The sequence below is a fragment of the Aphis gossypii genome, chromosome X (genome assembly GCF_020184175.1).
Source record: "Aphis gossypii isolate Hap1 chromosome X, ASM2018417v2, whole genome shotgun sequence".
NCBI classification, from domain to species: domain Eukaryota; kingdom Metazoa; phylum Arthropoda; class Insecta; order Hemiptera; family Aphididae; genus Aphis; species Aphis gossypii.
The window spans coordinates 19566023-19854380 of record NC_065533.1 but is presented as its reverse complement, the minus strand read 5'-3'; the positions used below and the strand labels follow the sequence as shown (position 1 = coordinate 19854380).

The 288358-nt window shown below is 26.7% G+C and overlaps 15 protein-coding genes, 4 long non-coding RNA genes, 2 other non-coding genes and 1 pseudogene across 29 annotated transcripts; 14 read left to right on the top strand and 8 right to left on the bottom strand.

Moving 5' to 3' along the window:
- The first annotated feature begins 3067 nt into the window (after window positions 1-3067).
- Window positions 3068-6282, top strand: LOC114129945 (uncharacterized). The gene is made up of 4 exons (XM_027994825.2): window positions 3068-3280; window positions 3697-3900; window positions 4318-4466; window positions 5836-6282. The coding sequence occupies exons 1-4, from the start codon at window positions 3166-3168 to the stop codon at window positions 6055-6057; spliced, it is 690 nt and encodes a 229-aa protein (XP_027850626.2). The 5' UTR covers window positions 3068-3165; the 3' UTR covers window positions 6058-6282.
- Window positions 6283-11683: 5401 nt separating this feature from the next.
- On the top strand, window positions 11684-13611 carry LOC114129956 (uncharacterized). Its single transcript, XM_050205385.1, has one exon. The coding sequence runs from the start codon at window positions 11856-11858 to the stop codon at window positions 13233-13235; it is 1380 nt and encodes a 459-aa protein (XP_050061342.1). The 5' UTR covers window positions 11684-11855; the 3' UTR covers window positions 13236-13611.
- A 6284-nt stretch (window positions 13612-19895) lies between these two features.
- On the bottom strand, window positions 19896-25211 carry LOC114124019 (pseudouridylate synthase RPUSD2-like). The gene is made up of 2 exons (XM_050206616.1): window positions 25021-25211; window positions 19896-21645 (listed from the first exon to the last, which is right to left on the bottom strand). The coding sequence occupies exon 2, from the start codon at window positions 21633-21635 to the stop codon at window positions 20013-20015; it is 1623 nt and encodes a 540-aa protein (XP_050062573.1). The 5' UTR covers window positions 21636-21645; window positions 25021-25211; the 3' UTR covers window positions 19896-20012.
- Window positions 25212-25310: 99 nt separating this feature from the next.
- Window positions 25311-27466, top strand: LOC126552756 (uncharacterized). Of its 3 annotated transcripts, none has more exons than XR_007606170.1 (3): window positions 25311-25669; window positions 25932-26083; window positions 26162-27466. It is a non-coding gene; the product is annotated as an uncharacterized LOC126552756 (long non-coding RNA). The 3 variants fall into 3 exon arrangements; XR_007606169.1 differs by having other exon boundaries at window positions 25913-26083; XR_007606168.1 differs by having other exon boundaries at window positions 25884-26083.
- A 26904-nt stretch (window positions 27467-54370) lies between these two features.
- LOC114130825 (excitatory amino acid transporter 1) lies at window positions 54371-82864 on the top strand. Of its 2 annotated transcripts, XM_027995891.2 has the most exons (11): window positions 54371-54597; window positions 55267-55302; window positions 75997-76176; window positions 77205-77522; window positions 77945-77987; window positions 78080-78125; window positions 80433-80625; window positions 80699-80932; window positions 81225-81419; window positions 81521-81655; window positions 82522-82864. In XM_027995891.2, exons 2-11 carry the CDS (start codon window positions 55274-55276, stop codon window positions 82676-82678), a joined length of 1530 nt encoding a protein of 509 aa, XP_027851692.2. In that variant the 5' UTR covers window positions 54371-54597; window positions 55267-55273; the 3' UTR covers window positions 82679-82864. The 2 variants fall into 2 exon arrangements, with proteins under 2 accessions (XP_027851692.2, XP_027851693.2); XM_027995892.2 differs by lacking the exons at window positions 54371-54597; window positions 55267-55302 and adding an exon at window positions 63625-64056.
- Window positions 82865-86647: 3783 nt separating this feature from the next.
- Window positions 86648-91857, top strand: LOC114130826 (protein MAK16 homolog). The gene is made up of 8 exons (XM_050205293.1): window positions 86648-86854; window positions 89049-89095; window positions 89170-89313; window positions 89404-89586; window positions 89653-89782; window positions 91144-91224; window positions 91477-91629; window positions 91692-91857. The coding sequence occupies exons 1-8, from the start codon at window positions 86840-86842 to the stop codon at window positions 91785-91787; spliced, it is 849 nt and encodes a 282-aa protein (XP_050061250.1). The 5' UTR covers window positions 86648-86839; the 3' UTR covers window positions 91788-91857.
- Window positions 91858-93535: 1678 nt separating this feature from the next.
- On the top strand, window positions 93536-94737 carry LOC126551563 (probable small nuclear ribonucleoprotein G). Its single transcript, XM_050205294.1, has 4 exons — window positions 93536-93831; window positions 94059-94081; window positions 94164-94288; window positions 94365-94737. The coding sequence occupies exons 1-4, from the start codon at window positions 93800-93802 to the stop codon at window positions 94416-94418; spliced, it is 234 nt and encodes a 77-aa protein (XP_050061251.1). The 5' UTR covers window positions 93536-93799; the 3' UTR covers window positions 94419-94737.
- On the bottom strand, window positions 94691-98810 carry LOC114127575 (uncharacterized). The gene is made up of 3 exons (XM_027991855.2): window positions 98786-98810; window positions 97171-97614; window positions 94691-95922 (listed from the first exon to the last, which is right to left on the bottom strand). Exons 1-3 carry the CDS (start codon window positions 98808-98810, stop codon window positions 94691-94693), a joined length of 1701 nt encoding a protein of 566 aa, XP_027847656.2.
- LOC114127576 (nucleolar GTP-binding protein 2-like) lies at window positions 98737-100760 on the top strand (annotated as a pseudogene).
- Window positions 100761-102007: 1247 nt separating this feature from the next.
- Window positions 102008-107721, top strand: LOC114127582 (uncharacterized). The gene is made up of 9 exons (XM_027991863.2): window positions 102008-102218; window positions 103684-103898; window positions 103967-104115; window positions 104196-104541; window positions 104816-105032; window positions 105122-105283; window positions 105345-105579; window positions 105639-105819; window positions 106895-107721. The coding sequence occupies exons 1-9, from the start codon at window positions 102143-102145 to the stop codon at window positions 107444-107446; spliced, it is 2133 nt and encodes a 710-aa protein (XP_027847664.2). The 5' UTR covers window positions 102008-102142; the 3' UTR covers window positions 107447-107721.
- A 3234-nt stretch (window positions 107722-110955) lies between these two features.
- Window positions 110956-113722, bottom strand: LOC126552050 (uncharacterized). Its single transcript, XR_007605906.1, has 2 exons — window positions 112590-113722; window positions 110956-111439 (listed from the first exon to the last, which is right to left on the bottom strand). It is a non-coding gene; the product is annotated as an uncharacterized LOC126552050 (long non-coding RNA).
- A 3492-nt stretch (window positions 113723-117214) lies between these two features.
- Window positions 117215-117287, top strand: Trnan-guu (transfer RNA asparagine (anticodon GUU)). The gene has a single exon. It is a non-coding gene; the product is annotated as a tRNA-Asn (tRNA).
- A 4030-nt stretch (window positions 117288-121317) lies between these two features.
- On the top strand, window positions 121318-121390 carry Trnan-guu (transfer RNA asparagine (anticodon GUU)). Its single transcript has one exon. It is a non-coding gene; the product is annotated as a tRNA-Asn (tRNA).
- Window positions 121391-127467: 6077 nt separating this feature from the next.
- Window positions 127468-132301, bottom strand: LOC126552087 (uncharacterized). Its single transcript, XM_050206576.1, is given in 13 exon segments — window positions 127468-127716; window positions 127801-128003; window positions 128322-128416; window positions 128511-128980; window positions 128982-129024; window positions 129098-129475; window positions 129600-129863; window positions 130386-130608; window positions 130690-131230; window positions 131294-131398; window positions 131518-131607; window positions 131754-131843; window positions 131932-132301. Coding segments are annotated over 13 exon segments (2760 nt in total). The 5' UTR covers window positions 132039-132301; the 3' UTR covers window positions 127468-127565.
- A 7899-nt stretch (window positions 132302-140200) lies between these two features.
- Window positions 140201-147552, bottom strand: LOC126552848 (uncharacterized). Of its 3 annotated transcripts, none has more exons than XR_007606303.1 (3): window positions 147135-147552; window positions 140663-140911; window positions 140201-140594 (listed from the first exon to the last, which is right to left on the bottom strand). It is a non-coding gene; the product is annotated as an uncharacterized LOC126552848 (long non-coding RNA). The 3 variants fall into 3 exon arrangements; XR_007606302.1 differs by lacking the exon at window positions 147135-147552 and adding an exon at window positions 144635-144840; XR_007606301.1 differs by lacking the exon at window positions 147135-147552 and adding an exon at window positions 140989-141275.
- Window positions 147553-149769: 2217 nt separating this feature from the next.
- Window positions 149770-161623, top strand: LOC114127578 (transmembrane 9 superfamily member 2). Its single transcript, XM_027991858.2, has 15 exons — window positions 149770-150055; window positions 151192-151259; window positions 153164-153257; window positions 154055-154190; window positions 155683-155807; window positions 155958-156087; window positions 156675-156808; window positions 157050-157226; window positions 157340-157484; window positions 157554-157731; window positions 158204-158363; window positions 159417-159568; window positions 159748-159859; window positions 159916-160087; window positions 160569-161623. The coding sequence occupies exons 1-15, from the start codon at window positions 149939-149941 to the stop codon at window positions 160634-160636; spliced, it is 1968 nt and encodes a 655-aa protein (XP_027847659.1). The 5' UTR covers window positions 149770-149938; the 3' UTR covers window positions 160637-161623.
- Window positions 161624-172107: 10484 nt separating this feature from the next.
- LOC114127583 (ryanodine receptor) lies at window positions 172108-227199 on the top strand. 2 transcript variants are annotated; one of them, XM_050207803.1, is made up of 99 exons: window positions 172108-172355; window positions 173956-174258; window positions 183084-183188; window positions 183261-183359; window positions 183429-183509; window positions 183586-183774; window positions 183851-184050; window positions 187727-187909; window positions 188021-188192; window positions 188674-188843; window positions 188923-189047; window positions 189138-189338; window positions 189423-189592; window positions 189663-189853; window positions 189934-190074; window positions 190266-190363; window positions 190426-190621; window positions 190962-191172; window positions 191233-191441; window positions 191500-191740; window positions 192143-192216; window positions 192289-192368; window positions 192483-192573; window positions 192636-192756; window positions 192868-193166; window positions 193232-193453; window positions 193640-193773; window positions 193842-193997; window positions 194077-194194; window positions 194285-194435; window positions 194505-194806; window positions 194867-195041; window positions 195106-195252; window positions 195345-195556; window positions 195629-195826; window positions 195894-196031; window positions 196107-196259; window positions 196331-196446; window positions 196508-196671; window positions 196739-196837; window positions 197497-197646; window positions 197856-197979; window positions 198088-198178; window positions 198307-198489; window positions 199269-199446; window positions 199581-199795; window positions 200334-200488; window positions 200553-200677; window positions 200738-200935; window positions 201634-201912; window positions 201982-202202; window positions 202275-202365; window positions 202471-202611; window positions 202673-202848; window positions 202919-203087; window positions 203269-203403; window positions 203477-203627; window positions 203688-203811; window positions 203899-204106; window positions 204168-204286; window positions 204353-204463; window positions 204530-204632; window positions 204716-204851; window positions 204922-205003; window positions 205061-205224; window positions 205292-205481; window positions 206616-206731; window positions 206815-206972; window positions 207049-207357; window positions 207427-207585; window positions 207650-207859; window positions 211596-211711; window positions 212271-212364; window positions 212428-212597; window positions 212841-212928; window positions 213003-213182; window positions 214814-214890; window positions 214957-215111; window positions 215175-215263; window positions 215333-215648; window positions 216409-216479; window positions 216545-216610; window positions 216784-216863; window positions 216954-217115; window positions 217241-217397; window positions 217553-217758; window positions 219963-220166; window positions 221102-221263; window positions 221343-221498; window positions 222058-222187; window positions 223286-223405; window positions 223500-223876; window positions 224020-224178; window positions 224558-224618; window positions 224715-224861; window positions 224988-225119; window positions 225233-225389; window positions 226398-226563; window positions 226817-227199. In XM_050207803.1, the coding sequence occupies exons 2-99, from the start codon at window positions 174205-174207 to the stop codon at window positions 226977-226979; spliced, it is 15318 nt and encodes a 5105-aa protein (XP_050063760.1). In that variant the 5' UTR covers window positions 172108-172355; window positions 173956-174204; the 3' UTR covers window positions 226980-227199. The 2 variants fall into 2 exon arrangements, with proteins under 2 accessions (XP_050063760.1, XP_050063761.1); XM_050207804.1 differs by lacking the exon at window positions 211596-211711 and adding an exon at window positions 210661-210773 and having other exon boundaries at window positions 172109-172355.
- A 1282-nt stretch (window positions 227200-228481) lies between these two features.
- Window positions 228482-237853, bottom strand: LOC114127579 (E3 ubiquitin-protein ligase CBL-B). The gene is made up of 6 exons (XM_027991859.2): window positions 236903-237853; window positions 233061-233207; window positions 232833-232964; window positions 231745-231882; window positions 231050-231269; window positions 228482-230934 (listed from the first exon to the last, which is right to left on the bottom strand). Exons 1-6 carry the CDS (start codon window positions 237463-237465, stop codon window positions 230758-230760), a joined length of 1377 nt encoding a protein of 458 aa, XP_027847660.1. The 5' UTR covers window positions 237466-237853; the 3' UTR covers window positions 228482-230757.
- Window positions 237854-238051: 198 nt separating this feature from the next.
- On the top strand, window positions 238052-241373 carry LOC114127577 (uncharacterized). Of its 3 annotated transcripts, none has more exons than XM_027991856.2 (3): window positions 238052-238370; window positions 239258-239746; window positions 239958-241373. In XM_027991856.2, exons 2-3 carry the CDS (start codon window positions 239654-239656, stop codon window positions 240522-240524), a joined length of 660 nt encoding a protein of 219 aa, XP_027847657.1. In that variant the 5' UTR covers window positions 238052-238370; window positions 239258-239653; the 3' UTR covers window positions 240525-241373. The 3 variants fall into 3 exon arrangements, with proteins under 3 accessions (XP_027847657.1, XP_050063762.1, XP_050063763.1); XM_050207805.1 differs by having other exon boundaries at window positions 239252-239746; XM_050207806.1 differs by lacking the exon at window positions 238052-238370 and adding an exon at window positions 238394-238516 and having other exon boundaries at window positions 239252-239746.
- Window positions 241374-244485: 3112 nt separating this feature from the next.
- LOC126552186 (uncharacterized) lies at window positions 244486-248502 on the bottom strand. The gene is made up of 5 exons (XM_050206860.1): window positions 248112-248502; window positions 247484-247687; window positions 247193-247341; window positions 245320-245912; window positions 244486-244654 (listed from the first exon to the last, which is right to left on the bottom strand). The coding sequence occupies exons 1-5, from the start codon at window positions 248224-248226 to the stop codon at window positions 244558-244560; spliced, it is 1158 nt and encodes a 385-aa protein (XP_050062817.1). The 5' UTR covers window positions 248227-248502; the 3' UTR covers window positions 244486-244557.
- LOC126552187 (uncharacterized) lies at window positions 245460-282518 on the top strand. Its single transcript, XR_007606020.1, has 3 exons — window positions 245460-245594; window positions 282129-282232; window positions 282371-282518. It is a non-coding gene; the product is annotated as an uncharacterized LOC126552187 (long non-coding RNA).
- On the bottom strand, window positions 281151-285028 carry LOC126552185 (uncharacterized). The gene is made up of 5 exons (XM_050206859.1): window positions 284784-285028; window positions 284159-284362; window positions 283868-284016; window positions 281992-282584; window positions 281151-281332 (listed from the first exon to the last, which is right to left on the bottom strand). The coding sequence occupies exons 1-5, from the start codon at window positions 284896-284898 to the stop codon at window positions 281236-281238; spliced, it is 1158 nt and encodes a 385-aa protein (XP_050062816.1). The 5' UTR covers window positions 284899-285028; the 3' UTR covers window positions 281151-281235.
- Between the last annotated feature and the right edge of the window lie 3330 nt (window positions 285029-288358).

The window sequence follows — 288358 nt, the reverse complement described above, 5'->3', positions numbered from 1 at the left end:
TTTGTAACATATACTAACAATCTCAAATTACGAATACAAACAGCCGTCTGTAACCTAACCTATCTATTATATTAATAAATTGTAATTGCTAGCGCCTAGATCAACTTTTATATCATTATTCATTAGTAATAACTGCTATATAGCTGTGGGTGCCCACACCACTTCAGCCACCTACCTAGCCACGTTATTATATAGGTCAACGGCCTATATTTGTCACCGGCCGATCACACACACACACTCACACACATACTACTGTTCATTTATATCAGGGATGGCAAAACTTTTGAACATTGCGTGCCCAAAATTACCTTTTTTTTTTTTTTAGAGCGTGACATGAAAAAAATTATATTTTGTTTGTATTATAATTCGATTGTATAATTAATGTATAAACAGGTTAATTTAGGTAATTTAGGTACATAATAATAATATTTAATTATTTTGATATTTTTTGATATGATTTATGTTGTTGAACACTTGATGCCAATTCATTGATATTTGGTTTATAATTTTCGCGTGCCATGGATTTGCCATCCCTGATTTATATTATTGTTTAAATTTGTGTTTTAATTGTTGTGCGAGTTATATAATATTAAGATTACGCGCGAAGAAGAGCAATCAGCCGCATTATTATGTCCTTCCCGTCCGCCCGCGTCGTCGGTATAATACTCGTATTATAATTAAGTCAGTTCTTTCTCCAGCGTCGACAACTGCAAATAATTACGTGCGCTAATCGCCGCCGTGTGCATATTTTTATTGTAAACTTAATTGAGTCGTGTGTGAGCGCAAATCGCCACATTTTTTTTATTATATATTTTAGTCGTGTAGACGCGAATCGTCACTTATTTTATATTATATACATATTGTAGGCGCGAATCGCCACACCTGTTATATTATTTTATATATAATATATAATATTTTATATTGTGCAGGCACGAATTGCCACTATTATTGTATCATTTTATATAGGTGCTAATCGTCGTTTTTGAATTAATATTATATTGCCGGCGCTAATCGCCACATTATCATTATTTTCTTGTAGGCGCGAATCGCCATACTCATTTATTTATTTATTTATTTTCCGTGTATTATTTGAATTATTTTGTGTCTGTGTGTGTGTGAATTTATTATAGCATAGGTAGCAGCTGGCCAGCCGAGCACCGACGATCTGTGAGTTATTTTATATTGTTGTTTTAATTTAATTATTATTCTTGATATTATACTCTTATTATTATTATCGGCTGTGCTAAACTAGCATTTTAAATTATATATTCTTTTACCTGTTGGGCCAAAAGTTTATTATTATTGTATTATACTGTGTATCTTTACCAAATTTCTACTGTGTTACCATTTTTTTATTATAGTTACCCTTTTTCCTTAGTATTTAAGCTACACACAAACATATATTCACACCTACACACACCATCTCACACTAGCACTCTCTGGTTTTGCTCGGCGACCCCGTCCACTTCCTTTGAGTTGCTATACACACATACACAGGTCGGTCGGTGTGCAGCGCGCAGCGCATGAAGTATTTTGGTGACCGGGCGCGTGCATTATCTTTATATGCTCCCGGCCCGTCCAGTAATGGTAAGTTCGGCTCGATAAAAGTACCCAAAAAATAACGCATTTATAAACACAGTAGTTTGGGATTTTATAGAATATAATTATTATAGTGATTCGACCCATTGATATATTTTGTACCTAATATACAACTATATAGGTACTATTAATACATAATATATATGGTATATATATATATACTAGCTGAATAGCCCGGCTTCGTCAGTGTGTATATATTTATTGTATAATAAGAGTATTGGTTTACGTGTGATGCGTGAAATCGGGAGTAACTGAATTGGTTCCCGTTTGTGTTCAGGTCAAACAGTTCTAATTTTAATTGTATTTATAATAATTATTGGTACAAGATATAAATTAGTTAGTACAAAATATAAATGTACCTACACTCTGTAGTAGTAAATAGCAACAGATTGTTAGAGGTTTAGCAAATTATTGATGATACAACGATCTGAACGATCGATTAAGTTAACGATTGAAATAAAATATATGTACTTACATCGCTGTATGGGTACATCTTATATATCATATGCACGTGTGACAATAATGTTAGTGAGCACTGTACTGTCTCGACTAAGTGAATTACATATTATCATCATTTATACTCGCATCTATATAAATTTGTTTATATATCATAAATATAATAGATATGTATACTTTTTGTCTTTTGAGCTTGAACTACTGGTAGTACGGCGTTGCATGTAAGAATGTATACAGGCCTTACGACAATAAGGCAACGGTTTGTAAAATAAGTGTGAGTATTAGTTTATGCCAACAGCATGCATTTTATCGATAAATAGGATAAATATAACTATATAAGTATTGTATAATAAAATTAGAATAGTGGTGAGGTTATTTTTATCGATGCACTTCTAAACTTCTCGAAACAATTGTAATCTACACGACGGACAAAAAGGTTAGGTCGAAGGTAACTGGAAACCCACGGGCTGCTCCGTGCTGCACAATACGGATTGGCAGTAAATAATTATTATTAATTAATCCACCTAAACTCTACATTTTTAAAATCCTTTCTCATTGCCCAGTTAAAGTATTAGAGGAACCACTATTCCAAATTTCAAGTTCGTACGTTATGTAGTTTTTAAGATACAGCGATCACTTTAACACTTAAACAGTGTATACATTACACGACATAATATGTGCCTGCAACACCTAAACGATCGCACACGACGTTTTACTTAAAATTAATCTTCCATTTTTATATATTACAGCGTATAGAATCCCGATTTCGTACGATCTTCATTTTATATTATTATATTGTATTCACCACTGGCGCCGAATACCTACGTCAAACAATGTATTTACCTGCGACGCTGACCCATATTGTTGCGGAAGTTAGAGATTCACGTCCATATAATACACGAGTGTACGACAATCACGCCTTCTACCCTAAACCGGTGGAAGGGGCCAATCCCAATTTCGCCGCCGTCGCAGAAACTTATAAAAGGGCATTTCAGAGGGCAGACACCCTTAGTGTATCACTATTCGTTTTTCGTTTCATTTTTTTGCATTGTGCCGAACTGTAATCTGTTATATCTTAATTCTCGTTCGTAAAACGCCCGATTTTAATAAATGATGGAGTCTTTAATAAGACAATTTTATACTTTCTTTTACATCGTATTATTCTCGTCCTGGATAGCAGCCATCAAGTTCGAGGCACTTACGGATGAAGAAATTAAAAATCAAAGTAAGCAATAACTAATAACCAATTAGTATACATTCAATTATTTTAATATAAATTTATATTTGTTTCCATTTATCATTATGATTGATAATTTTATTTATGTATACTAAACAATATTATGTTTTAACATTTAAACGTTATTTTCTTTTTTGTATTTTTATTAATCTGCTTAATTACTTATTTACAATTCTACTACCGCGATCGATATAATTCATAATTATTTAATATACGTAAAGAGTATTAAATGGACCAAATCAACATATAATTTAAGACATTTTTTAACTAGTGAGAAATTAATCAATAATAATTTTTTTCCTCTAAATATTTTCAAAAAATAAAGTAAAATATTTAAGTATAAAAACGGTATAATACGCTTACATAAATTAGTGTCTCATTTGTCTTCATCATGTGTGTTGTAGCCTTGAGCAGTTTAATGGGCAAACTATGTCCTCCATTTGGACTAGGGGTACGTTTTGAAGTTGCCACAATACAAACGGAGACGAGAATGTTTGGATGTACCTACTTAGAACACAAAACTACGATAAGCGCTGCACCAGTATTTCATTTGTGGCTTGAGCGTCCGGAGAAAACTAACAATCATGGTCATTGTAAAGACACGAGTAGTACGTATAAATAATTATTATTATTATTGTTATTATTACAAGCAATTACGTGACAACTGATAATCATTATTATTAAAAAATTAAGCCGATTATAACTTTAGGAACAATATTATAGATCATTTTTATATCATCACTAAAATCCTGATACCACATTACAATATTGTTGCTTTTTTAATAACTTTTTCATAAAATATTAAATATCACCCTAACGCATAATATAAAACCAATCTAGTTATGACACGTCTCTAGTATGATTTACATACATACAACATTGTCCTCACTACAGGTTAGGTTAGGCATAAAAATTACTTGTATTAATTGTATTAACATAAAATATATGTTATGACATAAATGATTTCCTAGCAAATATTATTATCAAACTCTTATATTTGTTCTATTTGTGTGCCTTATAATCAGACATGGACCGCTTCGCTTTTGAGTGCGTTTCAAAAAAGGAACCTACTAAGAAGGAAGAGATTTCTAAAGGCTGGAATTATGTTAAATTAATAGATCATTCCGAGCCACAAATATCACAGGATATCAAAGACCTGGTTTTCAGATGTGCCGTAAGTATACAGTTTTAGCATGTTATTTATTATAATATAGACAAACTAGTAACAATGTTGTTACCTATTTAACTTATGGAGAGGAGGGTGGACACGATGCACGCATTGATCATTCATTCGGGCGGGTGGTTCGTGATACAATATATTTTATTATTCGATGTTTTTTTAACGATAAATTTTATTTTTTAACGAGCACAAAATGTTCACAGAATTAATTATAAACGAATTAAAGGTCTAACAGGATATATTAAAATAATAAAAATAGGTACTACTAAAAATATATAACTATATTCACACTCTTTTCTCAATTTATCATTTTCTATGTTAAGAAGATCCTTGTGTTTAATATATAAATATAAATAATTAAAAATTAATTTTTCTAATAATAAATAAAATTTAATGATTTATTATTTTGTTTTTTAAAAAAGAATCATTTCTAAAATCCAGAATATCTATACAAAAATTAAATGTACTACCAATAAAAAATGTTTTCTTAAAAGTATTTGTAATTTATGTAATTAAAAATAAACTAATACCTTGTATTGAACATAATTTTAACACAAAACAATTATTATTAAATACAGCTGTACCGGCTATACCACAACTGCTCAGAAAACTAACTCAATCTATTTAGTAGGTATTTACTTATAATATGTAGGGAAAAAAATACAAAAATATAATATTATGTGACCATATTAAACATATCAAAACAAATTAAACCTTTTAATAGTTAATAAAAAAATAAATCATTGAATGCATAAAGAACAAAATATAAAACTTTAAATATTAAAGTATCTTTAATCTAGTTCATAGTTGCTTACATTATGTATTTTATTACTTAAATAGTTACCTTTTATAAGTTTTGTATAACTCAAATTATATATTATAAATATAATTAATAATGTAGTAAGTTGAATGCCCATTGAAAGTTTATTATTATAAATTATGAACTCGTAAGTTAACCGTTAAACCGATCAGTGGGGCCCAATATTTTTTTAATGAAATAAACAATAATGATAATACATACATAAATTAACCAAATGCTATTTGTGGGTTTTCTCATCCACATAATCATTGTATGTATATTATTTGGTTTTTTTATATGAAATTGTTATAATATGTTCAGTTAAATATGTTTAATCATCAATAAACACCAATGAATAATCATAGTTATGTTAATCATTACTGACTTAATATTAATATTATTTGTAATTAGCTTTACTACTATTAATTACTGTCCAATCTATAAGTCTAAAACGCAACTTTATCGATTATTGTGAATTGAGGTTGGATTTCAGTGTACTTGAATTTATAAATTTATATTATAAATTTTGATATCTATATCTGTCTTTTACGGTTTGGCCCATAGGTGTACGATGTGAATGATGCTCCTGCTCAGGGTCTCAAAGTAATTCGAATGGCGATCAGTGCACCTAGAAAAGGGGAAATGCACGAAGACCTGTGTGATAGTCTGTCAAAAACTATGGCAAAGGATGATCTACCATATATTTCAGAAGGGCACCGAACTTGGCCTGATGGGTCAATGTACCTTTATATGTTGGGAAAGCCACCCGTCGTTGTCAAGGGATAATAGTCAAATACCCTACCATCCAATGAAATAAACTACTACAAGGCCATTAACAACAATACAAATAAGAACTACAAGGTATAAATTTTAATCAACACTGATGGTGGTGTACAATTCTAATAATTAAATATAATTTTGTTCAATTTAAAATTTCTTGGTCAATAGATCATGTCTATAGATGTAACCATGATGAATATATATTTTTTAATTACATTTTATAATTTTTTTTTCCAATAAACAATTTAATATTTTGATATATTTTCTTGAATAAATTAATTTGTATTAATAATTCATTTTCTGTTATGGAGTTTTTTCTATACATTTGTTCAGTGTGTAAAAAAGATTAACAACATGGTCATAAATCATAGTTAAAATTAAGGGATTCATATAGTTTCTTTTTTCATACCTGTTCCTATTAATATGAGTAGTATTGATGTAGTGTAATTTAATTTTTAACCAATGTATTTTTAAATATTTATTGCTAAAACATGTTATTAATTCTGTGGGTATCTAAATACTTTAAATGTTAAAAACCTATTTTTATTTAATACATTGGTATAATTATTATGAAGAAACTACTTCAAATAAATAAATAAATAAAATGTATACATAGGTAATAAATATAGACTAACTATAAACAACGTATAGGTAGTAAACATGTTTATAAATAATTTTTCAACATAGTTGTCAAATAAAATTGATGGTAAATAATTTACTATTATAGCCTTCACATTTATAAAATATTTATATCTTCAGATGTTCACTATAAAATAGTAGTTAAAAGTTAAAACTCACAATTCTGAGAAGAATTCTACCAGTATACATCACTATGCATTATTTAAGATCTTACACTCTTATAATAGAAAAAGGTACTGTTTTAACAAACCCGTTTACAATTAATAAATAGTAATAAACGTTTGTTTCTCCGTTATTTTTTTCTATTCATATTGTTGATATAATTCCTTTGATCTACGTTTAATTTTAGATTATGAATTGAGTGATAAATGAAATTATTTTACAATATTTTTTTGTGTGCTACACTAATTACGTTTTGGAAACATTAGATAAATTTAATTAGATAAGTCTATTTTTTATCAAAGTTAAACATTAGATATATTAAAAATAATTAGGTATCTAATGAGTTATGTTAACTAAAATTTTAGACTTCCTCATTTGATAAGGACTGTATAATATAAGCAAACGTGTTCTACCAGATTTATTGTAGGTACCTACTTTTTATGCTTTTGAATATTGAAATAATATACCTGAAACTACTAGGGCTTCATCTTACGATGTGCGTGCTAGAGTTTTAGAAAATCATCCAATTTGGTGCCAAAGTACCTATGACAATTTTTTTAAGTACCCTGATATTTTTTCTTGGTTATTTTGAAAAATATTAAAAAATATATTTCTTTTGATTCGAAAAGTACTAATTATATCTGATTTTCTACCAAATACTTTTACATATGAAGATCTATGAGTTTTTACTACGCTGAAAGGCAAAAAGTGGTGTGTCTAGTATTAGGAATATATTGTCTATAAAAGTTATTTTCATAAATGAATTATTTTTAACTTACCTATTGATTATTATTTATTATTATTTTTTAGTTCTATTTATTTAAATAATAATATAATATTGATGCATAAATTATGTAAGACCTTTTAAATGGTTGTTCAACAAATAATGTATAACCCAAAAATGAAATGATACGCAACTGTCTTATAAAAAAGGTCAAAAATAATAACAGCGATGCACAACGACAACCGGTGCTGCTGTCACCACAGGAAGTCGTCGTGATATTAAATACGGCGTACACAACAACTGTAAATTAATGTTTTTTTCTAATTAAATGATTAATATTTTATGTTATATGTATCTATTATTATGACGTAATCCAACTTGAGGTCTGTATAGCTTGCAATACCACAAAAATAAATGTATAAAATAAATAAATAAAAATTAGAGGAAATTAAGATTAGAACCTAGTGTAGGGACTGAGGTGAATCTTCCCTGCACTTACAAGTGCAGGAGAACTAGTTTTCTCTTTAGTGGCAGAAATCCTTTTTTCGACTTCCTTTTTTCTCTATTTGTATATGGTCAAGCCAATTGTCTTACGTTTCATCATTACAAACATGTGTCGATTTCTTAAAATCTTAATACGTGACATTACGAATTATGAATCACTGATTTATATTAGAGCTTCCCATTATCTGCAAACGATAAACTGGATGTTATTTATTAATTATTAATTTATTTTGTTTAAACTTGTTTGTCACAGTGAAAAGTCTGCATTACATTACAAGCATGAATGCGCACTTTTTACCTATTTACCTGTAAAAAATGCAAAAAGATTTCATACTAAAAAAAGTATTCATCAAACACATTTTAAATAGATGTCATTAGCATAAGCTATATATTGATAAAAAATATAACATAACATACTCAGTTATATGCATATATGAGATTTTAAAAAAGCGGGCTAGTGAGTACCGCTCTGCTGTACATTAGGTACCGTATGGATCATTATTATATATTATAGGAGTGTTAAATTTGAATCCAATGATAGTTATCATTGTATACGAAAAACGATTCTGAACGAAGATGATTTGTCAGCCTAGGATATAATTTCTAGTGGTTGGTGAAAAAGGTGGTTTATGTTTTAATGGCCTGAATACAACAAAATTTAAGTTCTTTTATAATAATTGTAAGCTAAACTTATGAAAAACCTTGTATTAAATTTTCAACTCTTAGCTACTTATACAAAAATTTTTATGAAATATACCTACAAAATAATTTGCAAGTATTCATAGTTTTGACGAATTTTTGTCAATATTTGAACTTCAAATGCTAATAAAAAAAAATTGTACCGATGTATTCTTATAATTTTTTAATCAATATAAGAATAACATATGAGGAACTTTGTATAAAATTTTCAAATATTTTGATAGGGCCAAAAAGATTTTATCGACACATAAAAAAACAATTTTCAGAAAAATTGAAAATTTCAGTTGTCTATAAATAGCTCAAAAAAAGTCAAAATATTTTGAAAATTAAATCACGTAAATAAAACGCGAGTCTTAATAACTGGTAAAATTTTCAAGTATCTACGACTTATACTTTTTGAATAATAACAAATATTTAAAATCGTTTGAGGATAAATCGTTATCGTTACGCTATTTCGTTAAAATTTAAAATTCAAACGCACTTAAAATTTTTCCTATAATGATGCTTCGAGTTTTCTCTATAGATACTTGAAGGTAAACTTATGGAAAACTTAGTGTTGTATTTTTAATCCTTAGTTATAAACACAAAAATTTTTATGATTTTTCAACTTCAAATAATTTGCAAATATTCATGCTTTTGACGAATTTTTGTAAATATTTGAACTTCAAATGCTAATAAAAAAAAATTGTGCCTATGTATTCTTATAATTTTTTAATCACTATAAGAATAACTTATGAGGAACTTTGTATTAAATTTTCAAGTATTTTGATAGGGCCAAAAAACTTTTATCGACACTTCAAAAATATTTTTTCAGAAAAATTGAAAATTTCAGTTGTCTATAAATAGCTCAAAAAAAGTCAAAATATTTTGAAATTTAAATCACGTAAAGAAAACTCGAATCTTAATAACTGGTAAAATTTTCAAGTATCTACGACTTATACTTTTTGAATAATAACAAATATCAAAAATCGTTTGAGGTTAAACTGTTATTTAACGCGGTTTTGTAAAAATTTAAATTTCAAACACTCATAAAAATTTGTTGTCTGAATCCGGTAGAGTTTTTTTTACAGATATTTGAAGAAAAATGTATGGAGAACCTTGTACCAAATTTTCAAAACTTAGTTATAAAAAAAAATTTTTATGATTTTTCAACTTCAAAATTACTTGCAAATTTTCGCGTTTTCGACAGATTTCGTAAAAATTTGAATTAAAAACGCTTATAAAAAAAATTGTGACTAACGATTTTTAATTTTTTTTAGCTACATTAAAAACAACTCATAAGGAACCTTGTATTAAATTTTCAAAACTTTTTGGTCATCCAAAAATTTTTTATCGACACTTTAAAAAAAAATTCTCAAAAAAATCGAAAATTTCAGTGGTCTATAAATAACTCAAAAAAAGTCAAAATTTTTTGAAAATTTAACTATATACGGATACCACTGACATTAACATTTGGTGAAAATTTCAAGTATTTTCAGTGATTAGTTTTTGAATTACAACCATAAAAAAAAATCGATTTGGTCGAAAACTGGTTTTGCGTAAAAATTGCCGTTTTTCCGTCATTTTTTTTTTGTTTTTCTCGATTTTTTTGAAAACTGTTGGAAAATGTTAACTTTTTACCTCTATAATGCACCAAGGATATTCACTTTTACATCGGAAACCACCCCCATAGTTTGAAATTGGAGCATTATTTCGACTAGTTATGCTGTACACAGACACAAAAAAAAAAAAAAAAAAACATCATTGTAAAATCAATACATTCATCACTTCGTTCAGAATCTAAAAAGGATATGTACCTATGTAAGAATAATAGATTTAAAAAATTTAAAACAATTCATAACTAATAAAAAATACAATTAAAAATTAGAAATAGGTTTAGTTAAAAAATATTTTCATTCATCAGTTTTTAACCAAAATTCAGCAATATTTTCGTGTTAAATTGAAAATTTTACTAATAGTTATATATTAAACAATCTTGTATAATATACGTCTTTATCTCTTATTTAAATGTACAAAAAATATGAACTTACATGACAAAAAAAAGAAGGTCAGCGCATTTCAGTGGTGGATGTTTGTCCATCGTCCCTTTGGTCCTCGGATAAGATAGTGTAATTTTACTGTAGGTATTCGATTTGAATGCAATATGATTGCATTCGATAAAAAACGATTCTAAGCGGACGAGAGAATCTTTTTTGTTTAATTTTATTCTTTAACCTTGCTACGCTTTGTCAATATGATTTAATTTAATTTAATTTTATCTTATTCGTTTCTATGATGATAAACAAAGCCGTAATTATTTTATATTACCTACATAATTGTGAAGTTGTACATTTTTCTCCTTAAACCGCTTTTATTTCGAGTATTATTTCGAAAATCGAAAAATGACCTCTATAAGTACCAGCTTAAGAACATTACCTTTCAGAAAATATGCTGCACTTGTACTTTTGAGCAAGTTTAGGGGGAGAAAAAGTATTTAAAGAATAAAAAAGAAATAAACATTATTGTAAAACCAATACATTCTTCGCTCCGCTCAGAATCTAAAAAATAATAATATAATATCTTCTATTTTTTCGTAGATATTTTTAATGCATAATCGTGTTTTTTGGTGCACAATGATGTTGAGTTTTTTTACAGGCAAAAGTTCATAAACGTGTAGCACTCAATATTAAGTGTCTCAAGCCTCACCAGTTATATATATACATAAATACAAAATTAATAATTACATTATTTTAAGAGCTTATGTTAACACTTATAAATTATTGTTGTTGGCCTGATCTAAATGCATACTTTACCTGTGCATCTGTTTTATTGAATCGTGATTGTTGAAAACTATATATAATTATTTGATGTCACCTATAACACGTACTTCACTATATTGGCTAAAAACATAAATAGTATTGATTTAAGCGTATAATGTATGTTAGTTTGATGTAATCCCGACAACAAACCAAACATTAAAAAATTACAACACTTTAACACAACGTACGCGGTATACTAATTACTAATTACAACACTATATACGTTACGTAACTCAAACTAAAATACCAATTTCATTCACGTCGCACAGAACAAGGAAATGTCAATCGATGAAAAGAACATCCAAGCAGCGAAATCGAACGCGACGGACAAACCGTATCCTGGAATCGTCCTTGATTATCGTCCGATCGCTGAAGCTTTCGGCATAGAGCCGCGTCCGACCGACTACATCGACCACTCGATTACGCGGCATTGCAATCACCGTGCTCCGCGGTGCAGCGCCGGAAGCGATAGCTGCTGCAGCAACACCGGCCAGAGCTGCGGCCGCCGGAACTCCAGGACGTCCAATACCGGACGCGGGCCGCGGGACGACGAATCCGGCGGCCGATTGCCGCCTTCGAGTCCGGTGTTCCAGGATCAGGGCGTCTTGCAATCCGCCCAGCCCGTTCGCGCCAGGGTACCGATCCCGTGTCCGTGCAGTCCCGAACCGTCCAGAGGACAGGACCGGTCAGGTTTGTCGTCCGGGCGAATTCCACTGGACAGGCGCGGCACCTACGACGTGCAACAGCCACCGTGCGGTGATCTAAGCACCCGGCGGTGCGATTACGACGTGGAGCCGGAGCCGCGGAACTGTTCGGGGCAGGACGGACGGCGTGCCACTTACGACGTGCCGCAACCGTGTGCAGCGTCGCAAAACGATCGACGGGGCACTTACACCGTGTCGCAACCGTGTGCAGCGTCGCAAAGCGATCGGCGGGGCACTTACACCGTGTCGCAACCGTGTGCAGCGTCGCAAAGCGATCGGCGGGACACTTACAACGTGTCGCAACCGTGTGCAGCGTCGCAAAGCGATCGGCGGGGCACTTACAACGTGTCGCAACCGTGCGCCCCTCCCCAAAACGATCGACGGAACACCGGTCACAGCAACGTACAGACCATACCGTTCTCGATGACCGGCACCATCCAGCTGAACGGGTTCGAACAGCTGTCGCCGGTGCGACGGCCGCCGCTCAACAGGTCGTCGTCGTGCAACAGGTTGCACGACACGGACGGCGACATCGACGACTTTCTCGACAATCATCTCGACTACGACATGGTGGCACCGCGGGCTGTGGCGCTGCCCGGTCAGCCGTACGTGAACATCGACGAGTCGGCGGCCAATACGACGCCCGAGGCCTGGCGCCTGACGATGCACGACCGCAGCTCGTTGGATTCGTCGCGACCGATGGGAATCCCGAGTCCCGCGTGCGACTACGGCGGCTGCAGGTCGCGCGCCCAGTCGGCCGACTCGTCGGCACCGCGCCGGTGGTCGTCGGCCGACCGCCAGTCCCGGCCGTTCGGCCTCAACGATTCGTTCGCCATGAACGGCGGGTCCGCGCCGCGCGACCGCCAGTCGAGAGCCAGATCCGCCGCGCCCGCGTGTAGCTCGTCGTCCCGCAACAACCGCAGGCGCGACACTTTCGACCGGAACACCCGCTAGACGATGGCGTTGCGCATAAACTATTTGCTCGATGTCGTACGCACGGTTTTCCGAAAAGTCAAGTATCACCGCGCCGTTTTAATATTATTTAAGTCACGAATCGATATAATAATGTATCTAAGCTCCGTTTTTTCAACAGCAATATTACGAAAAAAGGCATTCGTCGACGATCGGAATTAGCTTACAGATAAACTACGTTTAAATAATTTTATTCACATTACCACGGGAGTGACGGATGAGAAATTTGTAAACTTGTGAATTCGGCTTCTTTGTAATATAATGTATAATACGACATTAACTATACATTTGAGTGTCGTGTTCGAGACCTTCAGAGTGCGAAATCATTGGTTTTATAAATAAATTTATAAAAACGCAATTTCATGTATTTTTGTAAAAGATTTTTGAATAGAACGAGATGACAACGAACTTGTGAAAGCGTCTACGCGTCTCGCTGATTAATAAAAAGCTTAGCGGGATCAATTTTTCAAATTATTGACATTTCTTTAAAATTTGAAATTTTATATTTTCATTTATCTACGTTTGATATCTATATTTGAGGGTACGGTTTTATATCATATTAACAAAAATGAATTTATTGGAAAAACGTTCAGGCTTTATGGAATTATTGTATTTTAATATCTATTTTTTTTCTATTTGAAACAAGAAAGACTTACTTCAACTTTAATTGAATTTCTATTTTATGTAAAATAATGATATAAAATAATTAGTAAAAAAGCTTATAATTGCATTATTCTTTTTTTGAAACTAATAATTATAAAAAATTTAAGATTAAAATATTAAAACAAAGAGTTTGGCGCGAGTTCTAGAATATTTCCCAATATTCATTTTTTTACTTTTAAATGATCAAATTTGGTTGATTCTAGGATTATTATTTCTATGTTGTGTAGGTATTTTTGAAGAAAAAATTACATTAGTGAGCGGCCTTAAAAGATGCGTCTTCGCATGCACCACTACTATTTCTAAGGAGTTTTATATAGGCAATTATCTATAATATCTACTGCTCGTGTACTACGGTTACCGATAGATCTTCTTCGTAAATGTACATACATTTAGCATTTCAATAGGAATGGTTGGGAACTCTGAGCAAGACCAAGATTAGGTAACTCTATAATATTAACAAATATATAAATTATAAAATTGTATATAATTTATTGTTTTAGCTTAAAAAAAAAAAAATAGTTAAGTATATATTATGTTGCTGTTTATGACAGTAAGATAATATGAGTTACATAAAAAACTTAGGATACCAAATTAAAAGATTGATTTATATTATTTTGTTATTAGTTAATTAAAAATAATGATATGAAAATGTACGTGTTTCATAATGAAAATATTTCTGAGCATAGCAAGCGGTTTTGATAAAGCTATACAAAGCTAATGCCTAATACAAATAAAATTTTAGTTTCTTTAGAAATTAAATCAAAAGCCATATAATAGTAAGGGGCATAAATTATGATTATTCCCAAAGCATCATATACCATTAACATGGTACTGTTCATATTAAATTATACGTAATCACTATTTTAGATTCTGAACGTAATGATTTTACAATGATGTGTGTGTGATCTTTTGTATTTATTTCTGTGTTCATTGTTCAGCATAACTTGTCGAAATCATGCTTCAATTTCAAACTTTGGGGGTGGTTTACGATGGCAAAATTAATATATTTGGTGCATTATAGAAGTGAAAAGTAAACATTTTCCATTTTTCCAGTAGTTTTCAAAAAAAGTGACAGAAAAACGGGAATTTTTTTCGCAAAACCAGTTTTCGAACAAATCGATTTTTTTATATGGTTGTAATACAAAAACTAATCTCTGTAAATAAATTCAATTTTCACCAATTGTTTGTATTAATGTTATCTATATACGTCAGTCAAATTTTCAAAATATTTTGACTTTTTTTGAGAATAAATTTTTTTTGAAGTGTCAATTTTGGATGACCAAAAAAACTTGAAAATTTAATACAAGGTTCCTTATGAGTTGTTCTTATTGCAGTTGTTAAAAAAAATCGCAAGTCACATTTTTTTTTCATAAGGGTTTATAGTTCAAATTTTTACGAAGTATGTCAAAATCGCAAAAATTTACAAGTAATTTTGTAGGTGAAATATTATAAAATTGTTTGTGTTTATATCTAAGGTTAAAAATTCAATACTATGTTTTTCATAAGTTTTACTTCAAATAACTATAGAGAAAACTCGAAACATCATTACAGGAAAAAATTTTATGAGCGTTTGAATTTTAAATTTTTACGAAGTTGTGTAACGATAACGATTTTAAATATTTGTTATTATTCAAAAAGTATAAGTCTTACTTAATTAGTTAATACTTAAAAATTTTACCAGTTAATTAGATTAGCATTTCCTTTACATGATTTAATTTTCAAAATATTTCGATTATTTTTAATGTTGTTTATAAGTATTTGCAATAATATTCGTTTTCGTTTAGTTTTTATTTTATAAATATCGATAAACATGTTTTGGCTGAGTCAAAATACTTGATAATTTTATACAAAGTTTCTCATAAGTTATAGTCTTATAGTGTACCAAAAATTATAAGAATACATCGGTACAATTTTTTTTTATTAGCATTTGATGTTCAAATATAAACAAAAATTTGTCAAAATCATTAATATTCGCAAATTATTTTGTAGTTAAAATTTATAAAAAAGTTTGTACAAGTAGCTAAGAATTGAAAATTTAATAGGTACTAGATTTTCTATAAGTTTGGCTTACAATAATTATTATAAAAGTACTTAAATGTTGATGTATTCAGGCCATTAAAATATAAACTACATTTTTCACCAACCACTGGAAATTATATCCTAGGCTGAGAAATAATTTCCATTCAGGATCGATTTCGTATACAATGATACCTATTATTGGATTCAAATTTAACACTCCTATAATATATAATAGTGATCTACACGGCACGTAATATACAGCAGAGCGGTACCCACTTTTTATAGTTATATTTATACTCAATACAATTTACGAAAGAATCCTTCTCTTATCTGATATATTACATTAGTATATTTAAGGGTGGCAATTAACGAGTCGACAAGTTAAGTTCCTTACTTTTAAGTTTTAACCAAGTTACTTAACGAGTTACTTTTATATTCATAAGCAACTTCTAACTTAATGAGTTAATTATTTTGAAGTCACGTTAATTTTTTTTTTCTAATATAAATTTCATAGATTTAAAATTGTATTTTGATTATTTTTACAACTTATTTACATAAACTATACATTAAAAAAAAAAAATAAAATATTTTTTCCGTGAAATGTTCACTTGTTACTATTATAATAATTATTCTTCATCCGGTCATTAATGGCCTGCAACTGGCACAGTTGATCGCCGGCAGCTTTGCTATCGGTCGCGGCTTTCTCAAGCGCCGTGCGCCTCAGACTTATGATCGCGCGAAGTCGCTCCTTCTCGGCGTCCAATGCGGCCGTCGAGACATCGACGCTCTCGTTGTCGGCCTTCCGCAATTCATCCGCAAAACGCTCTAGCTCGGCCGCCGCTCTGTCCGACGCGGCCGCTGCGCGCTCGTTGTTGTCCACGAGCGCAAGTCGTGTCTCGGCCACGGCGTTCTGCGACGTCAGGTTCACCGCGTTGGCAAGACGGGCCCGCCGCTCGATTTTGGTCCTCAACAACTTCACGAAATACTCGTTCCGATCGGTCATCGATCGCAACCACGACGTCAATTGTTCGTTTAATTCGGACGACCGAAGATCATAATATAGATCGCACGGGCAGCTCATCGTAAAATTAAATTTTGGTTTGTAATTAATAAATTAATGATTACATTTTAATAGCTATTCAAATCATTCATAAATAACATAACAACGATGTGAGTTGTCAGAGTAACAGAACGGTGTTAAAACTTAAGACATACGAGGTTTATGGTCAATCTGCAATATTATAGGTATAGATACTGACGATATTGTACAAAAAAATAAATAAAACATTTATACTAAATAAATAAATTTATTTAATCTTCTTCTGAATCCATTCAGTGTCTCCAGCATTCTTGTTACTTTTGAAGTGTCTCTGGTCTAAGTCATGTTCAGAAATTTTCCGTGGCTTATGTTTTATTTAATATACACCTTGAAAACGCTGTCCGTCTCAAGCACGTTATTCATCTTTGGGAACAAAATAAAAATCGCACGGTGCTGTGTCTGTTGAATGAAGAATGCATAGATTGTAATTTATGTTTTTTTCGATAAAAAAAACTTAATTGAGATTATTGGTTGTCCTTTACGAAACTGTGTTACTAACGATAACAATATTTATCTTCAAACGGTTTTACGTATTTCTTATTATTTCAAAAAGTGTAAGTCGTAGATACTTGAAAATTTCACCAGTTATTGAAATTGCCATTTATTTAAATTTAATAAAATATTCCGCATAAGTTAGTTGTATAGTGATTCAAAAATTATAAGAAATAAGAATATATCGGTACAATTTTTTTTTTTTATTAGCGTTTTAACTTCAAACATAAACAAAAAATAACAATTCGTCATAATCATGAATATTTGCAAATTATTTTGTAATTAAAATTTATAAAAAAATGTGTACAGGTAACTAACAGTTAAAAATTGAAGTCTAAATTTTCCATAAGTTTGGCTTATAATAATAATTATAAAAAAACTTGAACGTTGGCCAATTAAAAAAAAATGTTATCCTTAGTTAACGATTAGATAACGATTTACTATCAAATAATTTTAGATTTTTGTTATAGTTAAAAATTATTAGTAGTAGAAACTTGAAACATACACCAGTTATTTAAATTGGAATTTTTTATACCTACATGATTTAATTTTAGGTATTCAAGTCATTAAAACATAAATATCCTTTTTCACCACCCCATTTAAAATATAATATACATATTTCATAATATTCATATATTATATTCTAGGCTGACAAAATCATCTCCGTTTAGAATCGTTTTTCGTGTACAATGATACCTATCATTGGATTCAAATTTAATACATCCATTATAGTGACCTACTATACAGCAGAGCGTTACTCACTTGACCACTCTTTTTTTACAGACATATTAAACAATATAAAGTAAAATGTATATCATCAGCTATATTCAGCTATCTTATTAAAATTAAAATATAGACATCATAATACATATTCAACATTTTTTAAATTATAAACATGCCTGTACAAATACCATATTAATTCATAATATTATTTAATATTTTTTTCCGGATTTTTGACAATAGATTTGATAATAATAATGAGAAGTCGATTTAAGAATTATATTTTGTCAATTTTTACGTTCTAGGCACTCCTTATTTTCTTGTATTATATAGGTATTATTTTTTTTTTTAAATAATTTTTGTTCGTCATAATCTTTGATAACTGTTAATCACATATTATGCATTTTTATTCACCAATTGATTTTATGTTAATTATTATTAAGGCTTTATGGCTAGTTCATGAAAAATAAATAAATATCAACTGCATACAAACTATAGAAACCGGATAGTTAATATTATGTATCTATTTTGTGTTTGATTTCTGAGTTCAAATAAAATAAAATATTTTATTGTTTAACTATCAATTGAAATATCAATTTTATTTTAATATATTTTGAATATTATATTTTTTTAACTTATTTTATTTTCTATAGAAGTATACAGTTTAATAAAATTTTGGTTATAGTCTTATGAAAATTTAAGTCAAATAAATAACATTTTTTCAATACATATCTAATATTATACCTATTATAGTAATTGTAGATTTATATATCTTTTTCTTGTTCAATACTTAAGATTATACTATTAATTATGATCTTTACAAAAGCATTAGGTATTTAATATTTTTACATTTCATAAATAATAACATAAAATATTAATTATCACAAGATTGACTAAACATTTTAATTTCAGTTAAACTGATAATAAATTTTTAAATTTAACACATGAGGGTTCTGTCACTGAAGAGTCTCTCTTTTCATAGTATATTATTGATCGTTTAAATATTCTCCACATCATAAGATATCCTATTCGATTATTGTACATAATATATTACAGACTATAAATTTGCTCTATTAAAAAAAAATAATATTTTTTTTCAATTTTGGTTGGAATTGCAATATTAATAATGCGATACAACTAAGAAATACAATTTAAATGTTTTTTCAATAAAGTAAAAATTAATAATAACAATTTGAGTCTTATTAATGTTTTCAATAATTTGCTCACGATACTCACTTATTATTCACTATTAGCACATTATAACAGTTTGTGAAACACAAATTTAATTTTATAAAAGTCATATTTATTCTGTTTGATAAACTGATGTTCTTGAACATTTTTACTGAACTTTTAATTGTTTTAATTGCTTGTAGAACTAATGGCTAACAAAATAATAATATACCTATAAATAGCCTATAAAATAACTTTTACATGTAATTATTGTAATTCATTATAAGATTGTAAAATAGAATACATTTAACCTTTAAGTATTGTAACAACACTTTCAGTGTAGTTTTATAAATAGAAAATGAAAAGACGATTAAATTTATGTAAATTTACATTAACCGTTCAAATTAACCGAGCTCAGATACCTAAATGTTTATAAGATGACCAAGATAGAGGTCATTCGCGGTTTTATGAAATGCAAGTTAAAATTGAAAACAATTATTTATTAAACACGTATTTACGAACTGTCAAAATACAAAATAAACCACGAACAAAACTACCACAAGTTAAGATACACTAGTGTCGTGTACTAAGAGGAATCATGGTTCTTGCCAATTGACATCGGCCCATGCAGGCATAGGCGTTTCGTACGCCCAGTCGGGCCCGCTGTACCTTAAAGCATGTAGGTACATGACAAGATCTGAGGGTTTTGGGTCCTTGTAGCGGATCTTGCACTCCTGACAGTGAGCATCTACTGTGAGCTTTTTTTCGTCAAATCCAATGTCCGGCATGTCAATTCCTGTTTGTGTGGACACGCCGACCATCTCACTATTCTTCGCTTGCCCTCCGTTTTCGGTCGCAGGTAAAACCGGAAGTTTGTCGTCTGCCACCGATAAAACCGGAAGTTTGTCGTCTGCCATCGTTAAAACCGAAAGTTTATCGTCTACCACCGGTAAAACAGGAAGTCGGTCGTCGGTCCAATTTTCGGCGTTGTGAGCGTATATTAGATCCTTGACCAGTTGCTCGTCGGTCTTGCCGAAATTGCCAGCTCGCCCTTTCTCCGGGCCGAATACCGTGTCGTTGTACAACGGGTCGTTTTGAATCGGATGTCCCAGGTACTGCAAATGAACGCGGATCTGGTGCATGCGACCCGAACGAGGCTTGCACAATACTACGCTGATGTCCTCCCGCTCGTTGTAACCGATCAGCTGGAACGATGTGTTACACTGTTTACCGTTCGGTGACACCTTGCACACGCCAATTTTGTAGCTGATCACTTCGATCGGTTGATCGCACTCAACCGACTCGGGAAACCTGCCGTCGACGCGGCACACATACTGTTTGTTTACCTTTCGATCGCGTATTTGCGCCTCCAGCGTCCGCGCTCTGTTCGATGTCCGGCCGAATATCAGAACGCCGCTGGTCAACCGGTCCAGTCGGTGGATGGTCTTCAGATCTTTCAATCCGTGCTCTTTCGCTAGCAAGAATATCACGGTGTTGTGCCTGTAACGGCCGCACGGGTGTACCGGAATGCTGGAGGGCTTGTTGACGACCACGATATCATCGTCCAAGTGTATGATGTCGATCGTGCCACTAGCCACCGGAACTTCGTGTCTGTGCACCACGTTCGCCAGAAGATCGTTATGCTTTAATACGTAGTCAGCGGTCACGCGTTCGTTGTTTATCGTCAGTGAACCCTTTTCGATATGCCGTTCATATTCGTCGGTCGAATGGGCGCGAAACTCTTCGCCAAATACGTCCATCAGAGTCCTGCCCACCCATCGTCCTTTGGTGTAGGTGGTGAATGTGAAGTAATAAGGATAAACCTTCCTCAGACCGTTTTCGATGTAATAAGACGTTTCGTCGAACCTCTCAGACGTGTAACCTGGGCGTGTCGTTGGAACAGGATCCAGTTTTGCTTTCTTGAGCTTCTTCGTGTGCTCAGCCTGACCATTAAGTTTACGTTTACTTATCTGCAATAAGTCTGGGTTTTCTTGGCATTCGTCTTCGTCGGTGGCCAAACATTCATCTGATTTACAGTCGGTTGTTTCTAAATCGTTTAGCGTGGAACACTGGACACCAACGTTTGATTTATTACGAATATGCGTAACCGAATGTTGTGATATATTATTTTCCATATTTTTTAGTGGGACAGCAAGCGAGTTCTTTGAGAACAATTGTATGAATCGCTGAATTCCGAATCCAATTCGACCATACGACATACATACAACTCTGTGAACAAATTATAAAATCAAATTTATAACTTTACAACACAAAATAAATAATAAAAATAAAAATAAAATAATATTATACTAGGTATGTACCAAAATATGTTATATTATTAGGTACCTATAATCATTATTTTTAAATTTTGTAAAATAGTTTTTTTTAACCCTGAAATTGTTAGATACGCCACATTATTTTCACTTCCTTTACCAGAGTCCAATACATGTATTAATATATCATATGTTTCACATGTAAATAACCACTTAATAACTGTGTCATTTCATTTATATTTTATAAAATATCGTAGATTATTCTAGATATAATAAGATGCTTAAAATTTCAATCTAAAATAAGTCAGTTTAAGCAATTATTTATTCATTAATTAGGTATGAATTATCATAGTTTTCATATTATTTAATTATTTAATTATTGTAGTCAAAAATTAATTTTTATAATGTGCTTGTGCTGTTAAAATTTAACTCTTTTTCAAAACTATTTTATAATTATTACTAAAAGCAATGGTAATAATAGTAATGATAGCATGTTTATTGTAGTTGGTATCAGAGTGGGCAAACATAGGACATTTTCACAACTTTTTTTAATAATTAGAAGTAATGATATAGTTTTCAAAACATTTTATCGGTTTTTATGGTATTCGTAGACATTTGATATTTTCATTTTACAATTAATATTTTTTTTTTCAATAAAGAAACATTTTTAAAGTTTAGAACCTAAAGTAATACCTTATTATTTGAGTAAATTAAGATTCAAACATTTGATTTAAATGTATAATAATAATGTTTTGGAATGCTATACATATAGGTACATAATATACCAAAGCAGTTTCATTGCTTGCTTATCTATTGCTAGTTGCTACCAGGAAATAATCAAGATAAAATAAATCATACATACAATTTATTTTAATATATTAAATTTAACTCTGTATAATTAAATGTCTAGTCTGATTTAACACAAAAATTCTTAAATTTCTCCGATTGGTATTAAATTATTAATATTTTTTTGTTTATTGAAGATAAAGACACAAAAATATAAATTATTGATCTAGGAATTTTAAAGAGAACTTGCACATTTAGGGTGGTAAACATAAAGTTTTACATTTTGTATAAAAAGAGGACAATAAAACAAAAAAATAATTAATAAACAACAATAATTTTTAGAGGAATTTGAGAAAAACCTATGTGATTATATTAAATTATATAGTTTCGTTAGCTTCTGAATATTTGTTCAATACTATCCAAATCAGGACCAAGTTTTTCATTAATTGCTGTTTTGAGGTTGATATAGATTTTGTTGTGTTTATAGCAAAAACAAATTAAGTGTTTAACTGAGGGTATTTCACCAAATGGGGGTCATAATTCTTGATCAAATCAGGTCATTAAATATTTATGGATCAACCACGTACAACTTAATCAAATTCTATTGAGAATTACTTTATGACGCCTAGTAGGTTTAATTTAATTTAATTATTATTGATACACTTAATTAAGAATAGACAACATTTTGCAGTCTTCCAATCCTTGAAATTAAATTAAATATTAGGGTTTTCTAGGAGTTTCCACTAATACACCAATTAATAAATTTTCAATAGCCGAGCATAAAAAAATTTATTTTATTTAAATTTCGAGCTCAATGAACTAAATAGCATTAAATACATCAGTAGATTTCTCTATAAATAAATAAATAAATAAATTATCATCTAATTTCCTGTCATTAACTATTTGACCAATTGCATTATTATAAATATAAATCGAACTTTTTGTGCAGCTAACACCTAAAAAATGTACAATTAAAATGTTAAATGAGTAAAATTATACAAAAACTAAATTTTTATTATAGGTATTTCAAAATTTAATTTTTAAAGCTATTAATTTTTATTTAATAGTCGGCATTAAAAATAAAGTATTATATTAAAATAAAAAATTTAAAAAATTAAAAAAAAAATCAATTTAATTCAAATAAAATAATAATAAACTGATTTACAATATATGATTAAAATTTAGTATCAAGTATTTTTCTAAAAAATTATACGTAAATAATATCAAGTATCAACTATTAAATTCTTATAACACTAGTTGACTACGACTACTGCGGATAGATTGTATTTCTCCATATGTATAAATAATCGACAATCATAGGCTAGTAATTAAAACTACCTACTCTTAATTTTTTCCTGAATTCTCAAAGAACAGTCTTTGAAATTTTTCTCATAAAAGTTAAGTACCTATTTTTCGAGTATATAAACTATGAACATACCTAACCTAACCTTTTTTTTATGTAAATTATATAAATCTCTTACATTTCTGTAATAAATGCTAACTCTATACATAAACAAAAATATATTCGATTTTTATGATCCAAAACTATCTTCCTATGAGAAATACCTTATAGTAGCCATATAAGTTATTAAATACAGATATCTCAAGAAATATGTGCAAAAAATTTAGTGACAATAGGTTCAGTAGTTTTTAATATTACCAGATACCAACAAATGTACAATTATTTTCATACATAAAAATAATAAATGTGTAATTTTTACTAGATCTTTCAGTTAAGAATAAAATTATTAATTGCTACTTATACAATTTATTTATAAGCATTTGCTTGTATAATATAATTTGTTATAATATACTACAAGTGACACTGTACCAACTAAACTTTCATTACCAACAGGCTACTAATAGCATTGGTATTATAACATTAATACTGGAAAATATAGAGATTAAAATATGTGTTTTACTAGAATAAAACAATGAAAAATACATACACTATAATCATAATTCATAAATCACAATGATACAAATTTCCCAGCTATGTAGTAGAACACAAAGCAACAATAAACAGTTAACAAAGAGATAAATATATAAAAAAAAATGAGATAACAAGCAAAAAATAAATAAAAACAACGCAAAAGGATAATCAGGTGCACTGTGCACAGGAAGCTAAATGAAGTAACTGGTGATCTTCAATGGACGTAATATTATAAAAAATTATCATCTATTGAATACAGAAAAAAACTATTGGTCAATAACAAATTATTATTACCTATATCTTATTAATATAATGACACTTGATAGCTTTACCTTTATAGTATCTACTTTATTTATACTTAGCCAACCCAATCATATATAAAGCTTAACAATATCATAGTTAAGTTTGTATTATACAATTAGTTAAGAAATAATTATTTACATATTTCTATAACATAAATTATACAAAATTGATTTATTTGATGAAAAAAAAAATGCAATATTGATGAAATCCAGTCCTAAATGTATTATAAAATATGTTAGCAAATCAACTCATAAAATAACTAAATAAAATACAATAGTACAATAATTATTAAAAAATCACGCATCTTACCTGAATAACTTAGTTATGTGTTTATAGAGCTTCGTACAGTACAGGCAATTAAATCATAATACGAAATGGAGTTTTTCTACATGACATCAACAATGATTGAAGTAAATAAAGTAAATTCAAAATTTCAAAAATGAACAACAATAAATCTACAAATCTGAATTTATTCAACTAGTATGAATTATTATGAAATACGAAAGATTTAAAGATAAGAATTATCAACTCTAAACACGATGAGTGATAACACACACATTTGTTTGTGTATAATACTGATAAATTATGATAAACGATTTCAGACGAATGTCGATTACTATAGTATAATGTAAAGTTTACACATTAAGAAATTTTTATTTTTATTAAATAATTGTTTGTGATTATCTACTGAGTCACTAAGAGAAACTCGCATGAAGGTAAAATTAAGGTATATACCTAAAAATATACAATACTTTATAATAAAGTCAATAAAATAATTAAGTAGGTAGGCAATAATTAGCCAGGTCCCCTAACGTTCGATACAGTTAATATAAGTAGTAGTAATAGTAATTATAGTTATACAATTATAACTATTATAAATATTAAATATCATCGTGTGATTCATTTGGTGGAAAGTATCCAAGTCTGCAAAGCAATTGATTTTGAAAAGGAGATCTAAGTACGTACTCATAAGTAAATTATCTTTGTTTAATACTTTAATAATATGTTCACTATTAATTTTTATTTTTAAAGTTACTAGATATAAAATGTATCTAGAGATTTCAAAATGTGTTTAACATTAAATAATAAAGAGCATATTTAAACCTTTAAGTCTTGTACATTTAATAATTGTTAGTATTTATATGATTACATGCAATATATTTTTGGTTTAGTTGGCTGGATGAATTTTTTATCTTTACAGAGATAATTTAATTTAATAGATTTTTATTTAAAAAACTGTTGAAAATCCTGCAAAGTTATAATGACTCCAAAAAGAATTAATCATAAATAGTCAATTGATAATACTACATTGGATTTGACAACACTTTTAAACATCATAAGTCCATTGTACAAATATTCTTTGGAGGTGCATGTAAGTATAAATAATAATTAAAAGACATTGAATTATATATATATTTCAATATTTGTAATTTAATTCATGAAAATTTAGATTTTTTAAGTACTGTCTAATTTACTGTACTGCTGAACTGCTGAACTGCTGAACTGCTGATTTACTGAACTGGGACCATAGCAGCCGTATCATAAGCAAATCAAGTCCAAATGAGCTGAAACTCTACAAGGACCATTTAAATTTCACCGCCACCACACCACCACAATTCAACCACCAGACCACCTACCTTTAATTTTTTAAAAAAATTTAAATAAACCTAAAGTTATGAAATTTTGTACACGACGTTAGTTGTAACATATTTAAGTGAAATAAAAATGTTGACACAAAAAACTTTTATCACCGTTCAAGAATAAATTCCATATATGTTAATTCAGAATATCAAAAATTAACTGAAAAAAAGTTTTGAAAATATGTTGCAATAAAAAGGTGAAAAAGTTGAAAAACATTAAAAATGTTTAAGTTAAAATAATTGTTATAATTTTATTAAAATTGAGGAATAATTAATAATAATTCAATAAGAGATAACTTAGTCTGTTTTATTAATTGCATCTTAAATAGAAAATTCTTAGAAGATGTTTAATGATACTATCCAATCAAACCTTTTTAAATGTACATAAATAATATTTCTTATAAAGTAATAATTGTATAGCTTAAAACAACAATATACATTTTATTGAACCACATGAAAAGACAAAAAAAAAGCAAATAAGTATTATAAATGTTTATTGACAATTAATATCAGATACAGAATGAAAATAACTTGTGGATGATTGATAATGTTGTTTATAGTTTCTGTAATGTTAGCTATATGTGTATTGTTCTTGGTTTCTTATATCATGGCTATTGGCTATAAGATTTGATTCATATAGAGTTTGTGAAATTCGTAACTTTGTTCCTTTAAATAAGGAAGGTTGCCAACCCGGGTATCTTTTTTATCTGACCCATGCAATATTTCAAATTACTTGATAATATTTTAGTGTTTATTTATACTTTATTTTATTATGTATTTTAACAAAACAATAACAATAATATTGTTTTAATACTTTTCTAGAAAAATATTCTCCAGACGTTATGAAAAAACAGTGGTAGTAAATATTATGGATGACTGCAAAGTGATGGATAGAAAAAATCTGTGACATCACTTTAATTCAAATCACTATTTTTACCATTGTTGAATTGTTGATATCAAACCAATGTCAATGTTTTTTAATAGAGTAGCCAATAATTTTTTCGAGTAAAATCATTATCAACTAATTCAATATATTTATGCTACCATGTTATTTAAATTGACTAATATATAAATACATAATAACATAACTACTTTATCTACATTTAAAAAGTTTATAATATTAAAAAGCTTTTATTTTGCTTTTTATAAATATTTCTAGTATGTTTTTATGTAATTTAATAAATTTAAATATGATAGTTGGTATATTTTATACATGAAAAATCATTTTATAATAACTAAATAAAATCACATTCATAACAAAAAACATTTTAAATGATATTAATTAAGTAATCAAAGCATGTAAATCTAAATAAGTTGATATTTTAACTATCCTTATTTATGTATTTTCTCAATTTTTAATTTATCACTTCCATTTAATTTTAATACATTTAGATTTTTCATGTTTACTATTTCTAATTCATTCATCGTATTCTGTATCATTATTTTACTATTCCTAGTGAAATATCATAATTAAGACTGGGTAATATAGATGATTATACATATTTTTATTTAAACTTGATAAATTTATTAGGGTAATTGTTTTGTGTGATTTGTAATAAAAGAAAGCATATTTTATTTTACATATTATATTTTGTCATGAAAGCATATTTTTACATTATTTTAAAATTTCTGCTTTAATTTTACATATTTTGTTAACAATACTGAATGATTAATGGTTTAATAGTAGGTGTTATTCTTTGATACTAGTACTTAATGTAAATATTATAAGTGTGTAGTAACTAGTAGTTTAGTAGGTAGACTAACTTGTACAATGTTATACATATTATTTTAAAGTCATGACGATTATTTCTGTTTCTACTCAACAATTTTTAAATAACAACATGAAGTATACATTGATAACATCTTGTGATGTGGAATAAACTTTTAGTAAATTCTTATTTAATTACATTAATCACAGATAAAGTTTAATTGTTGTTGCTTCAGTTTTGAAAATTTAACATAATATATGATTTGCCATTGTATTACTTTGTAATGGTGAAACTTTAAAAACAATTTAATGTAGAGAATGTAATTTAATTCAATATTAAAAATATAATATAAAAAAAAAAAAAATTGTATTTGAGTTCAATGTTGAATAACTGATTTTAAACTTTTAATTACCTAAAATATCATTTTAATTTGATATATAAATATAATTACATAGTTAGCATAATTATATCTTCATAGTTTTTATCAAGTTTTTGACTATTCTTGTTAAAAAAAAATGGCGCAATGTATTTCTTAATACTTAACAATTTTATTTTTTTTAAATCATATTTTAAGGTGCTTATATAGTGTCACAACTAGACTTTATTAGGTTCATGATTAAAAAACTATTTTAATACCTTTTTGTATGCAATAATATGTTAAATCCAAATGTTATATGACTCTGTTCTTGGGGATTTTTAATTCATTTAATTTATTTTAAAATAAACATACTTATTTAAAGCTTAATGAAACATTTTTTAAGCAAGACCAAGTCCAAAAGTTTGTGACCATAAGAGGATCGCAATAATATTATTACTTTAATATTTAAATTTATTACAAGTATACCAGAAATATTTTATCATAATACTGTCAGATTAAATTTTATCTGAAAAAAAAAAAAAAGTTAGTATGTGATCACTGTGATCACTAAAATTTAAATCTTTTCTAAAGTGGGTCATACTGAGAATCTCTGCTATGACTGTAACTTATAAAAACATTATAACATACAAACGAGCAGATATAAAAAAGGGTGTGTGCTAATATTTTTTTCCTCTTAAATATTTTGTTATAACATATAATAATTTATAGCTAAGGTTATAGTTATTTTTATTTAAATCAGGTAATCATACATTTTTAATAGAAAGTACACATAAAAATAATTGGATAAATACTTAAAAATTTTTTATTTCTAACTGTAAATATAAATCACAAATTATTAAAACATGATTTATTTAATCAAAAACTGTTGCTCAGTTTAAGAACTCACTAGATGTATAATGTTTATACTTCACAAGATAATTAAAATTGTTTCTTTTGTTTACTTTTTCTTAGAAAAATAATAATATAAAGGAAGCTTCATATTATTTTCTCTTATTAGCGCCACTTCACAGTTCCACAGGTGGAACAATTGCAGTTTAGCTACCACGCAATTTTTTCAGTTTTTTTTTAAACATGTAGGTATTTCAATGAGTTAAGAACGATGGTGTAAAAAATAATTTGTGTAAATCATTACTTTGATAGGTCCGAAATTTGATATTTTACGTTTTTACGTATGCGTATAACGCTATACTTAAATGTTGCTTTATAACGAATTTTTCATTTTTTTTTTTTTAGAAATAATTTTACTTAAGAGGACGCCACACCCGCATGTGCTGTCTCAGTTTTACAAGTATGTAACATAAATTTACGCTTATCAGATCATTCAGATCACGTTTAAAAATTACAGAGAAATAGACCTTTTATGAAACTTGTTGGTATTGGTGGTAAGACCAGGTTCGTATGTTCATATTTTACGGTAAAACAGTTTTTAAGTGAGTTATGAACATTTTTAATTTATGTTATAACTTATATAATGTAAGTTATATTATATACGCATATAACTTGCTAAAAATTTGAACTATCGTAAAAAACCAACATATAAACACAGATAATGTTTTTACCATCAAGTTAATCGGCCATACAAAGGCGTATTTCAGTCGCCCCCCCCCCTCCCCCAATAACTCGTATTTTTTCTATACAATACATTGATTTAATAATTAAATTTGGTACTCATATTTTTATTTATTTACGCGAAAAAAAAAATTAGTTTTTTGAACCATCGTTCTTAACTTGTTGAAAATTTGAAATACGTAATATGTATGTAATATAATATGTATTATGTTTTAACGAAAAAATTTAAAAAATCGAGAGGTAGCTAAACTGAAATTATACCAATTACTTTTTGGTTACCTATATTGTCTATTGACCTTAGTCATGGTTGGCGGTATACGGTCAACTCTTAAACCATAGAATAGATACCTACTAAATAGATTACAAAATATACCTATTCTGAAGAAGAATATCAAAACACACGCACAAAAAAAGCGGGTAAGTAGATAATTGCGTTGTTGTTCATTAGGTGTTAAGTGTGCCCTGAAATTGTGTAAATTCCTAAGTGGATGTTTTAAACTGTTAAATTTTAATTCAATCGTAAATTTATTATTGCATTCAAAATATAATTCTGAGCGGAGATGGTCTATCAGCCTTTATTAGGTAGGTACTAAGTATATTTTATTATAAATTAAATTATTATTTATATTGCTATTATTACAGTTATTTATATTAGGTATGTTAAGTACTATTAGTTATACGGTAGGATGAATGCATTTTTGTTATAAATAGCGTAGGTATTTATTATATTATTATAGTATTATTACAAGTACCTAGATCTATAATAATTATAAAATATATTGTTATTAACTTATAAGCCTTACCGTAGAATGGTGTGAAATGTGAATAGGGTCATGGCAGTCGGTGGATATATAAATACGCCATAGATTAAAATGAATCTAAATATTAACTTGTCAATATGTGAATAGTAAAATAAAATTATATATATATGTATATAAGTAAAAGTTTCAAGACATCAAAAGTAATATTTTAAAGTTTCAATAAAATAATCATCGTTATTCTCTGATTAAGTATTTAATTTCGCCAAAATTTAAACTTAAAAATTGTTTAATAAATTAACCGTGTAATTTTAGTTTTGGTATTTTATAATTTTTGAAATATGAACTAATGTATGGTTTATTGAATTTTTAAGGTTTTTCAATGATCTTTATTAGTTTTATTTCAACAATATAAAAAATAATATAAATTTAAAATGCCAATAAATAGTTTAAAATTAACCAAAATTTGTTGAAAACTGCATTGAGTATTGATAATTTGAATAACAGTAGAATCTATCAAGTTTATCTATGATTAATACTTATTACTTTGTGAATCACATGTGCGAATATCCAAGTTAGACGAGAAAACGAGATAATATAAACTTCAGACGTCTTTAAAAAATGTCCAAGTAATTACATTCAACTAGGATCTTCTTTATATAATACGATACACCTTAATTCATAGTGCATAATTATTCTACTATTATAGTAATATTATATTATTTTAAACTATGATGATAATATGACGATTCCTTTAATGTTGAACTTGAACTAACCCACTAGTTTCATTTTTAATAATAGCAACCAAACTTTGCTATAATATTCTAAACCTTAAGTCAATTCGTGTGACTTATGCCATTTTTAATACAGTTATTAATATTTTTATATTATTCAGAAGTATGAACCATATTAATTTAATTATGGAGATTCGACATCAACCGTTTTTAGGGAGTTCAGTGTAGGCAATATTTTACATACTCCTGTGTATGTGAATGTGGGTGCGTAGAAATGATTATTAGGATGAAATAATCTAATGAAAAGATTTTAAGAAATACCGGAATGCTCCTACACATATAATTCACATGGTACACGAAATACGAATATAAATTATTTTACTTAAAAGTATAAATATATGTTGCCAATTTAATGTTTTTACATAATCCAATAAATTATCTGATATAGATATATATATGCATATTTGAAAACGTCATAGAGTTAACTTAAAATCGACATTCATACACTTTTTACCTAACTCTTTTCAGTTTTGATTTATTTTTAGGTTCAGTCAATTTTTTAACAACCTCAAATTGCTTTAATTATTAATTTATTTTTGCTTATAAACAATCCTTTTTGGGTTGCTTATATGGCTATATGTTATAGGCAGGTAAGTACATAGTAGATACCTGGTACATACTTACAGATTTAGTAATTTCCAAAATTTGAGTAATTTTTCATTTTCAGCGACAATTAATAGGTACATCATTAAATTAAATGTTATAATTAAGACTACAGTATGTTTTTTTGCAACTTCTGATTATTGCTTTTATCAGTAATGTCCACGAATCACCTCATAATGATGTAAATGGTGGTGTTTTTATTTTATATATTTTGGATAAAATGCATAAAATTATATTTTGAATAAATTAAAAATTATTACATATTTCGACTAAAAAAATGCAAAAAATGCACGTAATATGGTATATAATGTTAGACGTCTTTACCTACGTCATGACGTCATGTGATGTTGAACGACGTTTTAGTTAATATATTAAAGTCTAACAGAAGATCGTTTAGTTTTTAAAATTTAAAATACCATATAATTGTTTAGTGTAGGTAATACATTTGAATAAAGTTAATAATATATATTATATAGAATAATATTTTATTAATTTTAAGACGCGTTAATTTTTTCTTTTTTGTGTATATTTCATTAGTATGTATAATGTTAATTGCATATTTTTAATAAGCCAAATTCGTATTTTTACAATATTTATTGTATATTAATCCTAGCTCTAGCTGTAATTTTGAATATTGGTACCAATGGTACCCCATATAGTTGTGATTTTATTTGAATTAAACTCATCTATGCCTAATAATGGGAAATTAATGACTAAGTAATTTGTTAGTCATTGTAGTTGAAACTGTTGAAACTGTTGAAAGTGATTTTTTAGATAAATGAGATATAGATTATAGATAAATTAGGGGATGTAACTTCAGTAATGAAAAGAAAAAGATGTACTAATAGCTTAAAAATATTTTTGTTATTCAATTAAAATGTTCTTAAGTTTATTATAGATTTTTAATTATTTTTATAAAATATCAGCTGCCACTTTATAATTGTAGGTTATTTCATTAGTTCATAAAAAAAAATATACATAAATTATAAAATAAGTAAGATAGGAATGATAATTTTAACAATTGATAAAAATAATTTGTATATCAATATAGGTATATTTTTAGAAAAGTATTCTATTTCAAATTACCTATGAAATTATAAATATAGTCTTCTGTCTCAATAGTCAATACCAACATTTTCATCAACAAACATTAGATTGAAAATGTTTAACAAAAAAATTTTGAGTTAGTTTAAGTAGTTTTAATGATTTTACTATTTTACTTTACATTAATACAAGGTCTAACATTATCTATTAAAATCGTTTGTATAAAGCATGTTTATAGTTTATTAATTAGATACTTATTAGCATCATTTATTTTTTTTAAATTTATAAGTATATTCAGTTTTCACCATTAAAATACAATCATTCTGTGTACCTATAAGTTATTCACGTATTTCTTTTTTTATTTAATACATAATTTTCGAATTATGAAGCACCAAGGAGTGTTAAAACCTATTTACTTATGTGATACGCTACTAATTCTCTAATAATAAAACGTGTAGTACAATTCCCCAATTACGGATATTGCGCTTATAGTTATAATATGTAATTTATTTAGCTTCTATTACAAATATAGGTACATTAAATGATTAAATTATACAATAAAATACAATGTCGCGTAAAATAATAATAGAATGCCGTGTTAAAAATTTATATAGGTACCTATTTCATAAAGAAAAATATAGGGTAATAATTAATCAACAACAGTTCAACAAATAAGTCATTTAGTATAATTTATTCACATGGTTATTATTTAAAGCAGTACATTGATATTTTTAAAACTATAATATTTTAGTTTAATATAAATTTATAATACTATAGGAAAAATATTATAAGATATAAAATAGGTACCTAACTGAAAGCATTCATCTGCTTTCATTTCTAAAGTAGAACTATGTAGTACTGCTTTAGAAATGGAAGGTTGTGTATTATGTAATATATTAATAATATTTATAGAAATTATTATTTCAAAAATTATTAATTAATGTCTCGTTCAATAAATAAATGTTAGGATATTTCGGTAATTTATGAGTGTAGGTAGGTATTTTGTTTTGTTTTTTCAAGTTAACATAGCTTTTAAAATTTTTGATTATTTTTTTTTGAAACCGGCTTAATTGTATATTTTTTTTTATTTCGAAAAAAATGTTATATTACCTAAATATGTGTGAAAAGCGCTTTGTACAGTCATTATTATAATACTTAGTATCAATACTTAAAAAAAAAAAACAGTGAAAAATTTATCAGATTTAAAAACATTTTAGATGTGACCTTTTTCCAATACCTACTATTTTTAAAAATGAATGTTCCTAAAAGAGAAAACTTGACAACTGAATAAGTATAAGTGTATAGCGTATAGTATGTCAGTCATCACTCATCAGACATCGGTATAGTTTATTATATTACCGACTACCGTATTATAATTTGAAATTAAATGGCAATTATAATTTATGCGGGTATACTAAATACCTACTTAAAAACGATTTTAAGCACATTCCTTGTGGTAAAATGAGTTTTATTGATCAAGTAAAAAAGGCAACTTAAAACCACACCTATAATTTGAATTTTTATTATAAAATTTAATTTAACAAATTGAATTCTTTAATAAATATATTTTAAATATTTAGTAATAGTATTTTAAAAATATACATTTTTAGTAATTTAAGAATCTATCGGTATATAATCCAGTATTTCAGTTCCTTGAAAAGTATTCAAGTAATTTCATTGGTTTTAAAATAAATATAATTATTTTATATTAATTTACAAAAAAAATCTTATTAAACTTTATTTTTAAGTATCTAATATTATTTTGAAATATTTATTTATTATTCGTACCTATAAGTTAAGTATATATGTCACTAATAATGTATAATTTTAAGGATTTCCTTTTTTTTAATCAAACAAAATAAAATTAAAATAAATAATTATACCAATTGTAAATTGTAACTTGTAAGTGTTAATATTTAAATATATTATAAACTATTTAAATTTTTAGTACCTATTTAAAATATAATCCAGGGATATTAATTTGATGCTAACGGACACTAATATTTTTTAAATCTCCTTTTGAAGTATTTTATTCCTTAAAGAGGATGTGTATCTCCGTCTTGCATACATATAACAGCAAATTTTTATTCAGTGAAATAAATTGTATGCTGTTAGCTTTAATAATAGAGTACATTTACTTATTATTAAATTTAAAGACAATATCTAAAGGTATTGTCTAGGGCATTTCATAGATTCTTATTAATATTTTAATTTTTAATATTATACATAATTATAACTACCTTAAAAATTAAAATATTAATATAACTATAAAAGCCTCTAAGATGCTTCAGATAATAATATTATTACCTTTAAGTTTTATAATATGTAAATTTACTTTAATATTAAAACTAACAGCATAAAATTGATTCTACTGAACGGAAATTTATATATATATATTAGGGTGGCTTTTATTTTACGACTTTGGATTTTTTTCAGTCTTACCCCCTAATTTAGCTCTAATATATATACAAATTATTTATACAAAATTTCATGTCGATAGGTTAAGTTTAACCCGTGCCCCTTAGGCCTTGAAATTCGAAAGCACCGTTTTATTCAAATAATCACAGTTTTTTTAAATATTTTATTGATATCTCGTTTCAACTCTTTCATACAAAAATACGTAAATGACATTATTTATTGTAAATTAAATTTTCTATAACTCTTATTCTATATAGTTTATTGATTAACGTATAATTTATATATATAATTAATTATGAAACATACAAGTTTATAAATAACTTAACAATTAAACAATATTATTACAAAACGTAGGTATTACATATGATATACGATTACTAAGAAACCAGTTATTGATTTTTTTTTTATATTTATATTTTATAGTTTATAAAGAAAAATAATTATAATGGTTTTAAAACCGTAGTTTTTAAACTGTTTGGGTATCTACGGCGATAATCCTCGACGAAATATGTATGTAAGACGGAAATTTTTAAGTAATTTAGTAGGTAGTCGGAAATTTATAAAATGTTTAGTATATTATATTCTTAAGGTTAAAAAATTCAAGACAAATTTTTCTATTAGTTTTCCTTCAAATAATTATAGAGAAAACTCAAGCGTCATTAAAAGAAAAAATGTTTTGAACATTTAAATTTTAAATTTTTTACAAAATCACGTTACGATAACAATTTATCCTCAAACAATCTTAAATAGGTATTTGTTATTATTCAAAAAGTTTAAATCGGAGATATTTGAAAATTTCATCAGTTATTTAGATTGAAATTTTCTTTAGGTACATTCATACATCATTTAATTTTTTAAATAGTTCATTTATTTTAAGGATATTTATATGTAGGCGTGTTTCTAGGACTATATTTTCGTATTGGCAATAGTAGATTTATAATAAGGTTTTAACTGCGAATAATATTCCAAATTTTCTCCCCTTTCCTAAAAAATTTTTTAAACAAAATATTTAAAATATATTATAAAAAATATATAATATAATAAATATTATTATTATAATATATAATATATATTTAATTTATATTTATATTTATTTTTTATTTTTTATATATTTTTTAATTTTTTTAATATATTTAATATTTATTTATACTTAAAGCTTCCAAAAGGCAAAAATACCTGAAATGTTAGCAATAGGTACATTATAGTATGTAGCTTAAAATCTTTATAAAATTAATTATAATAGAAGTTGGTAATGATAGGTATGTAATATAATATATTGATGGAAATTTTGGTGTGTCTATTTTAATTGTTTTTTAAGCCTTACGTTTGGAAAATAAAGTTGTAGATAATTTTAAATTATCGTTAAAATTGATCAAATGATAAAAAATCTTATTTTTGTATAAAAGTTATATTTTTAAAATAAAGGACACCAGAAATTTTAGTAGGAGCAGCTGCTCACCCTGCCCATACGCTAGAACCGTCACTATTATAGGAATTTGAAATATTCGTTTTTTTATTTATTTTTTTTTTTGTTGTTTTTTCTTTGCATTTTTTTTTATAACTTAAAAGGTAATTTTTTATCATATTTAATTATCCACAAAAAAGGCAGATAAACGATTTTTCTAATAGAATTGTTGTTATTTTGTTATTCAATAAATATAAATTATAGGGACTTGAAACTTTTTACTATTTCGCATGTAATCAGCTACTGCTATTCACAATTATATTTAAAAAATGTTTAAAACCATTTAAATCATATGCCGAATCAATTCACATCACATTATTTTACGGTACGTGCGTCTCCATTGATTTATCATACCTAAGGTTAGGATGTTGACCTAAAAAATCTAAAAAATGCATGGAAATATGTATAAAAAAAATCTAATATCCCTTTAATAAAATAAAATATAATATTTTAAAATTGTTATTAAATTGTATTATTCATCATTCGTTTAAAATATGCTATCAATTATTATCAGAAACTACGTTTATATATAGCAAACAAGACGTGTTTTCGGAAATATAAAAACTCTTATTTTATAAAACTAATGGTAATTAATTTGTACGATGATACCAAATTCAATTTTTAAATAAGCGTATATAAATACTCCATAATGTTATCATATTAATTTGGAGATAACTACGGTAATTTTATAATTGATAATTAATTTATATTATATGTAATATTATATTATTTACAGCGGGTCATATGTTGTGGTAAAAATACCTATTATAAAATATGAACAATATAAATATAAAATCTTACATAACTATAACAAGTTATTTCAATAATATTAACTGAAAATATATTAAAAAAAAACTAATATATATTCAGTTAAATATTATGTTTATTGACAATAATTATTAAAATTTGCCAAAAATGACTTGAAAACAAACACCTAAATATTACACATTAAAAAAAAAAAATAATAAAATATACAGTTCAAGTCATAATATAAGTCTTTAAAATGTCAAAATACGCTAACATACGAGCTAAAAAAGTAGAATTAATCCTATCACGATAAGATATTAAGTATAAAATGTGCATACTTAGTCATACCCGACTGACTAAAAAAACAAAAATGTATACAAAATACGAATTCTTCACGTTCTACACTAATAATGTATTGGTAATAATAAAATTAATAAATGAAAATATGTGCATTTATATAATTTAGGTAATATAATTTATTGAAAATAATATAATCCCAACTCTATTAAAATGATAAAACGATTTTTATAGTTGTATAAAATATAATATAATACATGCCTACCTTAATTATTGGTTCTAAAGTTCTAAATGCTACCATACAGTGAAGATGTAAAACTAACATAAGATTTAAACTTAATTTGCTTCAATCAGAACTAATTTTGTGTTGTTAGCTTTAATATTAGAGTAAATTTACTTTTATCAAGCAAATCATTTGCTTCTCTTTCATCTAATATAAAAATTATTATTATACATTCATAATTTATTATTATTTACTAAATTAGGTATGTAGTTTCATAATATATATTTTTTTTTTTTAGAAATTAGAATTGATTATATATCAAAATATAACAACACAACGCCATGATAAATTCAATTTAAAAAACAATAGTACCTAATTAAATATAAAATAATAATAGTTGTGAAAATATTAAAATAAATAAAATATTAAAAATTGGTATTAATCTATTAAGAACTATAATTATGATTATTTATGCGATCCTTCTAATTTAGTGTCCACTATTAATTTATTGGACATCTGTTATTCTATTTTTTCCCAACCGTTATTTTAATAATTTATTACTTTTTACATTATGTTTATGTCATTGCACATACCAATGCCCATTAAAAAAAAGTTCCAAACTGTATCATTGTATCATCGTCGCGGCCGTCCTATAATTTCGCACGCAACAAACAGATAATGAAACTACTTATTTACAACAGCCCGTACTGCAGAGCTCAATATTTATAATAATGAACAGAGCGTATATGCATAGACGGAAATGAAATCCCCGTTAATGATTCATAACAGTATATAATTTAAATTTAATTAATTGTCATTAAAATATTTGACTCACGGCTTATTAAATATATTTAAATATCCGTTAACTCGGTAATTTATTATATGAATATATTTTACACTTTGATAACACGAACACTATGTCTGCTATTATAGTATTCATAATAATATAGGCTCTATGTACATTTTATAACGCACCACCTATTGTTAATTAAAAATGATATCGCGCAACATGCTAGTTCATCAGTTAACAAAATCATATAAGGCGAATTTATTAAATATCATACACATGTTTTTAGTCCAATATATGTTATAGTCGTAACAGTATTGTTTTATTCATCGTATAGATAAAATAAAGTTAATCAAACTTCTAAGAACTAGCCAACCAGGTAGTATTAACTAAGTAGGTGGGTATTATACCTATTATTAATAAAATGCTTATATATAAAGTTCATTATAGGCTGATATATATAAGTTCATCGCACTAGTTAAAAATAATAATTTTTAATTACTATTTTTTTTATATAAGGACGATGTTCAATAATATATAATAATATAGGTACTTCGTGTTTTTTTTTTTTTTGTATACTATATAGTAGGTATATACTATATATAGCCGGCTACAAGAATATCAGTGCTTTTTTTTTATTCTGATAATTTCCTGTAAATTATAATGCTATAATTCTGTTAGCATATAGGTAGTTTATAAAACAGACTTGTTTGTTTTACTGTACTAAAAATCATCATTATAAACTTTGAGATCGAGTATGAATTCTAATGATCTATTGTATTATTGTTTCAACATTTTATATAATACGGATGTATATATAAATTCTAAATCATGTCTAATGCCAACTATATGTTTATGCATTTCCAGTTTGAAATACAAATTGTAATTACTATCAATATTTAGGACGTTCATTTAAAATTTGATTCGTTCAAATTTACATACACGATTTATTTAATCATTTGAATCCAATACCTATGAATGAACTTAATTTTTTTTAGATTATAATGTTTGAGATTTTATTTTTTTTAAACATATATATATGAGCGAATCAACAATTTGAATCTACATTTTTTTTTCAATTTGTACAAATTAAAATTACTTTTTTATGATATTTTTTTATAGCTTTTAAAAAATGATGTATTATGTATATACTTGTTTATCATAATGCATTATAATATTATTATATTTTTATGTATTTTTTTATTTTCAGATTAGTTTTAAATTTTATTTCAAGAATTAATTTTTAGATAGAATTTTAAAAATGTCACAAAAATCATATGTTATTTTTAAATTCTGAAACTTGGCTAAAACAAGGAATGTATTTGTCTTAATATGATAAATGTATTTTATTATAACACAGAATTTTTCTACGAATAAGAGCACTTCAAAATTTCATATAGCATATTGCATAAGTATAGGTAAATCGAAAACTCGACTGTTCATTTTACCCAGATATGAGATAGAAAGTTTTCATTTTTTTCTTATGTTTCTTTAAATGCAAGAAAAAATTAATGACAACCATAAGAAGTTGTTGATTAAACATTAAGTAAATTGTAATGGAAAATCGTTTTTCAAAAACTTACTTTAAAATGTAGTAAGTATAGGTATATCAATTATTCGACTATCCTGACCATCCTGGCTTTATCAGTCTATGTACAATTCTACACAGTAGCTAGTTGAACGAACCGAGACAAGTTGAATCAAAACCTACGGTTTTTATATTATATAAGGTATATCCTATTCACATTTCTTTATTTTGCATGTTTGAAAATTTTTTTATATTTACATTGTACTGAGTCGAGCTGTACACAGAGTCATTTCCCGAATGTAATAAGTTCTCATTATTGTTTCAAATACCAAAACAACTATGCAACACTGGCAATATGCCAAGGTGATATTATAATGAAGCACGTTTATTGCGTATCCAACGTCTTTTAGTGGTCACTGTATTCTGCAGTCTGTCTTTCTTATATATTTTTCATAATTTATAAATGAATTATAACAGCTTTTCCCAAAGTCCCGAGGACGGATTGGGATATTTGATGAAAATTACAGGGAGGTGATGAAAGTTCAAACTTAATTAACTTTTATTGCGTTCTTATGAACGCACATTTTTCTCTTAGAGAAAGGGAGGGCAACTGTCATTTTTTTTACGAATAGGAAGTAATGATAAAACGTTTTGGAATCACTGGATTATAAGCTAACTTTGGTATAAGGTTTTTTTAAACTCTATGCTTGAAAACATGTCTTGAATGTATTATACTATGATGTTTGATAAGTGATTAACCGATAACATAACAATAATCAGTATACCCATTTCAAGGATATTTATTGATAATTGTTAAATATAAAATCAATTTTATTCTTATTATTAAATAATTAAATTATTTAATAAGATTCCCGCGCGTGTTCTGTTTTTTTTTTTGCTCAAAAACATGTCTTTTGTTTCTCATAGTAAATAAATTTATATTTAACCTTTAGTTGAGCGTTTTAGTTTATAACCTAATATATGGCACATTATTAGGGCTAGGAATTTAACACTCTAAAAAATCTCGAAAAATGCCCTTAAAAAAATGAAAAAATGAAATGTCGAAATAATGCTTCAATTTCAAACTTTGGGGGTGGTTTCCGATGGAAAAGTGAATATCCTTGGTACATTACAGGATTAAAAGTAAACATTTTCTAACAAAAAAACAAAAAAAAAGTGACAAAAAGATTTTTAAGTAAAATCAGTTTTCGGCCAAATCGATTTTTTATATGGTTGTGACTCAAAAACTAATCACTGTAAATATTTGAAATTTTCACAAAATGTTTATTTTAGTTTTATCTATATACAGTTCAATTTTCAAAATATTTTGACTTTTTTTGAGCTATTTATAGACAACTGAAATTTTTTATTTTTCTAAGAATTTTTTTTTGAAGTGTCAATTTTGGATGACCATAAAAACTTGAAAATTTAATACAAGGTTCCTTATGAGTTGTTCTTATTGTTGTTAAAAAAAATCGTTAGTCACTTTTTTTTTTTTTATAAACATTTAACCGTTTTCAAATTTTTACTAAATATATCAAAATCGTGAAAATTAGCAAATAATTTTGTAGTTGAAAAATAAGTTAAAAAATTCAATACAAAATTTTCTATAACTATAAATTTTCCTTCAAATAACTTTAGAGAAAACTCCAAACATCATTATAGAAAAAATTTTATGAGCGTTTGAATTTAAAATTTTTAGGAAATTGCGCAACGATAACGATTTTAAATATTTGTAATTATTCAAAAAGTTAGAGTCATAGGTACTAAAAAATGTCACCCGTTAATTTAGATAAGCATTTTCTTTACATGATTTAATTTTCAAAATATTTCGATTATTTTTAATGCTATTTATAAGCATTTAAAATATTAGTTTTTATTTTATAAATATTGATAAACATGTTTTGGCTGAGTCAAAATACTTGATAATTTAATACAAAGTTTCTCATAATTTTGTCTTATAGTGTTTCTAAAATTATAAGAATAAATCGTCACAATTATTATAGTAGTGATATACACTGCAGCACCTAATGTACAGCAGAGCGGTACCCACTTTTTACAGTTATATTTTATAATCAATACAATTTACGAAAGAATCCTTATCTTATCTGATATGTTACATTAATATAATATAATAATAATATAATAATATACAAAATGATTTTTTTTTATCAAACAACACTCATTATTTCCAAAAGTATTCATGTTTTTGAAAATATTTTTTACATAGTTTCTAATTGTTAAAAAAACAACGTTTTTATAAAAAAATTATATATTTAAATATTTTTTATCCTTATAATTTTTTAAGTTTTTTACTTTTTTGAAAGACAACATAAATTTTTAATTTCATATTCCAAAGCAGAATAATTTTCTGAGTAATTCGATACATAAAAATCGAATTTAGGGTGAGTAGTTTATGAGTTATACGTATTTAAAGTTTAGCTGCGCGGAGTGGAGTGGTACGGGGTTACCCCGCAAAATGTTTGTCCACTACTCCGCTTGTCTAAACTTTTAATAAGTATAACTCATAAACTACTCACCCTAAATTCGATTTTTATGTATCGAATTACTCAGAAAATTATTCTGCTTTGGAATATGAAATTAAAAATCTATGTTGTCAATCAAAAAAGTAAAATCTTAAAAAATTATAAAGATAAAAAATATTTAAAAATATAATTTTTTTATAAAAATATTGTTTTTTAACAATTTAAAACTATGTAAAAAAAATATTTTCAAAAACATGAATACTTTTGGAAATAATGAGTGTTGTTTGATAAAAAAATCACCCTGTACATTAAAAAAAAAAAAATAATAGTTGTCGGAATAACCTTATATTATATACGTTAAAGTATGTTAGTGTTATACGAATCATTTCTATATTTGAGATTTCAATAGGTATTAATAGGTATTAAAAATTAAAAACAAGGTGTATTATTTTAATTTTATTTATTTTTATTAAAAACTAAAAATAATGTTTATAATACTATACACATTTTATGTTACATTATTATTTACAATACATTATTTATTCCAAGTTAATTGTTTTTTTTTTTTTTATTTTACTAAAACACATCGTCGATATTAATTTTGAATATCTCTAAGCCCATCCCCCCAAATATTTCAATGACAATTAATAAAAACATTTATATTATCACATAGGTTATAGTTTTTAAAATATAATTTTATTCTTAAATTAAAAATCTATAACACGCCATTACCTACTACGCCACGTTACTCTGCAGTGTTTTTGACAACATTAATATTATATACTTTTTTTTTTTTTAATGTTTAGTTTCTAAACTTTAGACGACCATTCGTACACATTTTCGAATTTTTCTTTTCTCAAAAATTAACATACCGTTCTCATAATATGACACATTAATATTTTATCCGTCAAAAAATAAACTATATTTAACAAACATGTATATGTACAATATTGTACATTGTACCTACATCAATGTTGTTGACGTTTACATAAGACACTGTCCCACCTTGTGGTGAGAGGGGCCAGATCTTCTCGTGAGTTTGTCTCAAAGTGGAACATCATAGAAGACAGACCCAATAATCTCAATAGTAAATACTGAGTTTAGTTTTTATCGAAAAAACTTAATTTACAATCTATCCATACAAATTCTACCTAACCTTTGCGGTTTCAAAATTTAATTTAACATTAAGACAATATTAGTTTATACATAACAAATTAATAATACGTCCCTATTAGATTACAGTACTTATAGATAACTAGTCCTGACAAAACGTTTATAATACACCTACTCAAGGACTGCTAAGTCAACTAATTATTTTTACTCGTTAAGTTAATATAGAGAACATAGAACTTCTCTTTAATACTGGATTTTCCTAGTTTAACTTAAACTTAGAAACTAAATCAGATGATATCTGATATGAACTAGAACTCATGTACCTACCTTTGAATTTTGAAACCTATAACACAAAACATAATCATGTTTAATTTGTTCTAATAGTTTTAAATAACTGTAATGAACATTAAATACCTTTTTTCTATTCCTTTATTTAAAGTATTTACTCACTGCCTCGTATAACATAAACGGTTAATTTATAGTTAGTAAATACTAAATTAAATATTTATTAAATAAAGGAATAGAAAAAAGGATTTAATGTTCATTACAATTATTTATAACTACTTGAACAAGTTAAACATGATTATGTTTTGTGTTATAGATTTCAAAGGTAGGTACATGAGTTCTAGTTCATACCAGATATCATCTGATTTAGTTTCTAAGTTTAAGTTAAACTAGTTTAGCTTAGGTGGAGAATCCAGTATTAAAGATAAGTTCTATCTTTTCTATATTAACTTAACGTGTAAAAATAATTAGGTTACTTAGCAAGCCTTGAGTAGGTATATTACAAAAATTCTGTCAGAATCTATAATGTAGGTATAGTAATCTAATAGGGACATATTATTATGTATAAACTAGTATTGTCTTTATATGTTAAATTATATTTTAAATGTTAATTTTTGCGAAAAAAAAATTCGAAAATGTATACGAATTTTCGTCTGAAGTTTAGACTCAATAAACATTTAAAAAAAAAGTTATTTAATATTAATGTTGTCAGAAACACTGCAGAGTAACGTGGCGTAGTAGGTAATGGCGTGTTATAGATTTTTAATTTAAGAATAAAATTATATTTTAAAAACTATAACCTATGTGATAATATAAATGTTTTTATTAATTGTCATTGAAATATTTGGGGGATGGGCTTAGAGATATTCAAAATTAATATCGACGATGTGTTTTAGTAAAATAAAAAAAAAACAATTAACTTGGAATAAATAATGTATTGTAAATAATAATGTAACATAAAATGTGTATAGTAAACCTAACCTATTGAAATCTCAAATATAGAAATGATTCGTATAACACTAACATACTTTAACGTATATAATATAAGGTTATTCCGACAACTATTATTTTTTTTTTAATGTATATTATATGTAAATAAGTTGTAAACATAATCAAAATACAATTTTAAATCTATGAAACTTATATTAGAAAAAAAAATAAATTAACGTGACTTCAATATAATTAACTCATTAAGTTAGAAGTTGCTTATGTAAATAAAAGTAACTAGTTAAGTAACTTGGCTAAAACTTATAAGTAAGGAAATTAACTTTTTGACTCATTAATAGCCTTAAATATATTAATGTAACATATCAGATAAGATAAGGATTCTTTCGTAAATTGTATTGATTATAAAATACGTATAACTGTAAAAAGTGGGTACCGCTCTGCTGTACATTAGGCGCTGCAGTGTAGATCACTACTATAATTGTGACGATTTATTCTTATAATTTTAGAAACACTATAAGACTAAATTATGAGGAACTTTGTATTAAATTATTAAGTATTTTGACTCAGCCAAAACATGTTTATCGATATTTATAAAATAAAAACTAATATTTTAAATGCTTATAAATAGCATTAAAAATAATCGAAATATTTTGAAAATTAAATCATGTAGAGAAAATGCTTATCTAAATTAACGGGTGACATTTTTTAGTACCTATGACTCTAACTTTTTGAATAATAACAAATATTTAAAATCGTTATCGTTGCGCAATTTCCTAAAAATTTTAAATTCAAACGCTCATAAAATTTTTTCTATAATGATGTTTGGAGTTTTCTCTAAAGTTATTTGAAGGAAAATTTATAGTTATAGAAAATTTTGTATTGAATTTTTTAACTTATTTTTCAACTACAAAATTATTTGCTAATTTTCACGATTTTGATATATTTAGTAAAAATTTGAAAACGGTTAAATGTTTATAAAAAAAAAAAAAGTGACTAACGATTTTTTTTAACAACAATAAGAACAACTCATAAGGAACCTTGTATTAAATTTTCAAGTTTTTATGGTCATCCAAAATTGACACTTCAAAAAAAAATTCTTAGAAAAATAAAAAATTTCAGTTGTCTATAAATAGCTCAAAAAAAGTCAAAATATTTTGAAAATTGAACTGTATATAGATAAAACTAAAATAAACATTTTATGAAAATTTCAAATATTTACAGTGATTAGTTTTTGAGTCACAACCATATAAAAAATCGATTTGGCCGAAAACTGATTTTACTTAAAAATCTTTTTGTCACTTTTTTTTTGTTTTTTTGTTAGAAAATGTTTACTTTTAATCCTGTAATGTACCAAGGATATTCACTTTTCCATCGGAAACCACCCCCAAAGTTTGAAATTGAAGCATTATTCTCGTTGTTGTCCACGAGCGCAAGTCGTGTCTCGGCCACGGCGTTCTGCGACGTCAGGTTCACCGCGTCGGCGAGACGGGCCCGCCGCTCGATTTTGGTCCTCAACAATTTCACGAAATACTCGTTCCGATCAGGCGTCGATCGCAACCACGACATCAATCGTTTGTTTAATTTGGACGACCGAAGATAATAATATAGATCGCACGGGCAGCTCATCGTAAAATTAAATTTTGATTTGAAATTAATAAATTAATGATTACATTTTAATAACTATTCAAATCATTCATAAATAACATAACAACGATGTGAGTTGTCAGAGTAACAGAACGGTGTTAAGACATACGATGTTTATATGGTCAATCAATATAATAAGTACATAGATACTGACGATACTGTACAAAAAAATAAATAAAACATTTATACTAAATAAATAAACTTATTTAATCTTCTTTTGAATCTATACAGTGTCTCCAGCATTCTTGTTACTTTTGAAAGTATCTCTGGTCTAAGACATTTTCAGAAATTCTCCGAAGTTAGTGTTTTAATTAATACACATCTTGAAAACGTTGTTCATCTGAAGCACCATTATTCATTCTTGGGAATAAAATAAAAATTGCACGGAGCTAGCTGGGTCGAGATACTTAAACATTTTACCAGTTATTTAAATTTGCATTTCCTTTACATGATTTAATTTTCAAAATATTTCGCTTATTTTAATGCTATTTATAGGCATTTAAAATATTCATTTTTATTTAGTTTTTTTTTATATAAATATCGATAAAAGTTTTTGGCTGAGTCAAAATACTTGAAAAATGAATACAAATTTTCTCATAAGTTAGTCTTATAGTGTTTCAAAAATTATAAGAATAAATCGGTACATTTTTTTTTTATTATTAGCGTTTGATGTTCAAAATTTCAAATATAAACAAAAATTTGTCAAAATCATTAATATTCGCAAATTATTTTGTAGTTAAAATTTATAAAAAATTTTGTACAAGTAGCTAAGAGTTGAAAATTTAATACTAGATTTTCTATAAGTTTGGCTTAAAATAATTATTAAAGAACTTAAATTTTGGTGTATTCGGGCCATTAAAACATAAACCACGTTTTTCACCAACCACTGGAAATTATATATCCTAGGCTGACAAGTCATCTTCGTTTAGAATCATTTTTCGTATACAATGATACATATCATTGGATTCAAATTTAATACATCAATAATTATAGTAACCTTATATACAGCAGAGCGTTATTCACTTGATCGCTCTTATTTTTATATTTTTATACTGTTTAAGGAGAGTCTTGTAGTGATACAACTTACTTTTTTCAAATGAAAACCAAATTTTTTTAATGTAAGTTGTTAAGCAGATAATATTTGACAAATGTTATCAATCTTAGTATCAAAATTCCAAATAGTAGATACTGAGTTTTTAAAATGTATACGTTGGGATTATATTTGAAACTTAAAAATAGTTAAACAAACATAATATTACAATTGTATTATTTAATATTTAATCTGCTAGGAGCCTTTATACTCAAATAGTTTTTACCAATTATATGAATTTGTATAATGTTGATGGATTAATACTAATTACTAAAATGTTTAAAATTTAAATCATATATTTCAATGTTCAAACAATTTTAAGCATTTTGTTACCATTATACATAGTACAATAGGATACAAATTCATAAAATTCATACAAAACTACTTGTTTCAATAATGATTTGGATACATCAATGTTTAAAAAAATCATCTGTAATAAATTATAAATTAACAGTTTATAGAAAAATAATGAGTCCTAATTGAAATAAATCACAAGACTCTTCTTAAAAAATGTAAAAAGAATAAGCATTTGAAAATATGATCGTTTAGGATTGAGCTTATTTTTTATAAATACCAAATATTAAAATTTAAATAAATTCATCATTAAGGAAGAAATCGGGATAGATAATCATGCTTGGTGAATTATTTTGTATATTATAATTTATAACTTAATAATAAAATCAAATTAAGTAAAGGAAATTTATGGATTGAAAATTATGTTTCACTTACCACATAGGAGTAAGAAACAGTTAAATTTTTTTTTATGTGTCTAATAATATGAAAAACAATTTAAGTAATAATTAATTTTACTATTTTTTATTTAACACTATCTATCGAAAAATAAAAATATAGTATCTATTGGATTTTTGACTATCAAAAAATTTATTTATAATGTGATACTCGTATAGCTTATTAATTATTATATAATTATTTAACATTTTAGATAAGTTATTATAGTATTATATACTGTAAACACATACTAAACTCTTTTAATTAGTAATAAAACATGAAAATGAGTAGGGTAATAGGTATTATACTATTATCCTCAGTTAACAAAGATATAATAAACTGTAAATTGAATTAATTTATTAATTATTATTATAAAAAATAACAATTGCTCTTAAGTTATTATACATTATAAAGTTCCAACAATTGATGTGTACAATAATAAATCCCGAAATTATGTTTATCTATATAGCCTTCACAACTACTTGTCACGTAAATATTAAAAAGATTGTCTGATGATGCTGTCATTCATAATATAAAAAAATTATTTTTAACAAGACATGAAATATTATAAAAAATGTTGTACTGAGTGGAGTATATGAGTCGCTATAATATACTTATAAGTTAAAAGTAAATACCCAAGTACCCACGTAGCTACATGAATTTTAATAAGGACTGACAAATTTAACTCCTGTATAAGATTTAAAATTTAAAATTGTAGACATATCAACTGTATCAGTAGTCAGAACGCTACTACTTTTAGTAGCACACTCATACTATAGCTATACTTTTCCCAAAAAAGTATTAATTACTATTGATACCCACTTTTTTTTAACGTAACATGTTATTTTTTTGCATATTAAAAAAAAACATCATGTAGGTTTAGTTGCTTCACATACTAATATTTTTAATTAATATGACAACATTTTATCTAAATAGTTTTAAAAATCAAAATTCAAAAAACTAAAAAAACTAAAAACGCCAAAAATTAAAATTGTGATAAAAAAGTATTATATATTCTTATACTCTTATCCAGTAGCATAACAATTCTGTGGGACAGAGCGCAAAAATTATGAACTCAGGAGGGGCAAACAACACGAGGGGCATAATCTGAATTTATATTGGCTTTCGGTCTTTAAATGAAAATAGTCATTCTATAATAAACAATAAAATGTTGAGATTAACGAATGTAAATGGTTTATTAGCGCCTTATTATATTATTTTGATTTGATCATAAAACAGTTAAAGAAGGTAAATTTTGTGGAAATTATTATTGTATTTATGGAAACAAGAGCTAGAAAAAAGCAATTTAATAAATATTTTATAATACAATTTATATATATTTATTTATGTGTAACGACACTATATTATCATATTATAATGTATAGTACTTAAAAATTATAGTTAATAATTAATATTAATATATAAATTTAAATTTTATGTACCAAAAATATTTTGCTAATACAAAAAAAAAACCGTATAATATTTTTGAGAGAACGGAGTTCATAGAAATTTATAACAAATTCGAGCCTATCTAGTGGTATTTTTTTGCCAAAAACCTTGTAAATCATAGTTAGGCCACTGTTATTATCCATAATCTATACTTGTACCTAACTATCATTATTAAATATAGTTAGTTAAATATTAATTGTTTGTATCAGGGCAATTCAAAAATACACTCATCATAATCATAATATAACAGTATAACATAGTTATCGATTTATCGTGTGTTGTATTAAATTAAATACTTAAATTACGCAAACAAGTTACATAATTTTAAATAATTTATGTCATTTATATTATATTCCATTATAGCCATGAAACATATAAATTTAAAAATCTAATCATTTTCATCAAATAGTTTTCAAGTAGTGACAAATGATAATTTTCTCTTCGCTATAACCATACATGTCTAGCTAGCGTGCCATATAGTATTTCACTACAATGTGTGCTGTAACGACGCTATGTTAATCGCTACAAATAAAGTAGTACACTACTTCCCGACCACTATAAGCTGTATAAGCATTCAGTAATCATATTCTACGATTGTATAAATTATACAAAAAGGTAACTATACAAAGTATTTTAATATTTAAATGTTGTTATAGAAAACCATTGAAATTATGTGTAATATATGAAATTAGTAGGTAAAGGTGTTAATTAAACTAATTAATTTTGCACAACATATTTTCGATAAATAAAATAAATTCATCCAAAGAATAAAATAAATTTAAATACGCTATAAATAAAATCTGTGTATTTTGCTAGTTAATTGAATTAATTTAAAAAAACTTAAGTTGAAAAAAAATATCTTTAATTAGTTATACTTACTTCATAGTACCTATATTGTATATTATTTTTATGTATTGTCATCGAAACCTAGACGGCGCAACGCAGATGAATTTAACTAATTAACAAACGCTGCGCTAATATTACATTATATTATCATATGATGATAAATTTGTAAAATTATTCAAACTTAATTTCTAACACAAAATATTTTAAATAATTTAAAAGTTAAAAAAATTGTATTTTACAATAATGACAATTAGTAGACCTTTATTATAGGCACTTAATGTATCATTCATTATAAATATTATATTTGTACTCAATAGCATATAATAGGTATTTTTCTTTCAGATATGTAATGGTAGGTACCTGTATGAGAGTTTGTATGGAGACGTTTCGAATCGGGACATAGGATTTTATGATACATAATATTATATTGAAAATAACGTATATAATATATTAATATGATATTTAACTACCGTGATTAAATTTTGAAAAATTATAATAATATACTAATATTATATGCTTTAGGCTTAAAGAATTACATCATTATCGCATTATATTGCGCCAATATTGTTCAATGTAGATTCTTGAAGTTAAGTGTTAAAAATTACACATACTGAATTGCATTTATTATAATATTAATATCCCCAAGTTGTCCTTGTATTTCGGATGCCGGATGTCAAAATCTGTTTCCAACACACCGACATCGATCATACCAATATAAGAATAGTAACATTATTGATAATAGTTCTTTACAAACAATAGATGATTTGATAACAATGAATAACTACAGATAGGTAGGTTATGGTAATTAGTTAGACACATGTTTGACATAAGTGCAGGTTATGTAACATAATAATTGTATGTTTTAATTCATAAAATCATCTTTTCATTTGCATAACGATTAAGTCGATGTTCTGGACATCTGGTAATCACTAATCTCTAGTCACCAACATTATCTTGTAAATAATATTTTACGTTTTAATCATTTTTTATATCTTTAAATGCCACAGTATATGTTTTGTACTTTGTAACAACAAAAAATTTTCAAATTTTTGTCAACTGAATTTTGTCCGGTCAATACGGTTCTAGCTACCCGGAGAAAACAAAATAAATAGAATTTACATAGAAGTCGATACAGTTCTATTATACGAGTGTCTTCAACACCCTTAGGGCTAAATAACAAATTGACAATCGTTTATAAATATTAAGTGACTGCAGACCGAGCAAAATGTACACTTCACGCGCGAGTCTTACACATCATCCCTGCAATCACCTCGTAAAATCATTATAATTTATTATCGCCACGAATAAATAAACAAAACGATTTTGATTAACCGGAACGGAAATGGGTACAAAATCATTAACTTTTATTATAATTAAAATCATTGGTACCCAAAGCTATTCAACTTATGGATGGTGTGCTATCGTTAACTATATGCGATTCGTGTGTGGTGCCCTTACAGTAAGCCATCTTAGCAATCCGTTTGCATATTGCACGACGATATATTTTACATTCTCGCAACCACATATATATATATATATAATATATATATATATATTATACCTAAGTAAGCGACTTTTAATATTGTGACGATCGCGGGGGCGGCCTGCAGTGTATATACCGACCGTCGGACGAGCGTCGCATGTCGCGCGAGGATCAGCGCGTAATAATATAATATTATTAATAATAATTATGTTGCAATAAAAAACTGTTGACGGTCCGTTCGGTCGCGCGCACGTGACGGCCGGCGGATAGCGCTCGAGCCCTCGTCAGGAAACGCCAAACACAATGGATATAATATATTATAATACACCTCGTAATAGATAAATACCTATATAATATTAACGCGCGCGTTCCTCCCCTCCCCCTCGATTCCCCCCGCCCCCGCCACCTCTCGTCACAATATACGCTATAGCTCATAGACACACGCGGTCTATCGCTATTGCCATTTATATAACACACACACACACACAATATACCTATATATATATATACCTATATTATAATATAATATATATAAATTTATTTCGCGGACCACGCAAATCGTGGCAAACGATAAAGGGAGTGGTAGGACGTTTTTTTTTTTTCGTTTTTTTACCGTCTCTCTCTCTCTCTCCGAATAATAATTATTACCATCGTATAGCCGCAATACACGGCCGCGGCGTACCGAAGGAGGATGGAATAATAATAATATTATTATTATTATATACGCTAGCCCGCGCGCGTCCTCTCGCAACGACGGCGTTTGTGCGTGGTGCGGCCCGACTACATATTATATAGATACGCATAATAATATTACAATATAATACACCTATATATACACATATTATATATTATTTTCACGTACTACACAACTACGATTAAAAATACGACGACGACGACGACGATGATGATAATTATTATTATTACTATTATCGTTGTCCTTGACAACAGCTGATGGTTCGACGTAAACCCGTTCGTTTCGCGCGATTCACACACAACACGATATATACGCTCGGGCTGGCGCGCGCTCGCTCACGCTGTATAATATTATTATATAGGTGTACCTATGTACAACTGCACGTCAAACGCTCGTTCAGCGCTCTCCGGTAAATTTTTATTACAGGCACACACACACACACGCGCGCGTAATATCTTCGTCCGCGTGCGTCGCTGCGTGCGTGCGCGTTTGTGTTTCAAAGGTACAGTCTCACTCTCGCACACTCGCCGTCTGTCTGTCTGTCAGTCTGTCTGTCTCTGTCTCTCTCTCTCTCTCTCTCACACACTTTCTATATATATACGTCTTCTTCTCTGTCTCTGTCTTTCTATCAATCATAATACAGTGTAATACGCGAATATATTACAATAAGGAGGTAGGCATACTACTATATAATATACACATACCCGGTACGCACACATATTATATTATAATGTATGGGTAGGTAGGTAGGTACTATATTAATATACCTACCCGATTTTTTTCTCCATTTTCTGTTAGGATATCTAGCTCGCTCGACCAGTGCTGAAATTTAATATTATCATTATTATTATTGTCCTGCGCGGACCGTCTACATATTATTATACAAGCGTTTAATAACAATAATAATAATAATTTGATTTTATGATTTTTTTTTTTTCGCAAACAGTAAATATAATATTCATATTATGACGAAATAAACATAAAAAGAAAAAAAAACTATTTATATACACAAGAAACGGTGCCGCACCTATTCGCTGTTCAACGCCCGCCACTGCCGCCGCCGTCTCCAAGGTCCTCCTCGTCGTCCTGAACTCTCTGCTGTGATACATCACACCGCTGTTTATACACTCATTCGCCGCGGATTAATTACACCGAAACGTAAGTAAGCCTCAAGTTAGATTAACCGTATATTAATATATTGTGGACACTTATAAAATATTATTTATATTTAATTTTCCTCCACGACCCGTCGAGATTTTTTAACTCAATTTCCCTCAATAATTTTTTTTTTTTTTTTTTTACCTATATTTCGAATTTATTATATTGCATCTATACAGTTGAGCGTGTGCGTTCCATATTCATTATTTATTCATAATAATTTTATACCGCGTGTCATTTTTCCTCACAAAACTACCACGAGCCAGTATATAGATATAATGAATAGCTTGGTACTTGCACCGTCGACTTTGTAGTCAATTGTAGTCAATTGCTGTTATTTTTATCACTATTGTTATGATTGTTTAAATTTTAACTGTGAGAAGTTTTGTACCTACTGGCTTTACAAAATATCTTATTATACCTATATTACCTAAATCGGAATTATTACCATTTGAATTGCTTATTATGGCGCGACTATTCGGAATTTCGGTTCCCGCAAATCTCCGGCAACACGTGGGTATTTGAAAATAAACACACCATAACTTTACTTTAAAATATAAAATAAATTACAATCACTGTATTTTTTCCACGGTCTTTGATTTTTATAGGAATAAAATCAACTTGTTTCAATAATAAGTTCTTACGACTTTTTTATGTGTTATGTTACAGTAGTGAAATGAACCTCGACGATCGTGTATCTGAAATGTAAGTAGACCATACTTAACACTTATATATCTACTGATTAAGTTTAAACGAATATATTTATACGAAACTATGTGTAGGTGCTTATAGATTATCTACTCTTTGTTTATGATGCATTGTTTTTTTTTTTTTTTTTTTAACGCAAGGTTTAAGATATAGTTAGTAAATATTGACACACAATAAAATTAAAACATCCATTGTTTACTAAACTCCCGCACTTGCTTTGTAATTAAATAGAAGTGCACAATAATTTTAATTTTCTCCACGTTTTCAACTTAATTTTTGTTTGTTAAGTATGTTCCCTTAATTAATAATTTAGTGTAATTTTTATTTAAATTTTATATTTAATGCATTTACATAATATAATAATATAGATCTATAAGTATTTAGCACTTTATATTTCTATATTCTATAAAAAATTTTAAAAGTTATTCTTAAGATAAAAAATTGCAATCAAGTACATACTATAAGTATTAAAATGTAGAGATGTTTAAAGAACGAGAATATAAGTAGGTACATATAAGAACATTAGTAAATATTTGTTATATAAAACAGATTGGTGGGTGCAACTGTTTGTTCTCAGTGATTTTTTTTTTAAATGCCTATTAGTTGTACATAGTATGAAAAAATTATTTATCATCATTTTGTAAGTAAAGCTTATATCTTGGTATATTGATCATAAGTTATTTTCTTCCCACGAAAAACGAGAAATGGCGTAACTATTTTGATAATTGCTTAAGAAAAAAATAGGCGCCATAACTTTAGGTTTTTATTAAAATCTAGCTAGAAGGTTATTTTTTAAATGAATTAAAAATTATATAGCTCCTGATACACAAATAGCTTAAACTATTCATAATATTTTAGAACTACCAATTTCATAACTACCTAAAGAGTTGTATAACCCAAACCGGTTTAAAAAATGTATATTTGTTATAGCGTTTAACGATTTACGAGTAATAAATAATAAATCAAAATCGCCACAAAGGAGATTTTAAATTGCACGATTATCTAGATTTGAAATAATAATATGAATAACATGATTTATGTAAGGTAATAATTATCTTTCGATATTTGTAAGTAATCGCCTTGTTTTATTGTTAAATGCCCAGTAAAAAATATCACATTATTGAACTCGACAAAGTATATGTTATAGAATTACAAATTATAAATTCCGATTAATCTAGCTTATATCTTCTATAACTATAATATAAATAAACAATTTTTTAAACTTTAATAGGTAATATTATTATACATAATTATACTCAAAGAAAAAATTGTTTTTAATATATATAATTTATTCTCAATTCTCAAAAGTCAAAAGCTCTTATATTTTAACATTAAACTCCAAGTCTGTATATAATTATTATTTGAAGAAGGTAAATTAATATTCTTGTATGAATTAAGTATTAAATTCTTATGCATGGGTATTAATATTAATATTTCACATAGCCATTTGACAAGGATGATAATTCATAATGGTTAGGTATTATATGTTTTATTAATATATAATTATAACTATATAAATATTAAAATATGTATATTATTATTAAATACACAGTTAAAATAAATAATGTATGTATTAATTAAAGTTGAGGTACTCTAAAGTTCAATTCTTATAATTATTTACACATTTAAATGTTTTAATGTCTACCTACTATTAAAATTTTCTAATCTTTAAGAACATACCTACATAGGTTAGGTTAGGTAAATAAATAATTTAAAATAATATACAAAGACTGAGTTTAAATCTTTAGGTTTTGTCGCCTCTCGATATCTATATATACTATATTGCTTTTTTCTAGCTTATCGAAACATATTTAAAGTAATTTATATACTGTTCACGATTGAACGTAAATATATAATACTATAAAAACTATTTTTTCAAAAACAAATATACGTATAAATATATTATAATATTATGTTTTTAAAAAATTCATAATTCTGTATATACAATTATACAATACAGTCGTTTTAAGTTTGATTGCACGTGAGTTTTATTTAAAATAATAATTGACACTGATTTTTTGACACTCATGAGACACACTCGATGCAGTGGTGTTTCGGATTTTACATTAATAACTTAATAATAATAACATGTATACATTGTATGTATAGCAGCTCGTAATTTTATAAATATGTCGAGTAGTACTTGACCTCCAGTACAATAGGTTGGGACCTATTCGTTCCAGCGGTTAACTGTTGAAACCCATCCGGGACATGTTTAACAACTGCTAACCATTTTACTACGTGCCATTGTAACTATCCTATAATGCCGATAAAACGCGTTCACGCTTATTTCATCGTCTGCTCGCCTACGATTCCCCCCGCCTCGATCACAAACAGTCACAGTTAGTGAACTGCAGTACACTATCGTATACATAATATAATATCATAATATTATCACGGCAATCTCCTTTTTTTCACTGCCTGCACCTATCGCTCATTCTATTTACTCCATAAACTCTGTCCCTATCGCATCTCTCACCATGATGACTCCACCTCCGCTACATAATCAATCGCGTGTTGATAATTTTTTTAAGTCAGCCTCAGTATCTGTCATTCCGAGGGTCCGTTGCATATATTTATTAAAACGGTCGATTGTAGTCGTGGGATAGCGAGCAGAATAATGTTATGGGACCAACGAGATGAGTGAGCAGCGTATAATATCCGGCAATATGCGTCACGTCCGGAGGAAAAAGGGTGTATTACAAGCCGCCAAAAAAAATATAACTATATAGGCGACTCGGCTAATTAATTAATTGTCACATTACGTTCTCACGCCAGTTTAATTGTTCGCTAAATGTCATCTCCAAGAAATTACGCTCACTTTACGCGATGCCATACGCAACTGTTATCTACTTTTATTCCACGCAAATTTGTACATTTTTAAGTCCGATCTCCGACGAAAAGTTTCGCCTAAAGATACTAATTAATGAACACTTTACTCTTCGTACATTAGTTTTTATAACATAAAAGGTATATATGTTAAACGATGATGTATGGGTGGGAGGCTATCCTTCATTAATTTATCATATCAGTTTTATTACTTTCTCAGTATACGGATCGATGAATACTGTCTATTGTTTCTAAAGCCTCTGTGTAAAATGTTTTGCCTATTTAACACAAAACCGGCTTACTAAACAATTACGAATTGGATATAATCGTGATGATTATATTTGTCTACCGAAGCTAGGTTTATTACATTTTACATCATTATTATAATCGAATGTACATTCGATTATATATAGTATATATTATACATATAAAAAACATTTTTTATCATTTCACTTTCACACTTAAAAATAATCGTGTAATTTAAATAAAATTCAATTTTACTAAGTTAGTTATTTTTAAAATTGTTTTCCGTCAAATTGTTTTTCCTATGAAATAATCATTAATTATTTAATAAGTTATTAAATAATAATTAATAATCTTGAAAATATACTCAGTATCTGTTACATTTAAAATATTTATAATATGCATATATATATGAATTTACTGAATTTAAAATACAAATATTATACATCTGAATAAAATATATAATTTTTTTTCATACCCACGATATTTTTCTATTAATCACCTACCTATGTTAATTTTTTTTTTAAATTGTGATCAAATCACACCTCTAAACTTCTTATTAATTATTTCTTATAGATAATGTAGTATAAGGACTTTTTGACTGATGAGTTTGATTAAGAGATACATTTCTTGTCTTCTTGATTATTAAATGAATCATTTAACAAGTTAGAAGTCAAAGGTGTTAAAATATGATTTGATTTCAAAAAGTACCTAGGTATACCTACCTATTAATTATGAAATAAGTGATAAGATTAATTTCATTAAATAGAAGGCTATGTTTTTTTTTATTTACAGATTATACTAGTGTTGTTGTTAGTAATTAGTTTTATTCTAAACAAGCAAATAAAAAAAAAATCATTGCTTGCAATTTAAAATAATTATGAACATTTATACAACATACATAACCACTAATGATATTTATAACAATTTTTTAAATACAACAAATCGCTTATTTATTATTATTGTTATAATATTTATTTAACATTTTATTTTTTCAAATAAGTATCTATTTTAATATATTTAATATGTTACTATATTTAAAAAAAAAGTTGAGCATTACATTTTAATTGTTAATTACTATCTATAGACTTTCGTTGTATAATATATTCACAATGTTATAATCCATTTTTTTTTTAAATTTTTCTATGATTATAATTTTTAAATTTGGCTCTGATAAATTATAATTTGGACAGACTAGTTAAAAGTTATATTAGAATTTATTTTATGAATATAATTTCTTTAATTCGTTGGTATATAATTATTATTTTTTAATATTAAAACCAATAGGTAGGTATAAGTTACGTTGAAAGTCTGTATAATACTTATAATACCTATACGTTATAATTAGCGCTGGGATTTCTATATTACGTAACAAACATTTTTTTTTTGCAATTTCTGAATTTTTTTGCTTTTGTCAGTACTGTCAACGAATCACCTCATGATTATGGAAATAGTGGTGTTTCTATTTTGCATGTTGTTGCATATTTCGACTATAAATACGCGAACAATAATTTATGCTTTATGGTATTTTTCGTTACTAAACGTTTTTACGATTGTGTAATATATTTGAAGAACGTTAATAGTTAAAAATGATATTTTATATTTTTTTGGGTATATAAATCGTTTATTTTTGCATAATATATTTAATTTAATAATACAAATATATATTTTACAATTTTTCATTGCATATAAATCCTAGCTCTAGACTTTTAACATATTAATAAATAATAATACATTGACTTTTTAACAATATACACAGCTAAATTGATGTACCTACCTATTTTATATTACTTATATTTTAAATTGAGCTATTATTATTGATAATTGAAGTACATTCTCTATAAAAAAACATTATTTTGATTATTATTGTATTTTCAATATTTTATACGATCGTACCTATAATTACTAAGAGTAATAATTTAAAAAAAAAACTAAATAATATATTATAATTTTTTTTTTTTAACGAATTTATTCATCAATAATTATATATAACGAAATTATTAAAGTGAACTTAAATTTGAAAATTTGGTTTGGCATTTGGTTTTTGTATATATGTATTATAATGTCATAATGTGAAACACTTATACGCATTATAAATGATAAATACATATATTTAATTTAAATTAATTATTTTTATAATTTTAAAATAAAATAATTTTTTTTTAATTTGTTATTAAAATTTGATATCCGAAACACTATACTATGAGTTATAAAATCAGTGAAAATTAATTTTATTGGATTTTTTTAGAGTCCGTATCAATATGTATAATATCAGTTATAACTAATAACTAATAAGTATTATATATGTGATGTTTTTAAAACATTCTGATGGTCAATAGTATTGTTTTTTCGAATGACTGGTATATATGTGCATAATAATAGTTGAAGATTATTTTATTTCATATAACTTATGATGATAATGTAATAAATATTTATATAATACTTATTTATTTATAATTTACTATTTATTAAAATAACTAATCGTGTTATTTACCATTCAGTTTAAAGTAAAGTAGGTATTTATTTACCCATTAGATTTTGATATCAAATTTCGAAAAATGTTATTTCAGTTTTGTCTGTACACTATTGTTAATTCAATAAAATAATTCTTACCAGGGGAGTAGCGTAAAAACGATTTTCTTACAAATTTTAAACTCATGAAACTAAAATATTCTTTTGAAATACAAAGATCTTTATTTTGTTCAAACCAGTTTATCGCTGGTAGTGCCAGTACCCAAAACTACTTACTCAAGGCCACTTCTTCTAATTTCTTTTAAACCGAGGGTCGCGCCATTTTTCAATGGCAGGCCGATGAAAATAGGTATTCATTTATTACAGTATTTTCAATAATTCGAACCTCAAGAGGAATAAAAATAAAATAAAATAATGTTTTTTTCTAGTTGTATACTTTTATTATTAATTTTATTAATATAATTTATATAAACACTAACGTGAGGTAAGAAAAATATTTGAGTTACATAAGGTTTTGAGTTTTTTCAAATCGATTGTTCTGAAAACAGACATTGGTAAATAGCATATTATAGTATTATAGTAGAAGAGAATATTTAATATTTACAAGTTCATTTTCATGTCTGAAGTAGTATAGTCTGAATAAACAAAATTAAAAATATGTCAAAGAAATACTTTTTTCAGAATTAATGAAAATATTTGTCACCATATTAAGTACATTCTTGTATTTATAATTTGAAGCATATTATAGTATTTAGCAATAACAATGCTTGAAACAATGATTATGATCAAAAATTGTATCATAATTGTATTTGTTAGTTATAAAAATATTTTTTAAATAATTTATATGTGCTACAATGTACAAACTATAGGTAGGTATATAATATTTTTATTTTATTTTATAAACCAATATTCAGTGATTATTCGTCAGTGAAAACACGTGCACACATTCTCTAAATGGTGGACACTATACTTTTTGAATACCACACCAAGAAAAATACTTATACAAAGTATTTTTCAGTTACAATAATAATGGATTTTTTCAAGCGCTACGGGTGCCGGCGCCATTGTGACAGGGTCAGATTATTACAAACAAACTACCTAGGTACCTGAGGTGTGTTCTCGATATGCCCGAGATTTTTCAGGCATCCAACATAAGATCGTTTTACTTATTTATTTAACTGTGCTATTTATTAAAGCTACTCTTTTTTATTTTGATACGAAGAATTACAGACACTTAAATAGTTAAATCATTTAGAATAAATATAAGAGTAAATTGTATTTACAATAATTGGGTATATGAATTATTTTTCACTTGTTTTTAATAGCCTTATTAATAAAAAATATATCAGTACAATCAATACATATAATAATCGTAAATATATTACATATGCCTAAACACGAACATTAAATGAGATAAGACAAAATTATTACGTCCTATATTAAATTATTAAATTAGGTCAAATTGGAATGAATGAAAGTTTTATAGAGCAAAATAAATCACATATAGTTCGATTGTAAATATATATACATATTTTTTTGTAAATCATATATTTATAATTAAATTTAAATAATCTGCTATTTAAAAAGCAATAATTAATCAATTATCAGTTTAGTATACCTTCTTACGTTCACTGGGGAATATATGCGATTCAATAGGACTTAAAAGCGGGCGCTTGAGAGAAATGTGCATATAATAAGATAATTCTATATATTTTAACATTGAAATTAAAGACGAATCTACTGATTCTCGATAACTCGAATCACAAATGGGATAAAAAAGTGCAACTTATGCGTTTTTCGAGTTATCGAGGACCAAGGTTCAATATAATATCTCGACTCTATTTTAAGTATTTGCAATGTATATTGCATAGTTATGCACTTATTTAAATAAAAAAAATTATTTTAAAATTACTTTTAGAATAAAATTGTGTAACCGTACATCCACAAATTATTTCCACGTTTAGTTTGAATATTACTGCCATCGTCATATTTAATAATTGTGATACCTATAAATTTTGGATGTTAATAATATTGTATTGAATAATAACGTCTTAACCTTCAACCTAAAGAATTATTGAAAAAAAAATGTTTTCTTAATAAGTATCATAGCTTCAGCAACTCAAAACGTAAACTCGAATCAGGCCTGAAACGATAACTACGATACACGTTGGGTCAAATCCTAACAGAAACCAGTTTTACTTTTATACATGTTTACATCTACTCGTAGACTATAGATTTTGCGCTTTGATGTGTTTAGCTATGACAATACGTCAATACCTTCACAATAATATTATGGAAAAATAAATAAAATTTAACAAAGGTCACGACGGTGGAGGAGTTCACGTGTTGCGAACACGACGGGGATTGATCGAGTTACCGGGAGGCGTGAACGGTACAACAATAATACCTAGTAGTGGATAAATAGGTACTTATAACGTAGGTAGTAGATATACGTTGGACAGTTATATTAATCTGTAGACAATTTTATTTTTCTCGATTTACTTCGAAACCGAAAGAATGTCGCGCACAAATGGTACGATAATAGTAGGCATATTATACAACATGCGCGCCTATCCAAAAAAAAAAAAAAAAAACGCATCCGAAACCCTACTTTCCCCTACCGGCCAGTGGTTCTTCGCACCACGTCACGCCGCCGCGAACTCCCTCTACCGCGCGGTCCACGACCGCGCCAAAACAACCTGTTGCCGGCGACCGGGGGGGCCGAGACGAGCCGACGCGAACTCAAGCCGGACGACGGACGCACACGCTCTGAACGCCGTTGTTTAGTAACGCAAACCGGACAGTTCGGGTACGTCGTTGGTACGTGTTCGCGGTTGTCGTCGTCGTCGTCGTCGTGTAGACACACCACTGCCTTTTTTTTCTTTTTTACCGGTTTACGGCTGTCGATCACGATTCGCCGGACGAGTGTTATTCTCTCGTTCATCGTTTTCGCGTAAATAATTCGATTTTAATAAATATTGAACAATATTTAACCGTCGTCGCGCCTTTATACTGGTACCCAAATCATCGGTCCGCGTCAGATTCGTATCGATTTTTATAACTGTATCACATCCATTAACTTTGCAACTTTACGACAGTATCTACACGGCGACCGGCAGATCACAATCTTCGTCACACGGACACGCCGCCGCACCAGCAGCAGCCGTCCCCGCTAGTTCACGTCGAATCCGCGTGTGTCCAGTTATAGTGAGTATAAATAATATCACAACGCGCTGTCGTGATGTGAATGCGCATAATATATGTGTATTTGTCATTTGATATTATATTATATATTAAACATTTCACTCATGCGTAGGTACTATAGGTACTGTACGTATATGGAAGATATTTGTACCCGCCGCGTATACCTGTATATTATAATATTTTGTCTTACACATTATACTTATCAACTATACAATTTTCATCCGCCACACGTGCTGTATCACGATAATTCCACCGCAGAAAACACATAATAATATTACGTAGTATAATATGTGTAACGGTATCGTTTTCTTCATGACCATTTTTTTTTTTAAACATTACGTTTAATGTTATTGATATGATATGGTACTTACATGTACCGCGGGAGTGTACCTAACCAGATCTCGTAAATATCAAACCCGCGCCCGTAACCATTCGAAAACCGGCAACGGATTCCGTAAACGATATAATAGGTACTATTATGTTTTAACACACTATTGCTCTTTTTCGATGATACACAATATTATATTAATTTACCTATTACTTACATTGAATCGAAATGTAATTGTACCGATAAATATTTGATATAATAATATGACTGTATATAATGTGTGAACATTGTCGAATAACTGTATGGACAACTGTGGGTAGGTACACACTCTTATGTTATGAAATCAATTGGACACATTACAATACATATTATTATACGTGTATAACTATAGAAAACACTATAGTATTTGAAATACAATAATTATATTATCATGAGCTGTATATTCAAATACAGAACAATAAAATAATGTGTTTTTTAACTTGAAATTGTTCGGTATCTATAACTATATAATTATTATGCATGCCACTTTGTAATACTTTGGTCATTTTTGTTTGAATTGAATAGGATTAGTCGCGTTCCTATAAGCCTATCCATATAATGCGCGCGAGGTATAATTACACAACGCCAATTTAAAAGTTTCCAGCCAGACACTTCGCACATGCTGTTTTGTACTTATTTTTTCCTTTCTAATAAAACACTGTTCCGACGATTTTTCATCGTAACATCGATTGCCACATTATAATATAACAATATGAATGAAAATATGAAATAATAAATGTAATTAAACGGAGAAAATATTAGCGAGTTTACATTATCAAACAATTTGCTTGTCTTTTATAAATGCCATGTATCCTACGAGTATAGTAGTGTCGTGTTTAAATAGCAATATTTTTATAAAAAATAAAACTATGTTCTCCTTCACATTACCTGCTGAATCATTTTCAATCGTTGGTGAGGACAAACACTAAACAGATTTATTAATAACCCCGTAACCTATACAATATTTAATCCAGTAAAATCAAACGATAGATAGGTTATAGGTACCTATATTTAGAATAATATATATTTTTATGAATTTTACCAGAAATAATTTTAATTATGGTACTTCCATTTAGCTTTGAATTTAGCAGTTGAACAATTTATATAATTATAATAGGTAGTTAAATCAATATAAACCAAAGTTCACATAAAAACGAAATAACTCATCAATTTCTATTTGAACTCGTTAAATTTTAACTAGGTATCAAAAAAGATTGTTTGTATTTCAAAAATATGTAGTATCGTAAAAATGCGATTAATAAATCGTAAACTATGCGATATTTTATCCGGAAAAACTTATGAAATAAGTGTAGTTTAGTTAGGTATTTTATTGTATTAAAAAGAATTTTAATCGTGATTTTTCTTATTTAGTTTTTAATTTGTGTGGTTATATCAGTAATTTTATTATAATAGATAAATAAATACAAACAAAGATTCATATAAAAACGAAATAACTCATCAATGTCTATTTGAATTCGTTAAATGTTAACTAGGTATAAAAAATAAAAACTATGTATTATCGTAAAAATACTATTAATAAATCGTTAACTATGAGATATTTTATCCAGTATAACTAATGGAATAAGTGTAGTTTAGTTATTTTATTGTATTAGAAAGAATTTTAATCGTGATTATTCTTATTTTGCTTTTAATTTGTGTGGTTGTATCAGTAATGTTATAATAATAGGTAAATAAATACAAACCAAGATTCATATAAAAACAAAATAACTCATCAGTTTTTGTTTGAATTCACTAAGTTTTATAAAAAAAAAAAAAAAAAACTATTTTTGAGTATTTAAAAATAATATGTCTTATAGTATAGTATTACACTTTTAATAAATCGTTATAGGTTCCTTCTTTCTAATAACTAATAATATACAGAAATAGTAACTTTCCAAATGTAGATAGGAACATGGTAGGTATATTATTATTCAACATACTACCTATGTATTATTATATTGCACTTCTATTAAATTAAAAAATAAAATCATTATAATTTAGAATACAACACTCAATGAAAAATGTTTAGATACCATATAGTAATATAAATAATTATACAATTTGACGAGTTTAATTTGTGTTAACATTTTATCTATATCTAACCAATGTATAGTTAAAATAAATATTATATTTTGATGAATTTGTTTAATTTTACAATAGGTACATATTATATAGCACTGCAATAATCAAATAATAAAATATACAATTAATTATAAATTATATACCAATCCCTAAATGTTCCAGTTATTATAACAATATCTTATTAAAACTTAATCAATCTTTTAAATTACGTAATATTTGAACTGTAGTAAGATTAAAGATTAACTAGGTACCTATATTAATACTTTTTTATGTGTATTATTACCTAGAACAAAAGTTTAAAATTTAATTGCGCCATAGTCGTTTTAGTCATTTCCTCTATACAATCGATTCATATATTATGCCTAATTTAATTTTCATTTTTTATTATGATAAAAATTTACAATCTATTAAAATATTAACAATATGAGTATATTAATTATATTTATATAATAAAGTGAAAAAAGTAACCAAGTATAGTGTTATATTTTATAGATTCAAGTAATTATAATAATATATTTATATAATTTCAGTATTTCACTACAATTTATTTATGTACGACACCAACAATGACGTACTTTTAGTGTAATACATAATCCATGATAGGTATATATTGGCGTACTGTCTGTATCTATAGATTCTCTACTCTGTGCCAATTCTGTTATATTACGCATGATTCTATATATTATTTTAAAACATTTTATTCAATTTGATTATTACCTAATCAAAATTATATTATTATTTTGATATGTTTTAGATATTTTGTTTTGTTTTTGTTATAATATGTACATAGATATATACATAATACAAAATAAAAATGAATTAACTTTTTAATTTATAGCAAAAATTACAGTTTTTAGCTTTTGAGTAGGTATAGCAAGTTATGTTATGTGCCATAATAATAGTATCATAAATTAGTTTTAATGTTTAAACCACTAGTTCAGAATTTCTGATTAGGTATATCAATCTTTAAAATGTGTATTCGCCGTATAGCCATACTCCGCTATGTATGACCAAATATATGTGATATTAATAAGAAAAATTTTATGTTACAATATTAGGTATTATTTATTTATTCATATCGATATTTTTCATTGTAACAAACAAAGCTTATTGTTAAGATTCCTATAGAATAAATATTTTAAAATACATTGTTGTTAAATGTTTTGTATTCTGAGTAAGTAAAAACAAGATGATTACCTACTAAAACAAAGAATATATTTTTTAGTTTTCCCATTGTTTTTTTTTTATCTTTTTCAAAAACTTGTAAGTTGGAAATTTTAAAAATTTTCAAGTATATAAATTTTATTTAGATTTAAAATCGAGCATAAATACATTTAAAATGCATTGGTATTGGTATAGAATTAAAGCAATTAAAAAATTATTAAGACAACGCCACACCCGTATGTGTTGTCTCTATCTTATACACACGTAACATAGTTAAAAACTGTTTTGCGTGGGATGACTTTACTCCTTCGATATTTGTATTAAAATCACCAAAATTATAAATCGCATTGGAAAAAACTTTACCTGTGTCATAGCGTTTTGCTGATAACATGAATACATTTAAAGTTATCGGTTTTAGAACTTTAGATTTTTCATTTGGTTATTAAAAATTATTGGTTACTATTATAAAAAAAATTCTATACCTAGTTGTAAAGTTGTCTTACGCAAAACAATTTTTAACTATGTTAGGTACGCATGTATTAAACAAAGTCAACACATACGGGTGTGGCGTCCTTTTAACAAACATGTTTTTAACTATTCAGCTTAGAACCGTTTTTTAGATACGACTATCAATAATTGCTAATAAATTTAATACAACAAATTCACAATACATCGCTATTTTGTGCATAGATAAGTAAGCGAGTCTTGTACTGTATATTATTCTTCTACATTTCTATATCAGTTTCAAGTCTGAAAGTCCAATACTAAACAACTATTTTATGTATTTTAATAATAATATGTATATTTATATAGTTTAGACAAACAGTGTACTGTTAACCTCGAGTACACAAGCGTACATACACAACAAATTCGTATTATTTTATCTTCGCGTATTTTTTATTTACCCACATTTTTAAATTAAAGCTTCTGTAAAAATGTTAAACTAATAACTACTATAAAATATAGCTCGTATATAATATTATATATTATATTTTTAAAACGTGTACCTATATAGCTTGTAATGACTAAAATACTAGCGGACTCAGTCAGGCTCGGTGAACTAGCCTGTCATCCGTATTATATTATACTTTGACCCATCGGCCATCAATATAGTATATGAATAAATGAAAGCAAACAAAAATGCATCTCTTAATAATAATATGATGAATTGTAAACACTGGATAATACACAATGTTTGTACTAAAAATTAATGAACGTAGAAATATGTAACTTACAATTTCCATTTTATTTTTATTATCAGTTAATTCTATTTTTGTTTCGATTCCTTCCCTATGCGGCTAGTCGCACGCTAAAAACATAGACGATAAACGAAAGAACATAAATATATCTTGTCTATACCAAACCCATTGTTTATTTTTATATTTTATACAACTATAAAATGCTATTTAATTTAAATTAAATATGAGGCAAAACAGTTTTGAATGGTATTTATTTTCCATTTAATAGTCAGAATTTCAACGTGTTTTATAAACGATCGGGTAAGAGTAATAACTAAAAAATATTTTGTTTTAGTAACTTGTAGTAATTAGTAATTAAGTTAAACAGTTTCGTGTTTTCGGGGCAATGCAAGTGGTTATTTTAACTGGTATACCTACGAACAATTATTGTCACGTAGTGAAATAATTTTGTCCCGAGTAAGTAGTATTTTAATAACTGAACGATATCGTTTATTTATATATATATAATATTAGCATGCACCTATTTATAATCTAAGCCTAAACATAAATTATATCGTATTATACAAAGAATACAAATTTCTCTAAAATATATTTAATACTTAGGGATTTACACGATTAAAGATTTCTAAATGTATTGTTTTTATGATTTGTATTACTCTCAGTGTCAATCATGTGGGGGAAGGGCAGCGAGAGCTAAACATTTTCACTACGCGACAACCAAAATTAAATTGTTATACGCATAGTGATGGGAAAATATAAAATAAATATATTAATGTTCTTCATTTCCTAAATTTTAGTCGTTTTTTTAGAATTTGTTACATAATATCAAAAGTTTTAAAAACTAAATTAATTTTTATATTGAGTTTAGTAATTAGTAATTTATAAATCATTATTTTATGAATTAAAAATTTAATAAAATACAATTGTGATGTTCTTAATTGAGTGTAATACGAATTATAAATTTCAAAAAACGGACGTGGATACGCCTTTATTTAATTTAACTGCAACAGATAAAACAAAATATTAGTATTAAATAAAAATAATATTAATTTAAAAAATGTTTGGTATTTATATTAGTAACATACCTTAAATGTAAAATGGACAAGCGTAGTGGTGATATCAATAGTAATGAATACCCAGTCAATTTTAAACATAGTTCTGAATGAGCAAGGTTAGAAACAGATAGACAAAAATTAAAAGCTACTGATCAGGATAACAATCAACTGAGAAAGAAGTGTACAATATATATTTTATTTTTATTTGTTGTACCTAATTATTTATTTAAAATTTATCATTATACCAACACAAATACGTATAGCTCTAACTTGATATCTTTGGTATGATGTAGCTTTAATTCTTATAGTAAATCTTGTTTTTCTGACTATACCAGGTAACCAAATTGTCTATTTTGTAGTTTGTATGTAGCAGTTTAATATGGCCGTATTTGAGGCTGTGGTATAGTAAGATTACTAAAATTTTTAAATGGTATTTTAGTATTATCATAATTTTTTTTTCCAAGTTTGAACCGACGACGCCGCGGGAACTGTTTTCACAATACTTCCGCGACGTCAAATTATTATCAGAATTATATTATAAAGGAATAAATACTCAACATATTACTATGGTATGAAAACATAGTAGTATTTTGATGTAAAAAGAATCGATTTTATTATATTAATTAATTTTCGGTAAAATATGGCCCGACGTTTTAAATTAACTGACTAGCCTGTAGCCTACCCAGTCCGTCCCTGATTTGTACCTTAACTAATTATAAATACAGAAACAAAAAATTTAAAATTATAGTTGATGTATTTCAGGGGCGTTCTCAGGATTTTTCTATGGGGGGGTTCTGAAAATTTACTTGAATTTCACAAACATATAATATCAAAAGTAGAAAAACGTGTATTACTAAAATGTAAGAAAACAAAGATCCTTGGGGGGGGATCTATCCCCCATATCCCCCCCCGTGAGAACGCCCCTGATGTATTTAGTTTCATAATTACATATAAAAGTATTTAATCGACTATATTAAATGCTCTGAAATTAAATAGTGTTATTAAATTATGCATAATATTATGTACACACATAAGTACATAATAGTGTCAAACGAATATGAGATTTTTTTTAAGTATGGTAACTATATGATATTATTGATGTCTAATTATCAAATTGAACATCAGATGTCTTGCCAAATATAATTTTAAACACTGTAAAATACAACATACTGAGGCACCTGCGTAATACTTATTTGTTCATAAATAATAATAGTAATAAATTATAATGACTTGCTATAGTTGCTACTTCTTAAAAATTATACATATATATAAATTTATAAATATATATATATATTGAAGGTAATATTTTATTTCTATGGGTTATTAGTGCCGATTTAGTAGTAATAATCCACTTTCGTGTAATTGTTTATTATATATTGTAGCATTATACTGCATAATAAACGTTGTAACATAGTTAATTATATATGTATTTTTTAAACTTAGCTTTATGTCTATATCATAATAAATATGTGTATATTACTACGACACGTATGTTAAGTGATCCACTTTCAAAGGGTTAACATATCGCTGTTAGAATAAAAGTTGAATAAACAATACGAATTAAGAACACATTAATAATAATTTTCATAATACATAATAATTTTTAAATGTATATACTTTTTTTATGAGGTTGTCTATAAAGTACGTAATATTTAACTTATAAAATATTTTAGTTGCGTAAATTTAAAATAATAAATAAGGCTAGTGTATTTAAAACATGATTTTATAGTTGATTGAATTATGTTGTCCAATTGTAACTTCCTTCATTTTTAGGTAGATGTAGGTTACCGATTAATTTATCCAACAAAGTATTAAATTTGTCATGTATACTGTATAGGTACATGAATATTTTCAATTTCTCGTATTACACATTTTTTACGTAAACAAATTCCACCTTCACGCATGTCCATAATTTAAGTAGATATATTTTAATTGTTTTTTTTTCGCCATGTACAATATATAATATTTTTATTCAATAACCCAATTATTATGTATAATTAAAAATGTACAGTTATTTCATTGTGTTTTTCTAATAATTAAAATTTATCGATAAAATAAATTAATAGGTATTATTAAAAATTTAAATGTGAATCATGTTCCTATGTAACCGAAGGAAAGTTAATTAGTCTAAATATACTCGTATAACTCAACTATAGAAATAAACTTATAAATTAATTTAGATAAATGAATGAGTTTAAATTTGTTTATGATCTAATTAGTAATTCATATTTTAAATTAAATACCCAAGGTCTAATTCTAAACTATCAGACTACCTGACTACCTATATGTTTTCGTGTCGTATCAAATATGTTATTATCATTTTACAGCAAATTTCTTTAATTGCAATAAAATTTTCCTTAACTAACAAATTGTATTAAATAAATAAAAGTACATTTATAGTATAGTATTCTATCATATTATGTAGATATACCCACTAAACATTTCAAAATTTCATAAATACACAATACATAGATAGTATTGCACAAAACCTATTGTGTCAATATTTGTTTGAGTATATATATATATATACATAGTGTGTGTACGTAGTATATTCTGTTTTTAGATATGTAACTAAGAACCTATAAACTCGACTAAAATTACTTAATAAACTATCTAAACGTAGTAAATATTTAATGAAAATTAATTAAAAGTGTTTAACTAAATTTGAAATTATTTTTAACAATTGAAAATATTAAAAAATAATTTGTAATAAATAAATTAAACGCAATGATTATAGTTACGTATTATAGAATATTAGAATATAGATAATGCTGCGTTAACTTTAATGTGTGTAGTGTGTACCTATCTTTAGTAAATAATTATAATTTATAAATATGTTTACATTTAATAAATTGTACAGATATAAGAATATAATAATGATCAGATTAATTGCAATTATAAAACAAGTCAAAGGTAAATGCTTCCAAGAATTCAAGATGATTTTAGGTTATAATTAGGCATTTAGCTAAGTAATTAGATTAAATCGAAATATTTTAAGATATCGAATTGATATTTATTATTAAAACTAGTGATTGATACAATTACTAGCTTATAATTTCCTTGACCCAAATTAAGTTAAAGATAATAATAGGTGAGATGTATATCCACTATAATGTAATACGTCATCTTTACGTATTTTTTATAAAAAAAATATACAGAGAAGTATCTATGTTCTATAGATTTTAAAGAAAGCGATGAAAATATTAGTACTCCAATAATGTAGATTTTCAATTTTAGGAGATTTAATAGCAGGGAAGATCGAAAGTGAAAAATTCATAGTATTTTTCAAATTAATCAGAAAATGAAAAAAAAATCGAAAATATTTACGTAACCAACTACCTATAATTTTTGACAAAATTGATTTCTTACGATTAAAAATTTATAAGATCTGAAATTTCGACATATCTTAGTTTTTAAAACGTAATATACCTATGATTACTAGGAATAAAAAATAATTGAGCTTAAAGCCTCAACAATTATTTTATGATCGATCGAGATTGATATCATTAGATATTTAAACGTATAAAAATAATTTTTTATCCTGGTACCTATTTTGTTATTGTTTGAAAAACGTTAATCTTAGAAACCTGAAACATTTCACCAAATTATCATTGTTGATATATATTGCAATTTTCAAAATATTTGAACTAACTTAAAGCTTAAATTTTTAGTCATTTGACATTTATTTTTAGTTTTATTTTTTCTATGTATATTGATAAAAATGTATGCTTTGTAAAAAAGTTTGAATATGCATAGCTTAATTCTTTATAAATTGAACTAATAGTAATTTAAAAATAATGAAAATATAAGTATACTTTCTATTTATAGATGCTGATTTCAAGTTAAAATTTCAATAAAATCGTATATTTTAACTAGGTATAAATAATGATTCGTTTAATCAAATATCCTTATAGAAATGTTTGCCGACAAAGTCGTTCCCGCTCAGAATATTTTTATTCGTATAAAATAATATATTGTATATTTAAATTATTTTATACTAAAGTATGAAATCACTAATTAAAATTAATGAACAGTTTATTAATTCTAAGTTAAAAACGATTATACAAAAGATGTTTAACTTATCGCTCATTTAGTAGTTAACTATTGCTTACAAATAGTATACAAATTAATAAGGTAATACTAGGTCACTGTGCATATGCAAACTAAAATTGTTTTAAATTAATTTATAATAATGTATTTAATTATTTATAAAGTATTATTTAAAATAATAACGATATATCTATGCAGCTTTTTCTTATATTATTTATATGAAATACTAGAAAATACTTTCATTCATGCTATAATAATCTATAAATTAATCAACTTTACTGTTCTAGTAGTATTTTATTTGAATAATATAAATTTAAAGTTCAGTGTAGATGTATAAATAATACTATATAATTATTAAAATAGGTAAGAATAATTTAATTTGCGCGAGGATTAAAATGTATTTTTATGACGTATTTTACATTATTTTGACTATATGTTCATAAGAACACTGACATAGATTTTTATTTATATAAATTAATCTTCATTTCACGTTGTCCTACATCGCTTTTAGTTCTGCATATATTTGCGTTAGTATTTAAGCTTTTTGTCTGCGGAATCCGTGACATCAAAATAAATGTCATACTTAACATTCGTAGAACTAAAACTAAGACTAAGATTGATATTTCAGTCAATTTACTGATTATCTATCGGCAGAACAGTAATAATTAGCATGAAGCAATCTCGTAATGATTTTCTTAAAATAGAGAAATAAATTCTGCATAATAATTCATTCAAACATAATTAATTTCAAGTATTATTATAATATTTACTCATTGTGTGTAAACATGTATTTGGTTACGTTATTAATATTTTAATAATTAATTTAGTTTTATTTAATAAGCTTTATAAACTTTTTTTTAAATATTCATTTTAAATCTACCCATCAGTTACAAAGTTAAACAGTTTAAAATTATTAAAATTTCATTCGAGGACCGTAGATGCGTACATATATTAAATCAATAAGATCAGGTTATCGCAGTGTATAATAGATTTAATTTTATTTTGGGGCGTTCAAATTGTATTGTAACATCTAAATTGCCTAAACGTTTTTTATTAGATTATGTGTTTGATGAATGGATGTAAGCATTTTTTTAATTAGCATAGGAGCTCCTTTGTAAAATATTACACACCGCTCAAAGCATTTGTACGTACATTGTGTTTTACGCAATGACCTTATTATCCACTTCCCATCCTTATATATAATAGCTTTTAAGAATCCGTGTAATACAATATTATTTATAGATAACCTATTCTTTATCTAAATACCTATTCATAAGATTATAATATTATCATTTGTGTCTAACTAAAATAACTAAAATGAACGTTGCAAAATAATTGCTGATGTTTATTATAATATTATTATACTTACCGAATGGCAAATATTTACCAATTATAATTTAAGTACAAAAATTTGAAGTAATCATTCGTTTTACTTTATTAATTTAATAATAAACATTTATAATATTATAATCGGTATAAGTAACCTACACCTATTTATAAATTGTGCTGCATTATTTCTAATTTGCGATAATATATGAAACGCTACATATATACCTGTATAGACTTAAAATTATTCTTATATTTTTGTTGTTATACCTACTCTACGAATTATATTATTATTTTATTTATGGAAAACAGTCATATTGCAGTAACATAATAATATAGTACGTTTACAAAACACTATAAATAATTAAAATAATTTTTTTTTTTTTTTACAAACATGAACAATAATAAAATATTGCATTATTTTTTTTTCTTTGTGTTATTCTTAAAGCGATTTATCTACACAAAGTATAAAGTAAATATTGACCATTGGCACATCGAAATCACAACTTAAAACGTTAAAACCGGTTTACCATCCTACAGGTTAATAGGGTCACGGATAGATAACTAGCTAGAATTACAATTAATTTATTTGTGTTTACGCGTTAATAACGATATAATTATTAATAAAAGTATTAAAATCTTATTTAAAAATATGTGTTTTATTTTTGTTAATAATTATACTGTATATATTTTTTGACAGATCACCTCTCAAACCTTCTCATTCAGATCAAGGACGCAACACAATGAGTACTACCAGGAGACAAAGCAAAGAGAAAATTGAAGAATCATGTTTTCGTCATAATTTGCTTACTATATTGACAATAGCTTCCGTAGCTGGTGGTGTGGTCTTAGGATTTATTTTAAAAGGATCTAAATCAGAGTGAGTATTGAATTTTTTTTTAATACATACTTTAAAATACATGTTTATTACGAATCTAAACGTATTCCGATTAGTATATTGGTTTATCGCCAACCTACAGGTCATAACTGCCACAGGTGAAAAATTACAGTAGGTAATACACCATGAAAATAAATGATTATAGTATATTTATTCAAATATTACAAATTGCAACATAAATATTATTTTTTTCATTTATGAATATTTTAATTTCTGATTCCAAATTGCTAAATCCTATTGGTATCGTTATTGAAGCACGTTTACCAGCGCATGTAGCAGCGTGACGTCTTCAAAGTTGCATTCAGCGTTGTCCATTGTTCGAAATATAATAATAAGTCTAACCAATATGTATTTTTTTGAATTCGAATTTCTAATTTATCTAATGAGTATATAGTATGTAGTACTGGCGATTACAGCACTTAACTAAATGCTACGAAAAAAATAAATAGAACTTTAAGATATGGTAATTTCAAACACAATGAAATCAATAGTCGAACACTTTTGTTTGACTGGTGACATAACTGACTAGGCTTTAAAATATATATTATAATTATTATTTTTTTTTTTTTTCGAGAAAACCACAATGTTGGTCAAATATATATTTATATATGTATATTACTAAACGAGTAAAATAAAAATACCTGATATAAATCATTAAGTTCTGTGAATGAATATAAAGCAGGTATATTATATAACGGTTTTTCTAGCGATGAAGTTTCAATGATCTTCACTAACCATCTGAGCTACATTAACTATACACATGTACCACATCTTGAATAACGTGTTTTGGCATTTAGATTTTAAACTAGTTGTCTGCAGCTGAACGTATATTATAAGCTATATATAATTACTGTAATAAAGGATATTTTACGATATCTTAACTTTTATTAAGTTGTTGCGTTTGTACAATAATTAAGTGTTTATGAAACGCATAATAATAAAAATCATTAACATTTTGTAACACACAAAATTGAAAAATAACACCATCATCGATTAAATTATGTTTGTAGATGGACAAAACGCGAAATAACGTACGTGCAATTTCCCGGCGATATTTTCCTCCGTATGTTGAAAATGTTGATTGTTCCTTTACTGGTATCGTCTATTGTATCGGCTATCGGATCGTTGGATTTATCTTTGTCTAAGAAAATTGGGTTCCAATCAATTGCTTATTATGCAGCGACCACGTCAATGGCAGTTTTGCAAGGTATATTTTGGGTGATGCTGATACATCCCGGTAAAATTATGAGCAAGGAAGAGCAAACCGCGAGCATCCACCAAGAAACTAGACCAATCACTACTGTCGACACTATATTAGACTTAATAAGGTTAGTTCACAACTTTCAATATTTTTTAAACTTAATTCCTTTTAACAGATTCGTAAAATGTAAAAGCAAGGAAAAATCTCATTATTAAAATATTTATTTTTTAGCAAAATAGGTAGGTATTCTTCATTTTTTTTTTTAATACACGTGTACACATATATTTTATGTCACATACTATTTCCTTAATTACCACACGTAATTTCAATATTACTGTGTTAGGTACTTACTCACATTATACTTTAATAAACTACGAGTGTAAAATCATATAAAATATTATAACATTATTTTCCGATACTTTTTTCGTGGTAGGTAATTAACAATTTCAAAATTTTAAACGTTAACGATCTATAATATTATAATTATAGCTTAAAATATTATATAAAAAAATAAATGTCTTAGATAATATAATTTACGAAATTTTACAGAAATATATTTCCGGCCAATCTTGTTGAAGCAACAATATCGACTGTGAGTACATTACATTTTTATTGTTATTTGTTCTTTTATTACATTACTATTATATTGGCATTAATATTTATTGTTTTATTCTCTTTTTTTAGTACCGAACAGTACTTATTCCGCCTAGACCTCTATCGAACTCTGCAGGTAATCGTTTTTTTTTAATCCTAGCTCATGTTATAAATATTAAATTATAATCTAAGTTTTTTCCCATTTTCTAACTAAACATTTTATTTTTTTTATTTTTTTGTTCTATTTAAAATATGTAAATTCTTTAAAAAAAAAAAAAAAAAAAAATGTTTAGTTATTTTATGATTATTTTAGCGTAAAATTATTTGTTCGAAATAAACAAAAATCTATAAATACAGTTAATATATTTAAAGTTTGCAAAATGAACATTGATTGTAGCAGATAGATAGGTACTAAAATAGTTGCACAGGCATGATATTTATTAACATAAGAAAAGACACTGTTGTTATATTATGTTACACAATAAACGTCCTTTCGAGCTTATTTTTAAACATCGAAATAAATAGTGATCCTTGATAATAGATTTGTTCATTCCATTTAATTCTAATGAGCCATTAAATATTTTTAATTTGGCATTAAGTTGTATGCTTAATAGTTATTGAGTATAAAATATAAATATTAGGTACCTATACTATACACTCAATATAAAAAAAAAAACATAACATAGATAAAACATCAATACCGTATAATTATTATTTATGCGAATTATTATATGACATTTTAACTTAGCATATACCTAATCGTTACATAACATATTGATTAATATTACCTATACATTATACATTAACTAAAAAAATATGAAGATCGATTGAATAAACTTTATTTAAACATTTTTTTTTTTTGTCAAATTTTATTATAACTGACAATTAACTCCTACAATAAATCATGTCAAACATTTACCGTTTTTTTTTTGTTTTTGACTTACATTATATATCTAGTTAACTACCTACCGATGACTTATTTCATCAATTTGATTTTTCTTTAATCTTATAGATAAAATTGATGGCTTTAAATGACACCATATAAATCAAAAAATGATTGATCCTATTATAATGTTCCCAAGTGTTACATACTATCCGTCTATGTTCAAAATTGTAGATTCAAATGTCAAGTAAATATGTATCGTAATCCTTGCCGATATATTTTAATATATTGTTTTTAAATTAAAGTAAATTTAAAAACCAGAAAATTAACTAACACCTAATATTGATATGTTAAATTTGAATTAAATGATACACCCTAGTACCTATACGAAAAACGATTCTGCACAAAGACGCTCTGTCAGCTTATATTTTTAAATATGCTGTATTTTCAATAATTTAATTTTTGTTAGAACATCTTACAATAAATATTTTAATAAATGTTCAAGTTTTTTTCACTTACAGCCAAAAATTGTACAGTACATTCGTAAGTCAAAAGAAAAAAATGTGAAAAATATAAAAATGTCTATAAATAATAGCTAAAAAGAAATAAAATATTTTGAAAATTATTCCATGTCTAGAAAATTTATGTATAAGTATTTGGTGAAAGTTTCTAATACCAATGATTATTCGTTTTTGAATTGCAACATAATAATGAAATCAGTATTGTCAAAAATTGGTGTTGCATAAATATTCCGGTTTTCCATGATTTTTTTTTATTTATTAACCTATCCTGACAAATACTAGGAATGTTATAATTTTGTTCCCAAAAGTACTAAATGGATCAAATTTTCTACTATAAACCGTTCTCAAAGTTGAAAATTTAAGCACTTTTTACTATTCTAAAAGGTGACAACTTATACAAAAAAATATACATTGTTGTAAGACACTCCGCTAAGAACCTATAATATTCTTAATGATATGAAATCATGTTTAAATCAAGTTATAACTTTAAAAACCTACCAAACTACATTTTAAATTTTATATTTACATATGTTACAAATGTTCTACATACTTATGGTAATAAAATTTAAAAAAAAATCTATCGTCAAATATAATAATTATAACTTTATAACGTTATGCTGTGATCTGTCTTGTTCCAAATCGATGCCTTCTTAAATAGGTACTTTATAAGTTATTTATTATTTATAAGTGTATATATATTATAAGTGTATGCAGGTACCACGTGAATAAATGAAATCGATATAATATTTTATTAGAGATTTTAATTGAAAATTATTATTTTTGAACAGTTAAATATAATAAACTTTTATAAAAAAATATAACTCAGATTAAAATAATAAATAAAAAATAACATGTTAAAAGTAAACTATTATTTAATCAATTCATTGTCTGCAAGTTTACCTATAAAAATAGTACTATTATACTATTACTGTATAATATTACCTATATTATGTTAATAATATAATTTATATTTAAAAAATATATAGATCATCGTGTAATTTTATTACGTGTTTTTAATACAATTAATATTTTATTTTAGTTAATGCTACTGATATGACATTATGGGAAATAAAATCAGAAATGGTTGAAGGATCTAACGTTCTTGGATTAGTCGCATTTTCTGTAGCTTTTGGTATATGCATTGGAAAATTGGGACCCATGGGAAAGCCACTTTTAAACTTTTTCGATAGTTTGGGTGAAGCAGTGATGTTAATGACCAACTGGGTGATCTGGTAATAATATAGTTTGCATACATATTAAATATTATGTTATATACTTAAAGACAATTGTTTGTTTTTATTTCAGGTTATCGCCAATGGGTGTGCTCTTTTTAGTAGCATCTAAAGTATTGGAATTGGACGACTTTGGCGTGATTGTTGGTAGATTGGGAATGTATTTCTTGACAGTAGTACTTGGTTTGTTCGTTCATGGATTTGTTCTATTACCACTTATGTACAGTTTATTCACACGTCAATTGCCATTCCAATTCACAATGAACATGGGTCAAGCTATTATAACAGCATTCGGAACAGCTTCCAGGTATAAACATTATAATAAATTACATTTTTCGTTTTTATCGTAAAAATCTATATTATTTTGATGTTAACCATTTGTAAGTTTATTACCGAAAGGTTGGTGCGGTAATTGAAGGTATAACTACGAGTTAAATCCTTTTACTCATTTAAAAAAATTTTAAGCAGATATATTTGTATTATTTTGACATCTGTATAATAGATAGTTATATTGATTCTTACTCTGACCCTTCTAAAATTGAAATATTTTACTTTACAGTATATAAACTTAAGTAACAATTTTAAAATCTATATTTTAGTTCTGCATCCCTACCAATTTCAATGGCCTGTCTAGAAGAAAACAATAAAATTGATGTTAGAGTTTCACGGTTTGTTATGCCTATTGGAGCAACAATCAACATGGATGGTACCGCCTTATATGAAGCAGTGGCGGCAATTTTTATTGCTCAATTGAAAGGCATACAATTAAGCTTTGGTCAAATTGCAGCTGTCAGGTACGTCATAACAGTTAATAATAGTCAACTAAAAATCTCAGTGTCTATATACCTATATGCACTTTTATTTCAATAATTTATTTATTTAAAATTCTGATTAGTGTAACTGCTACTATGGCATCTATTGGAGCAGCTGGAATTCCTCAAGCCGGATTAGTTACAATGGTGATGGTTTTGGACACATTAGGACTACCAGCAGATGATGTGTCATTGATCATTGCTGTCGATTGGTTGTTGTAAGTATAAATACTTTTTCGGATTTTAAGTATAAATCTATTCACGATATTATAATACGTTGTAATCTGATGAAAGTACCTAAGTGACTTCTATGATATAATGTAAAGCTTTAAATTATTGAACTAAATAAAATGTATTAAGTTCAAACTTGGTGATCTTAAAATTATATTTATCAAATCATTAGTATACGAGTAAGTAGGTTAACCTATAAATAGTACCTATTGATTTTCGTGTGCAGCAAAGAAGGCAATTTAATCAAAGTATCAAGTCAAACTTATTTTTATTAATGATTAACCAAATACAGGTAATGAATAAAATAGACTAGGAAAAAGTCGTAATAAATTTGAAAATATCAGTATCTCCATCGTTTTATAGCGGTGTTCGCTTAGCAAGACCCCCCAAGCTCGGTTTTAATTCATATTACATTATTACACGTAGGTAATTCAAATTCAATCTATTGAATAATTACAATTTTCGATAAAAGCAAATTATATATGAAAAAACTATATGTAATGAAAATGAGTAATTAATACCTGGAAATTATAATTATAACTAATAGTTATCTGGTAGATTATTCACAGTACACGTCTTTAAAAAATTTCGTACACGATAACATGATAGAATCATTAATCCAAATTGTATACTTTTTAGATTTTATTTCAATACATGTTATGTTGTCTTATATTTTGTAACATTACAACGTTATGTTATATTCAACGTAAAATATGCTAACAAAATTTACTTATACACAACATTGATCATTTAATTCTTAACACATAAAATGTCTGCAAGGTGTTTTTTATAATAAGGAGATCTTTTAAAGACATTTTTATCACTTAATTTGTATTTTGTTTTATTTTTTCAGGGACCGATTCCGAACCACTGTGAATGTACTTGGAGACGCTTATGGTGCCGGAATTGTAGCAAAATTGGCAGAAAACGATTTGGAAATTATGGCGTCCAACGGAACCGTGGAAGCAGGAAAGGTGCCCAATGATGAATGGCACACAACATCTATGTAGACACAATCAGCCATTTTTATTTTCGTTTTGTGACTATATTTTCTAATTTCCGTTCTATTTTAGAACATTTAAACTTAATCTTAATAAGAGTGTACCAATGTACCATCATTTTTATTATTAACCAGATATTATATTGTTTTGTTTATTGTTTTAACGAAATAAAATCAAATTAGTTTTAGACATAAATATTATATTTACTTTGATTATTGTAATCCATTATTAATAGCAACATTTTTATAACTATTAAGAATTGTTCACCATAAAAATATAGGTTAGATGATACCTATAGGTTACTAAAAACAATTGTAAATACTCATATGAAATATACATACTTTACTTTTTAATACACCTAATCTAAAATATTAGGAAGGTTAGTTTCTCTTAGATTAAGTATAATTAATTGCTTAAATTCCAAAATTATTTTTCAACAAGTTTTTATTGTACACAAACATTACCTATTTATCATTGTATTTTGTATATGAATTTCAAATACTCATAATACAGTCACAAATTAATTTTAATAACTCTCTGATGAATTTAAAAAAATATATCATTAAATTAATACAATGATCTGTTAATATAAGCTTTTACATTTCAAATCAGTAAAATAATTTTTAGTATATACTTTTATAACTGTGTAAATTATGAATATAAAAATGAATACATTTAACTTAAAATTACAAATATATTTAATTTAATTTATTACAATTATTGTAGAAATAATGATTTTGTATACAATTTAATATTTTGAATTTTAATCAGAAGCATAGCTACCTAACTATTATAATATATTAATTATTGATTGGCTTACATTAAATTAAAATGATAAAAAAATCATGATAATCTTTGTTTAATTTTAAAATTTACTTGTGTACAATATTAAACTACAATAATATTTAAGTAAGAATAACAAATATTTTGTATTTCTCTCCATACTAAAATATTCCATTATTATTATTTAGAATTTTACTTCATCTTACAAATTAAAATTTGAAAACTTTAAACATTTTTGAATACCTAATTTAATAATTATTTTGTAGATTGTATATTAAAGGTAATCCACATTTTTTTTCTCAATATTATTTCATTTTTTTTTATATACATTTAAAAAAAACATTTCATCAATAATAAATTATAGATAAAAAAATCATAATGTTATACTAATTAGCCTTTTGGTTTTTTTTATAAATCATTAGTTTATTGTTCAGTATTTTAAGTAATTTGATTATGAGTTATTACTATGCTTTAGTTAATACTGTTTTTTTTATATGGTCATGTTATTAGTTTAGTACAAAAATTAAGCTTTTATGGTATTTACACAAATATAAACAGTGTATTTAATCAAAACTTTTGAATAATGTATACCTAAATTTAGAACAATAAGAATAAACAAAATAATGAGTGTTCAAGTTAATCATTAGTATAATTACACTTTAATATTATATTATAACATTAATAATTATATTTTTATCAAATTAAAAAATTATATATTAGTATAAAATTTTTGTACTTCCTTTTAATCATTTAGATGTCTATAGAGCAGAGGTATCTAAAATTTTTCATTCCAAGGCTCCTTTGAGTCTTCACAAAATATTGATTCCTCCCAAATTAAAAATGACAAAAAAATCAATGTTTGTATGAATGTAATTTATATTTTATAATTTATACTAATTATTTATTGCTCGCGACTAGTACTGTCAAACACGACATATGCACTGATAATTTAACGATGACAGTCGATGATTACAAACTTACAACATGGGCTATTATTATTATAACAATTTAGCCGCTATATTGCTATAATAATAGTAACTGGTTGTAATAATAAAGTACTATAAATAAAACTTCAATTTATCGCCTATCGCTATAACATTATGGAAACAAAGCTATATTTAGCGAATGATTATTGTAAACAACTCTACGTTTCCCAACCGGTGTGCCTTAATGACAATAATGAACGTTTTTCGTAAAAATATTTATTGGTTTTCAATTATATGACATGGTTCCCTTCGACAACTCCCGCGACGCCCCTGGCACAGTTTGAATACCTCTGCTATAGAGAATTTGTCCTAAAAAGCTTTGATGTTATTGTAAGATAAAAATATCAATTTTTCAAAATAGATTTGTACTTACTGGATTCATTTTATCCAAACATACCAACTAAACTAAAGCACTTGCAAAATGCACATTGGATAGGAACATGATAAGAATAAGAAATTATAAAAATAAAATGAATTATAACAACAAAACTAACCCAATTATAAAAAGCAAGTGATGAACTCCTATAAAGTTGTATTAGAATTCTACAAATATATAGGTACCAACTAAGTGCTAGTAAAAGAGCCTTGAGTAGCTATAAAAAAAATAAAAGCTGATATTGTTTCATGCATATTAGGATTTAAGAGAAAGAGATTAGTTGAAATCTTAACTAGTAAATAGTTAGGTTTATAAAAACACATGCCCAAGATGGGTATTTTTAATAAAATATCCACTTAATAAAGTTGAAAATTAATATATTTTATTAAATAATTGTTCTGGTTCCTTGTTGAAAATAATGTCCATACCTAAGTAGGTAATTAATATATTATATAAGAAAATAACTATCGTTTATTCGTACCTATTTATTCAAACTTTACATTTTAATCAACCAATCATACAAATATTCTAATGACAAGTGCTAATTTTAAAAATGCACAAGATTTCTTTGTCGACTGATTAATATTTAGTAAATTAAAAAGAACACATTAATTGTGTGCTAGTTCGCGCAAGTTGTTACTCCAATTCGTATACAATAATAGAATTACAGACGACAAATTATATGATCGATATCGATTTGTATTCATTGCATAATTCTAGCAATCGTGATGCGCTATTAAAGTGTACTACTTTTCAATACACCTATCATATTAATATATTAGACTATAAAATGTTAAAGGCTGCCGGTGCCGGTTACTTATTAAGGAGCAAATCATTGGCAACCTAATTCACATATCGTTTCGACGCCTCAACGATCTCGTGTGTGTAGTAGTGTAAACGATTATTAATGTGAGTGTTAGCTCCTCTACGGCTCTACCCAAACGTGTTAATTACAATCACGACGTGATACGCCGGTAGTTTTATTTATGAACATCACCACAAGTGTATTCACTATTCAAGAAATCGCAAAATTATAAATTTTATATTGATAATATTATAACAATATTATGACGATGAATGGCTGTTGGCCTACTAAATATACAACATATTATTATTTGTCATTGAGGGTACCCGGTACGCGTTTGTTGGCCTACGAGTTGTTAAATAATATGTTGTTATTTACTCCGTTACTACCCTCCGTTAACTGTGAGTATAGTGTTATACTGTTATAGTTTTATAAGTTTAACAGTAATAGTAACATATAATTATGAGTTTTAGGAGAATATATTCTTACATCACATCAATATACTTACCTTGCAACTCAGAGTTCTCACGGCGAAGGATCTCACTGTATGTATTTTTTAGTTTTAACTATTGTTCACTAGGCAGTATCAACAAAATCCTTAAAGCAGTTAAAAGAGTATTATATTAAATTATTAATCGGTATTATGCGTAGATCTAGAGGTAATGTAAAATGATTTGAAAAATTATCTGGGACAAATGCAAACAAATATTTTACAGTGATTTAAAGTATTTGGTAAAAGTCTATTTTAGCCGTAAAAAACATATATATCTATATAAATATATATAATAATATATAATATCAACTTATAGATAATAATATATTATAAAATACGTGTTCGCCGTGTACTCGTTTTCAGAAATTCGTAAACATTAAATATTTAAATACGTCCGACGTGCCGCGTCTGCGATAAGAACCGATAAAAAATAATATTACGACAAGTGTCGTTTGATTGTGGGCAACGTACAGTTTTCGAGCGCCCCACTTGGTACCCAGACGACACATGGACCTAACCTCAAAATTTTGCCGTGTTCGTATTTACTGTTTGGCAACGACATTTTTTGGACGTACTTACTTGCGGTCGCGGGCTGCGGCATAATAAATTGTTATTCGTTGTACATGTGCGTCCCGGTGTTCCAGGCCGAGCGTAGAACTGCTAACAGAGTACTCCTAGTGCTGAATTTTACCTGTGGATGATCGCATACATATATTAGCTTACCAATATGGATCAAGACGATGTAAGTAAAATACAATGTAATTATTTAATAACACGAGTTCAATCAGCTAGTACTGTAGAGCTCAGATAATATGTCATCTTCCGGCAAAAATGTACCGATTTATATTCAATTCTGAGTATGCTACCTATCGTCCTGCCGCGGCTTTAGCGCTACGTAGAGGAGTACTTTTTTTTCTATGTTGTCAAAATTTGTTATCGATATGTTCAGATATATTAGTTCACTCCGTTAAAAAGGACTCCTAACCGTTAATGATCGATTGTTTCTTGTCTTCTGTGAATTTCTACTAGATTTATTTGAGTTGATTAGCAGATGTTTGAAAGACAAGTACTCTCATTGTAGTCACGAAATAGTATTATTATTTATAAGTATCAAATTATTGTCTGCCGTTTCAGTCCATATCCAAATGTATACAATTTTGTTTGAATAGTATTTTGTGCCTACATTTGTAATCAATTCCCAAGAATTGTGTTTCAATAGGTCATATTTTGTCATAGCTTATATTAAATTGGGAATTTATATTCTATATCATTTTCATTATAAAAATATATATATATTTTTGGCTATCATTAATATTATATAAAGTTGATTTAAAAAGATGCTAATAAGTAATGGGTAATTAGGACCTAGATTTTATGCAAACAATATTGTAAAATGTACACAATAATGCTTTCAAAAATGTTTTATATGTATACGTTTGTGCATATAAAAGTAACTTAGATAAAGTTACAGCATTTTTAAAGGTGTATAAATATGAAAGATTTTTAAAGCAATTGAAATTACAATAATAGTAAATTAAAAATTAAGCAGGTACCTATAGGTACTATAAAATATTTAAAATATTATAAATTTATCTTACTGATCAATTAATTATTTTGGATAATCATACTCATAAACTATTATCTATTATACTTTTACCTTAATAATCTTACAATTTTATAATAGCATTGCAATCAGACTTTAGCAAAATTTAAATTACCTACTTAATTTAATATTTTTAATAATATATTCAATTTTTATAACATTATCTAAAAATTTGTAACTTATTCAATTTTTACTTGAATACACAAAAAAAAAAAAATTAATTAGGTATGTAAGTACTGGTTATAGAATAAACAATAATTATGGGTTATCGCGACTACCTTAGTGTCGAATGTACATTGCAATGCCCGTCTTTATAATATGTACAATTTATAAAATAGGTAACTATATTATTAGTTGTCATTTCAATTTAATCAGTCTTAACAGTTTAATAATCAATTTGTGGTGGCCAAATTACAATGAAGTAACATGTCGAATTTGTATTAATTATAAGTATTCTCCTCATAAATTCTGCCAAATAAAATATCTTTCTGTACCTCTATGACATTTGTTTCTCCATTTCACTGATCTCCAAAGTCTTTCTATATTTTGTGTGTGAGCATGTGTACTTGAATCCACAAAATTATAAGAAAGATTCACTATTGTGTTATATGTCCGTTAGCAATCAGAGATATTGTTGTTTCTTTCTCTGTATTTTGATGCATTTCAGACATCACATCAAAGTAGCAAAAGACTGATCAGAAACTTCTATTAAAATGTCTCCTTTGTTTCATGATGTATTCCACTGAAAAAGTGCGGTCGATGTATACATAATAATCCAGGTGTAGCGTGCGGTAATCGCTATAACCCATAATTACCGAATAAGTACATTACAAAACATTGACAGATTTAATGAAAATTATTTCTAGTTAAGATTATAAGAGTTAATAAGATCCTACAATACTTTTACATAAAAATTCAAACCTTACAGTAGGTTATCTAAAAGGTAAAACAATTTTAGTGTTTGTAACATTTTATAATACTGATATTGTTTTCATTTTCCAATTACATTTTGAATATTACAATTGATAATATTAAAAAATTATTTATATTAATTCTAATGATTGGTGTTGAGTATTGATTTATTACCATGGAATTTTTTTAATCAAAAATTTTATCAAAATATTTATTTTTGTGTGCAGATAGTAGGTCTAAATATCATAAATATTTTTTGACTATGCATTTAAAGTATTTGAAAATTTTACTAATTTATTTTCTATACCTAGAAAATGTATAAAACTTTGAATATTGTTAATTAATAAACTGTTTTAACCTTTAAGTTTTATATTATTGAACATTTATAAAAAATTATCTAACATTAATATTTTTTTTTCAGATTGTTTGGTCTATTATAAAAGATACATTTTGTTCTTTCAAAATCAAGTAAATTATTTATTATAATTATACATTAATTGAGTTAATTGATTTTAATTATAATGTTTTTAATAAATTTTTAGGACGGACACATCAAATTTTTGCCGTAATGAATATAATTTATCAGGTTTGTGCAATCGCACTCACTGTCCATTGGCTAATAGCAGATATGCTACTGTTAGAGAAGAGAAGGGTATTATATATCTCTTCTTAAAAACTGCTGAAAGGTGTGAATTTAATATTAGTAGTGTATTAGTTGATTTTTAATGATTAATTTAAAATTATAAAATTTATTGCATTTAATGCATTTTTTATAGGTCTGTATATCCAAAAAGACAGTGGGAAAAGATAAAATTATCAAGAAATTTTCAAAAAGCTATACAACAAATGAATGAACACATGTTGTATTGGCCAGGTCCATTAAAGTCTATGTGTAAACAGCGTTTTGTTCGAATAACTCAATATCTAATTCGAATGAGAAAACTCAAACTTAAAACTCAGTAAGATATAGTACTTTTCTATCATTAAACATTATATAATTTGTGTTAAAACTATTTATATTTTAGGAAAGAATTAGTTTCAATGCCAAGAAAAGTTGAAAAACGAGTCAAAAGAAGAGAATATAAAGCTGAAATCGCTGCTCGTCTTGATAATGTTATTGAAAAAGAATTGGTTGAAAGACTCAAAAAAGGAACAGTATGTGCTCAGCATTATGAATTTATTTTTATATCATTTTTAATCACCTGTATTACGTATTTAACATTCATTTGTTATAATTTTTAATATTTTCCATTTGACAATTCCTTTGGATGTTTTTTATAAAATTATTTTATATATAAATACATCTAAGTAGAGATAAGATGTTGATGACCCCAAAAATATCCTAAAAACTAGAAAATAAATACTTTAAAATAATTTTACATGAATATAAATAAAATTTTGTTTTAAGAGGATGAAATGGAACTAAAATTTGATTAGCCACTAAACTTGATTTAATCAATAGTTTTATTGTTACTTTATTATTATTTTTTTATAGTAACCAAATATTATTTCAAGTGGAACTTTTTTTTATGTTAGAAAAATGTTTCCAGTTATGATTTATTAGTTTAAACCTTGTTCTCTATCATAACTATTAACTAGTTAAGGTGAATACCTTACCATGTTCAAGGCATCCTAAGATAAAATATTAAGGATATTATCATGATTTATTCTTTATGAATATAATTTAATTGTGGCTTCATAGAACATTTAATTATTTAATTTTTCTAAAAAAATTAAAGTACATTTAAAATATTTTCTTCTGAGAATTTTTAATACTTGACATACTCATAACTTACTTGAAAATCAAAATATTATTAGAAGACATATTAAATATTATAATGTTAAAAATTTTTGAATTTTAAATGTTACTTCACATAATTTGAACTGCTAAACAAAAATATGTCATGTTTTTAATTTGTGAGGCATGCGATAATATTGTTTAAATATTAATTTTCAGTAGAAATTTAACAGTTGTATTTTCATGCTAGTATCATATTTATCTTTATACTTCAAGACACAAAATCTAACTAATGATCAATGAAAATAGTGGTCATTTCCTAATTGTACCACGTCGCTTAATAGTTAAAATTTCTTCTACCTGCATCCATTGTTTAAATGCTGCAGAAAAGTTAAAAAGCAAGACCCTAAACACTAGTTGACATATGGGTAGAAAAAAGCACAAGTCAGATTTTGTGTTCTCAATTATAAAATTACTATTGTTCTCCTTACTCTTAGAAAATTTGTTATTTCTTATTTTATCATTAAAATCTAGCAATATATTTTAACACTTTTCTCAATATTAATAATCTAAAGTAGTAGGCAATTGAGTTATACAGATAACTCAACTTGTATAAAAAACTATTTTCCTTTGAAATCTAAAATTTTACCAACTATGAGATAAAAATTAATTTAAATGTTTTAAATATGTATTGTACTTTAAAAATTATATAATATAACAAATTTGCTTATTTTTTGCATTGTATGATCTTAATCAAAAAAATTTTTTAATTTTTTAGTATGGTGATATGTACAATATTAATCAACAAGCATTTGAAAAAGCACTTGAAAAAGAAGGAGAAGAAGATGAAGATGAAGATGTACGTATATAATAATTAATTTAGTGTCATTTTCTTACCATAAATTTAATAGTAGTTGTCAAGTAGAATAAGGCAGCTGTATTATAATTATACTGTTATCAACCAATAGATACCAATCTATTCCGCCTTAATTTTGTAATAGTTAATTTAGTAGACAATCAAACAGATCTATTAGTTAAATACTTGAAGAATAACAACAAAATATGCCCATTTTATGTATTATAATATTAATTTTAAATGTTATATATTTAGAATGCTGATGCTGATGAATATACTGCAGCAGAAGATGAGTCTGACTTTGGAGAAGATAATGATGAAATGTTTGATAGTGATATAGAAGATGGTGATAATGTCTCTGATTATGTTTGTTCTGACGGTGAAGAAGAAGAAATGGAAGATATTGAGGTATTTAAAAAAATATTTATACTTTATGATCTGATTATCTGATACAAATATTCTGTTCATAGGATATTGCCGCTAAGAAAGCCAAAAAAGTTGTTAAACCCAAAGGCAGACCTCATGTTGAAATTGAATACGAAAATGAATCAAATAAAACAAATTGAGTTTTAATTGTTATTTTAACTACATGTCATTTGAACTTACAAATATAGTTCTTAATTTTATTATTAAAAATTGTGTTTTACTTAACTTTTTTAACTAATTAATTAAGTAAAAAAATAATCAATGAAATATTTTTTTATAATCCTATTATTGGTAATTAATTTTGACTTTAAAGTATGTTAATATTATTTCATGTGCTCCAAATTTTTTTATGAAATATTAACATTTTACTTTACTTAGCCAAACTACTAAGACTACTTTTAAACATGTTGGCGCTAGTGCTGAATTATCATGCAGATTTAAGTATCTATATTTTAAACTGTATAAGGAAGCCCATAAATTTCTCTTATGGTGTTGAAAATGATAAAGTATTAAATAATGAGTGTAACCTTCTTATAATTTTATATTATGAACTGAATATATCTACTTATAATTTATTCGCTGAATAAATGTGGTTAATTCTTACAACTGGAGCTAAATAGTAGAGATTTGGATGGTTGTAGCGGGATACAATGTGTTTTTGGTTTAAACAAACCCACATTATATCGGTTAATGGAAAATATAATATACTTTGGTTTTTCATGTTATATTATCTTTTAAATCAAACAAAATATTACAATAGTATTGTTCCTAATCTAACTATGATTTTCAGAATAAACTCTTCTAATGCACACATAAATTGTTCTGGATAGTGTTCATCTTCGACTCAAAAGCACATTAAAAGTTATTTGAGGTCTGTAACTTCATTTACTTGATGACCAATTGATTTGTATTATATCTTTAAAATGGAAAATTAAATCTTCAAATTTTGAACAAAATAAATTTTCATTTTTGCAATTTTTTTGTGTTTTTAAGGCATTTTATAGCACTTATTTTAAGATTTTAAAGGACATATTATTACAGCGAATATTTAAGTAATTTTTAATCCTATAAAATCCAAGCCCTGTATATAATACCTACATTTGTCATAGTAGAAAATAAATATTTATTAAATTCTTGGATGAATTAATATATTCAGATTTAATAAAGTCCTCCAATTTTATGAATTTATTAACAAATACTAAAAATATTTTTTATTTTATTAAAACTAAAGCTTAATAGTAAGTATCATATAATTTTTTCTTTAATCTAAGCACTTAAAAATTACACTTCAATTATAAATTTAATGAAAAAACTATCTTTTTTTATGGATTTCCATTCATCTGTATCAAGATTCGTTTATATAGTGATGTAACATGAATTATTGGTGATTTGTCCAACACATTTTTTTTAAAGTTGAAACACTAAATAGTATTAGTATTTTTTACTACTAAATACTAGTGTTTATAATCAATGATAGCATGTATAATGTATTTACATGAATAGTTGTGTATTATATTAAAAAAATAATGGTGAACGTGGACTACCTATCGCTATGCTAGGAATCTACTAAATGACCATTATCCCATACAATAAATGTAAGATTTATCCGTGATCTAGATTCTTGACCAGAACATATGGTGATCCGATCTACAATTTACATATCTATTTAACCGTGGACTCGACTATTGAACTATGAGTTAAATGGGTGTTTTACAGTGCAAATACCTATTGAATTTCAATTGAAAATTTTAAATTTTAAACGTTTAATAGAATTTGTTTTACGTTATCTAGTCACGACAAAAATAAATATAATAACATAGTATAACGTTCTTAACTTTTTAAGTGTTGTTAAAAACTACAATATTTGAAACACGATTTAAAGTTGTCTTTATTACTCTTTATTGTTTTCATTATCATAATTTTACTGTTTATTCCATGATTAAGATAAAAAATCTTTATTTATTATTCCGAATTAAGATACTGTACCTTAGCATAGATTAAACATGCGTATGTTTAATTTGTGTGTAAACTCTATAAAGTATAAACATTTATTCACTCCGAATTAAAAAAAAAAGCCACTCTTTAGTCTTTATTTTCAAAAAGTCTACTCTAAACTCTTCGATCTACTGAATACACTAAAAACTCTTCCATTATGAGTAAAGCACATCCTCCAGAGTTAAAAAGGTAAATCGCTTAAGTCATCGACTTATTTAAATATTGTTTATGGCATGTAAATGTTGTTCAATTTACTTTTTATTCATTACTTATAACTTATTATTATTTATGTTAAATGTATTTTTAAATCATAAATTGATTCGCGTTCTACTTATTTACGAAAACATTTAAATACTTATAAAAACATTTAAAAACGGTACTACTAAATGTTTAACATGTTATTATTTTTTTTTCAGATACCTGGATAAGAAATTACAACGTATGAACTTTTATATAATTTATAACTAATAATTATATTGGTATCGAATATTTTTTAATAATATAATTGATTTTCATTACAGTGAAATTAAATGCCAATAGACAGGTAGCTGGTGTGCTTCGTGGTTTTGATCCATTTATGAATCTTGTATTAGATGAAACTGTAGAAAAACTCAAGGATGGTGTTGTGAAAAGTATTGGAATGGTGGTTTGTTTCTTTTCTTATAACACAAATTATATAAATATATCTATGACATATATTAAAATAAACTAATCATTTACAGGTTATTAGAGGAGATAGCGTTTTAACTATAGAAGTATTGGATCGAATTGATTAACATTAAACATATGTATTCTGTTAATAAACAAGAAATATGTTTATATAATTAATCTTATATAATAAATTGAATTAGGTATAAGAGTTCATTAGCTTGTATATATTAATTATGTATAAAAACCATTTTTTCTTATACATTTATTACATTTAAGTGACATTAATATGGGTTTACATATTCTGATTTTACAAAATGTTAAACGATACCAAATTAACTGTATTTACAAAATAAAAAAAAAAAAATCTTATCAATGCAATAATTATTTATAAACAAATTCAGTACAGATCAAAACAATAAACTTCAATATTTTTTTCTGGTAACATTGTTTGTATTTCATTTCTTTTCTTAACAGTATTTTCTAAGCCTAAACTTTGTGTTGTATTAGTAATTTGTTTCTCCAAAGTTTCTAACAAATCAATATTAGTACACTCATTAATCTTTACTATTGTATCCATCATTAATTTTTCCAATCTTACTTTAATATTTTTAAGTTTTTCTGATTGATTGTTTAATCGAACATTATTAATAGGTTGTGAATTTTTAATAGGTTCTATGCAATTTTGATTGTTATGTGTATCTTGTGTATCTGTATGATCTTGGATCCCATGGAAAGATCTTTCTATATGATTTTCGTACTGACAATTTTGTGAATTTGCTTGAAAAAGTATAGCTAAATGAATGTGTTTGCAAATAATTTTTTTCAATTTATAATCTGGGCAGTTACAATAGTAGGCGTGATAACAAATATCACAATAGTTGCAATAAGATGTACAATTTTCACTAGAGCATGATAATACATTATTTTTAGTAACATAAGCATTTTTAATTGAAGGATGTGTAGGAACTAAACTATTTTCCACGGAAATTCTCCAAATACTTTCATCAATTGGGTTTACAAGAGATAATGAAAGTTGTGAAGCAATAAGATGCCTTTTGTTAGCCTCAACTGTACTTGGTAAATTATCTATAATGATAGGTTTAATTGTTTCTTGATCAAATTCATAATTAATTTTCTTTTTTGATGATTGCACTTCTGAGTACATATTTTTAACTTTAACATTATATTTTTCAGAAACGTTTAAAATATTTCTTCGTCTTATTAAATGGTTTTGTTCAGTTATAGATGATCCATCTATATTATATAATAATAATATATCTTCGATTCTAACACCTTGTGATAATTTGAAAGCTACTTCTTGTTTATCACTTTTAAGAATTCGTAAATGTACGAGATCACATTTATGTCCATAATGTGTGTGGTAAACAACAGCTTGAACAGTGTCATCAGTATTTACAGTTACTGTTATTGAAGACGTACAATTATTATTTATTTTAAGAATTCCTTGAGATTTTAACTTTCGCTTACTACTTTGTAATGAACTCTGATAACTACCTGAGCGGTTACAATACCAATATTCTACTCTACGTCCGCTACAAGTTAAATTTTTACGGTGATAAAAATAACTGTGAGTTTCTGATTCATACTTTACTTTCCAATTCAAAAAATCTGAAAATATCATAATATTAAATTAATAATAATTGCAACTTAATATTAAAAAGTAACTTAATTCATAACTAAATATTATTTTTCAAGCAAATAAGTAGGTATTATAGATAAATGGGAAAGAATAGTAATTTATAAATACAATTACATATAGTAAATATTGATTATAAATTATCAATGAATTTCAAGTATTTTTGCTGTGATCAAATTTTTGTTGTATACAAATACAATTAGAACAAGCATTCACTGTTACTGGTTAGAAGCAAGAGATACAAGAATAAAGAAGACAATTTTATTTAACTTAAAATTGAGATTAATACTGTATAATATATCACTTATTATTATTATTAAGATATATTATACAATTTATACATATACATTCATACTTATTTAATATTAAACATAATTCAACATTTTCCTACAGTTGAATTAATTAATTTAAATAATATTAAATCAAATTTTGCTTTGTGGAGTATTTAGTGTAAATCGAATATTTTAATAAAAACAACATTATTCTTTCATCGTTTTTTCTTTTATATTTTGTACTATAACATTTTTCAAGTAGTCAATGGAGCATAATCTTTGGATATTAATGGTACAATTCAATAATGAATAATGACCAAAAGACAACAAACTACTAGTAATAACCAAAATCTCTTTTTAACTAAACTCTTAAGTCTATATTTTAATGCATTATTATATAGGTTCGTGGCGAGACCTATACATAATTTTGCGTATTGTAAACTGTATTTCATTCTAATTTAAGCTTATTATAATGATTCTTACTATATTATAATATAATAAAATAGAATTCAGTGTTAGAACAGCATTTCCCAAACTGTGGTCAGCAACCATAAATTGAAAATACTATATACAATAAAGTTTATATAAAATAGAAAATTTTATTTTTATTAAGGGAGTCTGCAATCATTTTTACTATCTCTAAGGGATCCGGCAGAGAAAAAGTTTAGGAAACACTGTGCTAATATAAAAACGTAAAACGTAAGATTTAAATTTTTAAATGTACTGTCAAGTAAATTTGGAATCATAGATAGTTCAAACATCTATAATTTAGGTATATTATGTTGTATTATAAGATTCATCAACTATTAATGTATTTTGCTAGTAGTATATTAATGATTTGTAATAAAAAAATATTAAATATTTTAATTATTAAACCCTAATAAGTAAATATAGTAATAAACAAGTTTTCAAGAAAAAAATATAACTGAAATATTCCTTATAATTTACCAGTATATTTATCAAATGTTCTGTGTTCAACTTCAAATTGTAATTGGTGCTTCTCATTTAAATGCTTTCGAAAGTCTCTTATGTACTTAAACGTCATTGAGCATCCAGGTTCGTTACATTTAGAATTGCCAGTTACAACCTGTTGTTCGGGACATAGTTTACACTGTTTTATATGTTTGTAATAACCACCTTTAGATTTAAAACGTTTTTCACATCCACATTTGAATCGTTTTGCTGACTGAACCTTATTAGCGCTTAGTTCATCATTTATAGAATATATTTTCCATTTTGAAGTTGCCAATTGTAACATATCTTTTTCAGTAGGGTTTTGGGCATATTTGCAAAGGCTAACGTGTTGGCGTATTTGACGTTTTTGGCTGTAAGATTTATTACAAACACAAGAATAATGTGTAGAAAATTTTGTTTTTAGACATTTTAAACGTAAATATTATGTATTATATTTTATCACTCATGTTAATTATAAAAAAGAATCAACTAATGACTATTGACTAATGCATTTTGCTCAAATGATTATTAATTTTTACTTCAGAATTTAAATATTGAATAGGTTTACTGGTTTGCATACCTACATTTAACACTATGGTCTATGACTTTATTATTATCAATATCGATACATCCAATTACAAAAGATAAAATAAAAACGTTAACTACTCTTATCTATTCTAGGCTTTTATTATCAAGAACGGGACAAGTTCTTATTTTTATTTATTCCCATACATATTTCAATATTTGTACTATTTGTAGGCGCGCTCTAGTAATATAGGTTCCTAATTCAATTGTAACACGTACGGTACTCATACCTATTCATTTAGGTGATACTCAAATGATTTACAATACATTTTATTGCATTTTTAATCTGTCTTTAATGATTTGCTTTATATATATAAAAAATATATATATATATTAAAAATTAAAATAGAGAAAGGCTACACTGCAGTAAAATAATTTAACTGTAATATAAGAGATAAACGACAACTTTTTAGTAAATTGCATGATTACAGGTCGTACCTCGTGCTCACGACTATTTACTTGATAGTTATTACTTATTACTTACATACTTACATACGATACCACAGATTTCTGTGACGATACTACGTAGTAATAACATGACAAAATAGATATTTTGTCATGGTATATAGTACATACGAAATTGATATAATAGAGCATGATCGTTAAAGAAGATTTCAAGACTATAACGAAACATAAAAAAGTAAATTATAATTCAAATTAATGTCTACCTTATACAATTAAATATAATAAATAAATAATTTAACAAGGTTTAGGAATTAATATTACTTACGAATGTGTTCATTCCTAGTCGAAATATATTTTATTATATCCTTTTATATTTTTATATCTGCTCTAAAAAGTATTGTAGATAACCATCCCTTTTTCTTGAGAATCATTGATGTACATGAATGCTATTTTATATACTTTTTATTTTCAAATGATTTTACACTAAATTTGAGTGTTAGTTTAGTGTGTCCAGCACTATTTTTTATTTTCATTTAGTCTGTAATTTAATTTTTATTTCTTTTCCCCCTATTACATCTGCCTTAATTAATTGTTTATAGTATTTTTGAAACTAAATCACAATCTTTTGGTCTACTAAAATACATTCCTAAGACTTCAACTTTTACTCTTTCTCAATTTTTTAATTAGGTTATAAGTAAACCTTTGCATAAAAACTAGGTATTTACTATAATGAATGTTTCAAACCTATAATTCTAATGGCTTTTGGTCTGTACCATATGTATGTTAGGTACCTACTAATTGATAATCAAAAACACTTATTTCAATTTGATTTATGAATTCTATTATTCTGTTGTCTTAGGTTTTTTTTTATTTTTTTTATTTATTTTAGTTTAAAATGGCTAAAACAATCTCTGCTTCTAAGGCACCTAGAACTCAAGGGTTCAATAGGTCAGTCCATTGTATGAATCCTAAACGTAAAACAGAAAATCTTAAAGGTGTGGCAAAGGTAAAAACAAAAGCTACAATATGAAGATTGCAAGTGTATAGAAACTTCAAAGCCAAACATGATAGAATAGGTAAACTCATTCATGCAGCACCATTTCAAGGTTGGTTACCATTTGGTGCTCATGCTCGTGTAGAACCTATAAATGGTTGTAAATGGTTTGATAATACTAGAGTTATTGGGCAAAATGCTTTACAACAACTTCAAGTATAATTAGGTAAAGCAGTTAAAAACCCATATGGTATAATTATGAAACCTACAGGATTGCCAATTACTCTTTTAAATGAAAAAAAAAATCATGAACGTGTACATATTCTTGAAACTGAAAGTTTTGAAAGTGTCTTTGGTTCCAAAAAAATTCGTAAACGTCCTAATCTAAATTTTTGAGATGAACAACAATTATCAGAAACTGTAAACTCTATCAATGAATCATATTCAGATGATAAAGATTTGGACCTAGAAAGAGAGGATACAGGTGAAAGAACTACTCCTCGAGATTGGAATTATCCATTAAGCTATTAGGCTGCTGGTCAAAGTAGACGAATTTGGAATGAACCTGTATAAAGAAATTGACTCGTCAGATGTTGTTATAATGGTTTTGGTTTAAGGGATCCTACTAGAACACGTTGTCCTCTATTGAACATTTAAAAGAAAAACCTCAAAACCTCATAAGCATTAAATATTTGTATTAAACAAAGTTGATCTTGTACCTGTTTGAGTTACTCAAAGATGGGTTACTATTCTTAGTTCTGAATATCCAACTTTAACATTTCATGCTTTATTAACTCATCCTTTTGGAAAAGGTGCTGTGATTAATTTAATGTGACAGCTCACCAAATTACATTCTGAATGCAAACAAATTAGTGTTGGTTTCATTGTTTATCCTAATGTTGGTAAGAAATCAGTTATCAATGTCTTACGGTCTAAAAAGTTTGTGAAGTAGCTCCTATTGCTGGTGAAACTAAAGTATGGCAATATTTAATATTAATGAAAAGGATTTTTCTCATTTATTGTCTAGGAGTAGTATACGATGCCGCTAATACAGGAACAGATACGGAAAAAGTATTAAAGGGTGTTGTTAGAGTTGAGCTTGTGCCAGATCCTGAACAATATATACAATCTTTGATGGAATGAGTCAAAACTGAGCATTTGTCTAAAACTGATGGAATAGAAAGTTGAGAAAATAGAGAAGATTTCTTATCACAGTTAGGTATAAAAACTGGTAAATTGTTAAAAGGTGGTGATGCAGATCTAACGTTAGGTGCTAGAATGGTGTTAAATGATTGGTATAGAGCAGTGGTTCTTAACTACTCAACTAATATATTAAACAATTAAAAAATTAATATAATTACTGTTTTATTTTATGGCTGTGTTCTGCAAAAACCTCATAAAGTGTTAAGTGTTCCATCATTTGAAAAAGGTTAAGAGCCACTGGTATAGAAAAAAAATTCCTTATAATAAACCACCTCCTTATTTCAAAGAACTTTTATCAGCTAATGATCAAGAACCAATAACTAAGAGAGCTGACTTGGATGTTGCTGTAGAAAATGATTTTGGTATAGTGTTTGTATTTTCTACGTCATGGATTTGATTGTATAAACATTTTAGATTTGGAGCAATTTTATACCCTAGAAGAATTTCATATAAATTAAAAATAAATAGAAATAATTCAAAACCAAACAATTATTTACTAGGTATGCTTAGATTAAAAATTAAATAAATCTTTGTTGTAATCATAAAATAATATTTTATTTGCATAATAAAGTCAACATAAAAATGTAATAATACAAGTTAATTAGTTTTACTATAAGAAGTATAAGTACAAAAAAATTATCCAATCAGTAGCAGGAGCGTGAGGATGTCATATCACGACCATGAACTTTTTTTCTTATGCATTTAAATATTTTGTGTCTATGACAATCAACAAAAACAATTTACAGTTCATCACCTCATCCCCCCTATTGGAAAAAGCTGAGCATGCCCTTGATGAATATGTTCTGCCTTCAACATTGCTCAAGTGATTGACAGTATCGTAGTTATACCTATCCATCCAAATTTATTTAATTTTTTGTGAACTACCGTGTATCATATATGCATATTAAATATTAATTAACAGGCGATTCGTGTACATTACATACTAAGCCAGCTTGTAAAATAACACAATGTACGGTATTAGACAATTGAACGTTATTACAAATGAATACTTTAAAATTAAATCTTTATAAATAATAATTCAATTTTTTTTTTTATCTTAATCAATTAAATTAATCGATGAGGTACTTTCAAATGTCAAATTTTCCGCACCATTCAATGAATGCTGAACACTAATTTTAAGGGGACTGATCTTTGACACTAGTTAATTATAACAAGTCTTCCGGTACCTACCTATAATATTGTTTTAAAGTATTTTATTATTATTCGATGTGTGTAAATATATTATTAAACTATCATTGAGTACTTACCAAAATATTTAATTTTGTTAGTATGTTCTCAGTTCTGTAATTCTGTTCTAATTATCTATTATATATTCTAAGATCAGTATTCAGTAGTTATTGGGATGAATATTAATCTGTAGTAGTGACTATAATATAATTCGCAATATAGTTATAGTGAGAAAGTCGAAAGTTCTAATAATTAGTACTTAGTAATTATTTAAGTACACGTAAAGTCATACGTGGTATTGTGGTAAGTACCTACTTAGGTACTTAAACAATTATTCATTTATTTCGGTTTTGTAGGTACCTACTATTTTATGTTATCTGTGGCACTATCTTAAAAAATGTTTATTGATAACATAGTTCTTATCTCATTACTATCAATTAAACGTATTCGCTGTAGTTACGTTTATTATTTACATTAGTCGGCATGTTAGTCTCACGTTTCTTCAAATGTTAGGCGTTTAACTATTGACTAAAACGTTGACATCCGTTTCAAGTAATTTTATATGGTTTGATTTGATCTACTAGATTCAAAATGTTCACAGACAATGACGATGACGACGACGACGAATACATCATACACGGGAAGTTGTTGGATCCCATACACGAAGGTGAGTTACTGAGTTGTGTTACAATTCACAAATGAATTTAAGTAATCTTTTACTGGTCTAAACTAACATGATAGAATTATAGTGATTAGTATGTACTCAAATTATGCATTTTACCATATCAATAGACACAGCTTACTTATGTTTACTAATTGTTACTGTTTAACTAATTTAGTATTGAATCAACAAAAATCAATTCGAATATATTGAAATGATGAATATTTCTTGTAATATTTTACTAATGTTATATTATTGATTTTTTATTAACCCCGTCAATGTTACAATAAATAGTAATACTTGTAACACAGAATAAAAAATATGTCGTCATGTTTCAAATTTAAAAATAATATCATATTTTTATCACTCAAGTTTTAAACCCATAAAACTGTATAGATACTGCAACACATTTTTTTTGTAAATTTAACGAATTGGCCTTTAATATTCATTCCTAATCTTATTTATTTAATAATTAAGGAGTAGTTGGTTTGCTATTCTCAGTACACAAATCAGGTTATTGGACTGATATAAATATCATTTTTAAGTCATATTTTACTGGTCCTAGAAACAATATAAACTTATGAATTATGTTTATAAACTATCACAATCGAATGTGATCATAGCAATGTGTTCAAAGGTGTATTTAATGTTTGAAATATTAATAATATCACACAGTACACTATTATCTGAGTAACCTTGTTCTTGAGGATAAAAGATTTAAGATCATAGGAGTAGCAGAGTACAATTTGAACATATTACGATTTATCTATAGAGTAGATTATTATACCTAAAGTAAAACAATTAAAATACTATGTTAAGTATGAACTACTAGTCTCCACTTAGCGGTTTAAAGCTTCAAGCTTGACTAGCATCTATGCAAATAATGTATCTGCCTGTACTCAACACTCCTATTCTCTGTAAACCTCAATGCAGATTTACTTAGTGAAATATACACTACAAGTGAATATGTAAATTTTTACAGTACTTAATGCTAACTTTTTATATAATTATGAACTATAATATATTATATGTACTTACTACTTGTTTAATATGTGCTCTATATCAAAAACATCTATATGAAAATCAATTAAATTGATATCGAGACTTTTTGGAGTTTAATATAAGATTGCTTTAATATATTATTGTTTTTAAAACCATACATATATAAAAAGGATTAGAGTATTTTCAAATCTAAAACTTCTTCCATCTTGAAATTTTATAATAATGTATGAAGAACACTATGATGATGATAGTCTACAGAACCAAAGTAGTTAGATAATATATATATAATAAACAGACACAAATTTTTTTTTCTGTGTTCAAGCTTGTAAATTATATTATTTATTTATTTATTTCACTCTCGAGTACATCCTTTCAATAATTAAACAAATTTCAATTAGATATTTACTTATAAATACTAGACAAAAAAAATAATTGGTTTGATTATTTGATTTTCAATTTTTCTTTTTAGATGAAATTGTTAAAAGAAAAGATGCAGAACAACAATTTGTTAAAGATGAAAATGGAAGAAGAAGATTTCATGGAGCGTTTACGGGTGGTTTTTCTGCTGGTTTTTATAATACTGTTGGTTCGTTAGAAGGTTGGACACCAAGCACATTTAAATCATCAAGAGACTCAAAATCTACACTCAAGACACAAAATGCTTATGATTTTATGGATGAAGAAGTATATAAACTTATTATTGATTTAATTAAACCTTTATATATTTGTTTAACATTATTATTTATTATTAGGATAAAAAAGACTTAGGAATTGATGCATCAAGTTTAAAAATCAAAGCAGAGTATAGTGATCATTCTTCAAGAAAGCGTCAACTTCCTATAGTTAATACGGGCCCTATTCCTGGTAAACCTGTACTTGGTGAAATTCTAAAACCAATTCAGTAAGTATAATTTTTTTTTAATATTTATGTTTTATTAACAATATATAATATTAATTAATATTTATACTATATTATTAAAGAGGTACGTGGGGTGTTGAATTACTGAGAAGTATGGGTTGGAAACCTGGTCAAGGAGTTGGTCCTCAACTTACACAACGAGAAAAATTGCGTGCTAAAAAAGAATTGAAAAATGTCGGGATGAAATTTAGTGTTGATACTAAGTATGGTGATGATGATGATGATGAAGTGAATGAATTATTAAACAACATCAAAGTTTCACCTTTTGAATATGAATCTGTACCTATTAAACCAAAATTTGATACTTTTGGACTTGGTTATGAAGGTCTCAAGACAACCAATGTTTCTGTAAAATCTGAGAATAAATATAGTAAGCTTACTGTTGGAGGAAAATCTATTCATGGACAAGTAATTATTATTTCAATTTACCAATTTAATGTATTAAAGTTTCTTAATAAATATTTTGGAAATTCCCTTTTGATTATACTACAATTTACAAGTAGAACTTAATTATAAAAAAATTTTTTTCTATTTTATATAAAAAAATTTTTTAAAAAAATTGATACAAGTGATACAATAGTACACGTCTAGTATCTGATAATAGACAATTTTATTTATATTTGCTTAATATGATATAACATTTTTAATTATACCAGTTTAAAATTTTTTCATTTATACTTAGGCTTTTGGAGTTGGTGCTTATGAAGACGATGACGATGATATTTATGCCGCTGAAGATATGTCAAATTATGATTTTAGTTTGGAAGAAAAAAATCAAAAATCAAAAAATAAATTAAAGACTAATAACTTGAATCCCGAATGTATTGATGGGTTTGTTGAAGATGAAAGTAAACATGGCTTATTTGAAGACCTTCCACCACCTATACAAATCCCTCCTGGTAACTTTTTTTTATTATTTTATTAATTTTTATTAAATATTTTATTAGTTTTTGAATTTTTCAAAAATTTATCTACATTTATTTCGCAGAATGGAGTCCACGTGGAATGTTTGATCGAATAGTAGGACAATGTCCTCCTGATTTTTTTAGTCAACCTTCTACTAATATTTCTTATACTAATGTAAATACTAGACAACGAGAAGTGAAAAAACCTGAGCCACCCCCATCTGTTGAACAATTTATTAAAAAAGGTAATATAATAAATAATTTATTCTTGGATTTACATTAAATGAGTGATTTTTTATTTTTTAGAAGTGCCTTGTTTATTATCAGATATAATATCTGATCGATTTACTAGGGCTGAGTTACCTGATGATTCTACCAACGCTTTAATACCAGTTGTTCGTACTACTGATCCAACATTAGAAAGACTAAAAAACTATGCCAGCAAACAAATGTATGGTTTTTGGACTCGTAAAACTGAACCCTGGGCTCCTGATAAGTTACTTTGCAAAAGATTTAATATCCCTGTGCCTAAACAATCAATGTAATATTTATACATTGTGAAATTGAATCTATATTTTAATAAGAAAATGTGTATTTTAGGGTCAATTATACAGAAGATGGCAAGAAGCATGGAGAGTGCAGTCTCTTTAATTCTCTAGAATTTCCAACATCTGAATCTATGACAACTTATGAAAGCAAAACTCCGAATAGTTTACCATTGGTTATAAATAATGTGATTACAGCTGAGGATAAACCATTAAATTTAAAAGAAAATACAACAGTATGTTCAAGTTTTATTTTATCATATATTTTTAACAGCATATGTTTAGAATTTTACCTTTGTAAGGTCCCTAGCACTTTTTTTATTATTGTTCCATTCCAAAATAAAATACCTTGATCTTTAATAGATCTGAAGTATAATTTAATACTTATCAGAGATTATGAAAAGGTTAATTTTGTTAACAATAGTGTAGTTGAAGTATTGACAATTTAATAAATCACTTTTTTCAATAAAAATAATTTTAAATAAATTAACTTTGTTCATATTTGTATAATGGAACAACTTTATTGGTATACTGTTATATTCTGAAAATCTTCCAAGAAGAAGTTTCCTGTGTTTTACCTGTTACTACAATACCACTAAATGAATATCTCAATTTTTATTTTTATTTAAGAGGCCTAGCGCCAGATTTTCAAATTTTCCGTAATTCTATAAAATTTGAAAATTAAATTTTGAAATTTAGTTACCACCTTAATAACTTTTCCACTAATTTATTACCCGATACCTATTTAAGGGGGGGTTGATAGGGTGTATTATATCGAAAAAATGACTTCACGGGAATAATTCTCAGGCCTTGTAGAAGTGTTGGATTTTGGTAACTATAGTTTTATTTGAAAGAAGACTTCCTACAGGCCGCATTGAACTCTAATTTTTATTTTATTCAAAATAATTATAAAATATAATTTATATAAAATTGCTTAAAATTGTATTATGTTTGAAGATAGGTAAAGTTTGAGATTAAAATATTGAAAAATGGAGATTGATACGGCCTGTAAAATATTACCCTCTATTAGTTAAAAAAAAATTTATCAAATTTGGTTGCTTCTACAGAACAGGATCCCGTTAGGATTCCCGTAGAGCATATTTTTTGTGTGTAAAATCACATTGGCACCGGGCGCCTTAACATAATATTGATTAAAGAACTATTTATAAATATACTATACAAATTTAATTGTAGCTGATTTTTTTCTGATACTGAAGCCAATATAATTGTTTTTTATTATTATTACATTTTTTTCTGAAATGTGTTGTTTCAATATTTTTAAATTGTATGTATTAAAAATTTGTTTTTCAGGAAACAATTATTGATGATGAAGTAGCATGTCAAAAACCAAGTGTTGATTTTTTCAAAGATATATTTTTGGATGATAGTGATGATGAAACTTTAGTTGTTCAAAGTTCATTGAAAAGTGAAGAAGTATCTACCAATTCTAATGAAAAAGAATTACATTCAACCAACATCTCCATCAAAAAAGAAAATATAGTAGAATCTAGTGCCCAAAGTTCTACAACATTCAATCTTTTTCCTCCCAAAGGAATATTTGCCAATCTTGATTTTGATAATTTATTTGATACACCAAATAAAAATAATAAAAATGAAAATGAACACGGCAGTATAAATCAAACTAATAATACAAATAAATTATATGGTCCACTCTTGCCAGAACAATGTAACTTAAATTCCAGTTCAGTTAATATCAAGATTGAAAATTCATTTGCCGATGATGATTGGGTGGAAAAATCAGAATCACCCACCAATATTTCAAGTAATAAAAATAAACACAGTAAACATAAGAAGCACAAACATAAACATAAGTCAAAAAAGAAATCTCATAAACATAAATGATGATCCTATTTTTGATTTTAAATTTAAATGTTATAGTTACTGTGGACTGATTTTTTTTTTTTTATATAACAATTGTTCACTTATGTTATTACATTTTGTAACATATATTATTATTACACTACATTTTTATTCATTAGAATGAAATTTTAATTTTAACTGCTTATAGTTTTAATTGTCATATATTTGTATTAAATTATTCCATGAAAACTGTTAAGAATGTTGTATGAATATTGAATATTTTGTGGAATTGTTAAGTATACTAAATTTTGAATTCACTGTAGAGTATAAAATATTATAATTTTATTATAAAAGTTCATAAAAAAATAGAATATTATACATTTTTAATTATTAAATTACTATAGAAAATTGTTAATGGTGTAGGGAGATCTGATCTAAACATTGTCCTGGAGTAGACTACTACTACTTTTGTTGTTAGATGTATTTTATGCTAATTAAAAACCCTGTTGTTTACCTCCATAACAACTGCAGAAAATATTAATATTTTACTAACTCAGTTGAAGGTAAGCCACCATTAATATATTTTATTCTAAAAACCAAAAATTATAATATTTTATTTATATAAAATAATATGAATAATAATAAAAAAATAGAAGTATTGATTTAACTGAATCATGGGCATGATCAAACGTCAAGTGTTGCCATAATATTCATAACGAATATTTTTTAAAAAATAAAATAAAAGTGTCTGCGTCAAATAACCTAAGTTCCCCCCAAATAAACAATTAAGTTTTAATTAAATAATTACATATTATATTGAACTAGTAATAACTAAAATATAAGAACGTTTTTAAAATGTTTTCTTTTTACAATTAATAATAATAATAATAAATTAATTATTAATATTAGGGGTTATTTTTTAAACGAAAATGATGGTCTATACTAAACAAGCTTTTGTGGGGCCCAAGGTTCAAAAAGTACTACAAAATGTGTAATTAAGTATGTATTAAGTCTTAAAATTAAAAGAAAAGTATGTTAAACATTGTTAGATTAAAGAATTAAATAATATAAAACATCATAATTATACTTAATTTACAAAACTAAAATTATAACAATAGGTAAAATATTTATTACAATGTTGTGAATATGTTTGGGTTATAAAATAGCTTAAAATGAATCTAAATATTTTAAGGATGTTTTAATGTATGTAAATAACAACATAATATATCTTGAATTATAATTAAATAACCCAAATCATATTTATTTATTTTTTTGAAATTGAAATTTATAAATTTATAACCTCTTTAAAACAATTTTGATAATATGTATTTTTGAAATTTTCAGGTTTTTGTAAGAACAACTTATGATAAACTTTGTATTCAATTTACTAGCTCTAGGAAAGAGTGATACAATAAGTTGATTAATTTGATTTTATAATAGACATCTAGTCATTCTTCAAAAACATTAAGAAATATATTGATATTTAGTAAAAAAAAAATCTATCAATACCTACAAATTATTACTTATCTATAGACTATAGGTAGGTAATATTGAGATGATATACCTATATGATTGTTTTATCATTTGATATTTATTTATTCTATTGCATACCTAACTATTAACAATCAAAATATAAAGAATGTAAAATGTAAATAATAAGGCTTCTATAGTACACCAAAACCAAATAATAATAAGTAAAAAGTACTACATTGAGTTATTTAAATACTAATAAATGGATTTATTTGAAATTTGTACATTTTTAGTCAACAGAACTTAGATATTAAAAACTTAATAAATCACCATTTACTTAGAAATTACAATTAATAAAACCCTATTTTATGGTTTTTAAATATCTACTTAACTTTTCTTGTTTTGTTCATATATTCTTAACTACGAAACAATTTCAAATGTATGTAATTTTGATTTATTTAGTAAAATTGAACTTAATGGTCATAATAAAAATGTGTTTATCGTGTATTTTCAATATATTATAATCGTCATTAGAATAATTTATGACTAGGAGCAATAGAGCTGGATTGTAATCAAAGTAAATTATAATTAGGTGCTTTATTAGGACAATCAGTTTCAATTTACAAGTATGTACCTACTTGATTCATTAAGTGTAACGGTATAACAGATACTTTAAAGGTGAATTTTTTTTAAATTTTCAAATATTTTTATTATTAATTCTGTACATTTAGTACTATTTAAATATTGTACAAGATCAATTAGGAAATTCATAATATTATATCCAGAAACATTGTTTTCATGATATTTGCTAGTTTCAATATATTTTTATCTGCACCAAATGACAATCATTCTATATTATATTATTGCATTAACGTCTATTTATCTACAACGATTATCAAATATGTTTAACAGGAACAAATATCAACCAGGGCCAGATTTAGAACAGATGCCGCCCATATCCAAAGAAAAAAAATGTAGTAAATATTTATGTGATTTTTTTTCCATTTCTTACAAAATTTGCCGCCCTAAGCCCGGACCTTACGGGCTTTGGGGTAAATACTGCCCGGATATCAACTATAATTATTATAGTAAGGAGGATACCGGATACATCACGATTTCATTTATTTACAGAAAATTCACTGTTTATTTATTATGCGAGTGAAATTGCATGAGAATGTTTGAAAATGACTTAGAAAATTAGAAAATGAGACCAGAAAATACTTCTGAAAGTAACAAGAATGCTGGAGACACTGTATGGATTATATAAAAATATAAATAAGTTTATCAAATAAATATAAATTTTTTATTTCTTTTTTTACCAGTATTGTCTGTATCTATACCTATTATATTGATTGACCGCATAAACCTCGTTGTCTTAACACCGTTCTGTTACTCTGACAACTCACATCGTTGTTATGTTACTTATAAATGACTTGAATCAAACGATTAAAATATATTAATTTATTAATTACAAATCAAAATTTAATTTTACGATGAGCTGCCCGTGCGATCTATATTATGATCTTCGGTCGTCTGAATTAAATGAACAATTAACGTCGTGGTTGCGGTCGATGACCATTCGGAACGAGTGTTTTGTGAGGTTGTTGAGGACCAAAATCGAGCGGCGGGCCCGTCTCGCCGACGCGGTGAACCTGACTTCGCAGAACGCCGTGGCCGAGACACGGCTCGCGCTCGTGGACAACAACGAGCGCGCAGCGGCCGCGTCGGACAGAGCGGCGGCCGAGCTAGAGCGTTTTGCGGATGAATTGCGGAAGGCCGACAACGAGAGCGATGATGTCTCGACATCCACATTGGACGCCGAGAAGGAGCAACTTCACGCGATCATAAGTCTGAGGCGCACGGCGCTTGAGAAGGCCGCGGCCGATAGGAAAGCGGATGGCGATCATTTGTGCCTGGCGCAGGCCGTTAATGACCAGATGAAGAAGAATTATTTTAATAGCAACATGTAAACATTGCACGGAAAATTCGTATTTATCTACGATACATTATTTATTCCAGGTGAGTTTTTATTTTACTTAAAAACATCACCTATATTAATTTTAGGTATCTCTAAGTCCATCCTCTAAATATTTCAATGACAATTAATAAAATCGTTTATATTATCTCATAGGTAATAATCTTTAAAATATAATTTTATTCTTAAATTAAAAATGTATAACATGCCATTACTACGCTACTCTACCCTGCAGTGTTTCTGATAACATTAATATTACTTAACTTTTTTTTTTAATGTTTAGAATCTACACTTTAGATGACCATTCGTACACATTTTCGAATTCTTTTTTCACAAAAATTAACATTCAAAATTTAATTTAACATATAGGTAGGGTGTCCTAGCAGAAGCGCATATTTTAAGGACGCTGGGATTTTTTTATTTCTGTTTTGGCTGCTTTATTCCAATATTTTTCTTATTTTATAACGCTCCCATTTGTCATCGCAAAGCAGTTTTTGGCATTCGTCGTTATGGAGAGGTTCACAGTGGAATAACGCGTACCTAACAATAGTGAAAACGCACTACAAGTGCGAAGAGTGTGTTGCTGAAACCTTGCGAAAGCTTTGGACGAAAAAATGCGCTTTTGTGAGCGACTGAAAATCGTTTGTTAGTAAAATTTGAGAAAACTGGCTCAGTTGTGTCCGAAGATCGTTTGAAGCTATCACAAGGTTTCAGTAACACACTCTCCGCACTTGTAATGCGTTTTCACTATTGTTACGCGTTGTTCCACTGTGAACCTCTCCATAACGACGAATGTCAAAACTGCTTTGCGATGACAAATGGGAGACGTTATAAAATAAGAAAAATATTGGAATAAAGCAGCCAAAACAGAAATAAAAAAATTCCGGCGTCCTTAAAATATGCGCTTCTGCTAGGACACCCTATATAAAAACAATATTAGTTTATATATAATAATATGTCCCTGTTTCAACCAACTTTTCTTTAATACTGGGTTTTCCTTCTATACTAGGCTAGTTTAACTTAAACTTAGGAACTAAATCAGATGATACCTGGCATGGACTAGAACTCGTGTACCTATCTTTGAAACCTATAACACAAAACATAATCATGTTTCATTTGTTCAAATAGTTAAATAATTGTAATAAACATTAAATACTTTTTTTCTATTCCTTTGTTAGCATTTACTAACTATCACGGCCTCGTATAACATAAACGAGTCGTTTATAATTAGTAAATACTAAATTAAATATTTATTAAATAAAGGAATAGAAAAAAGGAATTAATGTTTATTAATGTTTATTACAATTATTTAAAACTATTTGAACAAATGAAACATGATTATGTTTTGTGTTATAGGTTTCAAAGGTAGGTACACGAGTTCTAGTCCATGCCAGGTATCATCTGATTTAGTTCCTAAGTTTAAGTTAAACTAGCCTAGTATAGAAGGAAAACCCAGTATTAAAGAAAAGTTGGTTGAAACGGACATATTATTATATATAAACTAATATTGTTTTTATATAGGGTATCTTAACAGAAGCGCATATTTTAAGGACGCCGGGATTTCGTTATTTTTGTTTTGGCTGCTTTATTCCAATATTTTTCTTATTTTATAATGTCTCCCATTTGTCATCGCAAAGCAGTTTTTGGCATTCATCGTTATGGAGAGGTTCACAGTGGAACAACGTGTAACAACAGTGAAAATGCATTTACAAATGCGGAGAATGTGTTACCTACTGAAACCTTGCGATAGCTTCGGACGATCTTCGGATACAACTGAGCCAGTTTTTTAAAATTTTACTATCAAACGAGTTACAGTCGCTCGCGAAAGCGCATTTTTTCGTTCGAAGCTTTCGCAAGATTTCAGTAACACACTCTCCGCACTTGTAGTGCGTTTTCACTATTGTTACGCGTTGTTCCACCGCGAACCTCTCCATAACGACGAATGCCAAAAACTGCTTTGTGATGACAAATGGGAGACGTTATAAAATAAGAAAAATATTGGAATAAAGCAGCCAACACAGAAATAAAAAAATCCCGGTGTCCTTAAAATATGCGCTTCTGCTGGGAGACCCTACCTATATGTTAAATTAAATTTTGAAACCACATAGGTTTGGTATAATTTATATAGGTAGATTGTAAATTAAGTTTTTCGATAAAAATAAACTCATGATGAGATGAGATCTGGCCCCTCTCACCGCCAGGCCAAGATTGGACTGACGAGCTACCGCGCTAAACGCGGTGGGCCGCAAGATTCTTATGATACATGGGCCACTTGCTAATATAATTAGCTAAATTAACTGGATCGGTATAATTTTTATGCTCGGTAAGTTTCTGGGTCCCAACCCAGCCCTGCTCACTGCAAGGTGGGACAGTGTATTATGTAAATGATAAAAACATTGATGTATGTAACATTGATGTTTGTTAAATAAAGTTTACCTTTTGATGGATGTATAATGTCACGTTATGAGAACGGTATGTTAATTTTTGTGAAAAAAAAATTCGAAAATATGTACGAATGGTTATCTAAAGTGTAGATTCTAAACATTAAAAAAAAAAGTTAAGTAATATTAATGTTATCAGAAACACTGCAGGGTAGAGTGGCGTAATAATGGCAAGTTATATATTTTTAATTTAAGAATAAAATTATATTTTAAAGATTATTACCTATGTGAGAATATAAACGATTTTATTAATTATCATTAAAATTTTTGGGGGATGGGCTTAGAGATACTTAAAATTAATATCAGCGATGTTTTTCTATAAAAAAAAATCTAACTTGGAATAAATAATGTATTGTAAATAATAATGTAATATAAAATGTGTATAGTATTATAAACATTATTTTTATTTTTTAATAAAAATAAATTAAATTAAAATAATACACCTTGTTTTTAATTTTTAATACCTATTGAAATCTCAAATATAAAAATAAGTTGTAAAAATTAAAATACAATTTTAAATCTATGAAATTTATATTATGAAAAATAAATAAAGAACGTGATTTCAAAATTAATTAACTCATTAAGTTAGAAATTGCTTAAAAAAATAAATTCGCTAAGTAAAAAGTTACTTATAAAAATAAAAGTAACTTGTTAAGCAACTTGGTCAAAACTTAAAAGTAAAGAACTTAACTTTTAACTTTTTAACTCGTTAATGCCCAGCCTTAAATATACTAAAATAACATATCAGATAAGATAAGGATTCTTTAGTAGATTGTAATGATTAATGATTAGAATTATAACTATTAAAAGTGGGTACCGCTCTGCTGTATTTTATGTGCCATGTGGATCACTATTACATATTATATAATAGGAGTGTTAAATTAAAAATAATAAAATCGACATTTCAAAAAAATAAATAAAAAATACACAAAAATAAAAACTGAAAATTTCTGCTATCTATTTAATAACTCAAAAAGGCAAAATATTTTGAAAATTTAATTGTTTATATATAACACTAATATAAACATTTGGTGAAAATTTTCAAGTATGTACAGTAATTAGTTTTTGAGTTACTACCATATAATAAAATCGATTTGGTCGAAAACTGGTTTTGCGTAAAATTTCCCGTTTTTACGTCACTTTTTTTTTTGTTTTTCTTGATTTTTTTGAAATTATTGGAAAATTCTTATTTTTGACCTCTGTATATGCAATTGATCTGTTTGCATAAAAAAAAGCACGGGAAAAAATATTTAAATAATATTTTATTATGTTATGAAAACCATCGGCCCGGCACTGATTAGTATTTGTTAGTTAGTTATAGTTAATTTTGTCATATTATTATGTGAGTAACAAAGTACAATTGACAACATTTGGGATCAAATACTTACTCAACATTTTTTAGTGCACATTTTGATTTCAAAGACCATAATTTACTTTATTTTAAGAGTTTTATTTTAACCTACATTTAAAATAAAGTCATTGTGTGGTTTCACTGTTTTTGTATATTTGTCACTACTAGTATTAAATATGATAGGTATTGTATAGATATAATAGGTATATAATATTCTATCGAGTATCGGTATACTTGTTAGAAATAAGCATGGTTGACGAATTCGAGGAGGACGGAGGTACATATTACATGCAATACTCCTTTAAAAAATATTTAAATTTTTTAAGAATTTTAGTTTATACCTTATTTTGTATGATATGTTCTATAAGGATAATACCTAATGTTTAAATGTCAAGAATAATATTATTATCCCAACAAAAACATTTCGTCAAACTCCGTGTAAAAAATTGCTAAGTCAAAAAAAACTGATCATCTTCAGCATAATAAAGATGTAATAATGTAATATCAGTAATAATTGCTAAGTAAATTTTAAAAAAAACCAGTCATTTATTGGGCATTATAAAAATCTGAAACCGTGAATAAATGCTAAGTAAGTATAAATTTAAAATAAATATATTCTATCTCAATAATTTATTTACTTTGCGAGAATTTATTTCGACAAATAAACATGTTTGATTGTAACTGGACTATTTAACAAATTTCCATGACAAAAATTACTATATTTGTTTTGTAAAAGTCTTAATTATTAATTTATAAATAAAATAAATTCTCGCAAAGTAAATAAATTATTGAGATAGAATTCATTTGTTTTAAATTTATTCATGATATCAGATCTTTATAATGTCTAAGTCTTACAAATGACTGTTTTTTTTAAATTTAGTATACTAAGCAATTATTACTGATATTACATCTTTATTATGCTGAAGAAGATCTGCAGTTTTTTTGACTAAGCAATTTTTTACACGGAGTTCGACGAAGTGTTTTTATTGGGATATCAGTAGTTTTTTATATCATATTTTTATGTACCAGCATGTATCTAATATGATTTGCCGATTTTTATGGTTCTATGTTTTTATTTATTTATTGTATTATTATTATGTTTGTTTATTTAATGTCGTATTTAATTTTTTTCCATTAAAATAATATAAGCATCTTTACCCCCCCCCCCCTCGGGCATCGTTCAAAATAAATAAATATTAATTGTGGACAATCCACACGGCCCCCTACAACAACGGAATACAACAATAATTACACGTGGATATTACGATAACAGTATTATTTATTATAATATAACAACATCACGGCGCAGCGGTGAATTCACACATGAACATACTGAACACTGAATGTCGCGTAAACGTATACGGCAAAGAGGGAGTAATACGGTCACTGGCGCTGTTACGTGAGACATTATAACTAAAACGGTCGACTACAATATATTTTTGCATAAAAATTACTTCACTTTTTTGCTAATATATTCGACATTATTCGACCGATTTTTTCAAAAACGACAAAGGTATAATCAGCACATCATGCCCGATCTATTGATACCACAAACGGACCAACCCGTCCATTCCTTAGGTCTGTAGCTCTGGCTAAAGAAAAAGGGCAAATTTACAGACATTCAATGGGCAAACTCTGTAATGTAGTAAGGAAGTGACCGCTTCGTTTTTTTTTTTTTACTTAGCATCGCGCTAGCACCGTCGCGCTGGATAATTTTGTAGACCGTGGTAATTATTATTAGTATAAAAATATTCTACACTCCTACGGTATCTACCGATCGCAAGTAAATAAAATATTTCAAAATATGTGTAAATACTAAAAATTTAAATAACGAATTCGTAAATCTAATCGAAAAATACAATACTTATTAAATATATTGAATATTTATGTAAAAATTAGGAATTAAGACTTGGATGTTTCGAGTTTCTACAGACATCTTAGCGTAGGTTTGCCATTCGTCCTAGTTTTAAAGGTATGTCTAATATCTTGGCCGGTCTTTAAGTTAGTACCGACTACCTAATGTTAAAGGATGCTAAATGAAAAAAACATAAAACATAGAAGAATAATGTAGGTACACACTACACTGTATCATTATATCATTATTAATTGTAATAAAATATTACTAATAAACATCAAACAATAATGTATCTTTAAAAATTTAGCAACCTTACATCCTAACAGCCCTAACATTTCCTACTACCCCATAGTTATACCTGAGTAGCTAGTTCCATAATTTTGTGGTCAACGGTCAATATTCACATCGATGTCTACAGGTTAGAGTAATTTATGACCTATAATAAACATATAGGTGATAGGTAGGTTACCTATTAGTCTACTACCTCGGAATCGGCTCGGACCTATAACAATAGCTACCTACCTATACATATAAGTACCTACATACCTACTCGATGGATAATGTTATACAATATGTACTAATACCGACAAGAAATCTGACTATAGAAGGTAATTTCTAACTTTGAATTGTGTTGTGTTTTTATAGATCAGATTATTCATCAGCCTATACCATATTTGTTTCAATTTAATATAACTATTTTTATATAGTCTCTCAACCAGCCTCCGTGGCGCAATGGCTAGCGCGTTCGGCTGTTAACCGAAAGGTTGGTGGTTCGAGCCCACCCGGGGGCGATTAAATTTTGCATTTTTTTAATAAAATTCCATTTATGTTGGTGCTTGATAAGAATAGAACACGGAAGCATCGGTATATAGCTCTATAATAGCTAGCTCATATTTGTCATGTATAATTTAGTAAGTCAAAACACCACTTACATTTTTTAACCACTATATTATACAGGTATATACAAAACCGATTATAATAACAAATGGTTACTAAAGTCTTTAAACGTTTTAGCATGATTATTGCAGTATATCGTAAAATCTTATCATTTCTTATACGTTAGTTGACACTTAAAAGTGTGCGATTTTAACCACTATACGTTTTGGGTATTTTGTCAATGACCGATTAAGTTTGCGGTTTTCGGATGCAACCATTTAAACCTCCACGAAAGCTTATTATGACTTACAAAAACAGTAAACATGAAATAGCGTCGAACAGAGCGGCAGCCCATAAAGAGCGTTTTGGTGATTGATGAATTACGGGTGACTGACGATGAGAGCGCCGAGATCTAGATTACGTGACGACACGTACCTCTTTATTCCAAACGTTTAACAAACATGTACAATATATACATAAATGTGTTTGCCGTTTACATAAGACACTGCTCCACCTAACTGTGAGTGTGACCGTATCTCCAAGTAAGTTTGTCTCAGTAAGAAGCTCAGGAGACCCAATTATCTCAATCAAGTTTTTTTTTCTATCAGAAATAGTTAATTTACAATCTACCTATAAAAATATGACAATAAAAATTCAGTGCAATCAATATACATTGATGCAGCCATTTCTGGCGAAACTCGACATTACAGTTGTCCCCCCTCATCAATGCATTCTTCATTCAACAGACCCAGCTCCGTGCGATTGTTATTTTATTACCAAAGATGAATATAGTGCTTGAGACGGACAACGTTGTCAAGACGTAAAACTATTAAATAAAACACATTTCATGGAGAATTTCTGAAAATGACAGACTAGAAATATTTCCCAAAGTAACAAGAATGCTGGAGACACTGTATGGATTCAGAAAAAGATTAAATGTAAATAAGTTTATCTAATAAGCATAAATGTTTTTTATTTTATTGTACAGTATCGCCAGTATCTATATACCTATTATATTGATTGACCATAAACCTCGTACCCATGTCTGAACACCGTTCTGAAACTCTGATAACTCACATCGTTGTTATGTTGTTTATGAATGAATTGAATCAAATAGCTTGCTATTAAAATTTAAAAACCAATATATAATTTTACGATGAGTGACTTGTGGAATCTATATTATGAACATTAGGCGTCCAAATTAACTAAACAATTTACGTCGCGGTCGCGGTTGGAGGTTGTTTGGGACGAGTCTTTGGTGATTGTGAAGTAGTTGAGAACCAAAATCGAGCGACGCTCTGGATCGGACTCTCGAAACGCCGTTGCCGTTATTACAGTAAGTATGTATTTACTAATCATACTATATTTATTATTAGGGCTGGAATTTTAATGCCCTAAAAAATCTCAAAATATGCTTTAAATTATATTTATTATATATATAGCTAAAACGATTGACAAAAATAACGCAAAATTTGAAACGAATTTGGAATTATTAGTTGATTTATTAATTTAAAATTATTTGCAGATACTGGATTCGCTCAAGAAAGTAGAAGAAGTAGCGGTGTGCTAACACTTTTTATAAAACAATTTCACGATTTCGACGTCTGCAAATCCCATTGTCTGTGAACGTGTACGGAGAACGTGCTGGTGTGACACACCGCCTGCAGTAACTGTCCGTGCATGGTCTCCTCTCGTATTCTCCCACCTTTACCTTGTGTCGACGTCGTCTTTACTGATGTCTTTGGTGGTGGGGGTGAAGGTAGTTCCTACGGACGCAGTCGGTTTTAGGATTATTGTGTGTCGAATACACCCGTACAATACTGGCTCACCTGTCAGGTCACTTACCGCTAGTTCCACATCCGCGCACTCAGCCGGCAAATTAGTTTATAATTAGTTATAAATTTATAATATAAAGTCCCGCATCACCCTTTATATCTCCATGGAAAATCAATAATTTTAAACGTGGTTTTTTTTTACAATACTAGGTACTTATAATTATATTTCATTTATTAAGTATTTTAATTATGACTGTAAGATTATGTCAAGTTTTGTAACTTTATGTTCACTTCATAATAATTAAAATACTTAAAAATAGGTAACCAGTTTCGCTATTCAGCAAACGATAAAATACTGCTGTTTTTATTTCTATTCAAATCAAAACTTTAATTAGATTTGTAAAAGTATTGTCATGATGAAACAGATATTTTATTATTGAAATGTGAAACAATTCATTTATTTGTTACAATTATTATTGAAAAACGTAACTTGCTCTAACTAGGTCAATTTTTATTCAATTTTAATAAACTTTTTTTTTTGAACTATTTAAAAAATATGATCAACAAAATGGCTATCTTAAAAATTTTTAATTTTTAAATGTATACAATTTTTTTTTTAATTTTTGAATTAAGTATTAACTATTCAAATAAATAATTATTTATTTATTATTATTAATTAATTGGTAAATTTTAAACAAATAAATATTTCTGCTACGGTGGTTTATAGTTGATGTAGATATAAAATTACTTTAAATCTTGTCATGATAAGAATGGTAAATTTTTCGTTGGAATAGTATCATGTTTTAATAATTTCTTTGAAGTAGTACCTTATAAATTTGTACTTAAAGTAGATTAATGTAACATATATAATTATATTAATTGTTCTATATATTTTATACGTTGATTATTGTATCTTCCTAATTACTAAAATGCGAGGAGGTACGTATCACATGCAAAAGGTACTTAATCTTTAATTTTTTAAGAATTTCAGTTTTTACCTTATTTTGTATGATATATTCTACAAGAATAATAATGTTTAAATGTCAAGAATAATATTATAATTGTGTAACAATAATTTTTATTATTATAAAAATATTCTACAGTATCTACTATAATCAGTATAATCGTAAGTAAATAAAGTACCTACTTCAAAATATGTGTAAATACTAAAAATTAAAATAACGAATTCTTATATCTAATTAAAATACAATAGGTACTTATTAGTTATCAACATTGAATATGTATGTAAAAATTAGAAATTAAGGCTTGGATTTTTCAAGATTTTAAAAACCTCTAAGCAAAGATTTGCCATTCGTCCCAGTTTTAAAGGTATGTCTGTTATCTTAGCCTGTCATTAAGTTAGTACCGACTACCGGATGTTTGATGATGATAAATGAAAAAAACATAAAACAGAAGAATAATGTACACACTACACTGTCTCATTATATCATTATTAATTGTAATAAAATATGACTAATAAACAATAATGTATCTTTCAAAATTTGGCAACTTTATATCCTAACAGCCCTAACATTTCCTACTAGGTACCTCATATAGTTCTACCTGTGTAGGTAATTCCATAATTTTGTGGTCAGCGGTCAACATGCACATCGATGTCTACTGGTTAGACTGGTTAGAGTAATTTATTGCCAATAAATTAAAAAAAACACATAGGTGATAGATAGGTCATAGGTACCTATTAGTCTACTACCTCGGACCTATAACAATAGCTACCTGCTACCATAATATACATAATACCTACCTATATATAAATACCTACCATCTTGGCATCTTACTCGATGAGTATTATCATTGATTATATATATAATATTATATAATCAATGGTATTATCTTAAAAATCTTCCACTATATATAAAAAATATTAATCACTCCATTAAAGATATTTCTTTTTAACTATGAAAGGTTACTATGTATACTATATAGGCAAGGTAGGTACTATTTTTATACATAGCCACATAGGTAATACTGTAATAGAAATTCTTAAAATACAAATGTTACACAATATGTACTAATATCGATGAGAAATCCGACTATAGACGGTAATTACTAACTTTGAATTGTGTTATGTTTTTATAGATCAGATTATTCATCAACCTTTACTATATTTATTTTAATTTAATATAACTATTTTTATTTAGTCTCTCAACCAGCCTCCGTGGCGCAATGGCTAGCGCGTTCGGCTGTTAACCGAAAGGTTGGTGGTTCGAGCCCACCCGGGGGCGTTTAAATTTTGCATCTACCTCGCCACAAGCACTGCTGAATGAGGTAGATGATTATATTTATTTATATATGCACCTCTCTAATTTAAAAAAATAATTTTACAATTTAGCCATTTTTTAGATAAGCAAAGCATTTTTTGAGCATTTTCTTCTGCTGTCTTAAGTTTGCTTCTTTTAACATTCTTTTTTCCGAATTTATTTAGCGACTCCATAATGACAATAAGCAATAATGTTTTTAATGTTAAGTTCAAATACTTATCTATAGTTAATAGTTATCAACAAGCCAATAATATGAGCCAAATTATCTAAGTCATAAAACTAGCCATAAAAAATATTATAAAGATTTTATTCGGAATTGCAATAATTTACATATATAAAAAAAAGTAGGTTAGCGCATTTCGGTGGTGGATGTTTGTCCATCGTCCCTTCGGTCCTCGGACAGGGTAGTGTAATTTTACTGTAGGTATTCGATTTGAATGCAATATGATTGCATTTGATAAAAAACGATTTTGAGCGGACGAGGGGATCTTTTTTATTTAATTTTATTCGTTTCTATGGTGATATACAAAGCTGTAATTATTTTATACTACATAATCGTGAAGTTGTACATTATTTATCTTTAACCGCTTTTATTTCGAGTATCATAATGAAAATCGAAAAATGACCTCTCTAAAGTATCAGCTCAAGATCATAACCTTTCAGAATATATGCTACATTTGTACATTTAAGCAAGTTTAGGAGGAGAAAAAGTGTTTACAGAATAAAAAAGAAATAAACATCATTGTAAAACCAATACATTCTTTGCTCCGTTTAGAATCTAAAATAACGTAAGAATTTTATGGATGATGCATTAACATCATAATTATCAATTATAAAAATAAAACGTGTATAATGTATTAAGTAATAACTAGGGTTGGGATTTTGATGCAAATGCATCTTTTTTTCTTGTGTTTCAAAACGTTGCTCCGTAAGTATAAAATGTATTTTGGGTGATGCTGATTAATTTAAAGAAATTTTTATTTTGCATTTTTTTTTACATTTTTTGAAGATTTTAAGGTATTTCTTAGTTTTTAGAGCATTTTTCACAATTTGTTCGTAAAATGAACGAAAATTGTTGAGATTAACAAAATATTTTCGGCAAACTGCCGACGCGCAACGTTACGATTTATAAATTGTATAGTACCGCAATCGATTATCGTCGATTACAATTTTATCAAATTTACATATCTATTGGCTAATATGTACTAGCAAAAACAAGTTAAAATATTAAACAATTTTTTTTTTTTAATTATTATTTTATAATGAATGATTAAGAAAACAGAAATACAATAAAACAAAACAAGTAGGTACAACGTACAATAACAAAAAATGTATTATACAATTTTTTTTAAATTGTTTTGTTAAGAGGCCGTCACACTAAAAGTGAAACGCATACAACGTCCGAGAGAACGCGCTGTTAGGTGTTTTCGTGATCCGCAAGCACGCGACGTTTTAACCACGCCCACTACTGGTAGTCGGCGGCCAGCCGAGGATTATGCCTATTCGGGAGCGGTGTTTATTATTATTTGAACCTTCGTCTAAGACGGATCGCGCGTAAATATACACGTAAATGGGTAAATGCAGCTGTAATATTTTTAATACCCGCGGGTACCGATGTGATTTGTATTTATAATACATTATTAGATATTTACTTCATGAAATATTATAATAAAGTAAATAATAACTAATTTATAGCAATAACCTAAATTAATATTACCTAAATATCTAAATATTAGTTTTGTAATATTTAAATGTATTGCGTATATTTTACATTATACATTATTCGTGAACATGCTACAACTTACAAATTTTTTTGGTAATTCAAAGAAAAATAGAATATTGAGCATAATAACCTGTACCTACTTAAACACACTTAAAAATACATAATTTAATCATTTTATAATCTAATATTTAATTACCATACAAAATAGTAAAAAACAAATATTTCTTTAACCTTTTTTCAAATGTATTATATTTATAAACATATAACATAAAGGTAATAATTGCATTTTTCATGTACATTTAATATGAAATTAAAATTTTTTATCATTAAATAATTAAATAAAATATACAAATTAAAACAATACTTTTAATACTAAATAAATAATAAATTAAATTAAATACATTATTTCTGTATGGCTTTAAAGTGTTTAAACAGAATCTTGACTCAAGCTCGGGTACACTTTTTTGCTATTTTTAATTGAATAGCGAACATGTTTTGTGTCTAGCGAGTCTTGATCAAAATTTTGATTTTTTTTGTGTGTCTTTAACATTAAATAATGGGTAATACTAGAAAAAATTCCTGCCAACAGTTTTGCACTCCACCCAAAGGTTTTGTATAAAATAGTAATATTAATCCCCGTATCCACTAGTGTTAATATTAATTTTACAATAAAAAATATCCCCATCAGTCCCGAAACAAAAGTACCAATAGTTGTAAACCATCCCCAAAGTTGATGTAATTTATTTTCGACCATGTTGCTTATTGTCTGTTCGTCAATAAGATATTTATATTGCAGACCTTGGTTAGTCGTATCATATCCCATAGATTGTCTTATTAAATTATTTGTAGCAGCACTCACTTCTTGTGGAAACAATATATGTTGCTGAAAAGCTTTCATTGTGTCTTGTGTGTATATACCAGCATTCATAAGCGATTCTGGACTTTTGTACGACCACGTCCAGGTTGTAGCCGGTTTGAGCTTTTGTGGTTTTTTTATTTCTTGTATATTGGGTACAATACCAAACCAGTCTCCGTCCAAATTGAAGCCAGGTGGAAGTAGTATATTACAATCAATTTGAGTTCCAAATTGTTGCAATATGTGCGTTTTGGGGGCCATGAAAAACGTTTTGTTGTTATATAAAACTGGTAGTTCATTAAAACATACATTTTTTCTCGATATTTCAACATTTACCTTTTTACATTTTATTAAATATTATTATTTCGCCTGTTTTCACTGCAGTAAAACCTGGTCCTTCGCCCATAAGATACGAAAAGTCGGAAATGCTCGAAGAGGCTAGTGTAAGCTTTTGTTGTAATATTTTTCGTTCGAGATCACACTGTTTTTTAATTATGTCATTATACAATGATGTTATCGTAGATTTAAAGAAGTTTTCAACATAAACAAATTTTGTATTAACGTAGGCTAACAAATCAGTGTTTTGCGGAGAAATTGTTGTTGTCGTAAATCGATTGAAAAATGCGGTATCTACAAGTATGACTAACTGTATGTGTTCAGTTTGAATCACTGGCATCCCGCATGCAAAACTTTTTTTAATTTGTTTTAGGGAAAATACTATTTTATCCGTTTCCACAATATAGGTATATATATTATTTGAAAAATCATTAATGGCATTTGAAATTATTAACGATGCAGGACCATCATATAAAACATTGAAATCTTGTACTTCACAAGTGAAATGGTTGTTTGTCCATATAGTCTCTCCTTTAAAAGAATCAAAACCATAATTTTCAGATAATTTCATTTTGGTTCCTGTTGGAAGTATGAGGATATTATCTTTACTATTTGCTATAGCCGTACCTTCTGAAAGCAATATTTTAAATTTAGCTTGTACGACCACATCTTCCCACTCTCCTCTGCTTGATTTAAAAGTTGTGCCTTTACAATTACCATACTTGTCTAATGTTCCGGCAATGATATTTGTTACAAATATCGTTTCGTTTATTTTTAAATCTGTCACTACTCCTCCCGTTTGAAAAGTGAAAGATTGTTTCTGGTGAGTCTCTGAACATCTAGCACTACCTAACTCTATTATGTCGGAAAAATACCCTCCCTCTACAACTTGTGCGTCTTCAAACGCCGAACACCTTGTTATTAAATAATCAACAGTGATCAGGCATGATTTGAAATTAACTGGATATGTTTCAACCCTTTGCAATAGTTGTATTCTTGTTACCCGTTCTGTTTTCGAAGGTATTGGAAGATCACAGTTGTCTACTTCTAGACTGTCAAAGGAAGTTATATTTAGGTTAGGACCTCCGCAATCGTAAGCAATGAATCCAAAAGTGAAATGTATGGTTGTAATAATAACAAATAGAACTTTTTTGATATTCATGTTGAGTGTTGACTGGTTGTAATACCTATTATGAAATAAAATATAAATATTATATATAGGTACAATTTAAATTAAACACTTAATTTAAATATTGTGCTTTAAAAAATAAGAGAACGGATTTAAATGCTCTAAAAAACAAGAAAAATTTGTATAAAAATACGATTTAACGCACTCATAACAGCAATTAAAACTATTTTTATCATTGAAAAAATTTGTTTTACTGCATAAATTCTTATTCTATTAGGTTTTAATTTGATCTAACCTAACCTTAATCTGATCGGTAAAAAAAAATATAGTAAATAATAAATAATAAAAATACAAGTAGGTAGGTACGACGCATATACGATTTTTATGTTTATTCAAAAATAATTCATTGTAAAAACTTGAAACTTGTATCAGATGTTTACATTAGTATTTTCATTTGAGAATTAATACCTAAAATTTGAAAATTTAAAATAAGGTTTCTCATAAAATGGGGCATACCCGTTTTTGACCAAAATCAAAAATGTATATAATATATGTAAAAAAATAAAATAATTGCTGCTAAATAATTTTTTATAAGTTGCATAAAATGTTGTAAAATAAATATAGAACATTTTTAATATATAAGAATAGTAAAATATTAACATTATTTTTATGTTAATATGCCACAATATATATATACAATATTATATAAAAAATTTAAAAAATAGTATACAATTTAATTTTAGGGTTTTTAATTTATCTTACAATTGCACCTGGATAGAATTATTATTCGTAAAAATACAATTCTTTACGAAATTATTTACAAAACGATATTAATTATACACACACAATAAAAATTATCACTATTTGTTTCATATAATATTTAAGTTTTAAAGGTTCTGCAACTTAAATTCAAATATCTTGGTACTATTCATTACAAATATTTACAATAATAGTATCTTGTATCTTTTGACAAAATTACATATTATTATTATTTTATTATTTTAAATAATATTATACATATTGTGACATATTAATATAAAAATAATGTTGATATAGATAGTCTTAAATTTTAAATAATTTTCTATATTTTATTTTACAATATTTTATGCAACTTATACTTTTAATAATTTTGCAAAAGTATTAAAAGTATCTATATAGGTAATTGCCATAATTTTACAAAAATGTTTGTTTTGGTCGAAAAGAGAATCATTATTTTTTAAATTTGGTCGAAATTTCGTAATATCATTCCGTTTGTAAGACTCGTCCAAATATAATAATCGAAAGTTAATAGGTACCTAATTATCTCCGTTCAGAATCATTTTTCATCGTATACAAGATTTATCAATGAACTAAAATTTAAAATTAAAAAAAGTATATTTTTAAGTAGTTATAAATGGGTACTTACAAATGATGTAGCGTTTGTTCTGAGAGTTGATGATATGTATAATGTATATGTATAAATACAAAACTATATATAATTTAAAAGAACACTGACTTTAAAAAAAACTGTATTTAGAAAATAAAAATTTCTGGAGTCTCGCAATGATGGTGACTGGAAACACTTACACACTGTAACTGAAACTGATCTCGAGACTGTGACTGAACACTGTATCGCTTTTTTAAATATCTATAATATAGGCTAATTTTTTTCTAATTTTTAGATTAGACTTGTTTAATGTTAATGTATCATGATAATTGAGGTATGATAATGCAATTACAATTAATGTTAATTATAATAAATGTTCCAATTTATGATATTACAAATTAACGATCTCGTATAATCATGTTTTATGATAATTCAGATAATTGTTTGAATGACTGAAATTATAAATTAATTATATTGTAATAAATAATAACCTTAAATTACACAGATTGAACTTCAACTATTATAGTATTAATAGTATTATACTTATTATATCTGATGATGCATAATGTATATGTTATTAATTAATTAATACCTACGTATAGGCATATAATGTGAATAATTAAGCAATGCATATTTCGTAATAAATAATTTATTAAAATATTTGGATACGGTATATATATATATATGTATAGAAATATGTATACTATAAACATGGGTTCTAATATTAAATCATTTATAATTTAGTTTCAAATTTATTTTAGTTTTGTTTTTTGTTTTTATGTTTTCCAAAATGTGTTCTGGATCTTTTATGTCATCTATTTGTAATCGTTTTCCATACTGAGGATTCACTATTTCTGGTAGTAAACATTCCATGTAAAATCTTAAAAGAAAGTAACAAACTTACTAAGTTGTATAAGAGTAAACTTATCTTTGATATTAAAATTAAAAATTTTTAAAAACTTACAGTTTTAATTTATCAACCATTTTTGTATTCCAAAAGCAAACATCATAATTTATTATTTGTACTTCTGTCCAATTTTTTGAATAAACGAAGAAATAACAAAATCTTCGTTTGGAAATATGCATTTGTCCCTGAACTTGATAATAATAATTATGATCAACTTTTAGCTGCATTTTTCCATTGTCATCGAGTCGACAGAATAATAACTAAAAATGTTTGTTGTAAAATAGAATAAAAACATTTTTACATTTTTACCTACACTAAACTTAATATTTTAACAGTTATAGGTACTGATTAGATCAGTGGTTTTCAAACTTTTATTATACATGCCACAAGGTACACCGTAAACTTAAAATAATGTTCACGGCACACTGACCTTTTTTAGATGAACAAAATTGTTTTGAATTAATTATTAATTTATTTTCTTATATCACAATTCAATGCAATCTGTAATTTATGGAATAACCGCGGCACCCAGTTTGAAAACCACTGGATTAGATAGTTAGTATATATTATACTCTTACTTTTTTACTGTTTATCGCTTCCGAAAATGTCAACGTATCTCTGACTGCGAACGGGCATTTAATTTCAACTAAAAAATCGTCATTGATAATACCGTCTGTATTCATATACAAAAAAAATTATTATTATTATTATTATTATTTTATTTGAAATTATTAATGCATATCATAAGTAACTGTAATACATTTTACCTGGAGTTGTTGCTAGGTAAGGAAATTGTTCATCGATGATAAGCCCACACGGATGGATTTTGCATTTTAAAATATTTTCCAATGCGACGATAGCTTCTGGTTCGGTGGCTTTACCATAATCAGTTGCCTTCGAAAAAAATGTCCTATATAATATATCGTAAACAGAAAATTTACAAGACGTAGTTGGTCGTAGTTTACAAACACGGCCAAAATTTGATGTTGTAAGTCTATTCCTTCGTTCAGCATGCCAAATTTGAGAATTAGCTTGTTCTCTAGTTTTCTTTTCAATATCCAAGCGCCCGTTTCTATCTAATCGTAGTGAATTGATAAAATCATCTTTTATTTTTTGTAACTCTTCTTTTGAAATATTATCTTCTTCGGGTAATGGTTCGGCTAAACCATAATGTTGATCCGGGCCAACATTACTCTTTTTCTGTATACTTGTAGGAAAAAGACGTTTTTTAGATTGGTTTCTTTTTTTTTTTGGATGTAAGGAATTTCTTTCCTATTATACCTAGAAGTATATGTATATATAAAAAAAAAATCAAAAATACTAAAAAAAAAATAATACTTCAAAGTAGGTATACCTGGGCTTATATCATTTTGTATATTTTTATGCATTAAACGAAGAAATTGTCCACTTGAATTATATGATATAACCGCAGCTTCAACTCGTGAATTGTATGAATTTCTTTGTGAGTAATTTATTCGTTTACCCGCTAAATGTTTATTAATTACACTATTGAATTGTTCACACACGTTGTTGTCAACATTCATAAGTAAACTATCAACATTGACGACTAAACGAGATATTATTTGAGATATATCAGTTAAGAATCCCGATCTTTCAGCTTCTAAAATCATATTTTTTTCATTTGGTATTGTGCCCTTGCAAAAATATGGCTCACATCGATCATGGCTACCCAAAATGTGACGAAAACTATTACTTATATCTTTCCGTAATCCTATAGTATAGTTATAAAAAATATATATTATTCAAGTTATATTCTATACTCTGTAGTACAAGTAAGTCTGTAAGTCTTGTTGTTTAAAAAATTAAAATTATAAAAAAAATTTTTTTCAACTTACCAACTTCTTTTTCGTAATCTGATTGACCTTGTAAACTATTACGATATTCAATTGCCTTAGTTATTGAAAATCTAAAACGTAATGCATTGGCTTTTACATGTTTTCTTAACAAAATTGGATACTTCGTGTTTGCTGTCATAGCTGCTAATTTTGTACCATAATTTCGCAATAAATGATTACGACATTCTATTTTTTTTACGAGTAGTCTAGGTCCATAAGGCATGATTTCAGATAGCCTTTTTGAAACGCTAGAATCTCCATCTCCTGGTAAAGATAATTATTTTTATTTTATTATCATTTATACATTTTTATCAACTATGGTTGCTGCAACTATATATATATGTATATATACGAATATTATTTAATTTATCTTGCATTTTTATAATAATTGACACTTTAATTAAAATATTACTGTTGGTATAATTACTATATGTAATTGATATTGTAGTTGTCATTAATTTTATTATTCCTATTTCTTTTATAAATCGTATCATTAAAATCATTATAAGCCATATATATTTTATTTTATTTAATACAGAAATTATACCTAATAAATATATTATAATATTATCGTGTGTATAATGGGCCCCATATCGTGTGTTATGGTTTATGAGCAAGCTCGTGTGGGGCCCATAAACAAATTATATATTCTTTATTATTTGTCGATTTTGTCGTTGTCATTATAATAATTACTACTGATAAAGCCAGTCGTTGGGAATCGTGCCGAATGGGTCATTATTGATATTGATATATTAATATTGTTACTGATATATTATATACACTAACCTATTAGTTTGTTATATTTGAGTCCATGCATTTCCAAACTTTGTTTAAATCCATCGGCAATGGCATCGGCTTCCATGCTTGTTGCACCCTTTTTCCAATTTAAAAAACAAGTATGGTCAGGTGGAGATAGTTTTTTATTTTTGGCCCTTTGGCAAATTATACAATAACGGTTTCTAATTCCCACAAACAAAATTTTTTTCGATCTATAACCTATTATTGTTGCCTAGAAAGTAGAATTATAAATAAGGTCATTCAAAACAGTTTTATAAAACTAATATACTAATATAGCATATATATATTTTACCACTCCAGATAATGCATCATATTTAGTCTTGTAACTGCGCTTTGACCACTGTCCATCCGCAACTACAGTGCACATAGGGGTTCCATCAACATCTAATGTACCAGCTTTTATTGCTAAACGACGTTCTTCTTCACCAGCAATTTTCATTTGTTCCTCTGCAACTTCGTGAATTCTTTTGCAAATAAACTCTTGAATTTTCAGAAAAGTAGTTGAAGACATACAAGGTATATCGATTATCGCACACAATTCGGACAACTGTGTAAATCCAATTCCAGCTGCTATTGATCCATTAACGGCGGAATAATTTACTGGCAAATAAGCTTCAGGTTTCAACTTTTCTGAGTCGATAAACATAACAATATTACAAACATCACATTTAAACTTAAATGATGATCTAAACCCGTGTTTTTTCTCAGAAATAAACGTCATATTTAAAAATGTACAACCAAATGACCCTCTATGAACACTGTTTTTAATTTGACTAAAAACGTAATGCATATCCACTATTCGTCTTCCCGAACTTTCATCAACATCACATTGCCTGTTAAAGAATTAAATTTATTACGACTCATCTTCAATCAAAATATAAATTTTAAATGCATACTTAATTTCTTGATTACTAAGTATAGATTCGTCCACTGTTAAGTTATGTAAATTTTCTTCAGTATTCCAATAATTATTTGCATTACCCTCCGGATCATTTATTTTTCTAATTTTTTTTTAAAAAAAAATTGATATAATATATACAAAAATCGTTGGAGTTCTCATATACATTCAAATTTATATAATCAGAGTTTTAATTTAAATTATTAAACATTTTTAATTTACCTAATTGTTTCCCTTGATGTGCATGGTAGTTGATTGTCAGCACCTAAGAAAAAAGGTGCCTCAACAGATTTTACGAGCTCTGGATTTTGACTTTAAAAAATATATAAAAATATTGTATTATATAAATATTTATACTGCTGCATGCGATTATGTAATACATTTTCCGTATATTATTTAAATATTAAGTTATTATAGTTTACCAAATTTAATAGCTATATAATTTAGCAAAAGTTTACCTAATTGTTTCCCTTGATGTGCATGGTAGTTGATTGTCATCACCCAAGAAAAAAGGTTTCACAACAGATTCTACGACCTCTGGATTGGGACTTAATTAAAAACAATGTATTGTTATAACTGATATTACGTTATTATTTATACATATTTTATATTTTAATCATTTAATATTTTACTTACTTGGTTTTGTTTTGAATTCCTAGAAAATTCATCACTCGATTACTCAATTTCTTTTTAGTTGATAACTTTTTCGATGGTTGACGAGTACGTTTTTTAAGTTGATCCATTTTAACGTTAAATAAAAAAAATTAAACCACAATAAAAATTCAATTAGAATGTAAGTTGTTACTGGTGTGGACAGTTTTACAGAATGACAATAATTTTGATGTCTTCCCATTTTGATATGCACTATTATCGTTGATCATAATATTTAATTATATAATTACCTTATACTAGTTATACTAATGAATAATGCGAGTAATAAAATAATAATAATTTAATTATCACAAATAGGTACTTACTTTTATACTATATCTAATGGAGAAATGATAGTAGATATAATATTTATAATATAATATATAGATATTAAAACTATCTTGAACAAATTATGGTCATTACTCATTAGTGTTGAGAATTTTAATTATTGACGTATTATACATATATACATTTATTTAGATTTAGTAAGAGCAAACAAAAGTTTCTACCAATATATGTCATACTGTCGCCTTTTTACTTGATAATAACCGAATGTTTACATATATTAAATAGGTATAAAAATTTTATACTACACACCCCATAGACTATAGTAGATTAATTCTAGTTTTATATGAAAAATACTTTGACCACATATTTTCTACTGATGATTAGTGTAATCATGTGGATATCAATAAATACTTACATAGTAATCTCAATACGTTTATACACAGTTATATATTATTTAGGGTATTATATACTATGTAGGTACTATGTACTACATGCTAGCAATTAGTTTTTGATTCAACTATTTCAATAAAATCATTAAATTGCTGTATGCATTTATGTTTAGTTTACAAAAATCTGTATTTAATATAAAAATATTTTATAATAAATTAAAATATTTATATTTTAATTCCACGGCATTCTTTTAAAAAAGCCCTGCAAAAGTTATCAACAATGATTTTTTTCAGGAGTAAACGACATATTTCTTTTGTATACACTTATACTCAGTTAAATTAAAACATTTTCATATTTTAAACCTAACCACTAATTATATTGAAAAATTTCCTACAGTTTGAAAAAAAAAATTGTCGAGATCGTACATTTTTCAGCTGAGTTTTGGCAACTTTATGATACTTTGTGGTTTCAACATGTGTTTAGTTTATTAGAATATGAATTTGAATTATTATATCGAAATAATTCAAATAATATTCATGGGCCATATTATTATTTTCCTTATCGATACTCTGGGTATTTATAAAACGCGCGCGGCTAGATAACCGGTTTCGATCTAGGTGAGGTACCGCTGCATATGCGCGAAGTGTGGGGGAATGAGTACAGTTTTAGAACAGTGCCGCAGTTGTTTCGATAGCAGCACACGACGGCCGTAAAATCATAATTTTTTTACAACAAACATGGTTTTTTGATTCCAATAGTACTCAAGTCTCATTAGTCGTAGAAACATGATTTTGGTACCAAATTAAACGTGAGAAGTTGTACTAAAAACTGTTGGAACAGAATTTTGATATCTCAATTTGCTGATTTTATATAATTTTTTAAAAATTTCAAAATTTTAACAAATTTCAAATATAAATAAAATCGGTTTGAAAACAAATTTCAAAAATTTGTTCCAACAGTTTTTAGTACAACTTCTCACGTTTAATTTGATACAAAAATCATGTTTCTACGACTAATGAGACTTGAGTACTATTGGAATCAAAAAACCATGTTTTACGGTCGATTTTTTCCTAGTGTGACGGCCTCTTAAGCCATAATAAATATAAATGCATTTTTATATTGCATTTTTTGAGTTTTGTAAGTCATTTTTTTTATTTTTTTTTAAGGGCACTTTTTAAATATTTTTTAGGGAATTAAAATCCCAGCCCTACTAATGTTTAATAGAACCTACTAAATAAATACTAAGTCCAGTGTACCGTAAGGATAGGAGTCTACTTTTATATATTTGTGCAGGTGCAAACCTCTTTCAATCAAATATTCTGTAATATGCTGCAATTTTGCTAACCGTGACTCGTGAAAGGTAATATTACTCGATTAGTGATTGCCCCGTAACCCTCTTTTAATACTACTCTAGGGTGCAAAATAAAATATTATACATGTATATATTATTTTATTTTCTTTATTAGTTATCTAATATGTTGTACACAACGGCGGTTAAATAATATTTTGCCCCTGTTAAATCAATGTCTGAAGGCGATCGTCCTTTTGCCAACATGGAGTCAACGCCTTTGCAGGGTATAGTTGTCAGTCAATAACGATAAGATTGACACATAGAGTATAATATTTAGTATTAATTAAAACGTGTTGTTTCATTATTTGTTATATGTGTGTTCAGTGGCGTATATTGGGTGGGGGATTAGGGGTTCAACCCCCCTGAAATATAAGGTTGGTATGGGCATTGATTTTGATTGTTATAATATCATCCATTTTTTTAACCCCCTTCAAAATTAACTTACATCACTGTGTATGTATTTTAAATGTATAATAATTTAAATTTTATAGATACACATATTGTCAAAATACTAAACGAATTAATAAATTATGAAGTTCGAAATTTTATTTAATGAACTTAAATTATGAATTTTATCCATTAAAGAATTAATTATTATGCCGTATCGGGCAGCGCACATACCTTGTGGTAACGTGTTATACATGACTCATAAATGTCGACACCTTAATTATATATAGGTATTATTAATGTAATTATATACAGTGTTCTCCAATTTAGAGAATACTAAAATTCTTGGCTGGATTATTTTGGAATAAACCGTTTTTTTTTTACAAGCTGATGGTACATAAATACACATTTTTAGATAAATTTCAAAATTTTTTTATTATTCGCATACGTTTAAAGTTCACATTTTTACGAAATATATCAAAATTATGAAATTTTGCAAGTAATTTTGTAGTTGAAAAATAATAAAAAAATTAATTTTTTATAATTTAATATTCATCTATCTTATGCCAATTATACTAAATATTTTAGTAAGTGATTGGATAAATCTTCTGAGTTTCTGAATTTATTTGAATTTTAAGTTTACTTAAAATACATTTTTCACTCTTTTTAAAATCCTTAAATTTTACGTTTCACAAGACATGAATTTAAAATGTTGATCATCAACAATTTTAAACCATGAATAATATTGTACCATTAATTTAAAAGTGTTTGATTGTCGATTTTAAGATAAATCTATGCCGTTTTAAAATAAGCACATGTATATGTATATCAGATAATTTATTAGATTATGTAAATATAATAAATTGGCAACATATACTGATACATTAAACTTTTAAGTAAAATAATTATTATTCGTATTTCGTGTAATGTGATCCTATGTGTATAAGCATTCCGGTATTTCCTAAAATCATTTCACTAGATTATCTCATCCTAATAATCATTTCTACGCACCCACACTCACATACACAGAGGTATGTAAAAAATTGCCTACACTGAACTCCTTAAAAACAGTTGATGTCGAATCTCCATAATTAAATGAATTAAATCACTGAACTATTAATAACTGTATCAAAAAAAGTACAAGTCACACGAATTGAATTAAGGTTAAGAATATGAAAGAAAAGTTTGGTTGATAAATGCTATGATTAAAAATGAAACTAGTGGATTAATTTCAACATTAAAGGAATCATCGCAATATCATCACAGTTTAAATTAATATAATAATATTTAAATGGTAAAATAATTATGCACTATGAATTAAGATAAATCATATTCTACAAAGAAGATCATAATGAGTGTAGTTACTTGGACATCTTTTATAGACATCTGAAATTTATATTATCTTGTATAACTTGAATATTCACATGTGATTCACAAAGTAATGGAAGTATTAATTATAGAAACTTCATAAATCCTAATGTTATTCAAATCATCAATTTCTATACTCAATGCAGTTTCAAAATATTTAGGCTAAATTTAAACTACTTATTGATATTTGAAATTATAATTATTATTGTATCTGTCTACAGCATAAATTGTAAGGTAATTTACAATAAAATTGGTGTGTTTACACATATATAAAAAATTAAAAACAGGATTCTATATTTCCATAATTTTATATCTTAATGATATTCACTAAGTTATATTATAGACGCTCTACACTTAAAAATGAATCTAATGGTATAGTTTAATATTTGTAAATTGAATATTCATAATGTTTAGTAACAAAATAAAAAAGGATATGGTGTGTTTACAGAGTACAAACATATTTTAATCAAAAAAAGTTTTAATTTTTTTTTTATTATTTAATATCATCCTTCTACTCAATAAGATATAGTATAGATCAGGGATTCCCGAAAGGTGGTCCGTGGAACCCCAGGGATCCGTGGAAGGGCCTCAAGGGTTCCACGTACCGTCCAATAATTAAACAAAACTTTCATAAAAAGGAATCACAACCACTCCACCGTTGTTCACACATTCGTTATGTGTTTCATTTCATGCTTCTACTAGTATTTCTAATCGCACGTGCGGTGGCCCACGTTAAAAATAGGCATGGATTTACCGAGCTGATAAAACATCGCGGGAGTGGTGAGCGCACGTCGCCGCTGCCAGCTCCATTCGAGTAAAGACCGCGATAAGACTGCAGAAGTTTACGTAATTATATTAGTGAAAAAAGAAGTGGATTGCAGTCAGTGGTAACAGTTATTACGATTGTTTAAATCTGGTATTTTTGATTTCACAGGTAATGATGTATTTGTTTATTCATAGAGATTTGTATGCACACTGTGCATAATTAAATAAGAGCGATTTATTAACATGTTGTAATTTTATTTCAGTTTATAATAATGGATAGTTAGCTCAAAACGGGGCGCCTCGCAAGTGGAAAAATGTTTCAGCATGTTCACCAGCATAAAATAATGAAAGTATTTCGGAAAAAGACGTTTCTAGTTTGTCTGTAAGAAATAAGAATCTTAATATCTTATTAAAACGTGAGGCGATTTCTTGTGACAGTTATATCTGAAGTTCTACCACGCCGATTTTCACGATTTTTTTTCAAACGAAAGTACTCAGTATGTAGATGAGCCATCAGAAGAGAAAAGTCCAAAAAATAATTATTTAAATATACATTATAAGCATGAAGTTTGCCTGTTACGTAGACTATTATTATTATTTTTTTTTCGGTAACCATAGTAACAATTTTTTATTATTATTATTTATTTTCCCCGTTTTTGTAACATTTTTCACTGATGATTTGCTCCTATTGGTCGCAGGAGAATATGCTTATGTAAATGTAATGAATGTAATTATATGTAATGAAATGACGTCACTGTCCAGCAAAAAAATAAACTAAATTAAGGTCGCTAATGGTTATGATTGAATATAATAGTTGTAGACCTGTTGTTATATTTTGTCAAAACCATAACAACAAAAATAAGAATTAGCGAAATAAGTCAATGTCCACAGTAAATCTCAAAATCACAGCAATAGACTAACATAACAATATGAAAACCACGAGATTGTACATTATTGTATTTTATCCACCGTAGTAAAAAAAAATTGATATAACTTTGAAACTTAAGGGTAAGAAATTTTAAACTTACATATACATCTAGCAGGGTCCGCAGTCCACCATAGGTGGATTGCCTACATGAAAATATACTGCTTGCATAATTATAAGTCTCACGGGCAACGCGAAGCAGAATGACTATAATATTATTATTACTTGACTAACTCACTGATTGATAAACGTAGAGTCTGAATAATGATAGATTGATTCTTGCAATTTACACGGTACATTCGTAAAATCGTACCACAAATTTAGTGTTATTGTTTAGTGTTATTCTCATTTTAAAATGGTGCTTGAACAACTTTTTGGAGAATCAAAATGGGCAATACAAAAAAACTTAGTGAATCATATTATGAATTGGCATTTTTAACGGGCAACGAAGTGCATATAAAATTGAAATGCCCGAGGGCGCAGGGGAACCTATGGCCAATTTTTTTAATTTATTTTGTTCTTTATTTAAATTTAAATAATTATAAAAATAACAATAAATATTTTCAATTAATTTCAGGATTTGGTAAATACTGAACAGGAAAGACAAAATAAACTTGTTAGTGAAATTAATTTACCTCAGGAGAGAATTACTTCAAAAAAAAAAAAAAAAAGACGAATCGTACTTGTCCTTTGGGTTTATTCCTATCAGAATTGCTGAGAATCCGGATGGACAATGCGTTATTTGCAATAAAATAATGTGTAATAGTTCATTGGTACCAGCAAAGCTAAGACGAAACCTTGACACCAACCACCCGCAACTGAAAGATAAAAGCTTAAGCTTTTTTGAAAGACACAAATGTCGTATACGCCACGCAAAGGCTTGGCGTATATAACAGATATGTTTCGGTTTCCGATTCTCTAACCGTCAAACGAGTAAATTATCGACACCTGCTGTATGAGTTTAATTTAAGTTCTCCTTTTGGTGACCACGGTAACGAGTGCTGCGCAATAGGATAATTAAATAAAAGTCCAACAGGATTTACACTATACAACTCTAAGGTTATTTTACTCCCGAACAACTGACCACGATAACGAGTACTGGATGTTCGAGGGTGAGTTATCTTTTGCCTAGACAAGGCCTTACTCTTTCTCGACTGACCACGATAACGAGTGCTGGCCGAAAAAATAAGTACCACAATGTCTTACTACCTGTTTTTTAAAAGTGTTATTCACCACAACGTCTCTGTACCCACTCGTAAGATAAAATATTTTTCTCCTTTGAAAAAAGGAGTAAAGAAAAACAGTGACGCTTTTTTAAAAAAGAAATCAAATATAATAAAATATGTAAAAATAAAATAATATAAAGAAACGTAAAAGTACTGCAGCTCGTTGGCTACCACAATAAGCGAAACAAACAAAACAGCCCCCATCCCGTCGCAGACGTCGCCTTAAGTAGTCGTGGCAATTTTGCTGACTCGGTTTGATTGACTTTCTGCTTCGTATGTTATTTTAATATTTTGTAATTTCATTATATATACAACACAAAGAAGTATAAAAAACTTGGACTTCAAGATGAATACCCTACAATTGTTGAGTAAGCTATTACAATTCTGCTTCCGTTTGTGACGATTTACCGATGCGAGACTGGATTTTCAGCTTACACTTACACCAAAAACAAGTACAGAAATAGACTTGATGCAACTCCAGATCTTCGCATTAAATTATTAGATATAAAGCCTAATTTTAGTGATATTTTAAGAAAATAAGTGAAAAAATTTCATTCTTCTCATTAAATTGATAAAAATATGCACTTAGTTACATTGTATTTTTTTGTACAGTAAATGTTTTTTAATACATAAAATAATTGTTTTTCATTTATATTTGTTCTTTCTTTTCATATCAAACATAAAATTATAAAACTACTAGGTGATAACTTTATGTTATCAAACTAAGGTTCCGCAAAAAAAGTATAATCAATTAGGGTTCCGTGGCAAGAAAAAATTGGGAACCACTGGTATAGATAATCTACATTTAAAAATGAATTTAATGGTATAGTTAAATATTTGTGAATTGAAAAATCATAATATTTCGTAACAAAATAAAAAGGGAAATGGTGTGCTTACACATAACAATCATATTATTAACTACTAAATATATTCAATTTTTTTTTTTACATTTCATTTTATCAATTAATTTAATAAGTTATATTATAGTTTTTCTACATTTAAAAGTGATTCAATGGTAACAGTTTCAACGGTGTGAAATTAAAACATATATTGTTTCTTACAAAATAAAAAAGGAAATGGTGTTTACAGAGTACAAACATATTTTAATCAAAAAAAGTTTTAATTTTTTTTTTATTATTTAATATCATCCTTCTACTCAATAAGATATAGTATAGATACTCTACATTTAATTATGAATCTTATGGTTATAGTTTAAAATTTGTAAATTAAATACTTATATTTTTGTAAGGTAATTTACAATAAAATTGGTGTGTTTACACATATATAAAAAATTAAAAACAGGATTTTATATTTCCTTAATTTTATATCTTAATGATATTCACTAAGTTATATATAGACGCTCTACACTTAAAAATGAATCTAATGGTATAGTTTAATATTTGTAAATTGAAAATTCATAATGTTTTGTAACAAAATAAAAAAAGAAATGGTGTGTTTACAGATAACAAACATATTATTAACTATTAAATATATTCAATTTTTTTTTTATATTTCATTTTATCATTTAATTTAATAAGTTATTATATAGTTTTGCTACATTTAAAAATGATTTTTTTGGTTATAATTTCATCTGTGTGAAATCAAAACTGGGTTGTTTTTCATGAAACTAAATTGTTATTGAATTTGTATTTCCACAGATAGTTATTATGATATGAAATTTGGTTTTGGATTTTTACCTTAATCTTATATGGATATGTTATGTATAAAATAATTTTATAAAATTTTTATGGCTTATGTTACGGGTTTTGTATCAAAAGAAAATATTAATATTCTTCATGTGTTCTTAATCCTTTCTTCCATTCATGGTTTCCTTGTTTTTGGCTCATGTACATTGTGGATTGTTGCTGCTAGATGTCTTATTTCCTCTGTATCTGCTTCGCTGCTATTGATGTTGTGCTGGAATTATCCAGCTGTCTCTCTTGAATATCTAAAACGGAATACGATTAATTTTGGTTCCCTAATGTCTTAGCAACTTATTAAAAACAGTGTAGTCACTTATTTCTTCAGATTGAAACCTGTGTGAAAAATTTAGTTCACATTTGAAAGTATATTATGCATGGCTACTGCTAGAGTTGTTACTGCGGTAGGTCTATCTGAAATTAAATATGATTACTTTGTGTTAACTTATGTACTTTTGGTTAATTTAACAGCAGATCATATTATAGACCAGAGGTTCTCTGCCTGATATAACATTATCCGCCTCGCGTATGTTAGTATCATAAAACCGATGTACTTTAGCCTGGGCTATAATCAAATACGGCAATATAATATAATTTATCAGAAATTAACAAAACAAAAAGAATATATTGAAATATTCTTACCATTTATATATTTTATCTGAACTTTACAACAACTATTCACGATTTCTCATACGGTGTTCATAATTTTGAATGGTGTATTGCATTGATACAACGTTTTGAAATATTATATATGGTAGCCGGTAGGCGATCAGGTACCGTCTCATGAATCTTAGAATATAAATTTCTTTTATTTCATTTGTTTTTAGTGTTTCCGTGTTGGTTTTGTATTTAAAATATTAATATAGTATATCCGTTGTTATCATTATCAGTTATCAGTTTATTACTATATTGTACCTATTGTATTACCACTAAATGGTATATAAAATGTGTATTTACGCAATTTAAACATAATAATAATTGTGAAAAAATGATCTTATATTTGTTACGTTTCATACAAACATTTTATTCAAAAAGTTATATTATAGTTTTTCTACATTTAAAAGTGATTCTAATGGTTACAGTTTTAACGGTGTGAAATTAAAACATATATTGTTTCTTAAAAAATCAAAAAGGAAATGGTGTGTTTACAGAGTACAAACATATTTTAATCAAAAAAAGTTTTAATTCTTTTTTTATTATTTAATATCATCCTTCTACTCAATAAGATATAGTATAGATACTCTACATTTAATTATGAATCTTATGGTTATAGTTTAAAATTTGTAAATTAAATACTTATATTTTTGTAAGGTAATTTACAATAAAATTGGTGTGTTTACACATATATAAAAAATTAAAAACAGGATTTTATATTTCCTTAATTTTATATCTTAATGATATTCACTAAGTTATATTATAGACGCTCTACACTTAAAAATGAATCTAATGGTATAGTTTAATATTTGTAAATTGAATATTCATAATGTTTAGTAACAAAATAAAAAAGGAAATGGTGTGTTTACAGAGTACAAACATATTTTAATCAAAAAAAGTTTTAATTTTTTTTTTATTATTTAATATCATCCTTCTACTCAATAAGATATAGTATAGATACTCTACATTTAAAAATGAATTTAATGGTATAGTTAAATATTTGTGAATTGAAAAATCATAATATTTAGTAACAAAATAAAAAGGGAAATGGTGTGTTTACACATAACAATCATATTATTAACTATTAAATATATTCAATTTTTTTTTTTACATTTCATTTTATCAATTAATTTAATAAGTTATATTATAGTTTTTCTACATTTAAAAGTGATTCAATGGTAACAGTTTCAACGGTGTGAAATTAAAACATATTATATTGTTTCTTACAAAATAAAAAAGGAAATGGTGTTTACAGAGTACAAACATATTTTAATCAAAAAAAGTTTTAATTTTTTTTTTATTATTTAATATCATCCTTCTACTCAATAAGATATAGTATAGATACTCTACATTTAATTATGAATCTTATGGTTATAGTTTAAAATTTGTAAATTAAATACTTATATTTTTGTAAGGTAATTTACAATAAAATTGGTGTGTTTACACTATATAAAAAATTAAAAACAGGATTTTATATTTCCTTAATTTTATATCTTAATGATATTCACTAAGTTATATTATAGACGCTCTACACTTAAAAATGAATCTAATGGTATAGTTTAATATTTGTAAATTGAAAATTCATAATGTTTTGTAACAAAATAAAAAAAGAAATGGTGTGTTTACAGATAACAAACATATTATTAACTATTAAATATATTCAAATTTTTTTTTTATATTTCATTTAATCATTTAATTTAATAAGTTATTATATAGTTTTGCTACATTTAAAAGTGATTCAATGGTAACAGTTTCAACGGTGTGAAATTAAAACATATTATATTGTTTCTTACAAAATAAAAAAGGAAATGGTGTTTACAGAGTACAAACATATTTTAATCAAAAAAAGTTTTAATTTTTTTTTTATTATTTAATATCATCCTTCTACTCAATAAGATATAGTATAGATACTCTACATTTAATTATGAGTCTTATGGTTATAGTTTAAAATTTGTAAATTAAATACTTATATTTTTGTAAGGTAATTTACATAAAATTGGTGTGTTTACACATATATAAAAAATTAAAAACAGGATTTTATATTTCCTTAATTTTATATCTTAATGATATTCACTAAGTTATATTATAGACGCTCTACACTTAAAAATGAATCTAATGGTATAGTTTAATATTTGTAAATTGAAAATTCATAATGTTTTGTAACAAAATAAAAAAAGAAATGGTGTGTTTACAGATAACAAACATATTATTAACTATTAATATATTCAAATTTTTTTTTTATTTCATTTAATCATTTAATTTAATAAGTTATTATATAGTTTTGCTACATTTAAAAGTGATTCAATGGTAACAGTTTCAACGGTGTGAAATTAAAACATATTATATTGTTTCTTACAAAATAAAAAAGGAAATGGTGTTTACAGAGTACAAACATATTTTAATCAAAAAAAGTTTTAATTTTTTTTTTATTATTTAATATCATCCTTCTACTCAATAAGATATAGTATAGATACTCTACATTTAATTATGAATCTTATGGTTATAGTTTAAAATTTGTAAATTAAATACTTATATTTTTGTAAGGTAATTTACAATAAAATTGGTGTGTTTACACATATATAAAAAATTAAAAACAGGATTTTATATTTCCTTAATTTTATATCTTAATGATATTCACTAAGTTATATTATAGACGCTCTACACTTAAAAATGAATCTAATGGTATAGTTTAATATTTGTAAATTGAAAATTCATAATGTTTTGTAACAAAATAAAAAAAGAAATGGTGTGTTTACAGATAACAAACATATTATTAACTATTAAATATATTCAAATTTTTTTTTTATATTTCATTTTATCATTTAATTTAATAAGTTATTATATAGTTTTGCTACATTTAAAAATGATTTTTTTGGTTATAATTTCATCTGTGTGAAATCAAAACTGGGTTGTTTTTCATGAAACTAAATTGTTATTGAATTTGTATTTCCACAGATAGTTATTATGATATGAAATTTGGTTTTGGATTTTTACCTTAATCTTATATGGATATGTTATGTATAAAATAATTTTATAAAATTTTTATGGCTTATGTTACGGGTTTTGTATCAAAAGAAAATATTAATATTCTTCATGTGTTCTTAATCCTTTCTTCCATTCTGGTTTCCTTGTTTTTGCTCATGTACATTGTGGATTGTTGCTGCTAGATGTCTTATTTCCTCTGTATCTGCTTCGCTGCTATTGATGTTGTGCTGGAATTATCCAGCTGTCTCTCTTGATATCTAAAACGGAATACGATTAATTTTGGTTCCCTAATGTCTTAGCAACTTATTAAAAACAGTGTAGTCACTTATTTCTTCAGATTGAAACCTGTGTGAAAATTTAGTTCACATTTGAAAGTATATTATGCATGGCTACTGCTAGAGTTGTTACTGCGGTAGGTCTATCTGAAATTAAATATGATTACTTTGTGTTAACTTATGTACTTTTGGTTAATTTAACAGCAGATCATATTATAGACCAGAGGTTCTCTGCCTGATATAACATTATCCGCCTCGCGTATGTTAGTATCATAAAACCGATGTACTTTAGCCTGGCTATAATCAAATACGGCAATATAATATAATTTATCAGAAATTAACAAAACAAAAAGAATATATTGAAATATTCTTACCATTTATATATTTTATCTGAACTTTACAACAACTATTCACGATTTCTCATACGGTGTTCATAATTTTGAATGGTGTATTGCATTGATACAACGTTTTGAAATATTATATATGGTAGCCGGTAGGCGATCAGGTACCGTCTCATGAATCTTAGAATATAAATTTCTTTTATTTCATTTGTTTTTAGTGTTTCCGTGTTGGTTTTGTATTTAAAATATTTATATAGTATATCCGTTGTTATCATATCAGTTATCAGTTTATTCTATATTGTACCTATTGTATTACCACTAAATGGTATATAAAATGTGTATTTACGCAATTTAAACATAATAATAATTGTGAAAAAATGATCTTATATTTGTTACGTTTCATACAAACATTTTATTCAAAAAGTTATATTATAGTTTTTCTACATTTAAAAGTGATTCTAATGGTTACAGTTTTAACGGTGTGAAATTAAAACATAATTGTTTCTTAAAAAATCAAAAAGGAAATGGTGTGTTTACAGAGTAAAACATATTTTAATCAAAAAAAAAGTTTTAATTCTTTTTTTATTATTTATATCATCCTTCTACTCAATAAGATATAGTATAGATACTCTACATTTAATTATGAATTATGGTTATAGTTTAAAATTTGTAAATTAAATACTTATATTTTTGTAAGGTAATTTACAATAAAATTGGTGTGTTTACACATATATAAAAAATTAAAAACAGGATTTTATATTTCCTTAATTTTATATCTTAATGATATTCACTAAGTTATATTATAGACGCTCTACACTTAAAAATGAATCTATGGTATAGTTTAATATTTGTAAATTGAATATCATAAGTTTAGTAAAAATAAAAAAGGAAATGGTGTGTTTACAGAGTACAAACATATTTTAATCAAAAAAAGTTTTAATTTTTTTTTTATATTTAATATATCCTTCTACTCAATAAGATATAGTATAGATACTCTACATTTAAAAATGAATTAATGGTATAGTTAAATATTTGTGAATTGAAAAATCATAATATTTAGTAACAAAATAAAAAGGGAAATGGTGTGTTTACACATAACAATCATATTATTAACTATTAAATATATTCAATTTTTTTTTTACATTTCATTTTATCAATTAATTTAATAAGTTATTTATAGTTTTTCTACATTTAAAAGTGATTCAATGTAACAGTTTCAACGGTGTGAAATTAAAACATATTATATTGTTTCTTACAAAATAAAAAAGGAAATGGTGTTTACAGAGTACAAACATATTTTAATCAAAAAAAGTTTTAATTTTTTTTATTATTTAATATCATCCTTCTACTCAATAAGATATAGTATAGATACTCTACATTAATTATGAATCTTATGTTATAGTTTAAAATTTGTAAATTAAATACTTATATTTTTGTAAGGTAATTTACAATAAAATTGGTGTGTGTTACACATATATAAAAAATTAAAAACAGGATTTTATATTTCCTTAATTTTATATCTTAATGATATTCACTAAGTTATATTATAGACGCTCTACACTTAAAAATGAATCTAATGGTATAGTTTAATATTTGTAAATTGAAAATTCATAATGTTTGTAACAAAAAAATAAAAAAAGAAATGTTGTGTTTACAGATAACAAACATATTATTAACTATTAAATATATTCAAATTTTTTTTTATATTTCATTATATCATTTAATTTAATAAGTTATTATATAGTTTTGCTACATTTAAAAATGATTTTTTTGGTTATAATTTCATCTGTGTGAAATCAAAACTGGGTTGTTTTTCATGAAACTAAATTGTTATTGAATTTGTATTTCCACAGATAGTTATTATGATATGAAATTGGTTTTGGATTTTTACCTTAATCTTATGGATATGTTATGTATAAAATAATTTTATAAAATTTTTATGGCTTATGTTACGGGTTTTGTATCAAAAGAAAATATTAATATCTTCATGTGTTCTTAATCCTTTCTTCCATTCATGGTTTCCTTTCCTTGTTTTTGGCTCATGTACATTGTGGATTGTTGCTGCTAGATGTCTTATTTCCTCTGTATCTGCTTCGCTGCTATTGATGTTGTGCTGGAATTATCCAGCTGTCTCTCTGAATATCTAAAACGGAATACGATTAATTTTGGTTCCCTAATGTCTTAGCAACTTATTAAAAACAGTGTAGTCACTTATTTCTTCAGATTGAACCCTGTGTGAAAAATTTAGTTCACATTTGAAAGTATATAGCATGGCTACTGCTAGAGTTGTTACTGCGGTAGGTCTATCTGAAATTAAATATGATTACTTTGTGTTAACTTATGTACTTTTGGTTAATTTAACAGCAGATCATATTATAGACCAGAGGTTCTCTGCTGATATAACATTATCCGCCTCGCGTATGTTAGTATCATAAAACCGATGTACTTTAGCCTGGGCTATAATCAAATACGGCAATATAATATAATTTATCAGAAATTAATAAAACAAAAAAATATATTGAAATATTCTTACCATTTATATATTTTATCTGAACTTTACAACAACTATTCACGATTTCTCATACGGTGTTCATAATTTTGAATGGTGTATTGCATTGATACAACGTTTTGAAATATTATATATGGTAGCCGGTAGGCGATCAGGTACCGTCTCATGAATCTTAGAATATAAATTTCTTTTATTTCATTTGTTTTTAGTGTTTCCGTGTTGGTTTTGTATTTAAAATATTAATATAGTATATCCGTTGTTATCATTATCAGTTATCAGTTTATTACTATATTGTACCTATTGTATTACCACTAAATGGTATATAAAATGTGTATTTACGCAATTTAAACATAATAATAATTGTGAAAAAATGATCTTATATTTGTTACGTTTCATACAAACATTTTATTCTAAAAGTTATATTACAGTTTCTCTACATTTACAAAAAAATCAAAAATCGTTAGTCTCAATTTTTTTTATAAACATTTATAGTTCAAATTCTTTCGACGTATATCAAAATCACGAATATTTGCAAATAATTTTGTTGTGTGATGATCATAAAGTTTTGTGATATTATTTATAGTTAAAGGTTCAACACTAAGTTTTTCATAAATTTTTCTTCAAATAGCTATAGAGAAATCTCGAAGCATTATAATAGAAAAAAGTTAGGGATTTTTGTTTAAAGTTTATGAAAATCATAGATCTAAAACGAAGAATTATAAAAAGTGAAAATAAGTTAAAGGATAACAAATTAAATCAAGTAATTAGAAAAAAATAAATTGATATTTATTTCAAATTTTTACCAGTTATTAAAAAGACAACTTAAAAGCAATACAATTTAATTTTCAAAATTTTTTGATTATTTCTTTTGATTATTTCAATGCTATTTATAGCCATTTGAAATTTTCATTTGTTTTTTTATTTTTTTTTATAATTATTGATTAATAAATTTTGGCTGAGTCAAAATACTTGAAATTTTAATATCTACAAAGATATTTATACGTTATTGTTTTTGTGATTTAAAATTTATAAAAATACATAGGTACGCACAATTTTTTTTATTAACTTTAGAAGTTCAAATATTGACAAAAATTTGTTCAAATCATTTATATTTACTAATTATTTTTTTAGTTAAAATGTAAAAAATATTTTGTTTAAGTAGCAAAGAGTTGAATTAAAATTAAATTAAAAAAAATTTATCCTTAGTTTATGTAAAAAATTTACTCTGAAAATAATGATTTACTATCAAATAATTTTAGGTTTTTCGTTTAAGTTAATAATTACTAGTCCTAGAAAAGTAGAAACGTGTAACATAAACCACCTTTTTCACCACCCAATTTAAAATATTATATATTTTATGTATTATATCCTAGGCTCACTAAGTCACAAATCATATCCGTTTAGAATCGTTTTTCGTATACAATGATACCTATAATTGGCTTCAAATTTAATACATCAATTATAGTGACCTACAGAATATAGACAGATTATTGTTATTGGAACTAATAGCAACCATTTATAAACAAAAATTTCCATCAGAAATCTCAAAATGTCTGTCGATTTTATGCTCGTACCCTTTAAAATTTCGAAAGTCCTTTCTTAGTGCTCCTATACAGAGTAATAAGTACATTTATTGAAAATTTCAAATAAATCGGTTTCTGTAGTTTTAGCTGAACGTTGATTCCACCCTTTATTTATTTATATAGATAATATAGGTAATACAAACAACAGATGAAAAATAAAATTGTATCTATTGACATTAAAATTTCATTTGAAAAATACCTATTTTATAAATGTTAGGTACTTATGTCGAATGAATGGAATATTTCTAAACATATCTAATTATTTTCTGCTCGATATTAAAATTGTTTTCAAAAAATGTAAGTCTATCTGGATTCTTTTAGGGGACCTTTAGACATTTTTCTAAAATGGGTCTCCCGGGACAAAAAGGTTGGTTCATTTGTTCCCTCCTCTTCTGAGCGACATTGCAGATTGACGCATTACATTAAAATACCTTAATCGGAATAAACTCAATAAAACGCAATAAATCAAACCATCACTCTTCAAATACAAAATTGTTCTACAAACTACCTACCTACTATAATAACGATTAATAAATAATATAATATAGGTACCAATAGGAATAATAGGATTATCATTGTAGTTATACGAAATTACGAAAATGACGTTTTTTAAATACGACGTGTACACTACTCTGTGCTTACTATTACCTATTATTCATTATAAATTATGAAAAAAAAAAAAAAATAAAGTGATTTATAATAATGAATTGATAGGTAATACTGAAGTAGTATTAGTATTTATAGTAATAGCATTGATTAAACATAGTATGTATAATCAATAGTAATAGGTATCTACATTATGAGTACACGACTACCTACACAAATAAATTAAATGCAATATCAATTGTATGACGTAGTCAAGTACACATACCACATAATAATATAGTACGATTCGTGATAATTATAATTTTACGACGTGTGTTTATCGATTAACGATTTGGCATTTTAGCCGCCGACAAAATGTCACGGCTATATCGATTCGACCATTTGTCGTTGGGTTCTTCTCGCGCATGGGCGTTCGGCGCAAATGGAAACGTAAATTCTTCGGTCGGCCGTGCTGCGAGTGCGCGTCGTGCACAATGTCCTACGCTGTGCCAGTGATAACCGACGTTATCAATTGTTTTTAGACAACGTTGCGTTTCCAGAGGAATTCCATCGCATCCACGCACTGGGGCCGGCACTCGCGGTTCTTACGCAGTTGTCTGTGCGTTCTTCCGAATAGTTTGCGGTAAACGGTTCTTGGAAATGAATTCTGCGTCGTTCGTTTGGTTCCTGGGATTGTGCTCCACGTACGCTTCGGCGTTCTACTTGCCGGGCTTGGCACCCGTCAACTATTGCAAGGAATCGGCTGCGTCATGCACGGTAAATATTTTTTCCCTGTCTGGGGGCGAGCACCCTAGAAACTATCAGTTTCCATATCTCTCCTCATTTATCCATTAGTCTTCTGTTAGTTGTTCATCTTGAGCCGATCGTCGGTGGTAGACTACTGACCCGTTTCGATAGATATTCCTCCCCCGGTACTTGAGTGAAAGATCGATGTGATTTAAATTTTCGCATTAGTAGAATACATGTTATGACACCCGAGTTATTATACTGTTTATACCAAATCTTTTCCAATATTGTATAATATTTGGCGTCCGGGCAATGGGCGGCCATTATATTTAGTTTTACCCTGTTTAAACAGCGATTACTTACTCAGAAAGACCTCTGCAACAACTTATGATATGAGTTTACTCGCATCCATGATTTTCTTTGAGTGTGTACAACCTTATCCACATGTCGGTGGTATTATATTTTTAAAAGTAGAGCGTGGATTTCTATGCAATCGCATATTTTTTTCTTTTTCACATTTTTGGATTTTTGTCAGTAATCTTTATGAATCATAATAGCTTGAAGATATTGGTAAAATTTTTTTTTGCATATCTTTGCATATTTTTACAAAATTTGAAGTGTATTGCATGTTTTGCTGAAAATTTAAAAAAAAAATTTATATAGGTAATATCTTGTCAAGTAGAAATATAAAAATTAAATTAAGTTGTTCAGAAAATTACCTAGAATTTTTTATTAAGTATTTACTATTTTACTATTTAAATAATTATTTATTAATTGGTAAATTTTAAATAAATAAAAAATTGTTGCATATTTTCATGATTTTTACTGAATATTATATGGCATATTTCGATATTTTTTAGTGCATAAAAATCCGCACTCTATAATTTTAAGTTAACATTTTATATATGTATAAACTATAACTAATACATATACATAAGTGTTAAAGTGTTTGCATAAATAACAAAGAAAATTTTAATATCATTATTTCATGTTCAGACATAATTCTACATTGATCTCTAGCTTGTTTAAGATATTTTAATATCTTGTAAATGTTAACTATTCATATTTTAAAATTGAGTAATGTTTATTTACGCGAAATTTTTTTTTTATATATAATATTTTTATAATATAATAAAGCCAAAATATTTGTTGTATGTTTATTTTAGAATAAGATTGAGTTCTTTGTAAACCGACTCAATTCTGATGAATCAGTCATACCATATGAATACCATTAGTAAGTAAATACACATGTTATAAATTTAGCTTATAGATTAGTTTTTATTTTTACTAAAACTATTAAAACGTTTTTTGTATAATAATTAATTATTATAGTATAAAGTAGAAAACTAATAAGGATGCATAATGTATTACCTACCAATATTGAATATATTAATTTATTTTTTAGATAGGATATAATTATGTCAATTGAAATATCTTTTAGATATACTAAAAATACTAAACTAAGTCTAAATCTTATTTATTATTATATTGTTCACCTTTGAAAGAAAAAAATGTTTTGATTCTTAATATAAATAATCTGGTTAGTTTGATAAAATAATTTAACAATCAACATTAAAAAATTAATGATGTAATTGTTTGCATTTAATCACATTTTTTATGATCTTTTATATAATATATAAAACAATTAATTAATTTTATAAATTAATTGTTATTATAAAATAAAAATATAATAAATTGCTCAACATATTATGAAAATTAACTGTTACTATAGTCTATAGCCATTATATGAATAATAATTTTATCAGTTATGATTCATTTTATGTATATATACAAAATTCAAAGAATATCTTGTTGTAAATTATCTACAATAAAAAAACTGCGTAACATATTTAAGTTTTATCAGGATTAAATATATTTTTATTAAAATAATTTTGTCTAGAATTTCGTTTTGCAATGATTCATAAATGCAATTATTTTAATAAGTATTTATGCACTGTGACAGCTACCTTAAATTTGATATTTGCTAACATGATAATTTATATATATGTTAATTGTTCATTTTAGAACACGCTAAAGTTTTATCTCCAATCGTGTAGCCTGTTACAGTTATAGTTAAACAACATTCAAAAAAAAAAAAAAAAATTGATTTATTGGTACACATTAAAACATATTTTTGTTGGTAAAGCAAAGTAATTAAGGTTGTATTATTATAATCATAAATAATTATATAGTGTGTACTTTTGAAAACCTATACAATTTTTTATTTTATTATGTTTTATTTGTTATGTGGTAGGTATTGAATTAGCTCTGCTGATAAATATTAAACTAATTTATCTTAATGTAAACAATTTTGAATCCAAAAAAAGCGAGAATTAAAAATATGATTTATTTATTTATCATTCTAGTAATATCCAAACTTTAAAATGTTAGATAGCACTTTATTACTTTTTAAACTTTTTAAATTTTATTTAACTTTTTCAAACATATAACTTTATAATTTATAGGTTATATACTTAAGTATTACTTTAAATTAAAAACATTTTAAGTTTAAAATTACAACTAGCTTTTAATCATCATATCTTATATAAAAATACATTTATCAATAATTTCAAAAATGTATAAAATGAAAACTAATATTTTTTATTTTTATTTAAAGACATAGGTAGTACCCTTCATTAATAATAAAATGTTATTAAACATTTTGTACCAACCAAGTTCTAAAAAAATTATGTTTTAAAATTATTTGTGTTTATTATTTATATATTTTGTATTAGAATAACAGTTACTCAATAACTGTTTTATTTATAAATATTAAATCAGAAATTTTTTCTTTTATCTTAAAATATATTAACTTCCCACTAAAAATTTCAAAATAAAAATAAGGATTTCAAGAATGTTAGACTGCAGTCATATATATTATATGAATAGTGTAATAAAATAATATGTCTTTTGTTTGCATAAAAATGTTTAACAATTGTTAATAGAAAACAACAATACAAAACTTATTTTATAAACATGTCTTCTAATAGTTATAGTTTTGAATTTTTTTTTTTTGTTTTTTTTTTTATTCACTTCATATATAATAATATAATAATATTACATGATTGAAGTTTTTTTTTTTTTAGTCATATTAATTATGATTAGTGTTTAATATATTTTTTAAAATTTATTATTTAGCTTTGACTTTTGTACTTCTGATGAAAGTAAATCTCCAACTGAAAATCTTGGGCAAGTTTTATTTGGCGAAAGAATTAGACCTTCTGGATACAATGTAAGTGTTTAAATTATTATTGTATTATAATTTTATTTTTTGTATTTATATATTTTTTAGTAATCGAATATATTCTACTTAATAATAAAGAAATTGATTTTATGTTATAATTTTAAATGTACCTTTTATTTGTGTAAAACTGAAGTATCAAAAGATTTATGAGCTCATTAAAAACACAATAAAATACATTTATTATAGCTTGAAGATGATTTTATTTTTTTTTAGTTGTTAATGCTTAGTTACCAATGGTATATTATATTCAAGTTCTAGGCCATAATGCATTAGCAGTGTAGGTTATAACTTACAAAACCATAGTTTACCATTGATCATTAGGGCACTATTTACAATTTTTTTTCAGTACATATAAACCTTATAGTTGTCGTAATGTGGTTTAATTACAATTGTTAAATCTATTGTACCATGATATGATAAGTTATACAATATTAAAATGACCATATACATATATAAATAATTAAAATAAACTTTATGTTCTTAATTTAATTTAATTTATGTTCATATATGTCCAAAAAGCTTAAAAAATAAATATTTTTTAAATTGTAAAAAGTTATTTCAATAAAATTATTTATAGAAAGGTGCACCAAATGTTTGAGTGTCTAATTGCATTGTAGGTCTTAAATCTGTGCCTAATTGTATTCATTTTTATCTATATAATATTCCATAGGTAATTGAGATAGATAATAGTTTTTTTGTACTCTTAATAAAAAATGAAAAATTATTTTATTTACAATATTGTTTAAAAATGTGGATACCTTCTTATTTTATTAATTTATTTACAGGTTTCATTTTTGAATAACGAGGATTGTAAAGTGCTCTGTACTAAACGTTATATCCCTAATGACTCAATGAGTAACATGAAGTTATTTGTACTTAAGCGAGGAATGAGTTTAAATTATCAGCATCATTTTATTGTTGGTAAGTAAAATTTTAATTGTATAATATAATTTGGCTAAATTTAATTATTTAAATTTACTTATGTACCAAATTATTAAATTTTTAATTTAACTAAATACTTTAAGATAGTATAATAAATTATTATATGTAAGTTTGTCTTAATAATTAATAAGTTTCTAGTTAGTTTATAAATGTATTGTTTATTGATGATAACAATTATTGTTTAACATATAATAAGATAGTAGCCTTGATATGTTAAAAAATATTCTAGGATTTTGATAAATTTAAATTGTTCCATAATTTACTTATTATGAGTTATCAGGGTTTTTTATTATTACAGTTTTTTAACACAAGTTTAAAAGTATGTGATATCAAGCTTAAGACTCTGAAGTTACTTCTTTGATTTGCCAATGCTTTTTTGATAATGTACTGTTGTACTTTTGTAAAAGTTTTTTAGAACAGTCACTGTATTATGTATATATCATGTATTAATTTAAATAGTTCTTTTGTTTTTGTTCAGGCATAGTGCAGTAATTTTGTATTTATATTATCTGGTTCCATTGTTTTATTTATTTTTATGATTTTTAATATAATATGTTTAAATTCTGATTTTAAATGGTTGTAGCCATCATGTTTTCCTGCTAATCTCCATATTTTGTTCTTAGAGCAATTACTTTGAGATCATTATTTTCATTTAGAGATTCTTTGTATTTTTTCCATCAGTCAGCTATTTTTTTGTTTGTTAGTTAGTATATTTCTATTTTTGTCTTTGTTGTGTGCAATTTTTGTTGTTTTTCTCTCTCCAAAATATGTTGATTACTTTGTAAGCCATAAAGTTGTAGGACTAATGCAGGTTATTCTTCATCATAGTCTCTACTTCTTGACATTGTGGTTAAAGCCAATGTTCTTTTACATGTCTTACTTCTCTATTTATATAATTTCTTAGTGATCTATATTTTCTTATAATATTTTGGTCATTTTTATTTTTAAGAGATCTCCTTTTTTTATATTATTAATCATTTCTTGACTTATATATTTGTAATTGGGGTCTTCTTTTTTCTCTCTAGAAAAGGTTTCGTTGCTTGAGGTTCATTTGGCAGTATATTTGTTCGTCACATTTATTTTGATATTTTTCTGTTATTTCTAGTATTTTTATTTTTTTAAGTTTTGTTTATAGTATTTTTTACTCGACTTATTTATCTTTTTAAATTTAAGGCCACATTTTGTTATTATTAGATTGTGGTCACCATCAATGTCCACACCTGGGTATGCTTTGCATGATTGATTTTTTTTTCTGTTTCTCAGAATAAGAAAAAAAATCTAATAAATATACATTAACTCATAAGATTAAAAAGATTGATATTTCAAATATATACATATTGGCAATTACATTAAATTTAAAACTGTAGTTTAAATAGTTATAGTTAAAAATTATATAAAAATAAACTAAAATAATTATTTTGTTGTATAAAATACATTATATTATTATGCTTCTTAATTATTAATATTTCAGATAATATGCCAGTCACTTGGTGCTATGATTTAGAAGATGGCCAGCAATATTGTAGTACAGGATTCCCAATGGGTTGTTATAAGCCAGGCAATTATGAAAATAATTTATGTGCAACTATTCTTAGAGTAAGACCAATAATATAAATAGTAGTTAATAATTATTAATAAAAATTTTTTTAAGTAAATACTAAATAGTTTTTTAGTTACACAATTATTTAATAGAATCTAATAAAATGTATTATTATATATTGTTAATCGAATTTTTTATTGTTTCAGGTTGTTCCACAAGCTCTGAAGCCAAATACTTACTATATTTTTAATCATTTAGAATTTACTATTACTTATCACAGTGGAAAGCACGAAGACTGGGGTTCATCTTTTAGTTCAGAGGGTGGAAGAATTATAGGTGTGTCAACAATTATTTTAAGATTATTTTATACTTATTTTACCAATAGTTTTATGAAGATTGTTTTAAAATATTTTTTTGCTCAATTATAAAATTTTTTTATCAAGCAACACTCAGTGTTTAAAAATGTATTAACTTTTTTTGAAAATATTTTACTTGCATAACTTTTAGTTAAAAAAAAACAACATTTTTCTTTACAGAATTTTCTTCGAATATTTTGATACATAAAAATCTAAATTTGGATTAGTAGCTTATAATTTTTAAATACATACAGTTTAGGGTTAGCGGAATAGTAGACTAACATTATGTTGGGTATCTCTTCACTACTAACTTAAATTTTAAATAATTTTAGTTATGATTTTATATATGCGTTAATATACATATTTACTATAAAGTTGTTTTATTTTAATTGAAAATTATTTAAAAAAAATATTTTCAAAATTGTTAATAGATTTTGAAATGCTGAGTGTTAAACAATAAAAAAAAATGAAAAATATATTGAAACAGAAATTATTATATGTTTAAAATAAGTCCTTTATTTGCGTCTTGAAATTTTATAATGATTAGTATATATTTATATTTTTAAGCTGTAAAAGTAAGACCGAAAAGTATACAACATAAATATCCAGTTACTGGTTGCAATACAGGATTCATGGAAATTCCAGCTGATAAAATAAATACTCCATTGAATATAACATATTCTTACTCTATTCAATTTGAGGTTAGTATTAAGTATTTATAACTTAAGTATTCATTTTTTTTCCACTAATGTCTTGTGTAAAAATCTTTTATTTTATAATAGATGTTAACTTGCATTGTTATTTATTAAATGATTATTATATTAACATTCAAATTTATTGCTTAAATCATAATTATTAATTTTTTAGCAAAGATCAAGTTTTATGTTGTTAAATTAATGTGTTATTATTTTAAGTTATTTTATGAATTTAATTAAATTTTAGATGAACAACACTGTTAAATGGTCTTCACGTTGGGATTATATTTTGGATTCTGTTCCACCCACTAATATTCAATGGTTCAGCATATTAAATTCTTTAATGATAGTTATTTTCTTATCTGGAATGGTAGCAATGATTATATTGCGTACATTGCATAAAGATATTGCTAGATATAATCAGGTAAAGTTAAATTTGGTAATATAAAACACTTATACTAAGTTAGTCATTAGAATATTTAAAACTTTGTACTTGCAGTATAATTGTACAGAAAAAGTTAATTTGAATTTCTTTAGATTGATGCTGGTGATGATATTAAGGAAGAATTTGGCTGGAAACTAGTTCATGGAGATGTTTTTCGTCCTCCCAGAAGGGGAATGTTGCTTGCAGTTTTCGTTGGCTCTGGAGTACAAGTTTTGTGTATGACTGTTGTAACCCTAGGTAAAATAAAATTCTAAGTGTAACTTATGTTTTTCATTTTAAAATTAAATTATTATGATGATGTTTCAGCATTTGCGTGTTTGGGTTTTCTATCACCAGCTAATCGAGGTTCACTCATGACTTGTTCTCTTGTATTATTTGTATGCCTTGGTACTCCTGCTGGTTATGTATCATCAAGAATTTATAAGAGTTTTGGTGGAGAGAAGTGGAAGACAAATATTATATTGACTTCAATGTTTTGCCCTGGGTAAAATTACAAATAATAAAATAATTCTTAGAATGATAATGACTGTTGAAAACTAGTTGTATTAAATGGTGTTAAAAAAAATAAGAATCTCTGTTAGTCACATTTAGTATCCAAATTAGTTTATATTATAATTTTATATTTATTACTTTTATTTTAAGTTAGTACTTTTTAAAATTAATGACCTTATAGTTTCAGCTATTAGATACCTAATTTATTTTTAACCAGTAGTGTTCAATTATAAAAAATATTCATTGTATACAATATACTAAAAATAATAATTGCTTTAATTTCTTCTGTCACCAATTGAAAGAAAATTGATGCTGTAACTTAATAAAACTCATTATAACTAGTTTTTAATAGTCGTAACATATTATGTTCTTTGCTGTACAGTAAGTTTGGGGAGCTAATTAATTTATGGAATATAGTTTAAATACATACATAATTTGTTATTAATTTTTTTTTTTTTTTATAGAGTGGTTTTCTGTTTATTTTTCATAATGAATTTGGTTCTATGGGCCAAAGAAAGTTCTGCTGCTATACCATTTTCTACATTACTTGCTTTGTTAGTATTATGGTTTTGTGTATCTGTACCACTTACATTTGTTGGTGCATTATTTGGTTTCCGTAAACGAGTGAGTATTTTAACTTATAATTGAATATATATATATATATATATATATATATATATTCATTTATTATTTATTTGTTCATTAAATACATACTTATTCTAAAAAATATAGTATGGCAAAATTAAAAATATTTATACATTAAATAATTATAATTACAAACAAATTACCACTTTTATTTTATTAATATTACTTTAATATGATAAAAATAAAGTGGGAACGTGTTTAATTAATATTTATATTAAAATAGAATTTGAAAGTGAATTAGTGTGAGAAGGAAAAATGAATCAATAAAACTAAAGAAATTGAGTTAGGAAGAAATGAAATATTTTTCTACAGACTTTAGTTTATATGTATATTTTATTTTTCTTAAAAAAAAGCTTTAGAAGAATAGAGTAATGCTATTGGTCTGAGGGTAGTAACTTTGTATTTACGAATAAATAAAAAACGTATATAAGTACCCCACTTTTGAGATGCAGCTAAATATACTTGGATTTGAGCATTGATGGTATACTTAGTATGGTCTATTTTCTAAATAAGAAGAAGATAAGCAATATTTGAAATTTATAAAATTCAAATGAAACATTTGTGTACAAAATTTACTATCTTTATAAATTCTGTATAATTGATATCCACTTAAATCTTAATTCACCCTCATTGACACTAATTATATAGTTTCAAAAAGTAAAATTGGTTGTGGGAGTTGTGACTTATCAAAAGGTAACAATACTGTGTTTTTAAAAACTGAGTTAACTAAATCCTATATTAAGGATAGTATTATTCTGATCTTTAACCAGACAATTATAATATCATGTGTTATATTATTTATAGTAAGATATATTTTAATATAATATTACTTATTATCAATTAAAATAGTTTTATAATATCATACTAGACCTTTTTTATACCGGTTTTTAAAGTATACATATATAATTCATTAAAGAAAATATTTTTTGATTTAATTGATATCCACTTAATGTTTTACTAATAATACATTTTTGATAAATTTTAATATTTTGTGCTATCTTTATCTTAAATTAAACATAAATTTTATTTTAGCCAATTGAACATCCTGTAAGAACAAATCAAATCCCACGTCAAATTCCAGAACAAACTATTTATACACAACCATTCCCAGGAATTATTATGGGTGGAGTTTTACCATTTGGCTGCATATTTATTCAACTTTATTTTATTCTCAACTCTTTATGGTAAGTTTAATGAAATTATTTATGAAAACTTATAACTTGATTTAGGTCATAAAGCATGTATTTGGTTTTAAAAATGAAAAAGTTTTGATGATTGAGTATGGTTTGAAATAATTGTTAACACTAATTAGAAATTAGAAATTACATTTAATATATTTCTTATGTGATTTAATTAATTTCAGGTCCAACCAGATGTATTATATGTTTGGATTTTTATTCCTTGTGTTTATTATTCTCATAATAACATGTTCAGAAACTACTGTTCTTCTATGCTATTTCCATTTATGTGCTGAGGTAAGTTAGGTGTTTAATAATGTTTTTAAAGTTTTTATTAAAATTGTGTTTTACAGGATTATCATTGGTGGTGGAGGAGTTTTTTGACCAGTGCGTTTACATCATTTTATCTATTTCTGTATTGTGTGCACTATTTCAAAACTAGACTAAATATTGAAGGCGTTGCTTCAACTTTCCTTTATTTTGGATACACATTCATAATGGTGTTCTTATTTTTCTTAATGACTGGTAAGTTAACAGTATTAAACAAATGTTTTGTATAATTAAAACTGTATTAGAGTTTAAAATGTTCTTTATTATAAAAACCCTCAATCAAAGTTCAACATTGTGATGCATATTATCTAAATTCTACAATTACATAAAATGTTTGTGTCACTTAAAGTCCCTAAGTTGATTACTTTCTAAGCCAGAAGTAGTTTTTAGTTTTTGATTGAGTGAAAAAATGAAATTATTTTTTTTTTAATTTTTTTAAATTGTATACAATTTACAATTATGATATTAAATATTATTAATTATAAATAATTTATACATATTCAAAGATACGTTCATTTCTATTCTAATAAATATAAATTTATCCTAAGTGTAATAGTTATTTGAAATAAAATAGTTGGACTCCTACACTTAAACCAATTATTATTTTATTTATATATTATTATCGAATATTTGTTTATGTATTTAATTTATTTCTAATAAAATAAAATTGTTTCAGGTACAATTGGATTTTTTGCAACATTTTGGTTTGTTCGAAAAATATATAGCGTCGTCAAAGTTGATTAGTGTAAAACCTTTTTTTTTTTTCATTTAGTTGGTAATTTGATTTTTATTACGTATATACTATATATTCATTATTATTATTATTCTATTTTGTACCATAATACTATATTTGAGTTATCAAAAATACCTTTTGTGTAAATAATAAATATATTAATCATCATAATATTATTTAGTTATAAATATTTAAGGTATATCAAATATTCACATGGTAGAAAAGTATACTCTTAATAAAACAATATTGAGTTTATCCAAATAATTATAGCAAATATTTTTATTGTATAATTTTCTTGGAATATTACTCTTGTTGTTTTTATATAATTTGTAATACTGCACAACTTTTAATTTTATCCTTATTGCAGTATGTTAAGTACATAAAAAACATATATAACACTTTTGTATATTGTATAACTTTAACTTAACTTTATTTAATTGTCATTTTCCTTAGAAATGTATTTAAAAATGGACTATTTAACATCAATTTATTATTAATTCAAAGTCTGCATTGATTATAATTTATATGTTATAAAAAACATTTTAATATTGGTTATTTCACTTTACATATTAATTTTGAACTAAAATATTAATTGTATTTAATCATCTATTTAGACAGTGTAATGGTTATTAAAAAAAAGTATTTAGTTTGCTTTACCTTGGAACTTAATTGTTGACTTATTAATACTGTAGAGTTTAGTACACTATAAATTATATGTTGAACATAATTTTCTCCTTTAGATTATTACAAAAAATACTAAAAACCATTAATTTGTGTTAATTGTTTGTAACTCATAAGTTATAATTAAGATTCATGTTGCATTATATAGTTTGGTGATGTATTATTAATATGTATTAATATTGTCATCCTATGTTTGATTTTGTTTATAATTAATTTTAAATTATTGTTTTGAAAAATAGTAATTACTTAATATTATTAATATGTTTAAACTTGTAAATACTAGTAATCATTAAATAAATCAAATATTATATTTTGAATGTCTTTATTTTAAGTCTGTACTTCAAATTGTGTATAGTATTAGAGTGTAGGTATAGAGTCACAAACAACATAATCATATTTTAATTGATAAAAACTATCTAGAAAAAAATATATTAAAATCTATTACAGTGGGTTGGTATATGATTTAATTCATTTTTTTTTTTTTTTTTTAATAATAATACAAATATTATAATTTAAATGCAAATTATGTATTTAATACTAAAATTTTAATCTTATTAATTGAATATTAAAAAAAAAGGATTCTTATTAGGATTTTAAATACTTGGAATTTTATAAACTTAAAAAATTGAATAAAAATACAACTTTATTATTAATTGAATATGGTTTTTAGTATTTCTGAAACCATAGATCATTAAGCTAAGAGGGTATTTAGATTTTATAAATTTTATCTATTTACTGAAAATTGTTTTACTAAAAATTCAAAGCAATGTGAAAAACACAAAAACTGAATCTAGTGGTTCATTTCAGAAGCAGTTTCCAGAGTTCTATTCACAAACTCGTCTTTTAAAAAAATTGTTTATTGTTAAAAACAAAATTACAAATAAACATATAACCATTGATAATTATAGACATTAACCAGTGTGTGATTAGGGGTGCATAATTATTATAAATATTATTAAGTATAAATTGGTTCATAGTGGTCCATATTTTTATTTGTTTATACATTAAATCAGCGGTTCTCAAACTTTTTTTCTTGCGTACCTCTTACGTGTCTTATTAATCAGTCACCTACTACTAATGATTAAAATTAGAACGATCCAAATTGTACTATTAAATATTTTACTTTTTAGTTTAATACAATTATTTTAAATAATAAGGGAGTAAATAAATTACTACAATGTAATTGTTTTTATTTATTAGTTTTTTTAAAATAACATGAATTAAATAACAAATTTTCAATCAGAATCGAATATTTATTTTTAATATTCTGTTCTAATTCGACCACCATGTAGTCTTTTACGTACCACAGTTTGAGAACCGCTGCATTAAATTACATGCTTGTTGGACATTTTAAAATATTTATACAATATGTTAACAATATAAATATTAAATATGTATGTTTAAAACCTGACCAAAGCAAATGTATGTAATTATTTCCTAATGGTGTGTTTTTCTATTTTTGTGTCTTAGGACATTTTTGCTAGTAGTTAAATAATAATTATAATTTTTACGAATAAAAAAAAATCGATTTTGTAAAACACTAGTTTTCAAAAAAAAAAAAAAATTCTTGTTTTTCATTATTATTATTTTTTTTTTTTTTTGTTTCATTCAATTATGAAACAACATATACTAACAAAAATTAACTTATAACCTATGTAGACGTAGGTAATTTATATTTTTTTTTATCAAACAATTGGTTAGTATATTTCAGAAACATGATATATTTGTCGATATAGTTACAAAAGTTATCGTTCGTCATGTTGGTTCTTTTTTTCGTCACGTTCACTCCACCCATACCTATCGAAATAAAATTATGCGTCACGATTGTTATTAATCCTCATTAAAAATTCCAGTTGAATTGTTGCGGATCCAAACAGTTTGTTCTCGCTACACGATATATGTTTTTTATATGTAATATGCGCCATACTACATTTTGCCATTTTGTAATTCTTTACAGTTATATACTAGTTTAATCGTTTCACATAGCATGTTACCTCGGGACTTCGGCCAATGAATTCGCTGCATAACGCACGTGCTTTCCGGGCGACTGGTCGGCATCCTAGCGTCACAGTCGTCACACCGATCGTTGCGGATATACTGGCACGTTTGTCATGGGGATGGCGTACAATCATGGGTCTACTGCAGTGTTTGTACTAACCTCCTGCTAACTGTGCGGTCATAACTATATCATGTATGTGCACCGGCTACAAATTTTGCAATGATTCACGTCGTGCACAAATACTCGCCCAATCGATCTGTTCCAAGAGGGGGCCAAGGGGCCATACCCCCCCGTAGACTGGTATACACTGTATGTATATCTGCATTGTTCTGCTGATATCGTTTTTAGCGAAATTTTATTCAAGATGCCCCCCCCCCCTGTAAATGTGTTCTGGATCCGCGTCTGATCTGTTCTTACTTCTTGGACAATATCGTAAACGCACATTTCGATGACAAAGATAAAATGTACAGTGAAAGCGTGGAAATATTGCTGTGCACGCGAAAATATCTAATTTCGGGATTAGCTAAAACCGTCTAAAACGACAACACGTATTATATTAAGTTATAAAATGCAAACTAGGTGGTTATGAATCGTAGGTACGTTATCAATCTAGGAAGCATGAGAGCAGAATCAAAGAGGATGACTCGCGTGGAACGACAACCGATCGGAATCTTCTTGTGTGGTGTTTGCCGTTTTCCACCGTCGCTGTTGCAGGTGTGCAGGTGTTTCCCCAACGCTGCCGGCCGTCTGGGTGAAATGATGAATTTTTTCGAACGTATGCCAGGGGCCTGCACCGCGTTACTGCCGTGATCGGCGTGCCTATAATACGGATACGAAGCGCAAGTCCAGTCAGACCCGCCTGTACACTATCGAACCTATAGCTACTACCGGCGGGAAATTATTGAACTCTAGTGAAAATCGTAAACGGTCCATTCAGTAGCCGGAACACAAATGTTTAATGTTATATGAAAAACATATTTTGAAAAAAAAAATGAATGAAAAAGTAATGTAAACTTCAATCTACCTATCTTTACAGTTTTTAGTTTTTTGTTACCCATTGTACCTATTTATTGATTCTATAATGGTTAGTAATAATTCTACTTAATAACTCTTAAATGTATGATTCAAATATTAATTTAAACAATTTCGTATACCTATGTTATTATAATTCATTTTGATTTTATTGAACTTTAATTTATTAATAGTAATAGTTAAAAGTATAACGCACGTATGAATGGCAGTTAGCGAGTTTTGTCCTTACCGAAAAAGAGATAATGAGTTGAGGTTCTACGGAAAAAAAAATGTTAAAGTAAGTACCTACACAAAACTTGTTTCCGTAAAATTATAATTTTATGTTGATAAAAATTTTACTGTCTTTATTTGTGCACGTAGCAGAGATACAACGATATTATTGTATCCATCTAACTTGATTATTAACTAATGACTATAATAAAATTTCATACCTACCTTAAATAATTAGATACGTAACGGTAATAATACAATTCCAATATTTCATTTAAATTTCTCATAAAAATTGATAAAATAATGTATTCTAATAAGTAATGCAATAGGTACCTACTATACGATTAATATTATTAACAGCTAATGGGTAATTTATTATATAATGAAACAACAATTATTATTTCGTAAAATGTATAATTTACTTACTAGTTACTATACTTTTACTTATAAACACTTTACAACACCGCGTAATACTAATAAGGAAAAAAAACTACTTATACTAATATAAATTACTAAACTAATATAGTACCTACCTAATATTAAAAAACTTAGCATGAAATAAATTTATAATAATGTTGACTGACTAACGACATCATCGTTCGAAATTGTTTTTATACTATGTGTTTGTACAGTATTTTATCATTAAATGCAAACATACCTAACAGCTTTTTTTTTGTAGTTAAAGAACTATTAATCATTGCAGAGACTGGAAACTTTTTGTCATTACGAAGGTATATCATTATTTTCTAAACATCACAAAATAATTAGAAATAATATTTTAATAATAATTATAACATACAATATAAAATAATTAATAATATAATATGGGTACCTACTATATTTAATCAATTTTTTGAATGTTGTGTAAATTTGTGTGACTAATAAAGTATAGTTATAATAATATACCTATTCGAGGGCGACAGATCACTTACGATAGTACGATCAACATTTTGTTGGTACAATGATATAATACATTATTGAATTAAAATATAACATATTTATTTATGAGTGACCATTCAGCCACTAGACTATAGATGTAAGTACCTACTGTACAGTATAGTATAATGTTGGTATCACTTCTCCGTCTTTGTTTTTATCCACAATTATAAAGAAAAGTAGGTAGGTACTAGTAATTTTTACTTTTTGATTTATGCATTTTCAACTTAATAATTTAAATATGTATTATTTATCAAAATTCTATTTATTAATACTGTCTGTATAATTGAATAAATAAATAACTTAACGTTGACCTAACTTAATTTATTCAAATTAATTTTTCCATTTACTTGTTTATCTTAAGACTTAGACAATAATATTAAAGTTAACTATGGATTTCTGCATTTTGTACCAACTAATAAAAATATATTGAAATATTTTGATTGGATCTTAGCCAATTGGTCAATCGGTGTGTTCGTATTCTGAGTATAATTATATTAGTTTGTATGGCTCCATTAGTGAATACATTATCCAATAGGTATTGCTGCTATGTTTGAAATCCCTTGAAATTAATGTGAACATTTTGAACTATGTCCAAGTAAAATGACACATTCCTTACAGCAAAAAAATCAAAGTATACCTACTGCCGTTTCAGTTCTTTTAAAGTTTATCCATAGATTAAATATATTATAGGTACCTGTATCTGTATGATAGTTTTAAGCACGTTTATAACTTTTATTCATGTTAAACAATTGTATTTTATCTACGTACGATAACATATACGCCTATAAAGATAATAGGTACCTATGGGTGGAGCATAAAACATGATTGAGTTAAGTTTAAGAGGACACTTCGGAAATTACACTTACATTTGTTGCACATAGTGACGCGGAATGGTAATAAGAATTTTATCTGAATAATTCGTATGTTGGTTTTTTTACAATAATTCCGTTTTCAAGCGAGTTATGGTCACTTTTAAATTAAGGAGGTTTTAAAATAAAGTAAAATACTAGTTAAAAATTAAAAATTAGTTTTAAAATAACTAATCAGTTACTAACTGTACATACTTTTAAAAACTTAAATTTTAAAATTATTTTATATGTTTTTAAGTTAACGTGAATCATTTTTTTTTTTTATTTAGATATTTAGTGATTTAGTAGATATTTATTCGAACTAAGGTAGGTAATTCATATTAGAACTGCAGGTTATGGATGTAATTTGAAAGTTGTCGCAGTAAAATTGTTTATAACTGAAATTTAATTAGAGTACATTTATAATTGTTATCAATTTTATAAGTTTTATTTAAAGTAAGTCAAAATAAATGTTATAATAGTTTTGTTCATAAAAATATATTGGTAAAAATGGTTTAAATAAATCACAATAATTTTTATAATAATATCATAGAATGTATAAAATAAAGGTATTGTATTTTTCATAAAATGTATACCCATATTATATATTTTTGTTAAAATTCACGAACTGCAGGATAGATTCACTAAGTGTATATGCAACATATGTAAATATTATAATAAATACAATATATATATACACTTTTAATTTAAAGAAAAGCATCGATAACAAAGTTATTAGCCTATCAAATGGTTTTACATTATTTTACGTACTTATTATACATAAATAAATAATTTAAGTTTTACATTTTAAATTTACAATTTGTTTTTTTGTGAGTATTTCAATTATTTATCAACTAATTAAGAAATAATTTTTATTCTAGTAATCTTATTATATATTATTACATTTATAGCAGTTATAGGCAAGTATATTCTTTTTAAATAAAAGCGTTATAATAATATACCTATATATAAAATTTTTTGTAAAAAACTTGTATAATCACATAGTTAAAAAATGATTTACGAGATAACATTTTTTGTAGTACAAATTTTTTTGTGTCCTTCTGATAAAAATTGGTCTCCAGTTTTTAACAAAGTGTAATTTTCACATACATTACATTAAATTTTTGGAAAACAGATTTTTAAATTTTATAAATTAGGTTTTTCATTAATGAAACAATCAAACAACTTAGATGAAGCGATGAATCATAATATATGCAGTTATTGGAATATACACGAATACGTAATTTTTGCAAACTTTAAAATGCAACGACAATTTAAAATAGTCATACTCTTATGTTATTTTCGGTTCAGTTTTAATTGTTTACTATAAGGGATTGAAGCTATAACTATAAAGCACTCTTTTACGTTTCCAACTAGTCCTTAATTATTTTGCATTTTTCCTGTGAACGATGTAGCAAGAAATGTTTGTTGACAATTTAACAAAAATGTTCAAAACCATTCAAACTCTTTAATCAAAGGACTTACTTAAGTAATTAATGTACCAATTAGTCTCAGAAAAAAAGATTAAAAAAGTGGTGATGTCAGGACCTACTGACCTATTATCCAAAATTATATTAATAATAATATAGATATTATTACTAATATATTTTTATTATTTTTATAGTATACATATATTTATATTGCTGTTCATATATATATATAATATAATAACTGTAGTAATTAGTTTTTTTTTTTTTTGGTAATGTACCTATATTATATGGTAGGTTAAATTATTTTTTTCCAAAATAATATTGCATTTATTATATTATTAATTATTGTAATATAGTTTACCGGATCTAATTACTTATGTAATATTATTAATACTATGTAATTATATCATATTCGGTATATTATTGTTATCGACTTTTAAAATAATACCTACCAACTTACAGTAGAATTGTGTGTATTCATCGATTTGTGGGATAAATAGGCTACAGCGCCTATAGATATTAAAATTAATCTAAATATTTTAAGGATTTCATTGTGTATACCTATATAAATAATAATACAATAATATAGGTAAATGTTTCGAATTTCCACAAATAATATTTAATTTTAGATTTTTGAGTTTCAGTAGGAACTACTTAAAAGAATCTTATATTAATTAATTTTTAAGCATCAACTATAACAATTTAAAATTTAATACATTTTTTTTTAAATACCTACATCATTATACTTACGTTATATTTATATATCCACGTATAGGTATATTATACATAACTTGAGGTCTCGCAAAACACAATAAAACGTCGGCATTGGTCCAAACGTATAAGAAAAGAAAAGTCTCAAGAATATAAAACATAAAAGATATATACATTGACATTATAAAAGTATAACTAATATATGTATACCAACGTAAGGATATTTTGGTTTGTACGAAATCCAATTATTGTGCATGGTGGTGTAACAGTATTATATAGAAATAATCATATCTATCTTTATAAAGAGGAGTCGTTCGTTTTTAAAATACATTCGATTTGTACCTAACTATTTTGGAATTGAAATAAATCTGACTACATTTAAGTTTTGTACCTAGGTTACCTATACGATCATATAACTAGGTATATGTTGTATCTAACAGTGATAATAATATAATTTGTGTTTGCGCATTGCGCGTATTATGTGGTAAACAAAATTAATACCTATGCACAAGTGCGACCAGCGTTGTATTAAACAATTTGAGAACCCTTTAGCAGCAGTGGACATTTTGGGACCCCCTCGAAAACAATTCCGGGATAAGCGGTATACGCTATATTATATTTAATTTTATCAACGAATACTTTGAATTAATCTATAATTTGAACTATAATGAACTGATTTTAACAAACAAAACATTTATTTATTTTTAATTTAATTATTTTAAAAAAGCTTATTAATTTATTAAGAAAAGTATTACTGTAATGTTTATTATTTTCAACATATTAATAATAAAATTAATTGTGAATAAAAATGAAGGTAACGTTCAGTACATTTTAACGCTAACCCCTTTTAACTTCAAAGATTAACTCTTTTTAGTGCTTTTTGTGGTAAAAGTTGAAGATATCTTTCGCAAGTTTATTATGTCGTATTACGTGGTTGCAAATGGAAAAGAGTAAAACACTCGCCCGTATTTGGTCGATGAAAGCTGTGGCGATGCGCAATGTTGACGAATGACGATGACTGTATAGTATGGCATAAAAAATCGTAAGTTAAAAAAAAAAAACAAAAAAAACATAAGCTAAATCCAAAATTAAAAAAAAAAAATTAAATCAAATAAAAATAAAATATTTTATTTTCTATACAAATATATTAATATATTATTATAATAATTATAATGTGTAATATACATATTATTATATGTATATTAACCGTTATTCTGCAATGCAGTAAATTAAAAAAAATCATTTTCCACTGTCGCCGAGTTCTTAAAAAAATGAGAACTGATGAGTTTATTATTACTCTTACTTCATCTAATGATTCTAATGTATATTATGTGTATAATTATTACACTTAAATAGTGTTTTCAGTCTAGTACTGCGGTCTGCACCTCGGCCAGCATCTACTTCTCTCTTTACTCTCCTTAGACTCTACACGACCACTAACAGTATTAATGATGATAATAATAATAATTGTTATTATTGTTTTATCGCCATAGACATATTTACGTCGGTTTTTATGTTGACACGAAGCACCCGGCGAGCTCGAACTATTCAGCGTATAGTAACTATGCAATCCGCGGAACACCCGACCGTTAACGACGCTCGTCGCAGCGTAGGAGGTGTCCGATTACTCTTTGAACATCGGCCAAAGGTGAGAGTCGCGGGCGTATAGTAATGCGGTACAACTGACGCAAGTGTGGTTTATAATGCCGCCTTATTGAAATGGAAAAAAAAAACATCATTGACATAAAAACAGACGAAAACAAATAATAGGCAGTGATGGAGGTTGTAGTAATAATAAAAAAAGACGAAGTAAATCGGTCAGACTATTCTCAAATTGGATCTAAAATTTAAGTCCCTTCACGACCCTTTCACGGCCGCCCCGTAAGTAATTATAGGATAATTTCGGTAGATCACACCACAGTAGTATAGGTAAGTCATGCACTTTCTCGAAATTCCAGTGACATGAATAAATAAATTAAAATATAGGCGGTCCTGCAGGCACATGGCCAGGATTTTATTTCGGGAGGGCATGTTTGTACGACTATTAACGTAATCGATTGATCTTTACGATGCTCCATGCTCTCAGTGAAAATAATTATTATAAATTATACAAATATTATATATATATATATCTACTATATTACTATATAAATATATATATGTATATTGTATACAATATAAAATCGTGGGAGTCCCCTGGAAATGATTTATATGCCCTTAACAATGACATCAAATTGACATGCCTATACTAACCGTACTACTGACATTTATAGATGTGATATTCTATTTTATACTTTGAATAATGTTATACGAGTCAGGTTAAGTTGTATGTTGTCTGCAGGCATAGAGATACGAAATCGTGTTACGATTCGAGTGCAGATGACGGATCTGTATTTTGTTTAGCAATGAAATTCCGGTGTTACGTGTAGTACGCACGGCGGTCGTTTGGAAACGCGCTGTAATAATTTTGAACAAAAATTAATAGCGAATGATTAACGTTTATACTGTTTGGGTAAGTAAAATTATTTTATTAATTTTTGACTTTTATAATTATACATTACTACATTCTATTATTATTATTATACAAATACCTTTTAAAAGTTGTATAGTCCATTATTAACTAAGCAATTGTATTTAATTTAATTTTAATAATTTTAATTTTTTAATATTATACCACAATGTAGGTACGTTATTGTATAATACAATATATAAAACTATTTACCCATAAATTTACCCTATATTGGCTATATTCATATTGTATACTATTATAGTATATTGTAACTATTTGGCCAAACAAACCATATTTTGGATTAATTTTCTCAAACGGTCTACGCACATTAATATTAATAGATGTATGGCTAATAAATATTAAATGAGCATAGATATAACAGAAGACAGAAATATCCGCAACTAGTTGTATGTTAAAAATTCTGAGTGGGTAACTATAAAAAATAACCTAAAAACCGGGATACACCACAAGTATTTTATTGGTACCTATATATTACAGTTCTGAATTATTTTATTATATTTTACGATTGCATGTGTGAAAAATGTCCAAGTGCTAGGATGACTTGAATATAGGTTACGTGAAATTACCGTATTTGACATTTGTTATATTTTACGTGAAATCCGGTAGCTCGCGAATTTCAAAAACTCAAATGGACTTGCTAATTCTCGTGGATAATTTGCAGAATTTTGGCAAATGTCTCAGAATCTACACGTGGGTGGGCCAAATTCATATACGCATGCGAGTAAAAAAAATATAATATAATATAGTACGGCGATATCGTCAAAAAACCATACAATGTGTACGCACCTACCGACATACTATACGCGCACCATGAATTATAGTGTGTTCGTATAATCGTATGTCCGTCGCCGATCTTATAGTTTTGCCACATATACACACACATACACACACACGCACACACACATCGCGTGTTCCCCGCTTACTAGAGAAAGAAGCTTTGTTGTATAAATAGAATATATACTCATCTGACGCGAGGTGGTGGCAGCAGCTTCCGTGCACTGCAGCTCGTTGCCGCCGGAAGACCGGGCCCGGCTTGTATATTATTATTAATAAATATATATTTATTATCAGTGTGTGTTGGTGTGTATTATATTTATATTTCGTGAGACTGTACCGCGTACGGCAATAATTTTTTTACATTTTTTCTCCTGCTCTTGACTGTCATTTTTTATACGTCTGTGCTCGTATCGTGATCTCAATACTGTACGTATAACGCACCGCGTATCTTCGCCTGTAAACGTCTGCAGTCGTCTACGGATACCTGCCGTGGTGTCAACGAACATTCCGCGGTGTATAACGTTCTATTATAGGTGGGTAAAGCATATATCCAACGGGCTGTACACTATATAGGTAGGTATTTTACAATATAATATATCGTACACATAACATTATAATAACGCAACTCAAGCGGTTGCCAGTTCTAGAGAATTTCGTCAAGAAGATTTTAAAGTTATAGAAGGTGAATCGTAATTATATGATAACGTCGCGTCTCGCATAAACGAACGGAGTTTCTGTCGTACAGGTTTCTGTTTTGAAATACTTTCTCAAACGGTGACATTTTTCTGTAGTCTGTAAAGTACAGTCTGTACTTAATATTGTAATACAATAATTGTACTATGACAATTATTGCATGTAGGTTTATAATATGTAATCTCAATTCGAGTAAATTAATAAAAGTATAAAACATTAAAATAAAATAAATAAAACCCCATAATATTTAGCTATATAATGTAACGTTATTATGTTCTGTGTTCAAACTTCAAAGTGATAATCACGATCGACACGATCACGAATCAATTATTATTATATTGTATTGTATGATTTTATGCGCTTTTATCGTCATTAAATTTTTACAGTGATTATTTGATACATAACGATACTTTACGAGTAACTTTTACAAAAAACGCGAAAGCCTCAATTAAGTTCTCAAAAGGCCGAGGTGCCGAATATTTAGTCACGGGGTCTACCAATGAAAAACAAAACGATTGAACATGAACAACTGTTTATTTATATAATTAAATTTATAGACTCCAGGGTACCTTTGCCGACTGCCCCCCCTAAGGAAATGTCGTTTCTGCATTGCTTCTTTCTGATTTTTGTTTCCGTAAACACATCAATAATCATTTTCACAAAATTTACCCTCCAAGCTGTTTATTATCATTCATACTAGTTAATTTCAACATTTTATCTTCGTTTGCATATATATTTTACCTACTTTTATAGAATAAATAGAATGGAATAATGGATAGCGAAAACCATACAATTCAGATTATTGCAGCTACATTAAATGACAACTATGTAAAATAATCACAATATTAAAACGATATAGTTTATTATTTTTCAATATTAGATACCGCCCACTTATTATTAAAACTATTTTAATTATAATATTTTTAACGCAATAAAATTGTGTACCTATAGGTATATACTCGTAGACCAGTAGGTCGTTTTTTCCATCTCGCCACCCTATTATTATTTATTACGGCACCGCGGCTTGTAAAGGTTATACATTATAATTATGTTTTATGTCATACGGTGTGTTTGGAAAGTGTATGAAATTGTTTTTTTAGTTGTGCACTAACGTTTTGAACACACCGTATAGAAGCGCACTCTCCCGCAATCGTACAAATGTACAATAATAATATGACGGCAGAAAAAAATATTAATAATAATAATAATATAATAATAATAAGAAACCGTCCGCGGCCGGCCGGCCGGCGTACACGCTCTAAGTATTTTAAAAATAATTATAACCATATACCTAAGCTCCGCGTGCGAGATATACCGCACGTCCCGCCGCGGCCGGTCCGCCGCAGCCTCCGTCGTCGATCGAATGCGCACAGCGAGACGACGCCGCGGCGGCACGCTGTATAATAATAGAAATCCATTTCGATATACGCGCGACACGCTTGTTCATACGACCGATCTCCGTGTTTCTCTCTGCCCGCAGGTCCGACCGACTGTGCGTGCGCCTTTTATTCGCAAACGGACAGAGACCGAGCGCGGACGAGCGGACGAACGTTGACAAATGCGCCGAAATGCGCCGCCGCACAGTGACGCAGCCGAGCGCGATGTCCGTTTGAAACGTTATTATAATTATTGTTACCGTCATTGAAGAGCCGGAACGAGCGACGACGACGTCTGGTCGTCCGTATAACAGCAAAAACAGCCGCAGCCGCAGCCCGGCCAACTCGCCACGATGGCCGACAGCGAGGGAAGTTCGGAACAGGACGATGTGTCGTTTCTCCGGACCGTAAGTCTCGACGAATTTATTAAATTATAGCCATTATTTTTATTTTTTTTATAATATTGTATAGTATATTGATACAGATGAAATTCTGCTATATACATAAATGTATATAGATATAAAATATAATATAACGTCTTAATCTATATAGGTAGGTATGCGTTTGTATACGCGCGGCTTATAGTTATAGAGTTGGAATCAAAATAATATCTCGAAATATTCCTCGAGACTTTTCGAGTGCTCTTTTCCCCGTTTTCTAACCCTTTAGCTGGTTGCTATAGAATGACTCACTGCACACGAATTCCGTTTAGTTTATATGTTGGTGGTTGCCATTGGTTTAAGAAAAAAATTTAAAAAACATAATATTGGTTTAAATTATAAATAAACAAGCCTATCTGCAATACTTTGCAAATAGATTTTTTTGAAATAAAAAAAAAATAATATTAATTCATTTATTGTTTGTTATTCAAATGGACATCAAAAGGCAATATAATTTTTGTATAGATTACACCCAAATGCTGATTTCCTATCTCGGTCGAATTAGAACGTAAAATGAGGTATACCTAATAAAACCGATACCTATATGGCTATACACCGACATAGCACTATATTTTATAATTGATAATTTTTCTTGAGCTGTCATATTTGACAGCTAGTAAAAACTAAAAATAATAAATATAATATTGTATAATATATAAGTAATATAATAATAATAATAACAATAATAATAATAATAATATATAATATATAATATAATATACAGTTTGAGAATGCTATGATATGCATTTTAATTTTATTGTGATGTTTCCCGGGTTATAATGATTTATACATAAAATTTACTTAATTAATAATCTGATACATTTAAACATACTTCTTAAAATATTTGTTGTATATAGCAACACGGGTGAAAAGAATTATTATTATATTTTTGTTATTTTGTTTTGGATGAACAGAAAAATTTACCATTAACAATTACCATTAAATCTTTATAAGTTATTAAATACATAAATACATTTTCTAAGCATCTCAGCAATAATACAATAAGTATTATTTATTATAAAATATAAATACATGTTGTAATAAGTTATCAATATTAATATTTGGGCGAAAAGTTTATACGTGTTATGCATTACAAAATGAGAAAAATGATTTTTCAGCCTATAGAATATATTTTCACTGGGTGGTGAATAAAGTGGTTTATGTATTAATGACTTGAATAGCCCAAAATTAAACCATGTACTGAAAATGCAAATCTAAATAACTGGTGAAATTTTCAAGTATACCACTAATACATTTTGAATAATAACAAATATTTAAAATCGTTTGAAGATAAATTGTTATCGTTACGTGATTTCGTAAAAATTTAAAATTCAGGTGCTCTCAAAATTTTTCCTTTAATGACACTCGAGTTTTCTGTATAGTTATTTGAAGGAAAACTCATAAAAATTTAAAATTGTGTCCAATAATTTTTGTTTTTTTTTCAACCACGATAAGAACAACTTATAAGAAACTTTGTATTAAATTTTCAAGTGTTTTTGGGAAACCAAAATTTTTTTATTGACAATTCAAAAAAAAAAAAACACTAGGAAAAATCGAAAATTTCAGTTGTCTATAAATAGTTCAAAAAAGCCAGAATATTTTGAAAATTTAACCATGTATAGATAACATTAATTTAAACATTGTGTGACAAATTCAAGTATCTACAGTAATTCGTTTTTGAGTTACAACAATATAAAAAATCGATTTTGTTGAAAAGTGGTATTGCACTTATGCGTAAAAATTCCCCTTTTTCGTCACTTTTTTATGGGTTTTCTCAATGTTTTTGAAAACTGCTAGAAACTTTTTACTTTTGGCCTCTATAATACACTAAGGATACTCAATTTTCCTCCGAAAACCACCCTTGAAGTTTTAAATTGAAGCATTATTTCGTCATGTTATTGTGTACAGTGTACACAGTACACAGACACAACAACAACAAAAAACCACACATCATTGTAGAATCAATACTCTGTTCAGAATCTAAAACAACATTTTTTTTTAGGTAATTCAAAATTGTATAATTCTATTTATATTATTTTTTTAGCAAAAAATAAATTAAGTTTGATTAATTTGATTTAAACGAAAAATTAAATAAATCATCTATTGATAATTATTATTTATTAATTAGTAATTCATGGACTATAATCTGTATTTACTTTACTTTGTTTTTTTTTTTTTTTTAATTATTATCTTATGGATTTTAATTACAAAACAATTAAGTATTGGTACTATAAACAAAAAATTGTTCAGAAATTGAAAAATGCATTCGATTCAAAATCTACAACAAAAGAGGATATACATAGTTGACTTACTTACATAAAATTAAATTAAAAATAATGATTAATGGCAACTTAAAATTAAAACAATTTAACATGAATTATTATTAAGATACTATACCTATACCTAGTATCTTATAATTAGTTTTTGAAATCTACGATTATACTGAGCATACCTATATTTATATAATTGTTCCAATAGAAATACAATTATAGAAATAAAACTAAGGTAATACCTTCATATTATTATCTACTTATAGGTATGTTTTATTACCAAAATGTATAATCTATAATAAATCAGTTGTCAACAACAAATATATTTGTTTTATAATTCACTATTACTACTGATATAGCAATTAATAAGATACGGTGAAGTATATAGTATCTCATACATTCGATTATAAACAAAAACATGAACTTAAAAAAAAGTCGGCAAGTGAGTACCGCTCTGCTGTACATTAGGTGCTGTATGGATCATTATTATATATTATAGGAGTGTTAAATTTGAATCCAATGATAGTTATCATTGTATACGAAAAACGATTCTGAACGAAGATGATTTGTCAGCCTAGGATATAATTTCTAGTGGTTGGTGAAAAAGGTGGTTTAAAAAAACCAGCTTATATTAAAAAATATTTTGAAAATTAAATCACGTAAAGAAAACGCGAATCTTAATAACTGGTAAAATTTTCAAGTATCTACGACTTATACTTTTTGAATAATAACAAATATTTTAAAATCGTTTGAGGATAAATCGTTATCATTACGCTATTTCGTTAAAATTTAAAATTCAAACGCACTTAAAATTTTTCCTAAATGATGCTTCGAGTTTCCTATAGATACTTGAAGGTAAAATTATGGAAAACTTAGTGTTGTATTTTTAATCCTTAGTTATAAACACAAAAATTTTATGATTTTTCAACTTCAAATATTTCGCAAATATTCATAATTTTGACGAATTTTCGTCAAAATTAGAACTTCAAATGCTAATAAAAAAAATTGTGCCTATGTATTCTTATAATTTTTTAATCACTATAGAATAAACATATGAGGAACTTTGTATTAAATTTTCAAGTATTTTGATAGGGCCAAAAAAATTTTATCGACATTCAAAAATATTTTTTCAGAAAAATTGAAAATTTCAGTTGTCTATAAATAGCTCAAAAAAAGTCAAAAATTTTGAAATTTAATCACGTAAAGAAACGCGAATCTTATAACTGGTAAAATTTTCAAGTATCTACGATTATACTTTTTGAATAATAACAAATATCAAAAATCGTTTGAGGCTAAACTGTTATTTAACGCGGTTTTGTAAAAATTTAAATTTCAAACACTCATAAAAATTTTTTGCCTGAATCCGGTAGAGTTTTTTTTACAGATATTTGAAGAAAAAAGTATGGAGAACCTTGTACCAAATTTTCAAAACTTAGTTATAAAAGAAAAAAATTTTATGATTTTTCAACTTCAAAATTTCTTGCAAATTTCGCGTTTTCGACAGATTTCGTAAAAATTGAACTAAAAACGCTTAAAAAAAAAATTGTGACTAACGATTTTTAATTTTTTTTAGCTACATAAAAACAACTCATAAGGAACCTTGTATTAAATTTTCAAAAACTTTTTGGTCATCCAAAAATTTTATCGACACTTTAAAAAAAAATTTTCAAAAAAATCGAAAATTTCAGTAGTCTATAAATAACTCAAAAAAAGTCAAAATTTTTTGAAAATTTAACTATATACGGATAACACTGACATTAACTTGGTGAAAATTTCAAGTATTTTCAGTGATTAGTTTTTGAATTACAACCATAAAAAAAAATCGATTTGGTCGAAAACTGGTTTTGCGTAAAAATTGCCGTTTTCCGTCATTTTTTTTTTTGTTTTTCTCGATTTTTTTGAAAACTGTTGGAAAATGTTAACTTTTTACCTCTATAATGCACCAAGGATATTCACTTTTACATCGGAACCACCCCCATTGTTTGAAATTGGAGCATTATTTCGACTAGTTATGCTGTACACAGACACAAAAAAAAAAAAAACAAAAAAAAAAAAAAAAAAAACATACATCATTGTAAAATCAATACATTCTTCACTCCGTTCAGAATCTAAAATAGTAGAGATACTAGGTACTAGGTAGGTACACCAAAATTTCTAATAATATAGTTCTGAAGTATCAGGCCCTCCTCTCCCAAATTGATCACTGAATATTACTGCTGAACTGTTGTAGTATTCCTACTACCTACTAAATAATTATAATATTATTTATTTATATGGGTAAAAATTGAGAATATTGTATTTATATTTATACGTAGGTAAATGCGTAAATGCATTCTGAACCCAATTCTAGCAATTTTGTTTTAAAAATTAAGAAGTACCTATGTTATATTTATCAGTTTATAGTACTTACGAAGTAGTTTACGCTCTTTTGTCTTTAGTCTATATGTAATTATAAATATAGTTACGATTCGCCGTACTTAACGGAATTTAAGCTTCTATTTTATCATCATCACTACTATTATATTTTAATACCAAATAATACATATTTACACAGTAAACGTATACATTATTTATAGTAGTAAGAGGGAATTTAGTGAATTTTATTTTCCTGTTAATCCAAATAAAAATGAAATAAGTAAAATTATTAATATAGAATTTTATTTATTGAACTAATTATAATTATATAAGATAACTAATAAGAAAATCCTTATAAACCCATACATTATCAGTACTTATAATGTTCACACCTAAAAAATATGCCTATTTATTGCCAATTGTGTATATGTGTACCTTAAATATTATTCTAATAAAAAAATTTAACGAAAAAAAAATAATAATAATGAGAAAATATGAAAATCAATTATCTTTTAATTTTTTAAAATATTTATTTAGAATTGTGTACCTATAATTAACTTAAACTACGATTTTTATATCAATTTAACATAGATCAACTAAAAAATAATATTATTACAAATTAAATGAAAAATAGCAAATTCCATTAAGTCTTTTTACTGAAAATTATATTTTTTACTTCAGATATAATTTTATGTAGGTATGTAATTTGTCGATAAATTTATAGTTAACATGACTAGTGACCAGTGGAGTCGAATTAAAATCATCATTATTGATAAAGGCACTCGCTTCCTCTCTTCAAGCTGTTTTTTCAATTAATGAATTAACATTAAATTGTCATTAAATAAATAATAAATGTATTGGTTTTAAAATGATGTGCATTTTTTATTTTTGTGTTTATTATCACTTTTTGAAGTAGTGAAAATACTTCAATCATCAACTTAAGGTAGTTTTTAATAGAAAATGTGCTTAGTCAATACTTTGGCTACTTTGGTACCTAAAAGTAATAAATTTCCAGTTATCTTTGTATAAAGAAGAGAAACAAAAGATATTACAGAGAAATCTGTAACTTTTAAATAAAACTAGGTTTTGACAAAATTAATATTAAACGTAGTATTTTATTTTATTTCAAAAATGAATAACTGATTACTACTTGAATAAAAAAAAAAAAAAAATTATTAATTTATAGATATGATAGAAAAAATAAATAACTTTTAACAATATAAATATATTTTAAAATATCCTTAGAAATATAGGAAGCTCAGATTAATTTTTCGTGTATAAAGATTAATCATTCCATTCAAATTTAAACATTATCATTACAAATACTGAAATACCTACATAATTTTAAGGTATACGATAGAAACCTACTATAGGTACATCAGAGCTAATTTTTTTGTCTTATTTTATAAGTATTATATACATTTTTTCACTTGTTTATATCTTTTTGACTAGTAGTTAACTGTATAAATATTGTTTTATTGCTAATATTTTTGATTTTCTGAATAACAGTTTTTGTAATAAAATTATTTTTAATTTACTTTTTTTTATTGAGGTGAATAAAATTGATCAAACCATTGTTGTGTTTGTTATTATTTTTAGTCTAATAAACCTTCTATGTATTATATTTTTTATTTTTATTTTATTTTATTTTCGTATATTAGTGGTTTCGATAAATTTTCATAAGCCGAAACTCGCATAATAATATTATACCATAATTGTCTCAAATATTAAAATCAATGCTTATAATATACATTATACAATATTATGTATAGTGCTTTTTTTTTTATATATATTAACATTTTAATGTGAAGTAGTCAGTTGGTGTCCATTTAAAATGGTCTTCTATATCAATGTTTCTCAAACTTTTTGCAATGGCAACCCATACATTTAATCTTTTTTGGGTACGCGAATCTCTACTGAAAAAAAATCAAGTATACATAAAATACTACATAAATAATTTACGGCTAAAATAAGTAATAACCGTAATCGTTACTACGAGTCGCGACCCACAATTGGGTCATGACCCAGGGTTTGGGAAACGCTGGTCTATATCATTACGCCTAGTAATTTTACCAAATATACTGTGGAGTGTAGAGTAGTAAAGTCTATATATTATATGTTACAATTAAAGTGTTGAAATCCATTACTTTGTGAATTAACTAGTTAGTTCATGAATTACCTGTAAATGTTAGTTAGAGTGTGAAATAATATATGAAAATTATACGTTAACTAGTTTTTTCATAGAATATTTTTTTTTAGTAATTCTATACAATTTTAGTTTGATTTCCGATAAGTATAGAATACGTTAAAATTTAAAATATATTATAATATTTTGTTGATTTATTTTTGAATTAATTATTTATTTATATAGTGGCATTTAAAGTTGCAAAATATTTCTTTTTTTCTACAAACACAGTGAACACATATAACTGTAAAATTATTACTCAACGTTGTAAACGATAATCTTATAATAATACGATAAACGTATATGAACATTGCTTATTGGAGCTTAGCGGTAATTTATATTTAATACGAGACACAATTAAACCTAACCGAGACGAAATTTAAGACATGACTTCAGTGTTAATGTGTTATCGGTGATTGGTGATTTATTTTGTACAATTTGACGCATTTACAAAGTGATGGTAGACAATGTATAAAATAGCTAGTTAACGTATAAAATATATTTATTATCTACACTTTTTAGTTATTTCATAAACTATCTGATTCAAAACTAAAACTGTAACATAAATACCTCAATACAATTTTTATTACAGATCTATTAATTATTTATCCCTTTACACTTATTAATTATTATGTAATTTTTTTAAGTTTTAGTTTAACTTTATGAGTTGTTCTCAAACTCTTTTAAACGATTTATGTTTATTTTTTAATATTATACTCTTTTCAGTAATCAGTAAAAACACCATTTATCGACTACTGAGAGTCCCAAGTTTGTTTTTATTTATTTAGTCTAATTAATATTAAAATATTATTATTTTTAATTTAAACAGCAATAACTCACGAGATATTAAGTTAAATACGTTATAATTAGTAGTGATACCTAAAAATATACTTAAAAAAATTTTACTTTTAATCAATGGTTCATATATCTCATCTTGGCATCCAATATTATTTTCTCTAAATCAAAATTTCTTTAGAACATTTTAAGAACCTGTGCATGATTTTTAATAATTTTAGCAATTTCAAACGAAATGAATAGATTGTTAGACAAACATGATATTAAACAAGATATTATAGCAAAATTATTATTGATTTCTTATAAATCAATGAAAATAAACATGAGAAATTTAAATTAAACGTCTTAATAACGTAGTTCTTATCCATTTTTATTGATATATTTGACATTTGAGAATACTTATACAATAGAAATCGTGTGACAGAGTGGAAGGTGGAGTGAAATTTGATTTAAGCGATGTTTAAGAATATAATTTTTTATAATGCGAGGCACAAAATATCATACAAATACGTGAGGTTCGGGGAAGAGGCAGTAGGGCTCTTATCTAAGACCGGTTAGATTAGGCTAGGCTGAGTGATGTCTTTAGTTTTGATATTTTAACTAAACTAATAATACCACTTTTTCTGTAAAATATATATATTCAAATTAACTTTCAATTATATTATCGCTATTTTTAGCAGTAAATGTAATATTACTGTACATACTGACAGCATCAAACATCATCTATTTTGTTATCATTTTGACTTTGTTTTGTCATTTTTTTCAGTCACTATTTCAAAATAATTATTGAATACTTATGTATAATATATTTGATTTCAGAATTATTATTAATATTAACCAATTTATTTTTATGTTAAATCTGTGTAGTTTAAAATAAATTCGTATTATTTCTCAAATTATAATCATTTTTATATAACATACGCTTTAATATTTATATATTATTTTAAATTTTATTTCTGTAGTAATGTTTTAAAAATTTATTTAATGAGTATAATTTATTAGGTACAAATATTTTATAAGTTGGTAACAATAATTTTTAATATTCAAATATTATCATTAACTACGTATTTCATGAATTTCATTTTAAATTAAATTTAGGAAAATGTTTTTCAATAAAATCTATAGGTTGCTAAAATTTTGATTACATTAGCTGTAAAATAAAAATAATAATTACCTATGTTTAATAGGAAGATATGGTGTGTTTATCATGCACTGCGACTGGAGAAAGAGTTTGTCTTGCAGCTGAAGGATTTGGAAATCGGCACTGTTACTTGGAAAATATTGCCGATAAAGTAATATTCAATATTCAAAAAAATAAATAAAAAATTAAACTAATTATAATTTTTTTTTAAATTATACTGTAGAATATTCCACCCGACTTGTCTCAGTGTGTATTTGTCATTGAACAAGCATTATCAGTGAGAGCTTTACAAGAACTAGTTACAGCTACAAGTTCTCAAGAAGTAATTAAATTATTGCTTTGAATTCGTTCAAATATTTACTTTTGTATTATAAACAAAAATTTTTTTTAGGGAAAAGGTGGAACTGGATCTGGACACCGAACATTGTTGTATGGAAATGCTATTTTATTACGTCATCAAAATAGCGATATGGTTTGACTATAAATAAATAAATATCCATTAAAAAAAGCAAAAATAAAATAAAAATTTTTATACAAAATATTTACAGTATTTAGCTTGTTTATCAACAAGTTCGTCAAATGATAAATTATCTTTTGACGTTGGTTTACAAGAGCATTCACAAGGTGAAGCTTGTTGGTGGACTGTGCATCCAGCATCGAAACAACGATCAGAGGGTGAAAAAGTTAGAGTTGGAGATGATCTAATTTTAGTGTCTGTGGCAACTGAACGGTATTTGGTACGTTAACATTCCCTGTGTAATGAAACAATTTAACAATATAAAATAATAATAATATTTTTGATTTGTATTATAGCACACCGCCAAAGAAAATGAGTTATCTGTAGTTAATGCATCATTTCACGTAACTCATTGGTCAGTACAACCATATGGTACTGGTATCAGTAGAATGAAATACGTTGGTTATGTTTTTGGTGGAGACGTACTAAGATTCTTTCATGGCGGTGATGAGTGCTTGACAATACCGTCGACGTGGAGCAATGTATCTGGACAAAAGTATGTATTGAACATTAAGTAAAATACATTTTAAATATGACGTGTACCTTTATAATATTTTGAGAATTAAAAATTTGGGTGAATTAAATTTAAAACATAAAAGTTAAATTACTTTTGAATGATTATAATAATTATGCATTTTAACATTTTGAACTCAAGTTGATTATTTCAAAATGTGATCCTTATTTATACATGAAATTATATATAATTTTTCATGATTAATATATCATCAGCATTTATTATTCGATTATTGTATCTAATATATATTGAGATATATAGGTGTAGGTATCTACTAACAGAGTGAGCTTAAGGGGATTGGTGACGGTGATTGCCTGTCTTTATCTAATACATTCGCAACATAAGAATTCAGACGTGTATTTTGTCTAACGTATCAATCGATTCAGTAAAGCGATAAGAACTCTGAAAACAGATGTGAATTTGTTGTCAAGTCTACTTAAGAATGGTCAGTCCACATTTTTGATATTATCTATCAAAATCCTAAAATAATTATATTACAAACAAGTAATTAAAAAATTGTCATTTATCAATTTTTTAAAAAGTTATATTTTATTATCAAAAATGTAGGCTGGCCGTTCTCAAATATACTTGACGACAAATTCAAATCTGCTTTCAGAATTCTTATCGCTTTACTGTATCAATCGGTACGTTGGATAAAAAACTCGTCTGAATTCTTAAGTTACGCGGGTGTTAGACAAAGACAGGAAATCACCGTCACCAATCCCCTTAATAGAAATGTTGGGTATTTTATTTTCAGTGCTTAGTTAACTATCATTGGGAAACATTGTCAACATGATACTTTTGATATATTTTCTAGATTCTAAATACATTAAAACCTGCATTAAAAACATCTATTAGATAGTATGCTCTCAATTAACTTCTATATTTGGGTTATACGAACGGCTACATTATTCAGGCCATAATTTAAAAAACAAAAACCAATAATTCAAAAATTAATCAGACAACAATTATTTTATTAATTATTTTTAAATAAACAAAACAATTAGACGATAAACATAAACAAATAAATTATTTGGTAAAATAAACCATGTAAAAAATCAACTACTAATAACGTATGTTAATAATGTAAACATATTATATTTCAATAATAAAAACATTTGATAGTAAAAATGATTTATATAGGTTATAAAACTTTCACAAATGTCTTTTTAGTTCGTAACTTTTAAAATGAAGTAATTAACTATAGAGTTATCCAATTTATATTCCTCGTAAAATCATATTTTACTTATATATTATATAGATAGAATTTTTGTTGGAATATAGAAACGATGATGTAAATAATTGTTAACATTTTTAAATTTAATATACGTTTTCCTGTTTGAAATAGAAAACAACATACAACATTTTTAAGGCAATTTCATCATTAATTGTTGAACGTGTTTAAGTATTTTTTGTACTATTTGTTTCATTAGAAATTTTCTTTTTTTTTAATTGAAAAATTCTTTCACAAATTCTCTATATTCAAAATAATTAATACTTAATAGCTTGAAGGCTTGATGTTTTTATTTTAATTTTTTGGAATTAATCAGATTACTTAATATTATAGGTAAATAAGAGAAGAACTAAATATTTTTATTTTATAATAATGAGTTTATTTTATGCGACATTTATACATAATAGGTATAAGATAAGTAGTGCTATGAATTTAATGCACTAAAAAACCTTAAAAATGTTAAAAAATTATAGTATCAAATGCACTTAAAAAGGTTTTTAATTTAATTTTTATATTTATATTGATATTTTAGGATATAATACATTACAACATTACATTTAACATGCATTTGTGTTTATTTAATAAAAAAAAAATAATAATAAAAATGTTGATTGAATTTGAATTTCACCTAAAGCATTTTTTTGTCGACGAAAAAAAGTTAGATTTTAAATTTTAAAGTATGGTTTTGGGTAGAAAATTGGATTTAGTTTGTACTTTTTGAATAGTTAGAATTGAAGTTTCTAAATATTTTCTGAATAATTGAGAAAAAAACTAAAGAGAGGCTAGAATTTTTGTTTTCAAAATATTTTGATTGTTTTTTGAGCTAATTTAAAATTTTTCATATTTTTTTTTCATAAATTTCAATAAAATAATTCGCTGGGTAAAAATTTAATTCAAAGTTCTTTTTGCTTAAGTTGTTTATTTAATAATTAAAAATACTATAAAAACGTATTGTCACAATATTTTTTTCTAAGAGTTTAAATTTAGAATTTCAATGAAATTCGTACAATTTGGATAAGTTTCAAAATATGTCGTAGTTAAAAATTTATAAAAATATTCTTTTGACATCTAAGATTTAAAATTTTAATAAATGGGTTTTTTACATTTTTAACCTATATTAAAAAGAAAGTTTAAACTGGAAAGTCCAATTCATTTTTTTTTATTAGTATTTGAAGTTTAAAATTTGATAAATTCCTTAAAGATCTCAAAAATGTACATATTTTTTTGTAGTTAGAAACGTATAAAATGTTCAATATTTACGATTAAAGTTTCAATACATTTTCAAAGTCTCTTATAAGTACCCCTTATTCATACTGAAATCATAACATCTAAAAATTAAATAAGCATTTTTAAATATATATTTGAATTTAAAATTTGGACAAAAGTAAATATATTCAAAAAAAAAAAAAACTAATTTTGTTATTTTGTTGTAAAAAAATACTATTCAATTTTGAATAGGACCTATGTAACCTAAAACACACAATAATATTTTCAAATAACAAATGCAATGTTTATATAAATAATTAATTCAATCTATCGTAATAGTTAATGATAAAATAAATTACTCATATAGTAACTAGTAATAGAAATATATTTAGTACAGTATAGGATAACCACAGCCTTCTAAATCGTTTTTTGTTTGTTATAATTTATTATTGAATTCATATTTATCTTATATTCATTACAGTAACTTACTCAATGATAAACTATAAAGTATAGGTACTCAACGTATACTAACTAGATACCTACTGTACGAAAAGCATTACCTACTTTTGATTTTGAACAAAGTATAATAATGACATCACTTATGAAAAGCCAATATTAATTATTTGAACACACTTTTTATTTTTATCGGCTATTTTCTTAGATTTGCGTTCAAATAATTAATTATTAAAACAATTTTTTTTTTTATAGAAAATTGATTTTACTTTATGAATATTAGCATTCCTAATTACCCGATTATAATTGATTTGTATATTGATTGTCATGAGCAACAAAGGGTTTTATTTTTTAATGCATCAGAAGAGATTTTATCCAACTATTAATTCAAGATATTATACAAGATAGGTATAATATATATTTTTAAAATAAATTATTCAAAAAAATATAAGACAATTTATTTTTAAATTTAGCGCTATTGAAAATAGTATGATCCTGCTTATACGCCGTTTAATTTTTGAGCTCTTACACAACGTGTTATGAATATATTGTATTGCTATGATTTGAATTAGTTTTGGCAAAATTAATTATATTATATACAAACAAGTCATTATTTTTTTGTATGATATGATGAATTAAACTATTAAATATTTTAAATTTAATAAATAATAATTATATAATTATGTTTTTAATTTTTTATTATAAAAATATTTTGAATCCCCGTCTTCTATGGATATAATATTTTGTGTATTTATCGTAATTTAGTATAGTAATTTATGAAGGCGGAAGCGTTATGAGTCAAGCAAGGTCATTATGGCGTTTGGAATTGGCTAGAACTAAATGGGCTGGTGGATTCATTAATTGGTATCATCCAATGCGAATAAGACATTTGACAACCGGACGGTATTTAGGTGTCAATGAAAACAATGAGTTACATTTAGTTTGCAGGTAAACTATATGTTTATAATAAACAATTTAAAATTATGAAAGCAAACTTTTTTATTTCAAAAATATATTTACGTGTATAATATGGTTCGTCAATATATGATTGTATTACAGAGAAGAAGCCACCACTGCTTCATCTACATTTTTTTTACGTCAAGAGAAAGACGATCAAAAAATAATTTTAGAAGACAAAGATTTAGAAGTAATTGGAGCACCTATTATTAAGTATGGTGACAGTACGGTATTAGTACAACATTCTGATACAGGTTTATGGTTAACATACAAGGTATGTATATTTTAAATTTAAAACTTAACTACTTAAGAGAAAAATAAGTTTTAAAATTTGTACCTGTGTTACTGCCCATGTTGATTATTTGTCATTTGTTTTTTTTAAATACATTATTATTGAAAACAATTTTTTATGTTTATTCATATTTGGCACACTTTTTAACGCACGTTAAAAAAAAATTTAGTTAAACAATTAATAGTGTTAGTACTATTTGACAAATTGTTAATAGTAAATATGCATAATGTATCTGTAAGTTAAAAACATGCATCTGTATATGGAGCTTATACAGCTAATGATAATATAATATTTGATTAAATTAGCATTAATAACAATAATTGCCGTTGTACAATTTTTATAATTTTAAAATTAAATATTTATGAAAATAATTTAATATAGTGTGGTATAAAATACAATTTAGTTTTATCAAATAATTTAAAAGATTAAATATAACCTATAATATTTTTATTTTTTGGTTTAGTCTTATGAAACAAAAAAAAAAGGCGTCGGTAAAGTAGAAGAAAAACAAGCAGTATTACATGAAGAAGGTAAAATGGACGATGGGTTAGACTTTAGTAGGAGTCAAGAAGAAGAGTCTAGAACTGCTAGAGTGATACGTAAATGCTCCTCATTATTCACACAGTTTATTTCGTATGTAGATATTATCATATATTTTGTTAGTTATTTTTTTTTAATAAAATGTAATTTATGTTATAAAATATATTTATAGCGGACTGGAAAATTTACAAAGTAACAGACGTTCGTCATTATTTTGTTCATTCGTTAATCTAAATGAAATGGTCATGTGTCTAGAAGATTTAATAAATTATTTTGCTCAACCTGAAGAAGATATGGGTAAATAACAGCTGTAAAATAATTAATTCATTACATCATACTGAGATACTTACTAATTAATATTAATTTACTTTTATTTTTCTACTATAGAACACGAAGAAAAACAAAATCGATTTAGAGCATTAAGAAATAGACAAGATTTATTTCAAGAAGAAGGCATATTAAATCTGATTCTAGAAGCTATTGATAAAGTTAATATTATTACGTCACAAGGATTTATGGTCAGTTTAGCTGGTGATGAGTCTGGACAAAGTTGGGATGTGATTTCTGGTTATTTATACCAGTTGCTAGGTTAGTTTCATCAATACGTAATAGTTTAACATTATTATCTTGTAATAATGGTGCATTCATATTCATTTTTATTATATTATTTAGCTGCAATTATAAAGGGAAATCATACTAATTGTGCTCAATTTGCTAACACTAACCGATTAAATTGGTTATTTAGTCGATTAGGATCTCAAGCATCCAGTGAGGGAACTGGTATGTTAGATGTACTTCACTGTGTTCTCATTGATTCTCCGGAAGCTTTAAATATGATGAAAGTATGTAATAAATATATAAAATGATATAAATTTGATAATTTAACATTTATTAAACTATGAAAAATTTTAGGATGAACATATAAAAGTAATAATATCTCTTTTGGAAAAACATGGTCGTGATCCAAAAGTGTTAGACGTTTTATGTTCCCTATGCGTTGGTAACGGTGTGGCCGTAAGAAGTTCACAAAATAATATATGTGATTTCTTATTACCAGGAAAAAATTTACTTCTTCAGACCTTACTTGTTGATCATGTAGCCAGGTACAATGAACCTTTAAAGAATCGTACAGTATAAAAATAATTTTAAGACATTTTAATTTAATAAACTGTTATGATTTTAGTGTACGTCCCAATATTTTTGTTGGTCATGTTAGTGGATCTGCCGTTTATCGAAAATGGTATTATGAAGTAGCAATAGATCATGTAGAACAAACTACACATTTAAATCCACACATTCGAATTGGATGGGCAAATACTGCAGGGTAATTAAAAAGTTTATGCAATTTATTTACTTAATATTTTTTTTTTGTTAAAAATTATATCATTTTTTTTTTTTACAAATAACTTATCCCAATCGTCTTGTTTTGTTAAATTTACTTAACTACCAATGTCGATTTGACCTATTTATTTTTAGTAATTTTGAGTTATAGAAATAATGTTTAACGATTTTCAGTTATGTTCCGTATCCTGGTGGCGGAGAAAAATGGGGTGGAAATGGCGTTGGGGATGATTTATATTCTTTCGGATTTGATGGGTCATATTTATGGACAGGTAAATATTAAATTTTATATTTTTTTTCATTAAAATGTATTAAAACTATTTAAAATTAATAGGAGGACGTAAATCAGAAGTGATGCCTGGTTCAGAAATTTCTAACATTAAAAAAGGTGATGTAATCGGTTGTGCATTAGATTTAACTATTCCAATTATAACTTTTACATTGAACGGTCAATTGGTCCAAGGAGCCTTCAGAGACTTCAATTTAGATGGGATGTTTTTCCCAGTAATTAGTTGTTCATCAAAAGTCAGGTAACATATTATAAGATATTTTTTATATTGTGTTATTGTTGAAAAAATGACATTTAAAATTAAATCTACAGAAAACTATTATAAAATTAATATATTTGGTAACTTTAAGTTTGTTAGAAATATATATCCTTAAATCACTTACGATAAAAGTGTAAGATTACAATTTTGAAAAATTGGTATGATTTACACCATGTTTATAGATAAATTTTCAGGTCAAGTTATACAATATACATATTATATAAATAAATATTTAAGTAAATCTCGTTTAATAATTTGTTATAATTGTTTATGGTTTTCAAAATAAATACTTATTTTTAATTGTTTATTGAATTTAATATAGCTGTCGTTTTTTATTGGGCGGAGATCATGGTCGATTGAAGTTTACTCCTCCAGACGAATTTTCTCCTCTATTTGAAAGTTTATTACCTCAACAAATTTTGACAATCGATCCGTGCTTCTATTTTGGAAATCTTAATAAATGCGTACTCACGGGACCGTGGTATGTTGAAGATGATACAGCATTTGTTCCAAATCCAGTTGATACATCAATGGTATTATTTTGAGACATAAAATAAATGATAAAATAATATAAGAATTATGATTATTTTTAGGTCACTTTACCTAGTTACATAGAAAATATTAAAGATAAATTAGCAGAGAATATTCATGAAATGTGGGCAATGAATAAAATTGAAGCTGGTTGGCAATATGGTGATAAAAGAAATGATACTAGGAAATATCATCCATGTTTAATACAGTTTGACAAGTTGCCTCCAGCCGAGAAGCGTTATGATTCTCAATTAGCTGTGCAAACGCTTAAGTAAATAAAATATACATAGGTTTATTCATTCTTATATTTAAATTTAAAAATTCTATAGAACGGTTATTGCGTTGGGATATCACATATCCATCGATAATCCACCGTCCCGCATTAAAACGGTACGGTTGCCCAACGAACCATTTATGCAATCCAATGGTTACAAACCAGCACCACTAGATTTATCTGCAATAAATTTGTCAGGGAAAATGGAAGAATTAATTGACCAGTTAGCTGAGAATACACATAATTTATGGGCAAAAGAAAGAATACAACAAGGATGGACGTATGGTTTAAATGAAGTAATGTTGTAAAAAATATTTAAACATTTGAATATTTACTTTCCAATGTAAAATAATTTAATACAATTTATTATACCCGTGTTATTTTTGTATCATATTATACACAATTAATAGGTACAATATTTCTGTGGGATAAATTATTAGTCGCAAAAACATTTAAAATAATTAATGGGTATATATTTTGAATTAATTACTGATTTATGAAATTTTGTGTTTTTAAATGTTTAAATATACATTTTGATAACTAAGTTCACCACAACATACACATTGTTTTTTTTTATTACAGTGTATATTATAAAAACACTTCAATTCTTAATTTAATTTAATTTATAATGATCAACTTTTGTTTATTTGTGTTTGTATCTTGTTAAAAATATATTTTTTTTTAATGATAATTTTTAGGAATTACAAATGTTACGCAGTCCTCATTTAGTACCGTACAGCAAAGTAGATGACGCTATTAAAAAAGCTAATAGGTAAACTGAAATTTAATTATTTTCTAAGAAGTAACAATAATTTACCATTAAATATTTTAATTTATTTTATAGAGATACAGCAAGTGAAACAGTCCGCACTTTATTAGTATATGGTTACAACTTAGACCCACCGACTGGAGAAACAAACGAAGGTACATACCAATATTTATTTATTGTAATTTGTAATATGTATATTATACCTAATTATCTTTAAATTTTATAATATTTACAAATATTATTATTTCTGTTTATTGTATTATTTATAGCGACACTCCTAACAGACGAAAACACTAATAGATACTTGACGTTCAGAACATATCGTGCTGAAAAAACATATGCTGTTGCAAGTGGAAAATGGTTAGTATACTCTCATTATAAAAGTTATTACAATATATAGTTGACTGTTTTATTTCTCAAAGGTATTTCGAGTTTGAGATATTGACAAACGGGCCCATGCGAGTTGGATGGGCCAGGTTTACATGTTCTCCGGGTTATCAAATCGGTAGTGACGAAAATTCTTGGGCATTTGATGGTTATAACGTATGTATTAATAAAAATAATATATATATATATATATATGTATATATATATGTGTGTGTGTGTGTATATGTATAAATGAAAAATATTTTTTAAATAAATGTTATTTTAAAGGAAGAAAAAATTTATATGGGCACAGCCGAATCATTTGGGAGGCAGTGGCAAGTTGGAGATGTCGTGGGAGTGTTTTTAGACCTAATGGATCATACAATAAGTTTTTCGTTGAATGGAGAATTACTAATGGATACATTGGGAGGAGAAACTACGTTTTCTGAAGTTCAAGGAGAAGGATTTGTACCTGCATTTACTCTGGGACTAGGACAAAAAGCAAAATTAACTTTTGGTCAAGACGTAAACTCATTGAAATACTTCACGACTTGTGGTCTTCAAGAAGGATATGAACCATTTTGCGTGTATGTAACAAACAAAATACTTATTATTTTTAAACTAAGAGAATTTATAATTTTTACAACTTCAGAAACATGAAGAGACCAGTAACATATTGGTATACTAAGGATCAACCAATATTTGAAAATACTGATGACTTTTCGTCTGTAATTGATGTTACAAGAATTCCAGCTGGTTCAGATACACCACCGTGTCTAAAAATAAGTCATAATACATTTGAAACCATGGAAAAAGCTAATTGGGAATTTTTACGGCTATCTTTGCCTGTCATATGTCTACCAAATTTTATTGAGTTAGTATTATTTTTGTTATTTTTACTTAAATTAAAAAAAAACTATGTACAAAAACTATTTTACATTGTATTTTATAAACGATATATTTTTTTTTTCGGAAAATATTTTGAGGTCTATTAAAATTATGGTTTTTATTTTATGAAATGTCATATATTATTAATAATAATTCGTTTATTTGTATTTAGTGAACAAGAAAAACAAAGGAGATGGCAAGAAATCAGAATTAGGCAGCACAGGTTATTGTCACAATCTGAGCATGCTACTCCTGCTCATATTGAACAAATAATGAAATCAGGATTTTCAATGAGTGATATAAAAGGTTTTCAAAATAAATATAAGTTTATTTGTTCTTTTATAAAGTTTTTTTTATACATTTTTAATAAAAAGGTCTTCATCGAGGTTATTCGGATGATCCTGTAGAAAACGATGAAATGATGCCAAACACTGCACCTTTACCACCAAGAGGAAAAAATCAACCACCACCACCCAGACCACCACGAAAAGGGTCTTTATCTAGACACGATGACTTAACGATCGAAAATGGTATTTATATTATTACTTATTAGTATACATATAATATGTGTTAATTTATTATTTATTTAAAATCTAATGAATAATATAGACGGAAAGTTGAATCGTTCATCTAGTGAATTGAATTTTAACATATATAATCAGCAAAACGGTAATGGCCAGGACATAAACAAAGATGACAAGAAAAAAAGAGGACGTTCTCCATTTCGGTAAAAATTTAATTATAGCTGATCATTATTAATCAATTATACTTTTATCTGATTAAACTAATATACATTTATAATATATATTTATCCAAGATTTTTCTCGAGAAAAAAAGAAGGGCCTTCGGATAATCCTAAAAGAGCAAAAACTCCGGATCCAGCTAGAAATGTGGATAGATCACGTAATGCTGCTCACAGACCTAATACATTAAATGAAAGAATAACTCCCCAAATAAGAGTTTCACAAGTAAGAGTTGAAAGTTGTTGATTCATATATATTTACAAAAGTAATAAATTAAAATTCATTATTTTAAAGATGGACTTAAAATTGGTTCCACCAGCTATTCCTGATAGACCAGGAGGTCCAAAAGCAATGTCATTTACACCTTCATCAGCAGGGATTGAATTCGTGGGAAATGAAATATTTGATTTAGAATGTTTAAAATTAATAAACGAGTATTACTATGGTGTAAGAATATTTCCCGGCCAAGACCCTACACACGTTTACGTGGGATGGGTTACTACTCAATTTCATCTCCATAGTAAAGATTTCAGTCAAAATCATGTTCGAAAAAGTACTGTTACAATTGTCGATGAACATAATAGAATTTTAGAAAGGTAATTTTTATTTTAAACTATCATATTCAATTAAGTACATTAATTTATTGTTCCATATAGTATTGATCGACAAAGCTGTTACATGGTTCGATCCGATGAGTTATACAACGAAGTAACAAATGATTCGTCGGGGAAGGGAGCATCTCAAGGAATGGCTATAGGTTGTTTTATTGATATAGCTACTGGAGTGATGTCATTTACATGTGAAGGAAAAGAAACTAGTTTTAAATTTAAAGTAAAATTAATTCTAAATAATAATTTATGTAAATTTAATTTTTAAAATGCGTAAAAAATCTTAGATGGAACCAGATATTAAATTATTCCCTGCAATATTTGTGGAAGCTAGTAGCAAAGAGATATTACAAATTGAATTGGGTAGAACTTCTACTACACTTCCATTATCTGCAGCTGTTTTACAAAATTCAGAACGCCATGTTCTTCCTCAGGTATTTTATTACTTATTATAATATATATATATAGTATGTATGTATATATATTTAGTTTATCTTTATAACTAAATAAAATATATCTATTTTAGTTTCCACCGAGATTAAAAGTTCAATGTTTAAGACCACATCAGTGGGCTAGAGTTCCAAATGATTCTTTACACATTCATACTCTGAAATTATCTGACATTAGAGGGTGGAGTATACTTTGTGAAGACCCTGTGTCGATGATTGCATTACACATTCCCGAAGAAGATCGATGTATAGATATTTTAGAGTTGATTGAAATGGAGAAATTACTATCGTAGGTTATAAATAATTTATATAATATATAAAATTTAATATTTTGTAATTTAAATTCAAACGAATTTTATAGTTTCCATGCTCACACGTTGACTTTATATGCAGCTGTGTGCTATCAAGCTAACTACCGAGCTGCTCACATATTATGCACTCATGTAAATCAAAAACAATTGTTATATGCTATATGTTCAGAATATATGTCTGGTCCATTGCGTCAAGGATTTTATGATCTCTTAATAGCTTTACATTTAGAGTCCCATGCAACAACAATGTAATTATTTTAATTTTGCTAATTCAGAAAACATATTGATAATAAATTATAAACATTTATTTTTTAGGGAGGTTTGTAAAAATGAATACATTATACCATTGGGGCATGAACTAACTGCTTTATACGATGATCCACAAATGGGTCATAGCTTACGGTCGTTACAAACTGAATCTGTTCGACCTCAAATGAAAATGACTGAAATTTCGTAAGAGAAAATTAAACTTGATTACGATTTCTTATTTTTATATTTGTATTTTAAATTATAAATTTTAAATTTTAGAGACGTTATTGACAATGTTCGAAACTTATACAGTCCTTATTTCCCATTGCAAGTAGTTAGAGAATATGTAATGGCAGCCCTAGAAGAAGCAGTGTTAGTTAATCAGGTTCATAATAGAGATCCTATTGGTGGATCTAATGAAAACTTGTTTTTGTAAGTTCAAAAGATTCAGAAGAGTGGTTAAACAATTTTAATGTTCTAATATTTATTATATATGCCATTAGACCATTATTAAAATTAGTGGATCGTCTTTTACTTGTCGGTATGTTACGTGATGAAGATGTAGAAAAATTATTGATAATGATTAATCCAGAAACTTGGGATCCTGAATTTCAAAAAGGTAACAAACATAAAAAACTATGGTAGAATTCTATAATATTTTGTTTTTATTGTTGTTTAAGATGGTCCCGATGAACATAGAAAAGGTTTATTACACATGAAAATGGCTGAGGGTGCAAAACTTCAAATGTGTTATTTATTACATCATTTATGTGATATTCAACTGAGGCATAGGGTTGAATCGATAATCTCTTTTAGTTATCAATTTGTCAATGATATACAAATAGTGAGAAAATTGTTTATTTAGTACTTGAATATATGGTTTTAAAGTAATTGTTGAATTTCTTATTAAGGATCAATTAAGAAGATATAATGAAATAAAACAATCAGATTTACCATCTGCTGTTGCTGCAAAAAAGACGAGAGAGTTCCGATGTCCGCCTCGTGAACAAGTATAAATATACCAATTAATGTTTATTTGTTTTTTATTCACAATAATATTTATAATAAAACTCAGTTGAGGAATTTCTTAAACAATTATAAATGTTTTTTAAATAAACTTTTTTTACTAGTTAATTTTTTTCAATATCTTAGATGGACATACTTAAAAAAATGTTGAAAAGTTTTTTATGAGTTGATTTAAATAAAAACAGTATAAATATAGATCATTTTCAGCTTAAACTATAGTTTTCTGTACTTTGATAAAATCAAAAATATAATTATCGCTATAATTTTATTAAAACGTAAATTAACTTATTAAATACCTGTATGTTATATTAAAATAATATTATATTTAATATTTATTCCGACATGTAAGAAAAATTATAATAATATTATGCTAATTTACTATAAATTATTAATCAAATGTTTATTGTTGGTTATAATTGTTTATAAAAAAAAAAAAAAAAAACACTAAACCTTTTAAATAAATATTATATTTTATTGTAGTAGTCTTATCCTCATATTTTTTTTAGTAAAATAATTTTTAATTTAGACAAGTTGTGTGTTTGTCCATTAAATTGAATTAGCAAAAATTGCCCAATTTATGATGACAGTATGTTAATAAAATAAATATTATATTATTATATTAATGATTATTTTTTCATTTCAGATGAATGCAATACTAGGCTTTAAAAATTTGGATAGTGATGATAAAGAAAATTGTTTGATAGGTGATGAACTTCGTGAAAGAATGAACGAATTTAATGAGAAACTCATGAAACAAATATCATTAGTAGCTCTTCAAGAATCAGAAGATGACGTAATTTTACTAATAATTTAAAATAACTATCTTTATGATAAAATTATATTTTATAAAAATTGTATTTATTTTTGTATTATAATGATAACGATCATTCATTTAGTGATTGAAAACTGAGTATTATTAATTTCTATTTGACTTAATAATTACCTACTTTTTAATACGTGTATAAAAAATATTTACAAAAAACTTTGAATTTGTTATTATAGAAATTAGATTTGAATAACATAAACAGAGAAGGTAAAATAAAACAATTTTATAACTTTATAAATGCAGTGAAAGATGAAGCAAATGAAAATGGTCTGAACGAACATGAAAAAAAAATACCAGAAGGTTAGCTAAATTAAATATATACCTACCTATATAAAAAATGTACATTTAATAATTCTATTAATTAAATCGCCATATTATTATAAAACAAAACAATAAAACATTTTTCAGAAATATTTAGAAAAGTTTTAATAACCACTATTGTATCATGGGCTGAAGAAACTCAAATTGAAACACCAAAATTAGTTAGAGAAATGTTCAGGTACGTGTTATTATAACCTGTTTATTATACAAAACATATTATCATAAATTTATTACGTTATTATATACATCACAAAACTTATGCAATGTTCTAAACTAAAACATTTATTAATTTGTTTTATTTTTTAGTTTATTGGTTAGGCAGTATGATAGTGTAGGAGAATTGATTCGTGCATTAGAGAAAACATATGTAATTAATTTTAAAACAAAAGAAGATGTTGCTCAAATGTGGGTTGGACTTAGTCAAATCCGTTCTTTGTTGCCAGTGCAAATGTCACAAGAAGAAGAAGAATTGATGAGAGAACGATTATGGTGTGTATTAATATTTTATGAAAAAATGTGTTTTTTTTAACCTTATCTCTATGATCTGAAAAAAAATAGGGTTAATTTTAAAACCTTTTATAAACAGTATATAATAACTCAAGTAATGATTAAGAGGATGTTACATCCGCTTAATATCTCATCTTTGTCTTTTTCATAGTTATCATAGAAAATTTGCGTTTAGTAGTTGCAATTTGGTGTTGTTAAATTTAATGTAAGAGTGAATAGGCCTACTATAAAAATAAATGTAGGAATATTATCGGTGTGTCGTTAATTTTTATAATATATATTTAACGAATAATAAGAATTTTATTTTAGTATTTTTGTATTTAAGTTTGATAATAGGTTAGCTATAGCAATACAAAGTTGCCACCACTAAACGCAAATTTTGATATTTTATTCATTAATAGATAGAAACAATACATGCAGGCATGCAGCTACTTGGCTATAACACTTTCTTAAAAACAATGCACTATAACAGCAAGCACAAAATATTACAATTGTATTTATTTCATATTAATTTATTTCTATTCATAATAAGTTCAACTGACTCTATTGAAGACAAAACATTTATGTTTCCTTCAACTAATTAACTATTTAGTAGGTAGGTACAATATGCGTATATGCAGTGTTATATTTTAGGTATAGTAGTTACTTGTTCATTAAATACAAATTATTATAATATATAATGTTATTATATTATTTTATATTATTTATTAATTTAAAATTAGTATTTGACATATTAAATCATTGCTATACATACTTTTTAGGAAACTGGTAAATAACCACACATTTTTCCAACATCCTGATTTAATAAGAGTTCTTCGGATGCACGAAAATGTTATGGCTGTCATGATGAATACACTGGGAAGAAGAGCTCAAGCCCAATCGCAACCAGGTGGAACTACTGTAACGGGACAAGATGGAGAAATCGTTCCGAAAGAAAAGGTAATGTTATATAATATTATTTCGTATGGTTATAGTTATTACATAAAGGAAAAAAAATAGTTATTAAGTTATTTCAACAAAATAACTAATCACATAGATACTAAAAATGTGTTTTAATATATTATGTACAACAGGATACATCACATGAAATGGTCGTAGCTTGTTGTCGGTTCTTATGTTATTTTTGCCGTACATCCAGGCAAAACCAAAAAGCCATGTTTGACCATTTTTCATTTTTATTAGAAAATAGTAACATATTGCTCTCTAGACCGTCACTAAGAGGAAGTACACCACTCGATGTTGCTTATTCGTCACTCATGGAAAATACTGAACTTGCATTAGCGTTGAGGTATTTACAAATAAAATTATTTTAATTTATATAGTCGCTACGTGGAGGGTATTAGCGTGCACCTGAATTTGTTAATCTAAACTATACAAGTATTTAATAATGATTTAGTAAACTCGTTAATTTAAATTATTATACATTTGATATTTCTAAAAAAATTAAAAGAGCATATTAATTATTAATTAACTAAAATTATTCGTTAAATTTAAAAAAATTGAATAAAATAATAGTAGGTATAATTACAATGATTAATCATCATTAAATCAATTAATACTTAAAACAATTTATACAATAATTGTAAATGAATGTAACTATTTTTAAAAAATAAAAATGTATAAAAGTAATATTTAAAAAAAAATAAAAAAAATATTGTATAAAATATTTAAAAAAATATTGATAAGAATAAAAAAATTTTTTAATTAAATTGTTGATAAAGTTATTTCTTGTATGAATTTTTCTACAAATTTATTTTTTATTACATCGTTTATTATAATTTACAAGCTATTTGGAACTATTTTGAACTTTTTAATTATATTTCTAGAGAACATTATTTGGAAAAGATCGCGATATATTTGTCTCGATGTGGTTTGCAATCTAATTCTGAATTGATTGAGAAAGGATATCCTGATTTAGGATGGGATCCAGTGGAAGGAGAAAGATATTTAGACTTTCTACGATTTTGTGTTTGGGTCAACGGTTTGTAATGAAAAATTATCTTTAATTTACATCTTAATATTCCGTATTATCATTTTTTTAACAGGTGAAAGTGTAGAGGAAAATGCAAATTTAGTTATTCGTTTGCTTATTCGCAGGCCTGAGTGTTTGGGTCCTGCATTAAGAGGAGAAGGAGAAGGACTTTTACGTGCCATAATTGATGCAAATAAAGTAACATATTTTTTGTATGAGGTTATAAAATTTGTTATTACATCTTACAAACTGTATTAGATGTCTGAAAGAATAGCAGAACGAAGAAAGTTCTTAGAAGAATCGGGGAACCAAGAAAATATTCAATTAGATCATCCGCTTCCGGAATCCGAGGACGATGAAGATTATATTGATACAGGAGCTGCCATTTTAAATTTTTACTGTACTCTTGTTGACTTACTAGGACGATGTGCACCGGACAGTTCAGTAATTGCACTGGTAAGATAAATGTACTTACTGTTCTCTTTAGTAGTAGTAGTATTATAAAGGCAGATAAAACAGAGGCAATTGTTTATGATTTTAAAGGAAGTAATCGAGAAATTAATAGGACAAGATGACATCTAATGATGACGGAGGATGATGTTATGTACAAGGTTAATTGGTTAAAATGTTCAAAAACTTAATATCGATGAAGAATGCGTGGAATGAAGTGGAGAAAATTGTCAGATATTTTGAGTAACAGCAGGGTGTCATTGTGATCAAAAATTAGATTTTATAAAGAAATTGTTAGGCCAATCATAATGTATGGATCGAATGTTTGAAGCATCTAAGGAGGATAAAATGAGATCAAAGTAAATATGGATAAACAAAATAAAGAATGCAATGAAAATAGCTAGCGTAACTGAGTAAATAAGAGATAGAGGGATAGAGTTCTGTGGACAAGAATGGTCAATCACATAGATTTGAGAAAGAAGAGAGAAAAAATTAAGAGTGTAGCAACACTATACTAAATTTAAATTTATACTCATATTTATTTATTATTTATTTTTATTTCCTAACTTTAAGATAGGTACTCGTATTAATAATAATAATAGTATAAATATTAGTTTTAAAATTAAAATTAATTATTTGTTTATAATAAATGATAAGTTTAAAGTTATAAATAAGTTTTAATTGATTTATTTGTATTTTTAAAGGGGAAAAATGAATCTTTACGTGCAAGAGCCATTCTGAGATCATTAGTACCACTTGAAGATTTACACGGTGTTCTTAGTCTTAGATTTACATTACAGAATCCAGCTGCTGGTCAAGATCGACCAAAGAGTGATATGCCCTCAGGGTTAATACCAGGACACAAACAAAGTGTTGTTCTCTTTTTAGAACGAGTGTATGGTATCGAAATGCAAGAGTTATTTTTCACATTACTAGAGGAAGCATTTTTACCAGATCTACGTACAGCAACAATGCTTGATAGAGTATTTATTCAACAAATTAAATCAAAACTACATTAATTTTCTTTGTTAATTATTGTTTTATTTTTTTAGAATGATGGACTTGAATCAGACATGGCATTGGCAATGAATAGATATATTGGAAATTCAGTATTACCGTTACTCATTGGTCATTCAAAATTCTATAGCGAGTCCGATAACTATGCTAATTTGTTAGATGCAACGTTACACACTGTGTATAGATTATCCAAAAATAGAATGTTAACAAAAGGGCAGCGAGAAGCTGTTTCAGACTTTTTAGTAGCATTAACTAGGTAATTAATAGAAAAAATATTTGGTAATAATTTAAAATCGCCATTATTAATAAAAAATTGAATCACTTTTAGTCAAATGCAACCAAGTATGTTATTAAAACTACTGAGAAAACTTACGGTTGATGTTTCAAATTTATCAGAGTATACTACTGTAGCGCTTAGAGTATGTATTTTTACTTATATATTTCATATTGATTTGAAACTCATGTTTAAAAATATGTATGTTAATGTTAAAAGTATATAATATCCGTTAAATCATGTACTATAGTTGTTAACTTTGCATTACGATCGATGTGCAAAATACTATGGATCAACAGGTGGTCAAGGAATTTACGGAGCTTCTAGCGACGAAGAAAAAAGATTAACCATGATGTTATTCAGTAACATATTTGATTCCTTGTCAAAAATGGTATATTTTATATTTCTTCGAATCACATAAGATTTATTAACTGTTATTTAATAATATGTAGGACTACGATCCAGAACTTTTCGGAAAAGCATTACCTTGCCTATCAGCAATTGGATGTGCTTTGCCTCCAGATTATTCACTGTCAAAAAATTATGATGACGAGTGGTATGGTTCGAAACAGAATATTCAAGGCCCTTCTGATGGACCTTACAATCCACAACCAATAAACACGAATAGGTATTTTCTTTAATTAGGTACCCATTCAAAGTTGTAAGCATATTGTTTTAATATTGATTATTTTATTTAGCATTGTTCTTGATAATGACTTGAACTCTATTGTACATAAGTTCTCAGAACATTATCATGATGCATGGGCAAATCGTAAATTGGAAAATGGGTGGGTTTATGGAGAACAATTTAATGATGTTAATAAAAGTCATCCTCGTCTAAAACCATACATGATGTTGAGTGAATACGTACGTTTAAGTTTCTATTTTAGTTTAAAAATAAATAATAATAAAGCCATTTCACCGTGTTATTTTAATTTGATCTTTATAAATGTCATGTTTAATTATCATAATTTTATCTAAGTAATTTTTTTAAAAATAAAAATAGTAGAAATGTTAAGTAAATTAATATTCATATCAATTATACTAGGAAAAAGAACTATACAAAGAACCTGTAAGAGAGTCCCTTAAAGCATTACTTGCAATAGGATGGAGTATTGAACATTCAGAGAACGATGCACCATTGAATAATAGAGGATCTGTTCGACGTCAATCAAAGTCTAATGTGTGTATTTTATATATATATCATGTGTTATAGTGAATAATACAATATTTAATACATATCATATACGTTTTAGGAGAATGTAACGCCGTTTGACTACCATCCGAATCCCATAGATATGACTAACCTTACACTCACTAGAGAAATGCAAAATATGGCGGAAAGATTAGCAGAAAACTCCCATGACATTTGGGCTAAGAAGAAAAAAGAAGAAGTTATGTTGTGTGGTAAATCTCCAATCATTTTATTAACAAAAACCTAAATAATAAAAATAATTTTAAATTTAGGAGGAGGTATTCATAATCAATTGGTTCCGTATGATTTGCTGACCGATAAAGAAAAGAAAAAAGATCGAGAACGCTCACAAGAGTTCCTTAAATATTTGCAGTATCAAGGTTATAAATTACACAGGTAAGAACACGATTAAAATAATTATTTTAATTATTACCTGAATTATCAAATCAAATTAAATAATTATGTGCTGTGTTAAATTTTTAGACCGAATCGTAATGGAGGACCTTCAGAAGCTGAACAATTGGCTGCTGCATCAACAGGGGAACTTCGATTTTCTTACAGTTTATTAGAAAAATTGATTCATTACATTGACAGAGCGTCTATAAACATGAAACTTTTAAAACCTTCAGGCACATTTAGCAGGCGTTCTAGTTTCAAAATCTGTACAAGAGATATTAAATTTTTCTCCAAAGTATATCTGAATTTTATTCTCATTACAAAATATTCAAAATATTACATTGAATCAATTTTAGGTTGTGCTACCGTTAGTTGAGAAATATTTTAGCACTCATAGAAATTACTTCATAACGGTTGCAACAGCTTCAAGTGTTTTGGGTGCAGCTTCGTTAAAGGAAAAAGAAATGGTCGCTAGGTAAAGTAATTTTTGTATATGAATATTTTATATATTGTATGATTTCATACTTATGTTTTATTTTAGTTTATTTTGTAAGTTGGCAAATCTTTTGAGATCTAAGTTAATGGCCTTTGGAGCTGATGTCCGTATAACCGTACGATGTCTACAAGTGCTTGTCAAAGCTATTGATGCTAAGTAAATTCCAACATTGTCACCAATAACAAAAAATTTACGTTATAATATAATATTTTATATGCATAGGTCACTCGTAAAAAACTGTCCTGAGTTTATTAGAACTTCAATGCTTACATTTTTCCATAACATCGCTGATGATTTGGAACATACAATTCAAAATTTGCATGATGTATGAACGATAGTTATACAAAAAAATTTATTTATTTTGGATTCTTTACTAAAATAAATTGTTATGATATTTAATATTTTTAGAGTCGTTATTGTTATTTGAGAGGAACTCATTTGAAAACATCAACTTCATTATTTTATGTTAATGACGTAATTTTACCAGTTTTATCATCGCTTTTTGATCATTTAGCTGCATATGAATATGGAAACGAGCTATTGTGTAAGAAATATAGATACATTTTTATATTATTATATACAATTTAATTATATGTATATTTTGTCTAAAATAGTAAATGAAATTCAAGTAGCAGCTTATAAAATGTTGAGTAGTTTATATACTCTTGGCACAGATACATCTTTAACGCATGATAGGTAATAAGAACATTTAGAAAAATAAAAATATCCTACTAATAGTTTATTGTAATTTAGAAAATATTTAAAAGTACAGTTGGAAAGACATCGTCCGGCGTTTGGTAGTTGCTTGGGTGCATTTAGTTCAACATTTCCTGTGGCTTTCCTTGAACCACATCTGAATAAACACAATCAATATTCGCTTCTTAATCGATTTGCTGACAGTTCATTGGAAGCTCAGGGTAAACTGTATTATAATATTAAACAAATATAATGTTGTATAACCAACGACATGATTTTATTTTATAGATATAATGTCTAGAATGGAAGGCACTATGCCTACTCTAGAAACTGTATTAAATGAAGTTGACCAGTTTGTCGAATCAGAAAAAACATATGCTGATGCACCTCACATTATTGATGTTATTTTACCTTTATTGTGTTCATACTTACCGTACTGGTGGGCACAAGGTCCAGATAATGTTGCTCTGACCACAGGGTAACTATTGCATTACTTAATATTATAATTAATCAAATTAAAAACCGGTTATATATACGGTCGAATTTCAAATAGTTCAATGTAATTCTTAAATCTATAGATTGTATTAATTGATAAATTTAAAAGGGTTATTTATACAAGTATAAGCTTTTATATTATTTTTATTTAGTATTTATGTGCTCCTATGAATCTGTAATTTGGTTTCAAATGTTAAACATTTTTCAAAATTGTTTCTGATAATGTTTTTTATATATAAATATATATATACTAATAGATTTTGGTTCATAACCATTCACTGTCTTTACCATAATATTTGTTTAATATTTAATTATTTAATTTGAAATAACTGGTCTTGACAAAATTAAATTATAAACATTTTTTTATTACCATACCCAATAATATACAATGTAAATATATATATATATATATATATTATATAATATAAATATTATAATATTTTTTTAAATGTTTATAGTTACTTTTATTTTATACTGATTATGTGAATTACGTTAAATTAAAGTAATTCTAATAGTTTGGTATAGAATATTTTTTTTAATTTTATCAAACAAACCAGAATTAATATTTACGATAGATAGATACTAAAAATGTAAACTAACATCATTTGAAATATCTTTTAAGATCTTTTAAACTTATTAATTTACATAACTAAAAACTAACTATAATGTTATGTATATCATATTGTCATGTAAAACGTAAAACGATATTTCTCAATAAATAATCTGTTTCAACGCCGTAATGTACCTATTTTGCCTGTATATTACGCCGTTTTATAGATAATACTTTTGGTAAAGAAAATCCGGACAGGAGATAAAAATTTAGCGTAGACTTCTTGACTTAGTTGTCCGCCACTTAAGACTATGATTAATGATATATGTGTGTACACATTATAATATAATAATATTATTAATATATTATGTAAGACCATTAGTTTCCTAAGCTAATTTTCATATATTGTCTTCACAAGAAATACAATACGCATAATGAAATACACAAGTGAAATTTTTATGATTCTTATGATAGATATTAAAATTGATTGTAATGATTTAATATTAAATTTAATATATTATTAAAGAATAATTTTATACACATTGATTAATGCAGTATTTATTTCAGTAATCATGTTACAATGGTGACCAGCGAACATATGAACTGTCTATTAAAAAATGTTTTAAAGTTAATAAAAAAAAATATTGGAAATGATAATGCCCCTTGGATGACACAAATAGCAGGTTAGTACTATCAATTAGTAATAGCTATGTTAATGTGCAAAGTTTATGAACTAATAATTATAATATTTTCAATATCATTACAGCTTATACACAACAAATAATTATTAATTCTTCAGAAGAATTATTAAAAGATCCATTTCTACCACTTGCAGAACGAGTTAAAAAACGTACAGAAACATTATACCATAAAGAAGAATCATTAAGAGGATTTATAAAATCATCTACTGATGATACGTCCCAAGTACTTTTTTAACCTAATCAAAACTTGATAATTTATCAATTGTTTTATTATATTATTATTTAATTTATTTTTTTAGATCGAAGCACAAATACAAGAAGATTGGCAATTGGTTGTTAGGGATATTTATGCTTTTTATCCACTCCTCATAAAATACGTGGATCTTCAGCGCAATCACTGGCTACGTAATAACATATCAAATGCTGAAGATTTATACAATCATGTCTCTGAAATATTTAACATTTGGTCCAAATCGCAATACTTTTTACGTGAAGAACAAAACTTTATATCTGCAAATGAAATTGATAACATGATACTTATTATGCCAACGGCAACTCGGAGATCGGCTGTTATATCAGAAACTTCGTTAGGAGGGTCATCTGGAAAGGTGTGATTCAAAACTGTATTTTCCATTTTTATTGTTTATAATTCTACTTGATTTGTTTTTCCTAAATAGAAAAAGAAAAAACACAGGGATAAAAAACGTGACAAAGAAAAAGAAATTCAAGCTTCATTGATGGTGGCTTGTCTTAAACGATTACTGCCAGTTGGTTTAAATTTGTTCGCGGGAAGAGAACAAGAATTAGTTCAACATTGCAAGGATAGATTCTTAAAAGTAAAACATAGTATAAATAATAACAAATTAAATTCTTATGTTCTTTTGATTATGTCAATTTTAGAAAATGCCAGATTATGATGTGATACAATTTGTCAAAATTCAATTGACATTACCCGATAAATTAGACCCAGCTGACGAAATGTCCTGGCAGCACTATTTATACTCCAAGTTAGGAAGCAAAAAAGGAAATACTGAAATTAAACCACAACAAGTCGACGAGGTAGCGGATAGAATTGTCGCTATGGCTAAAGTTCTTTATGGATTGCATATGGTAAATAATATATTTTATACTATTATAATTTTTTTAATACGTATAATGTCACAGGCGAATGAAAAATTTCATCGGTTACCCAATAAAATTAATTAAACTTAATAATAATCTCAAAAAAAAAAAAAAAATCCCAATGAATCGATAAAAACGAATTTAGTTTATACTTTTTCTCAAATAATTTTTACATCAAATTGTATATTATCAATGATTTGTTGTGTAAGAGATACCTGTTATTGTTTCAAATTAAGTCAATAGATAGGAATACCTTTATATTATAAATTATAAAAATATTTATTTAAAATTAAGTTTTTAATAGACAATATTAAACATGGGTTTAGATGTATTAAGACACATTGGTAGGTTTAATTTGCAAAAGAAAAAAATCATACACCTAAGTATCATTATTAAAATAGGTATTAAACATATAGTTAACATTTAAAAAAATGTATAATTTATGAATAGTTTTATTTTTTATTTAGGCTATAAATAAGATAACGAATATTTATTCCTGCCTTTATTTTTGTATATTGTAACGTTATTAGTTATTTTAAATACTTATAAAATTCATATAAAATATAAGCTGATTAGGTTATGATCATTTTTTTTTTAAATAATAAACAAAGGCTGTGCGGGATTTAGTATACATTTAAGTTATAATTATACATACCCACAGCTGATATATTATTTGGTTACAATAGACGTGAAATTTCTAAATTTAAAAGTTCATATATTTTTACTGGAATTAAAAATAAAGTTCTAACATAAAGTCTTGCACATTTTTTTAAGAGCAATTGGAGCTCAAATTTTGATGAAATAGAATATTCAAACTTATCAATTACAATTTATAAGACTATTGTTATTTTGTTATTTTATTATTGACATTAAAAGTTCAAATTTTGATAGAATTGGATACTTAAATGAAAAATAACGATTTTAGTTATTTTTTTGTAACTCAAAAAAATATTATTTATTGGAACTTAAAAAGGAATTGTTTATATGTTAACAACTAGTGAATAGTGATATTATAATAAAATAAATCTCATACATGAATTAATTTTGCCAACAATTATTACCTTCTTACTAATAAGAAAAATAAATTACTAATATCAATATAACATAATAAAATATTCAGTATATCAGTTTATATAATCATTTGATTCTAATTTAACACACTCATTACAAAATCCTATTCAATACAAGGAACACTTGACGCCTAATATGCAGTGGAATGACTTCCACGGTTTTTTTTTTTAATAATCGATTTAAATCAGTTAAATTTTTATCTTATAAAAGTTAATCTTTTTTCATTCAAATGCATAACAAAATATGACATTTCCTAACATGAATTTTAAATTAAATGTATAACTGTATGTATTTGTATAATGTAGCTCAATTTCTATTTCTTATCGCGGTATCCACGCCATTTTTAATTTATCAAGTACAATTTACTATAAAGAAAACATCTGTCTTTTGTAAAAAATTTGTCAAACTTTAACTATATTTACCGTGCATAATATTATATATAAATCTTTTGATTTTTCTTTTATATAAACTTAAATAATTATTAGAACATAATTTAGTGAGATAAAAAAAAATACTAACAATTACATAATAATAAAATTAATAATTACTAACAAATATCGTAGATTAGTACGATTTTTAGTATACAGTATTTACTCGCTGTACCTATTACAATTTACGAACAGTAATATTAAAAATACAAAATTTATGTTTTTAAGTATTATTGAATTATATAATCTATATAATTGTTATATTTAATCAGTAATTGGACGAACACTTGAATGAAATCTTTATCGGTGTTATTTATTGATAGTATAGATTTGGAGTAATGTATAGCTCTAGTCATCACTTATTAAATGAAAAAAATAAATTAAACATCTTATTATTATACAGTTAATAATTTTAATATTGAGGTAGTGTAAGCTGCTAAATTAATTAATAAAAGCGTGATACAAAATAGCATCTTAACATATAATTACATTAAAATTAATGTTTACATATTTTTTATCGTATAATATACAATATTTTAATTTTTAATACATTATATATATGTATATGTACTAAGTGCTAACATATATAATACATATTTTATATATAAGTACTTAATTAAGCATAATATGAGTATAAAAAATCAAGATAAAATACAATAAATATTACAAAATTGTGATCAATTGAAATTTTCATTTTTTTAAATTCATAAATAAAAATTTAAAAACGAATTAATTACCAACATAATATATTTAGATAAAATAGTTTTTTTTTTATTAAAATATAATTAATAATAATTTAACCGTATTTATTTTATAGATATAGTACTAGCATATTATACATCTTAATTTAACATTGTTAATCTACTCTAACGAACATAAATTACAGAGTAGGTTTATAACTTAATAGTTTTATTTTTATTTTTTATTCAAACAAAGTTTTATAATAATTACAATCTGTATTTACACATTATACAATAAGTAAATTAGATAATATTTAAATGACGGGAAGGAGAAGTCGCCCATTGGTGGCGTCCCGTAGAACTTAATAGTTTTATGACATATTATATCTATTGACAAATTGATTTATACAAAATAATTTTTATCGTTTTTATTTTCCTATAATATAATGTAAATTATTTATGTAGAAAAACGCATGTCTATGCATTTTATTTTATCAAATGCCATTGCGAATTAATTTAAATAATCTATACACTGATGTTTAGGTAGATTCAAAGTGAAGTAGCTCAACGCGATAACCTAGTTAGTATGTTTTTTTTTTTGTTTTGCTAGATTGATCATCCTCAGCTTCAAAGCAAGGCGACTTATCGATCTGTTGTATCGACGCAACGTAAGAGAGCCGTAATTGCTTGTTTCCGACAACTCTCACTCCACGCTTTGACCAGGTCTTTTAGAGGCTTTTAATATTTATAATTCATCCGTTGTGTATTTTATAGAGCCTATTTTTTTTACAGCTTTTCTAATGGATAATAATAATTGAGTGTTTTACTTTTTGTGTAAAATGAATAATATCGGTTTTCATTTGCTTTGCAGTTTAATAAATTAACCAACCAATCAAATAAACAAGTATATTATATAAAAATATATTTTATATTGAGCCATTCACTAATTCTATGGATACTGTCTTATATCATTTATAGTGATTATTGATAATTATTAATACGATATATTATTAGTTATTATATTTATCAAATTAGTGTATGTTAAGATGCGTACCCGTATATTAATGTTATTATATTTAAATTGTGTCACGTCTATTTGCTCTCGTCATGTGTTGTACTGTATTATTGAAGGTACCTAAACCTACTACTTACCACCTATGTGTTATTGTCAATTATTATCCTTAAGTGTCAAATGATGAAACTATCAGCCAGTGCCGTAGCCAGGTGCACCGTATCCTCATAACATTTAAATACCCCAAATATAATAAATTATTGCAAATATTATAATTTAAATGTATACAACATATCTGATTTAAAAATATATAATTATAATTATACTATAATTATAATATTATACTCACATAGAACAGATATTAGTATATTATTATTTAGTAGTAAACGTTTAAATATCACTTTTTACCTATTCGAAATACAATCCTGGTTACAGTACTATAATAGTAATTATAGAACCGTGAAGTCGTTTTAATTATATACCTAATTGTGTGTACCTAACATTATTTTTTTGAAATTGTATGCAATATGTAGTTGTCCCACAATAATAACCAAATTCATCGGCTGGGATGGAGAACGATATTATCGGTTGCCAGAAAAAGAGCCGCTATAGCCTGCCTTAGAATGACTCCAATATACTGCATAAAAAGGTACCTCTAACACTCGCTTGGTTTTAATTAAATACTCAATGTCTCTACTGTGTAAGTTCTTAACTACCTATTAGCTTCAGTTCATCAAAATCCTCTTACGTGTGTATTTCGTCAAAGTACTTTTGTATTTAATTATTTAGTTTCATATAGCGATGCATTATAGTAATACCTACTTTCTTTAGCATGTACCTATTACATGTATACAGCAGATTATCAATAATCATACAATTAAACAAGTGACAAAATAAACCCGATATAATAATACTATCAACATTTTAAGTATTATTATATATACTAAACTTATAGTTTAATGGGAATTTCAAAAGTAATAAATCTTTTTTGAGTATAGAATTATTAAGAATCTACTGTATACAAAAATAATAATATTATACAATAAAAATTATAAAATATAAATGTGAATGTAAATATCAATATTGTATTTTTTATTATTTTGCTTCATATATTTTCAAAAATAATTGACTAATAATGCTGTTAACTTGAACTACTTTAATTGTTTAAATGGTTTTAAAATAAAACTTTGGACATTTAAAAATTTTAGACACCGTGCAGTAAATATATTCGTTCGTTCGTTTTACGAACTTTGGCTTCAAGATGAAAATATTGGACAAGAAGTTATGATTGAAGATCTCACAGTCAGTTTCAGTTTTAATCAATATTTTGTACTTTTATATTAATTAGATATTTTGTTGTTTTAGCAATCATTTGAAGAAGCGGAACTTAAAAAACGTGACAAGGAAGAAGAAGAAGGAATGGCAGATCCATTAAATCAAATGGTTACAACTTTCTGCCGAGGAGCCATGACTGAAAGAAGTGGTGCTTTACAAGAGGACCCTCTTTACATGTCTTATGCTGATATTTTGGCTAAGTAAGATCTAGTTTCTTTGTATTAGTATAATTTAAATCTATGGTATAATATATAAGTTTAAAAACGCATTAGTAAAATACTTAATATTATTATTAAATTATATTTGCTTCAAAGCACATGGTTAAAGCTCAATTTAATTTTTAGTAAATAATGTATAATAGTATTCTTATAAAAGCTTTAACTTATTTCAGACTGTATTTTATCACGTTGGTTAATATAATTAAGTATAATTTTTACCTGTAGGTCCTGCGGCGAAGAAGAAGAAGAAGGTAATAACGAAGAAGAAGGTTCAAATGGTAACGGAGATGAAGAAGGCGGTGCTTCTATCCATGTAAAGTGTCTACATTTATGTTTTAAACTGAATTATACCTAATTATAACATATTTAATATAACAATACAAATAGGAGCAAGAAATGGAAAAACAAAAGCTTTTGTTTCACCAAGCTCGATTGGCTAACCGTGGTGTCGCAGAAATGGTTTTATTACACATATCAGCTTGCAAAGGTATACCCAGTGAAATGGTTATGAAAACGCTTCAATTGGGAATCGCAGTTCTCCGTGGTGGTAATTTAGACATTCAAATGGTAATTATAATCCAAAATTATTATGAATTTTTCTTTTCAATATTAAAATGATTATTTATCATATATTGATGTTGCTAAAAAACATTTAGGTATTTTTAAATATAATAATATAAGTAGTATAAGTATGTATACCATTCCTGACGAACTCCTTGTACATTATAAAAAGATCATAAAACTATTTCTAAATCAATCGAATAAAAAAAGATCATAAAATTGAATTGAACACAAAAATAACAATAAATTAAAATGCTTTTATAATCTAAACAATTTTTCACAAAATTAACCTATCATATAAGAGAAAAATAACCTAACTGTACCTATTTTAACTACCATTATTATTTGTGTACAATTTTGTTTTAGTCTTTAAGAGTTGTATAATTTTAAAAATAAATATAAAAAGTAGAGATTGCAATCCTGTTTGTTGAACTGTTGAAAAGTATTTGGTTTGAGAAGTAGAAACGATCTTAAGAAACTCCAAAGGTTGTATAGCTGGAAAACTTGAAAGATATGGGTAGTCTAATAAAATCTATTCAAATAACAAAGAAATAATAATATTGATTAACATGTTCCTGAAAAAATATTAATTATTATTGTTGAAATATTTGTAAGATGTATTAAGACTAAAGGAATATAGTAATAATAATAATAATAATAATAATGTGCAATCTTATCAAGGTTTAAAAAAGATTGTAAACAATAATAGGTAATTTTGAGTTATTGAACTGATTGTCCTTTTGTGAAAATAATTATTATTATTGAATGTTGTAGAATTATTTCCTATTAAAAAAAGAAAATTGAATTTAAAATTAATTTGTCCCAAAACTTAATGTAATAATGAGTTCAATAATTAATCATTTACAAAACGAAAAAAATGTTCCTTTGAGAAAATGTTTAATTGATTTACAACAAATTGTAATATTATTTTTTCATAGAATAACAAAAAAATAAAGGTTGTAGGAACAGAAGAAAAACCTTAGTTTAGAACAAAAAATATATTGCATATTTTAAAATATGAAATAACTTCATAAAAACGATGAAACATATTATACGTTGTACGTTATTGGTTTATGAAAAATTACACATCTTTTTTTTATTTTTGAACTAATTTATATTAAGAACACAATTTATTATAAATTTTAAAGCATTATGAGTGCGTTGGTCAGTTCTTGTTGGAACACTTTACCCCCGTTCGTTTGCCATGGTTTAACGTTAATTCACTATTTTCGGGCAAATTTTGGGGGAGAGTGCCTACGAAACTACCATCGATTTCTGTGTACGACCGAAGAGTGTGAAATATTTGGTTATATTATATTATATTATCGTATTTAATAATTAATAAAATAATTCTAGAACATTCAATAAACTTGCTATTACGTCACACAATATCTCCGAATATCCTCATTAAAAAAAAAACACTTACGATATTTATAACAAATTTTTGTTGACCTACACTTACTTCTACATAAATTTATTTTAATACTATTACGATGTCAATTTAATGTATAAAAAATTATGCACAAAAATATATTTGTATTGGAAAGGAACGAGAAAAATGAGAAGTGCGCCAGGGATAGTACACGTCTTATACTACTTACTAATATAGTTTTAATAATAATATTATTTGTTGATAGGGAATGTTAAATCATTTAAAAGAAAAGAAAGATGTTGGATTTTTTACTTCAGTTGCTGGTTTAATGAACTCATGCAGGTACTATTAATCAAAATAAAAACGATTTTTGAATGATCAAATTTACTATTATTTTTATTTTTTTAGCGTTCTTGATTTGGACGCTTTTGAGAGAAATACCAAAGCAGAAGGTTTGGGAGTAGGATCGGAAGGTGCTGCTGGTGAAAAAAATATGCATGATGCAGAGTTCACGTGTACTCTATTTAGATTTATTCAATTAACTTGTGAAGGACATAATTTAGGTAAAAGACTATTATTATATGTTTATAAAACGATTCTTAAATGCTTATAATTTATTTTTTCAGAATGGCAAAATTATTTAAGAACCCAAGCAGGAAATACCACAACTGTAAATGTTGTAATTTGTACAGTGGATTATTTACTTAGGCTTCAGGTTTGACGACATGTTCAAAATTAAATAAATAACAATGCTAATCTAATCTGTAATTGGCCGTGATTTCAGGAATCTATAATGGATTTTTATTGGCATTATTCGAGTAAAGAGTTAATCGATCCAGCAGGAAAAGCAAATTTCTTCAAAGCAATCGGTGTCGCCAGCCAAGTGTTTAATACACTATCCGAAGTAATTCAAGGACCATGTACTCAAAATCAACAGGCCCTAGCTCATTCCAGGTTGTGGGATGCTGTTGGAGGGTTTTTGTTTTTATTTTCACACATGCAAGATAAATTATCGAAACATTCTAGTCAAGTAGATTTACTAAAAGAACTTTTGAATTTACAAAAAGATATGATTACGATGATGCTGTCAATGTTAGAAGGTAATAATAAGGGAACATGCCTGATTTAACTACTAAGATAATAATAATAATTAATAATATAATAGGAAACGAAAGAAAGCTAGGTTTCAATTTTTATAACTTGAATTGATTATCTACGTAAGTAATTAATAAAAATATTGTATTATTTAAAAAATTTTAAATTTACACTTTACTTAATTAAAAATATATTTCTTATAATAATATAGTAAGTTAATATATAAAAAAAACTTTTGAACATTTTTTAACACTTAAAATTGAAGTATTTAACTGTTATTTTTATAAAACATATTACGCCTTGTAATAAAAATGAAATTAATTTTTTATTTTTACTCACAATAAAAATTATGAGGATATATTATGTAATTTTTTTCTGTGTTCTCCAATTACACTGATTTAAAAATTTTATAAGATAAAAAAAAAGTTAAATATAAACATTGTTAGGATTAAAATAAAAAAAAAAACAAATATAACCTGTATAATATATTTCTTAACAAAAGACTTATTTCGGGAACTTGACTTATTATGCTGGACTAGATATAAACCATAAACTTTATACTTCAATATTACTTTTTTAAAACAAAATTTTAATGAATATATTGTATTAGTAATATTTCATTATGACACGATACCTATTTTATGTATGATAATCAATTATTAATCATTAACGTTTTGAATAAAATTTATTTAATTGATGAATTAAATATATTACTTATCGTACGTTTTATGTATTCGACTATAAAAACAATTGTTAAATGTACAGGAAATGTTGTTAATGGAACAATTGGTAAACAAATGGTTGACACTCTAGTAGAGTCGGCGTCAAATGTCGAGGTACATATTTTTCGTTTAAAAGATGAAATGTAAATAACTAATAGTACTTTTATTTTTAACTTTAGTTGATATTGAAATATTTTGACATGTTCCTGAAACTTAAAGATTTAACGAGTTCAACAAGCTTTACGGTAATTGAATAAAACTTAAAATTATAATAATATTATCATTTATCACTATAAGTACCTACGATAATATAAGTAGTTTTTAATTGGCCACAATAACGCTATTGATCTTTTTAATGTCTAATGTTCGAAAATAAATTAAATCATTAATACTAAAAATGTGTTTGTTGTATTTATAGGAAATTGACCCCAATAACGATGGTTGGGTACATCCCAAAGATTTTAAAGAAAAAATGGAACAACAAAAAAGTTATACTGCGTACGTCTCGCTATTAAAAAAAAAAGATATCATTTATCAATATTATTAAAAAGTTATTTCACAATTATTTAAAATTTTCACATTTTTCAGGGAGGAAATTGAATTTATGTTACAATGTTGTGAATCTAATCATGATGGAAAAATTGATTACATTGGCTTCACTGATCAATTCCACGAGCCATCTAAAGAAATTGGTTTTAATCTTGCCGTATTATTAACTAATCTATCAGAACATATGCCAAATGAACCTAGGTAATTTATTAATATTTCTAAAATATAACAATGTATAATATATATTGTACATTTAAGTTAATTATGTGATTCAAATAATTGTATTAATAATTGTATTAACTAAATCTTGAAATTTGTGAATTTAGATTAACAAGATTCCTAGAAACAGCTAGCAGTGTTTTGAACTATTTCCAACCGTTCCTGGGTAGAATTGAAATTCTTGGAGGAAGTAAGCGTATAGAACGGGTGTACTTTGAAATTAAAGAATCAAATATCGAACAGTGGTTAAAACCTCAAATTAGGGTAGGTGTAAATGTGTAATGTATTGTGAATTAGTTAATACTATATTAAATTATAGTAAATTTCAATGTGTTTCATAATAATTATCCCGTTATATAATATTTAGTGTATATAATATGTACAGTTAATAGCTAATACAAGTACGTAATGTTATTTAGGAATCTAAACGAGCGTTCTTTTATTCAATCGTTACCGAAGGTGGTGATAAAGAAAAATTAGAAGCATTCGTTAATTTCTGTGAGGATGCTATATTTGAAATGCAACACGCTAGTGGTCTTATGGCAGTCGATGACGGATCCGGTATAGGTGGTGGAAAATCTAGAAAAACAGCTTACACTTATCTTGCAGATGACGAAGAAAACAAGTAAAATGATTTTAAAACTCATAACGTATTTACATTAAATGACAAATAATATTTTCTCAGTTTTCGGGTATTATTTACAAAAATTATTTTAAAAATAATACTCAAATTCACTTAAGAAAATAATGATTATTTAATAAAAAATTTAATAATTATTTATTAAAAATAAAAAAAAGTCGCCAAGTGGGTACCACTCTGCTGTATATTAGGGGGTGGGGTGGAGCTCGGACTAGGGTAGGTTAAATTTGAAAGCAATGATAGGTATCATTATTATTAAAATAATTTGCAAATATTCATAATTTTGACGAATTTTCGTCAAAATTTGAACTTCAATTAATGCTAAAAAAAATTGTGGGTATGTATTCTTATAATTTTTTTATCGCTATAAGAATAACTTATGAGGAACTTTGTATTAATTTTTCAAATATTTTGACTCTGCCAAAAAAATATTATCGACACTTCAAAAAAAAATTCTTAGGAAAATTGAAAATTTCATTTGCCTATAAATAGCTCAAAAAAAGTCAAAATATTTTGAAAATCAAATCACGTAAAGAAAATGACAATCTAAATAACTGGTAAAATTTTTAAGTGTTTACGACTTATACTATTTGAATAACAACAAATATCAAAAATCGTTTGAGGCTAAACCGTTATTTAACGCGGTTTTGTAAAAATTTAAATTTCAAACACTCATAAAATTTTTTGTCTGAATCCGGTAGAGTTTTTTTTACAGATATTTGAAGAAAATTGTATGGAAAACCTTGTACCAACTTTTCAAATTTTAGTTATAAAAGAAAAAATTTTTACGATTTTCCAACCACAAAATTACTTACAAATTTTCGCAATTTTGACATATTTCGTATAAATTCGAACTTTAAGCACTTATAAAAAAAAATTGTGACTAACGATTTCGGATTTTTTTTTCATCACTTTAAGAACAACTTATAAGAAACCTTGTATTAAATTTTCAAGATTTTCTGGTCAGCCAAAAAATTTTTATCGTTATTTAAAAAAAAAAATACTTAGAAATATTGAACATTTCAATTATCTATAAATAGTTCAAAAAAGTCAAAACTCTTTGAAAATTTAACTGTGTATGGAAAACGCTAATATAAACATTTGGTGAAAATTTCAAATATTTACATCGATTAGTTTTTGAGTTATAGTAAAATAAAAAATTCGATTTTGACGAAAACTGATTTTGCGTAATAAATCCCATTTTTCCCTCATTTTTTTAGGGTTTTTCTCGATTAATTTAAAAAATATTGAACATTTTTAACTTTTGACCCCCCAAAGTACCAACTAGATTCAATTTCCTTTTTAAAGAGGGGCTAAGTCAAAAATTGAAGCATTTTTACTGCTCCAAATGTTGTCGACAGACACAAAAAAAAAAAAAAACACATCATTGTAAAATTAATACATTCATCACTCCGTTCAGAATCTAAAAATTAATTAAAATAATATTATAATAGTTATTAATTGTGATGTTGTAATGCAAAAATAAAATAAATCACAACATACCTCTTGTTCATATTTTAATAACATTTTTAGTATTGGTAATATAATATTATAAAAATACCATATTTATGCTAAAACTTAAAAATGTTAAATTGGTAAAATATGCACTAATTATACTTAAGTAAGATGTCTGCAGTTATTCGTTTAACTAATTACCATTTAGAAAATAAGAAATATATATATAATACTATAACATGTATAAGTATTGAGTAGGTAGGAAGTGTAATATTTTTATGTAGAATATAAATTAAACTATTAAAGATTGTAAATTTTTATAAAACTATACACTTAGTTATATTTTATAAAAAAAAAAAAAAAATGAAAATAGCACTTAATAAACACATTACTGTGTTGTATGTATTATTGTAAAATGATGTATACTTACGAGTAGTAATATGTTTACATTTTTTAGTGCACAACTTATTAATACACAACTTAATATGATACCATAGTTTGTAGTTTAATACAAGATATCTTATAAAATATATTATAAAAAAAGAAAATATCAAAACAGTATTGATTTAAATAAACCATTGACAATTTTTTTTGTTTTAATTATAAGTTATAGGTAACTAAACAATTCATACTATATTTTAAATAGGTACCTACCTACTTTTTGTTTTCTAGATTTTTACTTATAAAATCTAGATTCATATTTATTAATTGACAATCTTCAATTATGTTTAAAGGACGGCAAAAGATCCCATTCGAAGAGGCATACAGGCCATCAAATATGGATTCCAACTATTGTTTTTCGTGTTGTCACCCACTAATATTAAAAACAAAATCAATGAAATTCAACAAATGAGTTTCGTTGAACTGATCACTTCGTTTTTCAAACTCTGGTTTTATTTAATATTCTACACTGGATACAGTGGAGTTTATGTGTTAAGGTTTGTTATATTTTATGAAAAAAAATATTAAATTTAGAACATAAAAAAGATACTCGCGTATATTGTATTTGTCATATTATAAACTTACACAGCAAATTACTGTTTATCAGAAACAATTTTAAGTCGTTAATTTTTTATAATAATGAAGAAATTCAACAGTAAGAATAATATTGTCTTAATCATGTTGAAGGCTTATATTGTAATGATATTTAAATTTTAAAGCGAGTTATTATTATTGTTAAATAATTGTAAATTGTATTATTTTATAAAATCACTTAAAAATCCATATGTCAGCTCTAGAATCAAACGAAATAACATAGATATTAGATAATATCAATATTTTATGCCTTAAAATCAATTATCGGTCAATTTACTATAGGTAGGCAATATTGTAATAATATTAAAACTGACAATGCAAAAAGAATTCTTTTGCGCTCAGCTTTGCTATTTTGTATACTCGTAAGATGAAAACAATACATTCAAACGTATAACGTCCTCTTAAATGATAATTACAAATATGTTCCCAAATGAGCTTTTTTTATTTAAGTACAGTTTTTTAATATATATATATATGATTAATGACTACCCATTTTTCCATGATTTATAACAAAAAAAAAATATCTACTTAAAAATATTATTGATGTATAAAATAATCAGGGGCTCATAACATGGTGTTATATTACGTCATATTTGTGGCAAACTAAGACAATTCCTTATACTCTATACCAGAAGTAGCCAACAAGTCGATCGCGACTCACTTTTGTTATCTTATAATTTTATTATATTTTTGATTATTAACGCCTTTTTTTCGTAATGGTCGATTATAACAATCTAAGAAAACTCAGAGATCGATCAAAATACCATAAAAGCTTGCCATCCCTTCTATAATTAATGATGAAAAGTACAATTATTATACTAATATTATGTACATATAGGTATATATCTCGTATTCTCATGCAACTAATGAGTGGCACGCAATCCGAAGAAACAACTGTAGAAGTTGTAGAAGAAAAGAGCGGATCGTTCAGAATGCTACCTGCATTACCATCTTCGGGAGTAGATGAACCGCCGTCCACTTTAATAGACAGTAGTAATATGTGTGTATTCTTCTTGACACGTTTTCATCTTTTATACTTAGTAGTTAACAATAAATACATATATATAATGTTATTGTAGGAGAAAAAATTCTGGTGCACCTGATTCAAAACATGTAAAATCAACCACAGTCGGAGACGATAAAGACGAAACGTCGACAGAAAATCATGAAAAAGAAGACGGTGTGAAATCGGAAGATAACTCGGAACTACAAGCATCGTTTGTTGATCTATTAGTGTGAGTTCATAGTAAAATTAACCCACCTTATATTATTTGGTATTCATATATAAGATTCTCAGCGGAGACCGTTTGTCCTTCAAATCACTATTGAAATTTCTATTATACCAAAAAACTTCTGCATAGTTTAAAATCTAAGTATTTTTACCACTCCAAAAATGATGATAGACAAAAAACATATTATCATTGTAAAATCAATACATTACTCTCTCCGCTCACAATCAAAAATCAATATATTTATATTAATCAAATGTGATAATGATCGCAAAAAATACGTTTGGTATAGGTATATTATATTATGTAAGCATAATAATAATTTTATTTCATATTTTCAGAAAAATATTCCATAAAAAATATTGAATGAAACTCCTATTAGATTACCTATAAAAATTAAAAATATAATTATACTTAACCGTTTTATTATGATCATAGTATAAACATTTTACAATTTATAATGTGTGAAACAATATTATTCTCGTATAGATTTTAAACTTATAATTTTAATAATTTAGTTCAGTTATTTCAAATTAATTTGATTATTGTTTGTTTTAATTTATAGAGGCGAGTCGGCTAGAAAAGATTCTATTGCCGGCCCTGAAGTTTTGGCTCAACAACAAGCTGTTATGGCAGCTGTAGAAGCAGAAATCAAACAAAAGAACTCTGTCGAAAATCCTAGTGCATTTTCTACGGTATTTAAACATTATACTATAGCTTTTGGTGCATATTTTTTCTTTTAGATTAGACACTGTATATATTATCCATTTAAACAAGAATATAATGTTTTCAATAATCAAAATTAAATACAATATTTTTTAAATTGTAATTATTGTATTGAATTTGTCAATCATATTGTGCATAAAAGTGAAAACTGATAGTTTGATTAATTTTTTTATATTTAATATTTAAAGTTGGCCAATATGACAGCAGGAACTTTCGTGACAGTAAAACGATTTTGTCACGGAGAAGGATGAAAAATTGAGAATTGAAATTATTTTTTAACATATATTTTGATCGTTATAAAACATATGTTAAGGATTATAAAAAACCATTAAATAAAAAATTTATTAGGTACTAATAAAATAACGATTGTACATAAATTAATGAATAGTTGTACTTTTTTAACAAATAATTATCTAATACTTCACTTGGGATTATACTTAAAACCCAATAATCAACAGTCATTGTAACGAAGCTATTCAGACTATAATGTACCTAACATGATAATTTATTGTACATTTATAAATAGGTATTTAAATTTTGAATTAATATTTTTAACAAAGTTTTAATTTATGTTTTAACTATGAAAGAAATGAGAAAAAACCCAAAAAGTTATAGTTTATACTTAACGATATAAATATTTCTTTTCAGCATAAAGCACATTTCATATAGGTACACAGTATTTAATATTTATCATTATGGCTCTTCTAAAGTTTATTATTTTTATAATCAGGAAAAAATATAATTTTATTATCAAAAATAATTTTGGATAGATAATCATTTTTTATAAAATTGTAAAAAAACTATTATTCTAATAATTATTTACATTACTTTCTGTATAAAAATACCATTAATATATAAGTATATAATAGTATAATACTATTATAAATATTTTAAATAAATATCATAAAAGCCAAAGTAATACATAAATCTCACCACCTTCCCTCTATTTGACCGCCTTTGAGAAAGAAAGTTACATATAGTTATAAACATTTTTAATACAATCATATAGGTATAATCTATTTTGGGGTTATTTTACAATACTAATAATTTGTTTTACCTTATTTTAGATCGATATCAACGCATACACTCACCGTGCTTTAAGTTTTTTGGCAAGAAACTTTTATAATTTAAAATACGTTGCACTAGTATTAGCATTCTGCATTAATTTCATACTACTCTTTTACAAGGTACTTAAAATATTCTGTCTATTATATTTTAATGTCAATTTGGTTGTTTTCTCTTTTAAAAAAAATATGCTATTTTCGTCTCGTTTCGACACAGGTGACAACTCTTGCCGAAGATTTATCAGACGACGGAGACAGCAAAGATTTTGCACTGGGTTCGGCTGGCATAAGCAATGACGATATCGACGATTCGAATAGTACCGAAATAGCCGATGACGATGGAGCATTGGAACTTGTACATGTCAACGAGGACTTCTTTTACATGGCACACGTTATGCGACTTGCGGCTTTGCTTCACTCGCTGGCCTCATTAGCAATGTTGATTGCATACTACCATTTGAAAGTGCCATTGGCCATATTCAAACGGGAAAAAGAAATCGCGAGGAGATTAGAATTCGACGGTCTATACATTGTTGAACAACCAGAAGACGATGACATAAAATCACACTGGGACAAGTTGGTGATCTCCGCCAAGTATGTACCTATTTCGAATTTTACCGCGTTATGTTTAATAGCACAACAGTGTTTCAGTGTCGATGTTTATCGACATACGGCACACATAGGTATACTTAAGGTGTTTTTACCCCCCCTGTACAGTATTATTTAATTTTCATCAGGTCGTTTCCGGTGAATTATTGGGACAAGTTTGCAAAGAAAAAAGTTCGTCAAAAGTATAGTGAGACGTACGATTTTGATTCCATAAGTAATTTATTGGGCATGGAAAAGACATCATTTAGCACTCAAGAAAATGAAGAACGGACGGGCTTAATAAATTTGTAAGTTTAATTTTAAAAAAATGTTGACTAGTTATACAGTTAAAAAAATTAATAATTATATAATATACCTACCAATTGGCTACCATAATAGTTAACACCGGTAAAATAACCAGTACAGCAAAACTTCAAACTTGGTCACAAAAGTGAAACTTTTGACGGCTCTCCGTTATCTTGAGAGGTCTGAGGGCGGTATATTCGTTTTAATACAATTATTTTATTAAAGTTTTAAAAATATTATTGCATATTTTATTAATTCAAAATTATAAAATCACTTTGAATTGGTTATTAGTTTTTAATATTAAGTTATCGTAGGTAGTCAGAAACTTAGAACTAGGAACTTATTTAAAATATTTAAATTTAAATTCTGTTTTCGTTTTAGTGTTATTAATATCGATTGGAGATATCAAGTATGGAAAGCTGGAGTCACAATAACAGACAACGTACGTCGTAACGATTCAAACTATTATTGTTACACAAAATTTTAGCTACTTAAATAATATTTTGATGGGATATTTAAACGGAAATTTTTGTTATAGGCATTCCTGTACAGTCTGTGGTATTTCACATTTTCGATTCTGGGAAACTTTAACAATTTCTTTTTTGCCGCTCATCTACTGGACGTGGCCGTTGGCTTTAAAACGCTAAGAACTATCTTGCAGTCCGTAACTCATAACGGAAAACAGGTAAGCATAAACATCTGCAATAACACAAGGGACATAAGGCTGTAGGTCATCTTCTTGTTTTTCGTCCTGTTGTTCGCTCATTAATGTTTGTATTTTAAATTATTTTTTTTTATTACATTGTTACAGCTAGTATTGACCGTTTTGCTTTTAACGATCATAGTATACATATACACAGTTATTGCATTTAACTTCTTCAGGAAGTTCTATATCCAAGAAGAAGATGACGAAGTGGATAAAAAATGTCACGACATGTTAACGGTATTGAAAAATATATGCTTAATATCGATCGACAATAGTATATTATACTAACTTTATGCAAACGAACGAATATTAATATTTATTATTGGTTCACGTATGGTTTTCTTTTTTAGTGTTTCGTGTTCCATCTTTACAAAGGTGTGAGAGCCGGTGGTGGTATCGGAGACGAAATCGGATCACCTGACGGCGATGATTACGAAGTTTACAGAATAATGTTTGATATTACATTCTTTTTCTTCGTTATCATTATACTTTTGGCCATCATTCAAGGTATGGCTGTGATCATTATTTAGTGGTTCAGAATAGTGGTGTGAATATGATGTAGGGAATGATTGGGATAGTCAATAAATCTCCAGTGAAAGGAGAGGGCTATTAACACTGTTTTGTATTCCAAAATATATAAAATATACATTCAGTTTAATAACTATTTTTTAATTTCAAACATAAACATGTTACTTTTTTTGAATGGCATAATACTGTGTAAAGATTAAGACACAAAAGTTATTGAAGATAAAACTGGCAATATAATATACACATAAAAAATTAAAGCATAAATTCAATACCTTAAAATATTTTTGAGTAGGTACACAAAACAAAAAATGAAAATATATCCTTTAGACATAAAAAAAATATACAAAGTGATTGTTTAATTGAACAACACTGCTTATTTCAAAATCTATTTTTTAATTTTATAATTTTTTTTAATCAATTTTTTTTCTTAATTTACAGTCGAAATAAACAACATTTAAAATAAAATAAATTTTTTTTCTTATTCTTATAATTTTTTAAGTTTTTACCTTTTTGAACCACAATATACATTTATTAAATCATATTTTGAAGCCGATTTTTTTGTTATAAATTAAGTCATAAAAATCGAAATTAAGACAAGTAACTATAAGTATTAAAAGTGAAAAAAAATAAAATTTTTAAACAGGGCATTTTTTGAGGTTTGATCGTAATATAGTACCTATAGAAGTATTAACTGTTAACTATGCATATATTTATATTAAAGATTAATAACGTATTATATATTATTCATGTAATAAAAACTTTGAATAATTCGTGTTTATATGTATGGATTAAGTACTTTGGGGAGGCGGAGCAAAGCTTCCTACAATAATTCAAAGTTTAATATAAATTGTGAAATATAAAAAAATAGGTATATATTATAAACTTTAATATAGATATACACAGCAACTGTATAGTTACAACTTACTTCTATACTTTCCATTTATATCAGCCATTATATCAATATCTATTATCTATATCTTGTTTAAGGTTTGATCATTGACGCGTTCGGAGAGCTGCGTGACCAACTGGAAAGCGTCAAAGAGGACATGGAATCCAATTGTTTCATCTGCGGCATCGGCAAAGATTATTTCGACAAAGTTCCGCACGGTTTTGACACGCACGTTCAAGAAGAACACAACCTTGCTAACTACATGTGAGTACCTATACATTATACCTATTATTACCAGTTATCGCTGATCACGCGTACCTACATCAACCCTCCACAACGGTTTAATGTATGACTTTAGGTCGTCAGACGAATTTAATACCTTTGAATCCTATTCACTGGGGTTTCTCGGACTTTGGAGAGTCCAGATAATTTGTTGCATGATCGCATAAAAAGCGTATTTTTTTCTACCACTTGATACGATGAAAATTCGCTTATTGCCGTGTCACGACGTTTTCAGGTTTTTCCTAATGCATCTGATCAACAAACCGGACACGGAATATACCGGCCAAGAAACGTACGTCTGGAACATGTATCAGCAACGGTGTTGGGACTTCTTCCCGGTAGGAGACTGTTTCCGTAAACAATACGAAGAGGAGCTTGGCGGCGGAGGAGGCGTCTGATAATAGTGTTTTTGTGTTTGATTGGCCCGGAAATAATATTTTCTGTTGTGTTTTGTTACTTACGCACCACCGCGACTGTTTCTAGACCGTCGCCATTAAATATAGTCATCGTCCGTGGTCATTATTATTATTATTATTATACATCATTAAAATATTATTTTATTGTTCGCTGTTGGATTTTCTCAGTAGAGGCGTATAATATATTATAGATTATATTATACTATACGTGTTTTCATTGAGAGTATAATATAGGTAGGCCTAACAATCTATATTCGTTCCGAATCTGGATTACAATATTAGGTACATATTATTGCACTACGACCACAACAGTAACCCAAATTCTCTCAACGCAACCGTGGTGTAGCACAACAGTGACTGCAATACCACATACCGACATACCCCTAACTAAAAAAATAATGATTTTGTGGTAGAATCGAAAAACTATATAATTTGTTTCTGAAAAATAATTATCCAATTTCGTTTCTAAATCCTCTAGATTAAAAAAGGAGCATAATAAAAAATAGTGCAATTTACATTTTTAATATTATGATATTAATTATTATGTATATTGTATTTTATTTAATAATGCATAAGATATATTACAGAGAAAATCAAGAAAACAATGAAGATACGAGGCATCAGGTATAACATTGAGATACATGTTTCTTAAATAAAAATGTAGATAGCCAGATAGATATCGATAGACGTGTATCTATACCAAAATAAATCATACCTACTTATCTAACTAAACAAATTTATAGTAAAATTAAATTTGTAGAACATTTTTTAAATTTTTTAATGGTATCAAAAGCTTTATTTTTTTCAAAGTGTCAATATGAAGCATTGCAGTAACAATCGTTAATTAGTTAATTAAAAAAATCTATTAAATGTACAACATTATATATTTATATATATAATGTACTAATAACTATGTTCAGGGGAAAAATAATATGATTAACTAATGACTTAGGTTTACAAGTATTGTATCTATGATTTAAAATATGACCAATCAAAATGTTAACAATATAAATATAAATATAAGTTAGTATCAGAGTAGGTTTATTCATTGAATTAATTAGACATATGATATGTGTCAATATAATATAGTTATCAATTTAAATATAGTTTACAGGCAATAATAAAAATAAAATTTAACAAAATTAACCATGAAATAAGATTATTATAAATAAATAACTTCACTATCATCATTTTCATAGTTAAATACTATTTATTTGAACATCTGCAACATCACATCATATTAATAACAAATTCAATAAATACATATTATTTATTAAAATGTTAAAATGTATTGATTTCAAATAATAGATACAACAAGTTACCTTTATCACTTAAACCATTGGTTAATTACAGTTCTTTTCTTGTTCACCACGGACACGCGGTATATGTAACTTGGTATAGACAGGATCAGGTATATAAGTAAATTAATTCAAACCCCAACAAAATGATTAACAAATTGTAATACATAATGATAATTCCAAAAATAATAATTAGCTATTTGGTTTATTTACAAATAAAAAAAATATATAATATGTTACAAAAATTATGATAGCAATACAAACTAAAGTGAATATGAATAAAATAAATACTAAAATACAGTATATATTTTAAACGCATTTCTTATAATTTACACATTACACAAATCACGTGATTTATATTAACATACATTGATTTATTTTACTTATTTTACTCAAGCTCAAAGATTGATACAGTATGAAATCACACATGTTTTATTTTTGACATACAATAAAAAATAAAGATAAAATAATAATAATAAAAATAATTGTCAATTGGCCCACCATGGGCAATAAAAAAATATAATAATCAACAAATTGTTCTACAACTTATAATAATAATATTGGAATTCATCTCTAGAAAATAATTCTTGCAGACTACATTACCCTGTATTCGTAATATTACAATAATATTTAAGGCCCCTAAAATAAACATTAATTTAATTTGTTTAAAATTAGAGTTAATAATAATTTTCGTACTTGTTATTGCTTTTATAAGTGTTTAAAATCTAAATGATAAATATTATATAATATTTTTAATATTTACTGTATAGCATTGCTATAGTTTAAAATGTAAATATAACATTAATATTATATACATATCATATTATAAGTAAATGTTAATACAATAACATGTGCATTTGGTCAAATTAGAAATATTTGTTTAAAAATCATAAAGTATACAATGTATGTAAAGAAGGAATTAAAATCAAATTTTACTACCACATTAAAAAAAAATATTAATAATAAAACATGAAAATATTGATTACCGTGTACTCTAGAGTAAAATATTTGATTGTTACAGAAATATTAGGTTAAACTTCTTTATAACAAAATGATACGTAAAGTGTTATATCAATGATTATTTTGATTAAATATATTAAAAATATTATACAAATAAATTAAGAAAATATTGATCACAATTTAACTCTTGAAAACACATAACTACTAAACACTACACAATATTATCATATTAACAGAAAAGTGCGTATGGATTTCAACCAAACCGTGGTAGATTACAAAGAAAATGTACAACACTCAAACAATTAATTAGATAATATAATGGTATAATACAAATACATATAAGTATAAAAAAAATTAGAAAATATAACTATGCGAGAAAGGTTTTAAGGTTTAATGTTTTATAGTTAAGAGATATGCATATATATTATATATACCTATTATACCTATATAATATATATATATATATAATATTTATATATATATATATATGTATATATATAGGAGAAACGAAAAATACAATTTCTTAACTAGACTAGATTGCTTGGAGACTAGAAATCAACTTCTAAACATATAAAACCAATGAATAATAATAATACAATCGTTACATAAATCTACTATGAACCCAATGACTAAAAACCTTATGGATCGAAACATTTAAACATCATATTTTTATTTTAAACTACATTTGTTTACGAATGTAAAAATTACCATCTATATTCTGGAAGGGACAACATAACTTTATAAAAATAATAATAGTTAACAACCGATTGTCACATTATACAGTCATATTTTTAAATATCTTAATCATATATAAAAAATAAAAACTTCCATACAATTAAAGTAAACAAATATTATTATAGTGGAAGAATAAAAAAATATTAGTATTGCTGTCCTTATTGAGGAAATCTCTTTAATTCTAATACATTTTATAATGTATCATTAACATATGTGTCTATATAATACATTTAAATAAAAAATAAATCATTTTAATACATAGCAGTTGTTGAAAATAAATATGAAATTCGATTTCAAATCATAGGGTTCAAAACATTAATTAGAGCAAATATATAAATTTTATAATGTAAAAAAACACACAATCACATAGTACCTTAAAATGTAATCACTATACTCAATTTCATTTTATCCTACTGTCATTGATTCAATTTAAAAATATAATTAATATATATATATGTGTGTGTATATGTATATATTACTCTCTTATTGGCTATCACATTTTATTCGAATATTTTATTTGACATATCAGTTATCACATACGGAAAAAATAAATACCTATTGACAATTTGACAATACATATTGCCAATGGGAATTATGTTACGTTATATTTAAATCAAAATATTCAATGCAGACAAATTAAAATTAGTCTACAAAGTGATATCACAGTAAAATAGTCTTGATGACTTTTTTTTCTTTAATTATTACGATTTATTACTATTATACTTCCCTTGCTGGAAAAATGTCGCCGAAGACGACGACACTGTATGTTATTTCACCACCTCATCATCTTCATCGTCTTCTTCATCATCAGAATGTTGTACTACGATGGGCATGATGGGAACACTTTTATATTTAACTCTTTTTGGGTCAAATGGGTCCACCACAACATGTTCTGTACCTTTTATCTCGGCTCGACAATATGGACAGCCTTGGCCATCGGACTCCTGACAGAAAAAATGAATAAATAATACAATAATTACTATAATATAACCAAAATAATACAAAAATGCAAAATTCAATAGATAGATATAACACATGACACTGTATGTGCTGACTTACCATCCAAGAGTTCAGACATGGTGTGCACAAAAGATGACCACATGGCTCAATGCGAACGTCCTTGTCATTTTCTGTACATATTTTACATATCTGGAAAGTAGATCCCATTTCACAGTACATTTCGTATTGCTCATGTGTAACTCTGATATGATTTTCCGGACTTTGTTCCACGGCATTTGATAAGTCTGGATTTCCTTTTTGTCCATCTGGATATAGATAACTGAATAAAATTCAAACAATGATTAATAAATTAATTTATCACAACTTAATTTTTAACAATACAGAAACAAAAATATCCAAAAAGAATTAATTTACAACAAAAAATTTAATAGCTTAAGATATGACAGCTGTACTCTAGAAAAATAAATAGCTTCTGTGCAAAAAAATGAAAATCTTTAAAAACATAATAAGAGAGTAGTTTTGGTTACTGAACAGTATTTTACAAAACATTTATTATAATTTATAACAGTTATCATAAAAGGTTATTTTATTTTTGAAATATTACTCCAGTCTTCAGAATTATTTTTTTTTAAATACCTATACTAATAAAGTTTTGATTTGAAGATTGCAGACAAATTTCACAATCCAAACAAATATATAAACATTATAAACTGATAAATTTTTTAATATAAAATACAATTTATGTTATAAATAATTAAAAACATATTTTTTTAATTTTGTATAACTATACTTACAATCCTTCACGTGCACCATCTAATAATGCTTGACATAAGGATTTATTTTGAGGAATGGTCTGTAATATTTCACCCTCAGTTGTCACATAACCAATGGCCCATTGCCCTAGCCGCGTGCAGCTTAGACGAAATACATAACTAATAACAAACCAATATAATCAATTAATAAACTAAACTATACACTTATCAAAAATAAATGTAGGAAATACAAAAATTATCTTACATTATTTTAATCTCATAAAAATTGTGTACTAATTTTAATTATATTAATAATTAATTGTATTATTATTTATATTGTACTATTTTAGTATTTTATTTTAGTTTTAAAATTAAACAACAAATATTTCTATTTTTTTTTCTTTCTATAATTTCTTACAGCTTTGGATACTAATAGGTTATTGATTATTTTTTTTATTAAAACAAAATTTAATATATTTACAATCTGAATTTACATGTTATACAATAAGTGAATTGGATAAGATTTGATTGTCAGGAGGGGGAAGTCACCCTGTGGTGGCACCCATATTATAGAAGGTTTAAAAGAAAGAATTGTAAACAATTTTCTTTAAACCAATTTAAACCAATTTTATATTAAGTTTTATGGGTATAAAAATTGGTTTAATTTTTGGAAACTTAATAACAAGAATTAATTATTCTAGAGATAGATACTAATACTTGGTAAAATATAAAATATTAATACTCAATAATATTACATAGTTTATGTATTTAAGTATTTAAGTATACTTAGTAATATTGAATTATTATAACTTATTATTAAAAGTATTAAGTATTAACAATCAGATTAATCAGCTTTATAAGAATTATCAATTAATATATTGTATTAAATATATAATTATAGTCCACGCAACGAAAACTAGCTGGTGACCCCGCCATAAACTGGCTGCAATTCATGGATTCTCAAACTGCATCGTATAGCCATCATGCCAAATGTGGCAATAAGTTGTGGGCAATTATTTTTGGAAGTATGATGACCACTGAGTGGAAATGGCCGCTAGAGTCGTGCCGGTCACCGGCCAGTTTTCGTTGCGCGGACTATAGAAACAGGTATTATGTATAAAATTACAAACCTCCCTGGGCGGGTGATAAATTTTTCTAGACGAGCTTTAACTTCATCATATGTTAAAAATGCAACATATCCTGGATGTGTAACAGCTAATATCTTCCAATTTCTTAGTAAAGTTGGCCAAGGTTGAAATAATCTAAACAATAATACAATTTTAAAAATATATAAATTTTACATCTAAAAAACTTATACCTAATGTTAAAAATAACATTTAGATAATTCATTCATTTACCTAGTAAAAACATCAAACTCAAAATTTGATATGTAATCATTACATGTTAAATCTATTGTTGATTTGAGCGCCATAGCTTCTAATCCACTGACAATTGGGTGAACATCATGAAGGGCACTACGAAATAGCTTCCAAGGAACTACAGTGCTATACAAAAACAAAAATAAATTATAAATTAGTTGGGTACATAAAAATGATTTAATTTTACTAAGAAAATTTACGTAAATATAAGCTACTGTATTTGGATGGTTAGAAAAAAATAATACATTGCATGTATGATGTAGTTACATAATAAAAATATTTTGCCTGAAAAAATACTTTAAATAAAAATGAACTTAAACATATATTATTATTTATACTTAAATATAAATATTATTTTAATTTTTAATTGTTTTGTGAAGATACATATAAACACAATATTTTAATTAATAAAAATGTAGCATATTAACTTATATTGACATATATAACAGCAAACATTTTGTTAAATATCAATTAACTATGTACGTATGATAAAACCAATTATTAAATACATCTATATGAAAAGTATAAAGAGCATTGATTATTATAATCAACATTTTTTAGTTTGGGATCTTAGACATTATAAAATTATTTTTTTTAATATTAGTCACTACAAACACTTATTAGGTAAACAAATAAAATTAAACATAAAAATTTTTCAGTTAATAATAATAGGTATTAGATACTGAACTAACTAGAACATGAGTTTTAGCAATTTTCAACTACTTTGAAATTAATTTTTTATTTCATGTTATTAAAATGGTCCTTAATTATATATATTTATTAGTAATAATGCCTCTAAGTAAGTAGATTATTGATAGAAAATTATCAATTAAAATAATAAATAACTAAAATCCAAAAATGTGCTGGATTCTAAACACAATTTATATTCTACAGTTATTTGTTTTATAATAAGAAATACAAAAAAATTTTATACTTTCATAAGCAGCTTATTATATTATTTTTTTAGTTAGGTATAGGTAGATAGCCAAGTGTTGATATCCTCTTTCTGAGTTCAATTTGCATAATAAATTATAATGCTACAATAAATATTAAAAATAACTATATACACCATTAAAATGAATACCAATGAAACAAGATTAGTTAGCAATATAAAAATAAGGAAAAATACTATATATTTATAAATACTTAAATCAATTTTAAATAGATAAATATACAGATAGATAACTCAGATAAAAATAAAATCACTATTGGTAAGTTTTTACAATAAAACTAACAATTTAAATGATATTATAATACAAGAAATTATGATAGTTTTTAGTTCTTTTAATTGAACACCAGCTTGTGAAAAATTAAGCTATACAACTCAATAAGTTATATTCTTAAATGCTTACAAGTAGTATGTTACTTTTTTGTGTAATAATAAAAATAAAAGAAAATACTGTGGTAGAATAATTTTTAATTTAAAGAAATGAATTTGTATTAATGGATATGTATTATATGTACTATATAAGTTAATGTTTGATAATGTACATTAATTATATATATATATATATATATATATTAATTTAAAATACTAACATTTTCAACCTAAAAATTGACGATAATACATGTAAAGAACTAGAAAAATGTATTTATGTTGAATTCCTTTAATAAATAATAAAAATCTAAGAATAGCCACTTCTTAATTAGAATTTACTTAACACATTTTGTTCATAATTGAAATTGTTATCAAAATACAAAGAATACTTTAGTTACGATTGACATGTATAATGGAACAGGGTGCCAAAATCAGAAAGATGTGTAAGAAATGTCAAAATAAGAATTTAAACAGAGAAAGAGGCGTGTATATAAACTCTTTAAGCTCATCCAGTTCCACCTGAGTAAACACAACTTTTTAAACAATACAACTTATATCAATAAAAATTAAATTATTATTTACCTAGTTTACCTATTTAAACTTCAATAAATATTAAATCTATTAAATAATAAATTTAATTGGATGAAAAGTATGCTACAATAATTATTAATGTATACAACAATATGAGTCTAGTAGATTAATATTTCAAATATTTTATGAAAATGAATAGGTTTAAAAACAATACAACTCATTTTTTATTATACTCACCTACTATTATACATTATATAATTGAGTATAATTAAGTCACAATAGCTTAAATATAATAAAGCAATAAAACATATTTTTAATATTATTACAATTAATTTTAAAGGATCTTATATAATTTGAATTTTTTTTTTATTTGTATAGCAATAGTTTAAAATAATGATATTACATAAATTGAGCTAAACAATATTATACTAGGTAGATAGGTACTGGATAATATTTTATACCTTAAAAATGATTTATAAGAGGGAGTGAAGTACTAATAACTTTAAAATTAAAATTATAGTTTTCTTAAAATTTATACAAAACAAAGTACTTACCTAAGTAATATAAGTCAATTAATTAATAAATTTAAGTACAACTCAAAAAAGCCAGCTGATATTTTTATTACTTTCAACAATTATAAAGCCAAAGTAAACCCAGTAAAATTTGAATTTGTTTATTAGTTATTTATTTATTTATATTTTTTTTGTTCACAAATTACCCGTAAGTAATACAGAAGGAACACTGATTATAGGTATGTTATTTAAATTGTTGATAATTTAAATTTATCAATAATACCTCAAATAATGCTTTGTACTATAGTTTAAAATGTTTTAATTATTTGTAATTAAATATCTAAAGTTTATAAATACCAAGGGAAGATAAATATTTTGGATCTTTACCCAAAGGTACCTAGAAGTTTTTTACGTTGCTAACTGTTACTTTATAGAAAATTAATTACTTAAACAAGTGTTTTTAAATAAAAAAAAAGTTGGCCCAACAAATTACACATAATAGAGCCACCAAATTCAAACAATAAAAAGATAAAATTGTAGAGGTTAAGCTCATTCATACTGATAGTATAGATAATAATTTATTTTTATAATATTTGGACTTGTCTAACTTCTGAATAATTTCAAATAGTTTCTCCTAACAGTCAGAGCCAGATCAATAGTAGGTGGCTAGTATATAGCTAATGGTATAGTTAGGTATAGTAGGTACATAAATTGTAGATTTTTGAGTATGTACAAAATGTACAAATTAAGAAATACAATAAAAAATATATAAATATTATTATTATGTAATTTTATTATAACTACCTACAATAAACTATTCTATGAAAAAAATGCATGATCGCTGTTATAATTTAAGCGTTTTAATATTTAACTCAATGAAGGTTAGTTACCTATTTGTCTCAGATTTCTCAGGACTACCGATTTGAGAAGCCATGTAATCTGATATGATACAGGCTTTTTTTGGAACAGAGTACATATAATGTTTACCAGGTTTTTATAATAATAATAATATATAATCCTAAAATTTAATCATTTCTTTATCACCAGAGTTTCTTTTTATTTATAGAACTGTATAATAAGAAAAGAAAATTAAAATAAATAATTAAGTTCTATCAATGTATACAAAGGTAATTAAACTAAATAGATATATAGGTACAAACTAACAACATAATAAGATATTAAAATAATATAAAATATATGTGATACTTATTTAAATGAGTACCAATATAATAACCTACTTATTAAAGATATATAAATATTAAATAAGCTAAACATACAGGACTAATTTCAATAAGTAATTTTAGTTCATAGAAGATCAAATTTTTTTTAGTTATATTAGATACCTTGTTAGATACTTAAATAAATTTGTTTAAAGTATTTTTAAGTTCAATATTTTGTTAAAAATTTTTCTTTTCATAATAAGTAGTAAAATGATTTAAAAATTATGTATAAAGTCTTACCTCATTCCAAAATTAGATCGCCAAAATTCTGCAGCATCACTTTTGGTTATCCTAAACTTATCACCAGCAAATCTATGGTTTGGAAATAGCGCTTTGAGCTCACTGAGCATATGGCTGAACACTAAACTCAATTTTGTCAAATTTCTCCTATAATGTGAATTTTCATCATACATTTTCTCCTTGCCCTCTTTGAACAATTTGATGGCTTGTTTGCATTTCCGTATCACATTCAAAATGAAGACATTGAAATGCTCATTGTTGTACAATTCAGAAAGGTCATTTTCATATTGTGTGTAAATGAACCTGAGCCGCTGATAAGTGTCTGGCAGTATGTCGAGTATGAATGGTGGCGAATTCTTCAGGTTCATCTTGGAATGTTGACACAGTTTCACAACCTTGTCCATCAGTTTCCATGTCTTCTCAAGTGTGCGCTTATCGATAGAAGCTTTTGGCGATGTAATGGCTTCGGCAAACGCACCGTGTAATTTCATCAATATCGAAGCCAGGTTCCTGGGCTGTATCATTCGATTCGTGCTCGATGACATCATGACGTACAAACACATTAATGGCTACGAGCACCGAGCAATTAGGCGGCGGGTCACAGTTAGTGACGATCACCGAACCGTCGTCACTGGCCCTGCACACAAATCATATCGTTTGACGACACCGGCAACGACGTAACGTCGGTCGTAGATCGGCCGCCAAACGGGTCGGCACAAAAAAACGTTCGTGTCGCACTTTCTACTACACTCAACTACAGTGACCCGAACAGCCGACTACCATGGTGGTGAGTTGACGTGAGAACCGCCAACGCGAAATAATGAAATCGAACGGAATCGGAGATGACTCGGACACGGCCCGTACCGTTTCATTTACACATCGACATCGTCGCGAGAAATAATTAATAATTAATATTATTATTTTTTCGTTGTTATTATTATTATTTATTGTGTCTGGGTTACGGAGAAACGCGTATCGTTATCAGTGAGTTAGAGTGAGAGACTGTGCAAAAGAGGAAACGGGCAATTATTATTATCAATCGACACGGAAATAAAAAAGAAACCCAAGGTTTTCGGACGGACATCGTATAGCGCGAAACGTTTCACGTGATGCCGTAACGGTGCGAAAATCCAGACGTCCCCGACCGCACCGCTTGCTCACGAACGGAACGGTCGACTACCTCCGTCTGGTGGTATAATCTTTACTCCTCGCGCTCCGTCATATTCGTATTATTCTCACATTATTATGATCGGCCTTCGGCGGTTCAACGGTGGAGGCGGCGGCATGACGTGTCTTCATCCAGTTCATTATGCGAACAGTCCATGATTGGAGTGAAACCTTTTTATTAATTATCATATTATTGCATTCTATGGTATTTTCCGTTTAGTCGTACGACGCGACACGGAGGCTGTAAACCGTACCTACTCGAAGTTATCGCAGTTTACCAATCACGCTCGCTACTAATCGCGTACGTCATTATCGTTATTATATTAAACAATACGAAAAAATAAATAATATTATTATTTATCGTATTATGCATAAAAAAAAACCTCTAATATATTTCTTATGTACTTAGTTAAATGCTAAAATGACATTGTTCAACATTTTAAGTAGGTAGGTACCTCTTTTTGAGTTATTAATAGGTAGGTATTTAAAATTTTCCTTTTTTTATAACTATTTTCTTTTTTTTTTTTAAAATAAAAAAATATTCGATGGGTAATTATTATAATATTTCTAAGCATTTCAATTTATAATTTCAACAAAATTCATAGTATACTAATACATTGAACATTTTCAAATTATTTTGTATCTATAGTTTGAAATTCATAAAAAATTTCTTTTTTTTGTATCTAAGATTTGAGGATATAATAAGAAGTTTCTTTATAAGTGTAGCAACCTTAATTTTTTACCTACATTTAAAAAAAGGTGGCTAAACGGATAACGCTCTCCTGTACAGGAAGTATCGAGTGGTCCTCTGGCATAGAGTAGGTCACTGTAGATAGGTATATGTTAAATTTAAATGCAATGATTAGTATCATTGTATACAAATAATCATTCTGAACGGAGAAGATTTGTTAGGTATCCTAGAATATATTTTCATTTTTTAGTGGGTGGTGAAAAAGATAGTATATTATTTTAAACGTGAATTTTTGATATCGTAAAAATTTAAACTTAAGGCCAGTTGCACATGGGCGCGTATCGTGCGTGCACGTTTTTAGTTTACAAATTTTTATAATGTTTATACTCGCCACTCCGACGATGGCACATTTCCCTCGTTCGTTTAAGAATACATTTTTAATTATAATCTACCGTGATAACAATTATTAAATATTATTACTTTACCTTTAGGAACAGTGGTCACAAAAGTTGGCTACGATGCGCGCGCGATCTTGGAGAGTTAAACCACCCACTCACAGTATGTGTTGCGATCGCAACCATTGGATATAAAGCTCGGCGCCACTGGCATCACTGGCTCCATGTGGGGCACTAGGACGGGGTGTTTCTACAATACTACAATTAATAGCTGTACAATTTAACGATTGTAAAGGTAGCTTCGGACGACATTTATACGGCATTCCGATCGCGGACCACCTACGACTCTTAGCCTCGTCGCAGTCACCGTGTTATGACGCATGTAAGAAAACACATTATCTCTATACTCTAGTGTTAGTCGTATAAATCTATTACATTCGCGACTCTACGGAGTACGGACCAGTGGACCACCTGTACGTTTTCAGTTTTTCACTTAAAATGCGCCGACAGCGTCCAAAAATGGATGAAAAATGGCCAAGACCTAGTCCCTATGGTAATGATTTCCGTCGCCGTTTGAATGAATTGAAACAAGTACGTATCTATATAATAGAATATTTTAATATACGAAATACCTAATGTGTAACTATGAGCTAACAGGTCTCGTCTCGCCATTGACTGATAAATGTTTATATAAATTTTAATACACAAAAATATTATTGTATTGTTAGAAAGTGTATTAAATTTCCAGTTAGGTACCTATTTAATTTATTTTAATAGTTTATTTTTACATCTCTGTTTATAGACATTAAAACCATCCCAAAATAAACACTCTACTGAATACATAAGTAAGATCACCAGGTCATCTAGACTACCCAGACATATGGATAGAATTGAAGAAATATCATCAGAATCTTCCTGTCGAGATACTCAGAGTTGCCTTCAAAACGTGGTGGATACTATTACTCCTAGAGGCGTCCTAGCTAAATATAAATCGCCCCAACTCGACATGATGACAGAGGACTTGTCTAAAATGTTCAATCATGCCGACTTTAACATATCTATGATGGCGAACAACAAAATAAATCACATTAACATCAACTCGTCAGCAAATAAAACCAACATAGTGAATCTCGGTAACATCAGTTTGCCAGCTATATCTGCCTCTGAAGTGAGTCATATGAACATTGACCTGTCAGCAAATAAATCCAACACAGTGAGTTGCAGTAACATCAGTTGTCCAGCTAAAGCGGTTAACGAAATGAATCATGTTAACAATGGTTTGTCAGCGTATTATAACAACAAAGTGAATTGTGGTAAGACTGAGTCATCAGATATTGTAACAAACAAATTGAAAAATATGCAATTGTAAACTAAATTATAATAATAGACAATAAGAAAGGTTAAGTTTTTTATTTAGCTTTATTACTTTTTATAGGAGATAAATCTTCATATTAATTGAGTTGAGAGGACATCACATCCACTGTCTTGTCTCTGTCTTGTAATAGTATAACATGGTAAATGTTATGTTTACAATAATCCATTTTACTTTGTTATTTTTAAAATTAGAATGCATTCACCTAGTATAATATGTAAAGGTAAAATTGTTAACCATATCATGATCTGATATCTGATAATCTAAGAATTTTATTGATATATGAACTACTTACGGTTTTATAATATAAGATTAATTTTTAAATCTACAAAATAAAAAACTATTTTAAATGCTTGAAACTTAACATTGCTTTTATAATTGTCAGTTAAGATTCTTCTTATTCGCCTTCATCCCAACTATTTAAGATTGGCCACCTTTGTCCCTTTTTTAATTTTAAAAATATCAGTAAAATAATAAAATGAGTAAAATGGATTATTATGAATATACGATTTAATATGTGTGTTAGCTGTAGACAACACAGTATACAAGTGTAGTGTCCTCTTAACACGTTGACTGCGTACTGACGCCAATCGGCGTCATAAGGATCATTAAGCAACGCATTTGGCATCCAATATATATTTAAAGTAAATGGTTTATTATTTTCTAAGCGTTGCTGAATGTTGTTTTATTATTATTTAGCGTTGTTAAACGTGTGTTTTAAAAAATGTATTTATCCGAGGTTTCAACGTTTGACCAAATAGGATAAAATTCTTATGTTATTTTTAGAAAAGTGGTATACGCACTGTATGAAAACTGCAAAAAAACATACGCAGTTAACGTGTTAAAGATAAAAACATTTTATAATTTGTTAGATATTTTTTGATATTTTAATTTTGAAGCAAAAACTGAACATTTTAAAATGGTTTATGCTTATAACTTACTCAACAATTTAAATTATTAAAATAACATTTCTTGCAAACCATAATGTATGTTTTTACCCCTAAGTTTAAAAATAGGTAAATTAAAAATAATTGTATTAAAACTAATAAGTTCAATGAGAATTACTATAATTATATATATGATATATAATTAATATATATAATTACTATATATGAATGTTAATTTATTATGTTTCGACATCATACACTTGTTAGACGTGACTATACAAAATATAGATCAGATGTTTTCTTAAATTATAGTAATATGATATGGTTTTAGTTTTCTTACCTGATTTTTTTAATCATTTATATTTTTAAGATATTAAAATTATAATACTTCAATAATGTGTGTTTGTAAAAATCTTATCAAGTATTATGATGTTTTTTTAAAAATGTTTGTATATTTTTAATTTTTAATTATTGTCTATCGTATTTTATGTAAAATTTCATGATGCCCAACTATGACTTTATATAATACTTTTACTGTGACGTATAAAATTTTTCGATAAAATGTTTTTTAATGACTTAATGACTGGATCAATAATAAAAAAATTTAAAACCATATAAAAAGATGTTTCTGTATTTTTAACTGGAATTTTTTTAATACTTAACCTTTTAAGCACTAATTTTACTAATAATGAAATTAACTGCATTTTTTTAAATGGCAACCACTATATTTTTAATAGATTTTGATACCTTTTTTTCTAAAAATATTATTGGTAAAATTGATTTTGTAATTTATTATAAATCGCTGATTTATTTTTAATCTAATGTTTGAATTGCATAATATTTATTCTCAGCTTTATTCAGTTGTCATAATGCGCCTAATCTACTTGTCTAGATATTCTTAATATAAATACTCCCTGGTAAGAATTATGTAGTAAGCAAAATAAAATGACTTATTGAATTAAAATTCTGTATATTAATACAAAAAACAATTGAATTAAACCAATTTGTGTACAATTTCAAATTTTAAAAATAAGTTATAAAACAAGAATCTTGATTCTATAATCATATTTAAAATAAATTATTCGCAAGATTTTTACATAAATAGTTAATATCAATAAAGGTAAATATGTACCAAAATTAGATGTCTTAAATCTGAATTTAATTACAGGTTTGAAATATTATTATAATATTAATCCAACACCATTATTACCTTAGCCACCACATTAAGAATTCATATTTTTACCATTATAAAAATGAAAAAGTAATTTTAGAGAAAAAATGTAAAATAATGATTAAACAACAAAAGTGCTTAAATAAATAATAAATAAACATAGAATCAAAATAACTAATTTTAATTTTGCATTTTTGGCTTTTTTTTATTTTTTACGTCATATTAATATATTTTCATTCAATTCTGCTGAAGATTTGGTGAATTTAAAATTTGGTCACTTCGGTAGATGTGGTAAGTAATTTTTCAAAATATAAATATTTAGTACTTATTTGCTGTACAATAATCGTAATTCATTTTGATGAAACATGGTTTAATAATTGTAGAATGCAATAATAGTTTTGAATTTGTTATTTTTAATTGGTAATAATTAATTTATAAATTTTTATTAATTTTTAGGTCATATTTGAATACATATATTTTCATTATTTTTAATGTATGATAACCATATATTAGTATTTGGTGTATATCATTAAACTTATCATTGATGTAGACTTAGGTAAGAACTAATATTCATGTATATTACGAGTGTATGTGCCTCTATCACCACACTGTGCTCTGTGTTCCCACATAATTGTGATTATTCTATAAATAAATGATGTTTTAGTATCGTTTCTAATTCCTAATTCTTATTTTTATATTTAAAAATTTTGATTTATCATTGTATTGGAGTAACCTAACACATTCCAATACCTATGCGTGTTTGCAATTTTGTATAAAAATTAAAATATGTGTTAGTGCTGTTTATTTTTTAAATTTATTCTGTGATGTAAACAATTACTAAGCACTATAATAATTAATAGTTCAGTTAAGTTTCAGTGTTGTAAATAATTGTAATTATTTAGACTTTGTCTTTGACATTATATTAGTATAAGACTTTGATAAAATATTATATAGAGGTATACACTTCACAATAAAAATATGTGTCTATACTCTATTATTTTATTCAAATTTTAATAAAAGAAACATTATGGTGATAAAATTGTGTTTATGTACACATATACAGTCAAATAAATTAAAACTATCATTATTTTCATAATTTCATGAATTGTTTATTTTCTTATTATTTTAGATTCAATGCTATATTATGTTCAGACTGATGATTTTTATAATAACTTAGTTAATGATTCTAACTTGCTTGACTGTATGTATAATTCAGAGTTACTAAAAGACCACTCATGCTACATTATCGAATGAAAGATAATTTCTTTGCTTTTTTTTATGAAACAAAAGGTGTTTAAATGAATACTTAAAATAGAATTCTTTTGTGAATTGTAAGTTTTAACTACTATTTTATAGTGAACATCTGAAGATATTAAAACTTTATAAATTTGAAGGCTAGAATTGTTAATTATTTACCATCAATTTCATTTCTCAACTACGCTGAAAAATCATTTATAAACTACAGTATAACTGTACGTTCTATATAGTTACCCTATATTTATTACTGATGTATACATTTTATTTATTTGAAGCAGTTTCTTCATAATCATTATACCAATGTATTAAATAAAAATTGATTTTTAACGTTTAAAGTACTTAGGTACCTACAGAATTAATAACATGATTTAGCAATAAATATTTGAAAATACATTGGTTAAAAATTAAATTACACTATATCATTATTACTCATATATTAATAGGAACAGGTATTTCTCGTGACAAAAACTTTATGAATCCTGTAATCTTACCTATGACTGACGACCATGTTGTTAATCGTTTTTACGTTTTTACGCATTAAACAAATATATAGAAAAAACTCCATAATACAAAATAAATTATTAATACAAATAAATTTATTCAAGAAAATATATTAAAATATTAAATAGTTTATTGAAAAAAAAAAATATATTTATCATGATTACATCTTTAGACATGATCTATTCATCTACATGAGATGGTCGTTCTTGACCATTTACAACATATAAAAATAGTCAAAAATGTTTTGGCGAACTGGCATCTTTGTAGTTGTTGTACGGCTATCTAGGTTCTCCATACGTTTCTCATTATATCTGTAAATATTATAATATAAAATCAATGTTTGGTAAATGCAAATCATTGTTTACAAAAGTACATCATGTTTTTTAAAGAAACCAAGGTACTTCAACTCGTTCTGCTTTATAGAAAATTGCTCATGTACCCTGTTATTGAGAAGAAACCATAATGGATTAGTTAATTTTTTTGAATAATTCCTTAATAAGTATTTCCTCAATCCTTTTAATCAACAATTGTAACAGACCAAAATCCAATAAAATTTAAATCTAAATTCATTAAACAATAAAAATGAATATTTGGAAGAAGTTTTACTTTCGATACCCCCTCCTTTCTCAAAGAACTAACTAGATGAAATAATATGTAAGAATATTTTCCAAAATTAAAAATTAAAGTATCTGGACTGGACAGTTATGAATGTTGATAACAGATCCAAAAGAAAGACATTGATTTTAAAATCAATACATTCATCACTCCATTCAGAATCTAAATCGTTCTGAAGATGCATAACTATCAAAAAATGAAAAATAATCTTTTGAAATATTTGATATGAAAGTACACATTTGAAATATTTTAAAACAAATACCTATTATGCTATTTGGCAGTCAAGAAATTTTAAATTGAACAAAATGTTATTTTACTGTTAGAATTTTATACTATCATCAGTATTGGTTAAAATATATACCTTGTAGTTCTTATGGAATTTGTTGTTGTTTGCATTGTTGTTAATGGCATTGTAGTCGTTGATTTCATTGGACGACTGGTAGGATGTTTCATCGAGTCCATAGGTCCATCGGGGACTAACTTTGCCAACTTAAAAAGGTACTCTGACCAATCAAGCAAAGTTCGGTGCCCTTCTGAAATGTATGGCATTGTAGTCGTTGATTTCATTGGACGACTGGTAGGATGTTTCATCGAGTCCATAGGTTCATCGAGGGCTAACTTTGCCAACTTAAAAAGGTACTCTGACCAATCAAGCAAAGTTCGGTGCCCTTCTGAAATGTATGGCATTGTAGTCGTTGATTTCATTGGACGATTGGTAGGGTGTTTCATCGAGTTCATAGATCCATCGAGGGCTGGCTTTCCCAACATATAAAGGTACACTGACCCATCAGGCCAAGTTCGGTCCCCTTCTGAAATGTATGTTGGGTCATCCTTTGCCATAGTTCTTGATAGACTGTCACACAGGTCTTCGAGCATTTGCTCGTTGCTAGGTGGACTTATCGCCATTCGAATCATTTTGACACCCTCAGCAGGAGCATCATTCACTTCGTATGCCTATAAGCCAAACCGTAAAAGACAGATATAGATATCAAAACTTATAATATAAATTTATAAATTCAAGTACACTGAAATCCAACCTCAATTTACAATTATCGATGAAGTCGCGTTTTAGACTGATAGATTGGACAGTAATTAGAAATCTTAAGACTAATTACAAATAATATTAATGTTAAGTCAGCAATGATTAACATAACTATGGTAATTTATTGGTGTTTATTGATGATTAAACATATTTAATTGAACATATTGTAACAATTTCATATAAAAAAAATCTACATAATATATATATAATGATTATGCAGATGAACAAACTCACAAATAGCATTTGGTTATTTTTGGTATATATTATCATTATTGTTTATTTCATTGAAAAAATAATGGGCACCACTGATTGGGTTAACCCATGAGTTCACAATTTATAATAATAAACTTTCTATAAAAATTCAACTTACTACAATATAGGTACCTACATTTTAATTTATATAATATATACTTTTAGTTGTACAAAGCTTATAATAGGTAACTATTTAAGTAATAAGATAGGTACCTACATTATGTGAGCAACTAGATTAAAGTTTAATATTTAATGTTTTATATTTTGTTCATTACGCAGTCAATTAATTATTATTTTTTTAACTATTAAAGGATTGATTTGTTTTGGCATTAGAATGGTAACATAATATTATATATATATATATCTTATTATAAGTAAATAGATTGAGTTAGTTTTCTGAGCAGTTGTGGTATAGCCTGCTGTATTTAATAATAATTGTCTTGAGTTATAACTATGTTTAAATACAAGGCGTTAGTTTTTTTAATTATATAAATTACAAATACTTTTAAGGATAATTTTTTTATTGGTAGTATATTTCTTTTTGGTATACATATTCTGGATTTTAGAAATTATTCTTTTTTTATTATTTATACTTATATATTAAACACAAAGATCTTATTAGTATAGAAAATGATAAACTGAGAAAAGAGTATGAGTTTAGTTGTATATTTCTAGTGGTAGGTACCTACTTTCATTATTTTATATATTCTGTTAGACCTATAGTTTCGTTTATAATTAATTCTGTGAACATTTTGTGCTCGTTGAAAAAATAAAATTTATCATTAACAAACATCGTATAATAAAATATATTTTATCACGAACTACCCGCCAGAATGAATGATCTATAATACGTGTATCGTGTTCACCCTCCACTCCTTAAGTTAAATAACAACGAGTTTGTCTATATTATAATAATAACATGCTAATACTGTATACTCACGGCACATCTCAAAACCAGGTCGTTGATATCCTGTGAGATTTTTGGCTGGGAATGATCTATTAATTGAACATAATTCCAACCTTTAAAAATCTCTTCCTTCTTAGTAGGTTCCTTTTGTGAAACGCACTCAAAAGCGAAGTGATCCATGTCTGATTATAAGGCACAAAAATAGAACAAGTACATGAGTATTTAAAGTTATAATCGGCTTAACTTTTTAATATTAATAGGTAATTGTCAGTTGTCACGAAATTGCTTGTAATAGTAGTAATAATAATAATTCATTATACGTACTACGCATGTCTTTACAATGACCATCATTGCTGGTTTTCCCCGGACGTTCAAGCCACAAATTAAATAGTGGTGCAGCGCTTATCGTACGGTTGTGTTCCAAGTAGGCGCATCCGAACATTGTCATCGGTGTTTGTATCATGGCAACTTCATAACGTATTCCTAGTCCTAACGGAGGACACAGTTTGCCCATTAAACTGTCCAAAGCTACAACACACACGATGGAGACAAATTAGGCATTAATTTATGTAAGCGTATTATACTGTTATTATACTTAAATATTTTAGTTTATTTTTTGAAAATATTTAGAGGAAAAAAATTATTATTGATTAATTTCTCACTAGTTAAAAAATGTCTTAAATTATATGTTGATTTGGTCCATTTAATACTCTTTACGTATATTAAATAATTATGAATTATATCGATCGCGGCAGTAGAATTGTAAATAAGTAATTAAGCAGATTAATAATAATATAATAAAGAAAATAACGTTAAAATGTTAAAACATATTATTGTTTAGTATGCCTAGGTACATAAATAAAATTACAAATCGTAATAATAAATAAGAACAAATATAAATTTAAATTTAAATAATTTAATGTGTACTTATTGGTTATTAGTTATTGCTTACTTTGTTTTTTAATTTCTTCATCCGAAGTTTCTTTGATCATCGATGCTGCCACCCAGGATGAGAATAATACGATGAAAAAGAAAATATAAAATTGTTTTTTTAAAGACTCCATCATTTATAAAAATCGGACGTTTTACGAACGAGAATTAAAACACAACAGATTACAGTTATCGGCACAACGCAAAAAAGTGAAAAGAAAAACGAATAGTGATACACTAAAGGTGTCTGCGCTCTTACATGCCTTTTTATAAGCTTCTGCAGCGGCGGCGAAAATGGGATCCATCCCTTCCACCGGTTTAGGGTAGGGGGCGTCATTGTCGTGTACTCGTGTATTATATGGATGTGAATCTCCAACGTCCAACAATATGGGTCAGTGGTGGAGGTAAATACATTATTTGACGTAGGTGTACGGCGCTAGTGGTGAATATAATAAATAATATAATATAAAATGAAAATCGTACGGAATCGGGATTCTATACTCCGTAATATATATAAATGGATAATTAATATTATTATTTTTTTCATTACCTATAATATTAACTCCGCCGCCCCGTTGACCGATTGTTCTTTTTAAGTAAAACGTCGTGTGCGATCGCTTAGATGTTGTAGGCACATATTACATCGTGTAATGTATAATATGTTGTAGGCATATAGTCAAATCAGGCATTTTACTAAATGCCTAGGCATATAGCTAAAGAATTTAATTTATACGCAATTTAATTATCCACCTTGACATTTAGTCAAAAGACTAGGCATTTATCTAACTAAATGCCTATTTAAAGTCAGGAAAATAATAAAAATCAAACATTTTGTATTATTTTAAACATTGAACTATATTTTCTATAAATAATTTATTGCTATTTTATTAAAAAAAAAAAACTATGTATTATTTATTAATATGTAAAACACGTAATGAAGTATGTTTAATTTCATACACATCGATACTATTTTTTTAAAACTTAAATCATAATTATATTATATATAGCCATATAGGTAAACTAATTAGATGTGATAGTACGAGTATAAAAATGATTAAAAAGGATATATTATAATTAAAAATGTTTGTTAATTTTTATTTATAACTTATTATTACATGTAATTGTTTGGTGGCATTAGCTGTAACATTTAAATATTTGATATTTTTTTTTTAAAATACTTTAATTTTGAATTTGAACAGAGCAATAGTTATTTTATTATATTTTAAAGACATTCGAATTAAATAGGAACAATATCATTTCAGATACCTAGCTGTAGAGTGTAGACGCGGTCTCGTGTTTTGGTGGTAAAACCGTCTCTTCAAGTATAAACGATTACAATATTATGTTTATTATCGTATATTCTTTTACTTTTATTCTTTTACTTGTATTGGTCTTGGTAGTCTGTGGGCAAGGATGACAGTACCCAACTCATATAAATCATTTCGGACACAAAAGGGATGGAATGCTTGTCTGCACATGAGTACGATTTAGGTCACAGCTCACATAAGTGAAATCGAACAACTAAAATACAAATCCTGCTAGTATTATTGCAATACGTTTCTCTTAGTCGTGAAACTGCGCAGTATATCCTTCAGCTCTTTATACATAATGGATATTTTGTTGACCATCTGCTGTGACATTGTGACAATAGTTTATAATACAGGTACTTTAATCCCTAACGTACAATGCCACGTCGGTCCCGTGTTCTGTGACTGACCGAAGGGCGCCAGCCAGCCGAGTCAGGAACAGAACACGGCACCGACGCCGTCAACCGCAGATATAAGAAGAATAACAAATATATACCTATAGCCATAGCCTTGTATTTTAAATCGTGACGGATTTTCGTCTTATTTATGTATAAGACAAACCTGAAAACATATTTGAATTTGTCACTCAAGTCTACTTGAGAACGGTCAGTCCATATTTTTGATATTGTCTACCAAATTCCTAAAATCATTATATTACAAACGAGTAATTAAAAAACTGTCATATTTCAATTATTTAAAAAGTTATATTTTAATATCAAAAATGTGGACTGGCCGTTCTCAAGTAGACTTGACGAAAAATTCAAATTTGTTTTTAGTGATTATATAGTATATAGGTTCATTATGAAATTAATTCACAGACCTGTCACTTGTGCCACCTTTTTTCAATATCAATACAAATATTTATAGTGTACCTTTAACCTATTCAATTATGATTATTGGGTTTTGTTAACATAATTATTTTGAAAGGGCCGATTGAATTCGAATAACTAAAATCCACATACCGCAATATGTATTATTACAATACGTTTCTCTAAGTCGAGAAACTGCGCAGTATTCCCTTCAGCACTATATATTTTTACGGATTATAATGATGTACACTCTTCAGTTATAAAATGCAACAATATCGTCTTGAGCCTTAACATAATGTGTATATTTTGTTGACCATCTGCTATTTTGCAGTGACAATGGTTTATAGTGCAGGTATACCTAACGTATACCGCCACACCGGTACACTATACAGTGTACACGTAACCTTCGGTCAACGGGAAATGTTATCGGCGCTGCAAACACGATTACTGTCTTTTTATCTTCATGCTTAAATACAAAAAGAACACACACACACGACACACATCACCTTTGCGCTCAAAAACATATAACACTGTTGACTTAAATTATTTACAGTTGATAAATACGTCAGCGTTTTCTACACACAATTAAGCGGAGATAATGACGATTGTATTTCAAAGAAACGATAAAAACCAATTTATAAGTAATTAAATTTATTAATACTACATGATGTGATAATAATAATTCTTTATTTTCCAGTCGGTTAGTCATTAACCATCAATTTAAACGACAAAATTATTGATTTTGAATACGTTAGTGTGCCCAACATATGTAAAGTTTTTTTGGTAGTTATTATTTATGATTCGTGAAAAATAAAATGGATTACAAACACGGCCCGCACGAGTGGCCGTACTCGTTGCGGACGGTCTCGTGTTATAGTATAGGTCACCTTCTATGACGGACCAGATCGCGCCAGCCAGCCGAGTCAGGAACAGAACACGGCAACGACGCCGTCGACCGCTGATAATAATAATAACAAATATATATAGCCATATCCTTGTATTATAAATCGTGACAGATTTTCGTCTTATTTATTAATAAGACGAATCTAATTAGAGTAATCTAATACTCAGAGTACAAGACAAAAGAGATAAGTTATATTTCTGAAAAAAAAAACAGTTAACTCATGCAAAAGTTCAAAGCTGTTCTGTTATTTTTTTTACTATACTCAATTATTATTCATTTTACGTTTTAATCAATTATTTCGGTTACAATACATACATTCATACATACATACGTGCATACAATACCTACATTTTAATACCTAGCCAGGCACGGCGCCAAGGGGGGGCAAGGTGGGGCTCTAGCCCCCCCAGAAAACAGATCAGCCCCTTCGCCAGCCCCCCCACTAAAAAATATGTACGATATTGTGTAAAATATCAATATTTAGCTTATATAATATATTTGTCACAACTAAAAAAATTGAGGAATAAAATAAATTTATTATTTGTCTAATAAGGAAAAAATTTACTACAATTTCAATAAAATGTGTTTTGAAATTTGTAAAATAAGAAAAAATCTTCTATTTATTTTTTATTACCTTTATTGAGTATACTAATTACTAGATGAAAATGAACAAATAAACGTATCCCAAATCATTGCATTAAAAATGATTGAAACAAATTGTTCATTACTAAACACAATTACTTTAATTCATATTTATGAAATGTAGGTAAGTAAAAGAAACATAATTATTCATTTACAAAGGTATGTTATATTTAAGTCATAAAGAACTTATCATTTTTGTGTATCATGTCATCATTATGAATATAGTTGTTGAAGGTCTGTGATTAGACATTTTATTACATAAGGTACAAAAAAAAATATTTGACATTATTCTTAAAACATTTTTAACTATTCAAAAGTTTGTATATATTATCTGTTTAGACTCTTAGAGCATACAATAAAACGTATGCACTATATAGATAATAGCTATATTATGTTATATGATACGAAAATATTTATATTTCATTAAAATAACCTCAGTATTTGTTGAAAAATTTTAGCCCACGTAAAAAAAATATTTGCCCCACTCTGCCTCCCCTGGAAAAAAATTCTAGTGCCGTGCCTGTACCTAGCTATTGCCTATTATTAATATAGCCGTATATGTTTGGGCAAAACAAATGTTACTTACACAGTTACACACATTTCATTTAAATAAGCACTTATAAAATATAAAACCTTATAACTACGTCCAATACATAAAGTTAGAGAAATTCAACAAACATTTTATGTATAAACCGTAGGTACGCAATCATCATGTACCTCAAAATGTACACAATTCTGTACGTTTGATAAGGAATGTATAATACAAGCAATCGCGTTCCTTCTATTAGATTTATTGTAGGTACATTTTATGCTCTCGAATATTGAAATAATATGCCTGAAACTACTAGGGACTCATCCGATGATGCGTGCGTGTACGAGATAGTCGTATTTGTAATCTTTTAAGAAATAAAATTGATATTGGTAATAAATCATTTTTAATTTTATTAATACCTAATTAAAATTATTTATTTAATATTATTAACCTTTTGACTAAAATCATTTAGTCCAAATGTTCATATGCACTACAATCTACATATTATACACACACACACATATATAATATATACATGGTTTTGATGTTATATCGAAGTTATACGGTCATGTATCATAATTCATCCAGAACTTTAGACTTGCTCGTTTGATAAGGGCTGTATAATATAAGCAATCGTGTTTTACTAGATTTATTGTATTTAGATTTTATGCTTTCAAATATTGAAATAATATATCAGAAGCTACTAGGGTATCATCTTACAATGTGCGTGCTCGAGTTTTAGAATATAATCTAATTTGGTGCCAAAGTACCTATGACATTTTTTTTAAGTATTTAAATTAAAAATAAATCTTAAAATGTTTTAAATGCTATAAGTATGAAAATATAATTTTATCAGTGTAAAAAAAGAGTTAAATATTATGAGGAGGACAATACACAACCCATATAAATCACTTCGGACATAAAAGGGACGGTATGCTTGTCTGCACACGTGTGCAGGATTTAGGTCACAGCTCAGCTCATAAGTGAAATCGAACAACTAAAATACGAACCCTGCAATGTATTATAGCAATACGTATCTCTAAGTTCGGAAACTGCGCAGTATTTCCTTCAGCTCTTTATACATAATGGATATTTTGTTGACCATCTGCTGTGACATTGTGACAATGGTTTATAATGCAGGTACTTTGATCCCTAACGTACAATGCCACGACAGTCCCGTGTTCTGTGACTGACCGAAGGACGCCAGCCAGCTGAGTCAGGAACAGAACACGGCACCGACGCCGTCGACCGCAGAGTTATAAGAATAATAACAAGTATACACCTATAACCATAGCCTTGTATAATAAATCGTGACGGATTTTCGTCTTATTTATGAATAAGACGAATCTGAAAACAGATTTGAATTTTTCATCAAATATACTTTAGAAAGTCCAGTTCACAATTTTTATTAAAATATAAATTTTTAAACAATTGAAATATGACAATTTTTAATTACTCGTTTGTTATATAATGATTTTAGGAATTTGGTAGATAATATCAAAAATGTGCACTGACCGTTCTCAAGTAGACTTGAGCGACAAATTCAAATATGTTTTCAGATTCGTCTTATACATAAATAAGATGAAAATCCGTCACGATTTAAAATACAAGGCTATGGCTATAGGTATATATTTGTTATTAATCTTATATCTGCTGTCGACGGCGTCGGTGCTGTGTTCTGTTCCTGACCCGGCTGGCTGGCGCCCTTCGGTCAGTCACAGAACACGGGACTGGCGTGGCATTGTACGTTAGGGATCAAAGTACCTGTATTATAAACTATTGTAACAATGTCACAGCAGATGGTCAACAAAATATCCATTATGTTAAGGTACAAGACGATATTATAGTAGTTTATAAAACAGGAGTGTACTTCATTATAGAATATATAAAATAATATATAATTCAATATATTTATAATATTATTACAATACGTTTCTCTCAAGTCAAGAAACTGCGCAGTGCACAGTATTTCCTGATCTTTATATTTTTACGAATTATATATTATTTTATATATTCTACAATGATATACACTCGTGTTAGAGAACAAAATCAGAAGATATATAAAGGGAGGGAAAATATATATTTATAGAATAACATACAATACTGTTTCGATGTAAATTTATTTAATCTTTAATATAAATAATATAATAATAATATATAAATATAATATAATATTACAATATATTAATATATTATTAATATTTAATATTAATAATATATTGTATTTAGGCATTCGCCGAATATTTTAATTTTTAATTTCGAACAGAGCAATTGTTATTTTAATATTTTAATGACATTCGAATTAAATAGGTGCAATTTTCATTTCAGATAACTGTAGAGAGTAGACGCGGTCTCGTGTTTTAGTGGTAAACTCGTCTCTTCAATTATAAGCGATTCCAATATTATGTTTATTATCGTTTATTCTTTTATTTTGATTGTAAGCGTAGGCTTGGTCTTGGTGGCCTGTGGGCGAGGATGACAGTACCCAAACCATATAAATCACTTCGGACACAAAAGGGACGGAATGCTTGTCTGCACAAGTGTACGATTTAGGTCACAACTCAGTTCATAAGTGAAACCGAACAACTAAAATACGAATCCTGCAATGTATTATTTCAATACGTTTCTCTAAGTCAGGAAACTGCGCAGTGCGCAGTATTTCCTGATCTTTATATTTTTACGAATTATATATTATTTTATAAAATACTACAATATCGTCTTGTGCCTTTACAGAATGTATATATTTGGTTGACCATCTGCTATTTTGCTGTGACAAATGACAATGGTTTATGGTACAGGTAACGTACACCGCCACTCCGGTACACCGTACACGTACCCTTTGGTCAACAGGACGTGTTATTTGCGCTGCAAACACGATTACTGTCTTTTTATCTTCATGCTTAAGCACAAAAAGAACACACACACACGACACACATCACCTTTGCGCTCAAAAACATATAACACTGTGACTTAAATTATTTACAATTGATAAATACAAACAAATTTTATACAATATACGATATAGGCACCTAATATTATGATGTGCATACTTCATTCACATTTTATTACATTGTAACTAAGTTTAGTAGTGTTAGTAAATCATTATAGACATTTGATATTTAAAGCAAAGTTGTACAATACTTTAGAACCTACATAAAAATATTAATTTCTTAGTACAAAATGTGTAATCACAATGTTGTGTTTTCTTAAATATAACAAAAACACAATCGTTTTTCACAAAATAAAAAGGTAAAAAGTCCACAATGGCGTCACACCCTCGCACACTACACTAGGTATACTGGGTGTATAGAAATGGTTAACCAATTTAAGTTAACTTCGTGTTATATTAACACATCTCAATACTAGCCACCCTGGTATATTATGCACAAACATAATAAATTATGTTAATGTGTTATCATTACGCTCAAGGTTTAGTAATAATATGTAATTCCACTTTCCTCTGATACCTATTCATTATCTTTATGTAGCTCGAAAATATAATATTTATGTTAATATTAATGTAGTTAATTTATAAATATATAATACATTAAACTTATTATTTTTGAATGTAGATTTTACATGTAATCGAGTTTATGATAAAATTTTAATTTGTAACATTTTTAAGCTTTCTTGAAAAAATATACTTGGTAATAAATGTAGGTTGGTATAATTAGAAAATATATTTAATACAATTGACGATTTCATATTTTGTATTAAACAACTATAATAGTATCAATTATTTAATGGAAACTGCTATTAAACGACAACTCAAATTGAATTTAGATAATACTATAATTATTTTGTTATTATTGAATTTGTCGCCCAAGTCTACTTGAGAACGGTCAGTACATATTTTGATATTATCTACCAAAATCCTAAATCATTATTTTACAAACGAGTAATTAAAAAACTGTCATATTTATTGTTTAAAAAGTTATATTTTAATATCAAAATGTAGACTTGACGAAAATTTAAATTTGTTTTTAGTGGTTATAATATAGTATATACATTATGCAATAATTCACGACCTGTCACTTGTGCCACTTTTTTCAATATCAATACAAATATTTATAGGTACCTTTAACCTATTCAATTATGATTATTGGGTTTTGTTAACATTATTATTTTGAAAGGCCCATTGAAATCGAATAACAAATACACCACTGCAATGAATTATTACAATACGTTTCTCTAAGTCGAGAAACTGCGCAGTATTTCCTTCAGCACTATTTATTTTTACGGATTATAATGATGTACACTCTTGAGTTAAAAAACAAAAATATCGTCTTAGTCTTCACATAACGTGTATATTTTGTTGACCATCTCCTATTTTGCTGTGACAATGGTTTATAGTGTAGGTACCTTAAAACGTATAGGTACCTCCACACCGGTACACCATACGGCATACACTACCCTTCGGTCAACGGGAAGTGTTATCGGCGCCATAAACACGATTACTGTCTTTTTATCTTCATGCTTAAATACAAAAAAGACACCAACAAACACACACTCACACGACACACATCACCTTTGCGCTCAAAAACATATACACTGTTGACTTAAATTATTTACAGTTGATAAATACGTCAGCGTTTTCTACACACAATTAAGCGGAGATAATGACGATTGTATTTCAAAGAAACGATAAAAACCAATTTATAAGTAATTAAATTTATTAATACTACATGATGTGATAATAATAATTCTTTATTTTCCAGTCGGTTAGTCATTAACCATCAATTTAAACGACAAAATTATAGATTTTGAATACGTTAGTGTGCCCAACATATGTAAAGTTTTTTTGGTAGTTATTATTTATGATTCGTGAAAAATAAAATGGATTACAAACACGGCCCTCACGAGTCGCCGTACTCGTTGCGGACAGTCTCGTGTTATAGTATAGGTCACCTTCTATGACGGACCAGATCGCGCCAGCCAGCCGAGTCAGGAACAGAACACGGCAACGACGCCGTCGACCGCTGATAATAATAATAACAAATATATACAGCCATATCCTTGTATTATAAATCGTGACAGATTTTCGTCTTATTTATTAATAAGACGAATCTAATTAGAGTAATCTAATACTCAGAGTACAAGACAAAAGAGATAAGTTATATTTTTGAAAAAAAAAACAGTTAACTCATGCAAAAGTTCAAAGCTGTTCTGTTATTTTTTTTACTATACTCAATTATTATTCATTTTACGTTTTAATCAATTATTTCGGTTACAATACATACATTCATACATACATACGTGCATACAATACCTACATTTTAATACCTAGCCAGGCACGGCGCCAAGGGGGGGCAAGGTGGGGCTCTAGCCCCCCCAGAAAACAGATCAGCCCCTTCGCCAGCCCCCCCACTAAAAAATATGTACGATATTGTGTAAAATATCAATATTTAGCTTATATAATATATTTGTCACAACTAAAAAAATTGAGGAATAAAATAATTTATTATTTGTCTAATAAGGAAAAAATTTACTACAATTTCAATAAAATGTGTTTTGAAATTTGTAAAATAAGAAAAAATCTTCTATTTATTTTTTATTACCTTTATTGAGTATACTAATTACTAGATGAAAATGAACAAATAAACGTATCCCAAATCATTGCATTAAAAATGATTGAAACAAATTGTTCATTACTAAACACAATTACTTTAATTCATATTTATGAAATGTAGGTAAGTAAAAGAAACATAATTTTTCATTCACAAAGGTATGTTATATTTAAGTCATAAAGAACTTATCATTTTTGTGTATCATGTCATCATTATGAATATAGTTGTTGAAGGTCTGTGATTAGACATTTTATTACATAAGGTACAAAAAAAAATATTTGACATTATTCTTAAAACATTTTTAACTATTCAAAAGTTTGTATATATTATCTGTTTAGACTCTTAGAGCATACAATATAAAACGTATGCACTATATAGATAATAGCTATATTATGTTATATGATACGAAAATATTTATATTTCATTAAAATAACCTCAGTATTTGTTGAAAAATTTTAGCCCACGTAAAAAAAATATTTGCCCCACTCTGCCTCCCCTGGAAAAAAATTCTAGTGCCGTGCCTGTACCTAGCTATTGCCTATTATTAATATAGCCGTATATGTTTGGGCAAAACAAATGTTACTTACACAGTTACACACATTTCATTTAAATAAGCACTTATAAAATATAAAACCTTATAACTACGTCCAATACATAAAGTTAGAGAAATTCAACAAACATTTTATGTATAAACCGTAGGTACGCAATCATCATGTACCTCAAAATGTACACAATTCTGTACGTTTGATAAGGAATGTATAATACAAGCAATCGCGTTCCTTCTATTAGATTTATTGTAGGTACATTTTATGCTCTCGAATATTGAAATAATATGCCTGAAACTACTAGGGACTCATCCGATGATGCGTGCGTGTACGAGATAGTCGTATTTGTAATCTTTTAAGAAATAAAATTGATATTGGTAATAAATCATTTTTAATTTTATTAATACCTACTTAAAATTATTTATTTAATATTATTAACCTTTTGACTAAAATCATTTAGTCCAAATGTTCATATGCACTACAATCTACATATTATACACACACACACATATATATATATATACATGGTTTTGATGTTATATCGAAGTTATACGGTCATGTATCATAATTCATCCAGAACTTTAGACTTGCTCGTTTGATAAGGGCTGTATAATATAAGCAATCGTGTTTTACTAGATTTATTGTATTTAGATTTTATGCTTTCAAATATTGAAATAATATATCAGAAGCTACTAGGGTATCATCTTACAATGTGCGTGCTCGAGTTTTAGAATATAATCTAATTTGGTGCCAAAGTACCTATGACATTTTTTTTAAGTATTTAAATTAAAAATAAATCTTAAAATGTTTTAAATGCTATAAGTATGAAAATATAATTTTATCAGTGTAAAAAAAGAGTTAAATATTATGAGGAGGACAATACACAACCCATATAAATCACTTCGGACATAAAAGGGACGGTATGCTTGTCTGCACACGTGTGCAGGATTTAGGTCACAGCTCAGCTCATAAGTGAAATCGAACAACTAAAATACGAACCCTGCAATGTATTATAGCAATACGTATCTCTAAGTTCGGAAACTGCGCAGTATTTCCTTCAGCTCTTTATACATAATGGATATTTTGTTGACCATCTGCTGTGACATTGTGACAATGGTTTATAATGCAGGTACTTTGATCCCTAACGTACAATGCCACGACAGTCCCGTGTTCTGTGACTGACCGAAGGACGCCAGCCAGCTGAGTCAGGAACAGAACACGGCACCGACGCCGTCGACCGCAGTTATAAGAATAATAACAAGTATACACCTATAACCATAGCCTTGTATAATAAATCGTGACGGATTTTCGTCTTATTTATGAATAAGACGAATCTGAAAACAGATTTGAATTTTTCATCAAATATACTTTAGAACGTCCAGTTCACAATTTTTATTAAAATATAAATTTTTAAACAATTGAAATATGACAATTTTTAATTACTCGTTTGTTATATAATGATTTTAGGAATTTGGTAGATAATATCAAAAATGTGCACTGACCGTTCTCAAGTAGACTTGAGCGACAAATTCAAATATGTTTTCAGATTCGTCTTATACATAAATAAGATGAAAATCCGTCACGATTTAAAATACAAGGCTATGGCTGTAGGTATATATTTGTTATTAATCTTATATCTGCTGTCGACGGCGTCGGTGCCGTGTTCTGTTCCTGACCCGGCTGGCTGGCGCCCTTCGGTCAGTCACAGAACACGGGACTGGCGTGGCATTGTACGTTAGGGATCAAAGTACCTGTATTATAAACTATTGTAACAATGTCACAGCAGATGGTCAACAAAATATCCATTATGTTAAGGTACAAGACGATATTATAGTAGTTTATAAAACAGGAGTGTATTTCATTATAGAATATATAAAATAATATATAATTCAATATATTTATAATATTATTACAATACGTTTCTCTCAAGTCAAGAAACTGCGCAGTGCACAGTATTTCCTGATCTTTATATTTTTACGAATTATATATTATTTTATATATTCTACAATGATATACACTCGTGTTAGAGAACAAAATCAGAAGATATATAAAGGGAGGGAAAATATATATTTATAGAATAACATACAATACTGTTTCGATGTAAATTTATTTAATCTTTAATATAAATAATATAATAATAATATATAAATATAATATAATATTACAATATATAATATATTATTAATATTTAATATTAATAATATATTGTATTTAGGCATTCGCCGAATATTTTAATTTTTAATTTCGAACAGAGCAATTGTTATTTTAATATTTTATGACATTCGAATTAAATAGGTGCAATTTTCATTTCAGATAACTGTAGAGAGTAGACGCGGTCTCGTGTTTTAGTGGTAAACTCGTCTCTTCAATTATAAGCGATTCCAATATTATGTTTATTATCGTTTATTCTTTTATTTTGATTGTAAGCGTAGGCTTGGTCTTGGTGGCCTGTGGGCGAGGATGACAGTACCCAAACCATATAAATCACTTCGGACACAAAAGGGACGGAATGCTTGTCTGCACAAGTGTACGATTTAGGTCACAACTCAGTTCATAAGTGAAACCGAACAACTAAAATACGAATCCTGCAATGTATTATTTCAATACGTTTCTCTAAGTCAGGAAACTGCGCAGTGCGCAGTATTTCCTGATCTTTATATTTTTACGAATTATATATTATTTTAAAAATACTACAATATCGTCTTGTGCCTTTACAGAATGTATATATTTGGTGACCATCTGCTATTTTGCTGTGACAAATGACAATGGTTTATGGTACAGGTAACGTACACCGCCACTCCGGTACACCGTACACGTACCCTTTGGTCAACAGGACGTGTTATTTGCGCTGCAAACACGATTACTGTCTTTTTATCTTCATGCTTAAGTACAAAAAGAACACACACACACGACACACATCACCTTTGCGCTCAAAAACATATACCACTGTTGACTTATTTACCCTATTCAATTATGATTATTGGGTTTTGTTAACATTATTATTTTGAAACTTTGAAAGGGCCCATTGAAATCGAATAACTACAATAGACACACTGCAATGAATTATTACAATACGTTTCTCTAAGTCGAGAAACTGCGCAGTATTTCCTTCAGCACTATTTATTTTTACGGATTATAATGATGTACACTCTTGAGTTATAAAACACAAAAATATCGTCTTGTGTCTTCACATAACGTGTATTTTTTGTTGACCATCTCCTATTTTGCTGTGACAATGGTTTATAGTGTAGGTACCTTGAAACGTATAGGTACCTCCACACCGGTACACCATACACGTACCCTTCGGTCAACGGGAAGTGTTATCGGCGCTATAAACACGATTACTGTCTTTTTATCTTAATGCTTAAATACAAAAGGACACACAACACACACCACACACACACACACACATGACATACATCACCTTTGCGCTCAAAAACATATAACACTGTTGACTTAAATTATTTACAGTTGATAAATACCCACATAATTTTATACAATATACGATATAGGCACCTAATATTATGATGTGCATACTTCATTCACATTTTATTACATTAATAAAATACATTATTATAAAAATACAATATACCTAGTACCTTCATTATAAATACATTATTACATTATCATTATTATTTACATTTATTTATTACATTTTTATTAAGTTTTGGTACTGTAAGTAAATCATTACAGACATTATGATATTTAAAGCATAATATTGTGAAATACTTTAAAGTTTATGATATCATTTTAATTTATAACATTTTTAAGTGTTCTTGAAAAAATATACTTAGTAGTATGTAGGTTGGTACAATTAGAAAATATATTTAATACAATTTACGATTTTATATTTTATATTAAACAAATATAATAATAGTATCAATTATATTTAATGGAAACTCCTATTAAACGACAACTCAAATTTAATTTAGTTATAATAGTACAATTATTTTTGCATATTCTGTTATAATTTACAAACACGTCAGCATTTTCTACACACAATCAAGCGGAGATAATGATGGTTATATTTCAAAAAAACGATAAAAAACTAATTTAAATGTAATTAAATTTATTAATACTACATGATGTGATAATAATAATTCTTTATTTTCCAGACGGTTAGTCATTAACCATCAATTTAAACGACAAAATTATTGATTTTGAATACGTTAGTGTGCCCAAATTATGTAAAGGTTTTTTGGTAATTATTATTTATGATTCGTGAAAAATAAAATGGATTACAAACACGGCCCTCACGAGTCGCCGTACTCGTTGCGGACGGTCTCGTGTTATATTATAGGTCACCTTCTGTGACGGACCAGATCGCACCAGCCAGCTGAGTCAGGAACAGAACACAGCAACGACGCCGTCAACCGCTGATGATAATAATAACAAATATAATATATAGCTATAGCCTTGCATTATAAATTGTGACAGATTTTCGTTTTATTTATGAATAAGACGAATCTAATTAGAGTAATCTAATACTCAGAGTACAAGACAAAAGAGATAAGTTATGTTTTTGAAAAAAAAAACAGTTAACTCATGCAAAAGTTCAAAGCTGTTCTGTTATTATTTTCACTATACTCAATTATTATTCATTTTACGTTTTAATCAATTATTTCGGTTACAATACATACATGCATACAATACATTTTAATACCTAGCTATTATTAATATAGCCGTATATGTTTGGCCAAGACAAATGTTACTTACACAGTTACACATTTCGTTAAATAAAGCAGTTATAAAATATAAAACCCTATAACTTAGTCAAATACATAAAGTTAGAGAAATTCAACAACATTTCACAAACATTTTATACCGTAGGTACGCAATCATCATGTTCCTCAAAATGTACACAATTCTGTACGTTTGATAAGGAATGTATAATACAAGCAATCGTGTTCTATTAGATTTATTGTAGGTACATTTTATGCTCTCGAATATTGAAATAATATGCCTGAAACTACTAGGGACTCATCCGATGATGCGTGTGTACGAGATAGTCGTATTTGTAATCTTTTAAGAAATTAAATTGATATTGGTAAAAAATCATTTTTAATTTTATTAATACCTAATTAAAATAATTTATTTATTAACCTTTTGACTAAAATCATTTAGTCCAAATGTCCATATGCACTATCATCTATATATTATACACACACACACACACACACACATATATATACACGGTTTTAATTAAATATATCGAAGTTAAACGGTCATGTATCATAATTCATCCAGAATTTTAGACTTTCTCATTTGATAAGGACTGTATAATATAAGCAATCGTGTTTTACCAGATTTATTGTAGGTAGATTTTATGCTTTCGAGTATTGAAATAATATACCTGAAGTTACCCACATCTTACAATGTGCGTGCTCGAGTTTTAGAATACCACCTAATTTTGAGTCAAAGTACCTTTGACATTTTTTTTAAGTATTAAAATAAAAAAATAAATCTTATAATATTTTAAATGCTATTAGTGTAGATGCCAATCAGTGTAGAAAAAGAGTTAAATATAATAAAAAAACGGTGGGTAATAAATAGACTGATTATTTACAACTTTAACATAAAGCAGGTATATTAGTCAACACAGAATCTTACGAAATTCCTACATCACTAGAGAAATATAAATACTACCTGAGTACAAAAGTCTAGTCCAGTATTCTGAATAGCTGTATAAAAAGAATATTATCCTACCTATGTGTAATTTAAGATAACATAAAATTATAGATTTTGGATACTATTACTCCTAGAGGCGTCCTAGCTAAATATAAATCGCCCCAACTCGACATGATGACAGAGGACTTGTCTAAAATGTTCAATCATGCCCACTTTAACATATCTATGATGGCGAACAACAAAATGAATCACATTAACATCAACTCGTCATCAAATTTTAATTTTAACCCAGTGAGACGCAGTAATATTAGTGGCCAGCTATATATGCCTCCAAAGTGAATCATATTAACATTGACCCGTCAGCAAATAAATCCAATACAGTGAGTCGCGGTAACATCAGTTTTCCAGCTAAAGCTGTTAACAAAATGAATCATGTTAACAATGGTTTGTCAGCAGGTTATAACAAAGCGAATTTTGGTAAGACTGAGTCGTCAGAAATTTTAACAAACAAATTGAAAAATATACAGTTGTAAGCCAAATCATAATAAAATACAATAAGAAAGGTTAGGTTTTTTTATTTAGCTTTATTACTTTTTATAGGAGATAAATCTACATATTAATTGAGTTGAGAGGACACCACATCCACCGTCTTGTCTCTGTCTCGCAATAGTATAACATGGTAAATGTTATGTTTACAATTATCCATTTTACTCTATTATTTTAAAAATTAGAGTGCATTCACCTATTTTAATATGATGTAAAGATAAAATTGTTATCCATGTCATGATCTCATATCTGATAATCTAAGGATTCCAAAATAAACACAAGACTGAATATATAAGTAAGATCACCAAGTCATATAGACTACCCAGACATATGGACAGAATTGAACAAATATTATCATCAGAATCTTCCTATCGGGATATTCAGAGATGCTTTCGAAACGTGGCGGATACTATTACTTCTAGAGGAGTCCTAGCGAAATATACATCGCCCAAACTCGACATGATGACAGAGGACTTGGCTAAAATATTCAATCATTACGACTTTAGCACATCTATAATGGCGGACAACAAAATGAATCATGTTAATAATGGTTTGTCAGCATATTATTATAAAAACAAAACGAATTGTGGTAAGACTGAGACGTCAGAAATGATAACAAACAAATTGAAAAAATGCAGTTGTAAACCAAATTATAATAATAGTCAATAAGAAAGGTTAACTTAGATAAATAGTTGGGAAAACCGCGGTCGTTTGTGGTAATCATTGTTATAGCCATTCGTCGTTCATGCTGATATGACTAAACGTTTTATACACGCAAAAATAAAATATACTTATATACTTAATATTATATATATATTAATATATAATATAAATGTTTAAGTAGTAAACACTTATAAATAAACATCATTGAGGCTCAATCCAGTATGTAATTTTTGTGGATTACACATTTACGATTGACTTCAAATAATATATATAAAAAAAAATTTTATTCTCAAATGCGCCCTTGGCGGTCAACCTTGGGTCCACGGCTCCTTTTGATTTTGAAATAAAATATACGGCTCCCATACGAACATTTAAAATAAATAAATTTACATTATTTATAAGGCTATCGAACGATTGAGAACGGTACCATTGAGAATGTTATTTTTGGCAACACGATTGAGAACGCTCGAATTTTTTTTTTTTCAACGTTGCCAAATGTAATCGATCGATAATATGAGCACAATAATCTGTTGATATTTATTGAACTTTTATCGGATTTTCAGGATGTTAATAGTAATTTAGATACAAAATACGAGAGAAATGAGAATGATGGTTAGATTAGATTTGCAGTTGTGCAGTTTGCAGTCGTTGTACAATAACTATTCGTTCGTCAAATAATAATACCTAGATTAAAATGGAAAATAACGAAATTAAAATGATAAAAAGTGAACGAGGTGAAGACCTGATATTATTAGACAACAATAATTTCGTTTAATTCGAAAACGTAAAGACACGAGGATGAAATGGAAGTGTTCAAATAATATTTGTCTGCAGCATTCTAACCGACTCAGAAAAAAGAACAATTATCGAAAGACTCGGTAAGCATAACCATTCTAATATCCCTACATCTACTTTAGAACGTCAAGTTGTACGTGAAAACTGCAAACGAAAAGCTGTAGATAGCATTTCAACAAAACCGAATAAAATAATACGCACAGAACTTTTAACAGACAATTATTCGAATTTGTGTCACAAAGACTTTACAACGGTTAGGAAATGTATGTACACCGAAAGAAGAAAATACTATCCACAATTTCCTAAGTCACTTGATGAAGTATATACTCAACTTAACAAAAATCAAAATGAAACCAGTTTAATGTACAAAGGGGAAAAATTTATTCACGTACCTGACAATCAACTGTTTATATGTTTAACTACAGCACAAAATATAGAATTTATGACGACATGTACTGATTTCTTTGGTGACGGTACATTTGAATATGCACCAAAATATTTTGTTCAGCTTTACACGATTCATTGTTTTAAAAATGGACATTATGTGCCTGTGGTATACTTTTTTTTAAACAACAAATTAAAAGAAACGTATACTAACATGTGGAAGTTTATTGTTGACTTATGTTTTAAATTGACAAAAAAAGTATTAACCATTCCTAATTTGCACTTAATATATATATATTTATATAATAATATAAATAATTTTTAAATAATTAATCCTAATTCTGTTAAGACCTCTATAACCTCAAAATTATTTCTAATTCATGCCCGTATGATAAGCACAAATGGCCTATCCATTCTTTAATATCTATGGGTGTGACACTATATTATAGCATTTGACACCGACGGGCGAACTGCTTACGGTTTTCTCGGATCTCGTCGTTTCAATTTTCAAGTTACCTACCGTTGTTAACTATTATAATATTATGTTTATATACGTATACACAGTATATTATGTATATACAATACCAAGGGCGGTCGAACGGTCGATCGCAGACAATTTCAAAGTCGATCATGTTAGAATTTGATATTAAGGCCACGCACCTAATATGCGTAATATATTATAATATGTTTCTTAATAATTATAGTTATTCAAAACAAAAAAAATTTCTATGATGGAAGTCAATCCTATGTACTCTAAAACAACCCGTGACTCAGTTCGTCATAAAAGATTATATTGGGACTCAGTTCGTATGAAGCCAAAAAAGGTAATGGTCGATTTGCATTCGGGTAAAAATAGGTAATGATTGAACTGCAGTCCGGTTAAATGCAGATGTTCAACAAATAATGTTAATTTAAACATTAATTCCCCTTACCGATTAAAATACAATAACACTAATAATAATAATTTTTTTTTTAATTTTAAATCTTATACATAATATGTATATTATATTACAAGTATGTATTATTTAATGAAATTATTTTTGTGGGAATTATAAAAAATTATAGGTATTATGCTGTAATATAATATGGAACTTCACTGTCTTAAAGAGATATTGTGTTTGAAAAATAGCTTATAGTTTGGTATTTTTTTTCACATTACAAATATAAAAATATAATACCCACTTTTAACTTGAGTACAATTCAAATTATTTCATTTATTATCTTTTAAAAATATATGGTCACTTCAGGTATATATATATAAATATAGAGTTGTCTCTTTAAAACACAAATAAAAGCACGTAGTATGCGTCTCTCATGCTGAGACTCGAACTGACAATACATATACACATATGGTACTATGTTATATGCCCCATAATCTCTTTTCTTATACCTTGCTTTTAATATACGAATATAATATACGCTGTTTCCGGTACGTCGATAAATCACTGTCTATGTATATAGAAAGAATATCATCCTCGAAATATTTGATCGAATAATACCAACCATATGTCCATATCTAAAGCTATATATACCGTGTACATGTGTCCAAATTGCTTAACCATTACCCGTTGTGCACGTTGAGACACGCAAAGGCAGCACATTTTATAACAATTCATCCGAATGCGTGGTGGGTGGTAAGTATGCATAGTAGGTAGATAATACATTAGTGTACTACCTATATATATAATATGTGTCGATTGTGCTGTTCTCAAAGTCTGGACAAAAAAAAAAAAAATACTGTATACGTTACTACCTATATAATGATAAATTGTGATGTTATTCGCAAGGGATTTAAGACGTGCAGCCTATACGAATCCATCGACCACTATTTTATGAAATCGGTCAATAAATCCGCATTCCGCATTTGGCGCCAGACATCCGAGTAAATAATAATAATGAATTACTGTGACCAATGAAAACTTTTGGGTACACTGAACACCTACGTATTTCAATATTATAAAATTATAAAAATTATAAAACTAATGAAAACCCGACACTAATAATATATATGGAGCATGGCTGTTTTTTTTAAAAGAAATCAAAACGATAAAACGATACCTTCATAACGCACATCGCCTTGGCGACCTATGTCCAGGTTCAATATCGATAAGTAATATTGTTAAAAACAACTTTAATTGTACGATTATATTTTCGTTTCGCACTCATTCGCAGTGGTTTTCCTTTGTGCTTATTTTTCGTTTTTTTTTTTTTTTTTGTTCTCCGATACGGACGGTGGAACGGACAATTCCGGGAACGTCGTAACGATCCCGCTATACTGCTGGAGTTCGTGACGAACCGGAAACGACAATGGAGCCGTTAATCGTGGACAATGACTTACCAGAAGCCGAACTGGAACTCGGACAACAGTAGGAGCCGGTGCAGGAGGTGTTGGCGGCAATTCCGTCGGCAGACCAGCCCGTCGCCAATGCCGCGCTTGTTATACGACTTCCGTGCACCACAGGCCGCCTGCTTCTTGTCGGCGCCACCGTCGCAGACCACTCCCGTCTTCGCGACTCTATGGCGACCGCCGACTGTCGTCTAACCGGCCTTACGATCACCGCCTCCCTGATGGACGACAATCCATACGCGGCGAAGAAGAGAACGACTCCGAAACCAAAAACATGGACCGTTGCGGCCGTCGCAGCCGCCGCTACAGACGAAGCTTCCGCGGACGGAGCTGCACGGAGCGGAAGCGACGACAGTGAAAAGTCCGTCGTTGCGGTGTCGCCGACGAGCGGTCGGACGGAAGTCGTCCCGTGGGCAAGGTGACAAGACGACAGGTGGCGGTCGTGGTGGAGTCGCGATGACGGCAGCGGCCTGTTGCGGTGGCGCCGACAAAAAGCATGGCGCCCTGCGGCGTCCGAAGTCGTCCATAAGCGCGGTCGCGGGGGCCGGAAGACCGCCGACGGCTATCCTGCGCGGAGGACGATGTGGACCGACCGCCTGCGTTCCGCAAAACTCGTCAACAGCTGAATCGGCGCGATCGAAATAATAAAATCCACCGACGCTCTTCTGGTCACGTTACGCCGTTACGGCGTGTATACATAATATTATAGGTAGTGTTGGCCAAAGATATTGATAATTCGATACGATACCGATATCTAGGTATTTTTTTTTAATATTTTCGATATCGATATCTAAAAATAATTAATGAAAATATCGCGATATCGATATTGTTAATCGGGGCTCACTTTTATTACTTTTATCTTCTAGACAATAAAAATATTGAACGATAAAATCATGAATTTAAAATTATATCAGTATTTTTAATATTCAAAACCTTGAACGTCAAAATCTTGACATAAAAATAGTTTCCGTCAAAACTTTGAACGTGAAAATATTGAACATAAAATTGTTTTCATCAAAACCTTTGTAAGATTTAAGATTTTGAATACATTATTACCTAATATATAATTAGGTTGTTATTTAATTTCAAAACAGAATAATATGTTAAATATATATTAATATTTTTTAATTATAAAATTTTAATTTATTATTTATTATACTAAATATTTTTAATACAATATCACTTTAAAAGTTTCAATAATAACCAGTGAACAAATTTCTACACAACATTTTGGTGCTCCCGTGGCAATGGTTGTCATTCCCCCCCCAACCCTAAACTGATATCCAGGATGTACTGCTGATATATAGTGGTCAGAATTCTACTGATTTTGTATAGCACTTCAGCTACTCCCTCCAAAATGTAGCTTGCTATCACCGGTACTGTTCTCACATAAGCAACTAATCACAGAATAAATTAAACAAGTAGCGGGTAGGTATAACCTATTAATGCCTATGATTTACTCAATATACACCACTTTCGTTTATTTTGAATATTGTTGTTTCGATAATTATAAACTGCAATAAAAGAATAAGTTATAAATTATAATCCTAAGTATTAAATGTTTGAGCTTTATAACCAAGCATATCATTTTATTGACACATAATAAATTAATAGGAATATAAACCAATAATTTTATAAAAGTACTTGTTATATTATTATTATAGAAAAAAAACAAAAAAAAATCGAAAATATTAATCATTTAAAAAACATTCTTTATTGAAAAGATAATAACATTGATAACAAATGAAAAATATATAATTTAAAAAATCGGAAAATACGTTAAGTTGGTATACATTATAAGTGTTAAATGAGCCACTGTAATGGATTTGCATACGGAAAAATTGTAGTTGATGTTACTATAATTGTAATAATTTTGACTATATTTTATAGTTATATATAGGACAGCTTTTTCTTATTAATAATACTATATTATTATCGTTATCCTATTATAGCTATGGTAACTATAATAAGTATTGTACTAGTGTCAACTAAAACATCCCAATAACTTTTATTGAGTATTTATTTCATTTTTCATTTATTTTAATATCATATAACCATATTATTCAACAAGTTATATTATGATTACTCTACATTTAATTATAACCTAATGGTTATATTCAAAAAAAAAAAAATACGAATGCATGTATTATTATTAGGTAATTTACAATAATATTGGTGTGTTTACATGTATATAAAGTATTAAAAACATGATTTTATATTTCCTTAATTTTACATCATCCTTCTATTCAATATGTTACAATATAGATACTCTACATTTATAAATAAATCTAATAGTTATATTTTAAAATTTGTAATATGAATGCATAAATTTTTATTAGGTAATTTACAATAATATTGGTGTATTTACACTTATATAAAGTATTAAAAACATGATTTTATATTTCCTTAATTTTATATCATCCTTTTATTCAGTAAGTTATAGTATAGATACTCTACATTTATAAATGAATCTAATGGTATATTTTAAAATTTGTAATATGAATGCATAAATTTTTATTAGGTAATTTACAATATATTGGTGTATTTACACGTATATAAATATTAAAATAAAAACATGATTTTATATTTCCTTAATTTTATATCATCCTTTTATTCAATAAGTTATAGTATACATACTCTACATTTATAAATGAATCTAATGCTTATAGTTAAATATTTGTGAATAAAAATTCATAATTATTAGTAACAAAATAACAAAGGAAATGGTGTGTTTACACAGTACAAACATATTTAAATAAAAAAAGAGATTACATTTATTCTATGGATATCATCCTTCTATTCATAAAGTTATAGTATAGATACAATACAATTATATATGAATCTAATGGTTATTTTTTAAAATTGTAATATGAATGCATATATTTTTATTAGGTAATTTACAAAATATTGGTGTGTTTACATATATACAAAGTATTAAAAACATGATTTGATATTTCCTTAATTTTATATCATCGTTCTATTCAATTTGTTATAGTATAGATACTCTAAATTTAATTATGAATCTAATGGTTATATTTTAAAATTGTGGAATAAAAATTGATAATTTTTATTTACAAAATAAAAGGAATGGTGTGTTTACACAGTACAAACATATTATTAACTATTAAAAATATTCAATTTTTTCATATATTTCATTTTATTATTTGATTCAATAAGTTATATTAGAGTTTCTTTACATTTAAAAATGATTCTAGTGGTTAACGCTTCAACGGTGTGAAACTAAAACATATATTGTTTATTTACAATATAAAAAAGGAAATGGTGTGTATACCTAGTAGAAATGTAATGAAAGTTGTCAAAAAAGAATTTTATTTTTTTATTTTCCTTAACAACATTTTATTCAAAAAGTTATATTATAGTTAGTCTACATTTATAATGATGATTATGGTTATAAATGCAACTGTCTGAAATTAAAACTCGATTATTTTTCATGAAACTAAATTGTGAATTTGTATTTCAACGGATAATAATTATGATATGAGATTTGGTTTTGGTTTAACCTTAATCTTATAGGGATATATTATGTATAAAATAATTTTATAAAATGTTTATGGCTAATGTTACGGGTTTTTTATCAATAGATTAAAATAATATTCTTCATGTGCTCTTAATCCTTTCTTCAACTCATTGTTTCCTTTTTTTTGGCTCATGTACACTGTGGATTGGTGCTGCTAGATGTCTTATTTCCTCTGTATCTGCTTTGCTGCTATTGATGTTGTGCTGGAATTTTCCAGCTGTCTCTTTTGACTATCTAAAACGGAATGCGATTAGTTTTGGTTCCCTAAAGTCTTAGCAACTTATTAAAAACATTGTAGTCACTTATTTTTTCAGATTGAAACCCAAATGAAAAAATTAGTTCACATTTGCAAGTCTATGCATGGTTACTGCTATAGTTTTTACTGCGGTAGGTCTATCTGAAATTAAATATGATTAATATCTGTTCACTTATGTGCCTTTAGTTAATTTAATAGCAGATCATATTATAGACCAGTGGTTCTCCGACTGATATAATATCCGCCTCGCGTATGTTAATATCATATGAGCGATGTACTATAGCCAAGGCTATAATCAACGACGACAATATAATATCATTTATCAGAAATTAACAATACAATAAGAATATATTGAAATATTCAAACCATTAATTTATTTTACCTGAACTTCACAACAACTATTCTGTATTCACGATTTCTCATACGGTGTTCATAATTTTGACTGGTGTATTGCATTGATACAATGTTTTGAAATATTATATATTGTAGGCGATCAGGTTCCGTATCATGAATCTTAGAATATAATTTTCTTTTATTTCATTTGTTTTTAGTGTTGCCGTGTTGGTTTTTTATTTAAAATATTAATATAATATATCCGTTGTTATCACTAACAGTTATCAGTTCATTACTATTTTCTGTCGTATAACCTCCAATTGGTATATAAAAGGAGTATTTACGCATTATATACATAATAATAATTGGGAAAAAATTATCTTATAATTTTTACGTTCCTTACAAACATTTTATTCAAAAAGTTGTAGTACAGTTACACTGCATTTAACAACGATTTGTATGCTTAAGTTTCAACTGTGTGAAATCAAATCTTATATTAATATTGGCGAAATTATAATGAAAATAGTATGTTTACATACAATTTAAATATTATAAATAAGATTTTACTTTTTGTAAACTTAATATTATCATTTTGTTCATAAAGTTATATAATAGTTACCCTACATTAAAAATGATGTTTATGGTTTGTTTTGCAACTGGGTTAAATGAAAACTTATATTTTTATATTTGTAAATTAGAATGAAGTTGGTATGTTTACGCAAATTTTTAAATGAAATTAAGATTTCATTTTTCATTTATATATTTATTTTAATATCTTATTATCATTTTATTCAACAAGTTATGTTATGGTTACTCTACATTTAATTATGAATCTAATGGTTATATTTTAAAATTTGTAATATGAATGCATATACTTTTATAAGGTAATTTACAATGATATTGGTGTGTTTACATGTATATAAAGTATTAAAAACATGATTAGATATTTCCTTAATTTTATATCATCCTTCTATTCAATATGACAATATAGATACTCGACATTTATAATAATCTAATGGTTACATTTTAAAATTGTAATATGAATGCATAAATTTTTATTATTAATTTACAATAATATTGGTGTATTTACACGTATATAAGTATTAAAAACATGATTTGATATTTCCTTAATTTTATATCATCGTTCTATTCAATTTGTTATAGTATAGATACTCTAAATTTAATTATGAATCTAATGGTTATATTTTAAAATTTGTGGAATAAAAATTGATAATTTTTATTTACAAAATAAAAAAGGAAATGGTGTGTTTACACAGTACAAACATATTATTAACTATTAAAAATATTCAATTATTTTCATATATTTCATTTTATTATTTGATTCAATAAGTATATTAGAGTTTCTTTACATTTAAAAATGATTCTAGTGGTTAACGCTTCAAAGTGTGAAACTAAAACATATATTGTTTATTTACAATATAAAAAAGGAAATGGTGTGTATACCTAGTAGAAATGTAATGAAAGTTGTCAAAAAAGAATTTTATTTTTTTATTTTCCTTAACAACATTTTATTCAAAAAGTTATATTATAGTTAGTCTACATTTATAAATGATGATTATGGTTATAAATGCAACTGTCTGAAATTAAAACTCGATTATTTTTCATGAAACTAAATTGTGAATTTGTATTTCAACGGATAATAATTATGATATGAAATTTGGTTTTGGTTTAACCTTAATCTTATAGGGATATATTATGTATAAAATAATTTTATAAAATGTTTATGGCTAATGTTACGGGTTTTTTATCAATAGATTAAAATAATATTCTTCATGTGCTCTTAATCCTTTCTTCAACTCATTGTTTCCTTTTTTTTGGCTCATGTACACTGTGGATTGGTGCTGCTAGATGTCTTATTTCCTCTGTATCTGCTTTGCTGCTATTGATGTTGTGCTGGAATTTTCCAGCTGTCTCTTTTGACTATCTAAAACGGAATGCGATTAGTTTTGGTTCCCTAAAGTCTTAGCAACTTATTAAAAACATTGTAGTCACTTATTTTTTCAGATTGAAACCCAAATGAAAAAATTAGTTCACATTTGCAAGTCTATGCATGGTTACTGCTATAGTTTTTACTGCGGTAGGTCTATCTGAAATTAAATATGATTAATCTGTTCACTTATGTGCCTTTAGTTAATTTAATAGCAGATCATATTATAGACCAGTGGTTCTCCGACTGATATAATATCCGCCTCGCGTATGTTAATATCATATGAGCGATGTACTATAGCCAAGGCTATAATCAACGACGACAATATAATATCATTTATCAGAAATTAACAATACAATAAGAATATATTGAAATATTCAAACCATTAATTTATTTTACCTGAACTTCACAACAACTATTCTGTATTCACGATTTCTCATACGGTGTTCATAATTTTGACTGGTGTATTGCATTGATACAATGTTTTGAAATATTATATATTGTAGGCGATCAGGTACCGTATCATGAATCTCAGAATATAATTTTCTTTTATTTCATTTGTTTTTAGTGTTGCCGTGTTGGTTTTTTATTTAAAATATTAATATAATATCCGTTGTTATCACTAACAGTTATCAGTTCATTACTATTTTCTGTCGTATTACCTCCAATTGGTATATAAAAGGAGTATTTACGCATTATATACATAATAATAATTGGGAAAAAATTATCTTATAATTTTTACGTTCCTTACAAACATTTTATTCAAAAAGTTGTAGTACAGTTACACTGCATTTAACAACGATTTGTATGCTTAAAGTTTCAACTGTGTGAAATCAAATCTTATATTAATATTGGCGAAATTATAATGAAAATAGTATGTTTACATACAATTTAAATATTATAAATAAGATTTTACTTTTTGTAAACTTAATATTATCATTTTGTTCATAAAGTTATATAATAGTTACCCTACATTTAAAATGATGTTTATGGTTCAAGTTGCAACTGGGTTAAATGAAAACTTATATTTTTTATTTGTAAATTAGAATGAAGTTGGTATGTTTAAGCACATTTTTAAATGAAATTAAGATTTCATTTTTCATTTATATATTTATTTTAATATCTTATTATCATTTTATTCAACAAGTTATGTTATGGTTACTCTACATTTAATTATGAATCTAATGGTTATATTTTAAAATTTGTAATATGAATGCATATACTTTTATAAGGTAATTTACAATGATATTGGTGTGTTTACATGTATATAAAGTATTAAAAACATGATTAGATATTTCCTTAATTTTATATCATCCTTCTATTCATTATGTTACAATATAGATACTCTACATTTATAAATGAATCTAATGGTTATATTTTAAAATTTGTAATATGAATGCATAAATTTTTATTAGGTAATTTACAATAATATTGGTGTATTTACACGTATATAAAGTATTAAAAACATGATTTTATATTTCCTTAATTTTATATCATCCTTTTATTCAGTAAGTTATAGTATAGATACTCTACATTTATAAATGAATCTAATGGTTATATTTTAAAATTTGTAATATGAATGCATAAATTTTTATTAGGTAATTTACAATAATATTGGTGTATTTACACGTATATAAAGTATTAAAAACATGATTTTATATTTCCTTAATTTTATATCATCCTTTTATTCAATAAGTTATAGTATACATACTCTACATTTATAAATGAATCTAATGCTTATAGTTAAATATTTGTGGGATAAAAATTCATAATTATTAGTAACAAAATAACAAAGGAAATGGTGTGTTCACACAGTACAAACATATTTAAATAAAAAAAGAGATTACATTTATTTTCTATTGGATATCATCCTTCTATTCATTAAGTTATAGTATAGATACAATACATTTATATATGAATCTAATGGTTATATTTTAAAATTTGTAATATGAATGCATATATTTTTATTAGGTAATTTACAATAATATTGGTGTGTTTACATATATACAAAGTATTAAAAACATGATTTGATATTTCCTTAATTTTATATCATCGTTCTATTCAATTTGTTATAGTATAGATACTCTAAATTTAATTATGAATCTAATGGTTATATTTTAAAATTTGTGGAATAAAAATTGATAATTTTTATTTACAAAATAAAAAAGGAAATGGTGTGTTTACACAGTACAAACATATTATTAACTATTAAAAATATTCAATTATTTTCATATATTTCATTTTATTATTTGATTCAATAAGTTATATTAGAGTTTCTTTACATTTAAAAATGATTCTAGTGGTTAACGCTTCAACGGTGTGAAACTAAAACATATATTGTTTATTTACAATATAAAAAAGGAAACGGTGTGTATACCTAGTAGAAATGTAATGAAAGTTGTCAAAAAAGAATTTTATTTTTTTATTTTCCTTAACAACATTTTATTCAAAAAGTTATATTATAGTTAGTCTACATTTATAAATGATGATTATGGTTATAAATGCAACTGTCTGAAATTAAAACTCGATTATTTTTCATGAAACTAAATTGTGAATTTGTATTTCAACGGATAATAATTATGATATGAAATTTGGTTTTGGTTTAACCTTAATCTTATAGGGATATATTATGTATAAAATAATTTTATAAAATGTTTATGGCTAATGTTACGGGTTTTTTATCAATAGATTAAAATAATATTCTTCATGTGCTCTTAATCCTTTCTTCAACTCATTGTTTCCTTTTTTTTGGCTCATGTACACTGTGGATTGGTGCTGCTAGATGTCTTATTTCCTCTGTATCTGCTTTGCTGCTATTGATGTTGTGCTGGAATTTTCCAGCCGTCTCTTTTGACCATCTAAAACGGAATGCGATTAGTTTTGGTTCCCTAATGTCTTAGCAACTTATTAAAAACATTGTAGTCACTTATTTTTTCAGATTGAAACCCAAATGAAAAAATTAGTTCACATTTGCAAGTCTATGCATGGTTACTGCTATAGTTTTTACTGCGGTAGGTCTATCTGAAATTAAATATGATTAATATCTGTTCACTTATGTGCCTTTAGTTAATTTAATAGCAGATCATATTATAGACCAGTGGTTCTCCGACTGATATAATATCCGCCTCGCGTATGTTAATATCATATGAGCGATGTACTATAGCCAAGGCTATAATCAACGACGACCATATAATATCATTTATCAGAAATTAACAATACAATAAGAATATATTGAAATATTCAAACCATTAATTTATTTTACCTGAACTTCACAACAACTATTCTGTATTCACGATTTCTCATACGGTGTTCATAATTTTGACTGGTGTATTGCATTGATACAATGTTTTGAAATATTATATATTGTAGGCGATCAGGTACCGTATCATGAATCTTAGAATATAATTTTCTTTTATTTCATTTGTTTTTAGTGTTGCCGTGTTGGTTTTTTATTTAAAATATTAATATAATATATCCGTTGTTATCACTAACAGTTATCAGTTCATTACTATTTTCTGTCGTATTACCTCCAATTGGTATATAAAAGGAGTATTTACGCATTATATACATAATAATAATTGGGAAAAAATTATCTTATAATTTTTACGTTCCTTACAAACATTTTATTCAAAAAGTTGTAGTACAGTTACACTGCATTTAACAACGATTTGTATGCTTAAAGTTTCAACTGTGTGAAATCAAATCTTATATTAATATTGGCGAAATTATAATGAAAATAGTATGTTTACATACAATTTAAATATTATAAATAAGATTTTACTTTTTGTAAACTTAATATTATCATTTTGTTCATAAAGTTATATAATAGTTACCATACATTTAAAAATGATGTTTATGGTTCAAGTTGCAACTGGGTTAAATGAAAACTTATATTTTTTATTTGTAAATTAGAATGAAGTTGGTATGTTTAAGCACATTTTTAAATGAAATTAAGATTTCATTTTTCATTTATATATTTATTTTAATATCTTATTATCATTTTATTCAACAAGTTATGTTATGGTTACTCTACATTTAATTATGAATCTAATGGTTATATTTTAAAATTTGTAATATGAATGCATATACTTTTATAAGGTAATTTACAATGATATTGGTGTGTTTACATATATATAAAGTATTAAAAACATGATTTGATGTAGTAAGCAAAATAAAATGACTTATTGTATTAAAATTATGTATATTAATACAAAAAACAATTGAATTAAACCAATTTGTGTACAATTTCAAATATTAAAAATAAGTTATAAAACAAGAATCTTGATTCTATAATCATATTTAAAATAAATTATTCGCAAGATTTTTACATAAATAGTTAATATCAATAAAGGTAAATATGTACCATAATTAGATGTCTTAAATCTGAATTTATTACAGGTTTGAAATATTATTACAATATTAATCCGACACCATTATTACCTTAGCCACCACATTTAGAATTCATATTTTTACCATTATAAAAATGAAAAAGTAATTTTAGAGAAAAAATGTAAATTAATGATTAAACAACAAAAGTGCTTAAATAAATAATAAATAAACATAGAATCAAAATAACTAATTTTAATTTTGCATTTTTGGCTTTTTTTTATTTTTTACGTCATATTAATATATTTTCATTCAATTCTGCTGAAGATTTGGTGAATTTAAAATTTGGTCACTTCGGTAGATGTGGTAAGTAATTTTTTAAAATATAAATATTTAGTACTTATTTGCTGTACAATAATCGTAATTCATTTTGATGAAACATGGTTTAATAATTGTAGAATGCAATAATAGTTTTGAATTTGTTATTTTTAATTGGTAATAATTAATTTATAATTTTTATTATTTTTAGGTCATATTTGAATACATATATTTTCATTATTTTTAATGTATGATAACCATATATTAGTATTTGGTGTATATCATTAAACTTATCATTGATGTAGACTTAGGTAAGAACTAATATTCATTTATATTACGAGTGTATGTGCCTCTATCACCACACTGTGCTCTGTGTTCCCACATAATTGTGATTATTCTATAAATAAATGATGTTTTAGTATCGTTTCTAATTCCTAATTCTTATTTTTATATTTAAAAATTTTGATTTATCATTGTATTGGAGTAACCTAACACATTCCAATACCTATGCGTGTTTGCAATTTTGTATAAAAATTAAAATATGTGTTAGTGCTGTTTATTTTTTAAATTTATTCTGTGATGTAAACAATTACTAAGCACTATAATAACTAATAGTTCAGTTAAGTTTCAGTGTTGTAAATAATTGTAATTATTTAGACTTTGTCTTTGACATTATATTAGTATAAGACTTTGATAAAATATTATATAGAGGTATACACTTCATAATAAAAATATGTGTCCATACTCTATTATTTTACTCAAATTTTAATAAAAGAAACATTATGGTGATAAAATTGTGTTTATGTACACATATACAGTCAAATAAATTAAAACTATCATTATTTTCATAATTTCATGAATTGTTTATTTTCTTATTATTTTAGATTCAATGCTATATTATGTTCAGACTGATGATTTTTATAATAACTTAGTTAATGATTCTAACTTGCTTGACTGTATGTATAATTCAGAGTTACTAAAAGACCACTCATGCTACTTTATCGAATGAAAGATAATTTCTTTGCTTTTTTTTATGAAACAAAAGGTGTTTTTATGAATACTTAAAATAGAATTCTTTTGTGAATTGTAAGTGTTAACTACTATTTTATAGTGAACATCTGAAGATATTAAAACTTAATAAATTTGAAGGCTAGAATTGTTAATTATTTACCATCAATTTCATTTCTCAACTATGCAGAAAAATCATTTATAAACTACAGTATAACTGTACGTTGTATATAGTTACCCTATATTTATTACTGATGTATACATTTTATTTATTTGAAGCAGTTTCTTCATAATCATTATACCTACCAATGTATTAAATAAAAATTGATTTTTAACGTTTAAAGTACTTAGGTACCTACAGAATTAATAACATGATTTAGCAATAAATATTTGAAAATACATTGGTTAAAAATTAAATTACACTATATCATTATTACTCATATATTGATAGGAACAGGTATTTCTCGTGACAAAAACTTTATGAATCCTGTAATCTTACCTATGACTGATGACCATGTTGTTAATCGTTTTTACGTTTTTACGCATTAAACAAATATATAGAAAAAACTCCATAATACAAAATAAATTATTAATACAAATAAATTTATTCAAGAAAATATATTAAAATATTAAATTGTTTATTGAAAAAAAAAAAAATTACAAAATGTAATTAAAAAAAAAATATATTTATCATGATTACATCTTTAGACATGATCTATTCATCTACATGTGATGGTCGTTCTTGACCATTTACAACATATAAAAATAGTCAAAAATGTTTTGGGGAACTGGCATCTTTGTAGTTGTTGTACGGCTATCTAGGTACTCCATACGTTTCTCATTATATCTGTAAATATTATAATATAAAATCAATGTTTGGTAAATGCAAATCATTGTTTACAAAAGTACATAATGTTTTTTAAAGAAACCAAGGTACTTCAACTCGTTCTGCTTTATAGAAAATTGCTCATGTACCCAGTTATTGAGAAGAAACCATAATGGATTAGTTAATTTTTTTGAATAATTCCTTAATAAGTATTTCCTCAATCCTTTTAATCAACAATTGTAACAGACCAAAATCAAATAAAATTTAAATCTAAATTCATTAAACAATAAAAATGAATATTTGGAAGAAGTTTTACTTTCGATACCCCCTCCTTTCTCAAAGAACTAACTAGATGAAATAATATATCAGAATATTTTCCAAAATTAAAAATTAAAGTATCTGGACTGGACAGTTATGAATGTTGATAACAGATCCAAAAGAAGGACATTGATTTTAAAATCAATACATTCATCACTCCATTCAGAATCTAAATCGTTCTGAAGATGCATAACTATCAAAAAATGATAAATAATCTTTTGAATTATTTGATATGAAAGTACACATTTGAAATATTTTAAAACCTATTATGCTATTTGGCAGTCAAGAAATTTTAAATTGAACAAAATGTTATTTTACTGTTAGAATTTTATACTATCATCAGTATTGGTTAAAATATATACCTTGTAGTTCTTATAGAATTTGTTGTTGTTTGCATTGTTGTTAATGGCATTGTAGTCGTTGATTTCATTGGACGACTGGTAGGATGTTTCATCGAGTCCATAGGTCCATCGGGGGTTAACTTTGCCAACTTAAAAAGGTACTCTGACCAATCAAGCAAAGTTCGGTGCCCTTCTGAAATGTATGGCATTGTAGTCGTTGATTTCATTGGACGACTGGTAGGATGTTTCATCGAGTCCATAGGTTCATCGAGGGCTAACTTTGCCAACTTAAAAAGGTACTCTGACCAATCAAGCAAAGTTCGGTGCCCTTCTGAAATGTATGGCATTGTAGTCGTTGATTTCATTGGACGATTGGTAGGGTGTTTCATCGAGTTCATAGATCCATCGAGGGCTGGCTTTCCCAACATATAAAGGTACACTGACCCATCAGGCCAAGTTCGGTCCCCTTCTGAAATGTATGTTGGGTCATCCTTTGCCATAGTTCTTGATAGACTGTCACACAGGTCTTCGAGCATTTGCTCGTTGCTAGGTGGACTTATCACCATTCGAATCATTTTGACACCCTCAGCAGGAGCATCATTCACTTCGTATGCCTATAAGCCAAACCGTAAAAGACAGATATAGATATCAAAACTTATAATATAAATTTATAAATTCAAGTACACTGAAATCCAACCTCAATTTACAATGATCGATGAAGTCGAGTTTTAGACTGATAGATTGGACAGTAATTAGAAATATTAAGACTAATTACAAATAATTTTAATGTTAAGTCAGCAATGATTAACATAACTATGGTAATTTATTGGTGTTTATTGATGATTAAACATATTTAATTGAACATATTGTAACAATTTCATATAAAAAAAATCTACATAATATATATATAATGATTATGCAGATGAACAAACTCACAAATAGCATTAGGTTATTTTATGTATATATTATCATTATTGTTTATTTCATTGAAAAAATAATGGGCACCACTGATTGGGTTAACCCATGAGTTCACAATTTATAATAATAACTTTCTATAGAAATTCAACTTACTACAATATAGGTACCTACATTTTAATTTATATAATATATACTTTTAGTTGTACAAAGCTTATAATAGGTAACTATTTAAGTAATAAGATAGGTACCTACATTATGTGAGCAACTAGATTAAAGTTTAATATTTAATGTTTTATATTTTGTTCATTATGCAGTCAATTAGTTATTATTATTTTTTTAACTATTAAAGGATTGATTTGTTTTGGCATTAGAATGGTAACATAATATTATATATATATATCTTATTATAAGTAAATAGATTGAGTTAGTTTTCTGAGCAGTTGTGGTATAGCCGGCTGTATTTAATAATAATTGTCTTGAGTTACAACTATGTTTAAATACAAGTCGTTAGTTTTTTTAATTATATAAATTACAAATACTTTTAAGAATAATTTTTTTATTGGTACCTAGTATATTTCATTTTGGTATACATATTCTGGATTTTAGAAATTATTCTTTTTTTATTATTTATACTTATATATTAAACACAAGGATCTTATTAGTATAGAAAATGATAAACTGAGAAAAGAGTATGAGTTTAGTTGTATATTTCTAGTGGTAGGTACCTACTTTCATTATTTTATATATCCTGTTAGACCTATAGTTTCGTTTATAATTAATTCTGTGAACATTTTGTGCTCGTTGAAAAAATAAAATTTATCATTAACAAACATCGTATAATAAAATATATTTTATCACGAACTACCCCCCGAATGAATGGTCTATAATACGTGTATCGTGTTCACCCTCCACTCCTTAAGTTAAATAACAACGAGTTTGTCTATATTATAATAATAACATGCTAATAGTGTATACTCACGGCACATCTCAAAACCAGGTCGTTGATATCCTGTGAGATTTTTGGCTGGGAATGATCTATTAATTGAACATAATTCCAACCTTTAAAAATCTCTTCCTTCTTAGTAGGTTCCTTTTTTGAAACGCACTCAAAAGCGAAGTGATCCATGTCTGATTATAAGGCACAAAAATAGAACAAATACATGAGTATTTAAAGTTATAATCGGCTTAACTTTTTAATATTAATAGGTAATTGTCAGTTGTCACGAAATTGCTTGTAATAATAGTAATAATAATAATTCATTATACGTACTACGCATGTCTTTACAATGACCATCATTGGTGGTTTTCCCCGGACGTTTAAGCCACAAATTAAATAGTGGTGCAGCGCTTATCGTACGGTTGTGTTCCAAGTAGGCGCATCCGAACATTGTCATCGGTGTTTGTATCATGGCAACTTCATAACGTATTCCTAGTCCTAACGGAGGACACAGTTTGCCCATTAAACTGTCCAAAGCTACAACACACATGATGGAGACAAATTAGGCATTAATTTATGTAAGCGTATTATACTGTTATTATACTTAAATATTTTAGTTTATTTTTTGAAAATATTTAGAGGAAAAAAATTATGATTGATTAATTTCTCACTAGTTAAAAAATGTCTTAAATTATATGTTGATTTGGTCCATTTAATACTCTTTACGTATATTAAATAATTATGAATTATATCGATCGCGGCAGTAGAATTGTAAATAAGTATTTAAGCAGATTATAAAAATATAATAAAGAAAATAACGTTAAAATGTTAAAACATATTATTGTTTAGTATACCTAGGTACATAAATAAAATTACAAATCGTAATAATAAATGAGAACAAATATAAATTTATATTAAAAATTTAATGTGTACTAATTGGTTATTAGTTATTGCTTACTTTGTTTTTTAATTTCTTCATCCGAAGTTTCTTCGATCATCGAGGCTGCCACCCAGGATGAGAATAATACGATGAAAAAGAAAATATAAAATTGTTTTTTTAAAGACTCCATCATTTATAAAAATCGGACGTTTTACGAACGAGAATTAAAACACAACAGATTACAGTTATCGGCACAACGCAAAAAAGTGAAAAGAAAAACGAATAGTGATACACTAAAGGTGTCTGCGCTCTTACATGCCTTTTTATAAGCTTCTGCGGCGGCGGCGGCGGCGAAATTGGGATCCATCCCTTCCACCGGTTTAGGGTAGGGGGCGTCATTGTCGTGTACTCGTGTATTATATGGATGTGAATCTCCAACGTCCAACAATATGGGTCAGTGGTGGAGGTAAATACATTATTTGACGTAGGTGAACGGCGCTAGTGGTGAATATAATAAATAATATAATATAAAATGAAAATCGTACGGAATCGGGATTCTATACTCCGTAATATATATAAATGGATAATTAATATTATTATTTTTTTCATTACCTATAATATTAACTCCGCCGCCCCATTGACCGATTGTTCTTTTTAAGTAAAACGTCGTGTGCGATCGCTTAGATGTTGTAGGCACATATTACGTCGTGTAATGTATATATGTTGTAGGCATATAGTCAAATCAGGCATTTTACTAAATGCCTAGGCATATAGGCAAAGAACTTAATTTATACGCAATTTAATTATCCACCTTGACATTTAGTCAAATGACTAGGCATTTACCTAACTAAATGCCTATTTAAAGTCAGGAAAATACTAAAAATCAAACATTTTGTATTATTTTAAACATTGAACTATATTTTCTATAAATAATTTATTGCTATTTTATTAAAAAAAAAAAACTATGTATTATTTATTAATATGTAAAACACGTAATGAAGTATGTTTAATTTCATACACATCGATACTATTTTTTTAAAACTTAAATCATAATTATTTATATATAGCTGTATAGGTAAACTAATTAGATGTGATAGTACGAGTATAAAAATGATTAAAAAGGATATATTATAATTAAAAATGTTTGTTAATTTTTATTTATAACTTATTATTACATGTAATTGTTTGGTGGCATTAGCTGTAACATTTAAATATTTGATATTTTTTTTTTAAAAATAACTTACAACTCAATATAGATAAGGTTCTCATACAATCTATATCAATTTTCCAAGGTAAAACCAATGGAACTTTTATTTTTATTTAATAATAATATATATAGTACCTACTCACTACTTAGTACTATATTACTAAAGGATATATTATATTATACTCGTACTATCGTCTACATTGATCATACCTAATTATTGATTAGTAATTACCTATGTATATATTTATTTTATATGATTTAATTCTTAAAACAATAGTACCGATGTGAACGAAATTAAACATATTTCATATACCTACGTGTTTTACATATTAATAAATAATACATACTTTTTTTATATATAAAATAGCCATAAATATTAATAGAAAATATAGTTAAATGTTTAAAGTAATACAAAATGTTTGATTATTATTATTTGCCTGACTTGAAATATACATTTAGTTAAATGCCTAGTCATTTTATTAAATTACTAGTTATTTGACTATATGCCTAGGCATTTAGTAACATACCTGATTTGACTATATGCCTACGACATAATATACACTGTTAATGTATAATGTAGTATAGGTAGGTAGGTAATAGTGCTGCAGCTAGTAACTCACTCAGTCACTCATACAGTGATCGCTGTATCTTAAAAACTACACAACGTAAAATTACAATTGGGTGGGCAATATTACGCAGTGTTTAGATGGTGTCAGTTAATAACTAATAAATCCGTTTTATCCTATTCAAGTTCCGGATTACAAAATATCTGTAAATCTATTACATTATCAATAAAACACTGTATTATTTCGTTTTTAATGTTTAATGAAAAAGCTCATATTATTTGTATTAAAAAAAGAATTCGCCAGACGACATAATAAATTATTCTAGTATGTAATGTACGTGCGCTATTATGCGTATATATAATAACATTATCTCTAGCATATAATAATATATATTATAGTATATAGTGTTGGCGATTAAGCAACACATATTAATAATAATATATATTATCTTACAATAATCGACTATGTATGTTCGCCGATCATTTATATTTGAAAATTTAAAAAAATATGTGGTAGTAGCATTTAAAATACATATTTCTTCTATTGATTAAGAATTATAAATTGTATAACTAAAATAATAATTAATGCATGCGAAAAATAAAAAAATAATTTTTAGTTTTTATTCTCAATTTTACATGTTTTATAACAATCAGCTTATCATTGATATATTTCTTGAAATAAATATATTTGTGTGTGTATCTTTTAAAAATTAAGATGCATATTTTTACATACTTTGGTAAATAAAATGCATATTTTACAATTTATGATTGCATATAAATCCCAGCTCTGATTATAAGCAAACGATACTAACAGATTATTTCGATTTAAAATTAAGATTTTACTAAGTTAAAAAATAAATAAAATAAGTTTGATAAAAATGTTAATAATTAGTAATTTACAAATGTGTATAATGTATTTGCAATATGTAATAAATTAAATTTAAAAAAACATAATTGATAGTTGATACACCGTAGTTCAGCAATTTAGCACTGTTGCTCTCGTATTGAAAAACAATTTTACTGAAGAATTAGGAATAAACTAATATAAAATACAGAAACCGACTGGTGAATGCTGATAAAGATAAACGTAGGTCGTAGGTATAATGTATAAGTACTAATATTAAGATAAACTTTTATCACTATTCTGTATAGATATTATAGTTAAAGTTGGATATCTGTTGTCATATTAGTTAAATCCTAAATAGTCGAGAAAACCTTAGTCGTTTGCGGTAATCATTGTTATAGCCGTTCGTCGTTCTGCCGTTATGACTTTACGTTATATACACGCAAAAATAAAATATATTTTATATTATATTTACCTACCTCAATATATAATATAAATGTTTAAATAGTAAACACTAATAAATAAACATCACCAAGGCGCAATCCAGTATGTAATTTACGATTGGCTTTAAATAATTTATAAAAAAAAAATTTTATTCTCAAATGCGCCCCTTACTTAACTGCGTTCTTGGCGAGCGCCCATGCCGCTAACTTCTAGTTACGGCACTGATAACACAACTGCTGCGTAGTGACTTATAACATGCAGAACTACTTAACCATTATTAGTATTTTTTTTTTTTTGAAACAACAAATATTTTTTGTGCAAGTGCTACGTATGTTAAATTAAAATTAAAATGACTAATGATGATTTACAACAATTGGAACGATTAGTTACCAAGTTGAGGTAGGTACACATGCGGGCTCACCTACGACCCACTCACTGCACTATAATAATAATAAATACAAATTATATCCCTCTTTGTATATATTTAATAGGAGAAAAAATGCATGTTAAATGTTATTGCATTTGCGTAACTCAGTACCTATATTATGTGAAAATAATCATTAATTTGAGTGCGACGTCATTTGACTGAGATG

What these genes read in the sequence shown, in the direction of transcription:
- LOC114129945 (XM_027994825.2), top strand. Translation starts at nt 3,166, where the DNA reads ATGATGGAGTCTTTAATAAGACAATTTTATACTTTCTTTTACATCGTA. An exon ending in TGAAGAAATTAAAAATCAAA is followed by an intron (nt 3,281 to 3,696) that starts GTAAGCAATAAC and finishes TGTGTGTTGTAG; the next exon opens with CCTTGAGCAGTTTAATGGGC. An exon ending in ACCTGGTTTTCAGATGTGCC is followed by an intron (nt 4,467 to 5,835) that starts GTAAGTATACAG and finishes TTTGGCCCATAG; the next exon opens with GTGTACGATGTGAATGATGC.
- LOC114129956 (XM_050205385.1), top strand. Translation starts at nt 11,856, where the DNA reads ATGTCAATCGATGAAAAGAACATCCAAGCAGCGAAATCGAACGCGACG.
- LOC114124019 (XM_050206616.1), bottom strand. Translation starts at nt 21,635, where the DNA reads ATGTCGTATGGTCGAATTGGATTCGGAATTCAGCGATTCATACAATTG.
- LOC114130825 (XM_027995891.2), top strand. Translation starts at nt 55,274, where the DNA reads ATGAACCTCGACGATCGTGTATCTGAAAT. An exon ending in ACTATATTAGACTTAATAAG is followed by an intron (nt 77,523 to 77,944) that starts GTTAGTTCACAA and finishes GAAATTTTACAG; the next exon opens with AAATATATTTCCGGCCAATC. An exon ending in ACCTCTATCGAACTCTGCAG is followed by an intron (nt 78,126 to 80,432) that starts GTAATCGTTTTT and finishes ATTTTATTTTAG; the next exon opens with TTAATGCTACTGATATGACA.
- LOC114130826 (XM_050205293.1), top strand. An exon ending in AAAGACTCAAAAAAGGAACA is followed by an intron (nt 89,783 to 91,143) that starts GTATGTGCTCAG and finishes TTAATTTTTTAG; the next exon opens with TATGGTGATATGTACAATAT. An exon ending in AAGAAGATGAAGATGAAGAT is followed by an intron (nt 91,225 to 91,476) that starts GTACGTATATAA and finishes TTATATATTTAG; the next exon opens with AATGCTGATGCTGATGAATA.
- LOC126551563 (XM_050205294.1), top strand. Translation starts at nt 93,800, where the DNA reads ATGAGTAAAGCACATCCTCCAGAGTTAAAAAG. An exon ending in CATCCTCCAGAGTTAAAAAG is followed by an intron (nt 93,832 to 94,058) that starts GTAAATCGCTTA and finishes TTTTTTTTTCAG; the next exon opens with ATACCTGGATAAGAAATTAC. An exon ending in CCTGGATAAGAAATTACAAC is followed by an intron (nt 94,082 to 94,163) that starts GTATGAACTTTT and finishes TTTTCATTACAG; the next exon opens with TGAAATTAAATGCCAATAGA.
- LOC114127575 (XM_027991855.2), bottom strand. Translation starts at nt 98,810, where the DNA reads ATGTATTTTAGTAGACCAAAAGATT. An exon ending in TTTTAGTAGACCAAAAGATT is followed by an intron (nt 97,615 to 98,785) that starts GTGATTTAGTTT and finishes ATACATAATATT; the next exon opens with TACGTTTAAAATGTCTAAAA. An exon ending in AACATTTGATAAATATACTG is followed by an intron (nt 95,923 to 97,170) that starts GTAAATTATAAG and finishes TGATATTTTCAG; the next exon opens with ATTTTTTGAATTGGAAAGTA.
- LOC114127582 (XM_027991863.2), top strand. Translation starts at nt 102,143, where the DNA reads ATGTTCACAGACAATGACGATGACGACGACGACGAATACATCATACAC. An exon ending in GAAATTCTAAAACCAATTCA is followed by an intron (nt 104,116 to 104,195) that starts GTAAGTATAATT and finishes ATATTATTAAAG; the next exon opens with AGGTACGTGGGGTGTTGAAT. An exon ending in CCTGTGCCTAAACAATCAAT is followed by an intron (nt 105,580 to 105,638) that starts GTAATATTTATA and finishes TGTGTATTTTAG; the next exon opens with GGTCAATTATACAGAAGATG.
- LOC114127578 (XM_027991858.2), top strand. Translation starts at nt 149,939, where the DNA reads ATGAATTCTGCGTCGTTCGTTTGGTTCCTGGGATTGTGCTCCACGTAC. An exon ending in TATGTGCAACTATTCTTAGA is followed by an intron (nt 155,808 to 155,957) that starts GTAAGACCAATA and finishes TTATTGTTTCAG; the next exon opens with GTTGTTCCACAAGCTCTGAA. An exon ending in TTTATTCTCAACTCTTTATG is followed by an intron (nt 159,569 to 159,747) that starts GTAAGTTTAATG and finishes AATTAATTTCAG; the next exon opens with GTCCAACCAGATGTATTATA.
- LOC114127583 (XM_050207803.1), top strand. Translation starts at nt 174,205, where the DNA reads ATGGCCGACAGCGAGGGAAGTTCGGAACAGGACGATGTGTCGTTTCTC. An exon ending in TCAACCTGAAGAAGATATGG is followed by an intron (nt 189,048 to 189,137) that starts GTAAATAACAGC and finishes TTTCTACTATAG; the next exon opens with AACACGAAGAAAAACAAAAT. An exon ending in TTCAAGAATCAGAAGATGAC is followed by an intron (nt 197,647 to 197,855) that starts GTAATTTTACTA and finishes TTGTTATTATAG; the next exon opens with AAATTAGATTTGAATAACAT.
- LOC114127579 (XM_027991859.2), bottom strand. Translation starts at nt 237,465, where the DNA reads ATGTGTTTGTACGTCATGATGTCATCGAGCACGAATCGAATGATACAG. An exon ending in CGATCTAATTTTGGAATGAG is followed by an intron (nt 233,208 to 236,902) that starts GTAAGACTTTAT and finishes GTTTTTGTATAG; the next exon opens with CACTGTAGTTCCTTGGAAGC. An exon ending in GATGGTGCACGTGAAGGATT is followed by an intron (nt 231,270 to 231,744) that starts GTAAGTATAGTT and finishes AATTTTATTCAG; the next exon opens with TTATCTATATCCAGATGGAC.
- LOC114127577 (XM_027991856.2), top strand. Translation starts at nt 239,654, where the DNA reads ATGCGCCGACAGCGTCCAAAAATGGATGAAAAATGGCCAAGACCTAGT. An exon ending in GTTTGAATGAATTGAAACAA is followed by an intron (nt 239,747 to 239,957) that starts GTACGTATCTAT and finishes CTCTGTTTATAG; the next exon opens with ACATTAAAACCATCCCAAAA.
- LOC126552186 (XM_050206860.1), bottom strand. Translation starts at nt 248,226, where the DNA reads ATGATGGAGTCTTTAAAAAAACAATTTTATATTTTCTTTTTCATCGTA. An exon ending in TGAAGAAATTAAAAAACAAA is followed by an intron (nt 247,688 to 248,111) that starts GTAAGCAATAAC and finishes TGTGTGTTGTAG; the next exon opens with CTTTGGACAGTTTAATGGGC. An exon ending in AATTCCATAAGAACTACAAG is followed by an intron (nt 244,655 to 245,319) that starts GTATATATTTTA and finishes TAATATTTACAG; the next exon opens with ATATAATGAGAAACGTATGG.
- LOC126552185 (XM_050206859.1), bottom strand. Translation starts at nt 284,898, where the DNA reads ATGATGGAGTCTTTAAAAAAACAATTTTATATTTTCTTTTTCATCGTA. An exon ending in TCATTGTAAAGACATGCGTA is followed by an intron (nt 284,017 to 284,158) that starts GTACGTATAATG and finishes CCTTATAATCAG; the next exon opens with ACATGGATCACTTCGCTTTT. An exon ending in AATTCTATAAGAACTACAAG is followed by an intron (nt 281,333 to 281,991) that starts GTATATATTTTA and finishes TAATATTTACAG; the next exon opens with ATATAATGAGAAACGTATGG.